The sequence below is a fragment of the Pimephales promelas genome, chromosome 7 (assembly GCF_988280905.1).
Source record: "Pimephales promelas chromosome 7, fPimPro1.hap1.1, whole genome shotgun sequence".
Lineage (NCBI taxonomy): Eukaryota > Metazoa > Chordata > Actinopteri > Cypriniformes > Leuciscidae > Pimephales > Pimephales promelas.
The window spans coordinates 11074828-11360910 of NC_142775.1; the positions used below are offsets into that span (position 1 = coordinate 11074828).

At 41.3% G+C, this 286083-nt stretch overlaps 3 protein-coding genes across 10 annotated transcripts; all 3 read left to right on the top strand.

Annotated features, from left to right (window-relative positions):
* Positions 1-30395: 30395 nt before the first annotated feature.
* tfpia (tissue factor pathway inhibitor a) lies at positions 30396-89066 on the top strand. Of its 7 annotated transcripts, none has more exons than XM_089133051.1 (9): positions 30396-30575; positions 60486-60686; positions 72827-72997; positions 79330-79413; positions 79721-79747; positions 85876-85959; positions 86267-86293; positions 86778-86957; positions 88106-89066. In XM_089133051.1, the coding sequence occupies exons 1-9, from the start codon at positions 30494-30496 to the stop codon at positions 88171-88173; spliced, it is 924 nt and encodes a 307-aa protein (XP_088989177.1). In that variant the 5' UTR covers positions 30396-30493; the 3' UTR covers positions 88174-89066. The 7 variants fall into 7 exon arrangements, with proteins under 7 accessions (XP_088989177.1, XP_088989180.1, XP_039503166.1 ...); XM_039647232.2 differs by having other exon boundaries at positions 30398-30575; positions 60483-60686; XM_089133054.1 differs by lacking the exon at positions 72827-72997 and having other exon boundaries at positions 60483-60686.
* Positions 89067-89608: 542 nt separating this feature from the next.
* On the top strand, positions 89609-242183 carry calcrla (calcitonin receptor like receptor a). 2 transcript variants are annotated; one of them, XM_089133050.1, is made up of 13 exons: positions 89609-89902; positions 129746-129832; positions 139102-139264; positions 139800-139913; positions 143201-143313; positions 143417-143508; positions 143600-143726; positions 143966-144119; positions 144219-144279; positions 147561-147627; positions 147910-148128; positions 238198-238239; positions 241545-242183. In XM_089133050.1, exons 2-13 carry the CDS (start codon positions 129767-129769, stop codon positions 241761-241763), a joined length of 1437 nt encoding a protein of 478 aa, XP_088989176.1. In that variant the 5' UTR covers positions 89609-89902; positions 129746-129766; the 3' UTR covers positions 241764-242183. The 2 variants fall into 2 exon arrangements, with proteins under 2 accessions (XP_088989176.1, XP_088989175.1); XM_089133049.1 differs by lacking the exon at positions 89609-89902 and adding an exon at positions 105881-106009.
* Positions 242184-273904: 31721 nt separating this feature from the next.
* Positions 273905-275013, top strand: LOC148978299 (uncharacterized). The gene has a single exon (XM_089133055.1). The coding sequence runs from the start codon at positions 273943-273945 to the stop codon at positions 274948-274950; it is 1008 nt and encodes a 335-aa protein (XP_088989181.1). The 5' UTR covers positions 273905-273942; the 3' UTR covers positions 274951-275013.
* The last annotated feature ends 11070 nt before the right edge of the window (positions 275014-286083 follow it).

Consider the following 286083-nt stretch of genomic DNA (forward strand, 5'->3'; position numbering starts at 1 on the left):
GTTGTTCACATTTATGGCCAAGCATGCGCACTTCAGGTTCTCTAAGCGATCCTGGGTGTTGACGTTCGGAATATTTTCAAACAAATCGGAGGCTAGCTAGACCCTCCCTCCTCCACATCTCATCTCATCTCCTCTCCTCCCCCTTCCCTTCCCCTCCCTTCCGTGCTTCCTGAAATAATTGTGAACATACATTTCTAGCAAATTATATCCTTGTGTCGGTTTGGCGAACATAAGCGTCAATTTAGAAAAAAAAACAATTTAACGTTAACGTTACCCAACTGTCCAGCAAAAACAGAGCAACCTGAATGTCGGACTGGAAGCCCTTCTGCCGCCGGAGTTCTCGCCATCGTTCAAAAAATTTGCTACCGATGTAAATTCGGAACTTCGCACGTTCTTTATCCGACTGCTTCTTCTTTTTAACTTGTTCTTCAGAACGACGTCTCTTTGGTCGTGTCGGCCATTTTTCAAACTTCCCTGTGATGCTTCTATCTCCTTCACACACACACACCCTTCATGTGCATCTATCTCCTTCACACACACACACCCTTCATGTGCATGCGCACTAACCCCCCAGACCCACCCTCAAATACTTCTTGCCAGTGATTGACTGGAACACTGTTTGTTAGGTTTCGTGGTCCGGGTGAGACATGATTGTTTTTGTTGCTGTTTGTGGAGCCTGTGGTGTCTACAGAGACCGCGTTTTTTTACAGTGTGTTTAGGGGACAGGCAGCTAGCCGATAGTGAGGAGACGTTTGATGTATGTGACAAAAAATGTTTTGGCCCCAACATCGCTTAGAGAACCTTTAAAATAGCATCTGAATGTACGCGCAACGTGCCACTGACTTTAGACTAGGTTTTTGCTGGTCATTGGCGCAATTGTTTTCTGGAACTGCAAAATAGCACTAGGTATTGTTTGCGCCGACACATGCCTCCTTTTTGCGCCAACCTGCCCAGGGAGCGCAAGTTCATTTCCTAGTTTACCGACGTGCGTCTGTGGAGCAAAAAAGCCCGCTTTGCGCGGGTGCAAAATAGGAATGATAAATGCGTCAATGTATAAAGTAATTTGTGCCGGGTGCAAGATAGGGCCCAATGTGCCATAAGGAACATGTGTTCAATTCATATCGATCTACTGTCTAAAGGCAGTCTCACTTCTCTCCTTACAACTATCTCTGTCCAGAGTTTGACCAGCAGATAAAAAAAGGCTTGGACTGAATGTTCAAAAACACTGACTGGATTGCTTAACCTACGGAATCTTGGACTTTTCTCAACTGAAATAAGAGATAGCAGTGTTATAGAAACAGTAAATTTGTTCAAGGGAAATCTTCTTTGTAATTCTTTTGGCATAGTTTCTTTTAAATCACAAGGACGTGTTTGTTCTGGCTTGCTGGAACTGCTTCCCGGCATTGACTTTTCAGTCAGGAGTCAGGAGTCTGTGACCTTTCTGGACTTTCCCTTAAAGGCCCAGGACATATACTGGCCAAACAGTTAACAGCCCCCAGTTTAATGATTTAAATTTCACACTAATCTATTGTATGACTAGGAATATAATTCACACCAGAGTTTAAGTTGTTCAAAAGTTCAAAAGTTGAGCTCTGAGATTTTCTGTATTCCAAGCAAATGTTGAAAAGCACTTTTGGCACAGTCTCCAGTAAGGCATCTAAAGGAGCGTCGACAGGACTGTCTTGTGGGTTCCGGCCTCATCGCTATGTTTTTCTTCCCTCCTACCTCTTCAAAACCAACCCTGAATCAGTTATTTGCTTCATTAGATACCTTATGGGAGTCTCACATCAGTGGGTAACTGAATTTAAGTAGGGAAATACCACAATCATCCAGTCCTCTGTGGAATACAGTCTTTGAGTTGTCTGGGTGGGAACTGTCGAAGTGGCAGTCTGCTGAACAGAGAGAATATAATGAGGAAAAAAACATTATCCAGACAAATTATCTATTTTATCCATGCAGAACCATTTAGATATTAACATACTCTGATATTGTGATGAGCACCACGAGATGTAGAAGCGTAAGGGCCGAATGACTACACATTCACTGCATCACTATACAGCCACGTACTCAAGGAGAGATGATTAACCGAGGAAAAGTGTACTCAGAAAGAAGCATTGGATCACTTTCTAAAGATGAATTACACAGCCTCCTTTTCTGGGAAGGAAAAGTTGTAGAATTATTTTATAATTTAGGCCAGGGTGTTCCCAAACTATAACTATGTCACCCCCTAAGATTTAAAGAAATATATACCTGACAAGAAATATAATGAATACAATTTTGTTATATAACATTATATATATATATATATATATATAACATATATATATATATATATATATATATATATATATATATAACATTAAATGTACCATATGTTTTTTCCCTTGCATTTTGCTTTCTTGTGGATGATTTTGCTATGTACAGTAATTATTTGAACACTTCTTAAAACAAAATAAATAAAGATTTCAAGTTTAATGTTTCTGTGTAGCCATTAATATGAACAATAGACAATATTCGATAAAATGTGCAACTTAATATGATTCTTAAATCTGTTTGTTTAAAAAGAGCAGCTTCAATGTCATGGCTAGAGTCAATATTTGTTTCCAAGTAAGAAGAAACTGGACATAAATGTGCCATTTATTGTATTTGGCCAGAGTTTGTGTGCTTATTTGCTTTCGTCCCTCGTGAGGTCTGAACTCCAGCAGGACTTTGAGACACTATGCTGGAATTGCTGTTTGTTTTACCCCCTGATTCATTTGCTTTCTTAAATTTCAATTCTGTAATTATAAGAAGAGTACTTGGAGTTCATCTATGCACCAGAATAAGAACAGTAGGCTATAATAAAGTCAAAATCGCAAAATGCCAATTCATTAGTTTGATCCATCAACTTCCAGTTAAAACATACCAGTTTCAGGTTTTATCATAGGGAAAAAAAATTAAAAGGTGGTATCAGTAAATGAAAATCAGAATTAGTAGTGATGCAAATATCATCTTCATTATTAATATTGCTCAAACTCAACAAAGTGTTTTAACTCAACCTCAATTTGTCCTATGGGCATAAATTAAAAATTAATTCATATAGCTTGTTTAGGTGAGGTGTGTTATCATTTTCTACATAATCAGGCTTATGATAGGCTATTTGTGACGATCAGCAGCCGTGGTGCCCTCGAGAGCCACTAGAGGGCATCCTCTCCCCATGTTTGTTTCCCCATGGACTCTTTGTGTTTCATTATGTTCAGCTGTGTTTCATTATTGGTTATTGAGTTCCTTATTTAAGCCTGAGTTTTCCCTGTGTCCCTTGCGAAGTCTTGTTACCCTGTAAGCGTACAATTCCGAGCGTTATTCCCTGTTCTGTGTCTCCGTGTTTCCCTGGACTCTTGACCCTTGCCTGTTTCCTGGACTACTCTCGAACCTGTGCTGCCTGCCTCGACCATTGCCTGTTTTGACCACGAGTTTCTGGATTGCCCCTTTGTTTAAGTGTTTGCCAGTTTTCATGTCTGCCTGTTTTAATAAAGTGCTGCACATGGATCCGACCGTCTCTGTCCGTACGTTACAGAAGACTTCGCCAAACGAGGATCCAGCAGACTTTCAGCATCTAGCCGCCGTGGTCAAGACCCGAGCTTCAATGCTAGCCTCTCATAGTTCTCAGCTGGCGAGACTAACTTCTCTCCTCGAGGAACTAGCAAGCTCCGTGCAGTCATGGTCTCCGCAGAGCACAAGCACTAATCAAGCCCAAGCTCCCGCTGCACCTGTTCCACCGCAACCCTGTGTGAGTACCGCATGCAGTAATTCCAGTACGCCGTTTCCCGAAAAGTTTAATGGCTCACCTGGAGCGTGTGAAGGATTTCTTCAGCAGTGCAGTTTATATATGAAACATCAGCCCCAGTTATACGCCTCGGATACCGACCGCGTTTCTTTCATCTGCTCACTGTTGACTGGAAAGGCTCTGGAGTGGGCAGGCACGTTTTGGGAACCAGGTCGGATGTCGTTTCCTCCTTTCAACGTGTTTACCGCCCTGTTCAGAAAGGCTTTTGAACTCCCCGCAGAAAAGGAGGGTCTCGAGGAACTGCTCTTTTCCCTGCGCCGGGGAGGTTCGTATGCGGCGGATTTCTCTCACTCACTCCGCACGCCGCATAAGCCTCAGCTCGCTAAACTGTTTGATCCTCCCTTAAGGACCGTCAGAGGCGCTTCTAAGCATATCGTTCCTGCCAAAACCACTCATCATGTCGGACCCCTCGAGCCCGTATCCCGCACTGGCCCTGTTAAAAGTGCTGTTTCTAAGACAGCGGAGGTGTCGCGGGTCGAACCGGAGTTTGAGCGCGTGCCAGCCGACTCGAGTGAGTCAAGTGCCGAGCTGAGTGAATCAAGTGAGTCAAATACCGAGCTGAGTGAATCGAGTGCCGAGTCAAGTGAGTCAAGTGCTGAGCCGAGTGAATCAAGTGTGTCCAGTGTTGAATTCAGTCTGTCCAGTGAGTCTTCAGTTCAAGTAATTGAATCTCCTCTTCAAGTGAGCGCTGAATCTCCTCTTCAAGTGAGCGCTGAATCTCCTCTTCAAGTGAGCGCTGAATCTCCTCTTCAAGTGAGCGCTAAATCTCCTCTTCTAGTGAGCGCTGAATCTCCTCTTCTAGTGAGCGCTGAATCTCCTCTTCTAGTGAGCGCTGAATCTCCTCTGCAAGTGAGCGCTGAATCACCTCTTCAAGTGAGCGCTGAATCTCCTCTTCAAGTGAGCGCTGAATCTCCTCTTCAAGTGAGCGCTGAATCTCCTCTTCAAGTGAGCGCTGAATCTCCTCTTCAAGTGAGCGCTGCATCTCCTCTTCAAGTGAGCGCTGCATCTCCTCTTCAAGTGAGCGCTGCATCTCCAGTTCAAGTGAGTGAGTTGTCCAGCCCAGCGAGTGTGTCTAGCCCTGTGACGCGCCGCCGCAGGAGGAGAAGGAGGACTCGTTTGGTTCGCCAGGCCCCGGTGAGCGTGCCCAGACTCCTCGCTCTGCCGGTCCCGCCTCTGCGCCTCGCCCTGCCGGCCCTGCCTCTGCGCCTCGCCCTGCCGGCCCCGCCTCTGCGCCTCGCCCTGCCGGCCCCGCCTCTGCGCCTCGCCCTGCCGGCCCCGCCTCTGCGCCTCGCTCTGCCGGCCCCGCCTCTGCGCCTCGCCCTGCCGGCCCCGCCTCTGCGCCTCGCCCTGCCGGCCCCGCCTCTGCGCCTCGCCTCGCCCTGCCGGCCCCGCCTCTGCGCCTCGCTCTGCCGGCCCCGCCTCTGCGCCTCGCTCTGCCGGCCCCGCCTCTGCGCCTCGCTCTGCCGGCCCCGCCTCTGCGCCTCGCTCTGCCGGCCCCGCCTCTGCGCCTCGCTCTGCCTGCACCCTTCAAGCTCCGGGAGGCCTTTCCTGTACCCGTTCACCACCCAGAGGTTCCTCCTGGGAATTTCCCCAAGTATTTTTTGGGGGGGGGCAGTAGGTACTCTGTGGGGGCCATGGAGGTGATCCTGACATGGACCTCTGAGTCCGTGAGGGCCATGGAGGCGAGGCTGTCATGGACCTCGCCTGTGTCTGCTCCGCCCTGGCCGCCATCACGTCCTGCTCCTTCCTGGTCACCCACGCTCCACGGCCCCAGGCCTCTCCATGTGCCTGGCCTCCTGCCTCTCCATGGGCCTGGCCCTCCATCCCAGCCCCCGTTGACCTCCCCCCGGAGCTCTTAGGAGCGTCTGGAAGCCGCTCCTTAGAGGGGGGGTTATGTGACGATCAGCAGCCGTGGTGCCCTCGAGAGCCACTAGAGGGCATCCTCTCCCCATGTTTGTTTCCCCATGGACTCTTTGTGTTTCATTATGTTCAGCTGTGTTTCATTATTGGTTATTGAGTTCCTTATTTAAGCCTGAGTTTTCCCTGTGTCCCTTGCGAAGTCTTGTTACCCTGTAAGCATACAATTCCGAGCGTTATTCCCTGTTCTGTGTCTCCGTGTTTCCCTGGACTCTTGACCCTTGCCTGTTTCCTGGACTACTCTCGAACCTGTGCTGCCTGCCTCGACCATTGCCTGTTTTGACCACGAGTTTCTGGATTGCCCCTTTGTTTAAGTGTTTGCCAGTTTTCATGTCTGCCTGTTTTAATAAAGTGCTGCACATGGATCCGACCGTCTCTGTCCGTACGTTACACTATTCACCTGGCAGACAATAAAAAAGGAAAAATGCCAGGTCAATAGGCTAGTTGGTCATGTAATGCCCGTACATTCGGTCACTGTTTTAACAATTTTGCATTTTTGTAGTTTACACAGAGAAGATAACAGTATCGTTTTCAAACACTTGCACTTTGAACCCGTTTTGAAGCCCCCAAAACCAGCCCATTCTCATCCCAAGAAGTCATCTAACTGACACTTTTGACCATACGTCAACATCCGACGTTTTAGGGTCCCTTTAATGTCAGTTAGATGACACTATCTAATGTTAACCCTACCCCAGACCTAAAGGTAAAGCGTCAGTTAGATGAGGGTAAAGGGTAACAGCCTAACAGCCCTAAAATGTCGGATGTTGACGTATGGTCAAAAACGTCAGTTACAGTAGATGATGTCTTGGGATGAGAATGAAAACACCCTTGTCACGTAGGCTTAATAAATGGCCAAAATGCATTAAAAGTATTCTGTTTTTAGTTTAAACAAACGCTGTCATGTAAACTTATATTTATGGAGTTACCTGAGCCATAGAGACCAAAATAGTGAGAGACTATAGGGTGGGCACTTTTGAACTCCAGGGTAACCAACTCAGCGATGTGTTAAAAAAAGGGCACCTTAGCAACAGCAATATCACAGCAAACACAATTTTTTATAAGCCTATTTATTACTACAATTTATTCTTCAATATGCAGAATAAAACAATGATGCGACAACATTGTACACTAAAAAATGCTGGGTTGTTTTAACCCATCTTTGGGTCAAATATGGACAAACCCAGCCATTGGGTTAAATGTTTAAATTACATTTTTAACCCAACATTTGGGTTTGTCCATATTTGACCCAAATTTGGGTTAAAACAACCCAGCATTTTTTTAAGGTGAAATAACCCAAATTAGCTTGGCAGTTGTGTTACACAAATGAGCAGTGTGCATCTTTTGCAGGAACAATGACGACTAGCCTATATTTGTAGCTTACGTGAATGTGGAGGCCAGCTCTTTGCCAAAGCACATTCAGGAGTCGTTGATTGTGTAAGTTGCTATAATCTTTTTATGATTTTAACATTTCTTTGTAATATGTTCTTTAAATGGATACTTCAGAATTTAGCATTAAGTTTTGTATTAGTAGAAAACCAGTAGTATTTTTAAATTACCATGCTTTCCACCCTCATATCCCCCTGAGACGAGAGATTTATGTATTTTTTGTCTGGAAAAAAATCCTCCAATGACGCAAAATCGTCATTTTGGCCAGAGGTAAAGACTACAGCCAGTAGGAGGGCTGTCCCGCATGTTCTCAACAAGCCCATAGAGGGTGAGATCTCACTCACAGATAGCGTGTGAATGACACGCCAATTCGTATTTCCATTTTTGGGGGTGGTATGTAGTGTGGTCCAAATAAGGTGTGGCCCCTTTAAGAGCTGTGCGCTCCTTGTTGAACTGCACACAAACAAGTGCACACACACTTGGTTCGATTATTCATAAAGGAGTTTGGGAATTGCAATTACACGAGTATCCCGGGAGAAATAACAAACCGGGAGGGGTCCGGGAGATGAGGCTAAAAAACGGGAGAAACCCGGCAAAAACGGGAGTGTTGACAGGTATGCATTTGACGGCGTGTACATACACGCGGAATCACTCGGACATTAATGCCGTAGACATACACGCATACACGCGGATAGCTCAAAATGCGTAGAGATAACACGCCACTTGACGCCACTTTGATACAAGTGTCGTGTATGTTTACGCAAAAGTCATGATGTCATGTTGGTGTCAGACATATTTTTTTGGAAGCTAAACTATAGGGTTAGGTATCGGTTGGGTTTTATCCGATACCAGTACTTACTCTGTATTTTTTAAACGGTTCCGGTGCCTAAACGGTTCTTGAAACGGTACTTAAGAAAACGAAACCGCACACACTTTGTCAAAAAAATAATAATACCCCTTTATTTACAGGGCCAAACTGGACACAATATTAACTTACAATATAAATACAAGTAACATATGGTAATAATAAATTAACCAATATAAAATAAAAGTTCATATTTACATAATATCAAATAAAACAATATTATATTAAACAATGTAATTGTACTGGAGATTAATAGAGATTACTACCAGGGTAATATAATATCGACATGGCAGGTTTCCATGTTTTGTCTGCTATAACTAGTAATAGTTATCTTGTCATTTACTAGTTAAGCTCTTAGCCAGTTTGATATTTTGTTCCCACTGCGTCTTATACGCAGCTTTGAGTATATGAAAGAGAACGTCTCTGTGTTCTCTGAATAGGGAACGAGACGCTGCGTTCGCTGCCAAATATCTCGCGCTGCTGACAAGCTTCCTTTTTCGGCAGAGAACTCTGAAGAGCAGATTAAACGCGCGCTAATATAATATGACGACGTGAGCGTCAACACGGCGCGAATGGTCGGTGATTCTTCTATATCCATAGACAATCGTTATTCTGACGCGTAATTTTACATGTGAAATGCAGCCAAACATTTCACGTGTACATTTCACGTGTGTTTAATCTCCTCGCTATCAGCAGACGTTCGGGGAGTCTCCCGCATATTGATAACGGCTCCCGAATGATCGCAAATTAGTTCAAATCTCCCGGAATCTAGAGCGAGCGAGGAAGAGCGCGCGTGCAAGACAGATCAGATAGTGGGCGCACGTCGGAGAGGGAGACAGCGGGAGACTACGTGTGTGCGCCTCATGCCACAGACTCAGGCATCGAAATCAGGCACCGAAAAGTTAATTCTAAATCGGTCTCGTTACTACCGTTTACGTCAGAACCGGTTCACTATTGGCACCGAGTTTCGGTACCCAACCCTACTAAGCTAGCAGGTTCTTGTTTTGTGGAGAAAGCTAACTTAGGAGAAGCAGAGTAATGGGGTTACCATCTTCTTTTTCACAGACATGTCATCCCGTCAAGATCACACAAAATGTCCTGGATTCAGTTCTTTAACTACTGCACTCTGTTACCGGTAGACTACTGGCCTACCTAGGGCAGCAACTACTGGCCTCCTAGGGCAGCAAAGCAAGTGCATTCTGGGAGTTGTTGTCTTTCATCCACATAAGCCAAAAATACATTTTCTGGCTTTTCTCAGTCTAGAATAGCCTGACTTTGTCATACTCATACTCTTGTCAAAGGTGTGTCTTAACCGAACCAGGAAAAAAACAACAACTCTGCACTCAATTGGATAGTCGGTAAACCTACAACCAATCAGAGCAACGCAGTAAGTGAACTACTTTGCATACAGTTGTCAACTACAGAACATAGGTAAACTTTATTGGTAGGAGGAAAACCCCTTGAGATGTAGCATCTCGTTTTCGAGGGGGCCTCAAAAAAACAAAAAAACAAACATACTTCATATACATACATACATACTAACAAAACAAAGACAAAAGACAAAAGCTCTCCATCACACCGAAACCACCCAAAACTTCCCCAGTCCAACCAATGTATATTAGGCAATTTCTTGTCCCGAGAAAAATGGCGTTCGTCAGGTCCAGTTTTGTGTCCAGCCTCTCACGGGGATTTCGGATGCCCCAACGCCTGTGATGAGACGACTCAACGCCTGTGATGAGACGACTCAACGCCTGCGATATGTTATGGCGCCGTTTGATTCATAAACAATATTTATATTTAATATTTATATTTAAACAATATGAATGTAAGCCAGAGGAGAACTGGCCCCCGACTGAGCCTGGGTTCTCCCAAGGTTTTTTCTCCATCCAATCTGATGGAGTTTGGTTCCTTGCCACTGTCGCCTTGCTTTTGGCTTGCTTTGAGCTTGCTCAGTTGGGGTTATTTAGTGTTTAGCAATGTTGTTGATCTGTGTTGTGCTACTTTCATGTTATCACTGTGAAGCTGCTTTGATACAATCTGTATTGTGAAAAGCGCTATATAAATAAATGTGACTTGACTTTTGATTGACAGCGATTTCACCCAATAAAAAAAAACGCTGACGCGGAAGCTAGTTTAAAGACTTCGAGCTCAGTCTCGTCGCGGATTTTGTGTGTATTTTACTTGAAAGACGAGCTGTTGTAACATATTTCTTAGTATTTGCAATTTTCATCAGATATTTCAGAGTTCAACCTAATTCCCACATTTCTTCCGTCGATGTCAGGTGTCTTGTTACATGTGCAGGCGTGGTGTTTGAATCACAGCACATCTGCTAGTTTGGTTTCACTTTTGTGTTGGGATTCGGACATGCATTCTCCGCGTGTTTAATTTCGGTTGTGAGTGCACAGGATGACCGTACTCATGCGTAACGTTAGCGTTCTGTCTTGTCGTGTTCGCTCTGTTCAGTGTGTTGTGTATTGTGTAGCACATGGTTTGTGTTTACATCGGCCGCGTGCTTTCATGTCATGTCATGTTCTGTCTTGTGCTGTGTAGCACACAGCTTGTGTTTTACACTAGCTGTGTGCTTTCATGTTGTCATGTTCTGTGTGAACACGTGTCTTATGAGTGTTCTCATCATTCTTCAGGTCTCATTTTGTGTGAGCACAATTGCTTTTTAATTTGTTTTATTGTGTCATTTGTTTTTGTCATGTTTGGTATGAGCACATGGCTTGTGCTTGTCATGTGTTTTTCCTTGTGCCATATGTGCTTTCCTGTCATTGTGTCAACTCCCATCTTGTTTCCTGATTATTAGTTATTTTACCCCACCTGCCCTCCCTCGTTACCTGCCTTTTTTGCTCCCAATTTATTCCCCTTGTTTGTTTTTTTATCAATAAAATAAAGCCCATCAACTCTGCATCGAGTCCTCGCTCTTTTCACCATCCCCACACCTGACAGTCGAGTTTAAAAAAAAGAAGAAGAAAAAAGAGCTTCCTCTCTTTGAAAGACCAGCAGCCGCCACTGAATACCATAGCACATGAACGCACTATTACTCCTCCATGAGTGCGACCAAAGGAGAAACCACAATGACCACAGGCTTTTCATTACGTTCCATCTTCTTAGCGACCATCAGAGCCAGCTGATAAGTTACACTTTTGCCGAATCATGTAGGAAGGACGGCAAAGAGATTTTTCCAATCGACAAGCCAGAGGAGAACTGGCCCCTGACTGAGCCTGGGTTCTCCCAAGGTTTTTTCTCCATCCAATCTGATGGAGTTTTGGTTCCTTGCCACTGTCGCCTTGCTTTTGGCTTGCTCAGTTGGGGTTATTTAGTGTTTAGCAATATTATTGATCTGTGTTGTACTACTTTCATGTTATCACTGTGAAGCTGCTTTGATACAATCTGTATTGTGAAAAGCTCTATATAAATAAATGTGACTTGACTTGACTTGACAAATGCCTTGATTGCAGTTTTCTGTTGGTCTATTAAAATTAATGCGCTGTCGATTTATTTCACAACAGACACGACAGCGGAATCTATACATCTCAATTCTCCAGCTGCAGTCATCTTTGAGGAAAACCAGTTAAGCGCTCTTTGATAACGTGATGATAAGTCCTTGCAGATCACCTGTCCATCATCGTATAAAGCCCGTCCTCGCAATTTGATTGGCCCGAACTTTTCTTCTCTGATCATAATTTCTCCTCAATGGATCGAGTCCAGACTGAACTTCCCGACCAAAAAATGTTGTGGGCGGGGTTCGGGCTGGCATCCAGGCTAAGTCTTGAAAGCTTCAAATTCAAAAATAATTTCAAATTTCTTCTACAAAAATGACCTATTTTAATACACATTCATCTTTCCATAGGGAAAGTATCCCTTTAATAAACTATCGCTCTGCTGTAACAAATACTTGCGTTGTTATCTGTTTTTCTCTGCACATTTCAGAACACAAAGGTATTAGGAAGCTAGCAGTAAATATAGGCTACTGTATGTGGTAAAGCATGCCTACCATAAATGGACATCTACGGTTTTCTACCTACATGAATCCACCCCCCTCTTTTTTTTTTCTTTTTTTTTTTTGCAGATTAGTTGATTTGATCTGTTCATCGACCCCTCTGAAATTAAATGAGCCGACATCAAAAACATGTTTGCCTTTTTTATATGCAAAACGATCCTGCATGTTATGAATTATTTCCTGCTGATTAAATCCTCAAACGATGCTGCTGAAAATGGAATAGCCTTGTAAACCGCAGGGATACTTTTTTTGTGCTTGTCTTGATGACCACCACACATATCCTGGCTTGACTTTTACTCTACCAGTAAATTTCACAAGAACAGTCTTTATTCAGTGGAAAGAATTAGGCTTAAAGTTACAGGCTAAAGGTTTCTGGTTTCCACATTATCAGCCACAATTTCAAATGTAACTTGGACAATTCTAATTTCGAAAAAGATGTGAAATGATACTGGCTGTACAGGTAGATCTATGATATTTAGATATTAAATAAAAAAAAACAACAACCATGAAACACATATATACAATCATAAAATGTTTAAACAATATCCTTCAATATTGTGTACAACTTACCAATAAAAAAGATGGTTACAAACCCATATTGAGGTATAGCCTTTACTTCCCCTTTATTGGCAAAATTCCCTTGATCTTTCTTTTTATGGCCTATCCTTGACAGATTAATGCCTGTTTCATCAGTCTTATAGTCTTCACACATTTTGTGCAAAGCACATGGAGGTCTCCACTGAGAAAATACTGTTTATCTAGCAATGTGAAATTACAGTAGGGCTAAATATACAGCCATGAATTAAAACAGCAAATACATGCATAAATGAGTCTCGTGAACACTTAAGCAGATTGTATTTGAAAACAGATGCTATATTTATAGAGTTATTCAGCATAAAACTAATGTAAAAACATTAACATAATAGTAGAAAAGGTCTTGCTTTTACACTCTAACATATAATCATGTCTCTTTATAAACTGCAAACATTTTTTTTAAACATAACTGGTCTATAGCACTGGTTAAGTTCTACCCAACATGATAAGTCTCTCATCCAATATGTGTCTTCAAGCCATCTTCTCAGATTCATCAGTGATTTTATGGTAGAATCACTATTTTGGCAGCAAGCCTTTGTTCTCAACTTCCTGTATAGGATAATTGGCAACGAATTAAACCCTAAAGGTTTTTTTACATAACATGAACACGAGACCCAAATACATATTAATTAGTTAACTCTCTCTCTTTTAAATTTTACTTCAAGGAAATCACAGGACCCTCAGTGTATCCAAGGGCCAAATGAAAAAGCGATACTTTGCTTAGTGCAAACCATTATTCAAGGTGACCTGAAGCAGTTTTTTTTCTGTAAGATGGATAAGCGGATAACTTGATCTGACACTATCCTCTATCTCAGTGCACTGAGCTGTTGTTGAGTCTGATTATGGCATCCTGAAACTGTTAGCCGCACTATTTTGCATTAACAGAGACTACACTTCAGACATTGTCAGTTCTCACACTATTTTCACAGGCCCTCTTTTGTCAGTGGATTAATGTTCTGTAGGAAATGCTGATTACATTTAGACAGGGATGTAATATTGACTAAGACAAAATCAAGAGGGTTTTATCGTAATATTCATACTGTGGATTGTAAAGGAATAAATTAACCAAAAATAAAAATGCTGTCATCATTTATTCATCCTCATGTCAAAGGGAGATTTTGAATGATATCTATGTGTGTTTGTGTGTGTGGGTTAATGCAATTTTCATGTTATGAAAAAGAGCCATGTAAACATTTTACTAATTCTTTTTTGTTCCAAGGTCAATATATGATAACACAAATTATTATATTTTTTTTATTATTGCATGATCCTTTATATCAGCATGAAAGGTCAACCTGCCATATAAATCACAGTGCAAATGTTTGCATCTGTCTCTAAACAATGTTCATTGACAGCGATTCACCTTGTAGTCACTTTACCATTTTTACCAAACTAAAAACATTCCATTCTCTCTGTGCTTATACTTTTTTTGTAAGTGTCAATGATTGCATTATGAGATCTAACCCAAGTTGCCCACAGGTATAGGCCTACTGTGACATTAAATGATTGCAGAGGAAGCTTATAGCACAAATTATATAATGACCTTCAGAGACTCAGAGGTGATTCTCATTCAATATCAAATAGCACCCATTAAAAATCAAATCACAATATTCCACTTTTAAATTAAATTAATCTGAATTGAAACATTATTTCAGGTGTATGATCTTCGGTTTTGACTGTAAAACTTAAACGCTTAGTAGAAAATATGAGTGGAGAGTGTATTGCCACATTGACAGGCTTTTAAGGATTTCGGAGACTGAGAAGTTGCCATAGCTTTTATATGATGATTTATATATATATATATATATATATATATATATATATACAGTATATAGAACTCCGCACATAGCCTATATGTTCATCGTTCATCAAATTCTTTCACTTCAAACTCACTAAATCCGGCGTCATTGACTCGCAATATGACATTTTTGTCATTCAAATACATACGATGGTCGCGCTGCTTTCCCCCACGCCGACCACACCCCTCAACAATGACGTGTTGCCGACTGTATGTATGGCCAGAGCTAAGCCCCGCCCCCCTTAGTTACTGTTACTGTTACTGTTGCTACATCCGTTAAACTTCATCTGCGCTCTGCATGGCTTATGCTGTAACAGCTCTTCCTGCTGAAATGTTATCAAACTTTTATAAAGCAGCAAATAAAGTGTCCGATAGAAGTAGGCAAAAGGGACCCCAATATGCGTTCGAAGGCTATATTCAAGACATAATTACAGGTGAAACGCAAGAAACAAACAATGCATCCAAAATAGAGGCAAAAGCATAACGTTAAGGGTCACAGTCAAAAAAATAATCACCGCATATCCTACCAATCGAGACGGAGGCTGGGACTAACAATATCAGGGAGCAACACTGTTCATGCAAAGCTGCAAAGCATTATCACTTCTGTAATCGTTATTACAAAGCAAACGGACTACACGAGTTTAACGTTGTATTTATTAGCAGCGTGTGCTAGCGTATCAACAACCGGTATGAGAACCGAAATCATCACCTAAAACATTATAAAACGGTCTAACTAGTATAACTTCACACTCACAGTAAGGTTAGAAGTAAAAAAGATGTGCTTGTTGATCTTTGAGGGGTTTAGCTGACTGAGGACATCCACACAGTTTAATACAAAGACGACACTTGTCAGGATTTGACTTCGGTTTTGGGAAGGGAAAAAAAAACGGACACCCCCCTCCAAACTCTCTGGAAAACAACGTTTAACCATATTTTGGATAAAACTACGACGGCCTGCCGAGACCAAAAATATGAGACGCCTGTGTTGAAAGTCAATGGAGCGATGTAAAAAACTGTCAGAGTCTGTGTGGGAGCTCGTTCTTGGCTGCGCTGTGATTGGTCAATCTACATTCTAGGGCGTGGCTTAGCCAAAGGTGAATTGAAGAGAATTGGCACTGGCTGGTTACTTCCGGTTTCTGGACTGGCTGCAGTAACACGTCTCTGTCCATGCGGGGGCGCTCGCGGTCGAGTGCAGAATGAATGGGAGTCAATGGGGTTTCACCCCCACACTGTAAAAAATTTGGAGTAGGATTTACTTGAAAAAACCTTGCTAAACGATCTCACTCAGAAAATGCTAGTAAATTTACAAAGATTTGCCAAGTAAAAACCTAAACATATTTATCAGTAGCTTTAATTAGAAATATTTAAGTTAAATTTACTTGGAATGTGGAATTAAGTAAACTTTACAAAAAATAAGTAATTTTAACTCGGCTTGTAAAAGGTTGATTAATACCGATATCCTTTGCCTTTGTATTACACTTCACTAAAATGATTATCTTGAATTTTATTAGTCATTTATAGTATGTTCTTTACTTAGATCATCTAAGTAATTTATATATACATCATGTCAGACTTTAAGCCTTATGTGAATGCAAACACCTCAATACTTGGTAGACAATACACAATGGTGGTAACATTTGATGGATCGTTTTTGTGTTTGAATGTGTCGTTTTAAGCAAAACATTTACTCGAAATGTCACAAAATGGCAATTTACTAATACTGAAAACAAAAATCAATGATAAAACAGTGTAAATACAGCTGGAAACCAGTGAAAAATGAACCTCATTAATTATTCAAGGTCCAGTGCATGATGGGAACCCCAGTATCAGAAAAGTTGAGTAATTTTTACTTAATTTTATTGAGTTGATATTACACTTTCATTTATACTCGCTTGAAATAAGTACTGATATGGAATTTACTTAGTTTTTTAAATTCTTGCCTGAACTAACTTTTTCAAGTAAATTACATTGGGTTTTTTTCACTAGTATTTACTTAACCAAAAAATATTTTTTTACAGTGCAGAAATCCACTTTTTTCAAGATGTAATTTTTTGTCAAGTAATTTTAAAGTTGCATTCAAAGGGGAGGGCTAACATAATACACTCAGCTGAAAATTGCATTTTTAAGTTCAATTATCTGTTCTAAAAATCCGTTCAAAACTGTGATGACGTCACACAATAGCAGAATGCAAGCGTGTTCCGGCCAACAATGGCCTAAGCTGTAAGAAATCAAAAGGACATAAGTACTCGTTCATTCGACTTTTGGCCTATAATCTATATTGAACTAGCGGAATCAACAATAAAATCTATGTTAATTAACGACAAGCAGGTGAAAGAGACACATTTAGCCGTTTAGCCCCATAGACTCCCATTCATTCTGCTCTCGCCTGCGATCACCTCTAGTGGAATTCTAATGGAACTGCAACCAAGATGATAGACAATGGGGCTAATAGGAAGTGCCAAGGCTCCCCGTTAGACTTAGATGGGCTCTGGTATGGCCGCGAGTTCCCTGCTCCCTGCTCCTCCCCATCTGTGGCGGACGGCAGCAGGCTCCGGCCCACGGCGAGCGGCGGCGACTCGCGCACCTTGCTCGATGGCGATGGATCCCCCACAGCGGCGAGGACCCTCGGACAGCGCGTTCCTCCCTCTTCCCGGCTTTCGGCACCGATGTAAGGGAGGTTCAGGGAGGCAGGAACCGGATGACAATAAAAAAATAAAACTTTATTTAAACGAAATAAACAAATTAGCTGCCTCGTACCTCAGTACCTCACGGAACTGCTGGCTACCCAAAATAAAACATAAATACCGGCCAGCAGCCCCATGTGGGCGACTGCTGGCTTACCAATATAAATTATAAAACACAAACAAAAGCAGGCCTGTTCCTCTCTCGATCATCCACTTCGTCGCTCCCCCTTTATGCCTCCGTTCCTTCGTGAGAGATACGAGACCGGTGTGCTTCGCAGGTGCTGCTCATTAGCAATCACAACTTTCTGTCATGTCCCTCGACCGTCCTGCTCACCACAGTTTTATTTCTGGCAAATGTAAAGGCCCTTTTACACCAAAAGTGAAATTAATAAGCCTCAGGCTGAAAGAAATACAAATTCATAGAGGGTGCAGCTCAAACAGCTGTGCTGCCATTCTGGATTCACAGATTTTTTTTATTTATTCTGAGGAATACTGAATCTGTTTTTGTGCAAGTGAGAACAGTAAATGCCTGCTCACATTTAGTTTAGAACTACAATATCCACCATGTTTACACAACGCTTCTGCACTTACTCCTGATTTCTCTCAACATGGGGACAGTAGAGGTGTCAGTCAATAAATGGGATTTCAAACAACGTTTTCAAACAAAGTATTTTGAGTTACTTATTTGACAAAGTACCTCAGCTATTTTCTAAATTTAAAAGTAATGCATTACTTTACTAGTTACTTGGAAAAAGTAATCTGATTACGTAACTTGCGTTACCCCCAACACTGATTATGTGAAAAGGGAAAGTGTGGTGGACATATAGGTGGCAAATACAATGTACAATTGTACAATGTTTTTAATGGTGCAATTTCAGTTAAAAAGCCTACATTTTCTCACTGACTAAATCTCAGCTGGATGTCTACAACTGTCACTTTACCTGGTACATTACTTGGAGAAAACCTTCAAGTTATTGTGGTTGCCGGCTATTGTGGTGGCCTTGCAGGCATATTCAAGGTAATCACCACCATATATGCTTGATGGACTGTGATATTCCGTCTGTTTCCCTTCACATAAACACCAATCTGTGGGACCCATCTGAGATAAACAAGGATGCATCCACAAAAATATTATCCAGACTACATGGACCATCCAGGGGTGCGTTTCCCGAAAGCATCGTTAGCCAACTATGGTCCCAAGTTCCGTCGTTATCAGCATAGTTCAACGATTCGGTGTTTCCCGAAACCATTGTTCCAACGAACATTCGCAAACAGCATCGCAAAGTTGTGTGGTTTGAACGACATCTCTCGACCTGTGGTTAGAGGCATCGTTTCTATATTGCAACACATTTGGAGGTAATAAATCCTTATCTTGAGCATAATGAGCAAGCTGACATTCAGTACAACCGGTGTATTTTATTTAGAATACTTACAAATGGAATTTACGTTGTTTAGTTTGTCAAAAGATTTGAAGTAACGTGTTTGAAAAGTGCGCATGTGCGAACGCGCTCCACTATGTAAGAACGAGCCAAATATTGAGTCTGGTAATAAAGCAAAACAACTGAGAACAATTAGAAATAGTCCTCAGATGACATGTCTGTAATTTATATAAAACAAATCTAGCGTTAATTGGATCTCAAACAGTTTCATTAAAAGTAGTTATTATTCCACCACGTGCGAAACCAACGCGGTTGAACGATACTTTGCGACAGTTGGTTTCGGGAAACAGTCGTGACTAGCTAGTTGATTTTTCCAACGATGCATCGTACTATGGTAGTGAAGCAGTTAACTACGTCGTTGTACGGGAAACGCATCCCTGAATGTTTTACGTCTCTCAGCGGAATAACCGCATCTCAATAACATCCGATGAGGAGGTCACTTCCACTAAAAACATCTGTCTGTCTATATGTCTGAATACAGTATATAGGGCAGGATCATTTTAACAGTCGGCTATATATTGTTATTTTGCTCTATAATATCCTGAGTAATGGTGGTGGAACATTTAATACTTTCCTGCTAATGTAATCAGATAAATCAGAGGCACTTGAGACCATAAAGTATAAATCAAGCTCACGTCTGTAAATTTTTCATTTTTTGCATTGAGATGTTATGATTGCAGTATAAAATTTCATGTGGGATAAGGGTCTGAATCAAGATGGAATATTTTGATACGCATTTTTTGAGGCTGATGAAAAAAAAACTGATGATTGAGGCTGAAGATTTGGGGTATCATGGGAACAAGGTCAAAAAAAATTTCTCACTTGTCCGTTTTAGAATACTGAATAAATTATGAATATGTGCAGTTATTACATTAAGAAGATATTTCTACTTAATCTGACCAGTAGAAATAACTTTCGTTGATGTATCCAAACTAAGTATGGTCATACATTTATATTTTTTGTTTTTAGCACCTGAAAATTTATATAAATTTTTGTTGTAAACCGTACACTCTAAAAGAAAAAGCAGACTGCAAATATTATGATGACTGTTTAGGAAGAAGTTGAGGAAGAAGTGGAGGTGAAATAGAAATAGGCCTAAAAAAAGGTTGGTATTAAAGGGTTAGTTCACCCAAAAATAAAAATTCTGTTAGTATTTACTCACCCTCATGTTGTTCCAAACCTCTATGTGTTTATTTGTTCTGCTGAACACAAAGGAAGATCTTTGGAAGAATGTTTTAATCAAACAGATCTCAATCCCCATTGACTACCATAGTATGTATTTTTTTCCTACTATGGTAGTCAATGGGGATTGAGATCTGTTTGGAAACAGATTCTTCCAAATATCTTCCTTTGTGTTCAGCAGAATAAATAAACACATAGAGGTTTGGAACAACATGAGGGTGAGTAAATACTGACAGAATTTTCATTTTTGGGTGAACTAACCCTTTAAGGTCACAAATCAAAACATGGCAGTATCCACCACAGTAGTATAAAAACTCTATCAACAAAACGAACACACAAAATTGAGAAAGAAACAACAAATAAACAGACTGAATTGGAATGTGGTCTGGCTATTTATCTTACAAAATAGAAAACCTGGAAGACCTGACTGACCAACACTTAACTAAACAAGGAACACAGCCAGAGACAGGCAGACAAAAACAGATCTGGCGACCAAAAGAAAATACATTCCCGACTGTTCAAATAATGCATTACACAGAGCAGAATAACACTGAACTTCATGCCTTTACTAAACACAAATCAGAATCAAACAATCACACAGAACTTGTGGTTGTGCTAATCTAAATCTAACTAAATAATTATCTCTGCACAGGTTTATTGTGTCTGTGTATAAACTTTAATTATGCATGTATGATAAAGAAAAGTTAATGTATTTTTTTTAGCATGCCTGTATAATTAAATACCCACCATCATGTCTTCCAAGGCTTTTATTCACATATAAACATTCAACAACACACAACAGTTATGGTAAACGGAAGCTCATGCATGTTTGCTTGATATGTGAGAACCAATGAGATTCATTCTCATTTTGCGCATCACGTTAGAGCTTCAAAGAACCAATGAGGTTCATTCAAGCAGGTTTGCTTGAGCTTCTGTTTACTGTATGTTCGCTGAATTGGGCCCAAACGAGGGGGCGTTCCGTCAGTCTTATGGGTTTGGAATGACTTGAGGGTGAGTAATTAATGGCAGTATTTTCATGTTTGAGTGAACTAACCCTTTAAAGTGTCTCCAATCTTGAATCTTCACATTATTTTTCTCCCATTGCTGAATAAATACATTGGCCAATAAAAATCCATTAGAGTGCTTTAGGTGATTGTCTTTGGACATCACTGCAACATTTGCAACATACTTTTTCAGGGTTCATTCTTAAAAATGAAGGCATCCCGTTTCATTGCTAGACGATACGCAACTCTATTTGCCCTTAATATTGAAAGACAGAAACTCTCTAAAACCATTTTTGAAGTGGTTTGAGGATATTTAAACATCAAGGTTGGCTCTACACAAAATTAATCCACCTCTTCTTGATGTGATCGCTTTTAGGAAATTTAAATATAGACACCGATCTGTTTTGTACATGATCGCATCCAGGTAGTAGCTGATACATTTCCTTGTCAAAGGCATAGCAAGCTAGCAAACTGTAGACTGTAGTAACTAATAGTACTGACAGTAACTCGCGATTGCGGTGAATGCAAATGTGCTCTATTGTTAGGGAAGAGATCAGCCCCTGTCTATGGATCAGCCAACGTGCGTCATCAAGTTGGGGCGTGTCCACGAGCTCTTGGGCTCCAGTGCATCATCGAGCCCTGTTTTAGCCCTGCCCAAAAAATCTGTAAAATAGCAAGGGTGAAAAACTGTTTAACGGTCTAACTCCGTATTTCAGAACTTCACAGTTCATGATACATATGTACATTCAGCAATACATATGTAACATTTATAATGTGTTTAGAATTTTTTTTATTGAATTATCTTTACAGGGACTTTAAAGATATCTGATATCATGTTTAGATGTGTTTATACTTTCATATTCGTTGTTAGGATTAATCAGTACTTTGTGGTTGAGTATTATAAGAAGAAAGTGATTTCTATGTTATAGTGGCAATTTAACTTATAATAGAAAATCTGAGGATCCTTTATAATAAGTGTTTGAATCTTTACATTACAGTATTAGAGTTTAAGAGATATACTGTATAGTTATATACTGATTATTGTAATGTATGTAAAGTAATGTATATTAATGCATAGAGAGGAATGAGTGTATGCTATGTTTGATTTATTCATTTGTAATTTGTTTCTCTCCTTATAGAAACCACACACATACTCACAGAATTACAACAAAGAGGAATAAAGAAACAGAATCTGAACTATTTTTTCGCTCTTTATTCATGCTCTGGACCAATTGGCCTTAAGCGGTGTTCTGGCCGACACACCTGAGTGAACTTGGTGATAAATCCAGAACTAGCACGTGTCTACGTGCTAACGTTAGTGAAGTGAAGATAATATGTAGTACCTATTATCTTCACTTCACTAACGTTACCCTGGAAAATAAGTTATAGTTGTGCTGTGTAGGCCTGCAATGATTTGAATTGTAACAGCTATGTAACGTTAGGCTACGTATTAGTGCTGACCCACGATGTGCGTTATTTTCAGCTTATATATTTTTGCATTCTCAATGAATGGTTCTAGATTATATTATGCCTCATTTTGTGATCTCCATGACTGTCCTGCAGCAAGCGGTTGAAGGTTACTCCTCCTCAAGTCTGAACCAAATGGATTTGCTCAAATAAAGGAAGTAAAACAAGAATATGGTGTTCAGTGTAGTAATTTCCGCACAAAACATTATATTGTGTTAAATAAATGTTAACTCTAAGAAGTGTTAAACTAAATATTGTTTTAAGTGTTACTTTTTAACACTGGTAATGAGTCCATATAATTATTTTTAGAGTTACATTTACTAGGATTAGTAGGATTACTAGTAGGATTAGTATTTTAACTCCATAAAGAGTTACATTTTAACTCTGAAAAAGTGTTAAAAATTCAACTCCAAGGGCAGAGTTATTTTTATTCTGCTCTGAAGTCTATTTGATGATCTCACATGTACACTCAGATTAAGTTGATTTTAACTAACAGGGAGTTTATTCCAAAAACCAGAATTTGCTGTGTAGTGATGTCTGTGAAGCACAGCATATGGATTTGGGTACTTTAAAACCAAATGTGAACACCGTTCACCCATACTGGCCTCCCTCCATTGGCCTCCAGTTTATGGTAGGATTGATTTTAAGATTTGAGTGTCTGTGTTTAAATCTTTAAATTGGCCAGCTTCAAAATATCTCTCAGGTTTAATACAGTATATGCTCCTGTGACGCTGTGCGGAGAAACAGAGCGGAGGCTGGATCCAAACGCAGTGTAGCTTTATTAACAAACTTGACACAAGACTAGAAGCAGGACTCGAGAATCATGAAAGCACCAACGTAACACACATAAATTCAAACAACCAACAAAGACAGGGCAGAAACACAGGGCTTAAATAATCAAGGACAAACGAGCTAGACAAGATAACAAGGGGGCGTGAGAAATGAGAAACACCTGGGATAAATAATAGACGGGCAATAACTAATAACGAAAACACACAAAACCACTTCGTGACAGCTCCATCATAAGCTCTCAGGTCTGCCGACCATTTGCTTTTGGTAATTTCTAGAGTAAGGTTGAAGAGCAGGGGAGACAGTATTATTGTGGTTGCTGCCCTGGAACTCTGGAATAATTTGCCTCTACATGAGGAAGGCCAAACAAAAGCTGTAATATGTTGCATCATATGTTTTTACTAATTTTATTGTGACCCTGTGTTGTACAACACTTAGGCAAACACCAGCTGTTTTCTTAAATATAATTTATAATTTTTAAATTGTATAATTTTAAACACGTTTTAAAAAACAAATTATAACTTTAATTTAAATATTTTAGTTGATATAAGTGTCTAAGTTTCATTTAGGTTAAATACTTCCTCTAAAAGTGAATCATAATTCCCCTAAAAACCATCTATTCAAAAGGCCAAGCTAAAGCTGTGAGTCACTAAAGAATATAAATCCAGTTCCTGTAAGATAAGTGTCAGCCTCAATCAGGGTTATCACCATCATGGGTGTGTGGTGGAGTGAGGACTGAGGGTGACGTTGAATGAGCTGATTCATTTTAGTTAATCAAAACCTACGGCAGAACCAGTGAGCACTGATTTCTTAACAAATGACTCAACACAAATAAAAAAATAAAAACAAAGATTTGAGTGAGTCAAAACGTAGCTACAGCTCGACTGGTGTAGTTTGATTCCCAAGCGAATGTCTCAAGCCAAGTTTCCATCTTTGTCAATCGAATTATCTGTAGTATTGACCTAAAAGGAGTTTATTGATTTAAAAATGATTTGTTTCCACTAAATCAAATAGTGCGTTCTGTCTCTGAACAGTGTACATTGAAATACTCATGTTTTTCATGGCAACGGTGTTATAGCAGTGGTTTGTTATCAAGAAAAACAGACTTCACATTAGAATTCAACCAAGCCATGTACTAACAAGCTATTATAAGAAAACAACAACGCTATTAACACATTTCTATGATGATGCAGATACACGTAAATGCCGGACGACAAGGCGGCCTGTGGTACCAGCAACGTCACCAGTACATGACCAGTGTAGATTCCGGAAAAAAAAAATGACTCATATATGATACGGCTCTTTTTAGAGAATAAAAAAAAAAAAAAAAAAAAAAAAAATCGGTAATGTAACCGTAACGTTACCTAACGTAACCTCGGTTACCCTACGGGTAAAGTCATCTTTTCTAAAAATATTGAAGCCAAAAAATTTCCTTAATTTTGTATTATTAGTCAACGCAGTGCAGCAGCTAGCAGACCTTGAGCAGGCTGTGTAGTGTGCTCATTGGCTGCTCTGCGGCAACTGCAGCAGCCTACTAAGCGTGGCATGACGTCATGCCCAATGGGCATCACAGTCAGCTCAAGTGGGTGTGGCTTTACGTATAAAAGCATGGCTCAGAGGCTGCTTCCCTGGTTTCATCATCTGAAGAAAAAAATCGCTTGTGGTGCGATCACAGCCGGTTACGCAATACTCGTTCTCTCTCTAGTGAGAACCGATGTTACATTAGGTAACTGAGCATCTTCTCTTATGAGAGGTGCTCTCGAATTGCGCAAGTTTAGCTTACGCTACGGGAACCCCTTGGCAACGTCGTGCGCACTAAGAATCCACTCCATGAGTCCCAGGGAGTCCGGGTTGGGGAACACTGAAAGCGGGCGCACACGTGTATATACATAAGCACATGGAAAATGCAGAGCAGCGCCGCCGGGCTGCATGTTGAGTATCAGCCCATATAAGTGCAGCTCAACCAGGAGAGTTAATTAGTTGAAAGTAGCATGCACAAACATGTGGGCAGAACATACACATATTAGACTGACAGAAGTCTAGCCTGCGAGGCGGGAACTTCCATTTTATAGAATCGCACAAATGGAGATGGGGAGGCCCAGCCCACCATCATACAGTTGTTGTGAATGGAAATTCCACTGGACCATCCCCACAACGAGGCCCTGTAGTGGAATGAGCCTTGATACCCAGAGAGCATTCCAGACCTTTTGACGCATAGGCAGCAGCAATATCGTCCACTATCCATGTCAAGGATCAAGCAGTAAAGGCCAGGCACAAGGTCACGGATTTGCAAAAAAATGGCTTTATTTAGCCTACAAATCAAACAAAATTTAAAATCATTAGAAAAAAAGTAATTAATCAAAGTGGGTCTCAACTAAACTGAGGTCAACATAACAAACTCACAAAATAAGTCTGAACATAACAAATGTGACCTGCTGAATGACACAAAATAGGGGTATGTATACACATAGGCTAGCCCACTCCAAACACAAAGGGGGGAAAACTTAATTGACTACAATTAAAAAGACCCAAAATAAATCCAAATCACCAACCATAAGAATATACGTTTCAAATAAACACTACTGAAACCCAATATTAACCTAACAAACAAAATATCCACATACTGCTGTTTAATCAGAAACTTTGTAGTTCAGAGGCCTTCTGCCCACTGCCAGGAGTTGGTTCCTTCCACTTCCTGTGGTGGAATATAAAAGGTGCTCTCAAACTCCAGCACCCCCTTTGGCAGAAGACTCGGCAGAGCCATGTGGAGAAACACAGGTATAAACAATTCTTCTCAAATGAACACTATTAACCAAAATGCATGCACTCAGATTGGAAACTAGCATCATTGTAAAAGAAATAAAAATATCTAGAAAAAATGTGTTTGTGATTCATTTACAAAGAAAAATAAATGCATTACCGCCATTTTAGGTGTTGGTGGTTGGTAGAACCGCCACAATCCATCTGGATAGGGACAGTTTCAAGGAATGGAGACCCACCAAACGAAACGAAAAGCTGTTAAGAGCGTCTGAAAGGTGCGGATCACGTAATGTAAGATCTCAGTGTAAGGCTAAGGCTAATGTAAGGCTGCCGTAAAAGTAGCGGTTGTGTGCATGTGAGCGGGTAACATTACCGACTCGTTGGCTAGGAAATCGTTGGCTTCAAGGTCGCGGCTTTAAACAGTGCTTTCTGTACGTAAGACAAACTGTCCGTGAGCTCAGAGAGGAGAGCTGCATAAATTTTATCTGCTGCCAGAGCCGGGATTCGAACACAGGTCACTGGCGTGAAAGCTTAAGGGTTTTGCTAGCCACAGGGGGAAACAATGTAAGCTTAAGTTAGTGCAAGCACATAAGAGATCATCACAGCTTCATGTCGGCGTTTGCATGTTAAATAACAGGCTCATTGCTGCAATATTGACAAATTGAGAAATGGCGGTTAGTCCGGCCTCGGCAGGACTAAAACACTCTTCTTTTTCCGCCGGTGAGATAAGTATGTGCATGGGGCGTGCCGTGGGGTAGCTTTCTCGTAGCTTTGGTGTTTGAAAGGTGCGGATCACGTAATGTAAGATCTCAGCGCCCTGACGGGCAGAGGAGGCTGTCACTGCTCCCGCTGTCGGATGCTGGCAGAGCCGACAGAGAAATAACCTGTGCTCTGAAGGGAGTGCCAATTACCTTCGGGACATAGCCATGTCTTTGTTTGAGGATGACCTTTGAGTCATTCGGGCCAAACTCAAGACACGCGGCGCTAATGGATAGCAGTGCAAGTCCCCCACACGTTTGACTGATGACAGATCCAAAAGAAAAATGGTTTTGAGCGAGAGGTATTTTAGATTCGCAGAATCTAGTGGTTTGAAGGTTTCACTGTGTGAAGTGTTTTATGCGTGAGGAAGTGTTTTATGCGTGAGGAACACCTTACCACCTAACTCGGGCTTATAGGAAAGCCACTACACCTGTGGTAACATTGAGATTGGAGGGAAAGCATACAGAGGGCGGTTGGGGCAGAATTTGGTCAGCACATCCTCGAGCAGGCTAGAATGTGTTGGGTCCTGTATGACGGGAGGAAGCACTTCAGCGCGTTCTCAACCACCAGCATCTCCAGACAGTTTATGTGAAGGCGTTTCTCTTGGTCTGACCACAGGTCAAAGACCGGGCTGCCCTCAAAAAAGCCGGCCCATGTAACTTGCGTTCACAACCTGATTTATATGAGTGCTGATATGCGTCAGATCGCTGACAGAAATAGCTGGCTGTTTTACATGAGACGACCTGGTTACTGCGAACGGGGAACGTTCTATGGATACTCTGTGATGTGCAAGCTGCGCCGGTGACAGTGTGGCTGTTAGTAAGCGTGAGCGGGCATGTTACTTATACTCATAACCTGATTTATATGAGGCTGATCTGGCTGTATGACAGAGCGGCATACATCTAGCACTCGAGCAGCATCTACCAGCTTTATGAGAGTGGGTCTGTGGTCCTCAGAGACACAAAAGACATAGTGCTTCTGTGTAGGGGTGAACACTGGGGTGTGGGTACATTTTTCTACACTTAAAACACCAACCGTGAGCCGGATAAACAGCAGTGGCCAGGTGTACTGTGCTTGTGTGCAGGGGTGAACACTGAGATGTGGGCACCTTTTGTAAACTTGAAACAATCTCTTTTAAGATTTTTCTGGGCTGCCGTAAAAGTAGCGGTTGTGTGCATGTGAGCGGGTAACATTACCGACTCGTTGGCTAGGAAATCGTTGGCTCCAAGGTCGCGGCTTTAAACAGTGCTTTCTGTACGTAATAAAAACTGTCCGTGAGCTCAGAGAGGAGAGCTGCATAAATTTTATCTGCTGCCAGAGCCGGGATTCGAACACAGGTCACTGGCGTGAAAGCTTAAGGGTTTTGCTACTGAGCCACAGGGGGAAACAATGTAAGCTTAAGTTAGTGCAAGCACATAAGAGATCATCACAGCTTCATGTTGGCGTTTGCATGTTAAATAACAGGCTCATTGCTGCAATATTGACCTATAGTCCGGCCTCGGCAGGACTAAAACACTCTTCTTTTTCCGCCGGTGAGATAAGTATGTGCATGGGGCGTGGGGTAGCTTTCTCGTAGCTTTGGTGTTAAGAGGTCTAGACTAGGCCGCAGGGTCGACATAGATAGCTCCTCACAGTGGACACAGCCTCCCGATGAAGTGCGAGGGCTGCGTGGTATGGGCCCACACAAAGAGCGCAAATCACATGGCGGTCTCCGATACTGATGCTTGTGCTCTTTTAGAGAGATGTGTGTGTCGCAGTGCCGAGCACACACATAGTAATAGCAAATAATATCAAAAAAGGATATGTCGCTGGATAGCATAGCTGACACGGAAGTCTTGAAAGTGGCTAGAAGACCACCGGCTTCCTCTTCGCGGTGTGAAGAGCTTCGCTGTAGAGATGAAAATCAGGCAAGCAGCCTCCGAGCCGTGCTTTTATACGCTAAGCCACACCCACTTGAGATGTCTCGCCAGGCTCAGTGGTAGGCTGCTGCAGTTGCCACAGAGCAGACAATGAGCACTCTAGACAGCCTGCTCAAGGTCTGCTAGCTGCTGGATTGCGTTGACAAAATACAACATTTTCGGCTTCAATATCTCGAGAAAAGGTGACTTTACCCCTAGTGTAAGCTAAACTTATGCAATACGAGAGAACCTCTCGTGAGAGAACCGCGTTATATTATTGTCGATAGACGTAGGGTATTAATGAGTTCTTGAATTATAATGTCTGACTCGAAATTAACCGAGAACTAACGGCTCACAAAACTTAAAGGAGTAGTTTTACTTTTAAAAAAACTTTTGCTGATAATTTACTCACCCCCATGTCATCCAAGATATCCATGTCAGTCTTTCTTCAGTCGAAAAGAAATTAAGGTTTTTGATGAAAACATTTCAGGATTTTTCTCCATACAATTGACTTCAATGGGAACCAAACGGTTCAAGTTCCAAAAGACAGTTTCAGTGCAAACTGTTCAAAGAGCTTTAAACAATTTCAGACGATGAATAAGGGTCTTATCAAGCCAAACAATTGCTCATTTAAAAAAACAAAAAACAAAAAAACAAAGTTTACATTTTATAAGCTGTTATCTCGGGACGCTTGTCCCGAGAAAAATGGCGTTCGTCAGGTCCAGTTTTGTATCCAGCCTCTCACGAGGCTTTCGGATGTCCCAACGCCTGTGATGAGAAGACCAACGCCTGTGAAGAGACGACTCAACACCGGCGATATGTTATGGCGCCGTTTTATATATAAACAATATTTATATTTAATATTTATATATAAACAATATGAATGTAAGCCATAGGAGAACTGGCCCCTGACAAGCCTGGGTTCTCCCAAGGTTTTTTTCTCCATCCAATCTGATGGAGTTTTGGCTTGCTTAGTTGGGGTTATTTAATATGTAATATTTAACAGTATTATTGATCTGTGTTGTACTACTTTCACGTTATTACTGAAGCTGCTTTGATACAATCTGTATTGTGAAAAGCTCTATATAAATAAATGTTACTTGACTTGACTTAAGCTCAAATGGTCGCCTTGCTCTGTTCTGTGATGCGCTTTCGTGATGCTCCTGTTCGAACTCGTTTATCAAAATGAACGAATCTTTTTTGTGTCATTTGGTTCATTCAACGAATGAAATGAATGAGTTGACTCTGGAAAAGTTTTGTTCATTTTGATGAACGATTTTGAATAGGGGAGTCACGAACGTGCATTACAGAACAGAGCAAGGCGACCATTTGAGCTTATAAAACTTAAAATTTGTTAATTTTTAAAAAAATGAGCGATCATTTTGCTTAATGAGACCCTTATTCATCGTCTGGAATCAATCAAAGCCCTTTGAACAGTTTGCTGTTTGCACTGAATCTGTCTTTTGGACCTTGAACCGTTTGGTTCCCATTGAAGTCCATTATATGGAGAAAATTAATGGAATGTTTTCATCAAAAACCTTAATTTCTTTTTGACTGAAGAAAGAATGACAAGAATATCTTGGATGACATGGGGGTGAGTAAATTATCAGCAAAAGTTTTTTTTTAAAGAGAACTACTCCTTTAAAGATAGCCTACACATTTAGCTGTAATCAGTATTTTTTATTAAAAACGTGAATAAATTACTATCAAAATGTTTGTTTTTATATATCTTATAGTTAGGAACAATTTTACTGCATATGCTAGCTAACATAAGAGTATTAAAAAGTGTAAGAATCTTTTAATTATTTGTATTAATGAATGTAGCAACAGACGGGTACTGCAGGCAGTAGAAAATTATATATATATATATATATATATTTTTTTTTTTTCTCAAAAGAAGGCTTCTAAAAGAATCTTAAATGGAACCGGAATAGTCAAAGGAAATCAGAATCATGAAATTCTTTAGAACACCAGAACGAACGGTCACCCGGAAGTCGCTGATATTATTACCGCGCTGTCAATACTTGGAGTAGTTGACTATTTGGAGCCAGAAAGTAAACTACAGCCTACTTACTAGTCCACATTTCTCTGAGCGCGTGTGATTGCCTCTCCTGCTGGAATGGACCCATTGCTGAGTTTGCCTTGTAGACTGCTGATTCTACTACCTCTTTTTGGAGTATGTTTGACGAAATTTGCAAGAGGTGAGTTATTATTTTATTTTTTCATGATTATATTTTTAAAGTTCATTTCCCCCCCCAAAGTTAGAGGGAATATGCCGCTTTATGGAGCACTTTTAGAAGTTCTTAAAGCATTGTAAGAACAGAAGACTTACTGTACTCTTCAATTTGTCGATTTTAATACAATAATGATTCAAGTGTAATAGTTAGCGTATTTGCTGTCAGAACTTTACCCTCACAGGCTCACACGGCCACTAAGGAAATGAAAGTCAAATCTCTTTAGAGGCACAAAGCTGCTTTGAATCTAACGTGACATAGGCTATACGGTTTTTATTTTAGATCATTGATTATAAAGATTGCAGGATTGCATTTGCATACTAAATACTAGGTTTCTTAAGGTGTACTGCCATTGAGAGTTCAAGTGCTCCGGTGGCTCAAAACTTTCAGCTCATAATCTTCAGGATTTATTTTTGTCAACAAAGGCTGTGTGTATTTACAACCACAATTTCTAAAGGAGATTACACTCAAGGATTGAAAGGATTTGACAGTAAAACAAGCATTTTGGGCCACTTTTGTTCTGACGGTTGTGATAAACATACATGACATTTTAACTTTTGGGAATTGGAATTTAATATTTAACTATTGTTAGGGAATTTAATATTTAACTATTGTTAGGTGTATTTAATTCCTACAATGCAAACAAAAGGGTCAGTAGATGTCTTGTAGATTTGAATGGCTATAGTTTTTGTTTTATTGCAATTATGTATTGTTTGATTATATTATAAGAGGAAATAGCTAAATGTAATTTACATGTTCTTAGTTTAGTTTTAGTGTAGGAAATCTGATTTAAAAAAGGGGAAAAATGTGATTTAGATATAGGCTACTGTAATAGTGTATTCCTTAACAATTTAATTGTTGGGCATTAAATGGGCATTTTATTTATACGGTATTTGTTTCTTATTTTCTATAGGCTAGAAGATAAGAGAATGCCATCCATTTGTCTTTGAAATAAGTGAAATATTCTAAACAATAGTATTAGCACTGTATAGTAACTGTACAGTATTTGTAAATTATACACCATAAGATATCATCACACATCTGCTAATCTTTTCGCCAGTGAAATGTCTTTATATTTGTATTTATTTATTCTTATATTTATTTATTTTAATTTTTGTCCCAAGCCCTTTTTAACTTTGTACCCTGACTAAAATACAGTACATGAAATGTATAAATAATAGCATGTTTTAATATATTCTTAGATATTAGGTATAGAGACAATTATACAGAAGATCTCATTATAGTTGCTCAATAAAATATCAATAAAATGTGATTAATTTGTTATTAATCTAATAGTTTCTTAAAACCCACCCCTTGGTGCCATAGATCTTTAATAATTTGCACAAGGAAACCGCTTATGCCAAAGACATGTTTTGTTCTTCTTGGCTGCAGTCCATGCATTGTGAACTTTTAGATGTGCTTAACGGCACCAATCAATATACTGGCTCTCAATCCTCCATAAATCTTTTTAGTGTCTCTGAATGCTTGGAGGTCACAATCTCAATTCAACACTATTGCTGTTATGATGAAAGGATTTGTTTTAATTAAATGATCTTTAAAATAGATTGGTGTATGTATGGGTGGAATGAAATATGCATGCTGCAAAATTCTGGCTTGTGCATATGGTAATGTTATAAAAATCCGCCTGCTTGACACTATTGCTTCATGTTTGCACAGATTTTACTTTGACTTACTTTAAAGTGATGTGATGCTTCTTTCCTTTAAAGCCTATAGTGTGATTAAATATGGTTTAAGAAGCCCATATCTAAACTTGATTGAGTGCCAGAATAATATCCATAAGACAAAATGTAACCATGATTTATTCAAAACATGGCTAGTTACCACTACATAGTTGTTGTTTTTTTATTACTTTTTGATATTTAATCTTTTCCCCCTGTTGTCACCAAACATAGTGCATAGAAATAGTAGTTCAATGTACTTTGAAAGATTCTTCTGACACATATGCTTTTTAGCCCTACATGAAAAATGTAGAAGGGAGTGTAGAGATGTTCCTTTCTGTGAATAATGGGGCCATACTCTAGTATCAGCTGTAACGCTCACATATAAAGAGACAACCAAATGCGACGTCCATTCTCAAGAATGGTGTGATGCAGAGATTAGACTTCTGATATGGCTCGACAGTGTGTGAACCAGTGATTTATTGGTAACCTTTTCAATGAACAAACATGTAATGAATTCTCGTTATGCTAATGACATAACTGACTGTGTTTTGAATATTATATGAAATAGGTTAACCTATGTAATGTAAATGAACCCAGTCTGAAGGGTTTTGTTTTTGTTTATATTTAAGAAACACTTTCTTAAATACGAGAGCCTCACGAGAGTTGTCGTTGACTCTGTATATTTTTTGGATATTCATTTTTATCATGAAATTTTACTGAACCCTGCAAAGCCATCCTAAGATGCTAGACGCATAATCCTCGCTAATTTTTTTTTTCTTTCTGGGTTAAATATACAGCTATTAGTCATGCCTCATTGAATGAGTCATTAGAGGAAGGCTTGTCTGAGCCGATAGCTCTATCTTTTTCCTGAGGCCTGACCCTTTTTCGAGACGAATGGTTTATTTCAGTGTTTTTTGAGACTCTTTGCAGAATTGCAGAAAGCTTCTCCCTTAAGGGACTTTTGAATGGTCTGGGGGTGCCATTTCTGAAGTCCCTGTGAAACATCAGGAGAGAGAAGCATGCTCTTTTTTTTCATTGGACTACGACAGAGACTGTATGCGCATCTGTCGTTGCTTACATTTTCCCCAGATGAATCCATGCAAGACTGATGTCATTAAATATAGACTTACATGGTTAAAAAAAATCATTATTCTCAAATGTGTTCATATGGCAGCTGTATTGCTCAAACAGTGTAAAAAGGCCAAGACATGTTGAGGAACCTTGTGTGGGTTGTAAAAAGATGGATGAGATTAAAGGCGCCTGCACACTTTTATACTGCGTCAGAGAATCCTGTAAATACATTGATTAATTTCAACAGTGTCACAAGAGCATAGAGGGAGAACGCAGGGTTTTTTACAAATGTGACAAATAGGCCTACACGATATTATCGTTTCAGCATCAACATCGCAATCCACGGTAGTCACATCGCAGGGTGTGTGATGTTAAGTTATAGAAATCGTACTGTTGAAACACTGCCAGAGGGACATTAAACAGGAAGTGTCTGTCCGAGCTCACAACAGGTTTTGCGAGGGAATGCAAAAGATTTAAATCTCTTAGGGGCTCCGTACTACTTAAATAAAAGGCAAGTTAAATTTATTTAGTCACATGATAAAGAAAAGTTTAAAAAAATTATCAAATCATTTGGGAGAGATTTAAGTCATAGTGATGTATGACCAGTGCTAGGTAGATTACATGCAAATTGTATTCTGTTGCTGAAAATTGTAGTTAGTAATGTAATCTAGATTACACATTTTAGGTAACATATTCTGATTAATTTTAGATTACTTATGACCTCGTTCATCACTAGTTTTTGAATGGGATTATTGTGTATCGTATTTAAAAAAACAAACAAAAAAAAACATTACTTTTAGATTACTTTTGACCTAACTTGTTCATCACTTAGTTAGGGCCCGAGCACTAACAGTGCGAGGTCCCTATTGAAACTGTTAGGATTATTATTATTATTATTATTTTTTTTTTTTTTTCTTTTTTCTGCAAAGTAAGTGCCATTTTCGGGGCCGCAACATGCTCAAAAACTCACCAAATTTGGCACGCATGTCAGGACTGGTGAAAAATTTCGTATTTTGTGGGTTTCGCGGATGGGCGGGGCAAAATGGCACGATAGCGCCACCTAGAAAATTGAAAAAAATTAGCCCCTCGTCCACGTTCAACCTACATGCACGAAATTTGGTGGGGACGTGTATCATATCAAGACGCACAAAAAAGCCTCAAGAACCCATACCCTAAACTCGACAGGATGTCCGCCATTTTGAATTTGGCGGCCATTTTTGGACGATTTACAGACTCCGTACTTTAACGAACTCCTCCTAGGGATTTAGTCGGATGGACTTAAAATTTCTGCTGTGCCTTCTAAAGGCATTGACGATGTAAAGTTGTGCTATCTGCGCGTTTTCGTCGATGGGCGTGTCCGTGGCGTCGAAGATTCGCCATGAAACAGGAAGTTGTAATAACTTGGCTGTAAATGCCCAGACCTGCACGAAATTTTACACATTTGACAAGAGTCCCGCCCTGAACAAATCTACATGCCGACATTCACCCTAAGTCATAGCGCCACCTGCTGGCAACAGGAAGTGACCTTTAACGTAGCAGCCCCCGCCATATGTTTGACCGACATGTACGAAATTTCTGTGGTACATCTAGCATGACCAGACGTACAAAAAAGCCTCAAGAACCCATACCCTAAACTCGACAGGAAGTCCGCCATTTTGAATTTGGCGACCGATTTGGGACGATTTACACACTCCGTACTTTAACGAACTCCTCCTAGGGAATTAGTCGGATCAAATTCACATTTCTGCTGTACCTTCTAAAGGCATTGACGATGTAAAGTTGTGCTATCTGCGTGTTTTCGTCGATGGGCGTGTCCGTGGCGTCGATGATTCGCCATGAAACAGGAAGTTGTAGTAACTTGGCTGTAAATGCCCAGATCTGCACGAAATTTTACACATTTGACAAGAGTCCCGCCCTGAACAAATCTACATGCTGTCATTCACCCACAGTAATAGCGCCACCTGCTGGCAACAGGAAGTGACCTTTAACGAAGCAGCCCCCTGTCGCATGTTTGACCGACATGTACGAAATTTCTGTGGCACATCTACCATGTCCAGACGCACTGAAAAGTCTCTTGGAGCGATGCCCTAAACTCAACAGGAAGTCGGCCATTTCGAATTTTACCGCCATTTTTGGATGATTTACTCATTACGTACTTTAACGAACTCCTCCTAGGGCTTTCGTCGGATTGACTTCACATTTCTGCTGTGCCTTCCAAAGGCATTGACGATGTAAAGTTGTGCTATCTGCGCGTTTTCGTCAATGGGTGTGTGTGTGGCGTCGATGATTCGCCATGAAACAGGAAGTTGTAGTAACTTGGCTGTAAATGCCTAGATCTGCACAAAATTTTACACATTTGACAAGAGTCCCGCCCTGAAAAAATCTACATTCAGAAATTCACCCACAGTCATAGCGCCACCTGCTGGCAACAGGAAGTGGCCTTTAACGAAGCAGCCCCCGTCGCATGTTTGACCGACCTGTATGAAATTTCAGTGGTACATCTACCATGTCCAGCCGCACAGGAAAGTCTCTTGGAGCGATGCCCTAAACTCAACAGGAAGTCGGCCATTTCTAATTTCACCGCCATTTTTGGATGATTTACTCATTACGTACTTTAACTAACTCCTCCTAGGGAGTTAGTCGGATCGACTTCAAATTTCTGCTGTGCCTTCTAAAGGCATTGACGATGAAAAGTTGTGCTATCTGCGTGTTTTCCTCAATGGGCGTGTCCGTGGCATCGATGATTCGCCATGAAACAGGAAGTTGTAGTAACTTGGCTGTAAATGCCCAGATCTGCACCAAATTGTACACATTTGACAAGAGTCCCGCCCTGAACAAATCTACATGCCGACATTCACCCAGTCATAGCGCCACCTGCTGGCAACAGGAAGTGACCTTTAATGAAGCAGCGTAGCAAATTTACAGCCGCACCGGCTGAGCTGCAAAATATGCGACGCGGCCGCCTCACACCCCGACGCGCTACAGGTGCGAGGGCCCGCCCATCGCTGCTTGCAGCTTTAATTTTGAATGGGATTATCTTTAGAAACAGAAAACAAAGAGAAAGAAGATATTTTACGTTAAGCATTACATTATGGCAGGGCTTCCCAAACTGGGGTTAATGAAAGAACTGCAGGGGCATTATGAATTTATCAAAAGCTATGAAATATAAATTTTATTTATTTTGTTTATTTTGTTACCTGCATGTCCATGTGACCATAATCCAACACCAGATAACTGTGAGTTATCTGGGGCCTCATGTATAAAACTTTGCGTAGATTTCATCCTTAAAGTGTGCGTACGCACATAAGGCAGAATTTGCGTACGCACAAAAGTGTTCAGATTTATAAAACCGTTCGTACGCCAGAACCTGCGCAGAATTCACTTTATAAATCCCAGTCAGCGGGAGATTGTGCGCACGTGCGTCTCCTCCCCGAAATAACCATATATGGAGATTACAACGCCTAGTTTAAATATGCATATCCTCATCTGCATATCATTTGCATATGATTATTCATCCATGTGATACATACAGTCGGCAACGCGTCATAGTTGGGGGGGCGTGGTCGGCGTGGGGGAAAGCAGCGCGACCATCCTATGCATTTGAATGACAAAAATGTCATATTGCGAGTCATTTATGCCTGCCGACCGGCAACAGTACATTGCAAAATTAACTGTAATAGGTTATGATTGCCCTTATTTAATTAAAAACTGGGTCAATGACCCACCAAATGGCCGGAGGTGGCGTTTCCAGACTATTGTTATCTGGTTGAATCTTCAGGTAAGACATCGCGGAAGCTACCGGCAACACAAGCCTATTACTCAAACAACTTGCGTATAAGTTACTATAAGTCCATAAAACCATGTCACTTACCAATTGTACGTATGCTTCACTCCAAACTATTAATCCTTTTGTAAAACGGTGATCAGTAGTAGTAGCTACGAAGTTGCAGAGGGACTTTGCTGACAGTTATCCGAATTCTCACAGACTGCAGTGTGATAACCTTCAGCTGATAACGCTAATGTGAATGAGACATCCCTTATGAAAAACAACTAAAGGAATCTTGTAGTATTTTAGGACAAAATATTATAGTAACGTTAATCCTATAGGAATACTATAGTATTTTGGGACATAGCCTAGAAGTATAGAGGTATTAACATCACAGACGTATTATACACTACTATAGAATACTAATAGCCATAGGATTACTATAGTTCTTTTTCGTAAGGGATATAAAGTCAGACAAATCTGGCCCACTGCCTAATACGAGTTAAACATCTACTACTATATCACACAGGGATCTACTCACACAGTAATCTAACAATATATGATTAATTTTGCCATTTTGTCCTCCTATCCGGTTCTGTATGTATGTAAGAAAGGCTGTAGAACTTCAATTTATAATTTGTTAGTTTATTGGTGGTACAGAAAACGACACCGCAACTCTTCGGCATGATTGTCCCATCTATTTCACTGAGCGCCAAGGCAATGTTTTCCCCCACGGGCTAAATTCACACCACGTGACGGGGCGTTCCCGGGGGCGTTCCCAGACCAACCGACTGTATCTATACCAAGTTTAACGGTACAAGACATTAGGAAAATATGAAATGCGGATGTGCCGTCACATTATTACAAAAAATTTTTTTAGTAGCCTATATCCTTGCCTTGTTTTTGAATGAATAAATCAAATAGTGTTAAATACATTTCAGAGAAAGTTTTTCTCAATCTTTTCCACTGGCCAAATAGTATTTTTAATTGATTTATATTTTAATGGAAAGAGATAGACATGGTTGTGCATTATTTGCACGAAACAGTATTCTCAGACAATCTCTAGTTAAAACATTAAAACACAGCATGCCAGAAGAAAAGTGTTCAAAAGCAATGCATCCACAACAAATAGGTCTATTTCTATTTATTGAATATATATATATATATATATATATATATATATTGTAACTTCTCAGTAATGATTGCATGTAGTTTAAGAGTTTAACTCCAGTAATGAGAATGGCATATTTAATCTAAATGTTTATATCAGAAGTAAAACATAGTTTAAACCATTTTCTTATTTATTTAAACTGTTATTGTGAATATGGACTGTATTTATGATTTGGACTCATAATGAAGATTTACGGTTTTACTCCATCTGCCGTTAGATTATAGGCTATATGTGCGTCAGTTTCACCAAACGGCCCAATGCGTGTGCTGGCGCGGTCATTTAAAAAGGGATGGATGTTTGCTTCAAGTGATGATAGGTTTGTGAAATTATATTTGTATTATCTTTCTGTAGATGTATAATTTTCTTTAGATTCTCTGTTTAATAGTAAGCAAAAAGACATTTGACTCCAACATCGGTGTCGCCAAAACCTATAATCTTCTAAAAGAGTGTGTACGCACGGTCAAGAGCATCCTTACGGTGCGCACTTATTTACGCCAAGTTTATTTTTTATAAATCCCGATGTGCGCGTGGAAAAATGCGTACGCATATTTCTATGCCCATTTTGTGTGTACGCAACGTTTATACATGAGGCCCCTGGTGTTGGATAATATATTTTATATTTCATAGCTTTTGATAAACTCATAATGCCCCTCCAGTTCTTTCATTAAGCCCTGCCATAATGTAATGCTTAATGCAAAATATCTTCTTTCTCTGCAAATGTGTTGATTGAAATTTTTTTTTTCAATCTCAGGAATCCCTGCATGAACAAATAATAAACAACATCAGCAATGACATTATACATTCCATACACATTATACATTATAAGTTTTCCAGGTTTTAAATATTTATGTACAGACTTTAGTCTAGGTCAATAATCTGTGAAGGTCACAGCATGTTTCACAGCTATCAGCAGTGGTTAGTAATTTGCATAATTATTAATCTCATACATGGTGTAACTGATAGGTGCCTTTGTGCCCAAATTTAGAAGCATTAGAAGCATTAGATTTAGAAGCAAATTTATTTACATGGCCTTTTTATATTGTAAATATATTCAAAGCTAAACAGTGTGACACACAATAAGAACTTAATTTGGAAAGCAGAATTAAAGAATAACTGGCAATTAGAGATTATGAATACTTTAATGCCTTTGCATCACATGAATAACATGTAATCATGTCATCTACTGTATAAAAAGTAATAATCTTATTAGTATTTTAAAACGTAGTGTAATCTAATTACAAGTACAACATTTTTGGAATTTAATTACGTAATCGTGATTCATATAACCAGTCACTACCCAGCACTGAATATGACGTATGTGCTTTGTTACTTTTAAGTTCGGATGAAATTGTAACAGAGTAAAATGAGTAAACATATTTGGTTTTAACAGAACCCAAGTACAGATTCCCCAAAATAATACTTAAGAGTAAGTATTAGTCAAATACTTTATACCGCTCTGCCATTAAAACATATTTTATAGGGCCTATTCAACAAATGTGTCCCTTGTGTGTAGGGGGCCTAAGACAGCTGTTTAGTGAGAATTATCAAGTCCACATGGAATTTGTGCCCAAAGAACTCCACAGAAAGTTCAGCACATTTCCACAGAACTTCATCATGCAGCCAGTTCCGCATATGCCCACATACCCATAAACAATTCAAAATAATTTTCCTTTAAAATCAGCACATACATTTTTTTTTAAAGTCTGACGATTCTGTCTGGGCCTGTTCATCATGTATGCCATGTATCACAATTTCCACAATGAGTCTTTGTGAGATGACATCATTGGTTTGCTTTCATTACAGACCAGCTCAGCAATAGGGTTGTGTCAAGGCACGTTCTGACATTGTTCTTTGTCTTCTTGTCTGATCACAAAGGAACTGTATTAAGATCACTTATCAAGACTAACTTATGGCAAATGCCCTCTGGGCTGTCACTCATAGTAATACACAGTAGCATGGTTGAGTAGTTTAAATTCTGAATTGGTTTTACATGCAAAGCACATAAGATTAATGTCAGAATTACTCATGTGGGCTGGTCTATCAATATTATCAACAAACCTTTGCTGTCATATCTTCTTTTGTGTTTTTATTCCACTGGATTATAGATCTCTTTGTGGCAGGATTTTTTTTTAACCCATGCCAAAGTCACTGATTGAAAAATGATCCAAGGACGTTGCATTTTAGTGCATTGCCATCTCATTTATAAACCTTTAAAAGCATGTGTGTGAGTATATGTGTTAATGTCTGCCTAAAGCCATCTGTATCAAATCTTAAAGTATATGAAAAAAATATCCAAAGTTCCTTTAAGGCAAGTGAATTTGACAGCTATGTTAACAACACCCCCTGGCAGCTATTATCTATCGCAATAGGCATGGTACAGGTCTACTTGAATGTGGAAGGACAGAAATCTCAAAAACTGTTGGTTAATCTTATGCTTCATATTTCAAAACATGGTATCATATTTTTCAAAATGGTATAATTTTTTTATTTACCTAAAATAACCCCAAATTATGTAGGTTGATAATTTGCATAATTTGTATCCATGTTTTTGAGCAATAAGGCCAGCTAATACTTTACCAATAAGGCAAAATGGCATTTTAAATAAAGGCCATGACTTCCTTTCTTAAAATGATCATATTGTGATTTCCCACATTAAATTATCTGTCCCCTTTTTAATGTGTCTGTGTCTGATATTGATTCCGAAATGTTTTTATCATGCAACATCTTATTAACCTTGTACATAAAAGTGCCAGAAGGCATAGTCAAACTTTGGCTTTGGCTTACTCAAACATTCTATGCCCAAGAGTATCAACTTGTTTCATGACTCTTTTCCCATGGTGATAATTAATGTGTAGAAAACAGTCAAAAGGTCTCCCAGTTTGTCAAGACCTTGTTTAATCTGTTGCATTAACTCAATATGGATCAAAACTAGCACTGGTGGGCAATATGGCACAATTTAAAATGGCTTTTAAAAATCTTTCCAGACATATCACTTAATTGAACAAGCCATTAACTGTATGTGAGCTTAAATATCTTTGTATTTTTCAAATTAGTATTTAACATGAGGCATCTAAACTTCCAGAATCCATGCATGTATTCCTGCCTGACACATTTACTTCAACAGCCTTGTGATGGTTTATCAGTTCTCTTAATTTCACATTTTCTGTGTGGTGTACAGACTTACTGCGGAGACAGAGAGAAACCAGATAAGCCTTTTACTTCAGGCAGTTAACTAGCTATAAAGCATACCCTGCAATGCTGTTGGATATCTTTCCCTCTCAGCCTTATGTTTTACATAAGTCTACATCAGGTGTCCCATATGGTCGAGCAGACCGGTGGCCACACACTCATTTAAAGAGCCAGAATCCTCTCATGCAGTCAGTTGCACACCTGACAATGATTAATTTGGGTGTACGGGATTATTTGCTTCAGCGAGCCCTGAACTGCAGACCTCAGATAATTGCACGAGGTGACAGCGAGGCGGATTTTCTGTCCCACAAGAGTTTCATGGGATCCGACACGGCAAGGTTTACTAGGTCACCCACTGTTGTTATCTCTGAACGGTGATAGAATAAACAAGTTTGGACCTATCTGGGATTTTAAGGTGTTGCAAATAACCAGAGAATTTTGTAGACAAAGACGATCTGCAATGTCACTGGTATACAGACTGATACGTGGATCAAGTCAGGACACCTGACAACAGCAAAGTAAAAAAAGTCAAAGCTAGGTTACAAGTCAGTGCAAAGATAACCAAATCAAAACACGCATATCATTTTTCTTTTTTTCCATGTTAAAACGCTTTAATCACACTTTTACTTGCAGAGACAAGTATATGAGTAACTACTCACAGGGAGACCTGGTGAGGCCTACTACCTAATAACCACAGTATGTGGGGAACTCACCTTCAGGGAGGCCTGGTGAGGCCATTACCTGATTTACATTTACATTTATTAAAGAGCCCCTATCATAGCATTTGAAATGTTCCTATTTTTGTTTTAGGAGTTCCCAAAAACAGTTTAACGTGCATGCAAGGATAAAAAAACACTTTATTTGTCTTATAATATGCATTTATTTTTAACTGATTTGCTCAACGACTCCCAAATGATTCGTTCGACGATCATTTTCCCAAACACCCCCTTTGAGTGTCGCGAATCTGCGGTAATTGGACAAATGATCCAGTCAGTTGTTATTGGTAAACCGTAGGCAGAGACTGTCGGCAACGGAACGCCCATAACCAGGATTATAGCTTGTCAAGTGTTCAAAATTGTATATATTGTGTGAACAAACGTGTCAGAAAAAGTGCACTTTCCACACGGTCCCTTACTCGCGTCTCCGTCAAGAGCAAGCTTTCCCGGCGAAACTCACATTGCGGGGGCTTTTGAAGGGCCGTGCTTATTATATAGAGTGAAGTCATATTTGGTTAAGTCGTATAGGAGGTAATTGCCATTTTTCAATGAATGTCTGGTGAATATCAAAAACAAAACTAACTTTACCCCGTTTAGAAGCTGCGCGGAGTATACACAACACACACAACACAATATAACTATATTGTGCATGCTACAGAAAACATAATAGCAAACATTATTAATATTACTTACAGATTGTGATTCGGAGGAGGACGAACCTGATCCATATACAGTACACTGGATACTGAGCCCTCCTTCAGGAACAACCGGCTTGTGAATCCACATATGAATTCATTTAGGTTTTGAATTTTGAATGAGAACATTAAAATTATGAGAACACAAGGTTCGGGTGTTGCAAATATGAACTCTGACCACTGATTCTTCACATGCTTGTCCCTGGACTATGAAAACAAGTGGCTGAACTGTCTTTGCAATGTAGAACACAGCGTCTTCTCGACATGACGCTATTCAGCTAAAGTATTTGAATATGTTCTAGACGTCACTTCAAGTTTACACTTCCGTATGCGCGCACAGTTGTTTGGAGCGGCCAATGACCTATCTACGTCACGATGTAACAGCTAATAACTCGTTTCAAAAACAATTCATTTCACAGACTCAGAGTCGACTCTCACTTTTGAAAGACAATAACTTTATATATGGTGCACTTTCAGATATAAATCTTTGCAGGATGTTTTCATTCCCTTAGGGACCGTTCGGTATTTATGGAAAGGACCACCGGAGGAAAATAGGGGAGGGTCATGTCTTTTTATTCTTTGATGAGGGTAGGGTCATCCAACCTTTTTTAGTCTATAGGGGAGGGTCACCCAACTTTTGTATTCATCAAAACAGGTAAATTTCAAAGTGGCTTGTTTGGTGCATATTTTTTTCATGTAGCTCCATGTAGCTCTCTCGATCTCGGCCCTCGGGCCATCGCTGTCAGATGGGTCTGACCCAACAAAAATCCGAGTGGCGCTGTTTGACAGTCCGCGCGCGCTTCAGTATGCGCTCAAGTGCATTAGAACAGAACGGCAAAGAAATGTTTACCCGGCAAAGCTTTAAAGCACGAGCAAATAATGAACTTTTGTTATTGTGAATAAGTGCATTGTCCTGTGTGTTACTCTACCGCTGCATTAACATGTGATGTGAATGTACGTCGAGTGTATTGGGACTGAGGCGCCCGAACTGCAGCTGATATAATGTGCGCTGTAGCACGATACGACCATATTTTAGTTTCCATTCTTATTGCGTTTCCACAACAGTGTTAGTGAGTAAATCTGAGCTGTAGGCTTGAATTCGTGAGGTGTGTGCGCTGTGCGGTTGAATGAGTCGGTTTGTCGATCTATCTGAATTTTGATCAATCAGGAGCTGATGAAATCCACAGAAGAAAGACGAAAATGGTCGTGAATTTGGACTATTGAAAGGGAAGCATACCACTTTATTATGATTTTAGTATCATAATGATTAATAAATGCATGCACAATTATCAGTGAACTTGATAAATGTTGCAGATATGTTTTACTATGCACAAAATGCCTTGAGCTTGAGCACAACTTGAGCACAAAATTGCATGTTACATAAACGCGTCACCACTGCATCAGCACCGAAAACATGATTTAAAAAAAAAATTAAATCAAAACTCGTGATAGGAACCGAATTGTAGGTTTGGTCTATCGTTATAGCCCTAGTAAGATGAGAAAGCATGAGTTTAGTCGTTTATCATGGCTATCTGAACATCTTTGCCAAGCGCAAACCAGTACAGAAGTAATCAATAAATTATCGGGGAGGGTCATGCCTTTTTTCACAATCATTTTGGAGGGTCAGAGAAAAAAATATTGCTGGCGAGGGGAGGGTCAAGTCTTTTTTGACGACAGATCTCAAATCTCCTCCGGTGGCCCCCTAAATAAATAACGAACAGTCCCTTAGAGCTATATTCCAGACTACTTGAACAGTCATTTTCAAAAATCCATGGTAGGTGCTCTTTAAAACAAGAGTACAACATAAGCCACTTTGCTTCAATGGAGGCCCCAGAGTCAGGGGCCTTCCGTCTGTATGCTTGGGCGTCAGCTCATGGTAATGCTCTGGCTTCATGGGAGCGTACTTCGACCAAAAAAGAAGTGAAGGCTAGAATTTTCCACTTGACCCAAGCCATAGTGGTGCAAGGTGGGATAAGGCAGATCTGAAAGTGAAGTACTACCCTGACCTACCCTGTATCACAGGTGAATACTCCCACCTCACCCTGAGGTTTACCAGTGTGCGGACCTAATGACCTGATGGCTCTAAGGATGACAGAAAATTTTTCTGCGCCCAGCCTCGGGGAGTGGGGCTTGTTTGTGAGCCAAACCATCTGCAACCCAACACTCAAGCAATAGCCCAGTGAGATAAGTGAAGCCTATACTGGCAGCCCAGATTCGTATGCTAGTTCTGCATGGCAGGGTCGGGCAGGCAGACCTAGTCTCTTCGTTTGAGGCGAAAGACGGCCTAACCTACTCAATAAAGACAAATTGTACTGGGGAGGCCTATTTGAGGCCTAACTCAGGAACTTTATAAACCATGCCTCTGCACCACACTGCATTACTCTCGTCACCCCAGAATGCATAGAAGGGGGCGGACCTTGGCCTAATGACTCCCATGAGAGGAGGCTGTCATACAGGAATGCTTTCTAGAAACCTACATTCACAAAGTGAAGGGTCAGAGGCAGAAATGCTTTAGCAGAGCGACTCCACTATCCCTGGCACAGCCTAGGCCAGCTACAGAGGCGGCCCTATTATTATTTCATACAAGCAGCTGCAGAATCGCTCAGGCTCAGCCCACTAACAAAACCCAAAACAGAGCTCAAGAGGGCGATGTACTCCGGTAAGAAGTCAGGCGGTCCCGTGGGCCGGACATAAGATCTATCTGAAGCTCTAGTGTCAGTCAAAACTCCAAGTAAAAAATCCTGTGAGAGAGACCAACTACTCTACCCTGAGGTGGCTAAATGCTCGAAGGCTAACATAGTTTCACATCACAAGAGAGTTCATACAACTGGTGCTTCTTCCTATCATTCTAGCCACCTAAAAGGGAACTTGAGGGCCCAAATAATCCAAAAATGTAAGTACCTTATTACATTGACATTAACCCATAGCTTTATACAGGGAACAAGGTCTGTTGAAGTCTTAGTATTTATTTCACAAAAATTACTCTTTTGAAGTCCAGTCAGCTCACCTGTGGCATGCGGAGTGAAGACTCGCCAGATAGACTCGCCTCTTTATGAATCTGGGGTCCACCGCTTTACATGCCTGAAAGAGGCGTTCTCACTAACCAAGCCTAGGCGGGCCATCAGAACATCATTTTCATCATAGGCCCAGCCCCAGGCCTGATGTAATGACCGCTGGGGAGTCGGAAAGAGAGGAGGGGGAGATTCATCACCCTCTGGGGAGGTTATCCATTACCAACGCTGTGTGCATTTGTGCTGGATAACCTCCCTCAAATGTCTCCTGTTGTGGGAGTCACGCCTCTTCTGCGACCTGCTCCTCCAGGTGAGGTGACGCTGGCTCGCTGGCCCTGCCTATGGTCCTTAGACCGTGAAGGGCCAGGTTCTCCCACCTGACAGGGCATGGAATCGGATCTCAGCAGTATACACGTTTTTAATGCTGCTGAATGCTTTGCTCTGTTTGTAATTAAGTGTCTGTCTTTCTATGTGGATCTTGCTTAATTCTTTGATTTGTTACTGTATTTTATTTTATTTTTTACCTTGTGGCTACTGCGCTATGTACAGCACTTTGGTCAGTGCAAGCTGTTTTAAATGTGCTATAGAAATAAACCTTTACTTACTTACTTTACTTACTGAGCTCGCCTTCGCCTCCATGAACTTTCCCACCACCGCCTCTACAGAGGTCCCGAAGAGTTCAGAGGGTGAAGCCGGTGAAACGAGGAGAAAGGCCTTCTTTTTGTCCCCGAAAACCGACCGATCACGGAAGCGTTTTGCTTGGTTGCCCGGAGAGCAAGATCTGTGGTACGGCACAGCTTAGCCACCGCCTCAGGGGACATTCCTGCCCCCTGGTCAAGATCCCCCCGCAGGTTGGCCAGGTATGCCTGAAGCACCGCCATGGTGTGCAGGGCAGCACCGGCCTGACCTGCTCCCGTGTATGCTCTGCCATTCAAACAGCCTTTGTTTTCAGTGGTTTGGATGGAAGGGTTTAAGTGTAACTAGCCGGCTGATGTCTTTGGATACGAGCAGAGTATGCGTTCTTCCATGCCTTCTTGACCCCAGTGTGGCAGCTGCAGCCTGCTAGCGGCGCACCCCATAACATCCACCAACTCTGCATTCACAGGGCAGGGTGGCTGAGGGGGATCAGGATCTACCTGATTATCACCTCCTCAGCCATCTCTTGCTCGTCCTGAAGAGCACTATCTGCAGGAACTGCCTTGGCATGAGCGGCATCAAACAGACAGTCCCTGAAGATGAAAAGATTATTTGTCATGTTTGCAGTGCGAGTTCCTTTTCGAAAGGTAACTGTAAAAATTTGAATATTTTGAAATATTATTATACTTTAAAACATCAGTTTATTTTGATATATTTTAAAATAATTTGCTGCAAGAAACATTTCTTATTATCAATGTTAAAAACAGTTGTATAATAGTTTGTGGAAATTGATAATTTTTTTTCAGAAATTCATTGATAAATATAAACTTCAAAAGAACAGCATTTATTTGAAATAAAAATTGTAACAATATAAATAACTTCATTGTCACGCACTGTGGCAAAGTTTAAAGATTTCATGACATGAGAAATCACATTTTTCAGTATAAGATGTTTTTGTTCCATTTAAACATTCTGTAAGTTTCATAGCTTAAAATGTCTTCCTCATTAAAAACAAAGTAATTATTTAACCAAGATGCATTCTGACAGATTTGAATATGACTGCATCTAGAGCAATACACAAATAGACAAATATTTCACAACATCGCACCATGCTCATATGACAAATGGAAGAGTAAAGGAATGTTTGCTTTGACGCGTTATGTTTAAAGTCACCATGAAATCAAAATTGACAGTTCTAATTTTTTTATGGAACATTTTCAGTGTTTTTTTTTCATGTGCCCTAGTAATCTTCAATCAAATGGAGCATTTGCAGATTGTTTTGTAAATGATGAACAGTGTAATGGAGAGTTGGCAAGGAAACTTTTTTAAAGATGAAGCAGCCAACTCTACTGAATCTGACATTGTAAACAATTTCATAATGCTTTGTCTGAAAATTACAGTTTTAATGTTAAAATGCTCTTACTCACTGTGCAAAAGTGAGGCGGCATTGCTACTTTTTCATATACACATTTTCATATTTCATATTCTGTTAGCCAGTAATAACAGTAGCTATATTTACATGGACGCTTTTTATTTCAATCAGAATTAAATCACTCTGATGAATCTGAACAGTGTTTACATGAACGCTAAATGAAGCGATATCTATTTCAGGGCCTGATTAGAAGATGACAAGCACATTACGTTTTTTTGTCTTGCTGCTTATATCATTTAAACAAATTACCACGGTATAAACGGGATAATCCATGGCAGGCTGTGCATTAAACAATTTTAATGCACTTCGCTGTTGATGGCCTCCATGCCCAGAAACATAAATAATTTGTTTTGTGTTTGGCAGTTTGGTGGCCAGTTTGGTGATACAATTACACAATTAACCTTTTAAAGTAGATGTCTCAAACTTGCGGCCCGCGGGTCGCATGTGGTTTTGTGGTCCCCTACTTGATATTAAAGTTTAATGTTAGTGCGGCCCAGGCCCGCCGCTGCGTTTGCCGCGTTTTTTTATTATTATTATTTTTATCCCTTATGGGCTACCATATATAGTCTCGTGACCGCTTACGGTGGGTTTGTTGTCAATAGTTGTCATAAGGCGCTTTTCCACTGCATAGTACGGTACGGTTCGGTTCGGTACGTCTCACTTGTGGTGCTTTTCCACTGCATGGTACGGTACAGTACGGTTCGCTTCAGGTCGCTTTAAATGGTACCTGGTCTGTTGAGGTTCCAAGCGTACCGTACCGGTACTAAAATGTGATGTGAAACACTGCAGATCACTGATTGGTCAGACAGAATCGTCACTACCAGCGTCACTACTAGCGTCATTGGATTTGCGACACGAGACACGAGACACTTTTTTAGCAGTATTTTTGTTTTGCTGCCATCAGCCTCATTTTAAACACATTTTTCCGTCTAGCAGTTAAAAACAACCACATACCGAGAATCAGGAACACCATCCCCTCGATAGTCTCCATTGTTCCTGTGTTGTGGGTTTGAAAATGTGGCGCTTTTAAGATGATGTCATGGTAGTAGAGGCGCGCGCAAATAACGATCAGTCCCACACATTTTGAAGGGGTACTCCTGCAGTGGAAACGAAAAGCGATCCGAACTGTTCCGCGCCGAGTCGAAGCGTACTGAGCCGAACCGTACCGTACTATGCAGTGGAAAAGCGCCAATAGACAACCACGAAGTACAAATATACTGCGCCTGGAAAAAATGAGCGCGTCGGCGCTTAATGCGCGCCTTTGAAACTTACTTAGTGATGGCCAAATGAAGCGTTTCGAAGCATTATTGCTTTCTGATACTATTGTGTCGAAAATGGTTCATTACGAAGCTTCATTCAGATAGAAATGGCAGCACCATCTCCTGGTGAAGTAAATGTAATGCAACAAAGCTGACAACCATAAAATGCAAGTAGGCGTGTGTTAATGCCCCGTTTATGATGAGTTTAACGAAGCAATCAAATCTGAAACAGTGTTAGTGCTGTGAAACTCATGTAGGTGAATTTTACAGATACGGATGAATTTCATGTGTTCACCTTGATAATAAAACATTAAGGATGATGTGTGTGTGTGTAATTATTTCTTTAGACAAGGACAGAAGATCAGACCAGCTTAAAAAAAGTTGGAAACCATCACAGAAATTCTAATGGTTTCAATTAAAATACCAATAAGGAACCATTTTCTTTATATTGAAACCATGACATTAGCTACTGCTTCTTTCGTATGGGAACCACCAGAACTCTGTAACTTTACTGGTGGGACTGATATTTTTGTATGTTGAAAGGATGTGCTTGTGTAACTGGTTGAACTTGAATAATGTAGCAGAGGGTTTTTAAAGTTTCTGTCTTTCTCCATATCATTCACTAGATATGAAAAATATTTGTATGCAGAAATGTCAAGGAACTAATCTTATTCGGGAAAATAAGTTTAAAGTGTTCCCAAACTTGCAAACGACTTTCTCGATGGCTCCATCACAACCTTACAGTCTATGATCACAACACTAAAATAAACTCGATCCACTCTCAACGCCAATCCAAACACCGCGTACTACTAACCCCACGGTGTTGCCATGGTTTGGCAAAAAATACAATTCTTTTTTTTTGGAATACTTGATGCGGCGCCTGACCCAGACTCTATCTCCAGCGGCCCCCAGTTAATTTGAGTTTGAGACCCCTGTTTTAAAGCCACAATATGTATTTTTTCTGCTTTAAAAATAGCAAAAATAACTGTATCTATGTTATATATTTCTATATATTATATATTAGATGTGTACTTACATTATCCCGACAGTTTCCACCAACTTTCAAACACGGAGATATTTATAGTTTAATTCGAAGACACGGGACGTTTCTTTATTTCCGTTTCGTCGCCCGTCTATGGCGGTTCGTCTCATTCAAACGGTTCGTCTCATTCAAAACAGCCAACTGTTGCTGTTAGCGAGCCGCGCACATTGAATACTAATATGAGTCAGGCTACGAATGTACGTGCCCGCTTTCAGCACGCTCATGCTTACTAAATAAACGCCTCACCTCCGGCGCCGCACACTCACTACATTCTCTTTAGCCTTTAGCACATAGTGGATGCATAACGCAAACCCAGTCAAACGTTTGACTGCAGTATCTTATGTGCTTTATAATCCGGTGCGCCCTATATACTGTATGAAAAATGTTTTAAAATAGATCATTCATTGAAGGAGTGTAATGGGTCAATGACGTGACGCCTAAATTTTCTGTCCGACTGCATTTTTTCAGGCAAAAATGGGTTTAAATGCCTAAAAAGATACTGCATATTTGTAGTACCTCTCTCATGTATGTACTCACTTTAACTTTTCAAAAACCTTTTACTTATTTGTTATTATTTTGTTATTTAAAGTGTCAAAACATCATGTGGTGCGACCGTCCGGCCATAACTTCTGTTTTGAAAACATCTTTGAAATTACTCTGAATTAATTCAAATTTATATACTGCACTATTTGGCATGATTTCCAAAATGTTTTGTAATCCTTTAAAAAATTTCTAAGCATTTGCATTTATATTCCCATCATAATATACAAACAAACTTTGTCCGATGATGTCTATTTTATGAAATATCATGTGGTGCGACCATCAAAGAACTACCATTTTGGGACTTATATGTTGAAAACTATTCAAACACAGGAAGTTACATCATAAACCAATTTACCAAGGACCCATGAAAGCAGCAAGCAGGTTTGTAATTCTCTCAAATTGGAAAAAAAATAAACCTTAGTAATGGTTGGTATGTAGTTGCCAAATTTGGATGTCATGTGGTATGACCTCAAAAAAAATTTAATATTAAAGTTATTTCTACAAATATATATTTTTAATATAAATGTCATAGTGACCTTCTTTGTCAAGCTAGCTTGTTTTGTCTTGGTGGCCATTTCTGTGCCTGTAAATTATGAATGAATTTGAAAATGTCATGTGGTGCGACCAAATATCATGTGGTGCGACCACTGCAGACTGTTTTCAATGATAGATATATGTCCTAGATTGGCAGTTTTATGCTTTTATATTCAATCGACGGTTTATTTTAAAAAAGTACTTTACTTTAGTATCATTTGGAAAAGATTTTTATACAATTTGTGATTTTTTTAAATATATTTCAGACAGTTTATGTTCACACTTTGTACAACATGTGAAAAATGCACACAAAAAAAATAGAGCATGTAATTTCAGTTTAGTAATACTGCATTTATTTGTAGTGTATTTATTATTGCCTATTTATTTATTTAAAACTATTTTAATCTATTTTACCAGATGCCACTGCCTGCCAAGCGAAAAAATTCTTACCCTGCAGCAAGAGCGGAGTAGAGAAGAAGAGTGAAATATTATTAGTTTAAAATATCTAGTTTATATGTGAATATATAGTAAACTTTAATTTATTCCTGTGATCAAAGCTGAATTTTCAGCATCATTACTCCAGTCTTCAGTGTCACATGATCCTTCAGAAATCATTCTAACATGTAACCCTAGACCACAAAACCACTCAATGGGTCAATGTCATATGGGTCACATCCATCACACATTTTTTTTTAAATTGAGATTTATACATCATATGAAAGCTGAATAAATAAGCTTTCTATTGATGTATGATATGTTTAGATAGAACAATATTTGGCCGATACAACTGAAAATCTAGAATCTGAGGGTGCTACAAAGTCGAAACATTGAGAAAATCGCCTTTAAGGTTGTCCATTTATGTTTGCAATATTGCTATATTCACTCACAAAAATAAATGTTTATACATTTCTGTTAGGACATTTACAAAATATAAAACATCTTTATTTAATATATATATAACATTATTATTTGTTAGAAAGAAATTCTAAGTCAAGTTAAATTAAATGGTGCACTTGTGTTTGTGATGTGATTTTTATAAAAAAAAGTTTATTAAATGTTAATGTTCAGGAAAATTCTTTGAAATTTGTATAAAATCTGGTTTAAATCTTTTTTTTTGTATAAAATGTATTGTTCATTGATCTCTTTAAATAGATTTTTAACTATATAAGGTCTTCGTGTCATTTGGAGCGACCACTTGTCATGTGGTGCGACCAATAAAAGCAATCACTGTATTAAATAAATAAAACAAATATTTTATTTCTGTGGCTGAAATATGAATCACAGATATAGTATGCTTCAGGAAATTAGATTTTTAAAACATTTCTATCAGTTTTATGTGATTTATAGGAAAAATAAGTCTGTTAATTAGATTTAAGGAGGCAACTCAGAAATTGTAGAACAAAAAATGAGATCATTATTTACAAAAACTCAAAAGAATTGCAAATACTTCGTTTCTAAACACTTTACTTACTAAGAACTTGTAAAATAATGTTTAAGCATGTTAAGGAAATTAATAAATTTTAAGATAAATCACGGTCGCACCACATGACATTTTTTAAGGCTACGGACAATTCATCTAGATGAAAAAACACTAAAATCACTTAAATTCAATTTTTAAAATGAATTTAGGTGTACACAACATCCTTAATGTTTGAACAATTGCAACAGATATTATTATTTTTAGTATTTTAAAATTGACCAGTGGAAAATCCTTATACGTCATTGACCCTAATATAAATATTTATATTCGTCTGTATTATGCTTTATGGACCACGATTACGCTTTGCCTGCACGTTCTGCTGCTACAGCCAGCTCAGTAAAGCTCAAACGTACGGGTGAAAAATATGACCCGAGAAGGGTTTGGGAGAGGAGAAAAAGCATGGAGGAGAAAAAGCATGACACAGGTAAACATTGGGGTTGCATTTAAAGCTTCTCGACAAGATAAATCTACAGAGAGATGCCGTATATCCGTATATTTTGTGAGATGATGTCATGCCATGAGCTGAGCTGGTTGTCATTGACAGCGACAACAACTCCCATGAGCCCGCGCTCTTTCCCGACGTTATCAAAGTACGTCTTTTGTTATTATTTTAAAAAAGTGACCCCTGGTGGCCAAAAATCGCATACTGTACGTTTAAGGAGCAACAGTTTGATTTTGTGAAAGGCCATGTTGCCATATTTATCACAGGAACCAGACTGCCTTGCCTTTCTTTTTCCTTACTGAATTTAAAACTGACTCACTGGTTACTAATTTACAAATGACATCCACATAGTGGCATTGCATCACTGTAGATCCACTGCTGAGGGTATTATATTAATCACTACATCGTTGCAAAGATAACTAACAGCAAACCCTGAGCAAACATGACACGTTGACACCTGTAAACAGTATTTGCATGCATTGTGCTTTTCTTCAGACCGAGAGTTCCTGAATGTTTTACTCCTTTCAGATACTGACCGATGTGCTGAATTTCAGCTTGTGATAAAATCAACACCTCTCTTTCAAACAGGAAAAAAAAAAAAAAACAAGAAAGGGCTGAGTTTCAACATGGGGCAACCTGCCCATTCACAGGACTGGCAATGAGTTTGGCAAAGAACCAGTTTAGGTTGTTCTGACCACTATCCAAATTGAGGTGTGTTGAGGCTGAAGCCAAGCAGAACAGACAATTCGTGCTGGCCTAAAAAAGCAGCTGGCAGTTGAACATTTAATAGCCAGCCATGTTTTTACCATTATTAAGATAACTTTTTGGGGGAATTCTGCAGGGCCAGCTATTGTTTTGAATAAACCTTTTTGTGATGCACCGGATTGCATGTTTAATTGGTACATTTAAAAAGTTAAATTGTAAAGGACCTATAAAACCTTTGAAAAGTTGCCTTAAAAAGCTGTTGTATCCATGGAAATGGAGAAGAAAAACAGGTCATTATCTTGTTTAGAATATTTTACCATTTTCTTTTTCATAATGGTTTATGATTATATATATATATATATAATATATATAAAGTAATAACATAATAATAAATAATAAAAAGTTTCTCAAGCTGCAACATAATATCTCATTATTTCGACATGATATGTGTGCGTACAACAAGCAAGATGTGCACTTGTAAATCATGTGCATTGATTTTTATTAATAAACTAGTGTTTTCTGTGTCAATGTCTGCTGCAAAGATGAAGTTGATGATCGCCTTATATTAGTGAACGTGCCTATAGAGAGAAATGCACATAACGGATTACATAATCAGAGTAGTCTATTTCTTTTCATTTTGAATTTTTTTTCATTTAAAGACATTTCAAGCTTTCTTAAGATATATTTCTCATGTCTGTGAGGTATACAGGTTTACAGGTCCTACCCCCTTGCTCTCTGCTGCTGTAGCCCTCCCTCCACAGCAGAGCCTGCCGTGAACGCACAGGCTAGTAAGCAGGGATACCAATGACGGTGGATAAACAGTTATGGCACATTCACTAGTAGAGACGAAACATCAACAATATACTGTACTTTACATTGACTATGCCGCTCATGTCCCTCGGCCTCGTCCTGCTTGCTACAAAAATTTTTCAGCAACATGACAAGCCAGTGAATTAGCAGGTTGCAATTTATCTACATGTAACTCGACAATGGGCTCTGTCTAATTCTTTCTTTTTCGCTTGTTTATCATCATCATTTTTTTCTTTTTACCTTTCTTTGTTTATGAGCAGGTGCCACTCGAGAAATTGGCAGTTTAGGTTGTTTCTCCTCCATTAGCACAGCAGCAGCACACCGGAAATCTTGAGTTTGGTTTGAACAACTGCACGTTGTTCAAGAGAGGGGTGTGATCAGCGCGTACACGAGCGTGATTGACACTGCTAAGACACTCCTGTGTCTCGAAGACGAACTGCGTTCATGGTTCGAATTGTCGAGACTGTTTTCCAAAGATGGCTCCTGCCCGTATATGAAGTGGACTGTCTTTATAAAGACTGTTTTCCAAAGATGGCTCCTGCCTGTATACGAAGTGGACTGTCTTTATAAAATATCTTCTCATTAAACTGTCTGTACTGTTTTCAACATGTTTTCAAACATTGATACCGAAGACTAGAGTGCTTGTCATCAAGTTTACGGAACCGAACTAGCTGAATCATGCGTTTGACAACTTGTAAGGCAAGGGAGTTTTCTGGTTCCCTTTCGTAGTCTCTCCGAGTTACGTCGGAATGACGGAGAATGGGGGTTTCGCATAGAAAGCCAATCCTCTTCGAGTATTTAATAACGAGCCAATGGCATGAAAATGCCTTGGGGCTGCGGAATTTGCATAGCGTAACTCCGCCCCACCCCGTGGGTATAAAAGGAGGAAGTGAACGCAACCGCAGTATGTTTTCGCTTCGGAGCCAAGAGACTTCTTCACTCCTAAAGCCATTTTCACTGAGTACAACTCTTCGAGACGAGCGTCCTCTTCAGTGTTGGTGTGACGGCGGTGCCCAGCGAGATTCTGCATTGCCTGCGATCTGAGCAGTGGTCTGCCAGACTTTGCGCTTCTCCCTGGTCGCCTCAGTGCTGAAAGAGTGAATTTCCTCCTCTCCATTGAAAGAGCTGCACGTGGCACGTCTTTTTAAAGATGGTTCGCCCGAGTTCTTCTGGGTGCGGTCGATTCATGTCATCTTCTGATGGTCACGATCGCTGCTCTGTGTGTCTGGGCATTCAGCACGCAGCAGCAGCGTTCGTGGATGACTCATGTTCCTTCTGTGGGAACATGACCTTCTCTACACTGCGATCTAGACTCAATGATCTTACAAAAGTGATCTTACACCTCCCGAGAGCGCGCTTCAGCTTCCCCCGCCTTTCCTCCCCTCGACGGCGCGGTTGCCCGTGGGTACGATGGGATTCCCCCGGTGGAGCGCTCTGTTGCGATGCAACTGTGTCCGCAGAGCGCCTCCTCCCGCGGTACTCCCAAGCACCCATCCAAAGCCTGTAGGTTCTCGTCGTCTATGGCGCGCGTTCCTATAGAGCGGCGGGACAGGCAGCCTCCGCCCTGCATGCTATGAGCACTTTGCAGGTTTTCCAAGCCAAACTGCTCAGGGACATGCACGAGGGGGGGACTGACCAAGCGGCGTTTAACGAACTGCGTGCTGCCACCGACCTCGCTCTCCGGGCGACGAAAGTGGCCGCTCGCTCCATTGGTCAGGTGATGGCCACTAGTGTGGTCCAGGAGCGCCATCTCTGCCTCAACCTGGCAGACACGCGGGATCCCGAGCGAACTTGTATGCTCGATGCCCCCCTCTCCCAGGTTGGCCTTTTCGGCGGTGCAGTCGAGGACTTTGCCCAGCAGTTCTCGACTGCCCAGAAGCAGACGGAGGTGATTAAGCACATCCTGCCCGACGGCCAGCTGCCGCTTCCACCCAACCGTCGCCTCAGATGCCTCCACCTGCTTGCCGCCGAGAACGCCCTCCTGCGGCTCCTGCAGGGCAGCGTCACAGCCCCCTCAGGCCGCGCGCCCCGTTAAACGCCAGGCGAAGCGGTGTTCCTGAGACGGGCTGCTCAGTGATGAGGTCGAGATTTTCACAGGAGGTGGTAGCAGGCCCCCTCCTTCCCCCGGTGGAGGGCCGGGGGAGAATCTTTTGTTCTCAGCTCCCTGCTGCTCACCCATGGGTGGGCAGCACCCTGAGTTGGTTAAAGAAAGACTTGACATCATCACCGAGCACACAGACAGGAATGAGCGCGCACGACGTCCCAGTGCGTCGCCCCGCTCATTCCTCTCTGTCTCTGAGGGTGCGGAAGGGAGCATGTGTTGTCCCTCGACTACACCACTCCCTTCCCCCTCTATCGCCAGACCCCAGGCGTTTCCAGGCATGTAGTTGTCTCCACGGATGCCTCTACCATGGGTTGGGGTGCCATGTGCAATGGTCATGCAGCCGCAGGTTCCTGGACAGGACCCCAGCGCCTCATGCACATCAATTGCCTCGAGCTGCTGGCAGTACGCCTGGCCCTGCACCGCTTTTGAGCACTGCTCAGGGGTCAACACGTACTTGTCCGTTCGGACAATACCCCTACGGTAGCGTATATCAACCATCAGGGTGGTCTACGCTCATGTCGGTTGTCGCAGCTCGCTCGCCACCTCCTGTTATGGAGTCAGAAGCACCTGAGGTCCCTTCATGCAGTGTACATTCCAGGAGACCGGAACCTGGCGGCCGACGAGCTGTCACGGGTCTGCCCTATCTCGGCCGAATGGCGACTCCATCCCCAGACGGTCCAGCTGATTTGGGACCAGTTCGGGGAGGCACAGATAGACCTGTTCGCCTCTCGGGACTCATCCTATTGCGCCCAGTTTTATTCCCTGTCCGGGGGCACGCTCGGCACAGACACACTGGCACACAGCTGGCCGCGGGACCCACGCAAGTATGCGTTTCCCCCAGTGAGCCTTCTTGCAGGGGTGTTGTGCAAGATCAAGGAGGACGAGGAGCAGTCTTGCTGGTAGCCCCCTATTGGCCCACCAAGATGTGGTTCTCCGAACTGATGCTCCTCGTGACAGCACCTCCTTGGCCTTAATCCTCTGAGGCAAGATCTACTCACTCAGAGATGGGGCACCCTGTGGCACCCTCGTCCCGATCTCTGGAGGCTACACGTGTGGCTCCTGGACAGGACGAGGCAGGTTTGAGTTCGCTGCCACCTGTGGTGGCGGCAACCATCTCTTCCACTATAGCGTCGTCCACGAGACACCTTTACGCGTTGAAGTGGAACCTCTTTGTCAACTGGTGCTCTTCCCGCGGAGAAGACCCCCGAAGATGTCCGATCTGTGTCGTGCTTTCCTTCCTGCAAGAAGGGTTGGAGCGTAGGCTGTCGCCCTCCACCCTTAAGGTTTATGTCGCGGCCATTGCCGCGTCTCATGATGCAGTAGAAGGTAAGTCTGTGGGAAAGCACGACCTGGTCATCAGGTTCCTGAGGGGAGCGCGGAGGTTAAATCCGCCTCGCCCTCCCCTCGTGCCCTCTTGGGACCTCTCAGTAGTTCTAAGTGCTCTGCAGAGGCCTCCCTTTGAGCCTTTGCAATCGGTAGAGTTAAAGTTTCTGTCCATGAAGACAGCACTCCTGGTTGCATTGGCCTCCATCAAGAGGGTAGGGGACCTGCACGCATTCTCCGTTGACAAAGCGTGCCTGGAGTTCGGGTCGGCTTACTCTCACGTGATCTTGAGACCCCGGCCTGGATATGTGTCCAAGGTTCCTACCACTCCCCTCCGGGACCAGGTGGTGAACCTGCAAGCGCTGCCCCTGGAGGAGGCAGACCCAGCCTTGGCACTGCTCTGTCCGGTACGTGCGCTGCGCGCTTACGTTGACAGAACGCAGTGTTTCAGGACCTCAGACCAGCTCTTTGTCTTGACTTGACAGACTTTATTGTCATTCATAATACAACAAGTGTATACAGAACGAAATTTCGTTTGCATAGGCCACAGTTTTTAGCAGTTTCAATGCAGCATAAGTAAATGTTCATCCCCTAAATAGTTTACTATCAAAATATCTATCTCCATATCTGACAGCAGTCAAAGTATAAGACAACTTATTTATCAGTGTTTAACAGTCTGATGGCTTGGGGGACAAAGCTGTTATAAAACGTGGAGGTCCGACACCGCATACTGTCTCACTGGATAGTGGACGCCATCGCTTTGGCTTACCAACAGCAAGGTCGACCGTGCCCCCTTGGTGTGACGGCCCACTCCACTCGGAGTATGGCTTCCTCTTGGGCTCTAGCGCATGGCGCCTCGCTAACAGACATTTGCAGAGCTGCAGGCTGGGCGACACCAAACACCTTCGCAAGATTCTATAATCTGCGAATAGAGCCGGTGTCCTCTCGCGTACTCGCTTCGGCCAGTACTGGAACCGTGTAGGTGTCTTCGCTTGCTCGCCATTCCATTCCGCGGACTGGATAAGTGCGATATTCCTCAGTAGTCTTCCGTTGAAGCCTTGAGTCCTCCAGCACTTCTGATGCGGGCACCACTGCTTTGCTCTGGATGCCGGCTAGGTGCCTCCATGTGCACGGTTCCCTATGGTAACTGTCTCATGTGTATTATCCACTGTAAGCCTCTCTAAGCATTGTCTTCCCTTGGCAAGCCATCTGCCACTCCTGGAGTTAAGATTCTAGCCACCCGTAGGTTGGTGCTCCAGTGATAGGCATTTGGTAGCATGTCCCTCCCGGGATATGCTTCCCAGTGTACCTTGGTATTCCTGTGTCAAAGTAGGTAACTACTTTGTAACTACTACTTTGTAACTACTACTACAAAGTAGGTAACTACTGTTATAAGCTATGCTAGGAGTCCAGACTTTCGCAGGGCACTGGAAGACAGCTATGAAGATGGCGTGATGGCATAGACCCCCATTCTCCGTCATTCCGACGTAACTCGGAGTGACTACGAAAGGGAACGTCTCGGTTACGGATGTAACCCTCGTTCCCTGAGCAGGGAACGAATACGTTACGTCTCCTTGCCACTTCTGCTGTACCGCTGGGTAGACGCTGAGTTCAGTCTTGGCTCCTCAGCGAAGACATACTGCGATTGCGTTCACTTCCTCCTTTTATCCCCACGGGGTGGGGCGGAGTTACGCTATGCAAATTTCGCAGCCCCAAGGCATTTTCATGCCATTGGCTCGTTATTAAATACTCGAAGAGGATTGGCTTTCTATGCGAAACCCCCATTCTCCGTCATTCCGACGTAACGTCTCCGTTCCCTACTCAGGGAACGAGGGTTACATTCGTAACCGAGGTGTTCTTTGGATTCAGTCCTTGTTGTGTGAACAGGAAGGACCACTTAGTTCACTTTACCCAGCACTCTTAGAACAGACTAATATGGTTGATTCTTGGTAAGGATTAAGACCCTATTTTGGGGTTTAATATATATATATATATATATATATATATATATATACATTTAAACCATCCAAATTTATATTTAATTATTTTAAAATCTAAAGACTTTCATGTCATTGAGATGTCTTTAAGAAAGGGTGGCTCTATTAAAAGTAGGTGTATGGTTACTTTCCAATGCCAGAAAGCTCTTTTACCCCCTGCAAAGTCTTAAGTGAAAGCTTATAGATGCAGGCTTAAATTTAGCACGCAGAGTTTTGTAAATTATGTACAGAGCAAATTATAACTTCTGGCTTCCTTCCACCCTCAGCAGATGGAGTGAGGTCTGAACTCCCCATATTCCATCACTTATGCGCCCTGAAGAAAGACGAAGGGCCATGCAGGGCAATGAAGGACAGGTTCTACTTCGACATTGACACAGGTCGCTGTGAGCTCTTTGAATATGGAGGCTGTCAAGGCAATGCAAACAATTTCGAGACCCTGCAGGAATGCGAAGATATGTGTCTTGTGAAAGGTAAGGCAATCTTTACCTAACTTTTCAATGATGAATAACCATTCAATAACCATTTTCAGAATGTGTTAGTCATATTTAATTTTCGCTCAGTATATTGGATGACCTGACCCAGACTCATATGTCATGACAGTATTCCACACACCTATGCTATAAACAGCATTCTAGATAAGCATATCTTGGGTGAAGTAAAAGCACATATTACTAATGTAGAATGAAGCTTTAAGTTATGAGAGGCTGTGCAATATTGTGAGTGAGTCAAAGATAAAGAGCAATGCTCAGCAGAGTATATAATCACTACATAGCACAGCTTTGAGGGCTTTATTGCTTTTATGAAACAGAAAAATATTAAGGACGGGCATTATTTTGAATAACTTAATCCATTAACTATACAATAATAATAATAATATATAATAGTACCAAAAGTCTAAAAGTACTAGTTAAAGTGCTTCTGTTTTGCATTTTTTTTTTTTTTGGTTAGACTTTATTTTATGTTATATAAATTCACAAGTACTAAGTAATATTAATTAACAACATGTACTTACTATAGGATTAAGGTTAGGTATAGGTTTGGGTTTGAGGTTAGTTGCATGTAATTATGGATAATTTACTGTTATTACTATAGTAAGTGTTTGTAACATGTAACAAGGACACAGTAAACTAAAGTATTACCCATTTTTCTAACACTGTTGTAACTGTTATAGATATCAAATGATTAAATGCCTCGGTAACTAATTGAAATAAGTTTACATACTAAAATGACTAAAACTGAAATACAAATGTATTAAAGCTATATACTGTAAACTGAAAATGAAAGCTTGTAAAATTACATTAATATTAACTAAAATTAAAACTGAATGTATAATACAAATAAAAGCTAAATACTATAGTAGTATATACGGTATATAAACTTAATCTTTTCTGCTATCAGCATAACAACTTGACTGAAAGGATGATTTAAATGAATTTCAGAATGTTATTGTTTTTTTCTTTTTTTCCTGAAAACATTTTATTTTAAGAAAGTTTATATGAAAAAAAAAATGAAGCGCTGTTATCGCTTTATGGACCCCAGTGTAATCTCTGACATGAAACAATATCAGCACATCTATGGGTGCAGCACATGTGGGTGTTGCATGTCATATCTGTACTTTACTACATCTGGAATGCTGTATTGACCAATCAGCATCCACAATCACTTTAGACTCATAGATTTAACAAGCATTCTACCACAACATATACTTTTATGGGAACAGTGTAGAGTTCACCATAGGGCAGTCTTTCCCAACGACTAACATCCCATTAACATCCCATTTAAAAACAATAATGTAAGGAATTTATGCGGTACTGCAATTATGGTTTAGTATAGAAGTGTCATAAATATTACTTGATCTGTATTATTTTGTAGAGGCCATGACAGATGCTTAAAAAAACCGAGACTTTGATCATAAGAAAAGCAGTTGTTTTGTTCAGAACAAATGCTTTTAAACAAAGACATTGTGTATGTCACATATGTCATATATATGTGCATGTTGGGAAGCTATACATTGAGTAATGCATTTTTGTAGTCCTTCAAACAAAGCAGTGCTTTGATGATAACAAAGAATTCTAATGCAAGGAAAAGCAGACAAATCATATATCAATTTACGTTTCATCTTCAATATTGGTTTTGAATTAGTATATAAAGGCAGAAATGGAGATTACTCGAGAACAAAGAGCCCAGTTCATGGCAACAAGCCAAGGCTAATATACCATTTAAACATCTGATTATTTCTGCTAGAATAATAAAGAATTATAGGTCATTTTCCAATTAAAAAGAGGACAAATGTGTGGTTCACAGTAAAGCCAAGACACATTGGATTATTTAAAGCACTTTGGTTGGTTGGGTGAGTCATATCTCATTACGAGTGGGGGTCATTGTGAACTGGACGGACCCCTGCAACGTTGCCTCCTGTGAGAGATCATCACAATAATCAGCATGTGATGGTGTGGCCAAGAACAGGCAGGATAGGTTGTAAGCAGATAAGATTTATTTCTTCCAAAGAAAAATTTCATACAGGGGAAGATATAATGAAAGTAATTTCCAAAAAAAATCCATATAAGATGAAGATGAAAGTTAACTGAAACGAACAAAAATTAAATCGACATCAAAATAAATAAATCTCCCCTGTTTAACAAAATAAAAAACAAAACAAAATCAAAATAAACCTTCCCCTTAACAAAAGGAACAGGGCTAGTTAAGTGCAATAAAAGTGTCTTGCGCGCCAGAGCGATTGAGTGCACGCACTGAGATGAGAGAGGTATCAACTCGTCTTAGTTAAGGGAATAACATAGTTTAATATGAAAAAAACAAACTAACAAACAAACAAAAAACGGTGGAGTATCCCTTTAAGCTGAATAAAAAAAAAAAAAAAAAAAAGAAGAAGAAGAAGAGAATCCCCCTCCGAATCAGATCAGGATGGTTCAGGATGGTACAGTTCAATTTCCTATGGAACAGCACAAGTTTGGAGGCTGAAGCCCCACCTCTTCCTTTGTTGCTTTGCCGACAAATTAAATGTGGCCTTTCACTCCATGGACCAGAGGAATCAAGGACCCAGGTAGAGGGGTCATGAACTGGCTTTTTAAAGTTTATTATATTGTTGTCTGAGGTCAACTTATGCTGTTTGCTTGGTTTTTGCATTCAAAAACATCAAAATGAATAAGTAATATGCTATTTTGTACTCTAGTTTTGAGCCTAGCTGAAAAAACGCTGGTTTTTTATGGTCGTCTCGCACTGAAGACTTGGAAGTAAACGCCCACTGCTGTGAGTGGATAACAATTTTGCATATTATAATGAGTTTCAAATCATTATTTTGAAAACGTCCAATGTTGTAAAATGGCAACCAGAATGATTCGCCCATACATGTTTGACCCAGATTCTGTGTGTTGCACCATTCCTGTCAGATCCAATATAGACGGCACAGCACCGTTTTTTACTCTTAATCGGTCTGCAAATCCAGTCTTGTTTACAAAACAATCCTCAGTGAAATGAAGCGAACAGACGGGCAATGGTTTACCTCATCTGCTGGAACGTCATTAAAAATAAAGTCTATCTATATAGTCCTATTGAAATCCAGAGGAAGCATATGCAGCCACTGTCTTCTTCCACAACCAGGCACTGCACAATATTTTGTATTGCTCGGTAGCTCGATCCGGTTTGTCATCACGAGGTGGCCTATGTTATTTATCTATGCGTGTAATGCGTGAATCAGTGGGCGAGGCTAAAGCGGCCGTTTTGAAGTAGGCATTGATCTTCTTCTGCGGGGGTGGTGTTTTATCCTCTTTGACGTCATAGTTCCCCTCTTTGAAAAACAAGTCATTTGCTGAGCCTGGTGTCAATAAAAGCTTTTATTGGACTAACAAGGATGTTTTCAGTTCTGAAACTTACAGGATATTCTTATAATATGATGACCTCTTAGATGTCAAAAGCTCAAGGAAAATTTGATTGCTCAGCTCATCACCCCTTTAAATAGCAAAGAAGAATATAAGTAGTGTGCACCCTTCCATAAATTAAAACTTTAGTAAATTGTTAACCTGTCCTGTGTTTATTTCTGGTACTAAGGGGATTTAAATAAAGTAACAAACCATGTTCTTCAAAATAAACAATTTAAAGGGGAAATGAAGCAGTCAATCAAGTTTACATGATTTACAAGATGGATTTCCATTATAATCAACAATTATATAAGAAACATGACAAATGTAAACATATAAAAGAAAAAAAAAAAACTTTATATCTTGTGCCGCCAGGGTGCCGCCATTGTGCAGTATTCTAATATGTGACATCACGGGGTTGGTTGACTCAGGGTCTGGGCATTGAATATCCCGACATCAAACTGTTTACACCGGTGTTTTGACCGCGAACGACTAATGTTAGGTACAGTCATTAGACAAAAAGACAATGTCTAATGTTATATGTTGGCAAACTGTACTTAGAAACATTGTTCGCGATGTCTGCCATCATATTCCCGTCTCGTCAACAACATGTTTGTAAGCATCTATTTGTTTAAGGGGAAATGAAACGTCCATGTTTTCGCACTGGTAGTGCTAGTAGATACATACTGTATATTAGGAAAAAGTGTCTCCGCTCTGACATCCTTTAGGGAAAGCATCGCCGCTTCCAACACGGCTAAGTTACCTCCCTGCACAGCATGGTAAACGTGCGCGCCGGTAATGAAGAATTAACCACGCAATACATGCTCAAGATCAACCTCTTGATAGCAGATGGACTCTGTCTCTGACACGGTGTTCATCGCAGTACAACAGCCACACTGACACCTGGTAGCGTTGCAAAGCCGCCCTTCACCCCAAACCACCACCGGCTGTTCTACACCGCAACGTAACTTACATGGTGTTGACGAGATGGGAATATAATGGCAGACATCGCAAACAATGTTTCTGTCACAGTCTCGTCTGCACCGTTCTATCTGCGTCTCCAGCACTACACTTCCCAAGATCCTCTCGTCACCCACACCTGAACTCACTCCCTCATCAGCCTCCTGTTCATCGTCTCGTTCATCAGGATCACCTGTTTTCACCCCATTATGTTTGATTACTCCTTGTATTTAGTTTTTGACAGATCGACCGACCTTAAAAGAAATATGGACCTTCCAGCTGTAGCCCTCCTCTGCCTGGAACAGGAAAACAGTTCCCTGGAGTCCCACACCAGGGATTTTCTGGAGTTGGCGTGCCTCACCCACTATTCTGACCGCTCGCTGTGTGTATTCTACATTGCCAGCCTCAGCGAGCGGTCCCGGGCACGCCTCCCAGGGAACGGTCCTGACGAGGATTTCGCCGCCTGTGTGTCACCCACACCTGAACTCACTCCCTCATCAGCCTCCTGTTCATCGTCTCGTTCATCAGTATCACCTGTTTTCACCCCATTATGTTTGATTCCTCCTTGTATTTAGTTTTTGACAGTTTCTATATGCAGTTTGTTAACATAAAACATTATGCGTCGTCTTTTTGTCTAATGACTGTACAGAACATTAGTCGTTCGCAGTCAAACACTGGTGTAAACAGTTTGATGTCGGGATATTCAATGCCCAGAGTCTGAGCCAACGACGTCACATGTTAGAATACTGCATAATGGTGGCGCCCTGGCGGCGAAGGATATAAAGTTTTTTTCTTTTATATGTTTACATTTGTCATGTTTCTTATATAATTGTTGATTTATAGTGGAAATCCATCTTGTAAATCATGTAAATTTGATTGAGTGCTTCATTTCCCCTTTAAATTGTAGTAGAATTAACATGTTCGGTGAGCAACACACCCGTCACACAGCACAAAACAGACTGTCATGTGACTACTAAACAAGCCTCAGTCCCATCACAGAGTGGGGAAAACAGAAACTTTGCAGCTCATTTGGACAAACACCTCCAAGGACATAAGCACTCGTAAGTGCCTGAAGGATTGCCAAAGATCCCCCATAGAGACAGAAGAGGAAATTGACTGCTGTGCTTTACCACATGCTCCTGTTTATCTTCAGCTCTGCCAAATCCATTTCTAATTTCTGTCACCAAACTTGTTTTTCTGGTAATAAAGAGAACATTTTAACCCTTTTAACAACCTTTCTAACTTAACATCTGGTCTTCAATAAACCAAAGAGGATAAATGTCACACTCCTCTTGGTCAAAGCTCTAGGACCATCACAAACTCTTCTATATCTAACCATAACATTAAAAAAACTCCTCTTCCTTTCCCTTTTCTCTGCTTTTCTACATTGTAACTCTGCATTGTGGTACTTTGGCTCTCGCTCATGATGCTCCTAATTTGCAAATCACTTTGAATACAAGCATTTTCTAAATAAAAAGGGGACAATTAAATGAGTCCACACTGTTTGCATTTAAGCTCTTCTCACTTTTTAAAATTCAGATTCAAAGAGAATCACTGAGTATATGGAACCAACATCAAATTATAAACCACTGTGAGATATTTATGATGAATGTCTCCATCTAGTGAATCAAATAATCAATGCACTTTAAAGAGTGGCTTGTTTTTGCTTTTGTATTTCCAGAATGAGACAAAGAAAGAGACGTACGACGAGAGAAACATAATTTTCGAAACGTTTATCCTCTGAGACTGCTCTAGTATCATTATACCTTTCTTTTGAAATATTAATTGTGTCATTTCTGTAAATGGGATTGCAATCTGTTTGTTTGAGCCAAGGAGATCTATTATGCACTCCATAGTATTTATATTCATCTCAATGATTGTTGGTCAGCTGGTTGCATAACCTAATTGAAATTACAACATCTTTGTTAATGGGCACTCAGTTAAACATATTACACATATGTCCTGTCCTTGTGAGTAAATGACACACACAGTGAGAGACACTAGGCATCAATACAATCTCCTTTCCTAAATAGCACCCTAGAGGTTGCTCAGGAGAACAGAAGTATTGAATTATTCATTTTGATAAGTGTTTTAAATGCAGCCCATTTGCACTTCTCTGTGCTAGAATTTTGACTATGACCATTTAAAATTGCATAATCCATTTGTAGCATTAATACTCAGTTTGTTAAGTGTCCTTATGAATGTGAACTTTTGATTAATGCTGTTTGTGAGTGGTCATTTGCTAAGCTCAATTAGCATTCCTCCACCGCTCTTGGTCAGGACGACTGACTGTCTGGGACGTAGAGTAGGCCTATTCATCATCCCACTTCATCATGTAAAACAGTGTAGAAATAGCATAAGGTGTATGTTACTTGTTATTTAGCTTGCTAGTTTTATCTACATAAACTTGGGATAACTGGGATAACACCTTTTGACCATCTTGGCAACACGGTAATCTTGCAAATAAAATCTGACAACAACAATATTATCTTAAAGGGATAGGGTTCACACCAAACGCAAATAGAGCGTCTGCGTGAGTGATTTACATGTTAACAGACGCGTTGACGTGGGTCTGGAGATCCTGCGGCGCGAGATGCGTTTAACGCAGTGCGATTTCGCCTCATTCGCGTGTCCAGTTCGACTAGATTGATGTCTCCTTTCTGAACTGTTGCTCAAGCACGTTCTCTCATCGCGACTGCTTCAGCTGCTACATGAATATGACGTATCACAACACTATGGAGTGCGAGGCGTGTCCTGAGAGTCACCTACCTTTAAAGGGTACATATGGGCTATATGCACGCATAAGTTCCGCATTTGACGTAAGGATGCTCGTCCATTTCCGGTTGTGTAGATTAAAGCAGAGGAAAACCGGAGAAAACGGGATTATGGCAGAGTCTTCAATATTTACTGTCCTCCCGTCTTTGAAATGAAACGTACATACGTTTAGACGTAATTTTTTATATAGTTATGTTTATTTAATATAATTTTAAAAAGAAGCATAAATACAACGAGGGGTGTCTGTTTTATCTGTTTTTGTGACTAACGTTTCATTAGTATAACCATGGAGTATAAAATTCAATATAAATTCTCGGTATTGCATTGGACTCTATGATCGGCGGAAGTTATCGAGCATCCCTAATGCTTCACCGGAAATAACGCCGTGCATAGAGCCCATTAGGGGTGTGCAAAGCAGCCGGTATTTGTATCTGTATTTGTATTTGTTCAGGGAGGAAAAGTATTTGTATTTGTATTCGAGTAAAATTCAAAATAGGCATAAAAATCTTTAAAAATACTTTATAGTGTGGATTCTTTAATTATATCCATTATAATAATTATGTATATGCAATATTGGTTGATGTTTTTCTATAAATCCAGCAATGAACATGTAACAAGAAAAGTCATTGAAAAGAAAATAGCAGTCATCCATTACCTCATGAACCATGGTTAAACCAACAACAACTAATAAAATACAATTGTGAACATTATGAACCCCAACACCACGGTGGAGGACGCTGAGTAGACAGAATAAGTTTAGGGATAATTTATAGTGAGGAGGTTGATTATGAGCCCGACGCGAAGCCTGAAGGGTTTGTATTCGCTGCCTCGCTCTACATTACCCCGCTTATTATATGGCTACCTAACAAATAAATCAATAATTTGACTCAAAATATGGATATAAAAAGGAGTTTGTGGATTTAAAAAACGATTGTATCGCCTCCGCTAAAGAAGAAAAATAGTCCGTTCTGTCTCTACGTTTAGAATCCATGGCAACGCTCTGTTTTTCATGGCAACGGTGTGTTATACTTATAAGCAGCGGCCTGTTATAATAACAGACCGCATTCTACATTAGAATTCAACCAAGCCATATAAGAAACAAATAATTACCGTTACCGAGCTAACAGAGCTACGTAAACGGAGCGAGCACCCGTCTACAGACGTCAATAATGGAATATACTCCCGATCAAACTCCGCTTCCCGAAAGTTATAAACTGCCTCCGGAACCTAGTTAAGGTACAAACAACTATTCAACAAAAATAGTGATGCAGTTAAGTGCTTTTTTCGCTCAGCCGAGCCCTCTCTGTTGCTGTGTGGAGCAGCCTGTGTCAGTCACCTCTTCCTGAACGTCACTCACTCAACTCGCGCACTGCGGAGGAACGCAGCTTTTTGATATAAAGTATTTCTTGTTCCCGAATACAAATATATTTTTAAGTATTTGTTCGGAATAAGTATTCGTAAAAAACACATTATTTGTGCCTTTCCGAATACCGTATTCGGATTCGGCTCCACCCCTAGTACATATCATACTTTTAAATCATTCATTTTTACATATAAATCATTTGTGGTCTATATAAAGCATAACTGCAATGATTGGGTCTGAATTCCTCATTATTACAGCTCCACAGGCCCCTTTTCTACCTCTTTTCTGATGTGCGTCTGTGAGCAACCCGTTTTGAAGCGGCCCCTTTAAATAAAAAGGAGATGTGTAATGCCCCGTCTGCTCTCCAGGTCGCTGAGTTCACGGTCAGTTCAACTCCCTCCTTTCGGCCATTATCAGGGTGGCCGCGGGTCATTAAAAAGTATTAAAAAGCCTTAAATCAATTTTCCTAAAAATAAGGCCTTAAAAAGTATTAATTTGTCTTAAATTCAGATTGGATAGGTCTTAAATATGTTTGTCATGTCACCGCAAAGATGCAGACAAAGGCAATCGTTCTGCCAGCCAGATGGAATATTTTCTACAAGCTAACGTAACCTGTGTGTGTGTTTTAGAGACACGCGGGTGCGATCTCTATATTTGCGTAGGCCTATACTCGCATTAAAACACAGTTTTAAAAGCAAAACATATTTATCCAACCCCTGTCTGTGTGTTGTTACGTCTGTCAGAGTTTGAGGTCTGCCCAGATGAAGAATAGGAAAGACAGTACAAACGAACTTGTAGTTCCACGAGTCCTTTTATAGTTGCTTTCTTTCAGTTAAGCACACTCTTCACATACATGTCGAAAGAGCGGATGTTAACAGGTTAAAGAAAACACTCTGTAAAACGCTACAAATCAAAGTGGAAGTAAACGCATTATAATATAAAACAAACCCGCGATAGAGCGGTCATCTTCCTCTTTGCGCGAGCATTCTCACTCTCACTGAGCGTGCGCGCTCACATAACATCACGCGTCTTAAAGGCATATCAACATGTCATGAACACTACTGAACACTTGGTGGCCGTTACAGAGACTGAGTTCCATCTTTTGGACATTCATCATATCGCATTGGTTTTCATTTCTTGTCCTCAAAACAGGGCACTAATCTGTTTATTTTTAAGTCTTTGTAGTATTATTTTATACGGAAATAAATTATTTATAATTCTTATGATGAGAATAAAGTTAGGATTAATTAAAAAAAATCAATTGGGAAAATAAATATATTGATCTGAAATATAGCAAATTAATTTTTTAATTTATTAATTAAAAGGTAAAATAACCAAACATGTCTCAGTCTTTTTTTAATCTTTTCATTTGTTTAATTAACAAACAAATGATATGAAACTATTATCAGTACACTATAAATAAACTGGTTATATGCCTTTATTAGTAAATTAAATCTAAGCCTTTATTAATATACTTTATTATTTATAACATACAAGACTTAAGACGTTTATAAAAATGCCTTCTGTATTTCTTTTCACTCCACAGGCGACCGCACGTACGCAATTGACAATTGGTTATTGTCATTTCACCAATTTTTTTAACAGACAGTGTGTTTACTTAGAAATATTACTGTATATTTTCAGTTTTAATTTATATTTCCATCGTAAGTTTGGTCTTAAATTTAATTTAGAAGTGGTATTAAAAAGTCTTAAAAGTCTTAAATTTAAATTGTTTATACCTGTAGCCACCCTGATTATTGTGGTTTGATTAGAGATATACGATTATATCCCATAGCTTCAAAGACGACGACGAATCTGCAGAACAATGTCTTCAGTGGTATGCAAGTTAAATGTTATGTGTTATTATTAGTGAAGGTCAACTATTTCTCTTGTTAAAAAAAGCACACACACAGCACAATGACTATGGTCTAATCTTACCACTAAACATCTGTATTGATAATAATATGATAACTTAAGTTTAGAAAAGCATCAGAAACCACAGCAGCTAAATGATAGAAGGAATTGACCCCTCATTCAGACGAAGTCGATCGGCAAACCCTTCTTTATACTGGCGGAGGTTGTTAAAGTTGGAATCCTTGAAGTTCTTCGGGTCACTACATCCAACAACCGAACATTTTGACTTGCCCTCTTTTAACTTCTGCATCATTAAGCTTGGACTACAAAATGGGAGCGAGAAATAATAATGACGAATTGAAGTGTTGGGCTAGTATATGTCCTTATTTGTCAGTTCCGCTTCAAATACTGTTAGTGATGTAATTTTTCAAAAAACGTAATAGAGAACAGAAAAATCTGAACAGGTTGAAAAAAAATATGACCAAAACAGAATATAAAGATATAAACAAAGCACCTGAAGAGAATAATTTAATCTTTTCTGTACTTATAAACACTCCAAATATACAACAAAATGCATTTTAGGGCTAAAAAAGTGGATTTTGCATGATATGTCCCCTTTAAACCTTAAAGAAAGACATTAAGTTCATTAAGATCTGGTTTACAGAAGCCTGTGACTGCCAATAATAGTTTTTCACAGATATTCATTTTAACACTGCAATTAACATTGAATATCCAAAAGCAGCAACCGGCTCCAATCTGTATGGTCAGTATGAGATGTTTATGATTAAGTTTGTGTAACTCATCGTTGCTTGTAAATTCTAGAATTCTATCTATACAAAAGAAGAAGAGAGAACAACAAAATACCCTGATGATTTCTCCCTGCTGATTGGATTAAAGCTGCCTTTCTCCATGATGAATCACCACTTAAGTGAAATATTTTAATTAGCAGTAGCCATAAATAAATTCTGCATTACATGGCAAAAACGTGGAAGGAAATTAAGTGATGTTTTTTAATCTGTTGGACTTTGGAATCCAGCCATTAATATATCAACAGGGCATGTGCTATGGAGAGAAAATATATCAATCACTCCGGGCTGTCTGTGGCTCATGGCCAAATCTGTTAAGGCGACGGTCAAACTGCTTCTGATGAAAGCCGCTGCTTAATATCCAATTCCAAATTAATCATGAAACATTCAATATATATATATATATATATATATATATATATGTAACATTATAGTATATATATATGTGTATATATATATATATATATATATATATATATATATATATATATATGCCATACTTTCTCTGTTGTGCTAATTTCTGTGTTCTCATTGTAAAATCCATTTTGGATAAAATAATGGGAAAATTAATGCTATTTTGTTTTCTATTTTGAAAGTGCTGTACACAACTATTCAGAGCTGAGAAATTAAAGCTAGCAAACAGGGAAAAATATTAATTTCAATGAGGAGACCATGAAAAATCAGGCACTGGTAAAATAGCTACTGTAATATAATGAAGTGCTTACAATTTCTATTTTGCTTGCAAAAATCATTATTTTGACAATGCATGGCTTTTTGCAACCTGAAAGTGTACTTATTGCAACTCGTGTTTATCAGTCACAGAGATTTGATCAATATCTGTGATCATGAGAAATGATTGTATGTGGTATTCCAAATAAGAAGAAAAAAAAACACACAGCATTTTCTAAGACTGAAATTAATGAAAAGGAGCACATGATTTATGGCTGTCCCATCTTTTTGCTGTTGTTGTTTTTTAGAGGACAAGAGTCCATGTCATCTGGAGGATGAGCCGGGGCCATGCAGAGGACTGGTGCCTCGCTTTTTTTTCGATTTCAAGAGCCAAGAATGCAAACGATTCTTTTATGGTGGCTGCTATGGGAATGCCAACAACTTTAAGACCATAAAAGAATGCCATGAGAGATGTCAACGTATGTACCAGCAATGAAACATTTCTCTTCTCTGCAATTTTCAATAATATCATACTGCTTTTGTACAAGCCCTGTAATTAAAGTCATGTGCTTGACAAAGGTTACAGCCCTTTGGTATTCTATCCTTCATTTTATAGAACAGTTTGCACTTTTAATTTAGACTCAAATCCAGCTTGTTGCATTCTATTTTTAGCAACAATTAAACAGTCAAATGCACTGTAGAAAATTATATCTTTAGGAATTAAATTGTCCTTGTATAAAAACTTGTATACAGTATATTCGACCAGACAGCAAACAAAGCTTGAGTGTCAGAACAGCACTGTATTTTATTTCACTTGTGAACAGAGCGTTTACACAGATGTCTTAAAGGGGCGGCAGCTTGCTTATTGTAAGAAAAGATGGGAAAACAATTAGCGAACAAAAAAACCTTTTCATAAAACTTTAAGGCGACCAAAGGGTGGACTCAATACATCTTTATTTGTTTACCACAATTGGATTTTTGTTTAGATAACTGTTCCACACACCATACATGTAAAGCCCCCAAAATGCACGAACATGCAATACAATATTAGACAATTCTCTTTATGATTGCTGAAGTGAGGCAAAATAATGCTTCACATAAAAAAAGCAAAGATGAATGACAATCAGGGCTCTATCTTACATTTCGGCGCAAATGACTTTATACACTAATGCATGTCTCATTCCTATTTTGCACCCGCGCAAAGCGGGCTTTTTCCATCCACAGACGCATGTCGGTAAACTAGGAAATGATCTTGCGCTCCTTGGGAGGATCGGCGCAAAAAGGAGGCGTGTTTCGGCGCAAACATTTCCTGGTGATATTTTACAGTTCCAGAAAACAATTGCGCCACTGACCAGAAAAATCCTGGTCTTAAGTCAGTGGCATTGCGCGTTGTTCATAATGCTATTTTAAGTGCGCATGCTTGGCCATAATACGGGCGCGCATGCTTGGCCCGCTATGGGTGAACAATGCGCATTCATTTTGATTCTCTTATCAACACAGATGCAGCAGTTTTTATTTTTGCAAATCATATATTATAACAAGGAAAAATATTAACACATGAGGGAAATCATTGTTTTAAGGCTAATTATAGTACAGAAAGATCAGACCTGTTTGCCCAATAGTGGCGAGAAACATATAATATATAATGTATATATAATATAATGTATGTATATATATATAAATATATAATGTTTAACCGACGCTGATTTGGGTGGTTTCTCCAATCCCCATACAATGTTACTTCTCTGTCTTTCATGGCCCTGACAAGAACGTTGGTTTCCTCAGCTGTGAACGCTCCTGGCGCGCGCCTGGTTAACCTGCCGTTATAATAACAATCCGTCATGCAAAATGCGCACCTGCTCCTAAAGGGTATGTTGGATGTCGCTCTGATTGGTTTATTTCACGTTACGCCCAAACCACACCTATGAATAATGAGGCTACTTCAGATCAACCCCTTTTAAACTTGCGCCTGGCGCAAGAGTCATTTATCCTGCTGGTAAAATAGCTCCCAAGACCCGCCCACAAAGTTACTTGATACTTGCGTTTCTCTCTCCTCCCCCATCATGAGTGTATACGCCCCCTACTGCTGATTGTCTACAAGTGTGTTGTAATGCTTGGTCTGATCCACTTTCAACAGCGCTTCAGAAAATATTGCTTACCGCACCTTTAATCTCTAGGTGTCCTAAATGTCTTAAAAGGGCCACGAAAATGAAACAGACTAATATATTACTACAAAAACACTTCACTTCGCATTCAGTCAATATAATAGTGCAAATAGTGCAAAAGTCCGTTCAATTATGTTCAATTATGCATACAGTCAATATAATAATAGTGCAAAAGTCAGTTTTCAGGACAAACAAGACAGCAACAGCAACGCAAGTGCGCAAGTGGAGTAGTGCAAGTCCAGGATATGTAACCGGGGGGAGATGGGGGAGAGAGTTCAGCCTCCTAACAGCCTGGTGTATGAAGCTGTTTGTGATTCTGGTGGTGCGGGCGTGCAGGCTTCTGTACCTCTTCCCAGTGGGCAGTTGTTCAAACAAATTGTGAGCGGGGTGACTTGCATCACTCACGATTGTGATGGCCCTGCGTGTGAGGTGGGAGGTGTGAATATCCTTCAGGGAGGGAAGTGAGGCACCAATAATCCTTCCAGCTGTGTTCACTATGCGCTGCAGGGCTTTTCTGTTGTAGTCAGTGCAGCTTCCGCCCCACACAACAATACAGCTGGAGAGGATGTTCTCAATGGTGCCTCGGTAGAATGTGGTCATGATGGCTGGTGGAGCACTTACCCGCCTGAGTTTCCGCAGGAAGTACAGGTGGCGTTGAGCCCTCTTTACCAGTGATGCAGTGTTGGTGGTCCAGGAGAGGTCTTCACTGATGTGCACCCCCAGGAATTTGGTGCTGCTCACTCTCTCCACCACAGCACTGTTGATGGTCAGTGGCAGGTGTTGGGTGTGGCCTCTCTGGAAGTCAACAATAATCTCCTTAGTTTTGCTGACATTCAGCAGGAGGTTGTTGTCCCTGCACCATGTGGTCAGAAGGTCAACCTCCAACCTGTATTTGGTCTCGTCGCCCTTGGTGATGAGTCCCACTAGAGTAGTGTAATCAGCAAATTTCACTATATGGTTGTTGCTGTAAGTTGCAGTTCAGTCATGCGTCAGCAGGGTGAAGAGCAGCGGGCTGAGCACGCAGCCTTGAGGGGCCCCCGTGCTCAGTGTGAGGCTGCTTGAAATGTTATTTCCAACACGTACTACTTGAGACCTCTGGCAGAGGAAGTCTAGTAGCCAGCTGCAGAGGTAGGTACTGAGTCCCAGTTCGTCAAGTTTGCGGATTAGTTGTTGTGGTATTATTGTGTTGAATGCAGAACTGAAGTCTATATACAGTAATCTCACATATGAGTCTCTTTTTTCCAAGTCGGTGAGGGCTGGGTTGAGGGTAGAGCAGATTGATTGCATCCTCTGTGGACCGTTTGGCAAGGTATGCAAACTGGAAGGGGTCCAGGGTGGGGGGAAGAATGGATTTTATTTGTGACATGACAAGCCGCTCAAAGCACTTCATGATGATGGGTGTCAGTGCCACGGGGCGGTAGTCATTGAAGCAGGATGGAGCAGTTTTCTTCGGCACAGGTATGATGGTGGCAGCTTTGAAACATGATGGGACGATGGCTTGCTTCAGGGAAGTGTTAAAGATGTCTGTGAAGACATCCTTCAACTCCTCAGCGAAGTCCTTCAGCGCACGACCCGGGATGTTATCTGGGCCTGCTGCCTTTCGAATGTTGATAGCAGCAAGTGTCCTCTTCACGCTATCGGCAGAGAGGCACAGAGGCTGCTCATGTGGAGGAGGAGGGGTCTTCTGTGGGCAGGTGCTATTTTGTGCTTCAAAGCAAGCAAAAAAGTCGTTCAAATTATTGAGCAAAGGGATGTTGCTCTCACAGCTCTGTAGCGTGGGTTTGTAGTCCGTGATGGCCTGAATGCCCTGCCATAGGCTTTGTGAGTTCCTGCTGTCTTTGAAGTGGGTGGTTATCTTGTGAGTGTATTTTTTTTTTTGCTTCTTTGATGCCACGGGACAGGTTGGCTCTCGCTGTTCTCATGCCAGCTACATCCCCAGCTCTGTAGGCTTTGTCTCTGGCCCTCAGCAGCCTGAGGACATCTCCTGTCAACCATGGCTTCCAGTTAGCCCGAGTGATGATGTCTTTTGTGTGGGTCACATCGTCAATGCACTTGGTGATGTAAGAGGTTACAGTATCTGTATACTCCTCTATGTCTGTCTGGTTATTGTAAGTAGCTGCCTGCTTAAACATTTCCCAGTCTGTTGTGTCAAAGCAGTCTTGAAGAACATCAGAGGCTCCCTCAGGCCACACTTTTACCTGCTTGCGAACCGGTTTGTTTGCTTTCACTCTTTGTCTGTATGCGGGCATTAGCATAACAGTATTATGGTCAGAAAGTCCAATGTGGGGGAGGGGGATGGCTTTGTATGCTCCTTTGTGTGTAGTGTAAACCAGGTCCAGGATGCTGTCTCCTCTCGTTGGAGAATCAACATGCTGGTGTAGCTTTGGAAGAACAGTTTTAAGATCTGCATGGTTAAAATCTCCAGCGAAGATGATGAAGCCGTTTGGGTGTGCCGTCTGTTGTTCACTGACAGCCTGGTACAGTTCCATAATAGCCGTGCTCCTATCGGTGTTATTGTTGGTGGGGGGGATGTATACTGCGACTAGCAAAATCGCGGTAATTTCCCTTGGCAGGTAAAAAGGACGGCATTTTATGATCATAAACTCCGCCAGTGGTGAGCAGTGTTTGCTTACTACTACAGTTTCCCGGCACCATTCATCACGGATGTAAAAACAGATTCCCCCTCCTCGTGATTTTCCTCCCTTTACAATGGCCCTGTCTGTTCGATAGCATGCTAGCTGCTCCAGTTGTACAGCAGAGTCAGGAATGTTATCATTTAGCCAAGTCTCAGTGAAGACGAGCACACAGCAGTTACTTACTGTCCGGTTCATTGATCTGAGCAGTCGTATATAATCCATTTTGTTGTCCAGTGATCGTACATTTGCCAGGAGAATGGATGGTATGGCTGGGCGAGTTGGATTACCCACTAGCCTGGCCCGGACGCCTCCGTGCTTGCCCCTCTTCTGCTCCCTCGCACACCGCTTCCGACGCTTTCTTACCAGGGGAGGAGTAGCAGAGTCCAGACCGCTGCAAACCTTTCTTTTGCAGATATCCAATAGAAACTGCCTGCTGTATTTGTAGTGCGACGTAGTAAGACGAGACGAACACGTAAAACATTCGGACAAACATTTTTTAAACGAACAAAACACCTTTCTGTTGGGACAGAGCGAGGTCGCTGCGTGTGCACGCGCCGCCATCTTCGCGTGCACACGCAGCGACCTTTATTATACTGTTTATGCTTGCTGATCAACATATAAACATTGATCAGCAAGCATAAACATTATAATAAAAGCCTTAAAAGTAGGGCTGGGCGATATATCGAGTATGTACGATGTATCGTTATATTTTTTGAAACGATATGGAATGAGGCAATACCGTTTATATCGATACAGTAGTTTGATATGAGCACATCTGAAAAATAGCGGAGGTTGCAATGTGAGCTGCTGCAGTGAAAGTAGCTAGGCAACGTAGTACAATTTGTCCTAAACATGACACAAGCTTATATTAATTGTGTCAAAATCACTTTGATATAGTTAACAAGTTTAAGGCAAATGCTCTGACAGACACTGTTGCTGACTGACAGATATACAGTACTTGCGCTGTTTAATGCGTTTGAGATGTGGTGCTTTCCTCAGTGCTCAACTTACATTTCACAGGTATATTCTCCATCTGTAAATGTTAGAAAGTAAAGCAAATATGTCCATTTCACAACAAATATGTCCATGTCAGAAGAGGACGAGCTTCTGCAAGTGAATCTCCGCTAAAATTCATGCTTCCTTGAACGAGCGCCGGCGCGCGCATGCGCATGAATAGTACTACGTAGTACGCAATAATTCTGACTAAAATAAACATATTGCTAAAATATTTGTTGTTGGAGAAAATAAATGTGCCATATGTGGAATTTTAAACCTACAAGTATATATTTTTAATGAAAGTGAAAGTGATTATAATGGGGTAATCAAATGCAGGCTTATATAATTAGTTTTGCACATAATATATTGCATAGCCTATATTATATTTGTTTCCATATCCTTCAATATCAACATTGTTTGTAGGATATCATTGGGCCGAATGTGAATATATATATATATATATATATATATATATATATATTTTAAATATATATATATATATTTTAAATATATATTTTTAAATATAAAGATTTTCTTTATCTAAATAGAAAGCGTAGAAAGTACCGAGATATATATCGTATATCGCCATTTGACCAAAAAATATCGAGATATGATTTTTTTGGCCATATCGCCCAGCCCTACTTAAAAGTACAAACAGCCTATATTCAATCTGTTCATCATATAAAGTGATTGAGTCTCTTCAGAAAATTTGAACTGAACCGCTCAATTCATATGGATTCGGTTTACGATCTCTTTATAAACGTTTTGAAGCATCAACATGGTAGTTGCGTAGCTGTCAATGGAGAAACAGAAATCGCTCTGATTTTATTCAAAATATCTTCATTTGTGTTTCGAAGAGGAACGAAATTTACTTCTCTTTTTTTACTTCTCTACTTCTTACTAATTTACGTTTGGGTGAACTATCCCTAATGGTGCGTTTTTGTGCAACCTGAGAAAGACTCTGTAACAAAAGGACATCAAATGTGATGTTTTCACTTTGTTTCCTCCATTTAGCTGGCTCAAACCACATGGAACAAAATGTTCCATTAAAACCAGAGGTAGAAGAAGCAAAACCCAGGACAGAACCTCTCCCTAATGGTGAGATGAGACACAACCTGCTTGTTTATAATGTCAGAAAAACTTTTCATGTATACTGCATATTACAATAATCTGTTCTTAAAGGTGCACCAAGTTATTTTTAGTACCTTTTCGGCACAGATTCAGAATCACAAAAACGTTATTGTTTTGTAGAAATACCATTGATACATTTACATACATTTAGTCATTTCATAATTTAGCAGATACTTTTACCTAAAGCGACTTACAAATGAGAACAATAGAACCTTTTATATGAATCTTTTTTTGTGATTTACTTTGGATGCATCCCATGTGTCACTGCAAAAAGTCTCCCAACCAGCTGCTCAGGAAGCAGGTGAGATCACACACATGTACACACACACACACACACACACACACACACACACACACACACACACACACACACACACACACACACACACACACACACACACACACACACACACACACACACACACACACACACACACACACACACACACACACACACACACACACACACACACACTATATTAGCTGTGGATGTGAAGGTAGAGGGTTCTAGACAGCTGTGTTTTCATGTCAGACAGTCTGTTTGAGTCCAGAGGGCAGCTTAGCCTCCTTCTGCTTATTTTGACAGTTAAGAGCTGTTCTCTGCTCCTCAGCTCCAGGGCTCATGACATCCCAGCCTGGCACAGAGATAGCACACACTGAGACACATAAAAATCACTGTCAAAAATGTAATATTTATTATCCTGATATTAATATAAAAAAAACCTGCATTTCAGTTTCTGTAATTGTAACATTTATATGGTTACAATGTGTTAATGGCTATTCATTCATACTACTCCACATTTGCCTCTTTAATCACAGCAATTAATGAAGTGAATTAAGATAAACCATTCTGTCAGTGGTCTGTTTTACTAATTTATTATTTGCAATTTACTTTTTGAGTTAAAAGTTATTGCTAATTAATTACAGTAATTGATTATGGGTTAAAAGATGACTCACCCTGCGTCACAATGTGCATACTACCTACAGTAAATAGTAGGCCTATGTGAGATTAGAATAAGTGTGTCCCAAAGCATAGTATTGAGGCAAGCAGGTGAGGTCGAGGGACATGAGAGAATGACACTAGACCGGTGCGTCTCACAGGTGTCGTCAGGGGCGGAGTGGGACCAAAAAATCTACCGGGAAATTTCGTAGACCACCGGCCCTCGTCGCCGGCACGATTTTAATAGCCGATAGCATTTACAGTTTTACTGATTAAAAAGGAACATTGTTGTACTAGTATGCTGGAGTAAAGGTCATAAATGGTCGTTCTTTCCCATAGTAATTTCTAAAACTATGTTGGGAGGACTCTGTGCCTCTAGGGGGGTTCGGGGGCATGCTCCCCCGCAAGAAAATTTTGGACATTTTAAGGTTATAATGCATCAATCTCGTGCTCTCTGAGAGATCGAAATTAAGAGCTTCAACCCATGAACTGCTCGTTGAACAAAGAAAAAACGTTAATTTGTACCAGGACAATGAAGAGGGCTCAAACATCTTTTTAGTTATGAGAGTCTCAGTCTGCATTACATTATCAATGGTGTTTTAGGATGCCAAACAATTATTATAATAATGTAATAATGATTTATAATTATTTCTATGACGTACTGTAAAATCCATTTATAGCCTATAAATGTAGGCCTACTATGTGAATGAAAATGAGTAGGCTATTTCAAGACTATATTTTAACCTACATTACACTATAATATAGGAAAATTAAAATACTTTTGGCCTAATTTCTTCACTTGCAAGAAATAAACCCTTCAGCTTTTATTTAGGAGAAAACACCAGCAGCCTGACCATGATGATCGCGTGAGCAAAGTAATCATGCAGCACAAACTGGATGCTATTCTAATGTCAGTTATTATAATGGCGCAACGCCATATATATTCATGGTTTCAATTTTAGTTCGTTAGCAAAATATAACGCTAGAAACCTTAATGTTAGGTTTTACATTTTACATCTTTACATATCTGTGTTGGGAAAAGGGAGAAGAGAGAGTTCGGCAAGGCGGATTCGAACTCGCGTTCAGCGCATCAAAAAGCTGCCTACAAGTACTTCACGCCCTACGACCCACGCCACTGAGGATGTTTCAAGACGGGTGTCGTTTTGCTGTAAAGACAGGCACTTGGTGCAAATATATGCTCCGTTATAGAAAATGTAAAAAAAAAAATGTTTTCTTCCCTTAGCTTGGGCCATGGCGAACTTCCAATAAATACATTTTATCAGACCGGGCCGGCCCTCGTGGCCTCGAAACACTACGGGCCCACCGGGAAAACTCCCGACTCTCCCGATTGCCACTCCGCTACTGGGTGTCGTTCATCATTAATCACGCCACCGCCCTCGTGCCCTTCTCTCACGTCCCTCGACTGCTCGCCACAAGTATTTTGAAAAGAGTATGCCAGAAGTCCCCAGATGGTCTACTTTTCCAGTTGCTTTTTGAAGATTGGTTATGTGCACACTCTAAACTAAGGCTATCCCTGCACTTTGTAAGATGATTTGGATGACCCCGGATTACCTCTGTGAACTCATCCAGCCATATACAACCTCTAGGTCATTAAGATCCGGTGACCAGCTTCTTTTATCAGTCCCTCGCTCACGTTGCAAATCCAAAGGCGACCGAGCTTTCGCGGTTGCTGCACCTAAACTTTGGAACAGCTTACCCCTTGATATCAGGGCCTCTCCATCGCTCAACGTTTTTAAATCTAGCTTAAAGACTCACTTTTATACTCTCGCGTTTGAGTGACGCTGTGTATGGTACACTGTGCATATGTACGTAGAAATGTTCTTTTATTAGTTTATTACTATTAATAGTTTTCTCCATTCATTTTTATTACTGTTATTATTATTGTTATTATTGTTTTTCTTTTTTTTTCTCTTGACCGTCTGTAAAGCACTTTGGATCAACAAATGTTGTGTTTATGTTGTGCTCTATAAATAAATTGACTTGACTTGACTCAGAACTACAAACAAATAAAAAGTGTTAAAAAACTACAAACTTGGCATGTTGGATATGCGCCACCCACAGTTAAGTAGAGAGGTTCAGATAAAGGACTGACTAATATCAACATTTATCCTAATAAACATTTATTAACTGTTATCAGTGTTATATTTCATCTGCAACAACAATGTGAACTTTTATAATAAAGATCTGTTTGGCTTTCCTTGCCGCTAGCGGGACGCCTAAGTTTATAACAATTAAATCCTAATCTAATCGTGACAAATTATATATCGTTGGAAAGGTTCGTAAGACTCCTAAAGGTATCGTAAGACTCCTAAATAGATATGTTAGCACTTTTTTATGTTACAAATTTTGTTGTAACAGTAATAGATGAATTTATATATATATATATATATATATATATATATATATATATATATATATATATATATATATACTCTAAAATATAACATTATCTTTTACCGCCTTTTTATTACATTACATATTTTAGTAGTTATTATAAATTAGGTATCATTTAAAAACGTACAAACTCACAATTCATCCTGTGAAAAGCTTTTTGAAATTGGACATTGCGTTACCATTAAAAACAGTATTCTAAATTCTTTCATAGGGCTCCTTCTCTTTTTGGCATCATGTTTCATAATTTATGATCAAAATCTTTTCTAATCTTGACAAAACACATATTGTCAGAAAGGTCTGAGTCTCAAGATTCTATATTTTGAAATTTATTAATTTGTTACGGCAGAATGCAATTATATTCAATAGAATATATGTCACCCGGTGGCTATTTCTGGTGGCCTTGATTTTATAGTAATTTTATATTAGCCAATATTTTGTAAAATATATATTTTATGTCAAAGAAAAAAATATTAAGTACAGTATATTTGATTTACTGTAAATTTAAACTTCCATAACTTTTTCATACTTTCATTTTTTGAAGTGCTTTCACTTCAGCAATAATCAGTTAAGGGGTTAACTTTTAAATGAATCATAGTGCAAAAAATATGAGGAGAGTTCTCTGCATGAAAGACCCATGTCTTCAGCAGATCAACATGCTACTGCATTTCTCTCCAATATGGGATGAAATTAAATGAATGAAATGTGGAGAATGTGACAAAATTACTTTCTGTTAAAGACACAATTGTATGACGTGATAGTACAATATGTCCCAAAGCTGGTCTACTCTTCTGCTACACACTGAAAAGGGTGTTAACGTTTCTTCACAAAAAGAGTACAGGGTGTGGAATAAGTAGGATAAATGGGACGCAGCATTAGATGGCCATTGTGGCGCTATTGAAGGATGATGCTTAGATTTTTACTGCCATCTAGTGGATCATGTATACAAGTCAAATAAAGTTTAATGCCAGTCCAGCTAGAATAAAAATAGGAAGTAGTACACTTATGTTTTAAAATTTGTCATTATATAACTTTAAATTAGTCATTAAATAATAACTTAATGTATTAAAATAATACAAGATAACATTGATGTACTTGGTAACTTGATAACTTGGATCATAACAACAATAACAAATTATCATAGTGTCCCACTTTATACGTAGGTTTACATCATCTACGGTTGAACAAAACATAAAATATAAACAAAAAAATAAGATAAATAGAGATCAGATGTGAGGTTTACTTATAGTATGCACAGTAGTGTACATTGCAAATAATACAGTTACTGTAATTGGTCCTTAGCAGCAAAGGGGCATGGACATTTTAAGTATTGCTACTCTGTACAGTGACCTTAAGCTTGGGAAAGGTGCTTAAATAAACAAAGCATTATTATTATTAAAAGTGGATAGTTAATTGTTCAATTGACCTTATTCAGAGCAGCGCCATGACGGGTATGAAAGCGTTGCTGTTAGCGATAGACCTACCTTGTTTTCAATGGCAACCAGCCGTACGCGGTAAAATGCTGTATTAAGCCCCTAGATAATATAAAGTTTTTTGTCTACTGAAATTTCTTGAAAAAAATATTTTTGCAGTTTTTCATCAGCAGAACACTCCAAAGACACATTAAATAACAGTACAACCCACTGAAGAGAGGGATGTCTATCCCTCACAGCCTCGCTTTCTAGGGCTGGGTATCGACTTTGATGTTCAAATTGGATTCAATTTCGATTTGCAAGCTCTCATTTCGATTTCAATTCTCGATTCGACAATAATGTATATAGATGTGATACAAATCCTATATTTATATAAAAGAACTGGACATAAGTTTACAAGTGGTTAATTAATACAAACAAATTAAGAGCCACAAACCTGTATATTAAAGTATTTTTATTTTAGGTACACTACACTAAATGCATACAATGAATAGACAGGATTTTGATGCAAGATGCAAAATTAATGCTGAAAATTGGACAAGTAAGAACAATTGTACGTCTTGATTAAAACAGGATCAGGTTATTTAGTTTGAGATAGATAGATAGATAGATAGATAGATAGATAGATAGATAGATAGATAGATAGATAGATAGATAGATAGATAGATAGATAGATAGATAGATAGATAGATAGATAGATGATAGATAGATAGATAGATAGATAGATAGATAGATAGATAGATAGATAGATAGATAGATAGATAGATAGATAGATAGATATCATTTAAAAAAAATGTATTACATTGATCTATACCTAAATGTTTTTTTGTTTTTTTTACAATGGGGTGATTGTTTGTTAAGAGCAACACATGGAAGCTTGTTTTCAATCTTTGAATTAAATTGAAAAAAAAAAATAGCACAAATAAATAAGCAATAGAATAAAGACATAAATATACAGTATATATATTTTTTTGGGTTGTCAGAAAGACTACAGGGACTGAATGTAGTAATCCAATATAAAATAACACTGGATAGTCTTTTAGTCCTGACTGAATTAAATGCATAGGTTATTAATTCTGATTCCTTACAATTAATGCCATATTAGACAACAAAATGAATAACAAATACATATGGCTGCGTTCACTTTAAGAACTAGTGCACGGATGCATTACCGTTTAATTATACTGTCTGTCGCAGACGTTTTATGCTTATTTAAGACATAACCGACTGTCTTTACAAGGTTACTGACCAAGACCAGAGTTGATATAATTTTGCATGTTTTTAACTTTTAAATCCATATAATCCACGAAAAAGAACTTGTGTTACTGGCGAGCTGTTTGTGAGGCGGATTTCGACTTTACTGTATGTGCACGCAGTGAAAAACATATCTTGAATTGCTTGAATGTTTAAATTGGTAAAACTTAAAAAGACATGAAAATGATAAACTTTAGTTACGATGCAATGCTGGCCCGATTGTGCAAGTGAATATTCCGTCATGTTTTGGAGGTATCCAAAAATAACTTTATTTAAAAATTATTATTATTCGTCAGAAACGAAACCCCCCTTAAACCATATCTAAATTTCAGCTTCCTCATCGCTTGTATACACAGTGATAAGAATTTTCACTTTGTTTCCTCCATTTAGCTGGCTCAAACCACATGGAACAAAATGCTCCATTAAAACCAGAGGTAGAAGAAGCAAAACCCAGGACAGAACCTCTCCCTAATGGTGAGATGAGACACAACCTGCTTGTTTATAATGTCAGAAAAACTTTTCATGTATACTGCATATTACAATAATCTGTTCTTAAAGGTGCACCAAGTTATTTTTAGTACCTTTTCGGCAAAGATTCAGAATCACAAAAACGTTATTGTTTTGTAGAAATACCATTGATACATTTACATACATTTAGTCATTTCATAATTTAGCAGATACTTTTACCTAAAGCGACTTACAAATGAGAACAATAGAACCTTTTATATGAATCTTTTTTTGTGATTTACTTTGGATGCATCCCATGTGTCACTGCAAAAAGTCTCCCAACCAGCTGCTCAGGAAGCAGGTGAGATCGTCAGAAACGAAACCCCCCTTAAACCATATCTAAATTTCAGCTTCCTCATCGCTTGTATACACAGTGATAAGAATAGTAACATTACTATCGGTTTTATACAAAATCAATTTGAGTACGAGTCCTCAACCTTTTGGAAGTACATTAAGTGTACATAAGAGAAGTGACAACATGAACCAAACTATTCCAGGCCTCTGCTACAACTACAGTGTTAAGGACGGGTCAAATTAGACATTGTTCACGGTCAATTAATGACCATTTGTTACAAACCTACGTAGGTTCGAGCAGGAAATAAGACTGGAAATTCTGACGACTCGTAATCGGTTCTTTCTTTTGGGAGACAACAACAACTTTTTTTTTGTTGTGCACTTTGATCTTTGAAACTTGAAACATCATTATTATGGGCTTTGTCTCCATGGAACATGCATGAAAGTGCATTTTAAACAGCTATTGATAATATATTGTTATTGCATTTCAGAGTTCAGTCCCCCAGAAATCTGCATGAGTCCAGTTGATCGGGGCGATTGTGACGGCTCTGAGAGGAGATACGTGTACAACCCCAGGACTGGGAGATGCCAGGCTTTTCGCTACAGTGGCTGTGGAGGCAACAAAAACAACTTTGTCCACAAGAGACACTGCATGAAGATGTGCACGAAAGGTGTGTTTACTGCAGACATTGTTTTTGTTTTTTGAGGGTTTAAAGGTACTGTAAGCGATTTTTGAAAAACGCTTTTGTAAACAGCTGACTGAGCACCAAAACACACTTTTTAGCCAATCAGCTGTAAGGGGCGTATACACTCTGATGTGTATCATGATGTGTATGAGAGAGAGAGAGAGAGAGAGAGAGAGAGAGAGAGAGAGAATGAGAGAATGAGAGCAGAGATTAGCAGACTAAGGAAGATGCCAGAGAAAATACAACCAGAGGATTTTTTAGTGCCGATACTGATTTTTTTTTTTTTTTTTTCCATCAGCCTTAGCCAATGTCCGATACAGGCTTCCGATTTTCATCAGCCGATATTTGGAGCTGATACTGCTTTTGCTCCCTCAATTTATATCATAAAAATGACACAGTGATTATAACAAATGTTATAAAAAGGAACATTTATTGAACTTTTTATTGAAAAAAAAACAAAACAAAAAGAATAGTAAATAGTAGAACAAGTACCGTAGCTAACCAATATTTAACAAATATTAAAAACGTGTGAGGTAGAACAAGTAAAAAATAGTTCACTGCTGAAAATACAGAAAATATATGAAGAGTTTGGTTCCAAAACGCGATAAACGCCATTTAAAAAAAAAATGAGTTACTGCAAAAATCGGACTTTTCAATACCGACCAGATACAAAACAGTGTTTAATTTTACGTAAAATGGGATATCCGCCGTGTTATTATGTAATGTTTTCTCCCTTTCTTTCCAAACCGCGACAAACGCCAGTCTCCCTTTTCTGCAAAATGCCACATATCCGCTAAACCAATCACAACACACCATTCCATTCTTGCGCTCTTACATCACTGCGATGGAAACTCTGCCCAGCTCAGGGAGAGAGGGAGGGACACACACACCACACTGACTGGGGTGTGATCCATTTGGATAGGGGTGTGCTTGTTTTGCTAATTTCAAATATCAACAGCGTTTACCAGAAATCGCTTACTGCACCTTTACTATTTTAATTGAGAAGAACTGCATAGTTTAGTGTCAGTAAGGATGGTGATGCATGCTCAGAGAGACAGAGTGAAAACAAAAAACACAAAAAAAGTAAAGCAAGGTTTATGTGTATTGTTAATTCTCTATGTTTTCTCTTTCAGATCATGGTCGGAGAAAGCAAATACGGATAAAGACGAGGACCTCAAATATCTTATTCCGATCTGTCTAGGACATATATTTTCATTTTAACAAATGCTAAACCACTCTTTAATCCACATTGTGCAGCTTTGGTATTGTGGTGGAGAAAATCAGAGACAGCAGCATGTGATTCTATCTTGCTGACCCACACATTAATATCATGTATATAATTATTACAGTTAATGGATTTTAATCTTGGCTTCATATATGAAGACATTCTATGTATTGTAAGTGTAAAACATAATTTTGTTTTATGGGGAAGAAAGGACAAATTTACATACTAAATTACATATTAACATACATTATAAATGACTCTCTTTACTTCTACTATATTTAACACTGTATTTATGGCAGTTATAAATATTTGCCGAGGATTCTAAATCCTTTCTTCTTTTTTTTTTTTGTAAAATGTTCTCAATATTCAAACATACTTTACTAATTCTGTCTTTTTATTATGTGTATACACCGTAAACCCTCCAAAATGTTTTACTTTTGCTGCCCTTTTACTGCGTCCTTGAACTTATGCCATTGTTTGTATGTAATGACTTGAGGGAAATCTATTGAGATTAAATCTATTGAGAGTTGAGTCTAGCATTAAAAAAACATGACATTTTATGATAAAATATAGTAAATGTAACAGATCACCAGTAAGACCTATAGCTGCATATAGAGTGCTAGTGTTTCTTTTGTGAAAAGGATTGTCGAACTTAATAGATTTGTACTAAAAAAATAAATTTAAAAAAAATGCTTAAGATACTACACAAGATGGAGCTGTTACTCTTGAGAAGACATTTTTGAATCCGCTACCAGTTGTTATTATTCCATAACCTGAACTTTTTTAAACATTTGGATTTGAATGATCTTTCATTATGTTTCTTAGAGTTGACTGGTGGAGTCTATTAAAATTTAAAGCATTTGATTCAATGTACTTGTTGTACATATTTTTTTCTGTGAAATTTAATAAGATGGAAAAATTGGACCAAAATTAAATGGGTCATCTTTTCTAGAGGGTCTAACTTTTTGCTTCAAAATAAGAATATAGATTAAGGTTAATCTTTATGTTATGGTCCTTGTTCCAGTGTAATTATGCATTTAGGTCCGAGTTAAATTAATTAACAACATGTAGCTACTTTAGAGTAAAGTTTAGGAATTGGGTTTGCTTTATAGTTAGTTGCACGTAATTATGATTAATTTACTGTTATTACAATATTAAGTGTAACAAGGAGGACACTCAAATGTGTTACCTAAATTACTTTGCCCTCAAATATCCCATTATCAAATAGACATACAACTTTAAATTTCAACATAAAATGTAATGAACAATAAGAAAGAAAAAAAAGGAAAAAAAAAAACAATTTACACTAAGAAAAAATGTATCAGCAAATAATAAAACTAAAAATATTTTTAGTTTTAGAAGCTAGAATTGTTTGGATATACTAATAATATATATTACGATCTTGTGATTTAAAATTGCATAAAGCAAACAGTGTATGGAACGCTCAATGTGACATCGAGGCGGGGATAACCAGTGATGATGTAACAGGAAGCCACTACACTGAATATCTTCCAGCCTGACAGCCGTCGTCATTCACACTCTGCGCGTCTCTTGCGCTCTTTCATCTCGCGCTCTGACATTGCACATCGTAGATGTCACCGTGACGTCGCAAAGGAAAGTAATGACTGTTTATGGTTTTAAATAACAAGAAGGCACGCTCGTTTTTATCTGAAACTCTCCTGATCACCTTGGATTTAATATACAGGTAAGAAAATACTTGATAAGGGCGAGCGACTGGTGAATTATATATGGGCAGGGAATTAATTTAGTGCTGCCGGAGCCTCTCCAGTCAAGCAGGCTGTCATGTTATAACAATTGCTGACGGACTCCCTTCTTATAAATTAGTAAGAGCTTCAAACTGAGAAATAAATAGCGGGTTTGTCTATTGGACTGATATATCATTCAGATATTGGCTCTTGTGTTCCAGTAATTTTAGTTAAAGAGATGCAGATGCAATGTGAGGGCACTTGTATGTGTATGTGTATGACCGAAACTGGACTGCACCAACAAATGTATCATAATTTTAATTTATTTTGTATTTATAAGGTAGGACTATAATATAATGAAGAATGACTGTACCCGATAGTGCTTGTCAATACCAGCATGCCAAGCATTAGTTGTTCCATTTAATTAACTGCCAGATTTCTATAAGCAAATCCAAGACTTATCCAACATTGTCGACAAAAAGTGAGAAATATCATTACTATTACACAATAATGAAGATCTAAATACCAAAAACAGCTTGAAGTTGGATTTTGAGTATAGTCATAAGTGTCAGGGGGGAAAAGTATAGGCGCGTCACATAAAACGCTATATGACAAAACGGCGCTATACTACGCACATGGCACCCTTTATCGTTAATATTCACGCGAACCCAAGGCGTCATAAATCCTTTACACTTTGTATAATTATTTTATATATATATAAATACACACACATTGTATATATTTAATAAATATTTTCATGTATATACTGTATAGATTTATATATAATTTATATTATTATGTATTATATATTATGCACAAACTTTTATTTTGGATGCGATTAATCGCGATTAATATTATTAATTCCATATTATTAGGAATATTATTAACCTAGCTAGCTTATTTTGATATTATAGGCTACACACACACCAATTTTGTAAACAAAAACTTTTATGTTATATGTTGTGATTAATTGATTTGGCAGCATATATATATATATATATATATATATATATATATATATATATATATATATATATGTGTGTGTGTGTGTGTGTGTGTGTGTGTGTGTGTGTGAACATTAATTAACTATATAACATTAATGCGATATGAAATCAGTTTGCTGTGCATTCTAAACAGACCTATTTATTTTCCATGCAATCTTAAGTTAGAACCGTAGCTCTTATTGTTGTATTTTATCATTATTCCAAAACCTTAAAACCTACCCATCAGTGCCAGGAACTGAAAAGATAAAATACCAGTATCATGAAGTAACTGGAAATACCAAGGTCTGTTGACACCTAACCACACTACTGACAGAACATTTTTGATAATTAATAGCCAACAGATGGCCTTGGTATTTGTGTTTTTTTGGCTACATTACATATAGCTACTTTTTTTGTGATGAAATACTGTGGAGCTGATGGGGCATAGAATGCTAAAATGATCTCTTCAGATTTAGCTCATCTGAAGCAATGACACCATTGAGAGTCTCCGTTTGACATGCAGTATCTTCCTAAGATATGTCATGTAAAATTCTGTCTTATCCCAGTTGCTTAGCTCTTTAATCTCAAAAAATGGTGAATGCAAGCATCAGTTAGTACTGCTCATACTTTTTCTTAGGGATTTGAACAAACGTCTTATGGTCAAAATGAAACCTTTGAGTGTAACTAATCCTGCACAGTTTGTGCTACTGCTAATACCACCATGCAGCTTTCATAGATCAACCAGAATACACAGCAGTCCCCTAGCAATGCCATAGTAACCACTCTGAATACTCTAGCAACTGCACAGAAGCATTACATGGTAAAACCACTCAGAACACTTTAACAATGGCATAGCAAAGCTCTTGCAATCACATTCAAGCATTATGGCGGCGAGTTTTACATGGACAAGCATTCTCTAATATCGCTTATTTTTGAAATCAGACCTTATTCATAGTGCTGATGAACAATTTGTTCATTCGCATTCAGCTGCATAGGTTGCAAAATTAAAAGGTTAGTGACTGTTCGTCTCTGGGGATACTATAGCTGGGAAAGGGATGAAAGTGGATTTGCAACTTAGATCACTAAAAAGCCAATTAATCCCCACACAGAATACCTTAAAGAGCATAGATTATGCTTTTAAAGGTAATCAATTATTTAGCCTCGCTGTTTGAGAGCCTTTTATGTGCTTCTCAATGCAGAGCCAAAGCATGCATGTGTTTGTCAGGGTTGAGTGCTGCTTTCGAGGAGGATTTAATGTCAGTGGAACAAAGATGTGTTTCTGCCCTGCGCGACATTGCATTCAGTTACTTTGCCATTACCATGGTTCACCCCTTAACGGAAACATGGAGAGCAGACAATTTTTTTAGTGCAAATAGCTATCACAATCCTTTGCTATTAGTGAAAAAGTGTGCTCGTCTCATCTTGAGCAATCGACTTTACAGTCCCACTGGTTGGATTAATAGAATTTTTGCACACTGGTCACATACTGTGATTCGATGCATGTGAGCTCAAAACAACCCTGAGCATTTTGCAAAGTAAATATTTTCTCCATCTCCACCTCGAGACAGGCCATGATGTTTTTTTTTTTTTTATTATTAGCAGTGGTGTCAGAGTTCATGATTAGATGCTTTGTATTAATGCAACAACAAAAAAGATTTATTACAGTCAGGGATTCAGTGTCTTGTTTCAGGCATTAAACTGGACTCAGGCTAATAGGATCATTTCATTTCCTCTCTATGGATTCATTTGATTTCATGTGTGTTGAAGTATGAAAAGCCTTTTATTGCAACCCGCTCTCTAACTGTTAATTCCATCATCAAACATCAAAGCATCTGTCATGAATAAACATAAACAATATTTATATTTAATATTTATATATAAACAATATGAATGTAAGCCAGAGGAGAACTGGCCCCCGACTGAGCCTGGGTTCTCCCAAGGTTTTTTCTCCATCCAATCTGATGGAGTTTTGGTTCCTTGTCACTGTCGCCTTACTTTTGGCTTGCTTTTGGCTTGCTCTGTTGGGGTTATTTAGTGTTTAGCAATATTATTGATCTGTGTTGTACTACTTTCATGTTATCACTGTGAAGCTGCTTTGATACAATCTGTATTGTGAAAAGCGCTATTTAAACAAATGTGATTTGACTTGACTTGACATGAATGAATTCACTGGAGGCAAGCTGGTTGAGAACCCTAATGCAACTTTACTTCAAAACATAATCAAACAAAGGCACGAACAAGAACAACGAATAATACGAAGAAACATTCAAGACACAGGGCAAACATGAGGGCTTAAATTCACAGATTATTTAAAAGACAAGTCTGTGAACAACGATTAGACGGTTAACCAAAGACAAGACACATGGCAGGATCACAAGACAGACAAGAACAAGGAACAAGACTCTCAAAAACCAACCCAACGTGACAGCATCAAAGTTAGTGATGTTTATTTCTAAGATATATTTCATAAGGTTATACCTAGAGCAGTTATTCTATACAATTATCTCTTAGTTTGACCGATCAAACGAAAGTACTGTATCTCATGCTCACCAAACTGATTTATTTGATCAAAAATACAGTAATATTGGAAAATATGATTGAAATTTAAAATAACTGTTTCAAAAGTTTGGGGTAAGAAAGATTTAATAATAATAATAATATATTTTTATATAGTGGGTTTTGTGTTTTCATTATTAGTGGTTCCCCGTCTATTATTTATCCCGGGTGTTTCTTATTTCTCACGCCCCCTTGTTATCTTATCTAGCTCGTTTGTCCTTGATTACTTAAGCCCTGTGTTTCTGCCCTGTCTTTGTTGGTTGTTGAATTTATGTATGTTACATTGGTGCTTTTTGATTCTGAGTCTTGTTCTAGTCTATACTCTGTTCCGGAGTTTAATAAAGCTACACGGCGTCTGATTAATAAAGCTACACTGCGTCAGCCTCAGCACTATTTCTCCGCACAACGTCACAGATACATTAACTTGTTCAAAAGTGACAGTAAAGGCATTTATAAATGTTACTATTCCAGTTTCAATTATTTCTATTCCAAATAAATCATTGAACTTTCTTTTCATCAAATAATGTGGAAAGAAAATGCATCACAGTTTCCACAAAAATATTAAATGGCAAAAACATTAATATTGATGGTAATTAATAATAATATAATATTAATAATACCTAAACACCAATATCAAGTGATCACAATATTACTGTTTTTACATTCTTTTTTTTATACAATAAATGCATCCTTGGTCAGCAGAAGAGACTTCTTTCAAAAATGCCTGTGAAACGCACACACACATACAGTATATATATAAACAGTGGGGTCTGTTGTACATATATTATTTAGATCTGGAAAGATACATAGCGGTTTCAGAATTTTTAAACACCTTTTATTTTGGCATTATATCAGCTATTGGCCACCTCCACTCTAGATTTTAGTAACGGTTCACTTCTATAAAGGGGTGGCCAGGGCGGAGCAGGCAGAGGGCGTGGCCAGGGCGGAGCAGGCTGAGGGCGAGACCAGGGCGGAGCAGGCTGAGGGCGTGGCCAGGGCGGAGCAGGCTGAGGGCGTGGCCAGGGCGGAGCAGGCTGAGGGCGTGGCCAGAGCGGAGCAGGCTGAGGGCGAGACCAGGGCGGAGCAGATGGAGGGAGGACCCCTGGTGGAGCCGATGGAAGCGGGGCTGACAACACCAGGGGGCCGACTGACAGGGGCGGAGCAGATGGGAGAGGAGACCAGGGTGAAGCAGAGGGACAGACGACATCGGGTGCTGAAGAGGGACCGAGGGACCATGGGGACACCGTAGGCTCAGGTGACAGAAGTGACGACAGGGGCACAGAGGGACACGGTGAGGCCAGAGCGAGTGAGGGCTGACGGGTGACTGGAGGGAGTGAGGAGTCCGACAGAACTGGGGGGGTGACATGACGGGGCAGAGCCAGAGGAAGGAAGTCCCAAGGTGAAGGGAGGATGACGAGGGAGCGAAGGGTCGAGGGAGCCTGGCCGAGCTGGTGGACTGAGGGGCCATGGAGGAGCTGAGGGAGGTAGGAGCCACGGGGGAGCCAATGGGACCGGGGGCCGAGGAAGTGTCCAGATGGAGGAGGTGTGAGGCGAAGGCCGGGGATCCAACGACCCAGCTGGGTCAGGGGAGCTGGCAGACGGAAGGGCTGACGGCTGCGTGACGGGAGGAGGTGGGAGAGGGAGGCTGGGTGGGATCCTGGTCTCGGGCTCTGGCTGGACGGTCTCGGGCTCAGGCTGGACGGTCTCGGGCTCAGGCTGGACGGTCTCGGGCTCAGGCTGGACGGTCTCTGGCGCTGGCTGGACGGTCTCGGGCTCTGGCTGGACGGTCTCGGGCTCAGGCTGGACGGTCTCGGGCTCAGGCTGGACGGTCTCTGGCGCAGGCTGGACGGTCTCTGGCGCAGGCTGGACGGTCTCTGGCGCTGGCTGGACGGTCTCTGGCGCTGGCTGGACGGTCTCTGGCGCTGGCTGGACGGTCTCTGGCGCTGGCTGGACGGTCTCTGGCGCTGGCTGGACGGTCTCTGGGGCAGGCTGGACGGTCTCTGGGGCAGGCTGGACGGTCTGGACGGGGCTGGTTGGAACCAGCGAAGAGGGAAGCTCGGGCTCGGAGAGGCTGGGCGGGACCAGCGGAGAAGAGAGCTCGAGCTCGGCGGGGCTGGACGGAACCAGCGAAGAGGAGAGCTCGGGCTCGGCGAGGCTGGACGGGACCAGCGGAGAAGAGAGCTCAAGTTTTGCCGGGCTGACGGTGAGCGCAGGCTTTCGGGGGACCAGAATCAAGCGGGGCCGCCGAATTGGAGAGATTATCCCCCGAAAAGTCACTGCAGTCATGTCCATCTTTGCTTTGGGGTCGGTCAATCTGTCACGGTGTGTGCAGGCAGAAGGACAGGCAGAGTCCAAATTCAAACGAAGATTATATATTTTAATTCCAATACAGGCAGGAAGACGGGGTACACAGGGTAACATCAAACATTGACCGACAATAACTGAATGAAACAGAGGGAACTAAATACAGGGAGGAATCAAACATAACGATGTGAAGACAGGTGATACTGATGAACAAGACGAGGAACAGGTGGCTGATGAGGGAGTGAGTTCAGGAGTGGAGACAAGAGGATCCTGGGAAGTGTAGTGCTGATGACAAGACAGGACGGTGCAGACGAAGACTGTGACAGTATTCCTATGGATACTGGCAGCCAGGTTTGTCCTGCAGTATAATTAATCATGGCTATACATGTAGCTGATGACACAGAGGGAATGAGGCTGTAGTATTTTTAAAAATGGACCCTAGAGATGAAGGGCTTGTGTGGGTTGCCGGACAGTGGAAATATAAACAGAGATTCAGAATGAGTGTTTAACGCTGATATACAATAAACAAACTGCCGTTGGCGTGCAGTGGCTTTAAGATTGACTGGCCTCTGCCACCACTCGGAGTGTGGGGGATCCTGCTGGGAATGCATGTGGATGAGTCAAAGCCCACCCACTTCCAAGTGGATCAGTCTTAGGTTACCGTGCGTCTGCCAAACACTTCCTTTAAAAGTGGGATTTGAGTGGATCTGGATCTTCCTCTTCTAATTCTAACACTCACCTGCTCCTTCCCATAGTCTCTCACTTGTGTTTGCTCCTCACAGAGCTTGCCGAAAGTGTTACCTAAGTTTTATATCTCATTGGACCGCAGCCTTTCGTGCGAACCCTCCAATGTCGTTCTCTCCTGTAAGCAGCAGGGTCTCCTAAAGTTCAAGTTCAGGACCTTTCACATGCCTTCTCTAGTCCCGGAGGATACAGGCGAATGGTCTGCAGGTTTAAAAATAGGGGTGAACATGATCCGGTTCCGAGTTTGATTTTAATAGCTCAGAGGAATTCTGGGAGCGCAGACTGATGGCCTGCTGAGGCAAAACTCACGATTAATAGTCTGCAGAGGAAGTGGTTTTAGATGCTAGACACAGAACTAGCTATCTATACACAGCAGGACATCTTTGGGGAACTTCTATGAACACATTGTTTCCCCCCTGAGCTTTTTCAGCTGTCTAGTTTCAAAATATAGGTGACACATTTGTTTACGATTGGACAGGTTTCCATGCAATGAAGTAGAATAATTTTGGTTGCTGGATTCAGAATTACAGGAGGTTCTGTGTCTGTGGTTTGAGAAAAACTTAATTGTCTCCTCAATTTGTTTATGCATTCTATAAAAAAAGCCATGTGAAATAAAAGGAACCCTGTTCTGTCCTTCTGATTTATGTGAACAAGCCTGTTCCTGCAGAATATGCTAAATCAGTTGTTTTAGTCCTGGTTGCTTCATTAAACAAAATCTTTCTTCATTGCAAGAAGTATGTTATTATCTTGCATATGGGCATCTGCACTGCATTCTTTAAATAATGCTTTTTATGTAAACTAGAGAGAAGTGTGTTTTTAACAGCTGTATTTTTCACAGGATATTCTTATAGCCAATGCTGAATATCTGAATCGTGACAGCTGATACCACTACATTTATTTACATTTATATTCTGTGTTGTTTAGCATCCAATTCACCAACGAAATTCAGAAAATCAACTAATAACACCAAAAAAATACTGATGGAAATTTCTTTAATTATCATTTTGGAAATGCAGGGACTAAATCACTAAACAGCTCAACCAAGTGCTAAATGCACTGGGGGTATTTACTTTTTTTTTTTTTAATTATTTATTTTTGCAGGTAAAGCATTAATCAGAATTACTTTTTTCAAGTAAAATAACACTTTTAAAATTACTACAAAATATCTGAATCAATTTGTTTTTGAATTTATTGACTGACCTTTCCCCATGTTGGGAGAAATCAGATGCCGAGGTGTGCTGTAAACATGATGGTTGTTGTTTTATTACTTTTTTCATAAAATTTTCAACTTTGTGAGAGATGGTCCTCACTGCAGAACACGAAATCCAGGCGGAAATCTACTAAATCCACCTTACATATACCTAAAACTACCGATCTCTGCCACCAGATCCCTAACCCCACCCCTAATCCTGCCCATCTCCACCCCCTGATCCCTAACCCCACCCCTAATCCTACCTATATCCACCCCTTCTGGATTCAGTCACTGCGCCGGTGTGGATACTGGCATTCAGAATCACAGATTATTCTTTTTGGAAGTATGACCAACATAATAATTTTCACCAGAAAATGTCATCTGAACTAGTAAGAAACATCCATTTTTGTTCTGGTTCTGACATTGCAGAAATCGTGCTGCTTAAATCTAACAATCGCTTATAAGTTACCATTTCACGCAAAACCGTGCAAATTATACTTTGTTGTCAAATTGTAAACAAATAACAATGTAAGCGTTGCGTGACTTGTCCTTCCGACATTATCCTTGTTTTCGCATGGGTCCGGTTGCGGTCTCTTTTTTTCTGTGGCCACTCTGAAGTCCAAACATTGTCTTTTGTATTTTACAGCGGGTGAATGTCTTGTAGTCACTGGTGATTGTCGTTTGAACCTTTCTGGATCCGTCATTAAATTGATAAGTTTAATTATATCAAGTGCTTTAAGAAAAGGCTATAGATCTCCACCTCCAACATCCTCACATGCAATATAGCCTATTAGCCAAGACTCCTCCTTTGTGTGCATGTACAGATGTGTGTGTGTACAGATGTGAAGTAATGACGCAAAGACATCCTCGTATCTCCTACGGAAATCCACCAGTACCACTAAAATTAAAAACATTAGCCGCTTTCCGACCGGAGGGACTTTTGCAGTTCCTAGAACCTAACGTTCCTATAACCCTTTTTTTCTCGTGTTCCGACTGGACATTTGGGGATTTTTTTTAGTTCCTCAGACCGTAGTTCCTATAACTCTTTCAGTACCTAGTCTAGAGCGAGGACTTTTTTAGTTCCCTTTCCCTGGGTCTACGCTGATTGGTTCAACTTATCATGCCCACTGTCAACTCGGAACTTGTAGCACGCTGTCTGCCATACGCTGTGTTTTTGCAAAACATTACAACGAGGATTAAGACAAACATAACGCATTCAACCAGCTGATTGCTAATAATAGCTAAACTTACCCGTCGTTTTGTTTGCCTCCTGCGCTCGGCTCTTTTATCTTCTTCCATCATATTACTTAATATCATATTACGCTGGAGCCTTCGTCTTCTGTGTTTCTCTGTACAGAACTCAAGCATATCTTTAAACGCCACCGTTTGTTCTCCGTTATTAAGGCCCCGGCAAGGCAGAACAGGAACTAGGAACATTGCAATAGCCTCCTCCATGCTGGTTTGTTGTTGTTGTATGTGGCCGCGCTACGACCGTCGCCGTGCTTGCGTCCTACCAGTTCCTATGGCCATTTGGCCAGTGCGAACGCAAGCAGCAAAACCGAGTTTGGGGGAGAGTAGTTCTTAGAACTGTTTAAAGGGCACCTATTATGGAAAATTCACTTTTACATGGTGTTTGAACATAAATGTGTGTTGGCAGTGTGTGCGCAAAACCACCCTAGAATGATAAAAATCCACCCAGTGGTTTTTTTACAATCTCAATAAATCATATGCACTGCCTCAGAACGAGCTGTTCTGAGATTCAGCTCTTTGTGAGGTAGAAAGGGAGACAGGGGTTTGATTGACAGTGTGGCTGTGGCCTAGACCCCGCCCTCGGTGATCTGTACACATCATCCTCCATTGTTTCAACGACGACAGCCGGTAATGTCTCTTGGAAACATAAGTGTTCTGTCGTGGACTCGTGGGTTAATCCTGTTGTTGTAGCTTAAAAGTTAATCCTCAACTGTGGATCGTCATCTACTGTTTGCGATTCACCGTCACATCCAGTAACAGTAAGTGTGTTTTATGATTTTTGAGCAAATAGTCTTGTCAGTCAATGTCAGCCAATTCAACAACAAATGCGTCTAAAGTTGTTGTCGTTGTAGGATGTCTGTATAGGCTATATAATTTAAACCTTGTTTGTATAGTGTGTAACCACACGTTTATATATATTTAAAGATATTGTATTAAAAACTGCATATATGTTGTTGTTCTGTATGTTAGCCATCTCCTCACATTTGCCACAGAAGCACCCGTATGACAAGTAAACATGACGCCACAGGTCCCCGTCCCTCGCATAAATGTAATTTCGCTTGTACGTAGCAAACTTTATCACAGTATGTGTATGTAATTTCAAAAAAATTGCGCCAGCATTAGTGTTTATGTGTGTCTGTGTGTGTGTGTTGCACATGCCCATCATTTCAAAGGGAACGCAATTTCAACGCTAAAGTACATAAATGTATCAAATAACCATACCGAGACGTACTGGTCCATTCTCATTTATGTTTATTCTGCCGGAGTCTCTTCGTACTATTTATATATTCCGATTCAAACGTACGCTGAATGACATTCAAAACAGCGCGTCTCTCACTCTCTTAGCCCTTCTGCTTACCGACTGCCATAGGTATCAAGTTACGCCCTCATCCAAAGGCAGGGCGGGGATATGCAGCTCATTTGCATTTAAAGCCGTATACCTCCGAAACAGGTCATTTTAAGCAGGCCCCAAAATGACATTTTCAAATGGTTATAATAAATTAACTGTGGGGTATTTTGAGCTGAAACTTCACAAATACATTCTAGGGACACCAGAGACCAATATTACATCCTTTAAGTGGACAGTTCCTATAACTAACATAAAGCGGCTATTATTACAAGCTTACCACTTTGAATCGAGCTAAGGAAAGCAGATAGTTTTGAACAGTGGCTATGTATTTTCTCAAATATCTATTTGGGATAATTTTTAACCCCCAAAAAAGCTATGGACTGCAGCTTTAAGTGTTCCTCAAAATGAATAAAAACAGACAAAGCCTGCAGTTATTAAATGTTAAATAACACAAATATACGTAATGTGTTTAATCTCACATTATTAACCAATATCTTCCCTGCTGACCTTCGATGACCCAATTCAACCATACTAAGCAAAAATTTCTTTAGGTAAACACCACATTTGTCTTTCATATTTAGTTTTTATTGGTGAAGTAAGAGTGCTAGGCTGTGTCCGAAATCGCCTGTTATACCCTTAAATAGGGCACTATTTGAAGGAACAAGCCATTTGTTGTGGTGCCGCAACACCTGCGATGAGACGACCAGTGGTGGAATGTAACGAAGTACAAATACTTTGTTACTTTACTTAAAGGAACACTCCGACTTTTTGGGACTTTAGCCTATTCACCTTACCCCCCAGAGTTAGATAAGTCCATACATACCTTTTTCATCTCCGTGCGTGCTATAAGTCTGTTTGACGCACCCACCGCTAGCCTAGCTTAGCACAAAGACTCGATGTGACTGGTTGCAGCTTTCATACTGATCCAAATAAGTGGCAAAATAACGCAAACGTTTTCCTATTTACATGTTGTGATTTGTATAGTCACATAATGTACAAATAACAAAGTCAAATGAGACACAGACATCTTTTAACCGTATAAAACCTGGGAACTATTCTCTGAAGGCGAAGCACTGCTACTATGACGGCGTAATAACCGCATCACCGGAGACACGCCGTGGTGAGGAGCGGAGAGTTCGCTCGGTGTTTGGGTAATAGAGTCAGCAATTTATAAATAGTAAAAGCGTAGTTTAGAGTCATGGGTTTTCGCTCTATTGTAAATAGCTGCGACTGTAAACAGGGGAGGTAATACCATGTTTCACAGAATTCCAACTAAAAACGCTGACTGGATGAAGAAATGGCTAACTTACTCTGGATATTTATCCAAACACACCTAGCAGTAAGATTATCAAGGGACATTATGTTTGCTCGGTACATTTCAATGAGGACGACTATTTTGAAAAAATGGAATTTGCCACACGGACCATAATGTGCTGAAGGATACGGCCATCCCATCGATAGCACAGACAGGACAAGTGGATCACCTGCGGCTGAAGTAAGTGTTCCGTTATGTTTTTAGATGACCTACTGTAACAGTGCCTTTAGCCAGATCTAATGTAACGTTAGTGACACTATTATATGATTAGGGTATGAATATGTTTTTATCTTGATGCGGTGCGGACGCGCTTGGGAAAAAAAACGAGCGCGTTTACCGCGTTGAACTTGCACCCTGCGCGCGGCGCGCCTAGCCTAAATTTGAAATAACCATGGAAATAACGAACTTGAGCGTGCAAAAGGGTACGATAGGCTGTGAGTTCATTGTGCAAAAACAATTTGTGCTATTACTTTCCCCTTATTCTATCCTATAGTAATGCAATACTGTATATTATATAGGCAAATGTATTTACTGTTGAATACATTTGGTTCAGCTAATAAATTGCATTTAAAATATATTGATTCCTGTAATAATAATTATTTATTCATGTGATATTTATAAATCTGGGTGCGTTTTTGGTTGGAAATCAATGAAACATGGTACTGTATTACCTGGTCTCCCCTGTTTATTGTCACAGCTCATACAATAAAGCAAACACCCGTGATAAACCTTGCTTTTCTATCTAACGTTAGTAATTGCTGACTCTTTATTCCAACGCTGAGCGAAGCGAACTCTCTGCTCCTCGTCACGGTGCGTCTCAGGTGATTGTTATCACTCTGCCCAAGTAGCAGTGCTTCCCCTTCAGAAAATATAGTATTTATACAGTCAAAAGATGTCTGTGTCTCATATGGCCTTGATATTTGCACACTCTGTGACTATACAAACCACAACATGTAAATAGGAAAACGTTTGCGTTATTTTGTCACTCATTTGGATTAGTATGAAAGCTGCAACCATTCACATCCAGTCTTTGTGCTAAGCTAGGCTAGCGGTGGGTGCGTCAAACAGACTTATAGCACGCACGGAGATGAAAAAGGTATGTATGGACTTATCTAACTCTGGGGGGTAAGGTAGGCTAAAGTCCCAAAAAGTCGGAGTGTTCCTTTAAGTACATTTTTCATGCATCTTTACTTTAGTAGAATGAATAGTGCATACTTTTTACTTCGTTACATTTTGCAGCAATTATTATACTTTCTTCTCCACAACATTTCTAGAACTTCTGTTACATTTTCTGATCAGTTTTTCCCCTGCCAAAACATAATCCGACCGTCCGTTCGTTGCACGTTTGTCTCACCAGTGACGTTTGGTTGCTGTCACGGTGTGGTGCAGGCAGAAGAACAAGAGGAGTCCAGATTAACATGAAGATAACTTTTAATTCCAAAATAACAGGCAAGAAGAAGGTAAACGGGTGCAACCGTAACATTCAACATCGACCGACAATAACTGAATGAAACAGAGGGAACTAAATACAAAGAGGAATCAAACATAATGAGGTGAAAACAGGTGACACAGATGATTAAGACGATGTACAGGTGGTTGATGAGGGAGTGAGTTCAGGAGTGAAGACAAGAGGATCCTGGGAAGTCTCGCACGCAGTGTGTTTATCGTGCAATTTATACGCGAAAATTTGTTTTTACGCACATAGGAAACACACCGTGTGTAATATATGTTTGGTTAGGATTATGGCAAGCAAAGCGGTTCAGAATTACACCATAAATTAATCGCGTTTACTGCCTAACATAGTTATTAACATATCGTAAGGATAAGCATGGTTTATATTGCCTAATTGCAAGCTTGTTTCAGAAATGGTGACAACGTTTTTTTATCCATAATTATTGAACATCATTATAGGAGTATTAGGTTGAATGAGTTATAATTAAATGTTTTATTAATCATTAGAAAATAGACATTAAGAGAATCAATTGTTATGCAAGTACTTTTACTTTTAATACTTAAAGTACATTTAAAATCAGGTACTTTTTACTTAAGTATGGTTGTCATTGTGTTACTTCTACTTTTACTAAAGTAAATATTTATCTGGTTATTTGTACTTTTACTTAAGTACTGAGATTCAGTACTTCCTCCACCACTGGAGACGACTCAACGCCTGTGAAGAGACGACCCAACGCCGGCAATATGTTATGCCCTAAATTATTACATGATTAACTAAATGTATTTTTCCATGTACATTTATGAAATGCACTTTCTATAAATCTGCTTTGAAATAATATGTATTGTAAAAAGCGCTATACAAATAAATTTGAATTGAATTGTCCGAAACCATAGGTGGATATTATCGAGTGCACTTATTCAATCCCACAATGCGCTGCAATAATGAGTGTACATCCGATGTATGCTCAACGGCTAATATTCACTGTGAATTGTACATGCTAGTTTCCATGACAGAGTTCAAGACAAATCTTTTCATTACTACTAGAGCTGCCAGTTTACTAAGTTTCAGATGATTATTATTAAAAAGCAAGCACAAACTACTGTATGTGGGTGCACTCTGTGTTCTGAATTCACTCACTCCTTTTCATTCACTATGTGAATAGGAATAATGTTGGGGATAGTGAATGAGTGTTTTAGAGGCGATTTCGAACACAGCCCTGAACTTTCTTCTCCTGCATCTTATTTTTCTGCAATCCAGAATGGCAGCAGAGCTGAAAGGGTTGTTTGAGCTGAGTTTGTATTTATTATTTGAGTTATGTATTTATTTATTTTGTTTGTATTTTTAAATTGAATTTGTATGTCCTTCAGTCTGGCTTATTCATATTACTATTAATGTGAAAGGGCCTTTACATTTGCGAGAAATACAACTTTTGTTTGTTTGTTTGTTATTAAAAAGGTGAGAAAAGACAACTTAAAAGAAACTTAATTAATTACCCAAAAAAGTAACTAAGTAACGCAATAGTTACCATTTTAGGGAATAACGCACTGTCATAACGTATTACTTTTAAAAGGAACTTTCCCAACTCTACCAATGTTACACACATTGAGCCTTATTTTAACGATCTGAAACGCAAGTATCTAACGCGAAACACAAGTAACACAAGTTTGTTGGCGGAGTTCGGGCGTTGTTTCTATTATACCGGCGGGATAAATGACTCTTGTGCCCGACGCAAACCTAAAATGGTTTGGTCTGAAGTAGCTACATTACTCATTGGTGTGGTTTGGGTGTGACATGAAATAAACCAATCAGAGCGTCATTCCCTTTAAAAGCAGGCACGCTCTTTCCATAGCGTATTACTATTATAATAACGAATTTGCCAGGCGCACACCAGGAGCGGTTCACAGCCGAGGAGACAGACGTTCTATTCAGGGATGTAAAAGACAGAGGAGTGACGTTGTACGGGGATGGGTCGACGGGAAAACCCAAATTATCTCTGGTTAAACAGGCGTATTATAATTTGGGTAAATGTGTAAACTAGATTTATGCCTATTTTTTTCACATCTTCATGGACACCACAATGATGTCCCTCGTGTGATAATATTTTTTCCTTTTAATTCAACGCATTCTCATCCTAGGGTGTCATCTAAACTGACACTTTTGACCATGCGTCTAAATCCGACGCACAAGGCAACCTTTAGCGTCAATTAGATGACGCTCATCCTAGGGCATCATCTAACTGCTTTTGACTATGCGTCTAAAAGGTTAGTTCACACAAAAATGAAAATTGTTTTCTGAAACTGCGAAATAGCACCAGGGGACGTTTGTGCCCGGAAATCTTTTCGCTGAACCACCCCCGGGAGCACAAGTTCATCCCCTAATTTACCGACTTGCTTCTGTGGAGGAAAAAGTGCACTGTGCGTCGGGTGATACATGCGTCAATTGCGCTGGGTGCAATTAAGATGGGGCCCTAAAAGTTACAATATGTTGTTAGCGGAACACTTGAATATCTAAATTGTGCCAGCTGATACCACTTCATTATGAGTTGTTTAACATTAAGTTCAACAAATAAATTCTGCAAATCAGTTATTTAAAAATTAGCTGGTTGAGCTATTTAGTAAATTCGCCCCTGCATTTCCAAAATGATAGTTTTCAAATTATCCATCATTAAGTTATGAAAAACAGTTGAAACACTCAGGGGATGGATTATGGTTTGAGCCCTGAAATAGCTTAAAACATGTATGCACTCTGCAGGTGTTATTCTAGATCAGCTTGCGGTGGTTTTATTTTTAAATGTGTGTAAAAGTTTTATTTCTGCTCTCATAGGGCTGTTTGTATCAGTAGCCACACTAGAGGATAATGGTCACCCCTGCAGTTTTGCATGTTCAGCTGTGTTATGCTGGGGCAGGAAAAGGAGGGTCAGATCACATTACCAAGAATCAACATTTGGCAGATGTTTCCAGGTAGTTACTCTCTGTGTTTCATAACAGCAATTTGCTGCCCTGATTTGACATATGCTTGTGTAGCTTTCAGTAAATAAAACATTCATACTTTTTTGCTTAATGCTGCACTACTTTTAAGCTTTGTTTTATAGTCCCTGATTCTATTTTAAATTACAGTACTGGTACTGTATATTCCTCAGATTGAGTCACAGTGTATGATTTCACACCCTCTTTTGTAATATCCCGTTGCTAACTAGACAAACCTGATGCTCAAGTAAACATAATCCCTCAAATTGTCACTGCATTAGCTGCTATTGTTGAAACCATCATGATGTGACATTGAGATAACCTTACTGTGTTTAATTCATAGAAAACAAACATGACAAGCTTGTGTCTGCATTATGTTGCAACAGTGGTTTTAAAAAATGGATCTCAGATCTATTCTTAAAAAAAAAACTAAATTCAAATAATAAAACGCAATGAAACCTTTTATTCAGACCACGTCTCATTGACATTGAGACGTGGTCTGGCAACCACATGTTCAATAGGATTGTTTGAGATGCGCCTTGCATCGCCTGAAATGTATGCGAGAGTAGGCGGCAGCAGTGAGAGGGGGAGTAATAAAAGTGCAGGCAAGCTGGACAGATCTCGGTTCTCGCAGTGGAGCAGACACCTGCGAGATCATAGACTGATATCGCAGGATTCACGCTCGTGCACGTGTTGCTAATAAACTGGATGTAATTTAAGTTCTGTTGCTTTTATATGAAAATAAATATAATGAACAAGACATCCAAAGTACTTTTTATTTAATTACATTCCAAATATGTGTTTATCAATAATTTTTTCTTTAATACAGACATGTGTTTTTATATATTGTTTTAATAAAAATGACATCACATACTAACCCATATCGCACTGTCAGAGAGTTTATTCACCCATAACATATGTATACACATAAAACATGATATCGGAGTTTTCAAATCTTTGTTTCCACAGTATTTTCAATTTTGATATTTTTAGGTCAAACCGTTCTTTTCTGTCAGTCATATAATGGAGGTCTATGGTCACCACTTCAAAGAGCATGCACAGAGAAGTCCAAATTAAACATGAATTAATGACTCGTAAATTTAAGTACACATTGATGGCCTAAGACACAAAACGAGAGGTTTTTGTGAGAAAACGAACAGTATTTATATCGTTTTTACCTCTTGTAATCACAGCCACGTCCAAGTGATCTGAAGGCATGGGCGCTTTGGTCTGCACAAGTGCTGGAAAGCGCCAGAAGTGATCTCTCGCGCGGTTGCAAAAAAAATTCAACGTTGTCTATTGATATATCGAAATCGTCTTCCATTGCGATTTCCTTTATATCTAAATAATAATATGTTTAGATCTTCACAGTGAAAGGTAACGCTCCTGAAATCTCTGTGTAAACAATGAGTGACGTATCACTTCTGGCGCTTTCCGGCGCTTGCGCAGACCAAAGCGTCCACACCCTCAGATCACTTGGACGCGGCTGTGGTTACATGAGGTAAAAACGATATAAATACTGTTCGTTTGCATGGTCTTTGAGGTGGTGACCATAGACCTCAATTATATGACTGACAGACAAGAACGGTTTGGCCTAAAAATATCAAAATTGAAAATACTGAGGAAACAAAGACACTTTCATCTTGGATGCCCTTGAGGTAAGATAAAACATATCAAATATTAATTTCAAAGTTAACTATCCCTTTAAGCTGTGTCGTCGGCAAGTGGTTTCCCATCATATTTTTGATCAGCGCAGTCGGTGGATAGCAACTGCGCGCGACTGCAGAATCTGCAGAATTTTTTTTTCCTGGTTCGGTTAAGACCAAGCGGCAACATCCCTGTCTCTCTCTTGAAACCAATACAAAGGTGAATTAAACTGAAATTCATCTACTGACCACTTGAGGCAGGCTGCAAAAGTGAGTCAAATCTGCATCTCCCCCATGTTAATGTGCCCAACATTACAGCATTAAAAAAAATAAAAAATGTTTACAACCTGGAGTAAAAAGTGGTTTTGGTCTTTATAGCTTATTTTGCTCTTGTGCAACTGTGAGGGGGGTGATTTTTTTTTTTTTTTTTTTTTGTACAACTCATCCGTTTAAATTATATTAAGCCTGCATAATTAAGGGCATGGACACTTGTGACAGGTGGGTTGCGGCTGCTGTCACTGCTAGCCGTTTGTCTGTTGTCTGTTAGCGTAACTCTCAGCTAATTCCAGCAGTTGCTGTTGGCTACTTGCCATCTATGCCTTGTCTGTGCTTTTTTCAGTATTATTTCATATATTTTAATGCATTATACCTTTGCCCACGCTGTTGGATTCTGTTGTTGTCGGGTATGGAGAGAACAACCAGCGCTGTATTTCCTGTTATTTTCCTCGCATGCACTAACGTTAATAAATGTTTGACAATTTTTTTTTTTTTGCTAAAAATGTCTATAGAATTAGAGACCACACTTTTTATGTGGTACTGATGCTCTCACAGTACAGATATGCTTATTTAACTTTTTAGTGTTAAATAAAAAGTACCGTCAGATGAAATTTCAGTGCAGGTTTCAGTGCTTTCTCTCCGTCCATGCAGTAACTTAGATGCACACCCTTAAATGAGTGTGGATTTCTAGAGCATTAACTTGAACTTCTGAGATAATATCTTTGGTTTAACCCATTCGAGAAATTGAGAGGCAGCCAAAATCTGATTTTAAAATGGGTAACACTTTAGAATACGGTTCCTTCGTTAATGATTAACTACACAAGAACTAATGAGTAACACAATATTAACAATCTAGTAACTATTATTAACTAACAAGAAACTCTGATTAACGAACTAGTAAGTAATAGCGCACAGACGAAAGTGGTAGTTCACTATTAAGTAATCAATAACTACTATTTTTTTAATACTTCCCAGAGAACTACTGAAAAAGTTTATTAATAATCTAACTATTAACTAAAAGAAACTCTTATTAACGAATTAGTAAGTAACAGCTCACAGATGAAAGTGTTACTAGATACTTCTGTGGGAATTACTAATTATTTGGATTCGTATTATAAAGTGAAGATCATTGGAACTAACTAGTAATTACTCAAGTGTTACTAAAGACATTTTCTAAAAGTTACTAAAGTTCACCAAAAAATCTCAAACATTTGCACAAATCATGACTAGATCATGTAGTAACACTTGAGTAATTACTAGTTAGTTCCAATGATCTTCACTTTATAATACGGATCCAAATAATTAGTAATTCCCACAGAAGTATCTAGTAACACTTTCATCTATGAGCTATTACTTACTAATTATTTGGATCCGTATTATAAAGTGAAGATCATTGGAACTAACTAGTAATTACTCAAGTGTTACTAAAGACATTTTCTAAAAGTTACTAAAGTTCACCAAAAATCTCAAACATTTGCACAAATCATGACTAGATCATGTAGTAACACTTGAGTAATTACTAGTTAGTTCCAATGATCTTCACTTTATAATACGAATCCAAATAATTAGTAATTCCCACAGAAGTATCTAGTAACACTTTCATCTGTGAGCTATTACTTACTAATTCGTTAATAAGAGTTTCTTTTAGTTAATAGTAGTTACTAGATTATTAATAAACTTTTTCAGTAGTTCTCTGGGAAGTATTAAAAAAATAGTAGTTATTGATTACTTAATAGTGAACTACCACTTTCGTCTGTGCACTATTACTTACTAGTTCGTTAATCAGAGTTTCTTGTTAGTTAATAATAGTTACTAGATTGTTAATATTGTATTACTCATTAGTTCTTGTGTAGTTATTCATTAACGAAGGAACCGTATTCTAAAGTGTTACCTTAAAATGGACTGAATAAACCTCTTTAAACCTCTCAACGTGCGACGCCATGCTGACTGACATGAATCACTGTCACACGCACAAGCTCAGAGCAATATTGTAAGTTACTGCATGCTAATACATTTTTATAGCAGAATCATAATACATCACAATACACAGTCTCACTTTTAGTTATGTCTTTTAACTATTATAATATTTCGAATTGCAAAAACATGAACTTTATTGGCTTTACTTCAATCAGCTGTCACTTTAGCGCGAGACCAGTAGCATAATGCATTAGCACCTCAGCTCCACCCAAGACCCGCCTCTTTGCCCATTTTAATTTATCCGGGAGTGACGAGTGGTGACATGGTGCCAAGATGGCGACAGCCAGCCCCGCTTACTTTAGGCTTCAAAAACGCTCTTCAGAAACCTATGGGTGACGTCACGGACACTATTGTCCATATTTTTTTACAGTCTATGGTTAAGACACGCCTCATAATCGAAGCCCTATGGAGCAGTATCAGACTCACATTCCGACTAGAATATGAGTATGACGAAGTCAAGCTAAGACCACCTACTTTTCCATTGTTACAAAGACATATTTCAAATGCAGTTTGTTTTAACTTTCTCATTGAAGAAGCCAGACATTTTTTTTCACATTTTACACAAAAATATTAAGCAACACAACAGTTTTTCAACATTAATGACAATCTTGCACACCAAATCAGCATATTAGAATGATTTCTCAAGGGTCATGTGACACTGAAGATTGGATGAATGATGCTGAAAATTCAATTTTGCATCACAGGAATTCTATTTAATGTATTGGAATGGAAAACAGTTCTTTTAAAAATATATAATATTTTTTATTAAAAACATGCAACCAGCCTTGTTGAGCAGAAGATACTTCCTTCAAAAACTTGAAAAGTTTTACCGACCCCAATCTTTTGAAAGGTATTTACTGTATAATTGTGAATAGTTAGAATAGCAATATAAATAACATTCTTATCTTTAACAACGTAAAAATACTTCAAATTACTGTTGACATCAAAGACAAAAAAAATCAAACTCTACAATATTTTGAACAAAATTCATTTATTACACTAATAAAAGCGAATAAAATTATAAAACTGCCAACATGAACAGGTTGTGCAACATGCCAACATACTTTAAAACCATGAACAAATTTAAGCAAAGAAAAATAATATGATCCAGATTGCATAAATTTCACTTGCAACATTAACAAAAATGATCCCTGGATGTATATGTCGTATAAGTTGTTGTAGTATGTGATGGATAGTTGTTCAGGGATGTGGAAGGGCATGGGTATCAGGAAGTAAAAGCTTGGCATTTTCGAATATCTTGTGCTACAATCCACCCACCTACTTAAACCTTCCAAGACAATTCAGAGCAGCTTTTACTCTGACAGAATCACCAGCATCTACATGTGACTTCATTATGATTCGCTCTGTAAAGCTTAATATCTGGTTGTACCCAAGGCATTATTTTCAGTACACATCAGCTACAACTAACAGAAAAATCCACAACAGTGGAATGACATGAAAAGATCATCTAAGGGTTTGAGGTGCCCTGACAAAGTTGTGGAGTAAGTGTGTAAAGGAGTGAACTGCACCTATGGGCTTTTGGGGCTGTTATGAACAAATCAGGTGACACGTTACAGCTGTTGCTTTCTAGATCATGGCCTTGTTGTCAGATTTTTTTTTTTATTGCAAGAGTTGCCAGTTACAAGAAATAATTGTTGCACTTAGGAGCACTGTTGTTATTGTAAACTAAAATCAAACTACTGTGAAGCTCAAATTATATAAGTTATAAACTTAAAAGAATAAAGTTTAAATGTAAAAAGCACTTGGCAACTAACTGAAATAAAACAAGTTGCATTACTAAAGAAACAGGAATATTAAAAAAACAAAAAAAAAAACGAATTACTAATACTAATAACCGTAACTAATATAATATAATTATTATGAAAGCAGAAAAAAAAATTACTAAATCTAAAATTAGGTAAAAATATAAAAATGTAAAAAATAATACTTGATTCAAAATATGAATACATACAATATATTAAAATAATAATAAACAAACAGTACATAAGTAATACTAAAATAACACTTCTCAGGAAAGAAAATGCTTTATGGTTATGTGTTTAGATCAATTATATTTGAATGCAGTCAATTTTCAAACTTACCTTAAAAAATCTTCATGTTGCGTACACAACCTTAAATCATTTGGTTCTAGACAGTAATAGTTTGTCCCACAACACATGCTTAAGAAAGAAGTAAAAGCACAAGGAGAAATTCTGAAGATTTTGTTTCTCACTTTTCTTTAAAACCTTATTAGTTTGGAATAACATTAGAATAAGAAAATAAAAGACATACATTAGGATTCCAATATTTTAAGGAGTGTTTATCTTGAGTGCACAGTAGCAATGTTTACATTTGCATCTCTAATGGAATGAGATTAATACAAATTTGTTCAAATTTACATCAACAGACGTGCCACTGGGTCCGTACCGAGCATGTATCTGACCGATAAGTCTAATCTCCACAGATCACATTGTGGGAGTTCTGAGCAAGCTGGGGTTATTCTGAAAATAGGAAAATGTAATTGTGTATAAGCTTAGAAGGAACGTGTTCAGCAAGTAAACATCCTTTGGTCACTGTAGGATGTTTACTAGATTCAACTGCATTCAAAACAAGTGTGCGATAAGCAGAAAGAAAGATTACTTACAAATGTAATTTATTTAATATACTACCCTTCAAAATTTTAAGGGTCAATATTTTGTTTTGTTTTGTTTTTCCCTCACCAGGGCTGCTTTTCTTTCTCGACAAAAGATAAAATGCTCACAAAACATTTCTTCTTACTTTTAATGTTGAAAACATTTGTGCTGTTTAATATGTCTATGAAAACGGTGATACATTTTTTACAGTATTCTTTGATTAATAAAAAGCTCAAAAGAACAGCATAGCCTACTTAAAATAGTAATGTTTCGAAACATTTTAAGTCTTTACTGTCACATCAATTTAATGTTTGCTTGCTGAATAAAGCTGAATAAATGATTTCTTCAAATATTACTCACACCAAAGTTTTGAATTGTAGAGTATATTGTAGAATATGTAGAGTCTTTGCTGTAGAATAATAAATAGTGGATAATAAATCATTTAAATAATAATAAATCACAGTGGACTCACTACTGGTTTTTCATATAAATAAAACAGACTTAACATGTGATTAATAAAGCTATGATGATCTGCTCCGCCGAATTAAGGAACACACACACAGCACAGTTTGAAACGCTCAGTCATTTATTAGACCTTATGTTGGCAAGAAATGGTATCAATTTTGCGTATGACTAATAGCCCCAACCAGTGTAATTTAAGGAAGCGTTATTGGATTTCCGTTTGGAAGAGTAAGGTTGGAGATAATCGGTCATTACTCAGAGGAGTGTGCGTGCACTTAGCCCTTGATTATTTCCTGCTCATTCTCAATTGCTCTACACTTGATGAGACACATGAAGAATTTCAAAAGGGGGAACTATTTAACTTGTACAATGACTACAACACAAAATGTATTTAGTTCAGAGCAAAAATACAATCACTTATATACACTCTTAGAAAAAAGGGTTTATTGCGGTTCTATGAAGCATAGGTTTCTTTACTCAACTCCAAAGAACCTTTTATGCTAAAAAAAGTTCTGTAATGAAAAGAAAGAATGCTTTTGGCACAAAGGTTCTTTATTATTCATTCATATATTACATTATTCTGCAACATTTTGTAGTTTAAATTAAATTATTGTTTATTAAACTGTTGTAGTAACTGAATACCACATTTTACTCATGCTGATTTTGGAGGAGAAAAACTGAAATGGCACTCGTCTTCGTGTGATATTGATTAACTACATAAAATTATATAAATATATTCTAGCTCCCATATCTTGAATTTTGTGATCATTCACATGCATTCATAAATACATTTTAGGGTCTTGATGCAATATTTAATCCGGAAAGGACAAAACAAATGATAATGAATGAACCCAAAAGTTTCCATATAGAACCTTTTTCCTGGTTACAAAGAACCCTAGGGTTCTTATTATTGAAACCCTTAAAAAGGGTTCCAAATACGTACAGTAGCGCTGATAGAACAACGTGATCTCATGAGAATACGTACTGTATGTATTTGTACGTAAAGTGTCGTTCTATCATACGTATATATAATTACGTTTTATATGCGCAGAAACGTATAATACAGATGTATTTACAGTACTAAAACGTAAAATATTTACGTATTGACAGCACAAAAACGTAATTTATTTACGTATGAACAAATCCACCGATGTACACATTGTACGTATCACAATTTATGCATATCAATGTCGTAGCATTATGTTTTGACTCAATTGCATTCCACTGTTTTATTAATGAAGTTTTCAGTCGCATTTATTGATATAATACTCATAAATATTAACATTTTGCTCGTTTCGCCTGCATGGTATTAAACAATACACTATAAAACCTTAAAAAATACATTCTTTAACGTTACTCGTTCAACCATTTTGTAATAGTTTATTTACCTTGAGACACATTAAGCGTTTTCTCCTATAAAACACAACAAAAATTCACAAAAGACATCAATGTTATTAGTTTGATGTAACGTTAATCCAAATCTTTAGAATCCATAGTTGGTTTTGAAACAAACAACGCTGGTGGCGCAAGCACGGCCGGGAACGCAATACTCGTTCCCTCATCTAGAGAGAACCGAGGTTACGTTAGGTAACCGATTCGTTCTCTTACGAGAGGTTCTCTCGTATTGCGTAAGCTAGCTTACCCTACGGGAACATCTGGTCAACGCCGTGCGCGCTATGTAACCACTAAACATCCCAGGGGGAGAAAAACACCAGGGGAATTTTAAGTGGACGAAGACAATAAGGCGGCCAGCATAGCGGCCCTTATCATCTAGTGCAAAACGCCCTAAAGGCGGCAGGCGTAGCGGGCCGTGAACGTATAATGCATAAGCACATAGGGGAAACACAAGGGGCGAGCCGGTTGTGATAGGACTCCCAATAGTGCGGCTTCCTATAGGAGAGCTGTATAGTACTAGACCGCCAGAATTTTAGCCTGTAAGGCGGGAACTTCCAAATTATAGAATCTGACAAAAGTGGAGGGGGAGGCCCATCCCGCAGCTACACAAATGTCGTGAATGGAAATTCCGCAGGACCATGCCCATGATGAGGCCATGCCTCTGGTGGAATGAGCCCTGACGCCCAGTGGGCAAGGCAGGTCTTTTGAGGCATAAGCAGAGGCAATCGCATCTACTATCCACCTAGATAGTGTCTGTTTCGAGGCGGCTAACCCCTTGGTGCGGCCTGCACTTTATGTGGGGGTCAGTGGGTCCTCTATTGCTCGTCTTCAGATGGTGCAAAATGCTGCTGCACGTCTTTTAACTGGAACACGTAAATACGAGCACATTTCCCCTATTTTATCCTCACTCCATTGGCTGCCTATATATTATAGGATCCATTTTAAGATTCTTTTATTTGTGTTTAAAGGTCTAAATGGTCTTGCTCCACCTTACATCTCGGAGCTGCTACACCCCTATAGGCCCACTCGTTCTCTCAGGTCAGCTGACCAACTGCTCCTAAATGTGCCTAAAACAAAGCGCAAGTTAAAAGGATACCGTGCTTTTGCTGTAGCAGCTCCGAAATTGTGGAACGATCTACCTTTGAACATTAGACAGGCATCATCATTGCCTGTTTTTAAGTCTCTTCTAAAAACCTATCTTTATTCTTTGGCTTTTTGATAAGTTAAACTGAAAATCCAGGTTTGGTTTTGGTTATATTGATTTTATTGTTTCATTGTATGGCTGTGTAAGGCTTTTTATGTATGTATTGTTTTACTGTACATGTCAGTCATGAAACTGATAATCCAGGTTAGGTTAGATTGATTTTATTGTTTTCTTCTATGGTTATGTAGGGCTTTTTTATATATGTATTGTTTTACTGTACAGCACTTTGTGTCCCAATTTTTTGGGAATTTAAAGTGCTCTATAAATAAATCTTGCTTGCTTGCTTGCTTGCTTGCCGAACGACACAAACAGCTGCTCCGAGCGTCTGAACGCAGCAACGCGTGTAGTGTACACTCTGAGAGCCCGAACCGGGCAGAGGCGATCAGCGTCACGTTCGCTATCGGATGCAGGCAGCGCCGATAGAGAGATCACTTGCGCCCTGAAGGGGGTACCAATCGCTTTCGGAACATAACCGTGTCTAGGTTTCAGAATGACAATGGAGTCATTAGTCCAAACTCAAGGCACGTGGCGCTTGAAGACAGCGCGTGAATGTCCCCCACACGTTTTACTGAGGCGAGTGCAGTCAGAAAAACGTTTTTTAGCGAGAGGTATTTTAGTTCCACGGACTCGAGTGGTTCAAACGGTGGGGCTTTTAAATCTTCTAGGACTATAGAAAGATCCCAGACCGGCACCGTGGGGGGGGGCGAGGGGGGTTCATCCTTCTGGCTCCCCTGAGGAAGCGGATGATTAGCTCGTCTTTGCCCAAAGACTGGGCGCGCCGGGGTTCAACGAACGCCGTGACGGCTGCCACGTAAACCTTTAGAGTGGATGGGGACCTGCCCTTATCCAGCATCTCCTGAAGGAACACGAGCAAAGACGAAACCTCGCACGTCCGTGGGTCCAAATTTTTGTCGGTGCACCATCTAGAGAACACAGACCATTTTGCAGCATAGAGCTTCTGGTAGATTCCGCTCTGGCGTGTTTGATCGTGTTCAGAACCCCTTCTGGCAATTCGACGCGTAGTCGTTGGTCACCCATGCATGAAGCGCCCAGCGCTGTGGATGGGGATGCCAGATTGAGCCGCGGGCTTGAGTGAGGAGATCTGCTCTGATTGGAATGGGCCACGGGGCTGTCCGTGACAGCTGCGTAAGCTCCGGGAACCAAATCTGATTCTCCCAGCGCGGGGCTATGAGGAGCACCGAGTGGCGTGAGTCCCTGATTCTCTGAATGCCCTGCGGTAGCAGAGAAATCGGGGGAAAAGCATAGAGCGGGCGGCGGGGCCAATCCTGGGCTAACGCGTCCTCGCTCTTTGAAAAGAATATCGGGCAGTGAGCGTTCTCTTCTGAAGCGAAAAGATCTATCTCCGCTCTGCCGAATGGGCGCCACAATGTTTGGACTGTTTGAGTGTGCAGGGACCATTCTCCGGGGGAGACAAGGTTCCTGGACAGCATGTCTGGACCGTCGTTCAGATGGCCCGGTACGTGCGTCGCTCTGAGCGAGAGCAGGTGACTCTGGGACCACAATAGGATGCGGCGCGTCAGATGAAAGAGATTCTTGGATCTGACCCCGCCCTGACGGTTGATGTAAGATACCACGGCCGTATTGTCTGAGCAAATCAGGACGTGGTGACCGTGTATGCGCGGGAGGAAAAACAGCAGCGCGTTCTCGACCGCGATCATTTCCAGACAGTTTATGTGTAGGGAACTCTCCTGGCTCGACCACTGGCCGGCGGCCGGTGAGCCCTCGCAGACCGCACCCCAACCCGAGTTGGATGCGTCTGTCGAGATGACCTTTCGGCGAGAAAAGGTTCCCATGGTAACGCCCCTCTGAAACCACTCGATTACTGACCATGGCTGCAGTGCAGTGATACATGTCTGAGTAATCTTGATAATCTGGCGGCCCGTAGTCCACTCGCGGTGGGCTACGCGGCTCTTTAACCAGAGTTGAAGGGGGCGCATGTGCAGAAGACCCAGCTGTAGCACAGCGGAGGCTGAGGCCATATAACCCAGCATCCTCTGAAAAGATTTCAGGGATGTGTGGGTACCCATCCGAAAAGAGGCGGCTAGACACTGAACACGGCGCGCGCGCTGTGTGGATAAGCGAGCCGTCATTGTGATAGAGTTCAAATCTATTCCAAGGAATGAAATAGTTTGACTGGGCTGGAGAGAGCTCTTTGTCCAGTTGACAGAGAGTCCCAGCGCTTTCAGATGGTTGAGGAGAACTGCGCGGTGCGACAGAAGCTCCGTCTGGGAATCTGCTAGAATCAGCCAGTCGTCCAGATAGTTTAGAATGCGCAGCCCCTGACTCCGCAGGGGAGCAAGCGCTGTATCCATGCACTTCGTGAACGTACGGGGTGCTAAGGATAGGCCGAACGGATGAACGGCATATTGGTAAACCTGACCCTCGAAGGCGAAACGTAGGAATGGCCTGTGATGGGGGTCTATCTGGATCTGAAAATAGGCGTCTTTCAGGTCTAGAGAGATGAACCAGTCCCCCTGGCGGACGTGCGCAAGGAGTTTCTTGACTGTGAGCATTTTGAACGGTCTCTTCATGAGCGCTTTGTTCAAAGCCCTGAGATCTAAGATCGGCCTGAGGCCGCCGTCTTTCTTGGGAACAAGAAAGTAATGGCCGTAGAACCCCGACTCGGTCATAGATGGCGGGACTCTCTCTATTGCGCCCTTCTGCAGCAGCTTGGCTATTTCTGAGCGGAGCGTGTTCATCGCAGCTGGGCTGACAGCGGATTCGAGCCGAACGCGCGAGCGTGGCGGGCAGCGACGAAACTGTAATCGATAGCCATTCTTTATAATGCTTAAGACCCATGGGGAGATGCCGGGGATGGCTTCCCACGCTTCGCAGCATGCGGCTAGCGGTTGAATGGCGTTTTCGCCCTGGTTGCTGCACATAGCGGGCTGGACACTGAGTGTGGGCGCGCTTAAAATGTGAGTGGCAACGGGACTTACACTCAGAGAGGAGTTTATGGGCCGTGTGACAGAGCGAGCAGAGGGGGGACACGCGCATGGGCTCGTGGGCGTGTTTATGTTCTCTGCTACTAGAGCGGTTAGTGACCGCTCCGTGAGAATGGGCTCTGTGTGAGACCCGGGGCATATGGTGCTTGTGTGTATACGTGAACACATGCTTGTGGGCACATTTTTTACACTTGAGGCTTTTAAGCTCTTTTTGTGAACTCTCTGGGTAGCCGTGAAAACTGCTTTTTGTCGCTCGCAAGCGGGCAGGGAGACCGGCTTGTTTGTGGCGGTGAACTCTACTGTAGTCGGCGAGGAGACGGGGACTAACAGAGGGCGAAGCTTTGACGGCGGTGCGGCCGCAGCGGGAGAGAGCCGTCTTTTTCTCAGCTGTGCTAGGCAGACTTTTGCTGATCAGGCTTCAGCGTGATCTTGGGTCGAGGCCCCCAGGGGGGGAGGCTGTCTGCGGCGGCTGTCAGAACGAGAGCGAGGGCGGCCGCCCTGTCTACGCTGGGGCTGCTGAGCTTGCTGAGGCGGGCGCTGATGTGGGGTTCTGGCAGGGGGCTCGTGAGAGCGGCCTGCCGAAGAGCTAGCGCGGCGGGGTAGGAACAAGTTCATGGCCTGGGTCGCTTTCTGTACCTCGGAGAAGCGGTCAACGATGCCCGTGACGGCAGATCCGAAGAGGCCGGTCGGAGAGATAGGCGCGTTGAGGAACACGGCGCGTTCTGAATCTCCCATGTCGGTAAGCGTGAGCCACAAGTGTCTCTCAGCGACACAGAGGGCGGCCATGCATTTCCCCAGGGCTTGTGCGGAGGCTTTTGTGGCGCGAAGGAAAAGGTCCGTAGCGCTTCTCAGATCCGAGAGGATGGGCGGGTTCCTACCGCTGTTCGCCATTTCGCACAAGATGTCGCTCTGAAGCACTTGGAGGACTGACATTGAATGCAGCGCTGAAGCGGCCTGTCCGGCGGCAGCATAGGCGCGAGCATGAAAGGTAGAGGTCGCTCTGCACGCTTTTGAAGGAAGCGTAGGGGGAAGAACGCCATCTAGCAGAGGGCGGGCAAAGATGAGCGGCGACCAGGTCCTCGACGGGCGGCATGGCAGTATAACCCTTCTCGGCGGCTCCGTCCACTGAGCGCAGCGAGGCGGACACGTCGGAGCGGTTTCGAGCCGAAAGAGGGGCATTCCAGGACTTAGTGGGCTCGTTATGTAGCTCAGGCAGGAATGGTGCAGCCCGGCTGCAGGCGGGGGCCGGGCGCCGGTGCAGGAATTTACCATCCATACGGTTCGGTGGTTGCTCGGGGGGAGGAGACCCCTCGAGACCCAGGCGGTCGACGGCCTGTGAGAGGAGACGCAATAGTTCCTCTTCGATGCCGGCGCGAGTCCCCGCAGACTCTCTCGTCGAAGAGCCAATCGACGACCAGTCCTCGCTGTCAGAAGCGTGCAGCGAACAGGAGTCCTTGTCATCCGCGGTGTCGTCGGAGGCGACAGAGCGGCCACTCGGCGGCAACTGTATGTCCGGCTGGGGCGGAGAGGGAGAGCGGTCGGTGGGCGGCGGCGGCGGCCCGCATGGATTCGCAGGGGGCTCCAGCAGCCTCTGGGAGCGGCGTTTTTTTCTTCCGCGGCGAAGTGAGAGGCGGCGCGGGAGCGGTTTTGACTGCCTGCAGTCGTGCCCGCAGGGAGGACAGAGGCAGGTCCTCGCAGTGGTCGCATCCTCCGTTGGCGAGGGCGAGCTCTGCGTGTTCCACTCCGAGACAGAGAGCGCAGATGGGGTGGCGGTCTCCTTCCACGAGTGAAGAGCGGCATGAGCCGCAGGAAATTCGAGGCATCTTGAAAAAGACGCTCGAGCTCTTTTGTGAAATGGAATAAGTGAAAAGGATACGGCGTCTGATGGCGCTAGCTTGCTGGACGGCTGAAGGTGGCAGACAGCCGGCTTCCTCAGTCTCCGGAGCTCGCTAGAAGATGCCTTCTCGACGACGGCGGCTTCTTCCCAGGACAGCGGATGCGTGTAGCTCGCTGAATGATGAAGAATCAACGAACGAGCCTGGGAGAGCTACTTTTATACACTGTAGCCACGCCCCTTTCGGCAGGCTCTGACGCAATGAGCGAGCGCCGTCCGCTCATTGGCCACGGGCTCAGCACCGCTCTCCCATAGGTTCGTGCATTCTCTCTGAGCGAACCAATGAGCTGCTAGCTAGCCCGCTCATGGTCTGCCTCAGAGATACTGCGTTGACAATGATTACAAAATTATGGAATAATTTTTTGGCTTCAACTTCTCAGCAAAGATGAATCTTCCCCGTAGCGTAAGCTAGCTTACGCAATACGAGAGAACCTCTCGTAAGAGAACTAGGCTTAAGATGTTTATATGAGATGAGTAAACCTCTTCGCTCTTGTTACATGCAATTTTCATTATCAGGATTTTTCACAGATAATTAAGAATTGTGGTTATTTTTTACTGCCATTATTCACACACCTCAACTCACATTAAGTGAGCGTGTTACTGGCCACAGTTTTAATCTATTAACGTCAAATGCAAAACACTTTATTTATGAATTTATTGATTTTTTTTTTTTCGGTGGTGTGCCTAAAAGTGTCTTCATTTCGTTGTTTTCCGACCACAAATATACTGCATTATAGCAAAGTCCTTTTAGGCAAGTCATGCCACTCGGCTGCCATCTTGGCAACGCCTCTGGACAGCTATTTCGGACTAACAAGACCAGGCTCCTATCTAAATGAATTGGCAGAGAGTCAGATCTGCACTTTCACTGGTCACCGGTACATAAAAACTGCATGTATAGAAACAGCAGTAAAATATGATAAAAATCGCTGAAAAAGTTTGATGACTTTGCCCCAAAATAAGGTTTAAAACGCCTTTTTCCACACAGGTTACACTTTTACTATATGCGCAATGGTTCTATCCTGCTTTGATGTGTGCGCGCTACGCGGTTTGAAGCACATTATGTGCACGCTCTTGCTCGCTCGCTCTAGATTCTGGGAGATTTGAACTAATATTGTGGGCATCAGGGAGCCGCTCTCAATATTCGGGAGACTCCCAGAACTTCAGGGAGACTTGGGATGTCTGACATTTACACAACGCACACATACACTGCATATCAAATCTGACGCCTTTTCAAATATTAACGTATTTTCCCCTGTTACAAACCTCAACTATGCGCATGCGTCAGTGGAACCAGACAATAGGCTTACATATTTCCCAGCTTGACTGTTAAAAGCAAATGATTGACTTTCCAGTGGGAGGGGAGGGATATGTGCGTACAACTGCCATCTTTGGTGTTACGGGTTTTCCCTATAGTTTTATCGAGGAAGTGGCATGTCTCTATATAAATTGTCTCTGATTATAGTCATGTCAGGCAACGTTGTCAACATGAACTCAGTTTCTCAAGCACCCCAAAAATGTGTTTTTCTTTATTGCCATGTTTATGAATGTACGCATGACAATGTCATCACAAGCAAATGCACACTTTGCTCAGAGTGAAATAGATGGGATTGAAGTATTTACACATGTCTGTTAAATGGGGCATACACCACATATTTTACTATCATTATGGTTGCTATGATTATGAGCTTAATTGCATCAATTTGATCAAAGTTTTGTGGGAGGGAAACATGAGGGACTTTTATTGCAGTTTAACCTAAATCTCATTATAATCTCATTATGAGTGTGCATTTTAACATAGTGATAGTCAGTCATATTCCATCCAACTTTAAAAGTGTGCATTGCGTTTATGTTAAAACAAAACTACAATACAAGCTAGAATAAACAGAAAATGATTGGCCATTGGTGTGGACACTAGTTATCATAAGAGTTTCATTATCGTTTATATAAAACAAGGGAAAACACTAATAGCCTACTATGTGGCCAAGATTGACCTAAAACTAGGAAACAAACAAATGGCAATAATTCATAATAGTAATAATAATTCAGATTTTATTCCTCACACCCACATACATACTGTAATAACTATTACTACAAGAAAAAAATATGGAAGTGCTGTTTCCTTATTTATCAAGTTAAATTTCCTGTAGAAATTAACCATGTTGATTGATTGATTGATTGATTGATTGATTATTTAAACACTCTGATTGTGTGATTAAAAAAACAAACAAACAAACAAACAAACAAAAAAACATTTCCCACAGATATTTTGTTTTTTCCATCAGATTCTCCATCCAATCTGATGGAGTTTGGTTCCTTGCCACTGTCGCCTTGCTTTTGGCTTGCTTTGAGCTTGCTCAGTTGGGGTTATTTAGTGTTTAGCAATGTTGTTGGTCTGTGTTGTGCTACTTTCATGTTATCACTGTGAAGCTGCTTTGATACAATCTGTATTGTGAAAAGCGCTATATAAATAAATGTGACTTGACTTGACTAGATAAAAGTGGGTGTTGAATACATAAATGAGGTGCTTCTTCTAAATTATGTGATTTGATTGTTATGATAACATTTTAGTTAAACCTTGTGATCTCAGGATAGAGAAAGATGGCAACTTGCATCAGCAATGTACACAGTGACTAAGTCCTGGGTAGTAAAGCTCTGAAAAGTGTATTAAGTTTAGAGATTGTACACTACACTACATACAGGGTGTTATTGCATTCAAAATATGTAACTATATTGATGTCAACACATCTTATAGAGAAACACAGACTGAACTTGCTCCACCTTATCTCGTCCCCTGACCACTTGATTTATCGGTTTCAAACTCAATCAGTTAAAATGACCATAAGACACATACATTTCCCATCTGGATGTACTCAAAAGGCTTCACTGGCAGGGGAAAAATAGCTGTTTGTTCAGGTAGTTCAGACATCCACAGAAGATAACAAAGTGTGGATATCAGTATCGGTGCAACGAGCCTGCTGAATGGCCCACAAAGGCTATATCCTGCATGTTTATTCCCTTGAATGGAAAAGTAAACACCATTATTTCAGCTACAGTCAATGACGCAACTACAAGCAGTGGTCCTTGGGATCTGCCTGTGCAGTTTCATGACATGCTGCTTTGTGAGCAACATTACGACTGGTTTTCACCATCTGTTTCTAATTTGAAATACCCCCTTTTGCTTTCCCCATTTTCCTGCAAGAGTGGACCCAATGAGTAGAGCATGTCCAAACAGACTTGAAGACATGCCATACCTTGCAATGTGAGCAGTCAGGGGACATTATTTAGTAATATCAGGGATCTTTGCTCCACATTTGCAACTCTTTTTTTTTAGCAATAGATAAGTGAGTCTTCTAAACCGTTCTTCACTGGGTTTTAAAGAAACCCCAAAATCTAAGTTAAAGTGCATGTACAGTATGTGACCCTTCCAGGGCTCTGAATATTCAAGCTATTCACAGTGGTTTTGCTGCCGATATAATAAGCAAACATTTTAAATATTGCAATGATTTTATTTAGACTCATTAGACTAATTTGCCCATTACACACAGGGCAAGTAATGTGAACCAGTTTTCAGTGAATTTATACTCTGATTTCATGATTAATTTGCATCAACACACAAAAACATTGAAAAAAGTGTTTATATAGTATGAACATATAATTACATTGTACAATTAAGCCTAACTTCCACATGTTCTTAATCAATGCTACAAGAAGTCAAGTAACCATCAGAGACAATAGAGTTCCCTTTCGTAGTCACTCCGAGTTACGTCGGAATGACGGAGAATGGGGGTTTCGCATAGAAAGCCAATCCTCTTCGAGTATTTAAAAACGAGCCAATGGCATGAAAATTCCTTGGGGCTGCGGAATTTGCATAGCGTACCTCCGCCCCACCTCGTGGGTATAAAAGGAGGAAGTGAACGCAATCGCAGTATGTTTTTGCTTCGGAGCCAAGAAAACTTCTTCACTCCACAAGCCACACTATCTGAGTTTACTACGGTGACTCACCTCTTCGAGACGAGTGAACTCTCTGGTGTTGGTGTGACGGCGGTACCCAGCGAGTTTCACATTGCCTGGGATCTGAGCAGTGGTCTGCCAGTGTGTGTGCGCTGTTTGAAGTGTTTGGGCTTTGATCACGCTCAGACAGTGCTCGTGGGTGTGTTGCGTTCTCTCAGTGGGAACATGATCATCGCAATGTATAACGGTTGAGACTCAATGAGCTCAGTAGAGTGAGAGTCCCCTCATCCACAACCCGAACCATTTTCTCCACGTGAGATAATTCTTTGGCTGGTGGCCAGGGTGACCAAAAAGACGTCAGGTCTAGAACTAAACCGACGAAATTCCTCGGTCCACACCCCGTCTTGCACATTGCAACCCACGTGGTCCAGAGTGAGTGGGCAGGGCCGTCCGTGGGCCCGCGTTCTCATTCGGTCCCCCAGCTGATGAAATCATGTTTATCGCCGCATCACAAGGTGAGCTGGAGTCCTCTGACGATGGCTCATCTGTGCTGCTGTCCTCGGATGTGCTAGCATGGCAGGTTTGATTCAGGGCTCACAGCTATGCCTCCCGGGCTGCCACGAGTATCGGGTTTGTGTGGAAAATTCTGCCATATCCCGAGCACTTAAGGCTGATGATTGGTTTTTGGGGTGGCGAACCCAGATCCTTTCTTCCCGGATGTGCATGAAGAGGCCATTAGATCGTGGTAGTCTCCTTTGACTTATCACGATCACTCAGCGGCCTCTTCCACCTTCTCTGCCCTCGTGGAGGCCGCAGTCTAGGGTGCACTGGGGTTCCCCCCTGTGGAGTGTGCTGTGGCAACACTTATGTGTCCCCACAGTGCTTCCACTCGGTGTGGCAGCCCTAGGCACCCCTCCAATGCCTGTAGGTTCTTGTCTACTCCGGTGGCGGGGACCTATGGAGCTGCGGGGCAGGCTGCCACCTCACTGTATGTTATTGTCATTCTCAGGGGTGTTCAATGACATGCACGAGGGTAGGGCTGATTCAGGGCTCATCCTTGAGCTGCCTGCCGTCACCGTTCTTGCTCTACGAGCGACGAAGGTGACCGCATGCCCCCTGAGTCACTGATGTCCACACGTGTGGTCAGACATTTTTGGCTTAACCTGGTCGATGTGCGTGAGGCTGAGTGAACCAGTTCCTCAACTTTCCCATATCCCAAGGCTAGCCTCTTCGGCGGCGCGGTCGAAAACGCTGCCCAACGTTCTCGGCCGCCCAGAAGCGGACTGTGGCTTATCTGACTCTGCGGTTCTGCTGCTACTAGCCGCCGTCTCAGGATGCTTCAGTCCGCTTGCCGCCGAATGCGCCCTCCTGCTACTTCTGCCCCCTCCCGTCTGGTCCCTGCAGCACCGGGCCGTGCGGTGGAGGTGGTTGTGGGGAGGCGCCCCTGCCCGTACCAGCCCCGCTGCGTCGCTCCCGTTACGGGCAGCTCGGCTATGGCTTACAGTTCTTCAGGGTGTGGTCAGGCCCACTCCTTCCCCCGGTGGAGGGCTGGGGGAGAACCTTTTCTCAAGAGCTGCATTCCATCTCCGAGCACACAGAGCAAGGTGAAAGTGTGCAATGGCCCCGTGCCTCGCCACTCTCTTTCTCCTCTGTCTCTGAGGGTGCGGATGGGAGTGTGTGTCGTCCCTGGACCACGCCGCCCCCATCCCCCTCTATCGCCAAGCCCCCGGCAGAGCAGACCCCCGTGGAACGCTGGTCCTTCCCTAGTCTCCTCTGTCAGGGCACGGAGCTCGACTGTGCACCCGCGCGGGGGGTGGGGGGGATAGCACCTCCGCGCCTGCTGGTCTCTCCGCCACGCTGCCCCTCCGGGGGGACGTCTGTGGCTCGGGTATCCCACTGGATCGGTTCTGGGAGCTTGGTTAGAGCTCCCCAGCCTGTCCCGTTGGGTCGCTTGAACGATCAGACTCGGCTTTGCGACTCGGCTTTGCGACTCAGTTTGCACGATTTTTGCACGGAGATTGCCGCCCTGCTGGCGAAGGGTTCAATCGAGACTGTCCCTCCAGCCGAGATGAGGTCTGGGCTTACAGCCTTACTTCATTGTCCCCAAGAAGACCGGTGGGTTACGACCGATCCTAGATCTTCGCGTTTTGAGCCGTGCTCTGCCGGTCAAAATGCTCACGGCCAAGCGCATTTTCGAGTGCGTCTGGCCTCAGGATTGGTTTGCAGCGATGTACCTGAAGGACGTGTACTTCATGTCTCCTATGGAGACTCTCCATCTTACCTCGACACAGACCGTTTCTTCAGTTGCGTTCGAGGGAGAGGCATATCAGTACACGGTTCTCCCATTCGGCTTAGCTCTGTCTCCTCGCGTCTTTACGAAGATTGTCGAGGCAGCCCTTGTTCCCCTTCGCGAACACGGGGTTCGCATCCTGAACTACCTCGACGATTGGCTTATCCTAGCACACTCTCGAGAGCAGGTTTGCGAAAACAGAGAACTTGTACTACGGCACCTAGGCCGTCTAGGCCTTCGGGTCAATTGGGAGAAGAGCTAACTTTGCCCCGTGCAGAGGATCTCTTTTCTCAGAATGGAGATAGACTCGGTCGCCATGTCCGCGCAGCTAACGAGCGAGCACGCGCACTCACTGCTGACTTTTCTCCGACAGTTAAGGGCAAGAGCGCGTCCATCTGAAACTCTTCAGAGGCTCCTGGGGCATATGGCATCCGCAGCTGCGGCGACGCCACTCGGATTGCTTCATATGAGACCGCTTCAGCTGTGGCTTCGCGATCGAGTCCCGAGGTGGGCATGGCATCGCGGCTTGCTCACTCCGAACTGCCGTCAGATCTTCTTCCTGTGGTCGAACCTCAGCTTTTTACTGGCCGGGGTCCCTCTGCTGTGAGTTTCCGGGCATGTCGTTGTCTCCACGGATGCCTCTACCACGGGTTGGGGAGCCATGTGCAATGGTCATGCAGCCGCAGGTTCCTGGACAGGACCCCAGCGCCTCATGCACATTAATTGCCTCGAGCTGCTGGCAGTACGCCCGGCCCTGCACCACTTTCGAGCACTACTCAGGGGTCAACACGTACTTGTCCGTTCAGACAATACCGCTACGGTAGCGTATATTAACCACCAGGGTGGTCTACGCTCACGTCGGATGTCGCAGCTCGCACGCCACCTCCTGTTATGGAGTCAGAAGCACCTGAGGTCTCTTCGTGCCGTTTACATTCCAGGAGACCGGAACCTGGCAGCCGACGAGCTGTCACGGGTCCGCCCATCTCCGGCGAATGGCGACTCCATCCCCAGACAGTCCAGCTGATTTGGGACCAGTTCGGGTCTCGTTCCACGAGACACCTCTACGCGTTGAAGTGGAACCTCTTCGTCAACTGGTGCTCTCCCGTGGAGAAGACCCCCGGAGATGTCCGATCGGTATCGTGCCTTCCTTCCTGCAAGAAGTGTTGGAGCATAGGCTGTCGCCCTCCACCCTTTAGGTTTACGTCCATTGCCGCGTCTCATGATGCAGTGGAAGGTAAGTCTGTTGGAAGGCACGACCTGGTCATCAGGTTCCTGAGGGGAGCGAGGGGATTGAATCCGTAGTTTTCACACTCAGTAGTACACACCTCTCAGTAGTTTTAAGTGCTCTGCAGAGGCCTCCCTTTGAGCCTTTCAATCGGTAGAGTTAAAGTTTCTGTCCATGAAGACAGCGCTCCTGGTTGCATTGGCCTCCATCAAGAGGGTAGGGGACCTGCTCGCATTCTCCGTTGACGAAGCGTGCCTGGAATTCGGGCCGGCTTACGGCTCACGTGATCTTGAAACACCGGCCTGGAAATGTGCCCAAGTTTCCTACCACTCCCTTCCGGGACCAGGTGGTGAACCTGCAAGCGCTGCCCCTGGAGGAGGCAGACCCAGCCTTGGCACTGCTCTGTCCGGTACGTGCGCCCCGTGCCTACGTTGACAGAACGCGGTGTTTCAGGACCTCAGACCAGCTCTTTGTCTGTTATGGGGGGAGCCAGAAGGGAAGGGCTCTCTCACAGCAACAGCTGTCTCACTGGATAGTGGACGCCATTTTTTTGGCTTACCAACAGCAAGGTCGACCGTGCCCCCTTTGTGTGACGGCCCACCCACGGAGTGTGGCTTCCTCTTGGGCTTAGCGCATAGCGCCTCGCTAACAGACATATGCAGAGCTGCAGGCTGGGCGACACCAAACACCTTCGCAAGATTCTATAAGTAGAGCCTGTGTCCTCTCGCGTACTCGCTCCCGCTAGTACTGGACCCGCTCTGGTGTCTTCGGTTGCTCGCCATTCCAGTCCTCGGACTGGATAAGTGCGATATTCCTCAGTTGAGTCTTCCGTTGAAGCCCTGAGTCCTCCAGCACTTCTGATGCTGGCACCACTGCACTTGCTCTGGATGCCGGCTAGGTGCCTCCGTGTGCACGGTTCCCTCTGGTAACTGTCACATGTGTATTCTCCACTGTAAGCTTTTCTGAGCATGTGTCTTCCCTTGGCAAGCCATCTGCCACTCCTGGAGTTAAGTTTCTAGCCACCCTTAGGTTGGTGCTTCAGTGTTTCCCATATGAAGTTCCCTAAAAGGACCATATGTGTATTCTTAAGTCCTCCCTACGGTAGGCATACTGTGGCATATTCCTCCCGGGATATGTTCCCAGTGTACCTTGGTATTCCTGTGTTAAAGTAGGTAACTCCTGGTTATAAGCTAAGTTATTAGGAGTCCAGACTTTCGCAGGGCACTGGAAGACAGCTGTGAAGATGGCGTGATGGCACCGGACCCCATTCTCCGTCATTCCGACGTAACTCGGAGTGACTACGAAAGGGAACGTCTCGGTTACGGATGTAACCCTCGTTCCCTGAGTAGGGAACGGAGACGTTACGTCTCCTTGCCACTTCCGCTGTACCGCTGGGTAGACGCCTGAGTTCAGTCTCGGCTCCTCAGCGAAGACATACTGCGGTTGCGTTCACTTCCTCCTTTTATACCCACGAGGTGGGGCGGAGTTAAGCTATGCAAATTCCGCAGCCCCAAGTAATTTTCATGCCATTGGCTCGTTTTTAAATACTCGAAGAGGATTGGGTTTCTATGCGAAACCCCCAATCTCCATCATTCCGACGTAACGTCTCCGTTCCCTACTCAGGGAACGAGGGTTACATCCTTAACCGAGACGTTTTCTGTATGTATATTCTGCATGTTTTTGCGTGGTGAAAGTGGGTCTATGTTTGCAATAGGCTAGAAAAGAAGACAAGTACTTCTGTTTGTGTTAGTAACAGTATAAGAGTGCTTAGAACTGTGCACAGTGTTTTATTGATGTTACCTTCCTTGCAGATCGATACTGGGTCACTGGAAATGCCAAAGAAGATGAAAGCTAGCTACTGGACGATTCGTCTTTTTCTGCTGGGATCTGTCACTGAGGTGAAAGATTATTTCCCACATGATTTTTATAAACATCTATAAGATATCTGTACCTTTAAAATTTAAAGTTCTACAGTTATGGAATGATCTGGAAATGACCAAACCGAATAAATGAAATGAAAATGAAAAAAGTTATTACATATTTTGTTGGCTAACCCAAAAGTAAGCAACCTGGTTCCCTCGACGCAAAAGGAGTTTTCAGTGGCTTTTATATTATTGCAGAAAGTAAGCTCTGTGACCAACAAAAGTTTATGATTCTTACAAGTTTTGTAGACGTAAAAAGCTAAACATAATGTGGCACCACCGTCACATTATTTCAACGTTACGTCCATTAAGCTTTCTAACTCTTTCAGTCTTTACTTTAAAAAAAACAGTATCATATGTTAGAACAGTTCGAATAATTTGCAAGAGTGTGATTATAAACACAATGAAAATGAGTAAAAGCAGACTAGTGAGCAGATGAGTTTACCTGTTCAGGGGGTTGACGTTTCACAACCTCTGTGGTGCCATTTAGCCATTTGTTAGCAAATGCCTTTTTCAAGACAGGTAAAAGCTATTTAAATCATCTAGGGGTATTACTGATGTTTTAATCAGTCTCAGATTGCAGACTTGGAAGTAAATGCCCACTGCTGTGAGTGGATAACAGTTTTAACAGTTTTGCATATTATAATGAATTTCAACTCACCCGTCAATGCACTTGGGGGAAATTGTTTTGATAATGTCCAATGTTGTAAAATGGCAACCGGAATGATTCGCCGATACACGTTCGACCCAGAGTCTATGTGTTGCACCATTCCTGTCAGATCCAATATAGATGGCACATCAGATCTTTACTCTTAAACGGTCTGTAAATCCAGTCTTGTTTACAAAACAATCCTCAGTGAAATGAAGCAAACAGACGGACAACCTCTGTTGTCTTACCTCATCTGCTGGAATGTCATTAAAAATAAAGTTTATCCATGCAGTCCTATTGGAATCCAGAGGAAGCATATGCAGTGTCTATCTTCTTCCACAACCAGGCACTGCACAATATTTTGTTTTGTTCGGTAGCTCGATCTGGGGCCTGTTTCAGAAAGGAGGTTAAGTGAAAACTCTGAGTATGTTAACCCTGAAATGAGGGAAACTCTGGGTTCCCTTTCGAAGGGAACTCAACAATACGTCGAATGACGCAATGGGGAACGCCTCAGGCGTGACAGGTGTCTGAAATCAAATATCAACTCACAGTAATCAGGTTGACCGGCGACAGCCCGTGCATCATCAGCTTGAATGATGAGCGCGTCAATCTGGATGTATAAGAAGGGCGCCTTGAAACCGTGACAACATCTTTTCGTCTTCAGGGACTGTTTGTCTGTTTGATAGTATCAACGATTAAGCGCGCAGAGACGTGGAGAAACACTTTGCGCGAGTGTGCCGACTTGTGTCCAGATATTTGACACTGGAGGATTCACACGATCTGTGCGTGTTCTGCCTGAGAGAAGAGCATTCGCGGGAAGCTCTCGAGGGAGTTTTTTGCGCGAACTGAGAGTTTTCCTTTCAGAACTCTCTGCTCTCGTCTGACCCACTTCTCGAGGGAAGTGGGCGCGGCATCTGAACCCCGCGGTTCCGGTTCCCGCTCGGGCTGAGGCTCAGTGGTGGTTGAGCTCGTGGAGCTTTCAGATGGAGCTGGCAGATTATCGGGAGAGGGGCGTTAACCTCGCGGATGATCTACCAGCTGACGAGAGTAAGTTACAGATTAATGTTGAACATCTAAGAAGAGAGAAAATGAGCACTCTCTCTCTTTGGTGAATCTGTAACTGTTCTCTTCGGGCAGGGCAGGAGTTGGCTGTAATATATATATATATATATATATATATATATAGAAAAGGATGTCAGTTTGGTTGAGACCGAACCATTTCAGCCTTCCTGCCCAGTGTACGCTGAGCTGGTTGACATTATGGGGCGCGCCACAGACAGATTGCAGTTGCAGTGGAGGCGCGTCTGGGAGGAACCCGCTCATGGTATTTTGGATGGCTGGTTCCTCCCCACCCATAAGCCACCAGCCCGGATGAGCCTTCCATTCCTTTCTGATCTCCACGCTGGGATTGAGAGGGTATGGAAGAATCCGTTCTCCTCACGTCTCTATCTGCATCAGCGGGCTAGTTTCGCTGCTGTGGAGGGAGCCGTGGAGTACGGATATGTGTCGATGCCGCCAGTGGACGAGACGTTGGCTAACTATCTCGTCTCTGGTTGGTTCTCTTCACTAAGAGCTCTGCCCCTGTCATCCAAGCTGCTCAAGACATCTTCATGCTTGAATGACAGAGCGTACACGGCAGCAGGTCAGGCAGGTGCGGTTCTGCACGCCCTTGTGGTCCTCAGGCCTACCAGACTGATCTGCTGCGGGACTCCGGGCCACCAAGCAATCTGCTGTTCCGTCAGTGCTATGGTGGCCACGGAGAGACATCTGTGGGAGCTCCCACATACTGTGGTTGCCGGGTTACAGGCCTCACTAGGCCTTCCTGGTTATGAGCTCCCACTGATTGTGGTCGCCAGGTTACAGGCCTCACCAGGCCTTCCTGGTTATGAGCTCCCACATGCTGTGGTCGCTGGGTTACAGGCTTCACCAGGCCTTCCTGGTTATGAGCTCCCACATACTGTGGTCGCCAGGTTAAAGGCCTCACCAGGCCTTCCTGGTTATGAGCTCCCACACATTGTGGTCGCCAGGTTACAGGCCTCACCAGGCCTTCCTGGTTATGAGCTCCCACATGCTGTGGTCGCTGGGTTACAGGCTTCACCAGGCCTTCCTGGTTATGAGCTCCCATATACTGTGGTCGCCAGGTTACAAGCCTCACCAGGCCTTCCTGGTTATGAGCTCCCACATACTGTGGTCGCCAGGTTACAGGCCTCACCAGGCCTTCCTGGTTATGAGCTCCCACGTACTGTGGTCGCCAGGCTACAGGCCTCAACAGGCCTTCCTGGTTATGAGCTCCCACATACTGTGGTCGCCAGGTTACAGGCCTCAATAGGCCTTCCTGGTTATGAGCTCCCACACATTGTGGTCGCTACGTTACAGGCCTCAAAGGGGCCTTCCTGGTTATAGTTCCCACATACTGTGGTTGCCGGGTTACAGGCCTCACCAGGCCTTCCTGGTTATGAGCTCCCACTTATTGTGGTCGCCAGGTTACAGGCCTCACCAGGCCTTCCTGGTTATGAGCTCCCACTTATTGTGGTCGCCAGGTTACAGGCCTCACCAGGCCTTCCTGGTTGTGAGCTCCCACATGCTGTGGTCGCTGGGTTACAGGCTTCACCAGGCCTTCCTGGTTATGAGCTCCCACATACTGTGGTCACCAGGATACGAGCTCTCACATACTGTGGTCGCCAGGTTAAAGGCCTCACCAGGCCTTCCTGGTTATGAGCTCCCACACATTGTGGTCGCCAGGTTACAGGCCTCACCAGGCCTTCCTGGTTATGAGCTCCCACATACTGTGGTCGCCAGGTTACAGGCCTCACCAGGCCTTCCTGGTTATGAGCTCCCACACATTGTGGTCGCCAGGTTACAGGCTTCACCAGGCCTTCCTGGTTATGAGTTCCCACATACTGTGGTAGTCAGTTTACAGGCCTCACCCAGCCTTCCTGAATGTGGGCTCCCACATGCTGCGGTAGCCAGAATACAGCCTCACCACCTTTCCTGAGCACTTTGCTCCCACTCTGTGGTCACCAGGCTTCAGGCTTCATTGGCCTTCCTGGTTATGAGTTGTCACATATCAGGTTGCAGGCTTCACCAGGCCTTCCTGAATGTGAAACCCCCACTTTTCGTGGTCGCTAAGTTGTAGTGGTGAGTCTTCACATGTCAGGCTGCAGGCCTCAGCGGCCTTCCTGAATGTGAGCTCCCCATGCATTGGGACTATCGGGTGTTAGGCCTTGTCAGGCCTTCCTGATTATGGGTTCCCACTTGTTGTGGCTGCCAGGTTACAGGCCTCAAGTTCGGCCTTCCTGAATTCAGAGTGAAGTACACAAACCCATACTTCACCTATTATTGTGGTAAGTCACCCGACGAGATGTCTTGTGCACTTTTTAAAATCCATTCCTTATGGTGAGGGTCACGCGCGGTATGCTTCGGTCCCTTCTTATGTGGCTCAGACCCCGGTCTTTCCTCGGGTCCCACTTTAAGAGTTCTTAAGAGCTAACTTCTCGAAGTAGCTCCCACTTGGTGTGGTTTTTCAGGTACACCAGGCTGGGTCTCCCTGACCTTCCTGAGTACGAGCTGCCACCGGATGTGGTCGCCAGGTTACAGGCCTTACCAGGCCTTCCTGGTCACGAGCTCCCACACACTGTGGTCGTCAGGTTACAGGCCTCACTAGGCCTTCCTGGTTATGAGATCCCACATACTGTGGTCGCCAGGTTACGAGCTCCCGCATACTGTGGTCGCCAGGTTACAGGCCTTACCAGGCCTTCCTGGCCATGAGCTCCCACACACTGTGGTCGCCAGGTTACAGGCCTCAACGGGCCTTCCTGAATTCAGAGTGAAGTACACAAACCCATACTTCACCTATTATTGTGCTAAGTCACCCGACGAGATGTCTTGTGCACTTTTTAAAATCCATTTCTTATGGTGAGGGTCACGCGCAGTATGCTTCGGTCCCTTCTTATGTGGTTCAGACTCCGGTTCTTCACTTTGGGTCCCACTCTAGATGTGTCTTTGTCGCAATACATTATGACAGGCACTTCCCTTGTTCAAGCTATCTCCCACAACTGGTGGTTTTAGGTCTCATTAGACCTGTTTCGAGGTAGCCCCATATTGTGGGTCTGTCAGGTTTCTAGCCTCTGGCTTTCCTGAAGGATGAGCTTCCACATGCTGTGGTCGTTGGGGTTCAGGCCGCACAGTGTACGGCCTTCCTGACATGAGCCCTCATGTTTCAGAGCTCCCCACACAGGGGGTCATCAGGTCTTAGGTCTCATTGACCTTCCTGATTTTGATCCCTCTCTTACTTCCTCAGTGCTCAAAGCGAGCACTGGGTGGAAACTCGTGGATTGAGTGTACGATTCCCGTTGTTTTGAGGTTGAGTCACACTCTCCGGAGGATCCCGTCTCTGTGATCCGAAACTTGATGGTTTCTGCCAGCTTCGCGGGCCTTCAGTTTTTGGATGCCTTTCCTAGGCAATTTCCAGAGGCTCTGTCTTGGACGGACAGGCTATGGCCAGACTGTGTGTCTTAGTACAGATCACCAGGCCAGCCTGGGGGCATTTCAGGAGGAGTGTTCTCCTGAATAGTGACTGGCTGGGGGTCCCTTTGGCCCCCTAGCCACACTCCCTAGAAGGGACCCCTTCTATTTTGAAGTTGTGGTCCTAAAGCCTTTGAGCTGGCCCCGATTTACCCACGTTATTACGTTCTGGTTTTTCTTGGTTCATTAGCTTGGGCTATGACCGGTAGGGAGTGCTGTCACTGACAGCCCGATGTAACATAGGGTGAGTGGTTTCAGTGTTCCTTGGAATTACTGGTTCTGACAGTTGTCACTGCCTTTTCGGCATGCACTCCCCTCAGCATGGCGGAGTGGGTATTTCGTTCCCCATTGCGTCATTCGACGTATTGTTGAGTTCCCTTCGAAAGGGAACGTCTCAGGTTACGACTGTAACCTATGTTCCCTGAGAACAGGGAACGAGACAATACGTCTCGTTGCCATGCCTCGGGGCCTGCCTGCAACAGTCCCTTCAGACGATAGGATGTTGTCACGGTTTCAAGGCGCCCTTCTTATACATCCAGATTGACGCGCTCATCATTCAAGCTGATGATGCACGGGCTGTCGCCGGTCAACCTGATTACTGTGAGTTGATATTTGATTTCAGACACCTGTCACGCCTGAGGCGTTCCCCATTGCGTCATTCGACGTATTGTCTCGTTCCCTGTTCTCAGGGAACATAGGTTACAGTCGTAACCTGAGACGTTTTCCGTTTCAGAAAGGGAGGTAAGTTAAACCTGAGAAAGCAGAGTAAGTCAAGCCCGTTTTTGAAAGAGAGGTAACTTATACTCAGAGTCAGTTACCATGGTAACTTGGTTGGGAGCAGGTTTTCTTCAGTAAACCCAGAGTTTATTGCAGTCTCCTCCCCCTTTTTAAAGAGGAAGTGCTGTTTAAACACAAACAATAATACTAAAATGTATTTACACATTCTTTAAGGAATATATATTGTTTGTCCATGGTTTAGTTGACTAAATCTGTTTTGCAGCACTTTGCCAAAAAAAATAATAAAAGGATTTAAAACGTTTGCTAAACTTTTATTTGATTACCACCGTTTTTGATAATATATTTCTATTAAATCATTTAAAAAATTGGAATAAAAAACATTTAATAGAACTCAGTTATTTTTCAAACATAATTTAATAAGTTATTAATGATAAAAAATAAGATGTTAATCTTATTCATAATCAATTATTGAAGTTAGTTGATTAGATATGTTTTATTGAACAAATGTTTAATTTATTTAACTGTCATTTTAACTGATGATAATAATAACCATAATTTAAGAATGCAGTTTATATATTTAATAATTGTTTAATACCAAAAACCGTGATATTTTCTGTGACGGTTCTCATTCTGTGAAACTCTCCCCACATGGGGGAGTCCCCCACCCCACCCCCGCTGTTAAACAAGTTACTCAGCAACTTTTACTCATGTTTTAAATTAACTACTTTTTACTTGAGTTGATTTTTAGACGGGTATTTTTACTTTTACTTAAGTAAAAATGTATCAAAGTAATAGTAGCCTAACTTTAGGTTGAATAACATTCTTCCAGTTTCACCTTAATATAGCAGTAAGTTACTCTAAAATAGTTATGAATTATTAACTACAAATGACATCTTCAACGGTGTAGTTAGATTAATGCAATAATTAGGCTACTCTCTCTAGAAAGTATTGGTCTACATATTACTAATTGCTAAATCCTATATCAACCTCAACCACTTGAACAATAGGCCTACAAGGAGGAGAGACAAGAAACGGCACTTTTAATGCTTTCAAATTAACAATATACAATTGCATGAATTATTCTTGAATTGATCAAAGTGTGTAGAGGAAGAAGGTTACATAAAAAATATACCTTTTAAAAATGTATGTTAAATCCACTATTGTTTTATACTGAATTTGTCTATAGTTTATGCAGTAGCCTATTTAATTTAATTGCGTCATATTTTATTTTAAATTACAGAAGAATTAAGAGTAATCCCTTTAATTAAACTACAATATTTAGATTACTTGGTAATTAATCACACCCAACACCTCTTTTTGTCTGGCTGTTGCCATGGTGACTCATAATATCTGCGCTCCATTGATAATGGCTTTTTATAGTTGTAGTGCACGCGCTTAACTCAGACCCTGCGTCCCAATTCGTATACTGTCCATCCTAAATAGTATTCGAAAATAGAATTAGTACGTCCCAAATCGTAGTATGTTGAAATTAGTGTTTCAAAGATACCCGGATGGTCTACTTTTTCCGGTCAGAATCCGAAGTGTAGATCGATGCACACTCTAACGGCTGGTATTGCCCACAAACCATTACGCGTTGGACGAGGATTCGGTTAGAACTACAAACACGACTGAAATGTGTTAAAAAAAAACTACAGACATGTAGTCGATATGGAGGACGCGCGAGTCCCCGCGGTTGTGTAGAGAGGTTTAGATAAAGAGCTTTGAGTGATTAATTATCAGTATCTAACCTGACGAAAATGAATTTATTTAATCTTGTCCACATTGTATTGCATTTGCAGCAGCATTGTGAACTTTTGTAAAGACACGTTCAGCCATTACGTTTTAAATGCATCATTATATTCAAATTGCAAACACACGAGGAGAGCATGAAAGACCCACAACTGGCAGATGAATGTGCTCTCCGAAATGGTAGGAAATAAAATTAAATAGAATGGAGGATTTTAACTGTGACAAGATGATTGACAGGGCAGTTTACGTGACAGGATGCACGCAGCATGCGACAGAGCCGTCCGTTAAAGATGATGTGATAGTATGTCCCAAAGCTTGCCTATTTTGCTATACACTCAAAAGTATGTACTTTTTCCTCACAAAAAGAGTACATACTTTTAGGGCGTAGTATAAGTAAGCGAATTGGGACGCAGCAAGAGTCAGTCAACTCAGAGTTGATTGAACTAACTCATTTCAGCTGTTCTGAAACCGAAAACTCAGAGTTTCCCATCTCAGGGTAAGTCAACTCAGAGTTCAAGCTTTAACTAAGAGTTGGTTGAACCTCCTTATTGAAACGGGCCCCAGGTTTGTCATCACGAGGTGGCCTATGTTATTTAGCTATGTGTGTAATGCACGAATCGGTGGGCGGGGCTAAACCGACCATGTTGAAGTGGGCGTTGATCTTCTTCTGCGGGGGTGGGGTTTTATCCTCTTATCCTGTCGTTATAGTTCCCCACTTTGAAAAACGAGTCATTTGCTGAGGCTGGTGTCAATAAAAGCTTTTATTGGACTAACAAGGATGTTTTCTGTTCTGAAACTTACAGGATATTCTTATAATATGATGACCTCTTAGATGTCAAAAGCTCAAGGAAAATTTTATTTCTCAGTTCATCACCCCTTTAAAAACAAATAAGAGATTAGGGGCCAGATTTACTAAACAGGGCAAATTAGCGTTAGAGCGCAATTGCAAAAAAGCGCAGATGGGAGTGGACAGTTCTGCGTGTGATCTATTGACGATGTGCAAATGAAAGGACACAGGTGCACCCGGATCATTTCAAATTTCAATTTAATTTCAGTGCAAATTAGTGCCTGATTTAAGCCATGCATTTTTTGGGTGGTAAATAATTGTGCAAATACCAGTCAATTGACTTGGTCAAACCTTAGTAAGTCACCTTGCATGATTCATTTAAATGAAAAGGGAAAACCCTACATATAGCCACAAAACAACTGTGTCCACGCCTTTTCAGTGCTATTTTTTCACTGCGTTTATTCAGGAAATTCTGACACTAGTTTTTTAATGCCAAAAGAGGGTTTGCACTGGCACAGCTTGTTAGTGTTAGTAAATCTGGCTCTTGGACAGATTAGATTAGTTATTTAGCATATGTTTCAACAAGAGTTGTTTTTAGAGTTTGGGGTAGGAAAAACAATACAATCTATATATTTAAAAAACAATTTCCACAAAGCATGAAACTCTGTATTGCCTATAATTGAAGAAACAACCACACAAGGCAGTATTTTGCATGTACCTATCATTTACATCTCATTAAAGAAGCTTCAAATTAGCTGTTCTTAGATATTACTTTTTAAATGCACTTGCTGTTTGTAGTTATTTGTTCTAGCCAGTCCTGAGGTGAACGAAAGCCAGCAACAACATCCTCAAAATGTGTACCATGACATCAGTGTTACCAGAAACAAGATTGTGACTGCACAGTTTGAGTGCTATCAGAAGATCATGAAGGACAACAATCAAGACTTCATACCAAGTAGAGGTATAGACATTGTACATATTAGAGTTTTGAGAAGATATCCTTTTTTTTCAGAAATTCATTCTGCAAGACACACAGCAGCTTCAAGCCAATCCATTTTAGCCAAGCTATAATTATATGTCAAAATAAATGTGTCATGCTAAATGTGTAATATATAATAAAAGTAATAATTAAAAATAATAAGCTGTGACATACATTCGTGCTTAATTAGTACAGCAAGAACAAACAAAAAAGCCTCAGGTGACTCATATTCATTGTTAGGGAGAGTGCATTTGGTCCCATTGGGTGGCAGGACAGCTGTGAAATATTTGCTTTGTTCCAAAACCTAGAGGGCTCCCTTCTTAACATCCTTAACAAGACAACAATAACAGATCCGGAAAACTCTCCATAGCCTGCGGCACACCAAAAGCGCATGGGGGACTAGATTTTGGAACAGGCGGATATAACTAAGAATAGTTGATAATGATAACAGGAAGTTATGGTTTCCCAGTCTCCACAGAAACTAATAAATATTTTGGGCTTTTTTTTCGATATTCAGCTGGCCCGGTGTGCAACAGGACCTGGGATGGATGGTTGTGTTGGGACGATGCAGAGGCCGGCATCACCTCCGAGCAACACTGCCCTGACTATTTCCAGGACTTTGACCCTACAGGTGAATGTTAGAGATCAGTAAGGTTCCTTTAACCTGTATAAAATTCAGTCTGAGCACTTTAACACGCCATCTTAGATTTATCCCAGCTCCATTACACCTCACTGTCAAACCATGCTAAAATCATTGGCCAAACTTTTTTAAGACATATTTTCTGCCATGAAGAAAGTTGATGTGAAAGAAAGAGCATGTTTTCAATACTAAGAATATTAACATTTTGCTGTGAAGTTATTAAAGGAGAACTATTAAAGGTGCAAAATGAACCTTTGGTCTAATAAAACATTGTTACCTAGTCAACCGTTCTCTGAGATTTGTTTTCATGAAAATCGAATGTAAAGAGTTTTATCTCTAAAACTGTGTAGCGTATAACGCTAGTACTGGGGGCATTTACTAAGTAAAAAAAAAAAAAAAATCACTAGTTAATACCACTAACAAGGCTCAAAATAGCCCCACACTAACACAGTAACATAATGAGGGTCCATACATTCAAAACGAAGCACTGAGAACTTAAAGGTCCCCTGACATGTTTTTTTTTTTTTTAATTATTTTATAATGTTTCCTGGGTTGCCCTTGTATGTTTTTTTAGATCAAAAATAGTCATAATTTAGAAATAAAAGGCATTTTTCCTAGCCTGATTTTAGCCTCTGCTTAGAACGCTCTGTTAAAAGGTGCGTGTCTGCAGTGGGATTCAATGTAACAGCCCACTGCTGTGATTGGCTGACATGCTTGCATATGAAATAGCTACATATTACATGTGAAACTCTCTTGAATACGTTTTACTACAGCTATTATACGTTTTTACTATTACATATATCGATATTACTGAATCGCATAGGCGTAATTTGCGGGTGGGACGGGTGGGACATGTCCCCACCACTTTTAGCCAGGGTCGATATTGTCCCCACCACTTTTGAAACATCTCTCGCGGCACGGATGCAAATTATACAAATAAATAAATCATCTCTAGTTAACTAGCAGAGCATTCATTTATTTCGTTTCTTTAAATAAGAGGCGATCTAGCGCTGAAATGTGTTGCTTTTGAAAACAAGTGGTCAAAGTGCTCGTTGCCGCTGCGATCAGTGGCGTGGATACAGTTCTCTTGTGGCTCGCGCTGTCGCACACAGTTTCACACGGACTCGCGCTTTAATCCGTTGTGGAGACTATATTCGATCCGGTGAAATCACAAAGTATAAACATAATCGGTTTTAATCAGAGAGAGAAAAAAAATTATGCGAGTGCGGAATTAGAACCCAGAACCTCTGTCACGCTTGGCAAAAGTTCTGCCACTGGACTAAAGAAATGCTTGTGTGTCATTATCAGATCTCTGTATTTCATCACGTGAAAATTCTTGCCACAAACACATATTACATCTCATTAAACGACAAATGAAACACAATGTATTAGTTTAATTGATTGCTAGACATCGATATGTTATTGTACATATATAATACAAATAATCTGCCAGAGCTTCGTTGTGCAGTGTGTAGCAAGGTTCAGGGAAGAAGGAGGCAGGAACCGGATGACAAATAAAAAAATACAACTTTATTTAAACAAAATAAACAAATTACCTGCCAGCAGCCCCTCGCGGACGACTGCTGGCTACCCAAAATAAAACATAAATACCGGCCAGCAGCCCCTCGCGGACGACTGCTGGCTTACCCAAAATAAAATATAAAACACAAACAAAAGCAGGCCTGTTCCTCTCTCGATCATCCACTCCATCGCTTCCCCTTTATGGCCTCTGCTCCTCCGTGAGAGATGCGAGACCGGTGTGCTTCACAGGTGCTGCTCATTAGCAATCGCACCACCGGCCTCGCGACTTTCTCTCACATCCCTCGGCCATCCTGCTCACCACACAGTGTAATGGAGTTTCTGTTCTCTCTAAAGCCCGAAACTCGTCCGCTCTCGTCGAGGTAAAAAGCTGCACTTGAACACATCGAGAGAACTACAGGCGACTGTCAGCTGTGCGTTCTGCACCTACGTTTAATAAGCCAACTGTCTATTTCTGCAGATATAACGTTATTAGTTTATATTCGTCATTCAAAAAGGAAAACCGACGCTGCCGGGGCTGCAGATATACATATCGTAAACAAAGCAGCGCGTGCTAACCCTTTAGAATATCAATTCTGCTAAACACTTTCTTTAAATAAGATTATTTTCATCCTACTCAATGAAACGAATGAACACTGAGCAACTGCCATGCTTCGCTCGTTTGCAAGCCATGATATCTCTCGAGGAAAAACTCAAATCTCCTATTTCTCTAGGAAAAAATAAAATCGTGCCTGCGTGTGTTCGTACTTCCTGTTCCTAGCTCGTTTTCTCATCGTCGGGCCAAATTCTCTGGGTGTGCAAAGCAGAGAAAGGGGAGTAACCTTTCCCGTATATGACGTTATATAGGGGGAGATTCTAGATCAGCGCGTCTGAGATGCAGACAGATGCAGAGAAGAGAAAAATAGCCAAAGCTCGGTTTACACCGATTGAAAATTCTAGACACGAGGGGACCAAATACAGTCTAGGGGAACTCATATTAATGTTAAAAAACCTCAGAAAATGAAATTTCATGTCAGGGGACCTTTAAGTGTACAGACCGTTTAATAAGAAGATACGTTATAAAGACAGTTCACTTCCAGACAGGAGCCATCTTTGAACTTCTGAACTGTATGAACGGCGTTCGTGGTTCAACTTGTCGTGACTGTTTTCCTGTATACACAAAGTGAACTGTCTTTATAAAATATCTTATTATTAAACTGTCTGTACACTTACAAAGTTCTCAATGCTTCGGTTTGTACAGTATGTACGGACCCTCATTATGCGCCGGAGTTCTCCTTTAAGTTATTTTAATAATTTCCAACACTTATCTTAAAAGGTTCTCAGAAAAATACCAGTAAAATAGTACTTTAGCCATTATTTTGGTCTTTTTTTTTTTTTTTTGGAGGCTGGGTGTTTAACCACTTTCACAGAACCAAACAAACACTGGAAAAAAGAAGCAAGAGGAAAAAAAATATATTATACAGTATTTCAGATCTATGAATACAATAAAAAGGTAAATAACTATAATAAAATATTAAATTCAATAAAGCACATCACATACTATATATAAGACAGGAGTATAATGACATGCCTTACCTCAAAATGTTATTAAGAGAAGCCAATATTATCAAGATATGGCATTCAGACATGCTGAAAAGCTTCATTTTACAAGTGAATAAAACTTTTCACTTTCTGGTCTCCATATCTTAATATTGATGCTTCTCACAGTAACATATTTTAAACTACTTCTTCTTTTGCAGAAATGGTCAGCAAAATATGTACAGAAAGTGGGCAGTGGTTCTTGCATCCTGCGAGTAACCGAACATGGACAAATTTCACCAGATGTAATTTGCACACCACTGAAGGACGAAGGGTATGAGCATAAACACTACAGTCACTTGAGATGAAAATAAACACACATTTGAATGGGCTTGTGGTATAAACACTTCATCACTCTATTGTTTGTGTGATTGCAGACGGCAATGAACTTGTTCTACTTAGCATTAATAGGTCATGGGCTCTCTTTGACATCTTTGTTCATCTCACTAGGCATATTCTTCCATTTCAAGTAAGTGCAAATGTCTCTCTCACTATTGTATTTCCGTTTAATGCTCATCACAGTAATTTTTATTATTTTGCTGCCTTTTTTGTGCTTATAGGAGTTTGAGCTGTCAGAGAATTACCCTGCACAAAAATCTTTTCTTTTCCTTTGTATTAAACTCCATCATCACTACCATATGGTTAACAGCAGTGGCAAACAACCAGGAATTAGTTCAGCAAAACCCAGTAAGTGTGTGCTGACATTAACTTCTATAAAGAAAATGAAATATTGTAATTTTGTCATCCCAAACTGGTATGTTTATTTTTTCTTCCTGTGAGAAATTTGCATATATTTCAATATAATGCAGGCTTGTGGGTTGGATAAATGAAGGCAGTATTTTCCTTTGATCATTTTAAGACATTACAGTATGTCATCAATCTGCTGTACTAATCACCCTTTAAATGTCTGTGCTACTTTTATTCAGGTCAGCTGCAAAGTATCACAATTTATCCATCTGTACACCTTTGTATGCAACTACTTCTGGATGCTCTGTGAAGGGATTTACTTGCACACTCTCATTGTTGTGGCAGTGTTTGCTGAAAAACAGCATTTAATGTGGTACTACCTTCTTGGATGGGGTGAGTTTTTGAATAAATCTAAACATTTTATTTACAGCGTTGATTGAATAAACTAAACCTACATTTTTTTAAACCATATCTTTTTTTTTTAAACAACAGGTTTCCCACTTATACCCGCGACAATACATGCTGTAGCCAGAAGTTATTACTACAATGATAAGTGAGTATACTTGTTCCCTTTCATTGTCACTCGGAGTTCCGTCGGATGACGATGATTGGGGTTTCGCTTAGAAAGCCTATCGACTTTGAGTATTACAAAACGAGCCAATGGCAAAAAAATGCCATGGGTTTGAGGATTATGCATAGCGTATCTCCGCCTAACCTCGTTGGGTATTAAAGGAGGACGCCGGCAATTTGCAGGTATGTTTTCGCTTCGGAGCCAAGAGTTTTCTTTATTCCTGTAGCCTATTCACTCACTATCTTCGAGAATCTTCAAGACGAGCAGCTTCCAGTCGGTATTGGTGTGATGGCGAGTTTCATATGCCTGTTTGCTGAACTGAACAGCGTGTGTGTTTCTCCCTGGGTGCTTCAGCACTGCTGCGAGCTTTTCTGTCACAAAAAGAGTGTGCATGTGGCACGTCTTTTTAAAGACGCATCTTTCTAAAGACGATCTGCCCGTTTATTTCCGAGTGCGGTATTCTGATAGACTCAGCTGATGGGCGCGAGCGCTGTTTTGAACTGTTTGGGCTTCGATCGCGCTCAGACAGCGCTCGTGGGTGTGTCATGTTCTCCCAGTGGGAACGTGACTATCGCAATGTAACGATCTGATGACTCGATGAGCTCAATAGAGTGAGAGTCCCCTCACTCTATCAATGCAATCTATTTTTCTCCACGTGAGGTAATACTTCGGCTGGTGGCCAGGGTGACCTAAGACGGCAGGTCTGGAACTAAACTGATGAAAATTCCTCCGCCCACACCCCGTCTTTCACATTGCAACCCACATGGTCCCAAGTGAGTTCGCCAGCCCGCTCGTGGGCCCACGGTCTCATTCGGTCCCCCAGCTGATTAAATCATGTATGTCGCCGCTTCACAAAGTGAGCTGGAGTCCTCTAGAGATGATGGCTCGTCTGTGCTGCTGTACTTGGATGTACTAGCATAATGAGTTTGATCCAGAGTTCATAGCTATGCTATGCCTCCTGAGACTTCTCAGTGGTTCTAACTGCCCTGCAGAGTGCTCCCTTTGAGCCCTTGTAATCAGTAGAGCTTAAATTCCTGTCAATAAAGACAGTGCTCCTGGTTGCATTTGGCTTCCATCAATAGGGTAGGGGACCTGCATGCATTCTCTGTTGAGGAAGCATGCCTGGAATTCGGGCCAGCCTACTCTCAAGTGATCCTGAGACCCCAGCCTGGATATGTGCCCAAGGTTCCTACCACTCCCTTACGGGACCAGGTGATGAACCTGCAAGCGCTACCCCTGGAGGAGGCAGACCCAGCCTTGGCACTGCTCTGTCCACTACACACTCTCCATGCCTACGTAGACAGGACGCAGTGTTTCAGGACCTCAGACCGGCTCTTTGTCTGTTATGGTGGGAAGCTGAAGGGACAGGCTCTCTCCAAACAAAGCTGTCCCTCTGGATAGTGGACACCATTGCTTGGCATACCAGCAGCAAGGTCGACCGTGTCCCCTTGGTGTGACTGCCCACTCCACCAGAGTGTGGCATCCTCTTGGGCTCTAGCGTATGGTGCCTCACTAACATACACCTGCAGAGCTTCAGGCTGGGCGATACCCAACACATTCGCCAGATTTTACAATCTCCGAGTGGAGCCTGTGTCCACTCATGTACTCGCTTCAACCAGCCGGTACTAGGACCCGCTCAGGTGTCTTCGCTTGCTCGCCATTCCATTCCTCGGACTGGATGCGTGCGATATATTTCTCAGGTGAGCCTCACAAGCCCTGAGTTCCTCAGCACTGCTGACGCCGACGTTAGTGTTTGCTAGGCGGCGGCCTGCATGTTGGCTAGGTGCCTCCCGTGTGCATGGTCCCTCCCTGAGCGACCCCCACACGTGTATTTCCACTGTAAGTCTCTCTGAGCATGTGTCTTTGCCTTGGTAAGCCACCTTGCCACCCCTGGGGTTGAAATATTCCACCTGCAGCTGGACACCCCAGTGATTACCCATATGCATCCTTCGGGTCATATGTGTAACCCCCCTCTGGGTTGGCAGTAATTGCATATTCCTAACTTCCTGTGCTCGATCGGAGTCCTTCGCCCGTACGAGCCTTATGACAGGGATCTCAGATTTACGCAGAGCACTGGAAGACACCTGTGAAGGTGGCGTGTTTAGCGTAACCCCATTCGTCGCCATCCGACGGAACTCGGAGTGACAACGAAAGGGAACGTCTCGGTTATGTATGTAACCCTCATTCCCTGAGTAGGGAACGGAGACGTTCTGTCTTCCTGTCACCTTCCGCTGTACCGCTGGAAGTCTTGGCTCCTCACTGAAGAAACATACAGTACCTGCATATTGCCGGCGTCCTCATTTTATACCCACGAGGTAAGGCGGAGATAAGCTATGCAAAATCTGCATACCCATGGCATTTCTTTGCCATTGGCTCGTTTTGTAATACTCGAAGCCGATAGGCATTTTAAGTGAAAACGTTTCATAACATGTTGTTTGGTCTAATGTGAATTTTTTTAATACACTTTTAAGTTGATTTACTTTAATGACCACACAGCCAGGCTGGTGGAAGGTATTTTCTGGAACCTGCACCCAAGAAATGAGCTGTACTGAAAACAAATTCCACCAGCCTGGCTGTGTGGTCATTAAAGTAAATCATTAGAGAAAAAAAAAAAAGTTTGTATGTTATTGCACTTTATTTATTTGTGTCTGTAGATTTAAATTACAATACATATCTTAAAGGCTTCTTTTTGACAATGAGTTTTGTTTGTACACTGAGCCAGAAATCTCAGTAGCAAGTGCATACCCCAAACTTTTTTTTATTCCTATGCTGAAGGTTTTTATTTTACTGAGGGGTTTGTGCACATACATTTGCCTGTTTTTACACATTGTATTCTTAAAACATGATTTTTTTATCTGGCTGTTGACAGTGTTTTATGATTTATGGTGTGATAAAAAAGATATCCAAAATCGATTTCCTTTGCCTGTAATACTGTATATCAACAAAATGAAAACTTTATCCACTGTTCAGATTTCTGTTCTGGACATTTATGTAAATTAGTGCATATTTAAACATTGCATTTTAGAAAGCTGAATGTTTACAATTCTTAATGTAATCAAACATCTGGGAAAGTTTAGTGATACTTTTTATTTTTGATATTTCATTTATTTGTACTTGTATACGCTACACTCAAAAACAAAAGTTTTTTTTTTTTAAGATGCTTACCTAAATCCACATGAATCAAAGTAATTATTGCACAAAATAATCCTTTTTAAGGGATCATTATTGAACATTTGGCTAACCCAAGCCTTCCTAATCCACAGTTGTTGGATCAGCTCAAATACTTCTCTGCTATACATTATTCATGGACCCATCTGTGCTGCACTACTGGTAAGACATCTGGATGTTTTTGTCCTTTTCGTTTTCAAAACACATTCTTTTTGTGCATCATTAATTATAATCTTTGTGTATTTTTTGTGCAAATTACATCCAGAACATTGCATTCACCAATCTGAATTTATTTTCAAGCCAAGCACAATGCTCATATGTATCAGTACATCAAAAAGAACACCAGCATGCTAAAGCGGTTTGAATATTGACATCTGACATGATCTGCCAGCCAGCTGAGATCTTTTGCCTTTGCTTTTCCAATCATCTTGCCTGTCCTTCCAGGTGAACTTGTTCTTTCTGCTGAACATCGTACGAGTTCTCATCACCAAACTGAAAGTAACACACCAAGCTGAGTCTAGTCTGTATATGAAAGCTGTCCGCGCAACCCTCATTTTGGTTCCACTCCTGGGCATACAGTATGTTCTCCTCCCATATAAACCTGCAGGGCGCGTTTCCTCTGAAATCTACGACTACATCATGCATATCTTAATGCATTATCAGGTAAAAAGCTGTCAAATAGTTATCATCAATCTGACATGTACATAGGGCCCAAAATTAATCTTTGCTTTACTCTCGAATGGCCATCATTTATTTTCAATTATAGTTGATGGTTTATCTCATATCACTTATGCCACGTACACACAGCAGTTTAATTTGTTTGTCAGTTCACTTTTTAGTGCTTAATCCTGTTCTGTACACATACAATTCAGTAATGTACGGGAGTGACAACCGCATTCTAAGGTAAATCCATGTGTTTTATATTTACAAGACCAAAATATTGAGACCTGCACCTGCCCAATTTAATGTCCCCATAATTTTTTGATTGCTTTATGAATCAAACCCAAACAACAAGCCCAAAAACTCTTATAACAAGTGGAAATTACAAAACTTCAAAAGCGCTCCTGCGAAGCAGCTTTACAGAAACAAAAACAAAACATGACGCCTTTGTGAATGGTGGTTTAGTTGAAATTGCAGTACAATTACAATTTGTAAAAGCATTACAATTTCGGGAGTGAGTCGTGCGCCGTACTCGCACCACTCACTCCCGAACATTATTTAAATGTGGCACACGACTCACATTATTTAAATGTGGTTGTCACTCCTGAAACTTCACAACGTGTATGTGGCCTATTTAAAGGGGACATATCATGCAAATATGAGCAATGAGCAGTTTTTTGAGCAAGTGCATCACCGTATTTGCAGCGGAACTGCCAAATAAAGACATTGACTACCGGTCCAAAACTCCGCCATTATTATTTCTCGCTCCGATTTTGTAGTCCGAGCTCAATGATGCAGAAGTTACGAGAGGGCAAGTCAAAATGTTCGGTTTTTGGATGTACGTTTGTGACCTGAAGCACTTCAAGGATTCCCACTTCAACAACCTCCCCCAGTATAAAGAAGTGTTTGCCGATTGACTTCGTCTGAATGAGAGGTAACGTTAAATTCCTTCTATCTTTGGAGACGACGAACAGAGCATTTCGATAAGCTGTAAATATCGTTAATACAAATAAAGTACTTTACTTTCTTAAAACACATGGTGGTCATGGTTTAGCAGTACCTTTGTCTTTCTTTGTTTTTGTTTTGAAGTAACGTTACACGTCTGCAGTATTATTGTTCTTGAGTTTCATTAATGGTCATTTAGGTGCGTTGTTTTCTGATGCTTTTCTAAACGTATCATATTGTCAATTCAGATTTTTTTTGTGGTAAGATTAGACCGTAGTCATTTATCTTGTCAGTGTGCTTGTTTTAACAAGAGAAATAGTCGACTTTCACTAATAACACTAAACAGTTAACTCACATTGTTCTGCAGGTTCGTCGTAGTCTTTATCAACTCGTTCGCTCTGGCTCGAATATGTAAGGCTTGAAGGACAAGTCTTCTGTTGTTGACATTTTATTAAAGTGTGAATAAAAATGTTCTTTGAAGGTATCGTATATAATCGTATATCTCTAATCAAACTACAACAATAATGGCCGAACGGGGGAGTTGAACCGACCGTGAACTCATCGACCTGGAGAGCGGGCGGGGTGTGACGCATCTTCTTTTTTATTTCAAGGGGACGCATTAAAACGGGTCGCTCAAAGATGCACATCAGAAAAGGGGTAGAAAAGGGTCCTGTGGAGCTATAATAATGAGGAATTCAGACCCAAGCATTGCAGTTATGTTTATAGACCACAACGGTATGATTTATATGTAAAAATTAATGATTTAAAAGCATGATATGTACCCTTTAAGTGAGGGTCAGACTATAATTCTCAATTATATTTGAAAATATAGCTGCAAGCAGCCATTACCGGGGCCAAGCGCAATAAGCGGCAACATATGCCAAAATGGCAAGGAGTGGCAGACCAACTGCAGCAAGGAGCAATTAAGGGCATTTTGAGAGAACTTTGGGCAAATGGCTAAGAAAATCACATAAACATTAACTTATAAGATGATTTAATGGGTTATCACTTTCGAACAATAGGTGGCGCAGTTACGAAATAGATGTGATGTGATCAGAGTGAGGTGACAATGACACATGCACAGTTTGGTGTCAAAATGTGAAGGCATTGCAGAGATAAAGCCTAAATAGTAATTTTGGCAGCATGCCTAAACTTTGATGCTGTGTTATACGAAAACGGTTTCCTCTATCATCGTGCAATTCATAACTTTTAGTCGGCACGGTCTGGAGATGATACCATTCAATTTTCATGAAAATCGGACAAACGGTCTAGGAGGAGTTCGAAAAAGAAGGTTTTTCAAAGAAATAAAGATGGCGGACAGGAAGTTTTGCTGATTATGCAAAACCTAATATCTATGTTTTCAGCATAACCCAAGGAATCTATTAAGATCAGTTTCATTGCAATAGGCAAATTTATTCAAAAGTTATTAGCGTTCTCAGAAATTAATTATAACTTTTGACCAACAGGTGGCGCTGTCTCAAAATCTTTTGAGTACCTTCTGGGCATGCTGCTTATGGCACACACTGAGTTTCGTAATGTTAGACCAAAGCATTTGTTTAGTATAGCATTTTATTTCACAAAACTCTATTGAAGTCAATGGGAATTTCACGTTTTGTTCTATTATAGCGCCACCAAGAGGCTCAGTCCCACAATTTTTTTTATGTGTCCTCAGAGTGACCCCATACATATGTGTGTCAATTTTGGTGCAAATATCTCAATTCACTTCCGAGTTATAAACATTTATATGAAAAAACACGTAAAAAATGACTGACACATGACTTTGTTTGAATTTTACTACCCCTTACTATCAATATTTTCGCATTTGGGCATTAACGTTTAGTTAACAAGCTATGATTCCGTGTTTCTGGCGGTGGTTTCGTCTCGATCGGAACAGCGGTTTTGAAGATATCGCCAAGTGTTTTTTTCGCGCTAAATCGCTACGCTACACCAACCGTAAGACGAAACCCAGCATGTTTAGTATCGTTGGACTCGGCAACGATTCAGGAACTCAAAAAGATGACTCCCGTGAAAATAAGTGAACCACACCCAAAGTTATAAGCGTTTGAAAAAAGAAATTCACCACTAGGTGGCGCTGTTTCGAAACTTCTCAGGCTCCTTCAGGGCATCGTACTGATGACCCATACCGAGTTTCGTAACAATTCGTTCATGCGTTCAAAAAATACAGCATTTTAGCACATAATTCAAAATGGCCGACCGGCAAAATGGCCGATCTGGGAAAATTGGATATCGGTCGACTCGGCATGACGCCCTGAATCTAACGAGACCAAATTTATGATTTTTGGACAAACCGTTCAGAAGTTACAAGCAAAAATAGCCATTTTTCATATCTCCGGACCACTAGGTGGCGCTGCGCCGAAACGCAGCACGTAGCCTCAGGTCATGCTTGTGATAACATGTACCAAGTTTGGTGTGAAAACGAGTAAGCGTTGAGGAGATACAACCTCACGTCTGTTTTCGCAAGCGCTACGTAAATTTTGTTTACGCGTTTATCGAAAACGGTTATTCGAATCATCTTGAATTCCATAACTTTTTGTCAGCACTGGCTGGAGATGATCCGGTGCAATTTTGGTGAAAATCGGACAAACCGTCTAGGACGAGTTCGCAAAAGTAGGTTTTTTGGAAAATTCAAAATGGCGGCCGTTTTTTTATGACGGAAAATGACGTCATAGGGTGCGATCGAATCGGCATGAGCTCAGGAACAAGAGGAAAAAAGAATTTTGTTGATAGGCCTTACAGTTCAAAAGTTATTAGCATAATAAAAGTGAAACTTTGGACAGTTGGTGGCGCTAGAGGGAATGAGTTAGAGACACCAAAATTGGTGTATTTAAAGTTGGGACTGTCCTCTATCAGAATGTCAAACCAAAACAACTTTCCCGCAAACCGGTCTATGGGCTGCCATAGACGCCCAGTCGGAAGAATAATAATAATAAATATAGCTGCAAGCAGCCATTACCGGGGCCAAGCGCAAGAAGCGGCAACATATGCCAAAATGGCAAGGAGTGGCAGACCAACTGCAGCAAGGAGCAATTAAAGGCATTTTGAGAGAACTTTGGGCAAATGGCTAAGAAAAATCACATAAACATTAACTTATAAGACGATTTAATGGGTTATCACTTTCTAACAATAGGTGGCGCAGTTACGAAATAGATGTGATGTGGTCAGAGTGAGGTGACAATGACACATGCAAAGTTTGGTGTCAAAATGTGAAGGCATTGCAGAGATAAAGCCTAAATAGTAATTTTGGCAGCATGCCTAAACTTTGATGCTGTGGTATACGAAAACAGTTTTGTCTATCATCATGCAATTCATAACTTTTAGTCTGCACGGTCTGGAGATGATACGATTCAATTTTCGTGAAAATCGGACAAACGGTCTAGGAGGAGTTCGAAAAAGAAGGTTTTTCAAAGAAATAAAGATGGCGGACAGGAAGTTTGGCTGATTATGGCAAACCTGATATCTATGTTTTCAGAATAACCCAAGGAATCTATTAAGATCAGTTTCATTGCAATAGGCAAATTTATTCAAAAGTTATTAGCGTTCTCAGAAATTAATTATAAATTTTGACCAACAGGTGGCGCTGTCTCAAAATCTTTTGAGTACCTTCAGGGCATGCTGCTTATGGCACACACTGAGTTTCGTAATGTTATACCAAAGGATTTATTTAGTATAGCATTGTATTTCACAAAACTGTATTGAAGTCAATGGGAATTTCACGTTTTGTTCTATTATAGCGCCACCAAGAGGCTCAGTCCCACAATTGTTTGTGTGTGTCCTCAGAGTGACCCCATACATATGTGTGTCAATTTTGGTGAAAATATCTAAATTCGCTTCCGAGTTATAAACATTTATATGAAAAAACACGTAAAAAATGACTGACATATGACTTTGTTTGAATTTTACTACCCCTTACTATCAATATTTTTGCATTTGGGCATTGACGTATAGTTAACAAGCTATGATTCCGTGTTTCTGACGGTGGTTTCGTCTCGATCGGAACAGCGGTTTTGAAGATATCGCCAAGTGTTTTTTTCGCGCTAAATCGCTACGCTACGCCATCCGTGAGACGAAACCCGACATATTTGGTATCGTTGGACTCGGCAACGATTCAGGACCTCAAAAATATAACTCCCGTGAAAATAAGTGTACCACACTTAAAGTTATAAGCGTTTGAATAAAACAATTCACCACTAGGTGGCGCTGTTTCGAAACTTCTCAGTCTCCTTCAGGGCATCGTACTGATGACCCATACCGAGTTTCGTAACAATTCGTTCATGCGTTCAAAAAATACAGCATTTTAGCACATAATTCAAAATGGCCGACAGCCAAAATGGCCGATCTGGGAAAATTGGATATCGGTCGACTCGGCATGACCCCCTGAATCTAACGAGACCAAGTTTTTGATTTTTGGAGAAACCGTTCAGAAGTTATGAGCAAAAATAGCCATTTTTCATATCTCCGGACCACTAGGTGGCGCTGCGCCGAAACGCAGCATGTAGCCTCAGGTCATGCTTGTGATGACACGTACCAAGTTTGGTCTGAAAATGAGTAAGCGTTGCGGAGATACCGCCTCACGTCTGTTTTCGCAAGCGCTACGTAAAATTTGTTTGCGCGTTTATCGAAAACGGTTATTTGAATCATCTTGAATTCCATAACTTTTTGTCAACACTGGCTGGAGATGATCCGGTGCGATTTTGGTGAAAATCGGACAAACCGTCTAGGACGAGTTCGCAAAAGTAGGTTTTTTGGAAAATTCAAAATGGCGGCCGTTTTTTTATGACGGAAAATGACGTCATAGGGTGCGATTGAATCGCCATGAGCTCAGGAACAAGAGGAAAAAAGAATTTTGTCGATAGGCCTTACGGTTCAAAAGTTATTAGCATAATAAAAGTGTAACTTTGGACAGTTGGTGGCGCTAGAGGGAATGAGTTAGAGACACCAAAATTGGTGTATTTAAAGTTGGGACTGTCCTCTATCAGAATGTCAAACCAAAACAACTTTCCCGCAAACCGGTCTATGGGCTGCCATAGACGCCCAGTCGGAAGAAGAATAATAATAATAATAATAATAATAAGAACCGGCACAGATACAATAGGTGCCTCCGCACCTTCGGTGCTTGGCCCCTAATAATAAATATAGCTGCAAGCAGCCATTACCGGGGCCAAGCGCAAGAAGCGGCAACATATGCCAAAATGGCAAGGAGTGGCAGACCAACTGCAGCAAGGAGCAATTAAGGGCATTTTGAGAGAACTTTGGGCAAATGGCTAAGAAAATCACATAAACATTAACTGATAATATGATTTAATGGGTTATCACTTTCGAACAATAGGTGGCGCAGTTACAAAATAGATGTGATGTGGTCAGAGTGAGGTGACAATGACACATGCAAAGTTTGGTGTCAAAATGTGAAGGCATTGCAGAGATAAAGCCTAAATAGTCATTTTGGCAGCATGCCTCAAATTTGATGCTGTGGTATACGAAAACGGTTTTGTCTATCGTCACGCAATCCATAACTTTTATTTGGCACTGTCTGGAGATGATACGATTCAATTTTCGTGAAAATCGGACAAACGGTCTAGGAGGAGTTCGAAAAAGAAGGTTTTTCAAAGAAATAAAGATGGCGGACAGGAAGTTTAGCTGATTATGCAAAACCTGACATCTATGTTTTCGGCATAACCGAAGGAATCTATTAAGATCAGTTTCATTGCAATAGGCAAATTTGTTCAAAAGTTATTAGCGTTCACAGAAATGAATTATAACTTTTGACCAACAGGTGGCGCTGTCTCAAAATCTTTTGAGTACCTTCAGGGCATGCTGCTTATGGCACACACTGAGTTTCGTAATGTTAGACCAAAGCATTTGTTTAGTATAGCATTGTATTTCACAAAACTGTATTGAAGTCAATGGGAATTTCACGTTTTGTTCTATTATAGCGCCACCAAGAGGCTCAGTCCCACAATTTTTTTTATGTGTCCTCAGAGTGACCCCATACATATGTGTGTCAATTTTGGTGAAAATATCTCAATTCGCTTCCGAGTTATAAACATTTATATGAATAAACACGTAAAAAATGACTGACACATGACTTTGTTTGAATTTTACTACCCCTTACTATCAATATTTTCGCATTTGGACATTAGTATGTAGTTAACAAGCTATGATTCCGTGTTTCTGACGGTGGTTTCGTCTCGATCGGAACAGCGGTTTTGAAGATATCGCCAAGTGTTTTTTTCGCGCTAAATCGCTATGCTACGCCATCCGTGAGACGAAACCCGACATATTTTGTATCGTTGGACTCGGCAACGATTCAGGACCTCAAAAATATGACTCCCGTGAAAATAAGTGTACCACACCCAAAGTTATAAGCGTTTGAAAAAAAAAAATTCACCACTAGGTGGCGCTGTTTCGAAACTTCTCAGGCTCCTTCAGGGCATCGTACTGATGACCCATACCGAGTTTCGTAACAATTCGTTCATGCGTTCAAAAAATACAGCATTTTAGCACATAATTCAAAATGGCAGACAGCCAAAATGGCCGATCTGGGAAAATTGGATATCGGTCGACTCGGCATGACGCCCTGAATCTAACGAGACCAAGTTTTTGATTTTTGGAGAAACCGTTCAGAAGTTATGAGTAAAAATAGCCATTTTTCATATCTCCGGACCACTAGGTGGCGCTGCGCCGAAACGCAGCACGTAGCCTCAGGTCATGCTTGTGATAACACGTACCAAGTTTGGTGTGAAAACGAGTAAGCGTTGCGGAGATACAACCTCACGTCTGTTTTCGCAAGCGCTACGTAAAATTTGTTTACGCGTTTATCGAAAACGGTTATTCGAATCATCTTGAATTCCATAACTTTTTGTCAGCACTGCCTGGAGATGATCCGGTGCGATTTTGGTGAAAATCGGACAAACCGTCTAGGACGAGTTCGCAAAAGTAGGTTTTTTGGAAAATTCAAAATGGCGGCCGTTTTTTTATGACGGAAAATGACGTCATAGGGTGCGATCGAATTGGCATGAGCTCAGGAACAAGAGGAATAAAGAATTTTGTTGATAGGCCTTACGGTTCAAAAGTTATTAGCATAATAAAAGTGAAACTTTGGACAGTTGGTGGCGCTAGAGGGAATGCGTTAGAGACACCAAAATTGGTGTATTTAAAGTTGGGACTGTCCTCTATCAGAATGTCAAACCAAAACAACTTTCCCGCAAACCGGTCTATGGGCTGCCATAGACGCCCAGTCGGAAGAAGAATAATAATAATAAATATAGCTGCAAGCAGCCATTACCGGGGCCAAGCGCAAGAAGCGGCAACATATGCCAAAATGGCAAGGAGTGGCAGACCAACTGCAGCAAGGAGCAATTAAGGGCATTTTGAGAGAACTTTGGGCAAATGGCTAAAAAAATCACATAAACATTAACTTATAAGATGATTTAATGGGTTATCACTTTCGAACAATAGGTGGCGCAGTTACGAAATAGATGTGATGTGGTCAGAGGGAGGTGACAATGACACATGCAAAGTTTGGTGTCAAAATGTGAAGGCATTGCAGAGATAAAGCCTAAATAGTAATTTTGGCAGCATGCCTAAATTTTGATGCTGTGGTATACGAAAACGGTTTTGTCTATCATCGTGCAATTCATAACTTTTAGTCGGCACGGTCTGGAGATGATGCGATTAAATTTTCGTGAAAATCGGACAAACGGTCTAGGAGGAGTTCGAAAAAGAAGGCTTTTCAAAGAAATAAAGATGGCGGACAGGAAGTTTGTCTGATTATGCAAAACCTGATATCTATGTTTTCGGCATAACCCAAGGAATCTATTAAGATCAGTTTCATTGCAATAGGCAAATTTATTCAAAAGTTATTAGCGTTCTCAGAAATTAATTATAACTTTTGACCAACAGGTGGCGCTGTCTCAAAATCTTTTGAGTACCTTCAGGGCATGCTGCTTATGGCACACACTGAGTTTTGTAATATTACACCAATGCATTTGTTTAGTATAGCATTTTATTTCACAAAACTCTATTGAAGTCAATGGGAATTTCACGTTTTGTTCTATTATAGCGCCACCAAGAGGCTCAGTCCCACAATTTTTTTTATGTGTCCTCAGAGTGACCCCATACATATGTGTGTCAATTTTGGTGAAAATATCTCAATTCGCTTCCGAGTTATAAACATTTATATGAAAAAACACGTAAAAAATGACTGACACATGACTTTGTTTGAATTTTACTACCCCTTACTATCAATATTTTCGCATTTGGGCATTAGCGTTTAGTTAACAAGCTATGATTCCGTGTTTCTGGCGGTGGTTTCGTCTCGATCGGAACAGCGGTTTTGAAGATATCGCCAAGTGTTTTTTTCGCGCTAAATCGCTACGCTACGCCATCCGTGAGACGAAACCCGACATATTTGGTATCGTTGGACTCGGCAACGATTCAGGACCTCAAAAATTTGACTCCCGTGAAAATAAGTGTACCACACCCAAAGTTATAAGCGTTTGAATAAAACAATTCACCACTAGGTGGCGCTGTTTCGAAACTTCTCAGGCTCCTTCAGGGCATCGTACTGATGACCCATACCGAGTTTCGTAACAATTCGTTCATGCGTTCAAAAAATACAGCATTTTAGCACATAATTCAAAATGGCCGACAGCCAAAATGGCCGATCTGGGAAAATTGGATATCGGTCGACTCGGCATGACGCCCTGAATCTAACGAGACCAAGTTTTTGATTTTTGGAGATACCGTTCAGAAGTTACGACCAAAAATAGCCATTTTTCATATCTCCGGACCACTAGGTGGCGCTGCGCCGAAACGCTGCATGTAGACTCAGATCATGCTTGTGATGACACGTACCAAGTTTGGTCTGAAAACGAGTAAGCGTTGCGGAGATACAGCCTCACGTCTGTTTTCGCAAGCGCTACGTAAAATTAGTTTGCGCGCTTATCGAAAACGGTTATTCGAATCATCATGAATTCCATAACTTTTTGTCAGCACTGCCTGGAGATGATCCGGTGCGATTTTGGTGAAAATCGGACAAAGCGTCTAGGACGAGTTCGCAAAAGTAGGTTTTTTGGAAAATTCAAAATGGCGGCCAATTTTTTATGACGGAAAATGACGTCATTGGGTGCGATCGAATCGGCATGAGCTCAGGAACAAGAGGAAAAAAGAATTTTGTTGATAGGCCTTACGGTTCAAAAGTTATTAGCATAATAAAAGTGAAACTTTGGACAGTTGGTGGCGCTAGAGGGAATGCATTAGAGACACCAAAATTGGTGTATTTAAAGTTGGGACTGTCCTCTATCAGAATGTCAAACCAAAACAACTTTCCCGCAAACCGGTCTATGGGCTGCCATAGACGCCAAGTCAGAAACGGAAGAAGAATAATAATAAATATAGCTGCAAGCAGCCATTACCGGGGCCAAGCGCAAGAAGCGGCAACATATGCCAAAATGGCAAGGAGTGGCAGACCAACTGCAGCAAGGAGCAATTAAGGGCATTTTGAGAGAACTTTGGGCAAATGGCTAAAAAAATCACATAAACATTAACTTATAAGATGATTTAATGGGTTATCACTTTCGAACAATAGGTGGCGCAGTTACGAAATAGATGTGATGTGGTCAGAGGGAGGTGACAATGACACATGCAAAGTTTGGTGTCAAAATGTGAAGGCATTGCAGAGATAAAGCCTAAATAGTAATTTTGGCAGCATGCCTAAACTTTGATGCTGTGGTATACGAAAACGGTTTTGTCTATCATCGTGCAATTCATAACGTTTAGTCGGCACGGTCTGGAGATGATACCATTCAATTTTTGTGAAAATCGGACAAACGGTCTAGGAGGAGTTCGAAAAAGAAGGTTTTTCAAAGAAATAAAGATGGCGGACAGGAAGTTTTGCTGATTATGCAAAACCTGATATCTATGTTTTCGGCATAACCCAAGGAATCTATTAAGATCAGTTTCATTGCAATAGGCAAATTTATTCAAAAGTTATCAGCGTTCTCAGAAATGAATTATAACTTTTGACCAACAGGTGGCGCTGTCTCAAAATCTTTTGAGTACCTTCAGGGCATGCTGCTTATGGCACACACTGAGTTTCGTAATGTTAGACCAAAGCATTTATTTAGTATAGCATTGTATTTCACAAAACTGTATTGAAGTCAATGGGAATTTCACGTTTTGTTCTATTATAGCGCCACCAAGAGCCTCAGTCCCACAATTTTTTGTATGTGTCCTCAGAGTGACCCCATACATATGTGTGTCAATTTTGGTGCAAATATCTCAATTTACTTCCGAGTTATAAACATTTATATGAAAAAACACGTAAAAAATGACTGGCACATGACTTTGTTTGAATTTTACTACCCCTTACTATCAATATTTTCGCATTTGGGCATTAGCGTATAGTTAACAAGCTATGATTCCGTGTTTCTGACGGTGGTTTCGTCTCGATCGGAACAGCGGTTTTGAAGATATCGCCAAGTGTTTTTTTCGCGCTAAATCGCTACGCTACACCAACCGTAAGACGAAACCCAGCATGTTTAGTATCATTGGACTCGGCAACGATTCAGGACCTCAAAAATATGACTCCCGTGAAAATAAGTGTACCACACCCAAAGTTATAAGCGTTTGAAGAAAAAAATTCACCACTAGGTGGCGCTGTTTCGAAACTTCTCAGGCTCCTTCAGGGCATCGTACTGATGACCCATACCGAGTTTCGTAACAATTCGTTCATGCGTTCAAAAAATACAGCATTTTAGCACATAATTCAAAATGGCCGACAGCCAAAATGGCCGATCTGGGAAAATTGGATATCACTCGACTCGGCATGATGCCCTGAATCTAACGAGATGAAGTTTATGATTTTTGGACAAACCGTTCAGAAGTTACGAGCAAAAATAGCCATTTTTCATATCTCCGGACCACTAGGTGGCGCTGCGCCGAAACGCTGCATGTAGCCTCAGGTCATGCTTGTGATGACATGTACCAAGTTTGGTCTGAATAGGATGAAGCGTTGCGGAGATACAACCTCACGTCTGTTTTTGCAAGCGCTACGTAAAATTAGTTTGCGCGCTTATCGAAAACGGTTATTCGAATCATCATGAATTCCATAACTTTTTGTCAGCACTGCCTGGAGATGATCCGGTGCGATTTTGGTGAAAATCGGACAAACCGTCTAGGACGAGTTCGCAAAAGTAGGTTTTTTGGAAAATTCAAAATGGCGGCCGTTTTTTTATGACGGAAAATGACGTCATAGGGTGCGATCGAATCGGCATGAGCTCAGGAACAAGAGGAAAAAAGAATTTTGTTGATAGGCCTTACGGTTCAAAAGTTATTAGCATAATAAAAGTGAAACTTTGGACAGTTGGTGGCGCTAGAGGGAATGCGTTAGAGACACCAAAATTGGTGTATTTAAAGTTGGGACTGTCCTCTATCAGAATGTCAAACCAAAACAACTTTCCCGCAAACCGGTCTATGGGCTACCATAGACGCCAAGTCGGAAACGGAAGAAGAATAATAATAATAATAGGAAACGGAACAGATACAATAGGTGCCTCCGCACCTTCGGTGCTTGGCCCCTAAATATAGCTGCAAGCAGCCATTACCGGGGCCAAGCGCAATAAGCGGCAACATATGCCAAAATGGCAAGGAGTGGCAGACCAACTGCAGCAAGGAGCAATTAAGGGCATTTTGAGCGAACTTTGGGCAAATGGCTAAGAAAATCACATAAACATTAACTTATAAGATGATTTAATGGATTATCACTTTCGAACAATAGGTGGCGCAGTTACGAAATAGATGTGATGTGGTCAGAGTGAGGTGACAATGACACATACAAAGTTTGGTGTCAAAATGTGAAGGCATTGCAGAGATAAAGCCTAAATAGTCATTTTGGCAGCATGCCTCAAATTTGATGCTGTGGTATACGAAAACGGTTTTGTCTATCGTCACGCAATCCATATCTTTTATTCGGCACCGTCTGGAGATGATACGATTCAATTTTCGTGAAAATCGGACAAACGGTCTAGGAGGAGTTCGAAAAAGAAGGTTTTTCAAAGAAATAAAGATGGCGGACAGGAAGTTTGGCTGATTATGCAAAACCATATATCTATGTTTTCAGCATAACCCAAGGAATCAATTAAGATCAGTTTCATTGCAATAGGCACATTTTTTTTCAAACGTTATTAGCGTTTTCAGAAATTAATTATGACTTTTGACCAACAGGTGGTGCTGTCTCAAAATCTTTTGAGTACCTTCAGGGCATGCTGCTTATGGCACACACTGAGTTTTGTAATATTACACCAATGCATTTGTTTAGCATAGCATTTTATTTCACAAAACTCTATTGAAGTCAATGGGAATTTCACGTTTTGTTCTATTATAGCGCCACCAAGAGGCTCAGTCCCACAATTTTTTTTATGTGTCCTCAGAGTGACCCCATACATATGTGTGTCAATTTTGGTGAAAATATCTCAATTCGCTTCCATGTTATAAACATTTATATGAAAAAACACGTAAAAAATGACTGACACATGACTTTGTTTGAATTTTACTACCCCTTACTATCAATATTTTCGCATTTGGGCATTAGCGTGTAGTTAACAAGCTATGATTCCGTGTTTCTGGCGGTGGTTTCGTCTCGATCGGAACAGCGGTTTTGAAGATATCGCCAAGTGTTTTTTTCGCGCTAAATCGCTACGCTACGCCATCCGTGAGACGAAACCCGACATATTTGGTATCGTTGGACTCGGCAACGATTCAGGACCTCAAAAATATGACTCCCGTGAAAATAAGTGTACCACACCCAAAGTTATAAGCGTTTGAATAAAACAATTCACCACTAGGTGGCGCTGTTTCGAAACTTCTCAGGCTCCTTCAGGGCATCGTACTGATGACCCATACCGAGTTTCGTAACAATTCGTTCATGCGTTCAAAAAATACAGCATTTTAGCACATAATTCAAAATGGCCGACAGCCAAAATGGCCGATCTGGGAAAATTGGATATCGGTCGACTCGGCATGATGCCCTGAATCTAACGAGACCATGTTTTTGATTTTTGGACAAACCGTTCAGAAGTTACGAGCAAAAATAGCCATTTTTCATATCTCCGGACCACTAGGTGGCGCTGCGCCGAAACGCTGCATGTAGCCTCAGGTCATGCTTGTGATAACATGTACCAAGTTTGGTCTGAATAGGATTAAGCGTTGCGGAGATACAGCCTCACGTCTGTTTTTGCAAGCGCTACGTAAAATTAGTTTGCGCGTTTATCGAAAACGGTTATTCGAATCATCTTGAATTCCATAACTTTTTGTCAGCACTGCCTGGAGATGATCCGGTGCGATTTTGGTGAAAATCGGACAAACCGTCTAGGACGAGTTCGCAAAAGTAGGTTTTTTGGAAAATTCAAAATGGCGGCCGTTTTTTTATGACGGAAAATGACGTCATAGGGTGCGATCGAATCGGCATGAGCTCAGAAACAAGAGGAAAAAAGAATTTTGTTGATAGGCCTTACGGTTCAAAAGTTATTAGCATAATAAAAGTGAAACTTTGGACAGTTGGTGGCGCTAGAGGGAATGAGTTAGAGACACCAAAATTGGTGTATTTAAAGTTGGGACTGTCCTCTATCAGAATGTCAAACCAAAACAACTTTCCCGCAAACCGGTCTATGGGCTGCCATAGACGCCCAGTCGGAAGAAGAATAATAATAATAATAATAATAATAATAATAAGAACCGGCACAGATACAATAGGTGCCTCCGCACCTTCGGTGCTTGGCCCCTAAATATAGCTGCAAGCAGCCATTACCGGGGCCAAGCGCAAGAAGCGGCAACATATGCCAAAATGGCAAGGAGTGGCAGACCAACTGCAGCAAGGAGCAATTAAGGGCATTTTGAGAGAACTTTGGGCAAATGGCTAAAAAAATCACATAAACATTAACTTATAAGATGATTTAATGGGTTATCACTTTCGAACAATAGGTGGCGCAGTTACGAAATAGATGTGATGTGGTCAGAGGGAGGTGACAATGACACATGCAAAGTTTGGTGTCAAAATGTGAAGGCATTGCAGAGATAAAGCCTAAATAGTAATTTTGGCAGCATGCCTAAACTTTGATGCTGTGGTATACGAAAACGGTTTTGTCTATCATCGTGCAATTCATAACTTTTAGTCGGCACGGTCTGGAGATGATGCGATTAAATTTTCGTGAAAATCGGACAAACGGTCTAGGAGGAGTTCGAAAAAGAAGGCTTTTCAAAGAAATAAAGATGGCGGACAGGAAGTTTGGCTGATTATGCAAAACCTGATATCTATGTTTTCGGCATAACCCAAGGAATCTATTAAGATCAGTTTCATTGCAATAGGCAAATTTATTCAAAAGTTATTCGCTTTCTTAGAAATTAATTATAACTTTTGACCAACAGGTGGCGCTGTCTCAAAATCTTTTGAGTACCTTCAGGGCATGCTGCTTATGGCACACACTGAGTTTCGTAATGTTAGACCAAAGCATTTGTTTAGTATAGCATTGTATTTCACAAAACTGTATTGAAGTCAATGGGAATTTCACGTTTTGTTCTATTATAGCGCCACCAAGAGGCTCAGTCCCACAATTTTTTTTATGTGTCCTCAGAGTGACCCCATACATATGTGTGTCAATTTTGGTGCAAATATCTCAATTTACTTCCGAGTTATAAACATTTATATGAAAAAACACGTAAAAAATGACTGACACATGACTTTGTTTGAATTTTACTACCCCTTACTATCAATATTTACGCATTTGGGCATTAGCGTATAGTTAACAAGCTATGATTCCGTGTTTCTGACGGTGGTTTCGTCTCGATCGGAACAGCGGTTTTGAAGATATCGCCAAGTGTTTTTTTCGCGCTAAATCGCTACGCTACGCCATCCGTGAGACGAAACCCGACATATTTGGTATCGTTGGACTCGGCAACGATTCAGGACCTCAAAAATATGACTCCCGTGAAAATAAGTGTACCACACCCAAAGTTATAAGCGTTTGAATAAAACAATTCACCACTAGGTGGCGCTGTTTCGAAACTTCTCAGGCTCCTTCAGGGCATCGTACTGATGACCCATAACGAGTTTCGTAACAATTCGTTCATGCGTTCAAAAAATACAGCATTTTAGCACATAATTCAAAATGGCCGACAGCCAAAATGGCCGATCTGGGAAAATTGGATATCGGTCGACTCGGCATGACGCCCTGAATCTAACGAGACCAAGTTTTTGATTTTTGGAGAAACCGTTCAGAAGTTACGAGCAAAAATAGCCATTTTTCATATCTCCGGACCACTAGGTGGCGCTGCGCCGAAACGCAGCACGTAGCCTCAGGTCATGCTTGTGATAACACGTACCAAGTTTGGTGTGAAAACGAGTAAGCGTTGCGGAGATACAACCTCACGTCTGTTTTCGCAAGCGCTACGTAAATTTTGTTTACGCGTTTATCGAAAACGGTTATTCGAATCATCTTGAATTCCATAACTTTTTGTCAGCACTGCCTGGAGATGATCAGGTGCGATTTTGGTGAAAATCGGACAAACCGTCTAGGACGAGTTCGCAAAAGTAGGTTTTTTGGAAAATTCAAAATGGCGGCCGTTTTTTTATGACGGAAAATGACGTCATAGGGTGCGATCGAATCGGCATGAGCTCAGGAACAAGAGGAAAAAAGAATTTTGTTGATAGGCCTTACGGTTCAAAAGTTATTAGCATAATAAAAGTGAAACTTTGGACAGTTGGTGGCGCTAGAGGGAATGAGTTAGAGACACCAAAATTGGTGTATTTAAAGTTGGGACTGTCCTCTATCAGAATGTCAAACCAAAACAACTTTCCCGCAAACCGGTCTATGGGCTGCCATAGACGCCCAGTCGGAAGAATAATAATAATAATAATAATAATAATAATAATAAGAACCGGCACAGATACAATAGGTGCCTCCGCACCTTCGGTGCTTGGCCCCTAATAATAGGAAACGGAACAGATACAATAGGTGCCTCCGCACCTTCGGTGCTTGGCCCCTAAATATAGCTGCAAGCAGCCATTACCGGGGCCAAGCGCAAGAAGCGGCAACATATGCCAAAATGGCAAGGAGTGGCAGACCAACTGCAGCAAGGAGCAATTAAGGGCATTTTGAGAGAACTTTGGGCAAATGGCTAAGAAAATCACATAAACATTAACTTATAAGATGATTTAATGGGTTATCACTTTCGAACAATAGGTGGCGCAGTTACGAAATAGATGTGATGTGGTCAGAGTGAGGTGAAAATGACACATGCAAAGTTTGGTGTCAAAATGTGAAGGCATTGCAGAGATAAAGCCTAAATAGTAATTTTGGCAGCATGCCTGAACTTTGATGCTGTGGTATACGAAAACGGTTTTGTCTATCATCGTGCAATTCATAACTTTTAGTCGGCACCGTCTGGAGATGATACGATTCAATTTTCGTGAAAATCGGACAAACGGTCTAGGAGGAGTTCGAAAAAGAAGGTTTTTCAAAGAAATAAAGACGGCGGACAGGAAGTTTGGCTGATTATGGCAAACCTGATATCTATGTTTTCAGCATAACCCAAGGAATCTATTAAGATCAGTTTCATTGCAATAGGCAAATTTATTCAAAAGTTATTAGTGTTCTCAGAAATTATTTATAACTTTTGACCAACAGGTGGCGCTGTCTCAAAATCTTTTGAGTACCTTCAGGGCATGCTGCTTATGGCACACACTGAGTTTCGTAATGTTATACCAAAGGATTTATTTAGTATAGCATTGTATTTCACAAAACTGTATTGAAGTCAATGGGAATTTCACGTTTTGTTCTATTATAGCGCCACCAAGAGGCTCAGTCCCACAATTTTTTGTGTGTGTCCTCAGAGTGAACCCATACATATGCGTGTCGATTTTGGTGAAAATATCTCAATTCGCTTCCGAGTTATAAACATTTATATGAAAAAACATGTAAAAAATGACTGACACATGACTTTGTTTGAATTTTACTACCCCTTACTATCAATATTTTCGCATTTGGGCATTAGCGTACTGTTAACAAGCTATGATTCCGTGTTTCTGACGGTGGTTTCGTCTCGATCGGAGCAGCGGTTTCAAAGATATCGCCACGTGTTTTTTTCGCGCTAAATCGCTATGCTACGCCATCCGTGAGACGAAACCCGACATATTTGGTATCGTTGGACTCGGCAACAATTCAGGACCTCAGAAAGATGACTCCCATGAAAATAAGTGTACCACACCCAAAGTTATAAGCGTTTGAAGAAAAAAATTCACCACTAGGTGGCGCTGTTTCGAAACTTCTCAGGCTCCTTCAGGGCATCGTACTGATGACCCATACCGAGTTTCGTAACAATTCGTTCATGCGTTCAAAAACTACAGCATTTTAGCACATAATTCAAAATGGCCGACAGCCAAAATGGCCGATCTGGGAAAATTGGATATCAGTCGACTCGGCATGATGCCCTGAATCTAACAAGATGAAGTTTATGATTTTTGGACAATCCGTTCAGAAGTTACGAGCAAAAATAGCCATTTTTCATATCTCCGGACCACTAGGCGGCGCTGCGCCGAAACGCTGCATGTAGCCTCAGGTCATGCTTGTGATTACATGTACCAAGTTTGGTCTGAATAGGATGAAGCGTTGCGGAGATACAGCCTTACGTCTGTTTTCGCAAGCGTTACGTAAAATTAGTTTGTGCGTTTATCAAAAACAGTTAGGCGAATCATCTTGAATTCCATAACTTTTTGTCAGCACTGCCTGGAGATGATCCGGTGCGATTTTGGTGAAAATCGGACAAACCGTCTAGGACGAGTTCGCAAAAGTACGTTTTTTAGAAAATTCAAAATGGCGGCCATGTTTTTATGACGGAAAATGACGTCATAGGGTGCGATCGAATCGGCATGAGCTCAGGAACAAGAGGAAAAAAGAATTTTGTTGATAGGCCTTACGGTTCAAAAGTTATTAGCATAATAAAAGTGAAACTTTGGACAGTTGGTGGCGCTAAAGGGAATGAGTTAGAGACACCAAAATTGGTGTATTTAAAGTTGGGACTGTCCTCTATCAGAATGTCAAACCAAAACAACTTTCCCGCAAACCGGTCTATGGGCTGCCATAGACGCCCAGTCGGAAGAAGAATAATAATAAATATAGCTGCAAGCAGCCATTACCGGGGCCAAGCGCAAGAAGCGGCAACATATGCCAAAATGGCAAGGAGTGGCAGACCAACTGCAGCAAGGAGCAATTAAGGGCATTTTGAGAGAACTTTGGGCAAATGGCTAAAAAAATCACATAAACATTAACTTATAAGATGATTTAATGGGTTATCACTTTCGAACAATAGGTGGCGCAGTTACGAAATAGATGTGATGTGGTCAGAGGGAGGTGACAATGACACATGCAAAGTTTGGTGTCAAAATGTGAAGGCATTGCAGAGATAAAGCCTAAATAGTAATTTTGGCAGCATGCCTAAACTTTGATGCTGTGGTATACGAAAACGGTTTTGTCTATCATCGTGCAATTCATAACTTTTAGTCGGCACGGTCTGGAGATGATGCGATTAAATTTTCGTGAAAATCGGACAAACGGTCTAGGAGGAGTTCGAAAAAGAAGGCTTTTCAAAGAAATAAAGATGGCGGACAGGAAGTTTGGCTGATTATGCAAAACCTGATATCTATGTTTTCGGCATAACCCAAGGAATCTATTAAGATCAGTTTCATTGCAATAGGCAAATTTATTCAAAAATTATTAGCGTTATCAGAAATTAATTATAACTTTTGACCAACAGGTGGCGCTGTCTCAAAATCTTTTGAGTACCTTCAGGGCATGCTGCTTATGGCACACACTGAGTTTCGTAATGTTAGACCAAAGCATTTGTTTAGTATAGCATTGTATTTCACAAAACTGTATTGAAGTCAATGGGAATTTCACGTTTTGTTCTATTATAGCGCCACCAAGAGGCTCAGTCCCACAATTTTTTTTATGTGTCCTCAGAGTGACCCCATACATATGTGTGTCAATTTTGGTGCAAATATCTCAATTTACTTCCGAGTTATAAACATTTATATGAAAAAACACGTAAAAAATGACTGACACATGACTTTGTTTGAATTTTACTACCCCTTACTATCAATATTTACGCATTTGGGCATTAGCGTATAGTTAACAAGCTATGATTCCGTGTTTCTGGCGGTGGTTTCGTCTCGATCGGAACAGCGGTTTTGAAGATATCGCCAAGTGTTTTTTTCGCGCTAAATCGCTACGCTACGCCATCCGTGAGACGAAACCCGACATATTTGGTATCGTTGGACTCGGCAACGATTCAGGACCTCAAAAATATGACTCCCGTGAAAATAAGTGTACCACACCCAAAGTTATAAGCGTTTGAATAAAACAATTCACCACTAGGTGGCGCTGTTTCGAAACTTCTCAGGCTCCTTCAGGGCATCGTACTGATGACCCATAACGAGTTTCGTAACAATTCGTTCATGCGTTCAAAAAATACAGCATTTTAGCACATAATTCAAAATGGCCGACAGCCAAAATGGCCGATCTGGGAAAATTGGATATCGGTCGACTCGGCATGACGCCCTGAATCTAACGAGACCAAGTTTTTGATTTTTGGAGAAACCGTTCAGAAGTTACGAGCAAAAATAGCCATTTTTCATATCTCCGGACCACTAGGTGGCGCTGCGCCGAAACGCAGCACGTAGCCTCAGGTCATGCTTGTGATAACACGTACCAAGTTTGGTGTGAAAACGAGTAAGCGTTGCGGAGATACAACCTCACGTCTGTTTTTGCAAGCGCTACGTAAATTTTGTTTACGCGTTTATCAAAAACGGTTATTCGAATCATCTTGAATTCCATAACTTTTTGTCAGCACTGCCTGGAGATGATCCGGTGCGATTTTGGTGAAAATCGGACAAATCGTCTAGGACGAGTTCGCAAAAGTAGGTTTTTTAGAAAATTCAAAATGGCGGCCATTTTTTTATGACGGAAAATGACGTCATAGGGTGCGATCGAATCGCCATGAGCTCAGGAACAAGAGGAAAAAAGAATTTTGTTGATAGGTCTTACGGTTCAAAAGTTATTAGCATAATAAAAGTGAAACTTTGGACAGTTGGTGGCGCTAGAGGGAATGAGTTAGAGACACCAAAATTGGTGTATTTAAAGTTGGGACTGTCCTCTATCAGAATGTCAAACCAAAACAACTTTCCCGCAAACCGGTCTATGGGCTGCCATAGACGCCCAGTCGGAAGAAGAATAATAATAATAATAATAATAATAAGAACCGGCACAGATACAATAGGTGCCTCCGCACCTTCGGTGCTTGGCCCCTAATAAATATAGCTGCAAGCAGCCATTACCGGGGCCAAGCGCAAAAAGCGGCAACATATGCCAAAATGGCAAGGAGTGGCAGACCAACTGCAGCAAGGAGCAATTAAGGGCATTTTGAGAGAACTTTGGGCAAATGGCTAAGAAAATCACATAAACATTAACTTATAAGATGATTTAATGGGTTATCACTTTCGAACAATAGGTGGCGCAGTTACGAAATAGATGTGATGTGGTCAGAGTGAGGTGACAATGACACATGCAAAGTTTGGTGTCAAAATGTGAAGGCATTGCAGAGATAAAGCCTAAATAGTAATTTTGGCAGCATGCCTAAACTTTGATGCTGTGGTATACCAAAACGGTTTTGTCTATCATCGTGCAATTCATAAATTTTAGTCGGCACGGTCTGGAGATGATACGATTAAATTTTCGTGAAAATCGGACAAACGGTCTAGGAGGAGTTCGAAAAAGAAGGCTTTTCAAAGAAATAAAGATGGCGGACAGGAAGTTTGGCTGATTATGCAAAACCTGATATCTATGTTTTCGGCATAACCCAAGGAATCTATTAAGATCAGTTTCATTGCAATAGGCAAATTTATTCAAAAGTTATTAGCGTTCTCAGAAATTAATTATAACTTTTGACCAACAGGTGGCGCTGTCTCAAAATCTTTTGAGTACCTTCAGGGCATGCTGCTTATGGCACACACTGAGTTTCGTAATGTTAGACCAAAGCATTTGTTTAGTATAGCATTGTATTTCACAAAACTGTATTGAAGTCAATGGGAATTTCACGTTTTGCTCTATTATAGCGCCACCAAGAGGCTCAGTCCCACAATTGTTTTTATGTGTCCTCAGAGTGACCCCATACATATGTGTGTCAATTTTGGTGAAAATATCTCAATTTGCTTCCGAGTTATAAACATTTATATGAAAAAACACGTAAAAAATGACTGACACATGACTTTGTTTGAATTTTACTACCCCTTACTATCAATATTTTCGCATTTGGGCATTAGCGTATAGTTAACAAGCTATGATTCCGTGTTTCTGGCGGTGGTTTCGTCTCGATCGGAACAGCGGTTTTGAAGATATCGCCAAGTGTTTTTTTCGCGCTAAATCGCTACGCTACGCCATCCGTGAGACGAAACCCGACATATTTGGTATCGTTGGACTCGGCAACGATTCAGGACCTCAAAAATATGACTCCCGTGAAAATAAGTGTACCACACCCAAAGTTATAAGCGTTTGAATAAAACAATTCACCACTAGGTGGCGCTGTTTCTAAACTTCTCAGGGTCCTTCAGGGCATCGTACTGATGACCCATACCGAGTTTCGTAACAATTCGTTCATGCGTTCAAAAAATACAGCATTTTAGCACATAATTCAAAATGGCCGACAGCCAAAATGGCCGATCTGGGAAAATTGGATATCGGTCGACTCGGCATGATGCCCTGAATCTAACGAGATGAAGTTTATGATTTTTGGACAAAGCGTTCAGAAGTTACGAGCAAAAATAGCCATTTTTCATATCTCCGGACCACTAGGTGGTGCTGCGCCGAAACGCTGCATGTAGCCTCAGGTCATGCTTGTGATAACATGTACCAAGTTTGGTCTGAATAGGATTAAGCGTTGCGGAGATACAGCCTCACGTCTGTTTTCGCAAGCGCTACGTAAAATTAGTTTGCGCGTTTATCGAAAACGGTTCTTCGAATCATCTTGAATTCCATAACTTTTTGTCAACACTGCCTGGAGATGATCCGGTGCGATTTTGGTGAAAATCGGACAAACCGTCTAGGACGAGTTCGCAAAAGTAGGTTTTTTTGAAAATTCAAAATGGCGGCCGTTTTTTTATGACGGAAAATGACGTCATAGGGTGCTATCGAATCGGCATGAGCTCAGGAACAAGAGGAAAAAAGAATTTTGTTGATAGGCCTTACGGTTCAAAAGTTATTAGCATAATAAAAGTGCAACTTTGGACAGTTGGTGGCGCTAGAGGGAATGAGTTAGAGACACCAAAATTGGTGTATTTAAAGTTGGGACTGTCCTCTATCAGAATGTCAAATCAAAACAACTTTCCCGCAAACCGGTCTATGGGCTGCCATAGACGCCCAGTCGGAAGAAGAATAATAATAAATATAGCTGCAAGCAGCCATTACCGGGGCCAAGCGCAAGAAGCGGCAACATATGCCAAAATGGCAAGGAGTGGCAGACCAACTGCAGCAAGGAGCAATTAAGGGCATTTTGAGAGAACTTTGGGCAAATGGCTAAGAAAATCACATAAACATTAACTTATAAGATGATTTAATGGGTTATCACTTTCGAACAATGGGTGGCGCAGTTACGAAATAGATGTGATGTGGTCAGAGTGAGGTGACAATGACACATGCAAAGTTTGGTGTCAAAATGTGAAGGCATTGCAGAGATAAAGCCTAAATAGTAATTTTGGCAGCATGCCTAAACTTTGATGCTGTGGTATACGAAAACGGTTTTGTCTATCATCGTGCAATTCATAACTTTTAGTCGGCAGGGTCTGGAGATGACACGATTCAATTTTCGTGAAAATCGGACAAACGGTCTAGGAGGAGTTTGAAAAAGAAAGTTTTTCAAAGAAATAAAGATGGCAGACAGGAAGTTTGGCTGATTATGCAAAACCTGATATCTATGTTTTCGGCATAACCCAAGGAATCTATTAAGATCAGTTTCACTGCAATAGGCAAATTTATTCAAAAGTTATTAGCAATCTCAGAAATGAATTATAACTTTTGACCAACAGGTGGCGCTGTCTCAAAATCTTTTGAGTACCTTCAGGGCATGCTGCTTATGGCACACACTGAGTTTCGTAATGTTAGACCAAAGCATTTGTTTAGTATAGCATTGTATTTCACAAATTTGTATTGAAGTCAATGGGAATTTCACGTTTTGTTCTATTATAGCGCCACCAAGAGGCTCAGTCCCACAATTTTTTTTATGTGTCCTCAGAGTGACCCCATACATATGTGTGTCAATTTTGGTGCAAATATCTCAAATTACTTCCGAGTTATAAACATTTATATGAAAAAACACGTAAAAAATGACTGACACATGACTTTGTTTGAATTTTACTACCCCTTACTATCAATATTTACGCATTTGGGCGTTAGTGTATAGTTAACAAGCTATGATTCCGTGTTTCTGGCGGTGGTTTCGTCTCGATCGGAACAGCGGTTTTGAAGATATCGCCAAGTGTTTTTTTCGCGCTAAATCGCTACGCTACGCCATCCGTGAGACGAAACCCGACATATTTGGTATCGTTGGACTCGGCAACGATTCAGGACCTCAAAAATATGACTCCCGTGAAAATAAGTGTACCACACCCAAAGTTATAAGCGTTTGAATAAAACAATTCACCACTAGGTGGCGCTGTTTCGAAACTTCTCAGGCTCCTTCAGGGCATCGTACTGATGACCCATAACGAGTTTCGTAACAATTCGTTCATGCGTTCAAAAAATACAGCATTTTAGCACATAATTCAAAATGGCCGACAGCCAAAATGGCCGATCTGGGAAAATTGGATATCGGTCGACTCGGCATGACGCCCTGAATCTAACGAGACCAAGTTTTTGATTTTTGGAGAAACCGTTCAGAAGTTACGAGCAAAAATAGCCATTTTTCATATCTCCGGACCACTAGGTGGCGCTGCGCCGAAACGCAGCACGTAGCCTCAGGTCATGCTTGTGATAACACGTACCAAGTTTGGTGTGAAAACGAGTAAGCGTTGCGGAGATACAACCTCACGTCTGTTTTCGCAAGCGCTACGTAAATTTTGTTTACGCGTTTATCGAAAACGGTTATTCGAATCATCTTGAATTCCATAACTTTTTGTCAGCACTGCCTGGAGATGATCCGGTGCGATTTTGGTGAAAATCGGACAAACCGTCTAGGACGAGTTCGCAAAAGTAGGTTTTTTGGAAAATTCAAAATGGCGGCCGTTTTTTTATGACGGAAAATGACGTCATAGGGTGCGATCGAATCGGCATGAGCTCAGGAACAAGAGGAAAAAAGAATTTTGTTGATAAGCCTTACGGTTCAAAAGTTATTAGCATAATAAAAGTGAAACTTTGGACAGTTGGTGGCGCTAGAGGGAATGAGTTAGAGACACCAAAATTGGTGTATTTAAAGTTGGGACTGTCCTCTATCAGAATGTCAAACCAAAACAACTTTCCCGCAAACCGGTCTATGGGCTGCCATAGACGCCCAGTCGGAAGAAGAATAATAATAATAATAATAATAATAAGAACCGGCACAGATACAATAGGTGCCTCCGCACCTTCGGTGCTTGGCCCCTAATAATAATAATAATAAATATAGCTGCAAGCAGCCATTACCGGGGCCAAGCGCAAGAAGCGGCAACATATGCCAAAATGGCAAGGAGTGGCAGACCAACTGCAGCAAGGAGCAATTAAGGGCATTTTGAGAGAACTTTGGGCAAATGGCTAAGAAAATCACATAAACATTAACTTATAAGATGATTTAATGGGTTATCACTTTCGAACAATAGGTGGCGCAGTTACGAAATAGATGTGATGTGGTCAGAGTGAGGTGAAAATGACACATGCAAAGTTTGGTGTCAAAATGTGAAGGCATTGCAGAGATAAAGCCTAAATAGTAATTTTGGCAGCATGCCTGAACTTTGATGCTGTGGTATACGAAAACGGTTTTGTCTATCATCGTGCAATTCATAACTTTTAGTCGGCACCGTCTGGAGATGATACGATTCAATTTTCGTGAAAATCGGACAAACGGTCTAGGAGGAGTTCGAAAAAGAAGGTTTTTCAAAGAAATAAAGACGGCGGACAGGAAGTTTGGCTGATTATGGCAAACCTGATATCTATGTTTTCAGCATAACCCAAGGAATCTATTAAGATCAGTTTCATTGCAATAGGCAAATTTATTCAAAAGTTATTAGTGTTCTCAGAAATTATTTATAACTTTTGACCAACAGGTGGCGCTGTCTCAAAATCTTTTGAGTACCTTCAGGGCATGCTGCTTATGGCACACACTGAGTTTCGTAATGTTATACCAAAGCATTTATTTAGTATAGCATTGTATTTCACAAAACTGTATTGAAGTCAATGGGAATTTCACGTTTTGTTCTATTATAGCGCCACCAAGAGGCTCAGTCCCACAATTTTTTGTGTGTGTCCTCAGAGTGAACCCATACATATGTGTGTCGATTTTGGTGAAAATATCTCAATTCGCTTCCGAGTTATAAACATTTATATGAAAAAACACGTAAAAAATGACTGACACATGACTTTGTTTGAATTTTACTACCCCTTACTATCAATATTTTCGCATTTGGGCATTAGCATATAGTTAACAAGCTATGATTCCGTGTTTCTGACGGTGGTTTCGTCTCGATCGGAGCAGCGGTTTCAAAGATATCGCCACGTGTTTTTTTCGCGCTAAATCGCTATGCTACGCCATCCGTGAGACGAAACCCGACATATTTGGTATCGTTGGACTCGGCAACAATTCAGGACCTCAGAAAGATGACTCCCATGAAAATAAGTGTACCACACCCAAAGTTATAAGCGTTTGAAGAAAAAAATTCACCACTAGGTGGCGCTGTTTCGAAACTTCTCAGGCTCCTTCAGGGCATCGAACTGATGACCCATACCGAGTTTCGTAACAATTCGTTCATGCGTTCAAAAACTACAACATTTTAGCACATAATTCAAAATGGCCGACAGCCAAAATGGCCGATCTGGGAAAATTGGATATCAGTCGACTCGGCATGATGCCCTGAATGTAACAAGATGAAGTTTATGATTTTTGGACAAACCGTTCAGAAGTTACGAGCAAAAATAGCCATTTTTCATATCTCCGGACCACTAGGCGGCGCTGCGCCGAAACGCTGCATGTAGCCTCAGGTCATGCTTGTGATTACATGTACCAAGTTTGGTCTGAATAGGATGAAGCGTTGCGGAGATACAGCCTTACGTCTGTTTTCGCAAGCGTTACGTAAAATTAGTTTGTGCGTTTATCAAAAACCGTTAGGCGAATCATCTTGAATTCCATAACTTTTTGTCAGCACTGCCTGGAGATGATCCGGTGCGATTTTGGTGAAAATCGGACAAACCGTCTAGGACGAGTTCGCAAAAGTACGTTTTTTAGAAAATTGAAAATGGCGGCCATGTTTTTATGACGGAAAATGACGTCAAAGGTTGCGATCGAATCGGCATGAGCTCAGGAACAAGAGGAAAAAAGAATTTTGTTGATAGGCCTTACGGTTCAAAAGTTATTAGCATAATAAAAGTGAAACTTTGGACAGTTGGTGGCGCTAAAGGGAATGAGTTAGAGACACCAAAATTGGTGTATTTAAAGTTGGGACTGTCCTCTATCAGAATGTCAAACCAAAACAACTTTCCCGCAAACCGGTCTATGGGCTGCCATAGACGCCCAGTCGGAAGAATAATAATAATAATAAATATAGCTGCAAGCAGCCATTACCGGGGCCAAGCGCAAAAAGCGGGAACATATGCCAAAATGGCAAGGAGTGGCAGACCAACTGCAGCAAGGAGCAATTAAGGGCATTTTGAGAGAACTTTGGGCAAATGGCTAAGAAAATCACATAAACATTAACTTATAAGACGATTTAATGGGTTATCACTTTCTAACAATAGGTGGCGCAGTTACGAAATAGATGTGATGTGGTCAGAGTGAGGTGACAATGACACATGCAAAGTTTGGTGTCAAAATGTGAAGGCATTGCAGAGATAAAGCCTAAATAGTAATTTTGGCAGCATGCCTAAACTTTGATGCTGTGGTATACGAAAACGGTTTTGTCTATCATCGTGCAATTCATAACTTTTAGTCGGCACGGTCTGGAGATGATACGATTCAATTTTCGTGAAAATCGGACAAACGGTCTAGGAGGAGTTCGAAAAAGAAGGTTTTTCAAAGAAATAAAGATGGCGAACAGGAAGTTTGTCTGATTATGGAAAACCTGATATCTATGTTTTCGGCATAACAGAAGGAATCTATTAAGATCAGTTTCATTGCAATAGGCAAATTTATTCAAAAGTTATTAGCGTTCTCAGAAATTAATTATAACTTTTGACCAACAGGTGGCGCTGTCTCAAAATCTTTTGAGTACCTTCAGGGCATGCTGCTTATGGCACACACTGAGTTTTGTAATATTACACCAATGCATTTGTTTAGTATAGCATTTTAATTCACAAAACTCTATTGAAGTCAATGGGAATTTCACGTTTTGTTCTATTATAGCGCCACCAAGAGGCTCAGTCCCACAATTTTTTGTATGTGTCCTCAGAGTGACCCCATACATATGTGTGTCAATTTTGGTGCAAATATCTCAATTCACTTCCGAGTTATAAACATTTATATGAAAAAACACGTAAAAAATGACTGACACATGACTTTGTTTGAATTTTACTACCCCTTACTATCAATATTTTCGCATTTGGGCATTAGCATATAGTTAACGAGCTATGATTCCGTGTTTTTGGCGGTGGTTTCGTCTCGATCGGATCAGCGGTTTTTAAGATATCGCCAAGTGTTTTTTTCGCGCTAAATCGCTACGCTACACCAACCGTAAGACGAAACCCAGCACGTTTAGTATCGTTGGACTCGGCAACGATTCAGGACCTCAAAAATATGACTCCCGTGAAAATAAGTGTACCACACCCAAAGTTATAAGCGTTTGAAAAAAACAATTTACCACTAGGTGGCGCTGTTTCGAAACTTCTCAGGCTTCTTCAGGGCATCGTACTGATGACCCATACCGAGTTTCGTAACATTTCGTTCATGCGTTCAAAAAATACAGCATTTTAGCACATAATTCAAAATGGCCGACCGCCAAAATGGCCGTTCTGGGAAAATTGGATATCGGTGGACTCGGCATGACGCCCTGAATCTAACGAGACCAAATTTATGATTTTTGGACAAACCGTTCAGAAGTTACGAGCAAAAATAGCCATTTTTCATATCTCCGGACCACTAGGTGGCGCTGCGCCGAAACGCAGCACGTAGCCTCAGGTCATGCTTGTGATAACACGTACCAAGTTTGGTGTGAAAACGAGTAAGCGTTGCGGAGATACAACCTCACGTCTGTTTTCGCAAGCGCTACGTAAATTTTGTTTACGCGTTTATCGAAAACGGTTATTCGAATCATCTTGAATTCCATAACTTTTTGTCAGCACTGCCTGGAGATGATCCGGTGCGATTTTGGTGAAAATCGGACAAACCGTCTAGGACGAGTTCGCAAAAGTAGTTTTTTTGGAAAATTCAAAATGGCGGCCGTTTTTTTATGACGGAAAATGACGTCATAGGGTGCGATCGAATCGGCTTGAGCTCAGGAACAAGAGGAAAAAAGAATTTTGTTGATAGGCCTTACGGTTCAAAAGTTATTAGCATAATAAAAGTGAAACTTTGGACAGTTGGTGGCGCTAGAGGGAATGAGTTAGAGACACCAAAATTGGTGTATTTAAAGTTGGGACTGTCCTCTATCAGAATGTCAAACCAAAACAACTTTCCCGCAAACCGGTCTATGGGCTGCCATAGACGCCCAGTCGGAAGAAGAATAATAATAATAATAATAATAAGAAGAACCGGCACAGATACAATAGGTGCCTCCGCACCTTCGGTGCTTGGCCCCTAATAATAATAAGAACCGGAACAGATACAATAGGTGCCTCCGCACCTTCGGTGCTTGGCCCCTAAATATAGCTGCAAGCAGCCATTACCGGGGCCAAGCGCAAGAAGCGGCAACATATGCCAAAATGGCAAGGAGTGGCAGACCAACTGCAGCAAGGAGCATTTAAGGGCATTTTGAGAGAACTTTGGGCAAATGGCTAAGAAAATCACATAAACATTAACTTATAAGATGATTTAATGGATTATCACTTTCGAACAATAGGTGGCGCAGTTACGAAATAGATGTGATGTGGTCAGAGTGAGGTGACAATGACACATACAAAGTTTGGTGTCAAAATGTGAAGGCATTGCAGAGATAAAGCCTAAATAGTCATTTTGGCAGCATTTCTCAAATTTGATGCTGTGGTATACGAAAACGGTTTTGTCTATCGTCACGCGATCCATAAATTTTATTCGGCACCGTCTGGAGATGATACGATTCAATTTTCGTGAAAATCGGACAAACGGTCTAGGAGGAGTTCGAAAAAGAAGGTTTTTCAAAGAAATAAAGATGGCGGACAGGAAGTTTGGCTGATTATGCAAAACCTGATATCTATGTTTTCAGCATAACCCAACGAATCTATTAAGATCAGTTTCATTGCAATAGGCACATTTATTCAAACGTTATTAGCGTTTTCAGAAATTAATTATGACTTTTGACCAACAGGTGGCGCTGTCTCAAAATCTTTTGAGTACCTTCAGGGCATGCTGCTTATGGCACACACTGAGTTTTGTAATATTACACCAATGCATTTATTTAGTATAGCATTGTATTTCACAAAACTGTATTGAAGTCAATGGGAATTTCACGTTTTGTTCTATTATAGCGCCACCAAGAGGCTCAGTCCCACAATTTTTTGTATGTGTCCTCAGAGTGACCCCATACATATGTGTGTCAATTTTGGTGCAAATATCTCAATTTACTTCCGAGTTATAAACATTTATATGAAAAAACACGTAAAAAATGACTGACACATGACTTTGTTTGAATTTTACTACCCCTTACTATCAATATTTTCGCATTTGGGCATTAGCTTATAGTTAACAAGCTATGATTCCGTGTTTCTGACGGTGGTTTCGTCTCGATCGGAACAGCGGTTTTGAAGATATCGCCAAGTGTTTTTTTCGCGCTAAATCGCTACGCTACACCAACCGTAACACGAAACCCAGCATGTTTAGTATCGTTGGACTCGGCAACGATTCAGGAACTCAAAAAGATGACTCCCGTGAAAATAAGTGTACCACACCCAAAGTTATAAGCGTTTGAAAAAAACAATTCACCACTAGGTGGCGCTGTTTCGAAACTTCTCAGGCTTCTTCAGGGCATCGTACTGATGACCCATACCGAGTTTCGTAACAATTCGTTCATGCGTTCAAAAAATACAGCATTTTAGCACATAATTCAAAATGGCCGACAGCCAAAATGGCCGATCTGGGAAAATTGGATATCAGTCGACTCGGCATGATGCCCTGAATCTAACGAGATGAAGTTTATGATTTTTGGACAAACCGTTCAGAAGTTACGAGCAAAAATAGCCATTTTTCATATCTCCGGACCACTAGGTGGCGCTGCGCCGAAACGCAGCACGTAGCCTCAGGTCATGCTTGTGATGACACGTACAAAGTTTGGTCTGAAAACGAGTAAGCGTTGCGGAGATACAGCCTCACGTCTGTTTTCGCAAGCGCTACGTAAAATTAGTTTGCGCGCTTATCGAAAACGGTTATTCGAATCATCATGAATTCCATAACTTTTTGTCAGCACTGCCTGGAGATGATCCGGTGCGATTTTGGTGAAAATCGGACAAACCGTCTAGGACGAGTTCGCAAAAGTAGGTTTTTTGGAAAATTCAAAATGGCGGCCAATTTTTTATGACGGAAAATGACGTCATTGGGTGCGATCGAATCGGCATGAGCTCAGGAACAAGAGGAAAAAAGAATTTTGTTGATAGGCCTTACGGTTCAAAAGTTATTAGCATAATAAAAGTGAAACTTTGGACAGTTGGTGGCGCTAGAGGGAATGAGTTAGAGACACCAAAATTGGTGTATTTAAAGTTGGGACTGTCCTCTATCAGAATGTCAAACCAAAACAACTTTCCCGCAAACCGGTCTATGGGCTGCCATAGACGCCCAGTCGGAAGAAGAATAATAATAATAAATATAGCTGCAAGCAGCCATTACCGGGGCCAAGCGCAAGAAGCGGCAACATATGCCAAAATGGCTAGGAGTGGCAGACCAACTGCAGCAAGGAGCAATTAAGGGCATTTTGAGAGAACTTTGGGCAAATGGCTAAGAAAATCACATAAACATTACCTTATAAGATGATTTAATGGGTTATCACTTTCGAACAATAGGTGGCGCAGTTACGAAATAGATGTGTGGTCAGAGTGAGGTGACAATGACACATGCAAAGTTTGGTGTCAAAATGTGAAGGCATTGCAGAGATAAAGCCTAAATAGTAATTTTGGCAGCATGCCTAAATTTTGATGCTGTGGTATACAAAAACGGTTTTGTCTATCATCGTGCAATTCATAACTTTTAGTCGGCACGGTCTGGAGATGATACGATTCAATTTTCGTGAAAATCGGACAAACGGTCTAGGAGGAGTTCGAAAAAGAAGGTTTTTCAAAGAAATAAAGATGGCGAACAGAACGTTTGTCTGATTATGGAAAACCTGATATCTATGTTTTTGGCATAACCAAAGGAATCTATTAAGATCAGTTTCATTGCAATAGGCAAATTTATTCAAAAGTTATTAGCGTTCTCAGAAATTAATTATAACTTTTGACCAACAGGTGGCGCTGTCTTAAAATCTTTTAAGTACCTTCAGGGCATGCTGCTTATGGCACACACTGAGTTTTGTAATATTACACCAATGCATTTGTTTAGTATAGCATTTTATTTCACAAAACTCTATTGAAGTCAATGGGAATTTCACGTTTTGTTCTATTATAGCGCCACCAAGAGGCTCAGTCCCACAATTTTTTTTATGTGTCCTCAGAGTGACCCCATACATATGTGTGTCAATTTTGGTGAAAATATCTCAATTCGCTTCCGAGTTATAAACATTTATATGAAAAAACACGTAAAAAATGACTGACACATGACTTTGTTTGAATTTTACTACCCCTTACTATCAATATTTTCGCATTTGGGCATTAGCGTTTAGTTAACAAGCTATGATTCCGTGTTTCTGGCGGTGGTTTCGTCTCGATCGGAACAGCGGTTTTGAAGATATCGCCAAGTGTTTTTTTCGCGCTAAATCGCTACGCTACACCAACCGTAACACGAAACCCAGCATGTTTAGTATTGTTGGACTCGGCAACGATTCAGGAACTCAAAAAGATGACTCCCGTGAAAATAAGTGTACCACACCCAAAGTTATAAGCGTTTGGAAAAAAAAATTCACCACTAGGTGGCGCTGTTTCGAAACTTCTCAGGCTTCTTCAGGGCATCGTACTGATGACCCATACCGAGTTTCGTAACAATTCGTTCATGCGTTCAAAAAATACAGCATTTTAGCACATAATTCAAAATGGCCGACAGCCAAAATGGCCGATCTGGGAAAATTGGATATCGGTCGACTCGGCATGATGCCCTGAATCTAACGAGATGAAGTTTATGATTTTTGGACAAACCGTTCAGAAGTTACGAGCAAAAATAGCCATTTTTCATATCTCCGGACCACTAGGTGGCGCTGCGCCGAAACGCTGCATGTAGCCTCAGGTCATGCTTGTGATTACATGTACCAAGTTTGGTCTGAATAGGATGAAGCGTTGCGGAGATACAGCCTTACGTCTGTTTTCGCAAGCGTTATGTAAAATTAGTTTGTGCGTTTATCGAAAACCGTTAGGCGAATCATCTTGAATTCCATAACTTTTTGTCAGCACTGCTTGGAGATGATCCGGTGCGATTTTGGTGAAAATCAGACAAACCGTCTAGGACGAGTTCGCAAAAGTACGTTTTTTAGAAAATTCAAAATGGCGGCCGTTTTTTTATGACGGAAAATGACGTCATAGGGTGCGATCGAATCGGCATGAGCTCAGGAACAAGAGGAAAAAAGAATTTTGTTGATAGGCCTTACGGTTCAAAAGTTATTAGCATAATAAAAGTGAAACTTTGGACAGTTGGTGGCGCTAGAGGGAATGAGTTAGAGACACCAAAATTGGTGTATTTAAAGTTGGGACTGTCCTCTATCAGAATGTCAAACCAAAACAACTTTCCCGCAAACCGGTCTATGGGCTGCCATAGACGCCCAGTCGGAAGAAGAATAATAATAATAATAAATATAGCTGCAAGCAGCCATTACCGGGGCCAAGCGCAAGAAGCGGCAACATATGCCAAAATGGCAAGGAGTGGCAGACCAACTGCAGCAAGGAGCAATTAAGGGCATTTTGAGAGAACTTTGGGCAAATGGCTAAGAAAATCACATAAACATTAACTTATAATATGATTTAATGGGTTATCACTTTCGAACAATAGGTGGCGCAGTTACAAAATAGATGTGATGTGGTCAGAGTGAGGTGACAATGACACATGCAAAGTTTGGTGTCAAAATGTGAAGGCATTGCAGAGATAAAGCCTAAATAGTCATTTTGGCAGCATGCCTCAAATTTGATGCTGTGGTATACGAAAGCGGTTTTGTCTATCGTCACGCAATCCATAACTTTTATTTGGCACTGTCTGGAGATGATACGATTCAATTTTCGTGAAAATCGGACAAACGGTCTAGGAGGAGTTCGAAAAAGAAGGTTTTTCAAAGAAATAAAGATGGCGGACAGGAAGTTTAGCTGATTATGCAAAACCTGACATCTATGTTTTTGGCATAACCCAAGGAATCTATTAAGATCAGTTTCATTGCAATAGGCACATTTATTCAAACGTTATTAGCGTTTTCAGAAATTAATTATGACTTTTGACCAACAGGTGGCGCTGTCTCAAAATCTTTTGAGTACCTTCAGGGCATGCTGCTTATGGCACACACTGAGTTTCGTAATGTTTGACCAAAGCATTTGTTTAGTATAGCATTGTATTTCACAAAACTGTATTGAAGTCAATGGGAAATTCACGTTTTGTTCTATTATAGCGCCACCAAGAGGCTCAGTCCCACAATTTTTTTTATGTGTCCTCAGAGTGACCCCATACATATGTGTGTCAATTTTGGTGAAAATATCTCAATTTGCTTCCGAGTTATAAACATTTATATGAAAAAACACGTAAAAAATGACTGACACATGACTTTGTTTGAATTTTACTACCCCTTACTATCAATATTTTCGCATTTGGGCATTTGCATATAGTTAACAAGCTATGATTCCGTGTTTCTGACGGTGGTTTCGTCTCGATCGGAACAGCGGTTTTGAAGATATCGCCAAGTGTTTTTTTCGCGCTAAATCGCTACGCTACGCCATCCGTGAGACGAAACCCGACATATTTGGTATCGTTGGACTCGGCAACGATTCAGGACCTCAAAAATATGACTCCCGTGAAAATAAGTGTACCACACCCAAAGTTATAAGCGTTTGAAAAAAAAAATTCACCACTAGGTGGCGCTGTTTCGAAACTTCTCAGGCTCCTTCAGGGCATCGTACTGATGACCCATACCGAGTTTCGTAACAATTCGTTCATGCGTTCAAAAAATACAGCATTTTAGCACATAATTCAAAATGGCCGACAGCCAAAATGGCCGATCTGGGAAAATTGGATATCGGTCGACTCGGCATGACGCCCTGAATCTAACGAGACCAAGTTTATGATTTTTGGAGAAACCGTTCAGAAGTTACGAGCAAAAAAAGCCATTTTTCATATCTCCGGACCACTAGGTGGCGCTGCGCCGAAACGCAGCACGTAGCCTCAGGTCATGCTTGTGATGACACGTACCAAGTTTGGTCTGAAAACGAGTAAGCGTTGCGGAGATACAGCCTCACGTCTGTTTTCGCAAGCGCTACGTAAAATTTGTTTACGCGTTTATCGAAAACGGTTATTCGAATCATCTTGAATTCCATAACTTTTTGTCAGCACTGCCTGGAGATGATCCGGTGCGATTTTGGTGAAAATCGGACAAACCGTCTAGGACGAGTTCGCAAAAGTAGGTTTTTTGGAAAATTCAAAATGGCGGCCGTTTTTTTATGACGGAAAATGACGTCATATGGTGCGATCGAATCGGCATGAGCTCAGGAACAAGAGGAAAAAAGAATTTTGTTGATAGGTCTTACGGTTCAAAAGTTATTAGCATAATAAAAGTGAAATTTTGGACAGTTGGTGGCGCTAGAGGGAATGAGTTAGAGACACCAAAATTGGTGTATTTAAAGTTGGGACTGTCCTCTATCAGAATGTCAAACCAAAACAACTTTCCCGCAAACCGGTCTATGGGCTGCCATAGACGCCAAGTCGGAAGAAGAATAATAATAATAATAATAATAATAATAATAAGAACCGGCACAGATACAATAGGTGCCTCCGCACCTTCGGTGCTTGGCCCCTAATAATAGGAACCGGCACAGATACAATAGGTGCCTCCGCACCTTCGGTGCTTGGCCCCTAATAAGAACCGGCACAGATACAATAGGTGCCTCCGCACCTTCGGTGCTTGGCCCCTAAATATAGCTGCAAGCAGCCATTACCGGGGCCAAGCGCAAGAAGCGGCAACATATGCCAAAATGGCAAGGAGTGGCAGACCAACTGCAGCAAGGAGCAATTAAGGGCATTTTGAGAGAACTTTGGGCAAATGGCTAAAAAAATCACATAAACATTAACTTATAAGATGATTTAATGGGTTATCACTTTCGAACAATAGGTGGCGCAGTTACGAAATAGATGTGATGTGGTCAGAGGGAGGTGACAATGACACATGCAAAGTTTGGTGTCAAAATGTGAAGGCATTGCAGAGATAAAGCCTAAATAGTAATTTTGGCAGCATGCCTAAACTTTGATGCTGTGGTATACGAAAACGGTTTTGTCTATCATCGTGCAATTCATAACTTTTAGTCGGCACGGTCTGGAGATGATGCGATTAAATTTTCGTGAAAATCGGACAAACGGTCTAGGAGGAGTTCGAAAAAGAAGGCTTTTCAAAGAAATAAAGATGGCGGACAGGAAGTTTGGCTGATTATGCAAAACCTGATATCTATGTTTTCGGCATAACCCAAGGAATCTATTAAGATCAGTTTCATTGCAATAGGCAAATTTATTCAAAAGTTATTAGCGTTCTCAGAAATTAATTATAACTTTTGACCAACAGGTGGCGCTGTCTCAAAATCTTTTGAGTACCTTCAGGGCATGCTGCTTATGGCACACACTGAGTTTCGTAATGTTAGACCAAAGCATTTGTTTAGTATAGCATTGTATTTCACAAAACTGTATTGAAGTCAATGGGAATTTCACGTTTTGTTCTATTATAGCGCCACCAAGAGGCTCAGTCCCACAATTTTTTTTATGTGTCCTCAGAGTGACCCCATACATATGTGTGTCAATTTTGGTGCAAATATCTCAATTTACTTCCGAGTTATAAACATTTATATGAAAAAACACGTAAAAAATGACTGACACATGACTTTGTTTGAATTTTACTACCCCTTACTATCAATATTTACGCATTTGGGCATTAGCGTATAGTTAACAAGCTATGATTCCGTGTTTCTGGCGGTGGTTTCGTCTCGATCGGAACAGCGGTTTTGAAGATATCGCCAAGTGTTTTTTTCGCGCTAAATCGCTACGCTACGCCATCCGTGAGACGAAACCCGACATATTTGGTATCGTTGGACTCGGCAACGATTCAGGACCTCAAAAATATGACTCCCGTGAAAATAAGTGTACCACACCCAAAGTTATAAGCGTTTGAATAAAACAATTCACCACTAGGTGGCGCTGTTTCGAAACTTCTCAGGCTCCTTCAGGGCATCGTACTGATGACCCATAACGAGTTTCGTAACAATTCGTTCATGCGTTCAAAAAATACAGCATTTTAGCACATAATTCAAAATGGCCGACAGCCAAAATGGCCGATCTGGGAAAATTGGATATCGGTCGACTCGGCATGACGCCCTGAATCTAACGAGACCAAGTTTTTGATTTTTGGAGAAACCGTTCAGAAGTTACGAGCAAAAATAGCCATTTTTCATATCTCCGGACCACTAGGTGGCGCTGCGCCGAAACGCAGCACGTAGCCTCAGGTCATGCTTGTGATAACACGTACCAAGTTTGGTGTGAAAACGAGTAAGCGTTGCGGAGATACAACCTCACGTCTGTTTTCGCAAGCGCTACGTAAATTTTGTTTACGCGTTTATCGAAAACGGTTATTCGAATCATCTTGAATTCCATAACTTTTTGTCAGCACTGCCTGGAGATGATCCGGTGCGATTTTGGTGAAAATCGGACAAACCGTCTAGGACGAGTTCGCAAAAGTAGGTTTTTTGGAAAATTCAAAATGGCGGCCATTTTTTTATGACGGAAAATGACGTCATAGGGTGCGATCGAATCGGCATGAGCTCAGAAACAAGAGGAAAAAAGAATTTTGTTGATAGGCCTTACGGTTCAAAAGTTATTAGCATAATAAAAGTGAAACTTTGGACAGTTGGTGGCGCTAGAGGGAATGAGTTAGAGACACCAAAATTGGTGTATTTAAAATTGGGACTGTCCTCTATCAGAATGTCAAACCAAAACAACTTTCCCGCAAACCGGTCTATGGGCTGCCATAGACGCCCAGTCGGAAGAAGAATAATAATAATAAATATAGCTGCAAGCAGCCATTACCGGGGCCAAGCGCAAGAAGCGGCAACATATGCCAAAATGGCAAGGAGTGGCAGACCAACTGCAGCAAGGAGCAATTAAGGGCATTTTGAGAGAACTTTGGGCAAATGGCTAAAAAAATCACATAAACATTAACTTATAAGATGATTTAATGGGTTATCACTTTCGAACAATAGGTGGCGCAGTTACGAAATAGATGTGATGTGGTCAGAGGGAGGTGACAATGACACATGCAAAGTTTGGTGTCAAAATGTGAAGGCATTGCAGAGATAAAGCCTAAATAGTAATTTTGGCAGCATGCCTAAACTTTGATGCTGTGGTATACAAAAACGGTTTTGTCTATCATTGTGCAATTCATAACTTTTAGTCGGCACGGTCTGGAGATGATGCGATTAAATTTTCGTGAAAATCGGACAAACGGTCTAGGAGGAGTTCGAAAAAGAAGGTTTTTCAAAGAAATAAAGATGGCGGAAAGGAAGTTTGTCTGATTATGGAAAACCTGATATCTATGTTTTCAGCATAACCCAAGGAATCTATTAAGATCAGTTTCATTGCAATAGGCAAATTTATTCAAAAGTTATTAGCGTTCTCAGAAATTAATTATAACTTTTGACCAACAGGTGGCGCTGTCTCAAAATCTTTTGAGTACATTCAGGGCATGCTGCTTATGGCACACACTGAGTTTCGTAATGTTAGACCAAAGCATTTGTTTAGTATAGCATTGTATTTCACAAAACTGTATTGAAGTCAATGGGAATTTTACGTTTTGTTCTATTATAGCGCCACCAAGAGGCTCAGTCCCACAATTTTTTTTATGTGTCCTCAGAGTGACCCCATACATATGTGTGTCAATTTTGGTGCAAATATCTCAATTTACTTCCGAGTTATAAACATTTATATGAAAAAACACGTAAAAAATGACTGACACATGACTTTGTTTGAATTTTACTACCCCTTACTATCAATATTTACGCATTTGGGCATTGGCGTTTAGTTAACAAGCTATGATTCCGTGTTTCTGGCGGTGGTTTCGTCTCGATCGGAACAGCGGTTTTGAAGATATCGCCAAGTGTTTTTTTCGCGCTAAATCGCTACGCTACGCCATCCGTGAGACGAAACCCGACATATTTGGTATCGTTGGACTCGGCAACGATTCAGGACCTCAAAAATATGACTCCCGTGAAAATAAGTGTACCACACCCAAAGTTATAAGCGTTTGAATAAAACAATTCACCACTAGGTGGCGCTGTTTCGAAACTTCTCAGGCTCCTTCAGGGCATCGTACTGATGACCCATAACGAGTTTCGTAACAATTCGTTCATGCGTTCAAAAAATACAGCATTTTAGCACATAATTCAAAATGGCCGACAGCCAAAATGGCCGATCTGGGAAAATTGGATATCGGTCGACTCGGCATGACGCCCTGAATCTAACGAGACCAAGTTTTTGATTTTTGAAAAAACCGTTTAGAAGTTACGAGCAAAAATAGCCATTTTTCATATCTCCGGACCACTAGGTGGCGCTGCGCCGAAACGCAGCACGTAGCCTCAGCTCATGCTTGTGATAACACGTACCAAGTTTGGTGTGAAAACGAGTAAGCGTTGCGGAGATACAACCTCACGTCTGTTTTCGCAAGCGCTACGTAAATTTTGTTTACGCGTTTATCAAAAATGGTTGTTCGAATCATCTTGAATTCCATAACTTTTTGTCAGCACTGCCTGGAGATGATCCGGTGCGATTTTGGTGAAAATCGGACAAACCATCTAGGACGAGTTCGCAAAAGTAGGTTTTTTGGAAAATTCAAAATGGCGGCCGTTTTTTTATGACGGAAAATGACGTCATAGGGTGCGATCGAATCGGCATGAGCTCAGGAACAAGAGGAAAAAAGAATTTTGTTGATAGGCCTTACGGTTCAAAAGTTATTAGCATAATAAAAGTGAAACTTTGGACAGTTGGTGGCGCTAGAGGGAATGAGTTAGAGACACCAAAATTGGTGTATTTAAAGTTGGGACTGTCCTCTATCAGAATGTCAAACCAAAACAACTTTCCCGCAAACCGGTCTATGGGCTGCCATAGACGCCCAGTCGGAAGAAGAATAATAATAAATATAGCTGCAAGCAGCCATTACCGGGGCCAAGCGCAAGAAGCGGCAACATATGCCAAAATGGCAAGGAGTGGCAGACCAACTGCAGCAAGGAGCAATTAAGGGCATTTTGAGAGAACTTTGGGCAAATGGCTAAAAAAATCACATAAACATTAACTTATAAGATGATTTAATGGGTTATCACTTTCGAACAATAGGTGGCGCAGTTACGAAATAGATGTGATGTGGTCAGAGGGAGGTGACAATGACACATGCAAAGTTTGGTGTCAAAATGTGAAGGCATTGCAGAGATAAAGCCTAAATAGTAATTTTGGCAGCATGCCTAAACTTTGATGCTGTGGTATACGAAAAAGGTTTTGTCTATCATCGTGCAATTCATAACTTTTAGTCGGCACGGTCTGGAGATGATGCGATTAAATTTTCGTGAAAATCGGACAAACTGTCTAGGAGGAGTTCGAAAAAGAAGGCTTTTCAAAGAAATAAAGATGGCGGACAGGAAGTTTGGCTGATTATGCAAAACCTGATATCTATGTTTTTGGCATAACCCAAGGAATCTATTAAGATCAGTTTCATTGCAATAGGCAAATTTATTCAAAAGTTATTAGCGTTCTCAGAAATTAATTATAACTTTTGACCAACAGGTGGCGCTGTCTCAAAATCTTTTGAGTACCTTCAGGGCATGCTGCTTATGGCACACACTGAGTTTCGTAATGTTAGACCAAAGCATTTGTTTAGTATAGCATTGTATTTCACAAAACTGTATTGAAGTCAATGGGAATTTCACGTTTTGTTCTATTATAGCGCCACCAAGAGGCTCAGTCCCACAATTTTTTTATGTGTCCTCAGAGTGACCCCATACATATGTGTGTCAATTTTGGTGCAAATATCTCAATTTACTTCCGAGTTATAAACATTTATATGAAAAAACACGTAAAAAATGACTGACACATGACTTTGTTTGAATTTTACTACCCCTTACTATCAATATTTACGCATTTGGGCATTAGCATATAGTTAACAAGCTATGATTCCGTGTTTCTGGCGGTGGTTTCGTCTCGATCGGAACAGCGGTTTTGAAGATATCGCCAAGTGTTTTTTTCGCGCTAAATCGCTACGCTACGCCATCCGTGAGACGAAACCCGACATATTTGGTATCGTTGGACTCGGCAACGATTCAGGACCTCAAAAACATGACTCCCGTGAAAACAAGTGTACCACACCCAAAGTTATAAGCGTTTGAATAAAACAATTCACCACTAGGTGGCGCTGTTTCGAAACTTCTCAGGCTCCTTCAGGGCATCGTACTGATGACCCATAACGAGTTTCGTAACAATTCGTTCATGCGTTCAAAAAATACAGCGTTTTAGCACATAATTCAAAATGGCCGACAGCCAAAATGGCCGATCTGGGAAAATTGGATATCGGTCGACTCGGCATGACGCCCTGAATCTAACGAGACCAAGTTTTTGATTTTTGGAGAAACCGTTCAGAAGTTACGAGCAAAAATAGCCATTTTTCATATCTCCGGACCACTAGGTGGCGCTGCGCCGAAACGCAGCAGGTAGCCTCAGGTCATGCTTGTGATAACATGTACCAAGTTTGGTGTGAAAACGAGTAAGCGTTGCGGAGATACAACCTCACGTCTGTTTTTGCAAGCGCTACGTAAATTTTGTTTACGCGTTTATCGAAAACGGTTATTCGAATCATCTTGAATTCCATAACTTTTTGTCAGCACTGCCTGGAGATGATCCGGTGCGATTTTGGTGAAAATCGGACAAACCGTCTAGGACGAGTTCGCAAAAGTAGGTTTTTTGGAAAATTCAAAATGGCGGCCGTTTTTTTATGACGGAAAATGACGTCATAGGGTGCGATCGAATCGGCATGAGCTCAGGAACAAGAGGAAAAAAGAATTTTGTTGATAGGCCTTACGGTTCAAAAGTTATTAGCATAATAAAAGTGAAACTTTGGACAGTTGGTGGCGCTAGAGGGAATGAGTTAGAGACACCAAAATTGGTGTATTTAAAGTTGGGACTGTCCTCTATCAGAATGTCAAACCAAAACAACTTTCCCGCAAACCGGTCTATGGGCTGCCATAGACGCCCAGTCGGAAGAAGAATAATAATAATAAATATAGCTGCAAGCAGCCATTACCGGGGCCAAGCGCAAGAAGCGGCAACATATGCCAAAATGGCAAGGAGTCGCAGACCAACTGCACCAAGGAGAAATTAAGGGCATTTTGAGAGAACTTTGGGCAAATGGCTAAGAAAATCACATAAACATTAACTTATAAGATGATTTAATGGGTTATCACTTTCGAACAATAGGTGGCGCAGTTACGAAATAGATGTGATGTGGTCAGAGTGAGGTGACAATGACATGCAAAGTTTGGTGTCAAAATGTGAAGGCATTGCAGAGATAAAGCCTAAATAGTAATTTTGGCAGCATGCCTAAACTTTGATGCTGTGATATACGAAAACGGTTTTGTCTATCATCGTGCAATTCATAACTTTTAGTCGGCACGGTCTGGAGATGATACGATTCAATTTTCGTGAAAATCGGACAAACGGTCTAGGAGGAGTTCGAAAAAGAAGGTTTTTCAAAGAAATAAAGATGGCGGACAGGAAGTTTTCCTGATTATGCAAAACCTGATATCTATGTTTTCAGCATAACCCAAGGAATATATTAAGATCAGTTTCATTGCAATAGGCAAATTTATTCAAAGGTTATTAGCGTTCTCAGAAATTAATTATAACTTTTGACCAACAGGTGGCGCTGTCTCAAAATCTTTTGAGTACCTTCAGGGCATGCTGCTTATGGCACACACTGAGTTTTGTAATATTACACCAATGCATTTGTTTAGTATAGCATTTTAATTCACAAAACTCTATTGAAGTCAATGGGAATTTCACGTTTTGTTCTATTATAGCGCCACCAAGAGGCTCAGTCCCACAATTTTTTTTATGTGTCCTCAGAGTGACCCCATACATATGTGTGTCAATTTTGGTGCAAATATCTCAATTCACTTCCGAGTTATAAACATTTATATGAAAAAACACGTAAAAAATGACTGACACATGACTTTGTTTGAATTTTACTACCCCTTACTATCAATATTTTTGCATTTGGGCATTTGCATTTAGTTAACAAGCTATGATTCCGTGTTTCTGGCGGTGGTTTCGTCTCGATCGGAACAGCGGTTTTGAAGATATCGCCAAGTGTTTTTTTCGCGCTAAATCGCTACGCTACACCAACCGTAACACGAAACCCAGCATGTTTAGTATCGTTGGACTCGGCAACGATTCAGGAACTCAAAAAGATGACTCCCGTGAAAATAAGTGTACCACACCCAAAGTTATAAGCGCTTGAAAAAAACAATTCACCACTAGGTGGCGCTGTTTCGAAACTTCTCAGGCTTCTTCAGGGCATCGTACTGATGACCCATACCGAGTTTCGTAACAATTCGTTCATGCGTTCAAAAAATACAGCATTTTAGCACATAATTCAAAATGGCCGACCGCCAAAATGGCCGTTCTGGGAAAATTGGATATCGGTGGACTCGGCATGATGCCCTGAATCTAACGAGACCAAATTTATGATTTTTGGACAAACCGTTCAGAAGTTACGAGCAAAAATAGCCATTTTTCATATCTCCGGACCACTAGGTGGGGCTGCGCCGAAACGCAGCACGTAGCCTCAGGTCATGCTTGTGATAACACGTACCAAGTTTGGTCTGAAAACGAGTAAGCGTTGCGGAGATACAACCTCACGTCTGTTTTCGCAAGCGCTACGTAAATTTTGTTTACGCGTTTATCGAAAACGGTTATTCGAATCATCTTGAATTCCATAACTTTTTGTCAGCACTGCCTGGAGATGATCCGGTGCGATTTTGGTGAAAATCGGACAAACCGTCTAGGACGAGTTCGCAAAAGTAGGTTTTTTTGAAAATTCAAAATGGCGGCCGTTTTTTTATGACGGAAAATGACGTCATAGGGTGCGATCGAATCGGCATGAGCTCAGGAACAAGAGGAAAAAAGAATTTTGTTGATAGGCCTTACGGTTCAAAAGTTATTAGCATAATAAAAGTGAAACTTTGGACAGTTGGTGGCGCTAGAGGGAATGCGTTAGAGACACCAAAATTGGTGTAATTAAAGTTGGGACTGTCCTCTATCAGAATGTCAAACCAAAACAACTTTCCCGCAAACCGGTCTATGGGCTGCCATAGACGCCAAGTCGGAAACGGAAGAAGAATAATAATAAATATAGCTGCAAGCAGCCATTACCGGGGCCAAGCGCAAGAAGCGGCAACATATGCCAAAATGGCTAGGAGTGGCAGACCAACTGCAGCAAGGAGCAATTACGGGCATTTTGAGAGAACTTTTGGCAAATGGCTAAAAAAATCACATAAACATTACCTTATAAGATGATTTAATGGGTTATCACTTTCGAACAATAGGTGGCGCAGTTACGAAATAGATGTGATGTGGTCAGAGTGAGGTGACAATGACACATGCAAAGTTTGGTGTCAAAATGTGAAGGCATTGCAGAGATAAAGCCTAAATAGTAATTTTGGCAGCATGCCTAAACTTTGATGCTGTGTTATACCAAAACGGTTTTGTCTATCATCGTGCAATTCATAACTTTTACTCAGCACAGTCTGGAGATGATACGATTAAATTTTCGTGAAAATTGGACAAACGGTCTAGGAGGAGTTCGAAAAAGAAGGTTTTTCAAAGAAATAAAGATGGCGGACAGGAAGTTTTCCTGATTATGCAAAACCTGATATCTATGTTTTCGGCATAACCCAAGGAATCTATTAAGATCAGTTTCATTGCAATAGGCAAATTTATTCAAAGGTTATTAGCGTTCTCAGAAATTAATTATAACTTTTGACCAACAGGTGGCGCTGTCTCAAAATCTTTTGAGTACCTTCAGGGCATGCTGCTTATGGCACACACTGAGTTTTGTAATATTACACCAATGCATTTGTTTAGTATAGCATTTTATTTCACAAAACTCTATTGAAGTCAATGGGAATTTCACGTTTTGTTCTATTATAGCGCCACCAAGAGGCTCAGTCCCACAATTTTTTTTATGTGTCCTCAGAGTGACCCCATACATATGTGTGTCAATTTTGGTGCAAATATCTCAATTCACTTCCGAGTTATAAACATTTATATGAAAAAACACGTAAAAAATGACTGACACATGACTTTGTTTGAATTTTACTACCCCTTACTATCAATATTTTCGCATTTGGGCATTTGCATATAGTTAACAAGCTATGATTCCGTGTTTCTGGCGGTGGTTTCGTCTCGATCGGAACAGCGGTTTTGAAGATATCGCCAAGTGTTTTTTTCGCGCTAAATCGCTACGCTACACCAACCGTAACACGAAACCCAGCATGTTTAGTATTGTTGGACTCGGCAACGATTCAGGAACTCAAAAAGATGACTCCCGTGAAAATAAGTGTACCACACCCAAAGTTATAAGCGTTTGGAAAAAAAAATTCACCACTAGGTGGCGCTGTTTCGAAACTTCTCAGGCTTCTTCAGGGCATCGTACTGATGACCCATACCGAGTTTCGTAACAATTCGTTCATGCGTTCAAAAAATACAGCATTTTAGCACATAATTCAAAATGGCCGACAGCCAAAATGGCCGATCTGGGAAAATTGGATATCGGTCGACTCGGCATGATGCCCTGAATCTAACGAGATGACGTTTATGATTTTTGGACAAACCGTTCAGAAGTTACGAGCAAAAATAGCCATTTTTCATATCTCCGGACCACTAGGTGGCACTGCGCCGAAACGCTGCATGTAGCCTCAGGTCATGCTTGTGATTACATGTACCAAGTTTGGTCTGAATAGGATGAAGCGTTGCGGAGATACAGCCTTACGTCTGTTTTCGCAAGCGTTACGTAAAATTAGTTTGTGCGTTTATCGAAAACCGTTAGGCGAATCATCTTGAATTCCATAACTTTTTGTCAGCACTGCCTGGAGATGATCCAGTGCGATTTTGGTGAAAATCAGACAAACCGTCTAGGACGAGTTCGCAAAAGTACGTTTTTTAGAAAATTCAAAATGGCGGCCGTTTTTTTATGACGGAAAATGACGTCATAGGGTGCGATCGAATCGGCATGAGCTCAGGAACAAGAGGAAAAAAGAATTTTGTTGATAGGCCTTACGGTTCAAAAGTTATTAGCATAATAAAAGTGAAACTTTGGACAGTTGGTGGCGCTAGAGGGAATGAGTTAGAGACACCAAAATTGGTGTATTTAAAGTTGGGACTGTCCTCTATCAGAATGTCAAACCAAAACAACTTTCCCGCAAACCGGTCTATGGGCTGCCATAGACGCCCAGTCGGAAGAAGAATAATAATAATAATAATAATAATAAGAACCGGAACAGATACAATAGGTGCCTCCGCACCTTCGGTGCTTGGCCCCTAAATATAGCTGCAAGCAGCCATTACCGGGGCCAAGCGCAAGAAGCGGCAACATATGCCAAAATGGCAAGGAGTGGCAGACCAACTGCAGCAAGGAGCAATTAAGGGCATTTTGAGAGAACTTTGGGCAAATGGCTAAAAAAATCACATAAACATTAACTTATAAGATGATTTAATGGGTTATCACTTTCGAACAATAGGTGGCGCAGTTACGAAATAGATGTGATGTGGTCAGAGGGAGGTGACAATGACACATGCAAAGTTTGGTGTCAAAATGTGAAGGCATTGCAGAGATAAAGCCTAAATAGTAATTTTGGCAGCATGCCTAAACTTTGATGCTGTGGTATACAAAAACGGTTTTGTCTATCATTGTGCAATTCATAACTTTTAGTCGGCACGGTCTGGAGATGATGCGATTAAATTTTCGTGAAAATCGGACAAACGGTCTAGGAGGAGTTCGAAAAAGAAGGTTTTTCAAAGAAATAAAGATGGCGGAAAGGAAGTTTGTCTGATTATGGAAAACCTGATATCTATGTTTTCAGCATAACCCAAGGAATCTATTAAGATCAGTTTCATTGCAATAGGCAAATTTATTCAAAAGTTATTAGCGTTCTCAGAAATTAATTATAACTTTTGACCAACAGGTGGCGCTGTCTCAAAATCTTTTGAGTACCTTCAGGGCATGCTGCTTATGGCACACACTGAGTTTCGTAATGTTAGACCAAAGCATTTGTTTAGTATAGCATTGTATTTCACAAAACTGTATTGAAGTCAATGGGAAATTCACGTTTTGTTCTATTATAGCGCCACCAAGAGGCTCAGTCCCACAATTTTTTTTATGTGTCCTCAGAGTGACCCCATACATATGTGTGTCAATTTTGGTGAAAATATCTCAATTTGCTTCCGAGTTATAAACATTTATATGAAAAAACACGTAAAAAATGACTGACACATGACTTTGTTTGAATTTTACTACCCCTTACTATCAATATTTTCGCATTTGGGCATTTACATAAAGTTAACAAGCTATGATTCCGTGTTTCTGACGGTGGTTTCGTCTCGATCGGAACAGCGGTTTTGAAGATATCGGCAAGTGTTTTTTTCGCGCTAAATCGCTACGCTACGCCATCCGTGAGACGAAACCCGACATATTTGATATCGTTGGACTCGGCAACGATTCAGGACCTCAAAAATATGACTCCCGTGAAAATAAGTGTACCACACCCAAAGTTATAAGCGTTTGAAAAAAAAAATTCACCACTAGGTGGCGCTGTTTCGAAACTTCTCAGGCTCCTTCAGGGCATCGTACTGATGACCCATACCGAGTTTCGTAACAATTCGTTCATGCGTTCAAAAAATACAGCATTTTAGCACATAATTCAAAATGGCCGACAGCCAAAATGGCCGATCTGGGAAAATTGGATATCGGTCGACTCGGCATGACGCCCTGAATCTAACGAGACCAAGTTTTTGATTTTTGGAGAAACCGTTCAGAAGTTATGAGCAAAAATAGCCATTTTTCATATCTCCGGACCACTAGGTGGCGCTGCGCCGAAACGCTGCATGTAGCCTCAAGTCATGCTTGTGATTACATGTACCAAGTTTGGTCTGAATAGGATGAAGCATTGCGGAGATACAGCCTTACGTCTGTTTTCGCAAGCGTTACGTAAAATTAGTTTGTGCGTTTATCAAAAACCGTTAAGCGAATCATCTTGATTTCCATAACTTTTTGTCAGCACTGCCTGGAGATTATCCGGTGCTATTTTGGTGAAAATCGGACAAACGGTCTAGGACGAGTTCGCAAAAGTAGGTTTTTTGGAAAATTCAAAATGGCGGCCAATTTTTTATGACGGAAAATGACGTCATAGGGTGCGATCGAATCGGCATGAGCTCAGGAACAAGAAGAAAAAAGAATTTTGTTGATAGGCCTTACGGTTCAAAAGTTATTAGCATAATAAAAGTGAAACTTTGGACAGATGGTGGCGCTAGAGGGAATGAGTTAGAGACACCAAAATTGGTGTATTTAATGTTGGGACTGTCCTCTATCAGAATGTCAAACCAAAACAACTTTCCCGCAAACCGGTCTATGGGCTGCCATAGACGCCCAGTCGGAAGAAGAATAATAATAAATATAGCTGCAAGCAGCCATTACCGGGGCCAAGCGCAAGAAGTGGCAACATATGCCAAAATGGCAAGGAGTGGCAGACCAACTGCAGCAAGGAGCAATTAAGGGCATTTTGAGAGAACTTTGGGCAAATGGCTAAAAAAATCACATAAACATTAACTTATAAGATGATTTAATGGGTTATCACTTTCGAACAATAGGTGGCGCAGTTACGAAATAGATGTGATGTGGTCAGAGGGAGGTGACAATGACACATGCAAAGTTTGGTGTCAAAATGTGAAGGCATTGCAGAGATAAAGCCTAAATAGTAATTTTGGCAGCATGCCTAAATTTTGATGCTGTGGTATACAAAAACGGTTTTGTCTATCATCGTGCAATTCATAACTTTTAGTCGGCACGGTCTGGAGATGATACGATTCAATTTTCGTGAAAATCGGACAAACGGTCTAGGAGGAGTTCGAAAAAGAAGGTTTTTCAAAGAAATAAAGATGGCGAACAGAACGTTTGTCTGATTATGGAAAACCTGATATCTATGTTTTTGGCATAACCAAAGGAATCTATTAAGATCAGTTTCATTGCAATAGGCAAATTTATTCAAAAGTTATTAGCGTTCTCAGAAATTAATTATAACTTTTGACCAACAGGTGGCGCTGTCTTAAAATCTTTTAAGTACCTTCAGGGCATGCTGCTTATGGCACACACTGAGTTTTGTAATATTACACCAATGCATTTGTTTAGTATAGCATTTTATTTCACAAAACTCTATTGAAGTCAATGGGAATTTCACGTTTTGTTCTATTATAGCGCCACCAAGAGGCTCAGTCCCACAATTTTTTTATGTGTCCTCAGAGTGACCCCATACATATGTGTGTCAATTTTGGTGAAAATATCTCAATTCGCTTCCGAGTTATAAACATTTATATGAAAAAACACGTAAAAAATGACTGACACATGACTTTGTTTGAATTTTACTACCCCTTACTATCAATATTTTCGCATTTGGGCATTAGCGTTTAGTTAACAAGCTATGATTCCGTGTTTCTGGCGGTGGTTTCGTCTCGATCGGAACAGCGGTTTTGAAGATATCGCCAAGTGTTTTTTTCGCGCTAAATCGCTACGCTACACCAACCGTAACACGAAACCCAGCATGTTTAGTATTGTTGGACTCGGCAACGATTCAGGAACTCAAAAAGATGACTCCCGTGAAAATAAGTGTACCACACCCAAAGTTATAAGCGTTTGGAAAAAAAAATTCACCACTAGGTGGCGCTGTTTCGAAACTTCTCAGGCTTCTTCAGGGCATCGTACTGATGACCCATACCGAGTTTCGTAACAATTCGTTCATGCGTTCGAAAAATACAGCATTTTAGCACATAATTCAAAATGGCCGACAGCCAAAATGGCCGATCTGGGAAAATTGGATATCGGTCGACTCGGCATGATGCCCTGAATCTAACGAGATGAAGTTTATGATTTTTGGACAAACCGTTCAGAAGTTACGAGCAAAAATAGCCATTTTTCATATCTCCGGACCACTAGGTGGTGCTGCGCCGAAACGCTGCATGTAGCCTCAGGTCATGCTTGTGATTACATGTACCAAGTTTGGTCTGAATAGGATGAAGCGTTGCGGAGATACAGCCTTACGTCTGTTTTCGCAAGCGTTACGTAAAATTAGTTTGTGCGTTTATCGAAAACCGTTAGGCGAATCATCTTGAATTCCATAACTTTTTGTCAGCACTGCCTGGAGATGATCCGGTGCGATTTTGGTGAAAATCAGACAAACCGTCTAGGACGAGTTCGCAAAAGTACGTTTTTTAGAAAATTCAAAATGGCGGCCGTTTTTTTATGACGGAAAATGACGTCATAGGGTGCGATCGAATCGGCATGAGCTCAGGAACAAGAGGAAAAAAGAATTTTGTTGATAGGCCTTACGGTTCAAAAGTTATTAGCATAATAAAAGTGAAACTTTGGACAGTTGGTGGCGCTAGAGGGAATGAGTTAGAGACACCAAAATTGGTGTATTTAAAGTTGGGACTGTCCTCTATCAGAATGTCAAACCAAAACAACTTTCCCGCAAACCGGTCTATGGGCTGCCATAGACGCCCAGTCGGAAGAAGAATAATAATAATAATAATAATAATAAGAACCGGAACAGATACAATAGGTGCCTCCGCACCTTCGGTGCTTGGCCCCTAAATATAGCTGCAAGCAGCCATTACCGGGGCCAAGCGCAAGAAGCGGCAACATATGCCAAAATGGCAAGGAGTGGCAGACCAACTGCAGCAAGGAGCAATTAAGGGCATTTTGAGAGAACGTTGGGCAAATGGCTAAGAAAATCACATAAACATTAACTTATAAGATGATTTAATGGATTATCACTTTCGAACAATAGGTGGCGCAGTTACGAAATAGATGTGATGTGGTCAGAGTGAGGTGACAATGACACATGCAAAGTTTGGTGTCAAAATGTGAAGGCATGCAGAGATAAAGCCTAAATAGTAATTTTGGCAGCATGCCTAAATTTCGATGCTGTGGTATACGAAAACGGTTTTGTCTATCATCGTGCAATTCATAACTTTTAGTCGGCACGGTCTGGAGATGATACGATTCAATTTTCGTGAAAATCGGACAAACGGTCTAGGAGGAGTTCGAAAAAGAAGGTTTTTCAAAGAAATAAAGATGGCGGACAGGAAGTTTGGCTGATTATGCAAAACCTGATATTTATGTTTTCGGCATAACCCAAGGAATCTATTAAGATAAGTTTCATTGCAATAGGCAAATTTATTCAAAAGTTATTAGCGTTCTCAGAAATTAATTATAACTTTTGACCAACAGGTGGCGCTGTCTCAAAATCTTTTGAGTACCTTCAGGGCATGCTGCTTATGGCACACACTGAGTTTTGTAATATTACACCAATGCATTTGTTTAGTATAGCATTTTATTTCACAAAACTCGATTGAAGTCAATGGGAATTTCACGTTTTGTTCTATTATAGCGCCACCAAGAGGCTCAGTCCCACAATTTTTTTTATGTGTCCTCAGAGTGACCCCATACATATGTGTGTCAATTTTGGTGCAAATATCTCAATTCACTTCCGAGTTATAAACATTTATATGAAAAAACACGTAAAAAATGACTGACACATGACTTTGTTTGAATTTTACTACCCCTTACTATCAATATTTTCGCATTTGGGCATTAGCGTTTAGTTAACAAGGTATGATTCCGTGTTTCTGGCGGTGGTTTCGTCTCGATCGGAACAGCGGTTTTGAAGATATCGCCAAGTGTTTTTTTCGCGCTAAATCGCTACGCTACACCAACCGTAACATGAAACCCAGCATGTTTAGTATCGTTGGACTCGGCAACGATTCAGGAACTCAAAAAGATGACTCCCGTGAAAATAAGTGTACCACACCCAAAGCTATAAGCGTTTGAAAAAAAAAATTCACCACTAGGTGGCGCTGTTTCGAAACTTCTCAGGCTCCTTCAGGGCATTGTACTGATGACCCATACCGAGTTTCGTAACAATTCGTTCATGCGTTCAAAAAATACAGCATTTTAGCACATAATTCAAAATGGCCGACAGCCAAAATGGCCGATCTGGGAAAATTGCATATCAGTCGACTCGGCATGATGCCCTGAATCTAACGAGATGAAGTTTATGATTTTTGGACAAACCGTTCAGAAGTTACGAGCAAAAATAGCCATTTTTCATATCTCCGGACCACTAGGTGGCGCTGCGCCGAAACGCTGCATGTAGCCTCAGGTCATGCTTGTGATAACATGTACCAAGTTTGGTCTGAATAGGATTAAGCGTTGCCGAGATACAGCCTCACGTCTGTTTTTGCAAGCGCTACGTAAAATTAGTTTGCGCGTTTATCGAAAACGGTTCTTCGAATCATCTTGAATTCCATAACTTTTTGTCAGCACTGCCTGGAGATGATCCGGTGCGATTTTGGTGAAAATCGGACAAACCGTCTAGGACGAGTTCGCAAAAGTAGGTTTTTTGGAAAATTCAAAATGGCGGCCGTTTTTTTATGACGGAAAATGACGTCATAGGGTGCGATCGAATCGGCATGAGCTCAGGAACAAGAGGAAAAAAGAATTTTGTTGATAGGCCTTACGGTTCAAAAGTTATTAGCATAATAAAAGTGCAACTTTGGACAGTTGGTGGCGCTAGAGGGAATGAGTTAGAGACACCAAAATTGGTGTATTTAAAGTTGGGACTGTCCTCTATCAGAATGTCAAACCAAAACAACTTTCCCGCAAACCGGTCTATGGGCTGTCATAGACGCCCAGTCGGAAGAAGAATAATAATAATAATAATAAATATAGCTGCAAGCAGCCATTACCGGGGCCAAGCGCAAGAAGCGGCAACATATGCCAAAATGGCAAGGAGTGGCAGACCAACTGCAGCAAGGAGCAATTAAGGGCATTTTGAGAGAACTTTGGGCAAATGGCTAAGAAAATCACATAAACATTAACTTATAAGATGATTTAATGGGTTATCACTTTCGAACAATAGGTGGCGCAGTTACGAAATAGATGTGATGTGGTCAGAGTGAGGTGACAATGACACATGCAAAGTTTGGTGTCAAAATGTGAAGGCATTGCAGAGATAAAGCCTAAATAGTAATTTTGGCAGCATGCCTACATTTTGATGCTGTGGTATACGAAAACGGTTTTGTCTATCATCATGCAATTCATAAATTTTAGTCGGCACGGTCTGGAGATGATACGATTCAATTTTCGTGAAAATCGGACAAACGGTCTAGGAGGAGTTCGAAAAAGAAGGTTTTTCAAAGAAATAAAGATGGCGAACAGGAAGTTTGTCTGATTATGGAAAACCTGATATCTATGTTTTCGGCATAACAGAAGGAATCTATTAAGATCAGTTTCATTGCAATAGGCAAATTTATTCAAAAGTTATTAGCGTTCTCAGAAATTAATTATAACTTTTGACCAACAGGTGGCGCTCTCTCAAAATCTTTTGAGTACCTTCAGGGCATGCTGCTTATGGCACACACTGAGTTTTGTAATATTACACCAATGCATTTGTTTAGTATAGCATTTTAATTCACAAAACTCTATTGAAGTCAATGGGAATTTCACGTTTTGTTCTATTATAGCGCCACCAAGAGGCTCAGTCCCACAATTTTTTTTATGTGTCCTCAGAGTGACCCCATATATATGTGTGTCAATTTTGGTGCAAATATCTCAATTCACTTCCGAGTTATAAACATTTATATGAAAAAATACGTAAAAAATGACTGACACATGACTTTGTTTGAATTTTACTACCCCTTACTATCAATATTTTCGCATTTGGGCATTAGCGTTTAGTTAACGAGCTATGATTCCGTGTTTTTGGCGGTGGTTTCGTCTCGATCGGAACAGCGGTTTTGAAGATATCGCCAAGTGTTTTTTTCGCGCTAAATCGCTACGCTACACCAACCGTAACATGAAACCCAGCGTGTTTAGTATCGTTGGACTCGGCAACGATTCAGGAACTCAAAAAGATGACTCCCGTGAAAATAAGTGTACCACACCCAAAGTTATAGGCGTTTGAAAAAAAAAATTCACCACTAGGTGGCGCTGTTTCGAAACTTCTCAGGCTCCTTCAGGGCATTGTACTGATGACCCATACCGAGTTTCGTAACAATTCGTTCATGCGTTCAAAAAATACAGCATTTTAGCACATAATTCAAAATGGCCGACCGCCAAAATGGCCGTTCTGGGAAAATTGGATATCGGTGGACTTGGCATGACGCCCTGAATCTAACGAGACCAAATTTATGATTTTTGGACAAACCGTTCAGAAGTTACGAGCAAAAATAGCCATTTTTCATATCTCCGGACCACTAGGTGGCGCTGCGCCGAAACGCAGCAAGTAGCCTCAGGTCATGCTTGTGATAACACGTACCAAGTTTGGTGTGAAAACGAGTAAGCGTTGCGGAGATACAACCTCACGTCTGTTTTCGCAAGCGCTACGTAAATTTTGTTTACGCGTTTATCGAAAACGGTTATTCGAATCATCTTGAATTCCATAACTTTTTGTCAGCACTGCCTGGAGATGATCCGGTGCGATTTTGGTGAAAATCGGACAAACCGTCTAGGACGAGTTCGCAAAAGTAGGTTTTTTGGAAAATTCAAAATGGCGGCCGTTTTTTTATGACGGAAAATGACGTCATAGGGTGCGATCGAATCGGCATGAGCTCAGGAACAAGAGGAAAAAAGAATTTTGTTGATAGGCCTTACGGTTCAAAAGTTATTAGCATAATAAAAGTGAAACTTTGGACAGTTGGTGGCGCTAGAGGGAATGAGTTAGAGACACCAAAATTGGTGTATTTAAAGTTGGGACTGTCCTCTATCAGAATGTCAAACCAAAACAACTTTCCCGCAAACCGGTCTATGGGCTGCCATAGACGCCCAGTCGGAAGAAGAATAATAATAATAATAATAATAATAATAATAAGAACCGGCACAGATACAATAGGTGCCTCCGCACCTTCGGTGCTTGGCCCCTAATAATAGGAACCGGCACAGATACAATAGGTGCCTCCGCACCTTCGGTGCTTGGCCCCTAAATATAGCTGCAAGCAGCCATTACCGGGGCCAAGCGCAAGAAGCGGCAACATATGCCAAAATGGCAAGGAGTGGCAGACCAACTGCAGCAAGGAGCAATTAAGGGCATTTTGAGAGAACTTTGGGCAAATGGCTAAGAAAATCACATAAACATTAACTTATAATATGATTTAATGGGTTATCACTTTCGAACAATAGGTGGCGCAGTTACAAAATAGATGTGATGTGGTCAGAGTGAGGTGACAATGACACATGCAAAGTTTGGTGTCAAAATGTGAAGGCATTGTAGAGATAAAGCCTAAATAGTCATTTTGGCAGCATGCCTCAAATTTGATGCTGTGGTATACGAAAACGGTTTTGTCTATCGTCACGCAATCCATAACTTTTATTTGGCACTGTCTGGAGATGATACGATTCAATTTTCGTGAAAATCGGACAAACGGTCTAGGAGGAGTTCGAAAAAGAAGGTTTTTCAAAGAAATAAAGATGGCGGACAGGAAGTTTAGCTGATTATGCAAAACCTGACATATATGTTTTCGGCATAACCCAAGGAATCTATTAAGATCAGTTTCATTGCAATAAGCAAATTTATTCAAAAGTTATTAGCGTTCTAAGAAATTAATTATAACTTTTGACCAACAGGTGGCGCTGTCTCAAAATCTTTTGAGTACCTTCAGGGCATGCTGCTTATGGCACACACTGAGTTTTGTAATATTACACTAATGCATTTGTTTAGTATAGCATTTTATTTCACAAAACTCTATTGAAGTCAATGGGAATTTCACGTTTTGTTCTATTATAGCGCCACCAAGAGGCTCAGTCCCACAATTTTTTTTATATGTCCTCAGAGTGACCCCATACATATGTGTGTCAATTTTGGTGCAAATATCTCAATTCACTTCCGAGTTATAAACATTTATATGAAAAAACACGTAAAAAATGACTGACACATGACTTTGTTTGAATTTTACTACCCCTTACTATCAATATTTTCGCATTTGGGCATTAGCATATAGTTAACAAGCTATGATTCCGTGTTTCTGGTGGTGGTTTCGTCTCGATCGGAACAGCGGTTTTGAAGATATCGCCAAGTGTTTTTTTCGCGCTAAATCGCTACGCTACACCAACCGTAACACGAAACCCATCATGTTTAGTATCGTTGGACTCGGCAACGATTCAGGACCTCAAAAATATGACTCCCGTGAAAATAAGTGTACCACACCCAAAGTTATAAGCGTTTGAAAAAAAAAATTCACCACTAGGTGGCGCTGTTTCAAAACTTCTCAGGCTCCTTCAAGGCATCGTACTGATGACCCATACCGAGTTTCGTAACAATTCGTTCATGCGTTCAAAAAATACAGCATTTTAGCACATAATTCAAAATGGCCGACAGCCAAAATGGCCGATCTGGGAAAATTGGATATCGGTCGACTCGGCATGACGCCCTGAATCTAACGAGACCAAGTTTTTGATTTTTGGAGAAACCGTTCAGAAGTTATGAGCAAAAATAGCTATTTTTCATATCTCCGGACCACTAGGTGGCGCTGCGCCGAAACGCTGCATGTAGCCTCAAGTCATGCTTGTGATTACATGTACCAAGTTTGGTCTGAATAGGATGAAGCATTGCGGAGATACAGCCTTACGTCTGTTTTCGCAAGCGTTACGTAAAATTAGTTTGTGCGTTTATCAAAAACCGTTAAGCGAATCATCTTGATTTCCATAACTTTTTGTCAGCACTGCCTGGAGATTATCCGGTGCTATTTTGGTGAAAATCGGACAAACGGTCTAGGACGAGTTCGCAAAAGTAGGTTTTTTGGAAAATTCAAAATGGCGGCAAAATTTTTATGACGGAAAATGACGTCATAGGGTGCGATCGAATCGGCATGAGCTCAGGAACAAGAAGAAAAAAGAATTTTGTTGATAGGCCTTACGGTTCAAAAGTTATTAGCATAATAAAAGTGAAACTTTGGACAGATGGTGGCGCTAGAGGGAATGAGTTAGAGACACCAAAATTGGTGTATTTAATGTTGGGACTGTCCTCTATCAGAATGTCAAACCAAAACAACTTTCCCGCAAACCGGTCTATGGGCTGCCATAGACGCCCAGTCGGAAGAAGAATAATAATAAATATAGCTGCAAGCAGCCATTACCGGGGCCAAGCGCAAGAAGCGGCAACATATGCCAAAATGGCAAGGAGTGGCAGACCAACTGCAGCAAGGAGCAATTAAGGGCATTTTGAGAGAACTTTGGGCAAATGGCTAAGAAAATCACATAAACATTAACTTATAAGATGATTTAATGGGTTATCACTTTCGAACAATAGGTGACGCAGTTACGAAATAGATGTGATGTGGTCAGAGTGAGGTGACAATGACACATGCAAAGTTTGGTGTCAAAATGTGAAGGCATTGCAGAGATAAAGCCTAAATAGTAATTTTGGCAGCATGCCTAAAATTTGATGCTGTGGTATACGAAAACGGTTTTGTCTATCATCGTGCAATTCATAACTTTTAGTCGGCACGGTCTGGAGATGATACGATTCAATTTTCGTGAAAATCGGACAAACGGTCTAGGAGGAGTTCGAAAAAGAAGGTTTTTCAAAGAAATAAAGATGGCGAACAGGAAGTTTGTCTGATTATGGAAAACCTGATATCTATGTTTTCAGCATAACCCAACGAATCTATTAAGATCAGTTTCATTGCAATAAGCAAATTTATTCAAAAGTAATTAGCGTTCTCAGAAATTAATTATAACTTTTGACCAACAGGTGGCGCTGTCTCAAAATCTTTTGAGTACCTTCAGGGCATGCTGCTTATGGCACACACTGAGTTTTGTAATATTACACTAATGCATTTGTTTAGTATAGCATTTTATTTCACAAAACTCTATTGAAGTCAATGGGAATTTCACGTTTTGTTCTATTATAGCGCCACCAAGAGGCTCAATCCCACAATTTTTTTTATGTGTCCTCAGAGTGACCCCATACATATGTGTGTCAATTTTGGTGCAAATATCTCAATTCACTTCCGAGTTATAAACATTTATATGAAAAAACACGTAAAAAATGACTGACACATGACTTTGTTTGAATTTTACTACCCCTTACTACCAATATTTTCGCATTTGGGCATTAGCATGTAGTTAACGAGCTATGATTCCGTGTTTTTGGCGGTGGTTTCGTCTCGATCGGAACAGCGGTTTTGAAGATATCGCCAAGTGTTTTTTTCGCGCTAAATCGCTACGCTACACCAACCGTAACACGAAACCCAGCATGTTTAGTATCGTTGGACTCTGCAACGATTCAGGAACTCAAAAAGATGACTCCCGTGAAAATAAGTGTACCACACCCAAAGTTATAAGCGTTTGAAAAAAAAAATTCACCACTAGGTGGTGCTGTTTCGAAACTTCTCAGGCTCCTTCAGGGCATCGTACTGATGACCCATACCGAGTTTCGTAACAATTCGTTCATGCGTTCAAAAAATACAGCATTTTAGCACATAATTCAAAATGGCCGACAGCCAAAATGGCCGATCTGGGAAAATTGCATATCAGTTTACTCGGCATGACGCCCTGAATCTAACGAGATGAAGTTTATGATTTTTGGACAAACCGTTCAGAAGTTACGAGCAAAAATAGCCATTTTTCATATCTCCGGACCACTAGGTGGCGCTGCGCCGAAACGCTGCATGTAGCCTCAGGTCATGCTTGTGATAACATGTACCAAGTTTGGTCTGAATAGGATTAAGCGTTGCGGAGATACAGCCTCACGTCTGTTTTTGCAAGCGCTACGTAAAATTAGTTTGCGCGTTTATCGACAACGGTTCTTCGAATCATCTTGAATTCCATAACTTTTTGTCAGCACTGCCTGGAGATGATCCGGTGCGATTTTGGTGAAAATCGGACAAACCGTCTAGGACGAGTTCGCAAAAGTAGGTTTTTTGGAAAATTCAAAATGGCGGCCATTTTTTTATGACGGAAAATGACGTCATAGGGTGCGATCGACTCGGCATGAGCTCAGGAACAAGAAGAAAAAAGAATTTTGTTGATAGGCCTTACGGTTCAAAAGTTATTAGCATAATAAAAGTGCAACTTTGGACAGTTGGTGGCGCTAGAGGGAATGAGTTAGAGACACCAAAATTGGTGTATTTAAAGTTGGGACTGTCCTCTATCAGAATGTCAAACCAAAACAACTTTCCCGCAAACCGGTCTATGGGCTGCCATAGACGCCCAGTCGGAAGAAGAATAATAATAAATATAGCTGCAAGCAGCCATTACCGGGGCCAAGCGCAAGAAGCGGCAACATATGCCAAAATGGCTAGGAGTGGCAGACCAACTGCAGCAAGGAGCAATTAAGGGCATTTTGAGAGAACTTTGGGCAAATGGCTAAGAAAATCACATAAACATTACCTTATAAGATGATTTAATGGGTTATCACTTTCGAACAATAGGTGGCGCAGTTACGAAATAGATGTGTGGTCAGAGTGAGGTGACAATGACACATGCAAAGTTTGGTGTCAAAATGTGAAGGCATTGCAGAGATAAAGCCTAAATAGTAATTTTGGCAGCATGCCTAAATTTTGATGCTGTGGTATACAAAAACGGTTTTGTCTATCATCGTGCAATTCATAACTTTTAGTCGGCACGGTCTGGAGATGATACGATTCAATTTTCGTGAAAATCGGACAAACGGTCTAGGAGGAGTTCGAAAAAGAAGGTTTTTCAAAGAAATAAAGATGGCGAACAGAACGTTTGTCTGATTATGGAAAACCTGATATCTATGTTTTTGGCATAACCAAAGGAATCTATTAAGATCAGTTTCATTGCAATAGGCAAATTTATTCAAAAGTTATTAGCGTTCTCAGAAATTAATTATAACTTTTGACCAACAGGTGGCGCTGTCTTAAAATCTTTTAAGTACCTTCAGGGCATGCTGCTTATGGCACACACTGAGTTTTGTAATATTACACCAATGCATTTGTTTAGTATAGCATTTTATTTCACAAAACTCTATTGAAGTCAATGGGAATTTCACGTTTTGTTCTATTATAGCGCCACCAAGAGGCTCAGTCCCACAATTTTTTTTATGTGTCCTCAGAGTGACCCCATACATATGTGTGTCAATTTTGGTGAAAATATCTCAATTCGCTTCCGAGTTATAAACATTTATATGAAAAAACACGTAAAAAATGACTGACACATGACTTTGTTTGAATTTTACTACCCCTTACTATCAATATTTTCGCATTTGGGCATTAGCGTTTAGTTAACAAGCTATGATTCCGTGTTTCTGGCGGTGGTTTCGTCTCGATCGGAACAGCGGTTTTGAAGATATCGCCAAGTGTTTTTTTCGCGCTAAATCGCTACGCTACACCAACCGTAACACGAAACCCAGCATGTTTAGTATTGTTGGACTCGGCAACGATTCAGGAACTCAAAAAGATGACTCCCGTGAAAATAAGTGTACCACACCCAAAGTTATAAGCGTTTGGAAAAAAAAATTCACCACTAGGTGGCGCTGTTTCGAAACTTCTCAGGCTTCTTCAGGGCATCGTACTGATGACCCATACCGAGTTTCGTAACAATTCGTTCATGCGTTCAAAAAATACAGCATTTTAGCACATAATTCAAAATGGCCGACAGCCAAAATTGCCGATCTGGGAAAATTGGATATCGGTCGACTCGGCATGATGCCCTGAATCTAACGAGATGAAGTTTATGATTTTTGGACAAACCGTTCAGAAGTTACGAGCAAAAATAGCCATTTTTCATATCTCCGGACCACTAGGTGGCGCTGCGCCGAAACGCTGCATGTAGCCTCAGGTCATGCTTGTGATTACATGTACCAAGTTTGGTCTGAATAGGATGAAGCGTTGCGGAGATACAGCCTTACGTCTGTTTTCGCAAGCGTTACGTAAAATTAGTTTGTGCGTTTATCGAAAACCGTCAGGCGAATCATCTTGAATTCCATAACTTTTTGTCAGCACTGCCTGGAGATGATCCGGTGCGATTTTGGTGAAAATCAGACAAACCGTCTAGGACGAGTTCGCAAAAGTACGTTTTTTAGAAAATTCAAAATGGCGGCCGTTTTTTTATGACGGAAAATGACGTCATAGGGTGCGATCGAATCGGCATGAGCTCAGGAACAAGAGGAAAAAAGAATTTTGTTGATAGGCCTTACGGTTCAAAAGTTATTAGCATAATAAAAGTGCAACTTTGGACAGTTGGTGGCGCTAGAGGGAATGAGTTAGAGACACCAAAATTGGTGTATTTAAAGTTGGGACTGTCCTCTATCAGAATGTCAAACCAAAACAACTTTCCCGCAAACCGGTCTATGGGCTGCCATAGACGCCCAGTCGGAAGAAGAATAATAATAATAATAATAATAATAAGAACCGGAACAGATACAATAGGTGCCTCCGCACCTTCGGTGCTTGGCCCCTAATAATAATAAATATAGCTGCAAGCAGCCATTACCGGGGCCAAGCGCAAGAAGCGCCAACATATGCCAAAATGGCTAGGAGTGGCAGACCAACTGCAGCAAGGAGCAATTACGGGCATTTTGAGAGAACTTTGGGCAAATGGCTAAGAAAATCACATAAACATTACCTTATAAGATGATTTAATGGGTTATCACTTTCGAACAATAGGTGGCGCAGTTACGAAATACATGTGTGGTCAGAGAGAGGTGACAATGACACATGCAAAGTTTGGTGTCAAAATGTGAAGGCATTGCAGAGATAAAGCCTAAATAGTAATTTTGGCAGCATGCCTAAATTTTGATGCTGTGGTATACAAAAACGGTTTTGTCTATCATCGTGCAATTCATAACTTTTAGTCGGCACGGTCTGGAGATTATACGATTCAATTTTCGTGAAAATCGGACAAACGGTCTAGGAGGAGTTCGAAAAAGAAGGTTTTTCAAAGAAATAAAGATGGCGAACAGGACGTTTGTCTGATTATGGAAAACCTGATATCTATGTTTTTGGCATAACCAAAGGAATCTATTAAGATCAGTTTCATTGCAATAGGCAAATTTATTCAAAAGTTATTAGCGTTCTCAGAAATTAATTATAACTTTTGACCAACAGGTGGCGCTGTCTTAAAATCTTTTAAGTACCTTCAGGGCATGCTGCTTATGGCACACACTGAGTTTTGTAATATTACACCAATGCATTTGTTTAGTATAGCATTTTATTTCACAAAACTGTATTAAAGTCAATGGGAATTTCACGTTTTGTTCTATTATAGCGCCACCAAGAGGCTCAGTCCCACAATTTTTTTTTTGTGTCCTCAGAGTGACCCCATACATATGTGTGTCAATTTTGGTGAAAATATCTCAATTCGCTTCCGAGTTATAAACATTTATATGAAAAAACACGTAAAAAATGACTGACACATGACTTTGTTTGAATTTTACTACCCCTTACTATCAATATTTTCGCATTTGGGCATTAGCGTATAGTTAACAAGCTATGATTCCGTGTTTCTGGCGGTGGTTTCGTCTCGATCGGAACAGCGGTTTTGAAGATATCGCCAAGTGTTTTTTTCGCGCTAAATCGCTACGCTACACCAACCGTAACACGAAACCCAGCATGTTTAGTATTGTTGGACTCGGCAACGATTCAGGAACTCAAAAAGATGACTCCCGTGAAAATAAGTGTACCACACCCAAAGTTATAAGCGTTTGAAAAAAAAAATTCACCACTAGGTGGCGCTGTTTCGAAACTTCTCAGGCTTCTTCAGGGCATCGTACTGATGACCCATACCGAGTTTCGTAACAGTTCGTTCATGCGTTCAAAAAATACAGCATTTTAGCACATAATTCAAAATGGCCGACAGCCAAAATGGCCGATCTGGGAAAATTGGATATCGGTCGACTCGGCATGACGCCCTGAATCTAACGAGACCAAGTTTATGATTTTTGGACAAACCGTTCAGAAGTTACGAGCAAAAATAGCCATTTTTCATATCTCCGGACCACTAGGTGGCGCTGCGCCGAAACGCTGCATGTAGCCTCAGGTCATGCTTGTGATGACACGTACCAAGTTTGGTCTGAAAACGAGTAAGCGTTGCGGAGATACCGCCTCACGTCTGTTTTCGCAAGCGCTACGTAAAATTTGTTTGCGCGTTTATCGAAAACGGTTATTCGAATCATCTTGAATTCCATAACTTTTTGTCAGCACTGGCTGGAGATGATCTGGTGCGATTTTGGTGAAAATCGGACAAACCGTCTAGGACGAGTTCGCAAAAGTAGGTTTTTTAGAAAATTCAAAATGGCGGCCGTTTTTTTATGACGGAAAATGACGTCATAGGGTGCGATCGAATCGCCATGAGCTCAAAAACAAGAGGAAAAAAGAATTTTGTTGATAGGCCTTACGGTTCAAAAGTTATTAGCATAATAAAAGTGAAACTTTGGACAGTTGGTGGCGCTAGAGGGAATGAGTTAGAGACACCAAAATTGGTGTATTTAATGCTGGGACTGTCCTCTATCAGAATGTCAAACCAAAACAACTTTCCCGCAAACCGGTCTATGGGCTGCCATAGACGCCCAGTCGGAAGAAGAATAATAATAATAATAATAATAATAATAAATATAGCTGCAAGCAGCCATTACCGGGGCCAAGCGCAAGAAGCGGCAACATATGCCAAAATGGCTAGGAGTGGCAGACCAACTGCAGCAAGGAGCAATTAAGGGCATTTTGAGAGAACTTTGGGCAAATGGCTAAGAAAATCACATAAACATTACCTTATAAGATGATTTAATGGGTTATCACTTTCGAACAATAGGTGGCGCAGTTACGAAATAGATGTGTGGTCAGAGTGAGGTGACAATGACACATGCAAAGTTTGGTGTCAAAATGTGAAGGCATTGCAGAGATAAAGCCTAAATAGTAATTTTGGCAGCATGCCTAAATTTTGATGCTGTGGTATACAAAAACGGTTTTGTCTATCATCGTGCAATTCATAACTTTTAGTCGGCACGGTCTGGAGATGATACGATTCAATTTTCGTGAAAATCGGACAAACGGTCTAGGAGGAGTTCGAAAAAGAAGGTTTTTCAAAGAAATAAAGATGGCGAACAGGACGTTTGTCTGATTATGGAAAACCTGATATCTATGTTTTTGGCATAACCAAAGGAATCTATTAAGATCAGTTTCATTGCAATAGGCAAATTTATTCAAAAGTTATTAGCGTTCTCAGAAATTAATTATAACTTTTGACCAACAGGTGGCGCTGTCTTAAAATCTTTTAAGTACCTTCAGGGCATGCTGCTTATGGCACACACTGAGTTTTGTAATATTACACCAATGCATTTGTTTAGTATAGCATTTTATTTCACAAAACTCTATTGAAGTCAATGGGAATTTCACGTTTTGTTCTATTATAGCGCCACCAAGAGGCTCAGTCCCACAATTTTTTTTATGTGTCCTCAGAGTGACCCCATACATATGTGTGTCAATTTTGGTGAAAATATCTCAATTTGCTTCCGAGTTATAAACATTTATATGAAAAAACACGTAAAAAATGACTGACACATGACTTTGTTTGAATTTTACTACCCCTTACTATCAATATTTTCGCATTTGGGCATTAGCATTTAGTTAACAAGCTATGATTCCGTGTTTCTGACGGTGGTTTCGTCTCGATCGGAACAGCGGTTTTGAAGATATCGCCAAGTGTTTTTTTCGCGCTAAATCGCTACGCTACGCCATCCGTGAGACGAAACCCAACATATTTGGTATCGTTGGACTCGGCAACGATTCAGGACCTCAAAAATATGACTCCCGTGAAAATAAGTGTACCACACCCAAAGTTATAAGCGTTTGAAAAAAAAAATTCACCACTAGGTGGCGCTGTTTCGAAACTTCTCAGGCTCCTTCAGGGCATCGTACTGATGACCCATACCGAGTTTCGTAACAATTCGTTCATGCGTTCAAAAAATACAGCATTTTAGCACATAATTCAAAATGGCCGACCGCCAAAATGGCCGTTCTGGGAAAATTGGATATCGGTGGACTCGGCATGATGCCCTGAATCTAACGAGACCAAATTTATGATTTTTGGACAAACCGTTCAGAAGTTACGAGCAAAAATAGCCATTTTTCATATCTCCGGACCACTAGGTGGCGCTGCGCCGAAACGCAGCACGTAGCCTCAGGTCATGCTTGTGATAACACGTACCAAGTTTGGTCTGAAAACGAGTAAGCGTTGCGGAGATACAACCTCACGTCTGTTTTCGCAAGCGCTACGTAAATTTTGTTTACGCGTTTATCGAAAACGGTTATTCGAATCATCTTGAATTCCATAACTTTTTGTCAGCACTGCCTGGAGATGATCCGGTGCGATTTTGGTGAAAATCGGACAAACCGTCTAGGACGAGTTCGCAAAAGTAGGTTTTTTTGAAAATTCAAAATGGCGGCCGTTTTTTTATGACGGAAAATGACGTCATAGGGTGCGATCGAATCGGCATGAGCTCAGGAACAAGAGGAAAAAAGAATTTTGTTGATAGGCCTTACGGTTCAAAAGTTATTAGCATAATAAAAGTGAAACTTTGGACAGTTGGTGGCGCTAGAGGGAATGCGTTAGAGACACCAAAATTGGTGTAATTAAAGTTGGGACTGTCCTCTATCAGAATGTCAAACCAAAACAACTTTCCCGCAAACCGGTCTATGGGCTGCCATAGACGCCAAGTCGGAAACGGAAGAAGAATAATAATAATAATAGGAAACGGAACAGATACAATAGGTGCCTCCGCACCTTCGGTGCTTGGCCCCTAATAAGAACCGGCACAGATACAATAGGTGCCTCCGCACCTTCGGTGCTTGGCCCCTAATAATAATAAGAACCGGCACAGATACAATAGGTGCCTCCGCACCTTCGGTGCTTGGCCCCTAATAATAGGAACCGGCACAGATACAATAGGTGCCTCCGCACCTTCGGTGCTTGGCCCCTAATAATAAGAACCGGCACAGATACAATAGGTGCCTCCGCACCTTCGGTGCTTGGCCCCTAATAATAATAATAATAAGAACCGGAACAGATACAATAGGTGCCTCCGCACCTTCGGTGCTTGGCCCCTAATAATAGGAAACGGAACAGATACAATAGGTGCCTCCGCACCTTCGGTGCTTGGCCCCTAATAATAATAAATATAGCTGCAAGCAGCCATTACCGGGGAAGCGCAAGAAGCGGCAACATATGCCAAAATGGCAAGGAGTGGCAGACCAACTGCAGCAAGGAGCAATTAAGGGCATTTTGAGAGAACTTTGGGCAAATGGCTAAGAAAATCACATAAACATTATCTTATAAGATGATTTAATGGGTTATCACTTTCGAACAATAGGTGGCGCAGTTACGAAATAGATGTGATGTGGTCAGAGTGAGGTGAAAATGACACATGCAAAGTTTGGTGTCAAAATGTGAAGGCATTGCAGAGATAAAGCCTAAATAGTAATTTTGGCAGCATGCCTGAACTTTGATGCTGTGGTATACGAAAACGGTTTTGTCTATCATCGTGCAATTCATAACTTTTAGTCGGCACCGTCTGGAGATGATACGATTCAATTTTCGTGAAAATCGGACAAACGGTCTAGGAGGAGTTCGAAAAAGAAGGTTTTTCAAAGAAATAAAGACGGCGGACAGGAAGTTTGGCTGATTATGGCAAACCTGATATCTATGTTTTCAGCATAACCCAAGGAATCAATTAAGATCAGTTTCATTGCAATAGGCAAATTTATTCAAAAGTTATTAGCGTTCTCAGAAATTATTTATAACTTTTGACCAACAGGTGGCGCTGTCTCAAAATCTTTTGAGTACCTTCAGGGCATGCTGCTTATGGCACACACTGAGTTTCGTAATGTTAGACCAAAGCATTTATTTAGTATAGCATTGTATTTCACAAAACTGTATTGAAGTCAATGGGAATTTCACGTTTTGTTCTATTATAGCGCCACCAAGAGGCTCAGTCCCACAATTTTTTGTGTGTGTCCTCAGAGTGAACCCATACATATGTGTGTCGATTTTGGTGAAAATATCTCAATTCGCTTCCGAGTTATAAACATTTATATGAAAAAACACGTAAAAAATGACTGACACATGACTTTGTTTGAATTTTACTACCCCTTACTATCAATATTTTCGCATTTGGGCATTAGCGTTTAGTTAACAAGCTATGATTCCGTGTTTCTGACGGTGGTTTCGTCTCGATCGGAGCAGCGGTTTCAAAGATATCGCCACGTGTTTTTTTCGCGCTAAATCGCTATGCTACGCCATCCGTGAGACGAAACCCGACATATTTGGTATCGTTGGACTCGGCAACAATTCAGGACCTCAGAAAGATGACTCCCATGAAAATAAGTGTACCACACCCAAAGTTATAAGCGTTTGAAGAAAAAAATTCACCACTAGGTGGCGCTGTTTCGAAACTTCTCAGGCTCCTTCAGGGCATCGTACTGATGACCCATACCGAGTTTCGTAACAATTCGTTCATGCGTTCAAAAACTACAGCATTTTAGCACATAATTCAAAATGGCCGACAGCCAAAATGGCCGATCTGGGAAAATTGGATATCAGTCGACTCGGTATGATGCCCTGAATCTAACAAGATGAAGTTTATGATTTTTGGACAAACCGTTCAGAAGTTACGAGCAAAAATAGCCATTTTTCATATCTCCGGACCACTAGGCGGCGCTGCGCCGAAACGCTGCATGTAGCCTCAGGTCATGCTTGTGATTACATGTACCAAGTTTGGTCTGAATAGGATGAAGCGTTGCGGAGATACAGCCTTACGTCTGTTTTCGCAAGCGTTACGTAAAATTAGTTTGTGCGTTTATCAAAAACCGTTAGGCGAATCATCTTGAATTCCATAACTTTTTGTCAGCACTGCCTGGAGATGATCCGGTGCGATTTTGGTGAAAATCGGACAAACCGTCTAGGACGAGTTCGCAAAAGTACGTTTTTTAGAAAATTCAAAATGGCGGCCATGTTTTTATGACGGAAAATGACGTCATAGGGTGCGATCGAATCGGCATGAGCTCAGGAACAAGAGGAAAAAAGAATTTTGTTGATAGGCCTTACGGTTCAAAAGTTATTAGCATAATAAAAGTGAAACTTTGGACAGTTGGTGGCGCTAAAGGGAATGAGTTAGAGACACCAAAATTGGTGTATTTAAAGTTGGGACTGTCCTCTATCAGAATGTCAAACCAAAACAACTTTCCCGCAAACCGGTCTATGGGCTGCCATAGACGCCCAGTCGGAAGAAGAATAATAATAATAATAATAATAATAATAAGAACCGGAACAGATACAATAGGTGCCTCCGCACCTTCGGTGCTTGGCCCCTAATAATAGGAACCGGCACAGATACAATAGGTGCCTCCGCACCTTCGGTGCTTGGCCCCTAATAATAATAATAAGAACCGGAACAGATACAATAGGTGCCTCCGCACCTTCGGTGCTTGGCCCCTAAATATAGCTGCAAGCAGCCATTACCGGGGCCAAGCGCAATAAGCGGCAACATATGCCAAAATGGCAAGGAGTGGCAGACCAACTGCAGCAAGGAGCAATTAAGGGCATTTTGAGCGAACTTTGGGCAAATGGCTAAGAAAATCACATAAACATTAACTTATAAGATGATTTAATGGGTTATCACTTTCGAACAATAGGTGGCGCAGTTACGAAATAGATGTGATGTGGTCAGAGTGAGGTGACAATGACACATGCACAGTTTGGTGTCAAAATGTGAAGGCATTGCAGAGATAAAGCCTAAATAGTAATTTTGGCAGCATGCCTAAACTTTGATGTTGTGTTACACGAAAACGGTTTCGTCAATCATCGTGCAATTCATAACTTTTAGTCGGCACGGTCTGGAGATGATACCATTCAATTTTCGTGAAAATCGGACAAACGGTCTAGGAGGAGTTCGAAAAAGAAGGTTTTTCAAAGAAATAAAGATGGCGGACAGGAAGTTTTGCTGATTATGCAAAACCTGATATCTATGTTTTCAGCATAACCCAAGGAATCTATTAAGATCAGTTTCATTGCAATAGGCAAATTTATTCAAAAGTTATTAGCGTTCTCAGAAATGAATTATAACTTTTGACCAACAGGTGGCGCTGTCTCAAAATCTTTTGAGTACCTTCAGGGCATGCTGCTTATGGCACACACTGAGTTTCGTAATGTTAGACCAAAGCATTTGTTTAGTATAGCATTGTATTTCACAAAACTGTATTGAAGTCAATGGGAATTTCACGTTTTGTTCTATTATAGCGCCACCAAGAGGCTCAGTCCCACAATTTTTTTATGTGTCCTCAGAGTGACCCCATACATATGTGTGTCAATTTTGGTGCAAATATCTCAATTTACTTCCGAGTTATAAACATTTATATGAAAAAACACGTAAAAAATGACTGACACATGACTTTGTTTGAATTTTACTACCCCTTACTATCAATATTTTCGCATTTGGGCATTAGCGTGTAGTTAACAAGCTATGATTCCGTGTTTCTGGCGGTGGTTTCGTCTCGATCGGAACAGCGGTTTTGAAGATATCGCCAAGTGTTTTTTTCGCGCTAAATCGCTACGCTACACCAACCGTAACACGAAACCCAGCATGTTTAGTATCAATGGACTCGGCAACGATTCAGGAACTCAAAAAGATGACTCCCGTGAAAATAAGTGTACCACACCCAAAGTTATAAGCATTTGAAAAAAAAAATTCACCACTAGGTGGCGCTGTTTCGAAACTTCTCAGGCTTCTTCAGGGCATCGTACTGATGACCCATACCGAGTTTCGTAACAATTCGTTCATGCGTTAAAAAAATACAGCATTTTAGCACATAATTCAAAATGGCCGACAGCCAAAATGGCCGATCTGGGAAAATTGGATATCAGTCGACTCGGCATGATTCCCTGAATCTAACGAGATGAAGTTTATGATTTTTGGACAAACCGTTCAGAAGTTACGAGCAAAAATAGCCATTTTTCATATCTCCGGACCACTAGGTGGCGCTGTGCCGAAACGCTGCATGTAGCCTCAGGTCATGCTTGTGATAACATGTACCAAGTTTGGTCTGAATAGGATTAAGCGTTGCGGAGATACTGCCTCACGTCTGTTTTTGCAAGCGTTACGTAAAATTTGTTTGTGCGTTTATCAAAAACCGTTAAGCAAATCATCTTGAATTCCATAACTTTTTGTCAGCACTGCCTGGAGATGATCCGGTGCGATTTTGGTGAAAATCGGACAAACCGTCTAGGACGAGTTCGCAAAAGTAGGTTTTTTGGAAAATTCAAAATGGCGGCCGTTTTTTTATGACGGAAAATGACGTCATAGGGTGCGATCGAATCGGCATGAGCTCAGGAACAAGAAGAAAAAAGAATTTTGTTGATAGGCCTTACGGTTCAAAAGTTATTAGCATAATAAAAGTGCAACTTTGGACAGTTGGTGGCGCTAGAGGGAATGAGTTAGAGACACCAAAATTGGTGTATTTAAAGTTGGGACTGTCCTCTATCAGAATGTCAAACCAAAACAACTTTCCCGCAAACCGGTCTATGGGCTGCCATAGACGCCCAGTCGGAAGAAGAATAATAATAATAATAATAAATATAGCTGCAAGCAGCCATTACCGGGGCCAAGCGCAATAAGCGGCAACATATGCCAAAATGGCAAGGAGTGGCAGACCAACTGCAGCAAGGAGCAATTAAGGGCATTTTGAGCGAACTTTGGGCAAATGGCTAAGAAAATCACATAAACATTAACTTATAAGATGATTTAATGGATTATCACTTTCGAACAATAGGTGGCGCAGTTACGAAATAGATGTGATGTGGTCAGAGTGAGGTGACAATGACACATACAAAGTTTGGTGTCAAAATGTGAAGGCATTGCAGAGATAAAGCCTAAATAGTCATTTTGGCAGCATGCCTCAAATTTGATGCTGAGGTATACGAAAACGGTTTTGTCTATCGTGACGCAATCCATATCTTTTATTCGGCACCGTCTGGAGATGATACGATTCAATTTTCGTGAAAATCGAACAAACGGTCTAGGAGGAGTTCGAAAAAGAAGGTTTTTCAAAGAAATAAAGATGGCGGACAGGAAGTTTGGCTGATTATGCAAAACCATATATCTATGTTTTCAGCATAACCCAAGGAATCTATTAAGATCAGTTTCATTGCAATAGGCACATTTATTCAAACGTTATTAGCGTTTTCAGAAATTAATTATAACTTTTGACCAACAGGTGGTGCTGTCTTAAAATCTTTTGAGTACCTTCAGGGCATGCTGCTTATGGCACACACTGAGTTTTGTAATATTACACCAATGCATTTGTTTAGCATAGCATTTTATTTCACAAAACTCTATTGAAGTCAATGGGAATTTCACGTTTTGTTCTATTATAGCGCCACCAAGAGGCTCAGTCCCACAATTTTTTTTATGTGTCCTCAGAGTGACCCCATACATATGTGTGTCAATTTTGGTGAAAATATCTCAATTCGCTTCCATGTTATAAATATTTATATGAAAAAACACGTAAAAAATGACTGACACATGACTTTGTTTGAATTTTACTACCCCTTACTATCAATATTTTCGCATTTGGGCATTAGCGTATAGTTAACAAGCTATGATTCCGTGTTTCTGGCGGTGGTTTCGTCTCGATCGGAACAGCGGTTTTGAAGATATCGGCAAGTGTTTTTTTCGCGCTAAATCGCTACGCTACGCCATCCGTGAGACGAAACCCGACATATTTGGTATCGTTGGACTCGGCAACGATTCAGGACCTCAAAAATATGACTCCCGTGAAAATAAGTGTACCACACCCAAAGTTATAAGCGTTTGAATAAAACTATTCACCACTAGGTGGCGCTGTTTCGAAACTTCTCAGGCTCCTTCAGGGCATCGTACTGATGACCCATACCGAGTTTCGTAACAATTCGTTCATGCGTTCAAAACATACAGCATTTTAGCACATAATTCAAAATGGCCGACAGCCAAAATGGCCGATCTGGGAAAATTGGATATCGGTCGACTCAGCATGATGCCCTGAATCTAACGAGACCAAGTTTTTGATTTTTGGACAAACCGTTCAGAAGTTACGAGCAAAAATAGCCATTTTTCATATCTCCGGACCACTAGGTGGCGCTGCGCCGAAACGCTGCATGTAGCCTCAGGTCATGCTTGTGATAACATGTACCAAGTTTGGTCTGAATAGGATTAAGCGTTGCGGAGATACAGCCTCACGTCTGTTTTTGCAAGCGCTACGTAAAATTAGTTTGCGCGTTTATCGAAAACGGTTATTCGAATCATCTTGAATTCCATAACTTTTTGTCAGCACTGCCTGGAGATGATCCGGTGCGATTTTGGTGAAAATCGGACAAACCGTCTAGGACGAGTTCGCAAAAGTAGGTTTTTTGGAAAATTCAAAATGGCGGCCGTTTTTTTATGACGGAAAATGACGACATAGGGTGCGATCGAATCGGCATGAGCTCAGGAACAAGAGGAAAAAAGAATTTTGTTGATAGGCCTTACGGTTCAAAAGTTATTAGCATAATAAAAGTGAAACTTTGGACAGTTGGTGGCGCTAGAGGGAATGAGTTAGAGACACCAAAATTGGTGTATTTAAAGTTGGGACTGTCCTCTATCAGAATGTCAAACCAAAACAACTTTCCCGCAAACCGGTCTATGGGCTGCCATAGACGCCCAGTCGGAAGAAGAATAATAATAATAATAATAATAATAAGAACCGGCACAGATACAATAGGTGCCTCCGCACCTTCGGTGCTTGGCCCCTAATAATAATAAGAACCGGCACAGATACAATAGGTGCCTCCGCACCTTCGGTGCTTGGCCCCTAAATATAGCTGCAAGCAGCCATTACCGGGGCCAAGCGCAATAAGCGGCAACATATGCCAAAATGGCAAGGAGTGGCAGACCAACTGCAGCAAGGAGCAATTAAGGGCATTTTGAGAGAACTTTGGGCAAATGGCTAAGAAAATCACATAAACATTAACTTATAAGATGATTTAATGGATTATCACTTTCGAACAATAGGTGGCGCAGTTACGAAATAGATGTGATGTGGTCAGAGTGAGGTGACAATGACACATACAAAGTTTGGTGTCAAAATGTGAAGGCATTGCAGAGATAAAGCCTAAATAGTCATTTTGGCAGCATGCCTAAATTTCGATGCTGTGGTATACGAAAACGGTTTTGTCTATCATCGTGCAATTCATAACTTTTAGTCCGCACGGTCTGGAGATGATACCATTCAATTTTCGTGAAAATCGGACAAACGGTCTAGGAGGAGTTCGAAAAAGAAGGTTTTTCAAAGAAATAAAGATGGCGAACAGGACGTTTGTCTGATTATGGAAAACCTGATATCTATGTTTTCGGCATAACCGAAGGAATCTATTAAGATCAGTTTCATTGCAATAGGCAAATTTATTCAAAAGTTATTAGCGTTCTCAGAAATTAATTATAACTTTTGACCAACAGGTGGCGTTGTCTCAAAATCTTTTGAGTACCTTCAGGTTATGCTGCTTATGGCACACACTGAGTTTCGTAATGTTAGACCAAAGCATTTGTTTAGTATAGCATTGTATTTCACAAAACTGTATTGAAGTCAATGGGAATTTCACGTTTTGTTCTATTATAGCGCCACCAAGAGGCTCAGTCCCACAATTTTTTTTTATGTGTCCTCAGAGTGACCCCATACATATGTGTGTCAATTTTGGTGCAAATATCTCAATTTACTTCCGAGTTATAAACATTTATATGAAAAAACACGTAAAAAATGACTGACACATGACTTTGTTTGAATTTTACTACCCCTTACTATCAATATTTACGCATTTGGGCATTAGCGTATAGTTAACAAGCTATGATTCCGTGTTTCTGGCGGTGGTTTCGTCTCGATCGGAACACCGGTTTTGAAGATATCGCCAAGTGTTTTTTTCGCGCTAAATCGCTACGCTACGCCATCCGTGAGACGAAACCCGACATATTTGGTATCGTTGGACTCGGCAACGATTCAGGACCTCAAAAATATGACTCCCGTGAAAATAAGTGTACCACACCCAAAGTTATAAGCGTTTGAATAAAACAATTCACCACTAGGTGGCGCTGTTTCGAAACTTCTCAGGCTCCTTCAGGGCATCGTACTGATGACCCATAACGAGTTTCGTAACAATTCGTTCATGCATTCAAAAAATACAGCATTTTAGCACATAATTCAAAATGGCCGACAGCCAAAATGGCCGATCTGGGAAAATTTGATATCGGTCGACTCGGCATGACGCCCTGAATCTAACGAGACCAAGTTTTTGATTTTTGGAGAAACCGTTCAGAAGTTACGAGCAAAAATAGCCATTTTTCATATCTCCGGACCACTAGGTGGCGCTGCGCCGAAACGCAGCACGTAGCCTCAGGTCATGCTTGTGATAACACGTACCAAGTTTGGTGTGAAAACGAGTAAGCGTTGCGGAGATACAACCTCACGTCTGTTTTCGCAAGCGCTTCGTAAATTTTGTTTACGCGTTTATCGAAAACGGTTATTCGAATCATCTTGAATTCCATAACTTTTTGTCAGCACTGCCTGGAGATGATCCGGTGCGATTTTGGTGAAAATCGGACAAACCGTCTAGGACGAGTTCGCAAAAGTAGGTTTTTTGGAAAATTCAAAATGGCGGCCGTTTTTTTATGACGGAAAATGACGGCATAGGGTGCGATCGAATCGGCATGAGCTCAGGAACAAGAGGAAAAAGGAATTTTGTTGATAGGCCTTACGGTTCAAAAGTTATTAGCATAATAAAAGTGAAACTTTGGACAGTTGGTGGCGCTAGAGGGAATGAGTTAGAGACACCAAAATTGGTGTATTTAAAGTTGGGACTGTCCTCTATCAGAATGTCAAACCAAAACAACTTTCCCGCAAACCGGTCTATGGGCTGCCATAGACGCCCAGTCGGAAGAAGAATAATAATAAATATAGCTGCAAGCAGCCATTACCGGGGCCAAGCGCAAGAAGCGGCAACATATGCCAAAATGGCTAGGAGTGGCAGACCAACTGCAGCAAGGAGCAATTAAGGGCATTTTGAGAGAACTTTGGGCAAATGGCTAAGAAAATCACATAAACATTACCTTATAAGATGATTTAATGGGTTATCACTTTCGAACAATAGGTGGCGCAGTTACGAAATAGATGTGTGGTCAGAGTGAGGTGACAATGACACATGCAAAGTTTGGTGTCAAAATGTGAAGGCATTGCAGAGATAAAGCCTAAATAGTAATTTTGGCAGCATGCCTAAATTTTGATGCTGTGGTATACAAAAACGGTTTTGTCTATCATCGTGCAATTCATAACTTTTAGTCGGCACGGTCTGGAGATGATACGATTCAATTTTCGTGAAAATCGGACAAACGGTCTAGGAGGAGTTCGAAAAAGAAGGTTTTTCAAAGAAATAAAGATGGCGAACAGAACGTTTGTCTGATTATGGAAAACCTGATATCTATGTTTTTGGCATAACCAAAGGAATCTATTAAGATCAGTTTCATTGCAATAGGCAAATTTATTCAAAAGTTATTAGCGTTCTCAGAAATTAATTATAACTTTTGACCAACAGGTGGCGCTGTCTTAAAATCTTTTAAGTACCTTCAGGGCATGCTGCTTATGGCACACACTGAGTTTTGTAATATTACACCAATGCATTTGTTTAGTATAGCATTTTATTTCACAAAACTCTATTGAAGTCAATGGGAATTTCACGTTTTGTTCTATTATAGCGCCACCAAGAGGCTCAGTCCCACAATTTTTTTTATGTGTCCTCAGAGTGACCCCATACATATGTGTGTCAATTTTGGTGAAAATATCTCAATTCGCTTCCGAGTTATAAACATTTATATGAAAAAACACGTAAAAAATGACTGACACATGACTTTGTTTGAATTTTACTACCCCTTACTATCAATATTTTCGCATTTGGGCATTAGCGTTTAGTTAACAAGCTATGATTCCGTGTTTCTGGCGGTGGTTTCGTCTCGATCGGAACAGCGGTTTTGAAGATATCGCCAAGTGTTTTTTTCGCGCTAAATCGCTACGCTACACCAACCGTAACACGAAACCCAGCATGTTTAGTATTGTTGGACTCGGCAACGATTCAGGAACTCAAAAAGATGACTCCCGTGAAAATAAGTGTACCACACCCAAAGTTATAAGCGTTTGGAAAAAAAAATTCACCACTAGGTGGCGCTGTTTCGAAACTTCTCAGGCTTCTTCAGGGCATCGTACTGATGACCCATACCGAGTTTCGTAACAATTCGTTCATGCGTTCAAAAAATACAGCATTTTAGCACATAATTCAAAATGGCCGACAGCCAAAATGGCCGATCTGGGAAAATTGGATATCGGTCGACTCGGCATGATGCCCTGAATCTAACGAGATGAAGTTTATGATTTTTGGACAAACCGTTCAGAAGTTACGAGCAAAAATAGCCATTTTTCATATCTCCGGACCACTAGGTGGCGCTGCGCCGAAACGCTGCATGTAGCCTCAGGTCATGCTTGTGATTACATGTACCAAGTTTGGTCTGAATAGGATGAAGCGTTGCGGAGATACAGCCTTACGTCTGTTTTCGCAAGCGTTATGTAAAATTAGTTTGTGCGTTTATCGAAAACCGTTAGGCGAATCATCTTGAATTCCATAACTTTTTGTCAGCACTGCTTGGAGATGATCCGGTGCGATTTTGGTGAAAATCAGACAAACCGTCTAGGACGAGTTCGCAAAAGTACGTTTTTTAGAAAATTCAAAATGGCGGCCGTTTTTTTATGACGGAAAATGACGTCATAGGGTGCGATCGAATCGGCATGAGCTCAGGAACAAGAGGAAAAAAGAATTTTGTTGATAGGCCTTACGGTTCAAAAGTTATTAGCATAATAAAAGTGAAACTTTGGACAGTTGGTGGCGCTAGAGGGAATGAGTTAGAGACACCAAAATTGGTGTATTTAAAGTTGGGACTGTCCTCTATCAGAATGTCAAACCAAAACAACTTTCCCGCAAACCGGTCTATGGGCTGCCATAGACGCCCAGTCGGAAGAAGAATAATAATAATAATAATAATAATAAGAACCGGAACAGATACAATAGGTGCCTCCGCACCTTCGGTGCTTGGCCCCTAATAATAAATATAGCTGCAAGCAGCCATTACCGGGGCCAAGCGCAAGAAGCGGCAACATATGCCAAAATGGCAAGGAGTGGCAGACCAACTGCAGCAAGGAGCAATTAAGGGCATTTTGAGAGAACTTTGGGCAAATGGCTAAAAAAATCACATAAACATTAACTTATAAGATGATTTAATGGGTTATCACTTTCGAACAATAGGTGGCGCAGTTACGAAATAGATGTGATGTGGTCAGAGGGAGGTGACAATGACACATGCAAAGTTTGGTGTCAAAATGTGAAGGCATTGCAGAGATAAAGCCTAAATAGTAATTTTGGCAGCATGCCTAAACTTTGATGCTGTGGTATACGAAAACGGTTTTGTCTATCATCGTGCAATTCATAACTTTTAGTCGGCACGGTCTGGAGATGATGCGATTAAATTTTCGTGAAAATCGGACAAACGGTCTAGGAGGAGTTCGAAAAAGAAGGCTTTTCAAAGAAATAAAGATGGCGGACAGGAAGTTTGGCTGATTATGCAAAACCTGATATCTATGTTTTCGGCATAACCCAAGGAATCTATTAAGATCAGTTTCATTGCAATAGGCAAATTTATTCAAAAGTTATTAGCGTTCTCAGAAATTAATTATAACTTTTGACCAACAGGTGGCGCTGTCTCAAAATCTTTTGAGTACCTTCAGGGCATGCTGCTTATGGCACACACTGAGTTTCGTAATGTTAGACCAAAGCATTTGTTTAGTATAGCATTGTATTTCACAAAACTGTATTGAAGTCAATGGGAATTTCACGTTTTGTTCTATTATAGCGCCACCAAGAGGCTCAGTCCCACAATTTTTTTTATGTGTCCTCAGAGTGACCCCATACATATGTGTGTCAATTTTGGTGCAAATATCTCAATTTACTTCCGAGTTATAAACATTTATATGAAAAAACACGTAAAAAATGACTGACACATGACTTTGTTTGAATTTTACTACCCCTTACTATCAATATTTACGCATTTGGGCATTAGCGTATAGTTAACAAGCTATGATTCCGTGTTTCTGGCGGTGGTTTCGTCTCGATCGGAACAGCGGTTTTGAAGATATCGCCAAGTGTTTTTTTCGCGCTAAATCGCTACGCTACGCCATCCGTGAGACGAAACCCGACATATTTGGTATCGTTGGACTCGGCAACGATTCAGGACCTCAAAAATATGACTCCCGTGAAAATAAGTGTACCACACCCAAAGTTATAAGCGTTTGAATAAAACAATTCACCACTAGGTGGCGCTGTTTCGAAACTTCTCAGGCTCCTTCAGGGCATCGTACTGATGACCCATAACGAGTTTCGTAACAATTCGTTCATGCGTTCAAAAAATACAGCATTTTAGCACATAATTCAAAATGGCCGACAGCCAAAATGGCCGATCTGGGAAAATTGGATATCGGTCGACTCGGCATGACGCCCTGAATCTAACGAGACCAAGTTTTTGATTTTTGGAGAAACCGTTCAGAAGTTACGAGCAAAAATAGCCATTTTTCATATCTCCGGACCACTAGGTGGCGCTGCGCCGAAACGCAGCACGTAGCCTCAGGTCATGCTTGTGATAACACGTACCAAGTTTGGTGTGAAAACGAGTAAGCGTTGCGGAGATACAACCTCACGTCTGTTTTCGCAAGCGCTACGTAAATTTTGTTTACGCGTTTATCGAAAACGGTTATTCGAATCATCTTGAATTCCATAACTTTTTGTCAGCACTGCCTGGAGATGATCCGGTGCGATTTTGGTGAAAATCGGACAAACCGTCTAGGACGAGTTCGCAAAAGTAGGTTTTTTGGAAAATTCAAAATGGCGGCCATTTTTTTATGACGGAAAATGACGTCATAGGGTGCGATCGAATCGGCATGAGCTCAGAAACAAGAGGAAAAAAGAATTTTGTTGATAGGCCTTACGGTTCAAAAGTTATTAGCATAATAAAAGTGAAACTTTGGACAGTTGGTGGCGCTAGAGGGAATGAGTTAGAGACACCAAAATTGGTGTATTTAAAATTGGGACTGTCCTCTATCAGAATGTCAAACCAAAACAACTTTCCCGCAAACCGGTCTATGGGCTGCCATAGACGCCCAGTCGGAAGAAGAATAATAATAATAAATATAGCTGCAAGCAGCCATTACCGGGGCCAAGCGCAAGAAGCGGCAACATATGCCAAAATGGCAAGGAGTGGCAGACCAACTGCAGCAAGGAGCAATTAAGGGCATTTTGAGAGAACTTTGGGCAAATGGCTAAGAAAATCACATAAACATTAACTTATAAGATGATTTAATGGGTTATCACTTTCGAACAATAGGTGGCGCAGTTACGAAATAGATGTGATGTGGTCAGAGTGAGGTGACAATGACACATGCAAAGTTTGGTGTCAAAATGTGAAGGCATTGCAGAGATAAAGCCTAAATAGTAATTTTGGCAGCATGCCTAAACTTTGATGCTGTGGTATACGAAAACGGTTTTGTCTATCATCGTGCAATTCATAACTTTTAGTCGGCACGGTCTGGAGATGATACGATTCAATTTTCGTGAAAATCGGACAAACGGTCTAGGAGGAGTTCGAAAAAGAAGGTTTTTCAAAGAAATAAAGATGGCGGACAGGAAGTTTGGCTGATTATGGCAAACCTGATATCTATGTTTTCGGCATAACCCAAGGAATCTATTTAGATCAGTTTCATTGCAATAGGCAAATTTATTCAAAAGTTATTAGCGTTCTCAGAAATTAATTATAACTTTAGACCAACAGGTGGCGCTGTCTCAAAATCTTTTGAGTACCTTCAGGGCATGCTGCTTATGGCACACAGTGAGTTTCGTAATGTTATACCAAAGCATTTATTTAGTATAGCATTGTATTTCACAAAACTGTATTGAAGTCAATGGGAATTTCACGTTTTGTTCTATTATAGCGCCACCAAGAGGCTCAGTCCCACAATTTTTTGTGTGTGTCCTCAGAGTGACCCCATACATATGTGTGTCAATTTTGGTGCAAATATCTCAATTCACTTCCGAGTTATAAACATTTATATGAAAAAACACGTAAAAAATGACTGACACATGACTTTGTTTGAATTTTACTACCCCTTACTATCAATATTTTCGCATTTGGGCATTAGCGTATAGTTAACAAGCTATGATTCCGTGTTTCTGGCGGTGGTTTCGTCTCGATCGGAACAGCGGTTTTGAAGATATCGCCAAGTGTTTTTTTCGCGCTAAATCGCTACGCTACACCAACCGTAACACGAAACCCAGCATGTTTAGTATCGTTGGACTCGGCAACGATTCAGGAACTCAAAAAGATGACTCCCGTGAAAATAAGTGTACCACACCCAAAGCTATAAGCGTTTGAAAAAAAAAATTCACCACTAGGTGGCGCTGTTTCGAAACTTCTCAGGCTCCTTCAGGGCATCGTACTGATGACCCATACCGAGTTTCGTAACAATTCGTTCATGCATTCAAAAAATACAGCATTTTAGCACATAATTCAAAATGGCCGACAGCCAAAATGGCCGATCTGGGAAAATTGCATATCAGTCGACTCGGCATGATGCCCTGAATCTAACGAGATGAAGTTTATGATTTTTGGACAAACCGTTCAGAAGTTACGAGCAAAAATAGCCATTTTTCATATCTCCGGACCACTAGGTGGCGCTGCGCCGAAACGCTGCATGTAGCCTCAGGTCATGCTTGTGATAACATGTACCAAGTTTGGTCTGAATAGGATTAAGCGTTGCCGAGATACAGCCTCACGTCTGTTTTTGCAAGCGCTACGTAAAATTAGTTTGCGCGTTTATCGAAAACGGTTCTTCGAATCATCTTGAATTCCATAACTTTTTGTCAGCACTGCCTGGAGATGATCCGGTGCGATTTTGGTGAAAATCGGACAAACCGTCTAGGACGAGTTCGCAAAAGTAGGTTTTTTGGAAAATTCAAAATGGCGGCCGTTTTTTTATGACGGAAAATGACGTCATAGGGTGCGATCGAATCGGCATGAGCTCAGGAACAAGAAGAAAAAAGAATTTTGTTGATAGGTCTTACGGTTCAAAAGTTATTAGCATAATAAAAGTGCAACTTTGGACAGTTGGTGGCGCTAGAGGGAATGAGTTAGAGACACCAAAATTGGTGTATTTAAAGTTGGGACTGTCCTCTATCAGAATGTCAAACCAAAACAACTTTCCCGCAAACCGGTCTATGGGCTGTCATAGACGCCCAGTCGGAAGAAGAATAATAATAATAAATATAGCTGCAAGCAGCCATTACCGGGGCCAAGCGCAAGAAGCGGCAACATATGCCAAAATGGCTAGGAGTGGCAGACCAACTGCAGCAAGGAGCAATTAAGGGCATTTTGAGAGAACTTTGGGCAAATGGCTAAAAAAATCACATAAACATTAACTTATAAGATGATTTAATGGGTTATCACTTTCGAACAATAGGTGGCGCAGTTCCGAAATAGATGTGATGTGGTCAGAGGGAGGTGACAATGACACATGCAAAGTTTGGTGTCAAAATGTGAAGGCATTGCAGAGATAAAGCCTAAATAGTAATTTTGGCAGCATGCCTAAACTTTGATGCTGTGGTATACCAAAACGGTTTTGTCTATCATCGTGCAATTCATAACTTTTAGTCGGCACAGTCTGGAGATGATGCGATTAAATTTTCGTGAAAATCGGACAAACGATCTAGGAGGAGTTCGAAAAAGAAGGCTTTTCAAAGAAATAAAGATGGCGGACAGGAAGTTTGGCTGATTATGCAAAACCTGATATCTATGTTTTCGGCATAACCCAAGGAATCTATTAAGATCAGTTTCATTGCAATAGGCAAATTTATTCAAAAGTTATTAGCGTTCTCAGAAATTAATTATAACTTTTGACCAACAGGTGGCGCTGTCTCAAAATCTTTTGAGTACCTTCAGGGCATGCTGCTTATGGCACACACTGAGTTTCGTAATGTTAGACCAAAGCATTTGTTTAGTATAGCATTGTATTTCACAAAACTGTATTGAAGTCAATGGGAATTTCACGTTTTGTTCTATTATAGCGCCACCAAGAGGCTCAGTCCCACAATTTTTTTTATGTGTCCTCAGAGTGACCCCATACATATGTGTGTCGATTTTGGTGCAAATATCTCAATTTACTTCCGAGTTATAAACATTTATATGAAAAAACACGTAAAAAATGACTGACACATGACTTTGTTTGAATTTTACTACCCCTTACTATCAATATTTACGCATTTGGGCATTAGCGTATAGTTAACAAGCTATGATTCCGTGTTTCTGGCGGTGGTTTCGTCTCGATCGGAACAGCGGTTTTGAAGATATCGCCAAGTGTTTTTTTCGCGCTAAATCGCTACGCTACGCCATCCGTGAGACGAAACCCGACATATTTGGTATCGTTGGACTCGGCAACGATTCAGGACCTCAAAAATATGACTCCCGTGAAAATAAGTGTACCACACCCAAAGTTATAAGCGTTTGAATAAAACAATTCACCACTAGGTGGCGCTGTTTCGAAACTTCTCAGGCTCCTTCAGGGCATCGTACTGATGACCCATAACGAGTTTCGTAACAATTCGTTCATGCGTTCAAAAAATACAGCATTTTAGCACATAATTCAAAATGGCCGACAGCCAAAATGGCCGATCTGGGAAAATTGGATATCGGTCGACTCGGCATGACGCCCTGAATCTAACGAGACCAAGTTTTTGATTTTTGGAGAAACCGCTCAGAAGTTACGAGCAAAAATAGCCATTTTTCATATCTCCGGACCACTAGGTGGCGCTGCGCCGAAACGCAGCACGTAGCCTCAGGTCATGCTTGTGATTACACGTACCAAGTTTGGTGTGAAAACGAGTAAGCGTTGCGGAGATACAACCTCACGTCTGTTTTCGCAAGCGCTTTGTAAATTTTGTTTACGCGTTTATCAAAAACGGTTATTCGAATCATCTTGAATTCCATAACTTTTTGTCAGCACTGCCTGGAGATGATCCGGTGCGATTTTGGTGAAAATCGGACAAACCGTCTAGGACGAGTTCGCAAAAGTAGGTTTTTTGGAAAATTCAAAATGGCGGCCGTTTTTTTATGACGGAAAATGACGTCATATGGTGCGATCGAATCGGCATGAGCTCAGGAACAAGAGGAAAAAAGAATTTTGTTGATAGGCCTTACGGTTCAAAAGTTATTAGCATAATAAAAGTGAAACTTTGGACAGTTGGTGGCGCTAGAGGGAATGAGTTAGAGACACCAAAATTGGTGTATTTAAAGTTGGGACTGTCCTCTATCAGAATGTCAAACCAAAACAACTTTCCCGCAAACCGGTCTATGGGCTGCCATAGACGCCCAGTCGGAAGAAGAATAATAATAATAAATATAGCTGCAAGCAGCCATTACCGGGGCCAAGCGCAAGAAGCGGCAACATATGCCAAAATGGCAAGGAGTGGCAGACCAACTGCAGCAAGGAGCAATTAAGGGCATTTTGAGAGAACTTTGGGCAAATGGCTAAGAAAATCACATAAACATTAACTTATAAGATGATTTAATGGGTTATCACTTTCGAACAATAGGTGGCGCAGTTACAAAATAGATGTGATGTGGTCAGAGTGAGGTGACAATGACACATACAAAGTTTGGTGTCAAAATGTGAAGGCATTGCAGAGATAAAGCCTAAATAGTCATTTTGGCAGCATGCCTCAAATTTGATGCTGTGGTATACGAAAACGGTTTTGTCTATCGTCACGCAATCCATAACTTTTATTCGGCACCGTCTGGAGATGATACGATTCAATTTTCGTGAAAATCGGACAAACGGTCTAGGAGGAGTTCGAAAAAGAAGGTTTTTCAAAGAAATAAAGATGGCGGACAGGAAGTTTGGCTGATTATGCAAAACCTGATATCTATGTTTTCAGCATAACCCAAGGAATCTATTAAGATCAGTTTCATTGCAATAGGCACATTTATTCAAACGTTATTAGCGTTTTCAGAAATTAATTATGACTTTTGACCAACAGGTGGCGCTGTCTCAAAATCTTTTGAGTACCTTCAGGGCATGCTGCTTATGGCACACACTGAGTTTTGTAATATTACACCAATGCATTTGTTTAGTATAGCATTTTATTTCACAAAACTATTGAAGTCAATGGGAATTTCACGTTTTCTTATTTTATAGCGCCACCAAGAGCCTCAGTCCCACAATTTTTTTCCTGTGTCTTCAGAGTGAGCCCATACATATGTGTGTCAATTTTGGTGAAAATATTTCAATTCGCTTCCGAGTTATAAACATTTATATGAAAAAACACGTAAAAAATGACTGACACATGACTTTGTTTGAATTTTACTACCCCTTACTATCAATATTTTCGCATTTAAGCATTAGCATATAGTTAACAAGCTATGATTCCGTGTTTTTGGCGGTGGTTTCGTCTCGATCGGAACAGCGGTTTTGAAGATATCGCCAAGTGTTTTTTTCGCGCTAAATCGCTACGCTACACCAACCGTAACACGAAACCCAGCATGTTTAGTATCGTTGGACTCGGCAACGATTCAGGAACTCAAAAAGATGACTCCCGTGAAAATAAGTGTACCACACCCAAAGTTATAAGCGTTTGAATAAAACAATTCACCACTAGGTGGCGCTGTTTCGAAACTTCTCAGTCTCCTTCAGGGCATCGTACTGATGACCCATACCGAGTTTCGTAACAATTCGTTCATGCGTTCAAAAAATACAGCATTTTAGCACATAATTCAAAATGGCCGACAGCCAAAATGGCCGATCTGGGAAAATTGGATATCGGTCGACTCGGCATGACGCCCTGAATCTAACGAGACCAAGTTTTTGATTTTTGGAGAAACCGTTCAGAAGTTATGAGCAAAAATAGCCATTTTTCATATCTCCGGACCACTAGGTGGCGCTGCGCCGAAACGCAGCATGTAGCCTCAGGTCATAATTGTGATGACACGTACCAAGTTTGGTCTGAAAACGAGTAAGCGTTGCGGAGATACCGCCTCACGTCTGTTTTTGCAAGCGCTAAGTAAAATTTGTTTGCGCGTTTATCGAAAACGGTTATTCAAATCATCATGAATTCCATAACTTTTTGTCAGCACTGACGGGAGATGATCCAGTGCGATTTTGGTGAAAATCGGACAAACCGTCTAGGACGAGTTCGCAAAAGTAGGTTTTTTAGAAAATTCAAAATGGCGGCCGTTTTTTTATGACGGAAAATGACGTCATAGGGTGCGATCGAATCGCCATGAGCTCAGGAACAAGAGGAAAAAAGAATTTTGTTGATAGGCCTTACGGTTCAAAAGTTATTAGCATAATAAAAGTGAAACTTTGGACAGTTGGTGGCGCTAGAGGGAATGAGTTAGAGACACCAAAATTGGTGTATTTAAAGTTGGGACTGTCCTCTATCAGAATGTCAAACCAAAACAACTTTCCCGCAAACCGGTCTATGGGCTGCCATAGACGCCCAGTCGGAAGAAGAATAATAATAATAATAAATATAGCTGCAAGCAGCCATTACCGGGGCCAAGCGCAAGAAGCGGCAACATATGCCAAAATGGCAAGGAGTGGCAGACCAACTGCAGCAAGGAGCAATTAAGGGCATTTTGAGAGAACTTTGGGCAAATGGCTAAGAAAATCACATAAACATTACCTTATAAGATGATTTAATGGGTTATCACTTTCGAAAAATAGGTGGCGCAGTTACGAAATAGATGTGATGTGGTCAGAGTGAGGTGACAATGACACATGCAAAGTTTGGTGTCAAAATGTGAAGGCATTGCAGAGATAAAGCCTAAATAGTAATTTCGGCAGCATGCCTACATTTTGATGCTGTGGTATACGAAAACGGTTTTGTCTATCATCGTGCAATTCATAACTTTTAGTCGGCACGGTCTGGAGATGATACGATTCAATTTTCGTGAAAATCGGAAAAACGGTCTAGGAGGAGTTCGAAAAAGAAGGTTTTTCAAAGAAATAAAGATGGCGAACAGGAAGTTTGTCTGATTATGGAAAACCTGATATCTATGTTTTCGGCATAACAGAAGGAATCTATTAAGATCAGTTTCATTGCAATAGGCAAATTTATTCAAAAGTTATTAGCGTTTTCAGAAATTAATTATAGCTTTTGACCAACAGGTGGCGCTGTCTCAAAATCTTTTGAGTACCTTCAGGGCATGCTGCTTATGGCACACACTGAGTTTTGTAATATTACACCAATGCATTTGTTTAGTATAGCATTTTAATTCACAAAACTCTATTGAAGTCAATGGGAATTTCACGTTTTGTTCTATTATAGCGCCACCAAGAGGCTCAGTCCCACAATTTTTTTTATGTGTCCTCAGAGTGACCCCATACATATGTGTGTCAATTTTGGTGCAAATATCTCAATTCACTTCCGAGTTATAAACATTTATATGAAAAAACACGTAAAAAATGACTGACACATGACTTTGTTTGAATTTTACTACCCCTTACTATCAATATTTTCGCATTTGGGCATTAGCGTTTAGTTAACGAGCTATGATTTCGTGTTTTTGGCGGTGGTTTCGTCTCGATCGGAACAGCGGTTTTGAAGATATCGCCAAGTGTTTTTTTCGCGCTAAATCGCTACGCTACACCAACCGTAACACGAAACCCAGCATGTTTAGTATCGTTGGACTCGGCAACGATTCAGAAACTCAAAAAGATGACTCCCGTGAAAATAAGTGTACCACACCCAAAGTTATAAGCGTTTGAAAAAAAAAATTCACCACTAGGTGGCGCTATTTCGAAACTTCTCAGGCTCCTTCAGGGCATTGTACTGATGACCCATACCGAGTTTCGTAACAATTCGTTCATGCGTTCAAAAAATACAGCATTTTAGCACATAATTCAAAATGGCCGACCGCCAAAATGGCCGTTCTGGGAAAATTGGATATCAGTGGACTCGGCATGACGCCCAGAATCTAACGAGACCAAATTTATGATTTTTGGACAAACCGTTCAGAAGTTACGAGCAAAAATAGCCATTTTTCATATCTCCGGACCACTAGGTGGCGCTGCGCCGAAACGCAGCACGTAGCCTCAGGTCATGCTTGTGATAACACGTACCAAGTTTGGTCTGAAAACGAGTAAGCGTTGCAGAGATACAACCTCACGTCTGTTTTCGCAAGCGCTACGTAAATTTTGTTTACGCGTTTATCGAAAACGGTTATTCGAATCATCTTGAATTCCATAACTTTTTGTCAGCACTGCCTGGAGATGATCCGGTGCGATTTTGGTGAAAATCGGACAAACCGTCTAGGACGAGTTCGCAAAAGTATGTTTTTTGGAAAATTCAAAATGGCGGCCGTTTTTTTATGACGGAAAATGACGTCATAGGGTGCGATCGAATCGACATGAGCTCAGGAACAAGAGGAAAAAAGAATTTTGTTGATAGGCCTTACGGTTCAAAAGTTATTAGCATAATAAAAGTGAAACTTTGGACAGTTGGTGGCGCTAGAGGGAATGAGTTAGAGACACCAAAATTGGTGTATTTAAAGTTGGGACTGTCCTCTATCAGAATGTCAAACCAAAACAACTTTCCCGCAAACCGGTCTATGGGCTGCCATAGACGCCCAGTCGGAAGAAGAATAATAATAATAAGAACCAGCACGGATACAATAGGTGCCTCCGCACCTTCGGTGCTTGGCCCCTAATAATAATAATAAGAACCGGCACAGATACAATAGGTGCCTCCGCACCTTCGGTGCTTGGCCCCTAATAATAATAATAATAAGAACCGGCACAGATACAATAGGTGCCTCCGCACCTTCGGTGCTTGGCCCCTAATAATAAGAACCGGCACAGATACAATAGGTGCCTCCGCACCTTCGGTGCTTGGCCCCTAATAATAAGAACCGGCACAGATACAATAGGTGCCTCCGCACCTTCGGTGCTTGGCCCCTAAAAATATTATTTTGCAGTTCCTAACTTTAATTATTTTCTTGTATTTGCCTATATAAATGCTCATTTTTACTTGTATTTTGCACTTTTGGAGTGGTACATTACAAGACTGGATTACCCATTCTCTTTATCTCTTTGACTAGCAGAAGTTCAGCAGCCTTTAATTAAGTTTACTTTGCCATTAGTTTGTAAAAAGCTTGTAAAGTAAATGACAACAGAAGCTCTGTTGTTACTGGCCAGAGGGGAAAACTTGTCTCTTTAGATATTATCTTGCTGCCAAAATCACTAATCCTCATATTGTTCCTAAACCATATTCTGTTATTTTTTCTGTGGTAAACAAAAGAAGTTTTCCACACTGGTCTTATCCATTAAACAACACTATGAATGTCCCGTAAAAAGTGCAGGCCAAAGTGTAAGTCATTACTCATTTTGATTTCCTTTAAGTTCTACTGAAGAAATAACAGCATAGCAAACGTAAACATCCCTTCTGGGCGGGGTGAACCATTTAATTAAAAAAACATCAGGCCACTTGCCTCTTAAAAGTCTTTAAAAGTCTAAAAAATTGCCTCCTGAACATTTATTCTGAAATTGGTAGGTGTACAGCAACAAGAAAATAATAATTTGTAGTCAGTTGTGGAGAAAACAGTAGAGTGAGAAGCCTTGGACAGCTGGAACTGCTAGACCTAGCTGAATCGGCACAATGAATAATGCAACAAAACAGGCTTGTCATCCCAGATGACTCTTTGTGCACATCACACACATCAAGAGCACTTGCTGCCAAAATGTGTGAAAACACAAGGGAGAACAGCACTCACCACCAGCCGAGAAATGATTAGTGAAGAAGTTGCGATATGGGAGATTATAGTTTAGCAATGCAACATAGCAGTTTATGCAGATTTACTGCTGACGTGCATTTCTGATTGTATGTTTAAGGGACTGTTGGTGGCCACAATCTTCTGCTTTTTCAACGGAGAGGTAAGAATTTACCCCACTAAAATGAAACATTTCCTGTTTATCTGCACGGATTGTGCAACATAATTTTCCTTGAAAGCAGAGCTCAGATATGGAGATTCTGGATTGGCTATGTAAATCCTAAAAACATTGGCAGATGTCCACAATTACCAATATGAGAAGCCTGACTCAGAGGGAAGCTGTCCAAATCATTTTGTTTTAGAGGCAATGTGGTAATGAGGCATGCAGAAGCTAATACGGATGACATTACCGGTCTGGCAGTTAATCCAGCCTGTGTGCTTGAATTGATGGCTGATGCTATGACGTTATATCAGCTACAGTGTTTGCTGTATTGCTTTCAGAATGTATGACGAAAGGTTCCAAAAGGAGGTTTTCACAGCAATGGCTTAGTAGAAACATTTTTGCTTCCCCAAAAAAATTCCTTAAAGGGGCTATATGTAGAATTCAGAGACCCTTGTTAATAGCGACACCAGTGGCCGTTTAGTGAACTGCAGCCAACAACTTATTGCTTGTGCTCGCACTCGTGCACACGTAACATACAAGAGACTGAACGTGATTCAATGTCCCGATATTGTTCAAAAAGTAAAAGTAAAAAAAGTTGAATACCTTGACAACTATATACTTTTGACGAACAACCAGATGCCGTCCACACTGCTGAGAGTGACGATTAGATGAATATGTAATGTGATGCACGCTTTTCTCTCAGTAACAAAATAAACACACAACATAACTGACAGCGGTGAGAAAATAGCAGTTAAGAAAGCATCAGATCATGGTGATGTGGATATGTTAGCACCAGCTCTGCAATTCACTGCCATCATGTCGTAGATCACTGTAATGATTATTTGATAATAAACTAGCCTATATTTGAGACTGTAGGCTATATAGATCTAAGACATTTGAAATAATCCCTTTTTTTAGCATGACACATTTACATTTCAGAATAGCTCTGTTGGCTTTATCCTGAACATTGTATGAGCATTCATTTTAATGTATCATTGAAAGAAACTCTCAGGCATGTAAATTTCACATCCTTTAGATTTTCTCGAAAAAAAAAAAAAAACGTCTCGAATCCTTCACATAAAAAAAACTGTCTGACTCAGAGGGAAGCTGTCCAAATAATTTATCGAGGTAACAGACATTTACTCAGTAGCCTTTTCAGGACAAATACTGCATGATGCAACACAACACTGAGCTTTAAAGGTGCCCTCTCGGATAAAAAAAATCAAATCATACACCATATTCCATACCAGATGGAGGCAGTATACCTCCAGAAATACCTCCGCAGCCGCGCGCACTCTCATGTCTTCAAACAACACGGGCGAGCGCTGTGCTCTGTCTCCCTCGCGCATATTAATCAAATCAATTGACACGATAGTAAAAGGTTGGAAGACCGCAGTTTCTCGTGGATCATTTGGAGATTTTCAGAGATTAGAGACTAAATGAACAACATCTCAATACTAAATTATAAAGGCCGTCTCATAGACAAGCTGATGCATTTCGACAAAATGGGAAAATTAAAGCCCAGGCTATTATATATAGTTTATGGTGTTCGTTTTGTTCATGTTACATTTTTATAATTAGTTTGAATTAAGACAGCATTCCCTGATGTGGACCAAGCTAGCGCCTTTCAGAGCTGCCAACTCTCACAAATTCACTGTGAGACACACAACTGATACTTTTCACACACTCTCACGCCACACATCCATTTTGTCATGCACAGAAAAGGACACAGAGACCGATCTCAGCTTACAGATTCTGTTAATTTTATTACGCAATTCAAACAATAAATGCAGTTTTGGCGCTTGTAAATGGCTAGCGCTTGTAAACGGCTAGCTAGCTGCTAATGGTAAAGGAACACTAACACTGTTGAAAGACACAGTATGTTACAACTTACCAAAATGTATTCCTCATGCGTAATATCAACCAATCATTTTTTTAACTCATCCCTGAACTGAAATTTAGTAGGCTGTATTTTCCACACGACTGACATCATGTTCAAGTACACACAAGCCACGCGAGTTACTCATCTATTGCAGTTTGGCTGGTGGTTATGTTGCCCGCCCGCATATCGCCTCCCATGGCCGAAACTGGTATTACGACACCTGCCGGGCCAGGGCTATATTTAGCGTGCTAATTTAGGTTTATATCTTGGCAGCACTATAACTTGTCAGTTTTTTAATTACATAATTGCACTTCTCATTCTTTTGATGTGTGTAGCTCATTTTTTGGATATTTTTACCTCAATTATTCCATATGGCACCTTTAAACTGTCCAGTTAAATGAATTATATTCATTTATATAAGTTTAAATAAAGTCTCAATCTGTCTCTCTCTCGCCCAGTTTCGCTCACGGAGTTCACTTCGCTTTTGTCCAGTCCGGCGCCTCATAGACAGACGCGTGAGTGATAGAGAGATGGAGGGAGAGCGGAGGAGGGAAATACAACTGAAAGAATACGCTGTGTTTTAAATGGTGTTAAAAAAATGAACGAAACGCAAGATTTGCCCAGATTTGCTTCCCCCGGTCTGCGTTTTCATCAGACATATGTTCTTTTCCCACACAAAACAGAATTTCAAACCAAATATGTAAAATTCCACGAAATTCCGTGTTATCACTAGATTGTGTGTTAATTTGTCAATTCCGCAATTCCATCCGCGATTCCGTGATCGCGGAAATCATAGGGCCCTAGACAACCTAGAAAGTCAGGGAAGGTCTTGTTTTTAAGTTTTGTTACAAGCTATGCACTCATTGTCAATAAAGCTGTGATTAATTAATTAAAATTCTTACATGTAGCCCCTTTAAGTGAACATTTAAGAAATTTTTTTTCCCAGTGTAGTATTTTAATAATCTGAAGAACCAACCGTAGTTTATACAGTATACCACTGTAAAATATAAATTTTATAATAAATGTTTTACTGCTTTGATTTTTGTTGCATGGTAGTGCACTATTTTAGCACTATTAAATGTACATTTTTTAATTACCTTTTTAACCCAACATTTGGGTTTGTCCATATTTGACCCAAATTTGGGTTGAAACATCCCTGCATTTTTAGAGTGTACCATTATATTAATCCATTAAAAAAAAACAATTCACTGTGATAAATACAGTGAAATGAATCTTATGATTTTGGTCATGACACCCTCACCCCAAAATGGTTCCATGTGTTTAGAGATTTAATATCTAAATTATCAATTTTATTTTATAAAACAAGTGATTTGTTACAAATGCTAGTAGATCATGTATTATTAATGTTGCATGATAAGTGATGTACAGTATGTTCATTGAGATCATCTGTCCAAACTCCCAGGTACAAGCGGTTTTAAGGCGACACTGGAATCAGTACCGCATCCAGTTTGGAAGCACCATCACACAGTCCGATGCTCTGAGGTCAGCTTCGTACACGGCGTCCTCCATCACAGAGGTCCAGGGCTGTTACAGCATCGATGGCCACACAGAACACTTGAATGGCAAAAGCTGCAATGACATTGACTGTACCATCTTCAAACCAGAGAATCCCTTTGCCTGATGCCACTGAACATGGTAGTATATATATATATATATATATATATATATATATATATATATATATATATATATATATATACTATATAACTTTTTATTACAGCGACAGTTACATGGCTGACTTGGACCTTTCTACAACAAATGTTCATAATTCACTGCTCATACTCTCTGAAGGGTGGAGAAAAGATAATTCTCCAAGAATTTACACTGAAAAACATTTTGCTACCTTCATTTAATGTTCATTGGACAAATACAAGCATTATTTGGCTGGTGTTTGTACCTCACAGTATTGTAGTTTGCTTGACTGCTGTCTGCAGTGGAGTTTGTGTAAATATTAAGCTCTTATACTTTATGTAATGCACTTCTTTGTCTTATAAGATTGTCCTTGTGATAAAAAAAGAAAGATAAATCTAATCCAAATAATGACCACACTGAGAAATGTATATTTTACTGAAAAAGTAAAACAAAACAACGATATATATATATATATATATATATGAAGAGTTCAGATGCAAAAGCCTCTAAATGCCATTTGAAATTTTCTTCTTAAATGATGATTTTTATCAAACTTGTATATTTAAGTTCAGTAATTTCACTTAAATGGCAATGATAATTACCTATTAATTGTTATTTAAGTGAAATTACTGAACTTAAATATACAAGTTTGATAAAAAATCATCATTAAAGATGAAAATTTCAAATGGCATTTAGAGGCTTTTGCATCTGAACTCTTCATATATATATATATATATATATATATATATATATTAGGGCTGTCAATGATTAATCACGATTAATCACATCTAAAATAAAAGTTTTTGTTTACATAATATATGTGGGTGTATTGTGTATAATTATTTTGTATATATATATATAAATACACACACATGCATGTATATTTAAGAGAAAAAATATCATTTATAAAATATTTATATGTAATATAAATTATATATAAATCTATATACAGTATACATGAAAATAGTTCTTAAATATATACAAGCATCTGTGTGTATTATATATATATATATATATATATATATACAATTATACACAGTATTTTTATACACAGTAAAATTTTATTTTATATACATTTTATTTTGGATGTGCATGATTAATCATTTGACAGCCCTAATATATATATATATATATATATATATATATATATATATATATATATATATATACATATACATATACATATACTGTACATTTATAAATTGAAGAGGGTGCAAAAGCCAGTGCCGCTTTTTCTTTTTATAACACTGATTTCTCAACTATTTTAATATAAAGACAGTATTAGCCATTTGTTGTCTTTGTTTATTTGGACAAGACGTAAATTGAAACTTCAGGAAGACATCAATAAGATTTATTGTTTTTAGTATGCACGATTTTTAATTCTGATTGCTATGTAAGTATATCTGTTATTTGACGAAACAGATCACAAATATTGTGAGAACATTGTAAAGTAATTCAAAAACACCTGCTTTAGGGGCCCCTAAATATGAAACTGGAGATCGGACCATAATTTATGTAACATTTCTAGCTTTAGTAAGAACTCAGTGTGAAGATTTACAGTATGAAAACATGCTTATCCCTTTAAAATATATTTCTCAATATAATCTAATTCACATGCTTATTTTTTTCACAAATAAATTTATACTATTCATGCCACGTTTTCAGTGTTTGACATATTTCTCAACATGCTTGTAGTGGTCATGTGACCTTTGAAATCAGGTACAATAATCTACCTAGTGTATGCTACTCATATTTCCTATCTTGTGTCAAAGGCAGGGATTCAGAAGCAATATGTGAATCTAAATTTAAAAAAAGGTTCCTGATATTTGACCCTGTGGCTTCTAAAGATGCCTTTAATTCTACGTTTCACCCACTCGGCCTAAATTCAATTACATTCCGTATGATTTAAATAATGCACCCAGTGTTTCCTTGTCACAGAGTTACCTAAACTCACTCCGTTCTTCTCTGAAATTCAGCAAGTTTTTTATAATAGTTATATTTTCATAATAATCATAATATTTGACCCAAAATTATCGCCATTATGTGCTCACCCTCATGTCATTTAAAAACAACATGCCGTTAGTTATTTCTGTTTGACAAAAGGAGAACTTCAGATTAATCTTACGCCACTCAATGATGTTCACACCTGTCTAATGTACCATTAATTTCATTCAGATCTGACTCATGCACTATATTCTAAGCTTTCTGAACTCTTACAATATTTACATTTCAATCTATTCAACAGACTGAAATTTAATTCATTAAGAGTTCAATTATTTTGGGTCTGTTATGAATGAGCCAACTGATGTGATTCATAAATAAGTGGGGGGGAAAAATCCCTGATATTGTGGGTGATTTATGCTTTTGTCCATATTAAACCATAAAAAAACAGAATTGATGACAGACAGGCAATGCTACAAAAGCAGTAATGTGCTTGTCCTAAATATGTAAATATTGTATTGTTAGCTGTAATCACATCTGAATATGTTATATGCATTACAATATGCATTGCATTTCTTCCACTATAAACAAGAAACACAACTCAATCTAGGTTCAGAACAAATCAGTATTAATATTGCAAATCACAGCATGTTAAAAAAAAATCCCAATCAAACATCCTCTCTATCATCTCATCAAGTTCCGCAGTATGTAATTTTCCTTGAATGTAATTTCTTTTTCATGAATGTGTGCCAATTACTGTTGCTCATGATGTTTTGTTATTTTTATGTTGCTTGTAATAATTTGTGTTTCAGTGAAAACAAAACACTCACTGCAGGACGATTTATGTTTCATGTTGCAAATACATATCCGCTTGTCGTTTTTCGACCTGGTATTTGAGGTTGTACTTTGCATCAGAATAGTTGTATTGTGTCTATGCTGCACCTAAATTCAACCACTATAAATGTTCTTTTCTGTGTGAATGTAATTTGTCTTTTGTTATCCTAAGGTGTATTCATGTAACATTTCTTTCATAAAATGTGGGCAGTTGCAATGATGTGTATCGTATTATTCTGTAATTATAGATTATTATTTCAAGTGTCTTGTTTGAATACTAATGAATACTAATGTCCATCCTTCGGATGAGATGTTAAACCGAGGTCCTGACTCTCTGTGGTCATTAAAAATCCCAGGATGTCTTTCAAAAGAGTATGGGTTTAACCCCGGCATCCTGGCCAAATTTGCCCAGTGGCCTCTGTCCATCATGGCCTCCTAATCATCCCCATATGAAGAGTTCAGATGCAAAAGCATCTAAATGCCATTTGAAATTTTCTTCTAGAATGGTCATTTTTATCAAACTTGTATATTTAAGTTCAGTAATTTCACTTAAATGGCAATTAATAGGTAATCTTCATTGCCATTGAAGTGAAATTACTGAACTTAAATATACAAGCTTGATAAAAATGATCATTTTAGAAGAAAATTTCAAATGGCACTTAGAGGCTTTTGCATCTGAACTCTTCATATATACCAATTGGCTTCATCACTGTCTCCACTCCACCAGTAAGCTGGTGTGTAGTGAGCGTTCTGGCGCTCTATGGCAGCTGTCGCATCATCCAGGTGGATGCTGCACACTGGTGGTGGTTGAGGAGATTCCCCTCTCTATGTAAAGCACTTTGAGTGCCAAGAAAAGCGCTATATAAATGTAATTAATTATGAATTATTAATGTGTGTTTCATTAAAAGCGCTGGGGTGTGGAACAGACGCTGGTCATAAAGGCACATAAAAGGTTCCACTATTCCCACTAAACACGATTGAAATTAATTTTCTCAAATTCCAAGGGCAATCTAATGACATGTTCACAAAGCCATGTTCCTCATCAAACGTGTTCTTCAACTGCACACAATTCTCTGGGAACGGCTAAAGGCAATGCAAAGATGGCTTTTATTGGTCTTCACCATTTTAATTACAAATCACTGGTTAGGAAATGATCATGAATTGCACAAATATTGTAGATAAAGTATACAGAACAGCCTTTCTTTTTGTTTTCTTTAAATGTTTAAGCCATGTGGGTAAAATTTGCAGACAGCTTTTTACTGTCGGTGTTGGTGGCTTCAAATAGTTCATGAGTAGTTGAAAAATGCATCATTTGAGTTTAATTTGAAACTAAATATTCAATAAAGTGTTCAAAAAGTCAGAAGAATTCCAAAACCTGAAGCCACTTAATGGTTGTTTTTGCTATTTGATCAGGAGCTATTTGTCTTGTTGAAAAATACCATCTGATCGTTCCATTTCAATTGTGGGAAGTGAGCCATTCTGGAATATTCCCCAGTACTCCGAAACATTAAATGGCTTTTCACAGTGAATTAGCTCATCAGTACCAGCAGCTAAAAAGGCTCCCTACACATTTACACCTCCTCCTCCATGTTTCTCTGTGGTAAGCGTGCTTTTATTATTATATTTCTCATCAAATTTTTAAAGATTCAAAATTTATTGCAAGGATGAAAATGCTGCATTAAAGCCATAAAATGCATAAAATTCTCTGACCCACCTCTGAGCAGCATTAAACTGTGTAGAAACCTAAATGCCACTTCAGAAGTGCATCTGTGCCACCTTTGCAGTGTATCCAGTTCAGATGGACACAACCTAGACACGACCATAACACATCCCTGAAGTGTCAGCAGAGTTTGCTTTGAGTAGCCTCTCCCCTGTGAAGCCCTCATCGTCACAACAGTCATCGGCACAGATCCTCAACATGCCCATCTCCATCCCGACGTGACTCCGATCTTCAACCAGATGAACTGGATATTATTCTGATTGATTGTTCCAAACCAATCTGACTTCTGACCAGTAATGCTGCCTGAATCAAAACCATTTTAGTCCTGGTCAAGACAATATCTTAAACTCCAAACTGAATGTCAGTATGGGAAAGAAAGGTGATTTAAGCAATTTTGGGTGTCGCATGGTTGTGCACAACCTTGAGGCGGATGGGCTACAACAGCAGAAGACCCCACCGGGTTCAGTATCACTCATCTCCACTACAAATGGGAAAAAGAGGCTACAATTTGCAAGAGCTCACCAAAATTGGACAGTTGAAGACTGGAAAAATGTTGCCTGCTCTGATGAGTCTCGATTTCTGTTGAGACTTTCAGATGGTAGAGTCAGAATTTGGCGCAAACAGAATGAGAACTTGGATCCATCATACCTTGTTACCACTGTGCAGGCTGGTGGTGGTGGTGTAATGGTGTGGGGGACGTTTTCTTGGCACACTTTAGGCCCCTTAGTGACAATTGGGAATCGTTTAAATGCCATGGCCTACCTGAGCATTGTTTCTAACCATGTCCATCCCTTTATGGCCACCATGTACCCATCCTCTGATGGCTACTTCCAGCAGGATAATGCACCATATCACAAAGCTGGAATCATTTCAAATTGGTTTCTTGAACATGACAATGAGTTTACTGTACTAGAATGGCTTTACTATAAAACAGTCTTATAACAGTATAAAAATATAGTTGCCTAAACATAGTATAAACCGACTGTGAACTGCTCATTTAGTTGCCATTGATTAAAGGGGGGGTTGACTGCTTTTTTTCTTTGCATGGTTGTGTTTATGGGGTGCAATATAACATGTATTCATGGTTTTTCTTTTTTAAAAAGTCTTATTTTTCATAAACTTCACCTTTATTGTTAGCCGCGCTCTCCTCTGTCCCCTGAACGAGTACTTGACTTCCTGATTCAATGAAACCACTCCCTCAGAAACAGGCTATGGGCTCAGATTGGTTTGTTTGGGCCGGTGTGTTGTGATTGGCTAAACTGTCGCTCACATTGTCTGGAAGGTTAACGCCCATTACCTTTACGGGCGAAACGGGCATGCCAAAGGTGGATACCATAGACGGTGGATAAACGTAAATAATGATGTCGAGACTGCAGTATCAGTGAGGCAGAATCAGACCGAGAAAGCCGCGATGAATCGAGTCAAGCAGAACCTCACCACACACGGCTCTTACTAAACGTTTCTGAATGATAATTTGCTAAATTTTTTAAACATATACACATTTGTTTTACACAATAGCATCTGACTGGCATCGATAGCAACTGACTACTAATGTTAAACACAAACAGCGTTGGCATTGGCAAGTTTACGTTCCCATATCGAAAATAACGTCATAAAGCATATATACATGAAAAATACATTTACAACATTAGTACTTATACAAAATTCGTGTCCATAATGTTTGTACGCATTTGTCGTAGACACAAAATACTAGCATAACTAGTAGCCTATAGTGGCTATAAAGCCAGCGCTGGCATTTGAAAAAAAGAAATAAATAAAAATAAAACACAAGGCTACGTCTGGAATTATACATGCAAATACATTTAAAATGATTAAGTCTTAGCCTACTTACAGGTTGTGGCCCAACAGCTGCTGCCTCTGGTTTTAAAGTTGGAACTGCTTCATGTTTTAGTAACAGTTTCTTGTTGAATCGGTGTTGTATTCGTGGAGATTCTGGAAGCTGTCTTCCGTAAAATGCGTAGCACAGAGAGCTAAATTACGATCGTCATTTTCAGGAATATAATCAAACATAAATTGTATCCATTGTTGACGAAGTAGCGTCCGTGGGAAGCTCGAACACAGAAGACCTGTGAGCTGGGTGAACACTCACTTGACGTGCCGCAGAAATATGCGCATGCCTTTTCCTGCATATTCCGGAGGGAGGGTTGATGCAAATGTGTGGGTTAGTGACGTACCATAACCCAGCTGTAGTCCCAATCGAGTCGTTTTTGTAGCCAATTGGCATTATGCCCAGCTGCACTACTTCCTGAACTTCAGCCAGCTCCTTGTTTCCTGTCTGCCATTATTGGCCAAATTGATTAATTCAGGTGTGTCTGATTATTGTTGCCATGACTACTGAGGTCAGGTACACCTAAATTAATCAATTTGGCCAATAATGGCAGACAGGAAACAAGGAGCTGGCTGAAGTTCAGGAAGTAGTGCAGCTGGGCATAAAGCCCATTATACTTCCTGATTTTTAAAAGACAATATCTCTGTTTACACTAAACTTTCAGTGCTGCAACTTTGCAGATACTGTTCATGCACCAACAGCAACATTACACACTATTTAAAATCAAAAAAGTGAAATCGCAGTCAACCCCTCCTTTAAAAAATAAAAAAAATGAAAAAATAGATGTGTAATGAAGCACTGAACAGAAATAACTAATATGTCATTATTTTAAGTAATAAAAAAAATGAACACAAGTAGTTACTTTTGAAAATATGGGAAACAGAACACAAAAAGTAGAAGTAAATTTTACAGGAGTAATGTCTGTACTGCATGTCAGATACTTTTGAGAACTAAAGGGCATCATGCTGGGATTGAAGACTAAAACAGTTCTTCAAAGGAAGAAGTGGCCACCAGATGTTTCCTTTGACATGCCACAGTGAGTGCAGCATTAAATTGAGAACACATGTCCACCATCTTGGACAGAATTAAATGGGGGCAAACCCAGAGAGCATTCTGATTTAGTCTTTACAACACTTGAATGGAAAACAAACTGTGAAAGAGTTGAATGAGACACTGAGAAACACCAAAACCTTTTTTTTTTTAAATACAGGACTTCCTTAGAGACATGTCATCATCAATAATACTGAAAAGTTATACGTTGGTGCCCTTTTCTTTTGGCTGAGGAGAATGTGTTTTATTTACTCCATTCCAACTGAAAAGATGATGTTCAGTGCTCAAGCTCTCTCAACATGTAGAACGGAGTCTAATCAGAGGGAAAGTCCACCGAAACTAAGGGGTGGTGAAACAGGTGGGCTAACATACAAAAATACTTGACAAAAAGGAGATAAGCATTCATTCCTCTGCCCACATGAACCTGTGTTCACCATATGGTCTGCTTTTTCTAAGAATTTTAACAGTAACCTACGTCATTGTCTTAAATAAATATTGCTCATCTGTATTCATGGAGATACGGCAGGAATGATGAGACACTTCTGTCAGGCGAAGAATGAGAAGACAGAAGAGACCCCTCATAAAACATTTAGCATTTCAAGGATAGCACACAACATGGTAAGTGCACACAGGATTTTCATTGCTGAAAATTGGTTTTACATAAGCAGAATTCATAAAAATCAATAAAGTTCAATTAGCATGTTTCCATGTTTTTTTTTTTTTTTAGTTGTTTTGGATATCGTATATATATATATATATATATATGAAGAGTTCAGATGCAAAAGCCTCTAAGTGCCATTTGAAATTTTCTCAATTTTTATCAAGCTTGTATATTTAAGTTCAGCAATTTCACTTAAATGGCAATGAATATTACCTATTAATTGTCATTTAAGTGAAATTACTGAACTTAAATATACAAGCTTGATAAAAATGGCCATTTTAGAAGAAAATTTCAAATGGCATTTAGAGGCTTTTGCATCTGAACTCTTCATATATACACACATATTATCAAGGCCGGCTCACAAGCCGTCGACAAAGAAGGAAATGACACGTGTTACAATATGTTACATATGGTCATAAGGAACTGGAAGTGACAGACTATGTATTGTTGAACCCTGAGTCCTGTGTATGTGACGTCATTGAGATGCGCAAGCACGTAAAGTAAAGAGAAGCACTGAGAAGCATGCGGTTGTGAGATTCATTTATTTTATAGAAATAGAGTGAGTGTCATACAGAGCCAAGCATAACATGGTGGCAGCGGTAAAGCACGAGATAAAAGTGTAAGATTAAAGTTTGTTTTCGAGAAAGCAACAGTGAGAAACGAGTGCCGATCATGGAGGGTGCGTTTGGATTGAAACCTCCAGCAAACTTTGACTGGAATGCGACGTGCATACCCAAAGCTTGGAAAGCGTGGGAAGAGGAGTTTTCCCTGTACATGGATTTGTCGCTTACAGATGCGGACAACAAAACGAAGGTAAAAGTTTTCCAATATCTAATCGGAGAAACAGGACGAGAGCTTTGTAAAACGCTGAGCACAGCCCTGCCGGCTGACGGCGAGTTGACGATTGAATGGCTGTTAACCGCGTTCAGAAATCATTGCAATCCGGCACCGAATGAAACGGTGAAAAGATACAAATTTTTCTCCAGAAATCAGAACTCAAGTGAAACGTTTGACAAGTATGTTACTGACTTGAAAGTGCTGGCTGACACATGCAATTTTGGAACAGCTAGAGACTCTCTGATTAGAGACCGAATAGTATGCGGTATAATGAACTCGCACGTGAGAGAACGCCTTAAGCGAGACGGAACTGACGCTGGAGAAATGCGTGAGGATATGCAAAGCATCAGAACTGTCAAAAGAGAATGTGATGACTATTGAAGGTCAGAAATCAGAAGTACACGCAGTTCAGAGAGTTAGACAAGCCCAGAGTGCCAAACAAACACAACCAGCTAAGTGCAAATTCTGTGGAAAACAGCATGAGTGGAAAAAACAGAGTTGCCCTGCATACGGAAAGCAGTGCAGGAAATGTGGCAAGATGAACCATTTCGCATCCACATGCAAAACCAAAGAGACAATGCGAAAGGGAATACACAGTGTTGTAGAAAGGGAAGAAGAAGAACTGTATCAAGAAATACTAAGTCTGAATTCACAAAAGGAGGACAAACATGATAAACAACTGTTTGCAACCATGCTGATAAATGAGAGGCCAGTCAAATTTCAACTAGATTGCGAGGCCAGTCAAATTTCAACTAGATTTCGGAGCCAGTTGCAACGTTATACCCATTCAACTGTTAAACCCTGACACAGTAATGGAAAAGACTAAACAGATTCTGGTCATGTATAACAAGAGCCAGTGTTGTAGTACTCGAGACTCGGACTCGTCTCGGACTCGGTCTCGAGACCATATTTTAATGGTCTTGGTCTTGTCATGGACTCGTGTCCATTTGGACTCGGAATTGACTCGTACTCGAACATTTTTTTTTTAGGACTCAGAATTATTCCCGAGTCCACTCGAGTTCAATTAAAAATATTTTTCATGATAATTAATGTATGTTAATAAAATATTTCTTTAAATTGATTGACACGCCCAGTGATTGGTGATTTTCTAGTCCGCAACTGCGCATGACAAATTGTAATAAAATTACTTTTAACACCACCTACTATGTGGCCTTTTTACCCTAAACTGATCATATTTTTTAAACTAAGTAAATTCAGTAAAAAAAAAGAAAAAAAAAAGAAAAGAAAAGGATTTCTCTAAGTAAATAAAAGTAAATTAGGTAATCAACCCTCACTGGTCTCGGTCTCGACTCGGACTCGACCGTCTCTGGTCTCGGACTCGACTCGGACTCGACTCTCTATGGACTTGGTCTTGACTCGGACTCGACTCTCTCTGGTCTCGGTGTCGACTCGGACTCGAGTGAGGTGGTCTTGACTACAACACTGACAAGAGCACCCTAAAACCCATAGGGAAGTGCAGAATAAAAATAAGAAACCCCAGAAACAGGAAACTCTATCGTCTGGAGTTCATTGTAGTGGATGAAAGCTCATCAGTGCCCCTGCTAGGAAACAAGGCTGTGCAAGCAATGGACCTGGTAAGAATACAGCATGAAAACATTATGGCAATTGATGATATTGTTACCACAGAGAGATGCAGTGAAAAGCTAACGTGGGACAAGGGAGACATACAACGAGAGTATGCTGATGTATTTGAGGGAGATGGATGCCTGGAAGGGACATACAACCTCGAGGTGGATCCTGAAGTCAAACCAGTGAGGCTTCCAAAGCGGAGAGTACCGGTGGCCCTAATGAAACATCTAAAAGATGAACTAGGAAGCCTGGAAGAGAGAGGCATCATAGCTCAGGTGGAAAAGAGCACGGATTGGATTAGCGGCATGGTGGTGGTGAAGAAACCAAGTGGAAAACTAAGAATTTGTATTGACCCAAGACCACTAAATAAAGCACTTAAGCGTCAACATTTTCCCCTGCCTACCATAGATGATGTTCTCCCGGATCTGACTAAGGCGAGAGTTTTCACAGTGTGTGATGTAAAGGATGGATTCTGGCATGTAAGGCTTTCAGAAGAGTCAAGTTATCTTACAACTTTCGCTACTCCGTTTGGCAGGTATAGATGGATCAAAATGCCCATGGGGATCAGCCAGCTCCAGAAGTTTTCCAGCACAGGTTGACTCAGGCGTTGGAGGGGCTGCCAGGAATCCGGATAATAGCAGATGACATCCTCATTTGTGGGGAAGGAGATAACGATGAAACGGCTGAGAAGGATCATGACGAAAAGCTAAGACAACTACTGGAGCGATGCAGAAAGAGAAACATCAAACTAAACTTCAACAAACTCAAGTTGAAACAGAAAGAGGTGCCATACATCGGACACAGACTGACTTCAGAAGGTCTAAAGATTGATCCAGAGAAGGTGAGAGCCATAGTGGAGATGCCCAGACCATCAGATGTGAAGGGGCTGCAGAGATTATTAGGTATGGTGAATTATCTGTCAACATTTTGTCCACACTTGTCAGATAGCTGTGACACATTAAGACAACTAACACACAGAGATGCGGTTTGGGAGTGTAGTGGTGTACAGGAAGAAGCATTCAATAAAGTGAAACAGACGATTGCCTCTGCACCTGTGCTGAAATACTATAATCCAGAAGAAGACCTGGTTCTTCAGTGTGACTCCTCAGAGACAGGGCTGGGTGCAGCACTTCTGCAGGCAGGTCAACCGGTTGCTTTTTGCAGTAGAGCACTTACACCCACAGAAAAGGGGTATGCTCAAATAGAGAAAGAATGCCTCGCAATTCTGTTTGGGATGGAGAAATTCCACCAGTACACCTATGGCCCAGAGCACAGAAGTCCATTCTGATCACAAACCCCTTGAAACGATCACAAGAAAGCCACTTTTAGATGCACCTAAGAGATTGCAGAGGATGCTTTTGAGGCTCCAAAGATACGATATTAATGTTGTCTATGTTCCAGGTCGATTAATGTACCTTGCTGACACCCTCAGTAGAGCGTACTTACCAGAGTGTGCTTCAGAAGGATCTGTAGAGACAGAAATTGAGACGATTAACATGCTGCAGTACCTGCCCATTTCAGAAGGAAGTTAACAAAAGATACAGACAGAAACTGCAAAGGATGAGACGTTTCAGATGTTACGGCAAGTGATAGTCCAAGGATGGCCAGAAGAGAAAACACAGCTGAAAGAGGAGGTGAGACCATTTTTTTCAGTAAGAGAAGAGCTGAGTGTGCAACATGGTGTGATTTTCAGAGGTGAGAGAGCTGTAATACCAACAAAGCTAAGAACAGAAATCATGGAGAGAATTCATGCTGCACATTTAGGCATAGAAAGTTGTTTACGCAGAGCAAGAGACTGCGTATACTGGCCTGGGATGAGTGCCGTCATAAGAGCATACATAGGAAACTGTGCTGTCTGCAGAGCAGTGGATGTACGGCAGCAGAAAGAAACATTGTGCCCACATGTTATTCCTATGAGACCATGGTCAAAAGTGGGAACAGATTTGTTTTCATTTAACAACAGAGCATATCTCATCACAGTGGATTACTTTTCCAACTTTTGGGAAGTGGACTGTCTCACAGACACCAGATCAAGTACAGTGATACACAAGTTAAAGGCCCATTTTGCACGACACGGGATCCCAGACACTGTGATATCTGACAACGGACCACAGTACAGCTCACAAGAGTTCAAACAGTTCAGCACAGCTTGGGAATTTAAGCATATAACATCATCTCCAGCATATCCGCAAAGCAACGGCAAAGCGGAGTCTGCTGTAAAGACGGCAAAACAGCTGATGGAGAAAGCGAAGAGAGCAAAGACTGATCCATATCTAGCTATACTAGAGCACAGAAACACACCATCGCAGGGCTTCCATGCCAGTCCGGCACAAAGACTCATGAGCAGAAGGACTAAAACACTACTGCCGACACATGACGGCCTCCTGCAGCCAGGTGTTGTAAACACAGAACATGCAGTAAAAGCCAACCAACGCAAACAAGCATTCTACTACAACAGAGGAGCAAAAGATCTCAGACCTCTCAGGCAAGGAGAACACGTAAGGGTTCAGCTGGACGCGAAAAACAGATCAGACTGGACATCAGCAACCGTGTTAAGAGTTGCTAATAACAGATCATACACGGTCAAGATGGAAAATGGGACTGTAGTAAGGAGAAATCGGAAACATCTCAGGACTGTGTTTGGAGGACCTCAGAGTGCAGACACCCAAAACATGAGTGTCAAAACTGAACAGTCAAATAAGAAAATCAATCTGGATGAGGGACATTCACGGACAGTAACACACACTCACACACAACATTCAGATAACAGTAACGATGTTGTGACAACCAGAGCTGGCAGAATAGTCAAGAGACCAAAACACTTGAAAGATTTTGTTTAAATCTGTTTAATTGTTACCACGGGACAGAAGAGCTGTTTTGACTATATGGTGTTATATTGTTGTTCTTGGTCACAAATTATTTCATAAAGTGACCATATTTCATGCCATATATGAAAAAAAAAAAAAAAAAAGGACGATGTTACAATATGTTATATATGGTCATAAGGAACTGGAAGTGACAGACTATGTATTGTTGAACCCTGAGTCCTGTGTATGTGACGTCATTGAGATGTGCTAAAAAAAGGACGATGTTACAATATGTTATATATGGTCATAAGGAACTGGAAGTGACAGACTATGTATTGTTGAACCCTGAGTCCTGTGTATGTGACGTCATTGAGATGCGCAAGCACGTGAAGTAAAGAGAAGCACTGAGAAGCATGCGGTTGTGAGATTCATTTATTTTATAGAAATAGAAATAGAAAAAATTTTATAGAAATAGAGTGTCATACAGAGCCAAGCATAACAACACGTAAGATTGAATGCGAAAGGAATAACATTTATTAAAGTAAAAATAAGAAAATATATCAAAACGAGAACAAGACAATAACTAAAGCAACAAAATAATGGCACGAGGGGAGAGCGCACCCGTCACGACTGAAGGGAGCTGCTTTTATTTGCCGGCATCAGCTCTAACACAGGTGAACACCATCAATCCATCATGACGTCACTCACTCCAACTCCAACCTACAAAACAAGGTAACACTTTAGAATACGGTTCCTTCATTAATGAATAACTACACAAGAACTAATGAGTAACACAATATTAACAATCTAGTAACCATTATTAACTAACAAGAAACTCTGATTAACGAACTAGTAAGTAATAGCGCACAGACGAAAGTGGTAGTTCACTATTAAGTAATCGATAACTACTATTTTTTAATACTTCCCAGAGAACTACTGAAAAAGTTTATTAACAATCTAGTAACTACTATTAACTAAAATAAATTCTGATTAACAAATTAGTAAGTAATAGCTCACAGATGAAAGTGTTACTAGATACTTCTGTGGGAATTACTAATTATTTGGATTTGTATTATAAAGTGAAGATCCTTGGAATTAACTAGTAATTACTCAAGTGTTACTAAAGACATTTTCTAAAAGTATACTAAAGTTCACCAAAAATCTCAAACGGTTGCACAAATCATGACTAGATCATGTAGGAACACTTGAGTAATTACTAGTTAGTTCCAATGATCTTCACTTTATAATACGGATCCAAATAATTAATCAGTCGGGGTTCACTCAGAGACCAGTGCCACGGTGGAGGACGGGCTATCTGGCGAAGCCAACAGGGCTCCGCCCCGGGGAGGAAGTTCCGCCTCCGGAGTCGTCTCTCCACAAAGCCCAATGCCGCTCTCTCCACGTCAATCACTTGACCCGCTTCCTGCCACCAGGGCGGCGGTGAAGCCTGGGCCAGACTGTTGGCGCTGTGGGGACCCGGGGCATTTCATTGACCGGTGTCCAGTGATGGAGATGGGGACATTGATCCGGGTCCTCGACGCACCATAGGCCACCCTCGATCAAGCTGGCCTATACCAAATACCAGTGAGTATCAAGGGGGGTACATATCAGGCTTTGGTGGATTCAGGATGTAACCAAACCTCCATTCATCCCAGCCTAATTCAGCCGAGGGCATTGGATAATAGCCGCATGGTTAAGGTTCGGTGTGTGCACGGGGAGGTGGTGACGTATCCTATTTTAATAATAATAATAATAATAATTAATAATAATAATAATTCGTTACATTTATATAGCGCTTTTCTGGAAACTCAAAGCGCTTCCCATAGAAGGGGGGGATCTCCTCAACCACCACCAATGTGCAGCATCCACCTGGATGATGCGACGGCAGCCATATTGCGCCAGAACGCTCACCACACACCAGCTTACTGGTGGAGAGGAGACAGTGATGAAGCCAATTGGTGTATATGGGGATGATTAGGAGGCCATGATGGACAGAGGCTACTGGGCAAATTTGGCCAGGATGCCGGGGTTACACCCCTACTCTTTCGAAAGACATCCTGGGATTTTTTATGACCACAGAGAGTCAAGACCTCGGTTTAACGTCTCATCCGAAGGACGGTGTAACGTTTGGATGGAAAAAGGACCCAACAGCGAGGATGCGGTCAACTGATAGTCTTTAATGGATAGTAAGCAGACCAACAGTAATCATCAGAAGTTCGGGGGAATAATAGCAGAAAACAGTCACGGCCACACGGCACTAAATGAGAACAGAAATCCCCACTTCTGGTGAGCCCCGAATGCAGCCACGGACGGCGACTCGCTAGGCAGAGAAACCCCGAACCTCCCGTGAATGAGGTGAGGTCAGCAGTAGGTTGGTGGCGAGGCAGAGGACCACAGCTTCCAGTGCAGCACTGAAGTCAGAGAGCAAAACCACACAGTAATATATGCAGGTAGGAATACAGCTCACACCAGGACAGGACAGGACAGGACAAAGTAGAGTGAGATAATTCCGGCGTCAGTATTAAGCCACAACATAGAATAATCCGACAAGGATCTAGGGACAGAAAGCGCTAGAAGAAGGAGAAACAATCAGGGGAAGAATGGAAACAGCTGGTGCCGACCAGCACAGATAATAGGAAGAGTAGCATCAGCTGAAAGAGATGAGATCATGAGATCCTGAGGGCGTAATGCAAGAAAGAGAGAGAGAGAGTGAACAAACGGCCACAAGAGGGAGACAGAGAAAGAGAGAAGAACCAGGATCATGACAGTACCCCTCCCTCAACGAGCGCCTCCTGGCGCTCCCAGGTCTGAAGACCGATGAGACCGGAGGAAATCCTCGATGAGCGAGGGGTCCAAGACGTCTCGGGAGGGAACCCAACTTCTCTCCTCAGGACCATACCCCTCCCAGTCGACTAAATATTGGTACCCACGACCCCGTCGGCGTCTGTCCAAAATTCGCCTGACTGTGTAGACAGGGACGCCCTCAACACGAACGGGGGGGCAAGAAGGGCGGGAGGGAGGGCGAATGACCGGCTTAATACATGAGACATGAAAAACAGGGTGGACTCGACGGAGATCGGACGAAAGACGAAGATGGACAGTGACAGGATTGATGATCTTGATAATGCGGAAAGGACCAATGAAACGGGGTGCCAATTTACGAGACTCGGATTGGAGAGGCAAATTTGCCGTGGAGAGCCACACTCTCTGACCACGAATGTAACGAGGGCTCCTTACCCGACGCTTATTGGCCGCTGTTCTCATGCGTCTCCTTGTACGACAAAGTGCTGATTTAACTCTCCTCCAGGTGCGTCTACAGCGAGCAATAAAACCCTGAACGGACGGACACCTAGACTCCGCCTCCTGTGAGGAGAACAGAGGAGGCTGGTAGCCAAGGCAACCGTGGAAAGGCGAAAGGCCCGTGGCGGAAGACGGATGCGAGTTATAAGCGTACTCAGCCCAAGGGAGCTGTTCAGACCACGATGCGGGATTGCGAGAAGCCAGACTACGGAGAATGCGAGCAATGCTTTGATTCGCCCGTTCGGCCTGCCCATTAGTCTGGGGGTGATAGCCCGACGAAAGGCTGGCGGTGGCCCCTATAAGGCGGCAAAATTCCTTCCAGAACAATGAGGCGAACTGCGGACCTCTATCAGATACTACATCGGAGGGTAACCCATGCAGCTTAAAGACATGGTTTACCATGATCTGAGCAGTCTCCTTAGCAGAGGGAAGTTTAGGGAGCGGAATAAAGTGCGCCGACTTAGAAAAACGATCGACTACAGTCAGGATGACCGTGCTCCCTGCTGAGGAGGGAAGTCCGGTGATAAAATCAAGCGCTATATGCAACCACGGACGAGCAGGCACAGGCAAGGGTCGACGGAGACCGGCTGGGGGAGAATGACCCGACTTGGTCTGCGCGCATACGACACAAGAGGCAACAAAACGACGCGTGTCATGTTCTAACGTGGGCCACCAAAAACGCTGACGGATAGAGGCGAGCGAACCCCGAACTCCCGGATGAGCGGCTAATTTGGAAGAATGTCCCCATCTAAGGACCGCTTGACGCGCTGACACGGGAACAAAAAGAAGATCCCTAGGACACTCAGGAGGGGCAGTGACTCGAGAGAGAGCCCTTCTGACCAGTCTCTCGATTCCCCAAACAATAGCCCCCACGAAGCGCCCTGGGGGAATCACCGCGTCATTATTGACTGGCGCAGAAGACGAATCAAAAAGACGGGAGAGAGCATCGGGCTTAACGTTCTTAGAACCTGGGCGGTAGGATATCGAGAAATCAAAGCGAGTAAAAAACAGAGCCCAGCGAGCCTGGCGTGCGTTCAAACGCTTAGCAGAACGGATGTATTCCAGGTTACGGTGGTCAGTCCACACTAGAAACGGAACAGTGGACCCCTCTAACCATTGTCGCCACTCCCCTAAAGCTAGGCGAATGGCGAGTAACTCCCGATTACCGACATCGTAGTTACGTTCAGCAGGTGAAAGGCGGTGAGAGAAAAAGGCACAGGGATGTACTTTACCGTCAGCGGCGGATCGTTGGGAGAGCACAGCCCCGACCCCCACCTCTGAAGCATCCACCTCCACTATAAATTGTCTCGAGACATCGGGAGTGAGTAGGATCGGAGCCGTAGTAAAAAGGGTCTTTAGCCGATCAAATGCCGTTTGTGCGGCATCTGACCACCTAAAGCTGGACTTGACGGACGTCAGAGCCGTAAGGGGCGCGGCTACCTGGCTGAAATTTCGGATGAAACGACGATAAAAATTCGCAAATCCGAGAAATCGCTGTAACGCGACGCGGGAGTCGGGTATGGGCCAATCGGTAACCGCCGACACCTTGCCTGGATCCATACTGACCCCCTCTGCGGAGACAATAGAGCCTAAAAACGAAATCGAAGACACGTGAAAGGTGCACTTCTCAGCCTTGACAAATAAACGATTCTCTAGAAGCCGTTGGAGGACTCGGCGGACGTGCTGAATATGGACCTGAAGGGACGGAGAGAAAATCAGAATGTCGTCCAAGTAGACAAAAACAAAAATGTTGAGCATATCGCGGAGGACGTCATTAATGAGAGCCTGAAAAACTGCGGGAGCGTTGACCAAACCGAAAGGAAGAACCCTATATTCAAAGTAACCCAGGGGTGTGTTAAACGCAGTCTTCCACTCGTCTCCCTCCCTTATTCGAACTAAATGATAAGCGTTACGGAGATCGAGCTTAGAGAAAAACTTTGCTCCCTGTAAGATGTCAAAAGCTGAAGACATCAGTGGCAAGGGGTAACGATTCTTGACAGTGATCTCGTTCAGCCCTCGATAATCTATACAAGGGCGCAAAGAGCCATCCTTCTTCTTGACAAAGAAGAAGCCGGCACCTGCAGGAGACGACGATGGAACGATCAGACCAGCATTTAGAGATTCTGACAGGTAATTCTCGAGCGCCTTACGTTCTGGAGCTGACAACGAGTATAGTCTTCCCCGAGGAGGAGAGGTCCCCGGGAGAAGATCTATGCTACAGTCGTACTGGCGATGAGGGGGGAGAGAAGTGGCCCGAGCACGGCTGAAAACCTCCCGCAGATCGTGATACTCCTCCGGTACTCCTGTCAAATCACCCGGCTCTTCCTGGAAAACAGAAACAGATGACACGGGGGGAACAGCAGAAGTCAAACACTTAACATGACACGACAGTTTCCAGGATAAAATACAGCCGTTAGACCAGTCAACATGGGGATTATGTTGAACGAGCCAAGGGTGGCCCAAAACTACCGGTGTAAAGGGAGAATGAAAAACTAAAAAAGAAATAGTCTCATTATGGTTCCCTGAGACGGAGAGAGTAAGGGGAACAGTCTCTCTCCGCACCCTAGGTAGGGAACTGCCATCTAGGGCGAACAGGGGGGTGGAGCTCTTTAAGTCAATGAGGGGAATACCTTGTTCACGAGCCCACGTCTCGTCGACGAAATTTCCCTCAGCACCGGAGTCGACCAGAGCGGTCCCGGACACTGAGGTTGTAGACCATCGAAGGAGGACAGGCATAGTGGTGCAGGACTTGGACGGAGGGATCCTAGAAACAGCGCTCGCCAGTAACCCTCCGCCTACTGACGAGCTCTGGCTTTTACTGGACAGTCTGAGACAAAGTGTCCAGCGGCAGCACAGTACATGCACAGACGATTCATGATACGTCGCTCACGTTCCTTGCGGGAGATACGAAGACCTCCGAGTTGCATCGGCTCAGGATTCGGAGTGGCAGGCTGAAAAGGAGTACCCTCAGGCGGAGCGAAGAGGGCGGCTTCCATTCCGCGGGCTCGACGGCGTGAGTCAAAGCGTCTCTCCACGCGAATCGCCAGATCGATGAGAGCGTCGAGTTGGGTGGGTGCTTCGCGTGCCAGAATCTCGTCCTTGAGCTCCGGGTTAAGAGCCTCCAGAAAACGGGCCACCAAAGCCGTATTGTTCCACCCACAGGTCGTCGAGAGCGTGCGGAACTGGATGGAGAAGTCAGTCACCGAACGCCTCCCCTGACGGAGTACAGAGAGCAAGCGCGAAGCCTCCTCACCATAGGCTGAGCGATCAAAAACTCTTATCATCTCCTCCTTGAAAAGAGAGAAGTCAAACACACAGTTGGTCTCGGCCTCCCAGTTCGCCGCGCCCCACTCCCGTGCCCGGCCAGTGAGGAGTGAGATGACAAAAGCGACCTTAGACCGGTCAGTAGAATACGTAGAGGGCTGGAGAGAAAAGACCACCTCGCACTGTGTCAGAAAGGAGCGGCATTGCGTGGGCTCACCCGAGTAAACGGGCGGGTTATTTATCCGGGGTTCGGACACTCCGCGGGTCTCAGGAAAAGAAGGTGATTCTGAGCGTAACTGGTGAACCCGCTGAGAGAGACCCGTCATCTGAGCAGCCAGTGACTCTACAGCCTGTCTTGCCGACGAGATGTCCTCATCATGTCGGCCCAGTAAAACACCCTGCATCTCGACAGCCGCATGAAGGGGACTGCCACTCGCTGAGTCCATCGTGGTCGGATTATTCTGTAACGTTTGGATGGAAAAAGGACCCAACAGCGAGGATGCGGTCAACTGATAGTCTTTAATGGATAGTAAGCAGACCAACAGTAATCATCAGAAGTTCGGGGGAATAATAGCAGAAAACAGTCACGGCCACACGGCACTAAATGAGAACAGAAATCCCCACTTCTGGTGAGCCCCGAATGCAGCCACGGACGGCGACTCGCTAGGCAGAGAAACCCCGAACCTCCCGTGAATGAGGTGAGGTCAGCAGTAGGTTGGTGGCGAGGCAGAGGACCACAGCTTCCAGTGCAGCACTGAAGTCAGAGAGCAAAACCACACAGTAATATATGCAGGTAGGAATACAGCTCACACCAGGACAGGACAGGACAGGACAAAGTAGAGTGAGATAATTCCGGCGTCAGTATTAAGCCACAACATAGAATAATCCGACAAGGATCTAGGGACAGAAAGCGCTAGAAGAAGGAGAAACAATCAGGGGAAGAATTGGAACAGCTGGTGCCGACCAGCACAGATAATAGGAAGAGTAGCATCAGCTGAAAGAGATGAGATCATGAGATCCTGAGGGCGTAATGCAAGAGAGAGAGAGAGAGAGTGAACAAACGGCCACAAGAGGGAGACAGAGAAAGAGAGAAGAACCAGGATCATGACAGACGGTGCTCTTTTTTGACAGCATAGTGTCCCCATCACTTTACTGGGGCGTTAGGACCCACACAGACCACAGGGTGAGCACCCCCTGCTGGCCTCACTAACACCTCTACCAGCAGCAACCTGGCTTTCTCAGAAGGTCTCCCATCCAGGTACTAACCAGGCTCAGCCCTGCTTAGCTTCAGTGGGCAACCAGTCTTGGGCTACAGGGTGATATGGCTGATTTTGCCTGTGGATATTCAATTTAGGGGAGAAAAGCATAGAATAGAGGTGGCAGTTAACCAGCACCTCCGGCATCCAATAATTCTGGGTACGAATTGGCCGTTGTTTAATAAATTATTGGGGTATTTATGCACGGATGCCTCTTGGGGGAAAAAGCAGAAGGGTAAGATAGCGTTGGCACAGCTGGGGGAGGCTGATCTGGCTACACTAAATCATCTCATGGCCCGGTTCTTTTGGCCGGGCATTCATGAGAATGTGCGCAGATGGTGCACAGCATGTCGTGAATGCCAGCTGGTAAATCCACCGGCCACTCCAAAAGCACCATTGTTCCCCCTTCCGTTGATGCAGGTCCCCTTCGAACGAATTGGTATGGACCTCATTGGGCCATTAGAACGGTCAGCACGGGGACACCGCTTTGCATTGGTCTTGGTGGACTATGCAACGTGGTATCCTGAATCAGTGCCACTCCGCACTATCTCCGCTAAGAGCGTGGCGAGTGCACTGTTTCAACTAATCTCCCGGGTGGGAATTCCGAAGGAAATTCTCACCGATCAGGGCAAGGCATTTATGTCACGTACGATTCGCGAGCTTTACGAGTTATTGGGCATTAAATCGGTTCGAACAAGCGTCTATCACCCACAAACAGACGGTTTGGTCGAACGATTTAATCGCACGTTCAAATCCATGATTCGAAAGTTCGTACACGAAGACGCCAAAAATTGGGATCGTGGGTAGAACCCCTCTCGTTCGCTGTAAGGGAGGTCCCGCAAGCCTCCATGGGGTTTTCCCCCTTCGAGCTTCTCTATGGATGGCAGCCCCGTGGCGTGCTGGACGTCCTTAGAGAGGCCTGGGAGGACGGACCTTCAGATAGTAAAAACGAAATTCAGTATGTCCTGGACCTGAGAACAAAACTCCACGCTTTGGGGCGGCTATCAAGGGAGAATTTGTTGCGGGCCCAGGACAGACAAAGTCGGCTGTACAACAGGAGACTGCGGCAGTTTACACTGGGAGATAAAGTGCTTGTATTGCTCCCTACATCTTGTTCAAAATTACTCGCAAAGTGGCAAGGACCCTTTGAGGTCACACGGCGAGTTGGGGATCTCAACTTTGAGGTAGCTCGAACGGACAGGGGTGGAGCACATATCAAATATATCACCTCAACGTGCTTAAACATCACTTGAAACATGAGCTTCAGCGTTACTCAGGTGACAAGCACATATACCGTAATAAAGATTTAGCATTGTAAACTTAGATTAAAAAGTTATATTGTATGTCATTGTCAACACATTGTTTTATTAATATTGAATCCGTGTTTTAAGCTTAGAATGAAGAGTTTAATAATGACTCTTTCATAAAAACAGTATCTTGCCGGCCACGACCCACTGGCATAACAGTGTAACTGCACTGATTGACAGTCTGTCTAGATGGCACATTTGTGTCAGTGCTAAATGCTGATAACTTTTGAAATATTAGTAGGGTACTTTTGGAAGTCTTTATTGTAAAAAAAAAAAAAAAAAAGACAAAAAAGAAGTTTATAAATAAAATAACCCAATAAGCTTATTTATTTTGCATTATAATTCATTAATAATAATAATCATATTAGACCATTTTTATAACTTGGTTTCCATAAAAGTAAATAAATATCACAGGCTAAAAGTAATTAGTAATTAGTACTTGAGTTGAGTAGTTTTTGAGAGGGGTACTTTGTACTTTTACTTAAGTACATTTTTAACACCAGTACTTTTGCTTGTAATCGAGTGTTATTTTAGCAACTACTTGTACTTGTACTTGAGTACAAATTTTCAGTACTCTTTCCACCTCTATGTTTTTTTTGTGAGATTCAACAATTAAACTTATAGGATATGTAGCATGAATAATACAACTTTTTTTTTTTTTTTTTTTTTACTAATTTTTAAATATCTTCACTGCCTTTGAAAATAATAGTGGTTAAAATCTAAAAGAGAAATAACATATGAATTTCTTTATTAACAGTGCTTGATGATTTCTCTTTTGTAATTGCAGCACATTTAGCACAAGCAATATCAAAAATAAAAATGTGACCAATACAGTATCTTCCACTGATCTCTACACTGTCAGTATTTGTATATGCCAGAAGCAGTACTGTAAAGCTGACGTCATGCAAGTTACCTTGGATTCCTTTTAGCACTGCCAGGCCAAAATCAAATAAATGGAAATGAATTAGCCCTATTAAGCAGAAAACTACATACATTACATTAAAGCAGCATCCAAGTTACACTGAATAGAGTTTTCAGTGTTTGTATGTGACCTTAAAGCTTTCTATCCATACTTTGAAGTAACTCATCTTTGCTCCCGCTGTGAATGTATTCCGTAACATTTCTCACCTCTAAATGGGTTCATCTGTTTTGGCCTTAATTAAACTATTTTTTCTTGATTTGAATCTCACACAATGGAGAGGCAACAACATTAACATCCATGTTTCAAGAACAAATGACCTAAATAGCAGGAAGGCCGCTCTAATGGAATATAACACTGGGTGGAGGCTGCCCAAGGCCAGTGTCACCTGCATTTAGTTTCAAAATCTGATGAAAACATGCTTTATTACAATTCACAGATGGATGAATAACACTCTCTCTCATACTCACACACTAATGCGCCTATAGGGAAAGACATGACTGAAGCACAGCGAATGGAACACAAACACATAAAAAAGACTAATTGTTTATTTTACTAATTGCACATAGTTCTTACATCACCAAAAATAATTATATTGTTGAAATGACAGCACATTTTCCTTAAAACGATCATGACTGCCCAAACAACATGTAGGCTGTAAATGAAATGCACATGCGAGTAGCATTATGAGCAAATAAGCTTTCTTTAATTTCCATACATAAACTTCAGCATTTAAATTTAACAAATAAATCACTTTTTAAATCACATTGGGCAATTATGATCGACGACATAACTGTCACTTAGACATAACAATAATTGCAAACAATTGTCTCCAACAAGACCCTGAAGGGACTCAATGAGAACATCCATAGGAAATTGCAATTTAGCTGCACTTTTAAACTTTGATCCTACTGTACATTAACCTGCTGACTGTATGGCTGAGCTAAATATATGACTTCATGGGAAACTTGGACGACTGAGAATTACAAGTGAGGCTGAAATGAAAAAAAAAAAAAGAAGGAAAAAAAAAGCCGTATTCATATTGGTAGGTAGTACTCCATTTCAGAAGAAAACATTCATGACATTTCTTTAAAAAATGTATGAATAATTCAGGATCAATCCTGAACTCAGACAAAATGTTTGACTATACAAACTGGGGTCCAGAACCCTACTGTAGCCTGTGAGTTGCTGTGACACATTGACCAGGACAGCACAAATCCATTCCGCAAACAAAGGCGCCAAATGTGTGTTTGTTCTTTCTAATCAAGCCCTGTCTTAGATAGCACAGGAAATGGGAAGACGGGAAGGTCTTTACTCAATGAAAACAATCACTAAAGACCCTCCAAATGGCACCGGTCCCCCCTCAGGAATGCTACCAGCAGGATTTCAAGGGAGTCGACTATTTACTTTTACAATTACCAGCTATCTGCAAAGTAAACAAGACATTTGAATAAAACATCCTCTCCAAGGAATGGACTGTGGTGCATTTGATGTGATAATGTAGAGTTACAAGTTATACTTCAAAAAACACGCTGTTTTCAAGTACGGCCTATCTGAAATCCTCAAATAGGACCCAAACAACATGTTTTTGAACTTTTGGAATGTTCTTTGCACTTAATTGTAACAAGGTCGTAACCATGTCTTGAACATTGGCGGCACCAAAGTTGGGGGGTGGTATTGGTATTTCTATTTAGATCAATTAATTAATTAAATGATTAAAAGAGATCGAAGGGAATAAAGAAAAGAAAAACAGTAAAAAAAAGTTAGGTCTAATTGTAGCCTAGTTGTGAATGAATCAATTTAAATTCTTTGCAAGTAATATTTTATTTTAAAACAACATGCACACATTCACTCTTTTTTGCAAAGGTCCGTTCACACAAACGTTGGAAAAAATTGGCGGACAAATCATTTTCACTGAGATATTGATAAATATTACAAGCAATAATAAAGAAACAGCAATTAACACATTAAATTAAATGTGACACATTTACTGTAGAAAACCTGTAATTGATTGTTGTTGTTTTTACATAGTGTATCCAACTTGAAAAAAACAAAAAAAACATGCAGTGGGTCCTGATATACAAACATAAAAATGTATGTCTTTCCTGTATAAGACGAGTCAACAATATTCCAAAACTAGGAAGAGGAAGCCAAGAAGTTATCATGGCAAACCCTCAAAGACATTCAGAAAAAAAGACAATGTCCCCTACAAAGCGTAAAACGTGAATGGCTCCCAGAGGGATGTGTGATTTCAATTAGTTTTTAATCCTTGCAAGGCCTGTTGGGTGATCTGCTCAGTTTTAACAATTTTCACATGGTCCAACAAGAGACCTTCAGTCAGGGAATGCAGAATTTAGATTATGCAGAGATGTACAATGTTTTGGAATGCCAAAGCTGACTTAATTAAAAATAAATAAATACATAAATACATTTACGAAGAAATGTAAAAAAGTACAAATAAATGAGTATTTTTACTTTTATTCCCATATTTTTTCACACATTTATTTATTTATTTGTTTATACATTTATTCATTTATTTATTTCCACTTTTATTTAATTCCACATTCATTTATGTATGTATTTTCACATTAATTTATTTCTATATTTATTTATTTCCACATTTATTTATTTCCACATATATGTATTCCAACATGTCTTTCTCCGTATGCTAATGAGGGGGCGTGTTTTAACTCAGACATCAGCAATCAAGCTCAGAGTGGCAGTGCTGACGCTTTGAGGCCACAGTGACACCTTATGGCAGTGTTTCCCAACCCTGTTCCTGGCGGCACACCAACACTGCGTGTATTCTTTGGCCCTGTCCCAATACTCACTTGAGCCCTAAGGCCTTCCTCGAAGTGGACACTTGTTGAAAGTGCACTTAGCGGAGAAAGAGCGCAAGGGCCCGAAGCTGTGAAGAGCAGAATTGGGACAGTTTTGCACACCTCAAAAAGCTACTTTTTTTTAACTCTTAGCCAGCAACCTTTCTGTTAATGCTATTAATATTAAAACAGTTTTTGGCTAAGATAAAATGTGATTGAGGTTTACCTGAGTTTATACTGCCGTACCATATTCACAGAGATTCAAAATGCAATGTTAATTGTTATTATGGAAATTGATATATGAAATTCCCATACATGAAAAAACAAAAACAAAAAAAAAACATGACGTGTTGGTGATATATTTTGTATAGGCTATAGATTAAAATAGTCTAACATATAGGCTGTATAAAATAAAATGAATATAAAATGTCTCTTTTTATTTTATTGACCAAGAATAGCCATTATTAAAGTATAAGCTTAAAAAGTATAAGTAGTATAAGTATAAGAAGCTATATAAGTCAACAAATAAGGCAAGTTAAAAGATTCAGTCAAACATACGTTTCAACGTTACAGTTAGTAAATAGCCTAAATATATAGTTATGAAACTTCACTTTTCCCCTCAGCCAAAACGATTTTCCAGGGAACAAATCATAGAATAATGAGACCAAAGATCGCCCGTCTGATGTACACAAGCCGATTTATAGCTCATGTTTAACCACTAGACACAGAGCCCGCGGGAAACGCAAGAATGACTAGCCGGGGCAAGGCTGTTGCAGGCAGGGTACATGAGCGCTGATCAATCAGATCAATTTTTTAAAATAGGCGTTTTAAAATAGATTTTAAACAACTATATTCTTGACTGAAAAACTGTTAAAACTACATTTCGTGACCCAATAACACAAATATTTTTGAACAATTCTTCACCACACCGGCATCCTTTATCTTCGGAGTTTCCGCTCCCGAACAGCACCATAGCAACTGTTCTCCCCTACAAGGATTCTGGGTAATATCCTATAGCAAAGTGAGGTCTGATGCGCACTTACAAAAAGGGTGCATTAAGTGCCCTTTTGATCACCCCTGGAGAACACTTAGAGGATTGGGACACCCTACGGTCTTGCACCCCTTAGCGAGAACGCGCATTGAGGGGTACAAGGGCGCAAGTGCAGATATTGGGACAGGGCCTTTGTCTCCCTTATCTAACACACCCGATTCAACCCATCAGCTCATTAACCCACCTGATTATGAGCTGATGGGTTGAATCGGGTGTGTTTGCCCAGACAGCAAACTGACATTGAATCAACGTGGAAACGACGTCTCTCATGACATTGAAACAACGTTGATTTTGCTCATCGAATTAACGTTGAACCAACGTCAGACGCGGCATTCTTCAAAGCTAAATGAAAATCGAAAATTGGTTTGCTGTTGTCACAGTCTGTCGTCTTCACCTGTTTGTCCCGTCATCTGCACTACACTTCCCCTCCATCTGCTCCGCCCTGGTCTCGCCCTCCATCTGCTCCGCCCAGGTCTCGCCCTCAGCCTGCTCCGCCCTGGCCACGCCCTCAGCCTGCTCCGCCCTGGTCTCGCCCTCAGCCTGCTCTGCCCGGGTCTCGCCCTCAGCCTGCTCCGCCCTGGCCACGCCCTCATCCTGCTCTGCCCTGGCCTCGCCCTCATCCTACTCCGCCCTGGCCTCGCCCTCAGGCTGCTCCGCCCTGGCCTCGCCCTCATCCTGCTCCGCCCTGGCCTCGCCCTCATCCTACTCCGCCCTGGGGGGCTTCCTCCTCCTGACCACGCCCTCCACAGCCTCCAGGGCGCCCACCCCCCCTCCCCATTGATGTTACGGCGTGAGGCCACGCCTACCGGGAGGGGGGAGTGATGTCACAGTCTGTCGTCTTCACCTGTTTGTCCCGTCATCTGCACTACACTTCCCCGGATCCTTTTGTTCCTCTCCCGGACTCACTTCCCAATCAGCCACCTGTTCCTCGTCCTGTCATTATCATTTTCACCTGTGTTCACCCCAATTAGCCTTATTCCTCTGTGTATTTAGTTCAGTTCAGTTTGATTCTGTTTTGTCGGTCAATGTTAATGTTACCCCGTGTTCCGCCTGCCTGTACAGTAGCGGTTCTAGGCACGGGCGAACCGGGCAGTCGCCCGGGGCGGCATTTCTTCATGTCACGTGGGGGGCGGCACGAGCAGTTAAAAAAAAATACTCTGTGCCGCGAAGTTTTTCTATTTTTTATCATTTCGATTCAATTATTGGCAATGGCGCCCTGCTTGCTGAGAAGGTGCCGTGCGCAGAAGCGATGTCAAGGGGATCTCCTGATTAGTTCACGTATCGCGTCTTTTGCGCGCTCGAGGTCGTTATTTCAAATCCTCTATGTTTCAAATAGGCGCACGGGAAGCGCGCTCATTATGCGCTCACGGGAAGCGCGCTCATAAACTTTTCAGTATGGGAGTGCACGTGCACCCAAACACTTGGGGGTGTTTTTTTCTTTTCTCCGTAAATAAATATTTTAGCAGAGCTACAGCAAGCGTTTTTCTGTGGTGGAAATACATTAGCTACTAAAACTGCTTTGTCGTTGTGTAGACCGCAGTGTAATGAGTGCATGGTTCTATAGCAACGACAGCCATGGGAAAATCGGTACGAATTTTACTAATAAAAGATAAGCTACTGTGCATTATAAATGTCAGGAATGTATCTTTATTGACTCATTCTTTTTATAGAGATGATTTAAATGCTGAAATATGAGGTTTATCTTTATATAAAACCCTTTTTTGTGTGTTAACCTTTTTTTAAGTTTAGTGGGTAAAATGAAAGACACTCCTTTAAAACAAATCTTTAATGTTATTAACTTGGTGAATTGATTTCACAGTGTATTAGGCTTTTTGAACAAGATTCTGTGTATGTGATCATTTTGGTCACCATATTATCTAATACTTTTCATAATGATCAACTAAAATCAACTTTAATTACGAATTTTTACAGTAGCCTATAATATGCAAAGTGTTGTTTTTTTTTTTTTTTTTTGGGGGGGGGGGGGGGGGGCGCTCGAAGGGGGTCTCGCCCTGGGTGTAATTCAAAGTAGAACCGCCACTGTGCCTGTACCCTGTTTATTTGTAATAAAACCTTTTGTCTTGGAGCCTTTTGGACTCAGCCTGTTCGTCTGCCTGTTCGTCTGCCTGCACTCACCCCGTGACAGCTGTCATAACGTTGAAACTACGCGTTGATTTCAATTTGATTTTCCGTTAGTTTTGAAAGAATGACGCGTCTGACGTTGGTTCAACGTTAATTCGATGAGCAAAACTATGTCAGATCAACGTTGTTTCGATGTCATGTTTCCACGTTGATTCAATGTCAGTTTGCTATCTGGGTGATTAGGGAGACAAAGAAAACACGCAGTGTTGGTGTGCCGCCAGGAACAGGGTTGGGAAACACTATGGTTTGTGACCAAATGGGTAGGCTATATAGGGGTAACACATATTTTTTACAATCTCTGGTTAACACACATAGCACACATGAACAGAAACTGCTCTTCAATGGGTCTGATAGCAGATACTAGGACATGAAAGCACAGTAAAGTATCCACTATTAATAAACATGTAAATGTGGTGGATAGGGCTGATATGCATTCTGTATTAAAGGGGTGATGAACTGAGAAATCTAATTTTCCTTGAGCTTTTGACATCTAAGAGGGCATCATATTATAAGAATATCCTGTAAGTTTCAGAACTGAAAACGTCCTTGTTAGTCCAATAAACGCTTTTATTGACACCAGCCTCTGAAAACGTCTCGTTTTTAAAAGTGGGAAACTATGACGTCGAAGGGGTTAAAACACCACCCCCGCAGAAGAAGATCAACGCCTACTTCAACACAGCCGGTTTAGCCCCGCCCACCGATTCGCGCATTACACGCATAGCTAAGTAGCCTAACATATGTCACTGGGGTGACAAAAAGGCAGGCGGAACCTTTTATCATGGCTGGGTTTCTGTGGGGGGGGATTTCCGGTGTGGGACCCGGAAGACTCTAGCGCCGGAAAACTCCGAGCGGAGACGGAGAATGATTAGTTAATTCAAAACAGGTGCGGGGCAGGACTATCGCGATCGCGATTGGGACACATTGTCAGTTGGGAAGGATAAAAGGGCATTTCATCTTCAACAAAGCAGGGGCAGGAGAGATGAAAGGCTGTGTGTGACGTTCGGGTGGATTTGGAGATGTGGATAAGAGATAAGTGCTGTTGATGTTTGGACTGTGATACGAGAAATCTGTTTGGAGGATGTGATGAGACTTTGTGAGGTGTAAATCTGTCTTTTTGGAGGAAGTTTGAATGTCCCACGCTTTATTGGAAGAAGTCCAAGAGATTGTAGTGCTGTGCAGTGGACCAGATCCCCTGTCTACGCCCTAGTTTGTGAGTGACAAGACTTTGCAGTGTTGTTCATTAAATCACGTGTGCCGATTTGTGTGAATTACAGTTAAACACGAGTGGAAGTGTAATGCAGTGACATCGGGGAAACGGTTCTGGCTGTGGATATATCGCCCGCATCTCGTTGGATGGAGGAAGTCATCTAGTGGTGAAATTCTTCTCTTCTCCTCTTTAATCTCTACGTAGGATTGTGAAGTTCAGCTATACTGTTGAATTCTCACCTGTATTCTCTGTCTGCCTGAACCCCGCGAAGAGAGCCAGCTTTGCTGTTGAACCCTTATTCCTCTCTGTTCATCTGGATCCTGTGAGTAGAACCAGTTACACTGTTGAATTATCACATGTACCCTCTGTCTGCCTGAGCCCTGTGAAGAGAGCCAGCTTCGCTGTTGAATCCTTACTCCTCCATGTGCTGCTTGATCCTGTGAGTAGAACCAGCTACACTGTTGAATTCTCACCTGTATTCTCTGTCTGCCTGAGCCCCGTGAAGAGAGCCAGCTTTGCTGTTGAACCCTTATTCCTATCTGTTCATCTGGATTCTGTGAGTAGAGCCAGTTACACTGTTGAACCCCCACCGTTATTCTCTGTCTGCCTGAGCCCTGTGAAGAGAGCCAGTTGTACTGTGGAATCGTCATCATAATCCTCTCTGTCTGCCTGAGCCCTGTGAAGAGAGCCAGCTTTGCTGTTGAACCCTTATTCCTCTCTGTTCATCTGGATCCTGTGAGTAGAACCAGTTACACTGTTGAATTATCACATGTACCCTCTGTCTGCCTGAGCCCTGTGAAGAGAGCCAGCTTCGCTGTTGAATCCTTACTCCTCCATGTGCTGCTTGATCCTGTGAGTAGAACCAGCTACACTGTTGAATTCTCACCTGTATTCTCTGTCTGCCTGAGCGCCGTGAAGAGAGCCAGCTTTGCTGTTGAACCCTTATTCCTCTCTGTTCATCTGGATTCCGTGAGTAGAGCCAGTTATACCGTGAACCCTCACCGTTATTCTCTGTCTGCCCGAGCCCTGTGAAGAGAGCCAGCTTTGCTGTTGAACCCTTATTCCTCTCTGTTCATCTGGATTCTGTGAGTAGAGCCAGTTATACCGTGAACCCTCACCGTTATTCTCTGTCTGCCTGAGCCCTGTGAAGAGAGCCAGTCGTACTGTGGAATCGTCATCATAATTCTCTCTGTTTGCTCGAGCCCTGTAAAGAGAGCCAGCTTTGCTGTTGAACCCTTATTCCTCTCTGTTCATCTGGATTCTGTGAGTAGAGCCAGTTATACTGTTGAACCCTCACTGTTATTCTCTGTCTGCCTGAGCCCTGTGAAGAGAGCCAGTTATACTGTGAAGTTGTCATCTTGACTTTTCCGCCTGTCTGAGCCCTGAGAAGAAAGCCAGCCTGTTGTTGAATCTTTACTCTCCCCCGTCTATCCGGATTCTGCGAGTAGAGCCAGCTATACTGTTGAATCCTCACCTGTCATCTGTCTGCCTGAGCCCTGGAAAGAGAGCCAGCTTTGTTGTGGATTCTGTGTTCCCCTCCGCCCATCCGAGCCCTGTGAAGTGGCGTAGTCGGCAGGGTTTGCCACCGCGAGTTGAAGCAGCTACAGGTTCACGATGGCCGACGAAGAGGTGGTGGCCGCAAGACCACAAGTCATGCCCGTGTTTATGGGAGCCCCTTGGGCCCAGCGTTATGGGGGACCAGGATCAGAGCTACCTCTCCAGGACTGGAAGACTCAAACGGAATACCTGGCTGGCCTCCAGGGGCTGAGTGATGCACAAAAGACACAGTTTGTTCTGGGATCCTTGGAGGGAGAAGCGAAGAGGGAAGTTCTAGCTGCACCCAGCACTGCACGAGCCACTGCCAAGGCCATCTTTGACTTTTTGACGGAACTGTATGGGGATACTACCCCCGTGGCCGCCCTCCGGGCTCAGTTCTTCAACTTTCGCCAAGGTCCTAGGCAAGCCTTACGGGCGTATGCGCTGAGGCTGCGTGAGCAGTTTGTTCGATTGAAAGGCCGACCAGATCATGGTCTGGGAGACGGAGATTCCTTACTGCGAGATCAGTTTGTTTTGGCGCTCCGAGACGGGCCTATTCGACAGAGTATAAAGCTCCAGCTCCGCCGAGACCCAGCGTTAACTTTTGAGGACCTCCGACAGGAGGCCTTGGCATTGGAAATGGATCAGGGTGAGGCAGCTGACCAACCGGTGTGCATGGCTGTTGGTGGTGCCGCCCCTTCTTCAACTGGGGATTGGAAACAAAAGCTGCGGGCGGAGCTGTTGGAGGATGTTAAAGGACAGATGTGCATGGCCGTTGGTGAGGCCTCCACTCCTCCAACCATGGATTGGAAACAGAAGTTGCGGGCAGAACTGTTCGAGGATGTTAAAGGCCAGATGGCTGAACTATCTAAGACCCTTCTAGAGGAACTGCGCCGGGGACAGCTCAGTGACCGGGACCGATCCTATTCTGAGGGGAGCCGAGAGCCCGGACGGCGCCCTGGACGGCCGGCTAATCCGAGATTCCAGTGGGATGATAAGGGCAGGCCCATTTGCAACAGCTGCGGAGAATCAGGACATTATAGCCGTCAGTGTGGCTCCCGACGCGGTTCCCAAGGGGGTTTTTAGTTGCGCCGGCCACTGTGGGTCAAGTGGCCGGGACCCCCTTAAGTGACCCCCTTTCTATGCCTATTCCCAGACATGACTGGGTTGGACATTGCCCAACCGTGAAGATCCAGGTTAATGGGGTGGAAGTTGCATGTTTAGTTGATACCGGTTCCCAAGTCACGTTATTCTCAGAGAGCCTGTCCCGAGAACTCTTTAAGGACCGACGACCCCAGGGGGCCGAGACTTCGCAACTTGTACTGAGAGGAGCCAATGGGCTGGATATTCCCTATACAGGCTATGTGATTGTGGACTTCCATGTTCAAGGGGTCCCCGTACGACAAAAAGGAGTTGTTATCGTTAGAGACCACTGCCTGGGTTCACATCGAGCATTAATTGGTATGAATGTAATTTCAGAATGTTGGGCTGCTTTTTAAGTGGGATCGGATGCCGTTTGGGCTGTGCAACGCCCCTGCGACTTTCCAGAGGCTGATGCAGCGGTGCTTGGGGGGACAGTTAGTTGATTCGACCTTGGTCTACCTTGATGATGTCATAGTATTTTCGCCAGACTTCGCCTCCCATCTACTCCACCTGGAACGTGTGTTCCAGGCTATGGAAAAATATGGATTGAAGTTACGACCGGACAAATGCCAGTTGTTTAGGAGTGAGGTACAGTTTCTGGGTCATCGGGTCAGCGCTGCAGGGGTGTCCCCTGACCCGGAGAAAGTGTCTGCCGTCCAGGGCTGGGAGGCGCCGAAGACTGTCCGGCAAGTAAGGTCCTTCTTGGGCTTTGTAGGCTACTATCGGCGCTTTATCAAGGGTTTTTCAGGGATTGCCAAGCCCCTGAATCGACTCCTCGAAGGTACCGGACGCTCCCGACCCCGGGGGTCTCCCTCTGTGAACTGGGACTCGGCATGCGAATCGGCTTTCCAACAGCTCAAGCGCGAACTCCTGCAGGCCCCGATCCTGGCCTACGCTGATTTTACTCAGCCATTCATCCTATATACTGATGCGAGTAATGCAGGGTTGGGGGCTGTACTTGCACAACGACAACAGGGAGTTGAGAGAGTTATTGCATATGCCAGCCGGAGTCTGCATCCAGCCGAGCGGAATGCTTCCAACTACAGTTCCTTCAAAATAGAACTTCTGGCGTTGAAGTGGGCGATGACAGAAAAATTTAAAGATTACTTATGGGGAGCAAAGGTGATGGTTGTGACCGATAACAACCCTTTGGTCCACCTACAGACAGCACGATTGGGGGCGGCGGAGCAGCGTTGGGTGGCCCAGCTGGCCAATTACGACTACCAGCTTCAATATCGACCGGGTAGAGAACACACTAATGCGGATGCACTGTCCCGACTCCCCGTGACTAAAGGGAGTGAGCAAACGGAATCCCCTACTTCGGAACCAGAGGAGGGATTGATGGTGGGGGTAGTGGAAGCCCCCGGAATTCGTTTGGAGGGAGTACCCACCGGCTGGGGGTGGGACCCAGGCCGGTGGAAAGAACTACAGCAAGGAGATGTTGATCTGGCAAGAGTGTATGCTTACCTGCAACAGGGTTCTAGGCCTGGTGTAGAGGAGAGGCGGACTCAAACCGTGGCAGTAAGGAAACTCATGGGGCAGTGGAAGAAACTCAACCTGAGAGAGGGAGTGATTTGTCGTTCTGTCCAAGAGCCAGTAACCCAGGAGGTGGTACACCAGGTGGTGGTGCCAAAGGGACAGCGGTTGGCCCTGCTGGAAGCTTACCACACACATATAGGACATCAAGGACAGGAAAGGACATTATCCCTATTAAGGAGGTACTTTCACTGGGTGGGGATGGAAGCAATGGTCGAGTCTTTCGTTCGGAGCTGCCCGAGGTGTGTACTTTTTAAGACCAGGAAAGAGGCAAGAGCCCCCCTAGTCCCTATGCGCCCTAAAGCACCTCTACACATTGTGGGGATGGATTTTCTAACGCTGGGTCGGCCCACAGATCGGTATCAGAACATCTTGGTGGCAACCGACCTATTTACCAAGTATGCATGGGCTATTCCTACTCCAGACCAAACAGCCGTTACCACTGCAGGTGTACTCTGGCGAGCTATCATCCAGCCCTTCGGGTGCCCCGAGACTCTTCATTCTGACCAGGGCCCGAACTTTGAATCTAGGGTCATACAAGAACTGAGCCGCCTTTATGGATGCCGTAAGACTCGCACTACCTCGTATCACCCCCAAGGTAACGGGGGGTGCGAGAGGTTTAACCAGACCTTGTTGGGGTTGCTCGGGACCTTGGAAGCCGACCAACAGAATCAGTGGGAGGAATGCCTCCCTGCCCTAGTGCAAGCCTATAACAACAGTGTGCACAGCACCACAGGCTATGCCCCGGCATTCCTGATGTTTGGCAGACATATGCGCTTACCGGTTGATCTGTTGCTGGGGACCAAGCCTACGGAGGGAGTTCAGAGTACGACGGAGTGGGTGGGTCGTCATCATCGGCAGCTTCATCATGCCTATCGTCAGGTTACGGACCATCTGAGCGCAGCAGCAGCCAAAAGTAAACGGTTGTATGACCGGACGGCTCGAGAAGCCCCCCTACTGCCTGGAGAGCGAGTATTAGTGCGAGACAATCGACGCCCAGGAAAGGGAAAACTCAGTGATCGTTGGGAGACCGTACCGTATGTGGTGGAACGCCAACAACAGCCTGATCTACCTGTGTATACTGTTCGCCCCGAAGGGAGACTAGGCCCTGAACGGGTACTCCACCGGAATTTGCTTCGTCCTTGCCCAAATTATCTGGTCCCGATGGAAGAGGCCCCCGAACGGTCTATGACCCCAGCAGCTCCATCGGTGGGATGGGCCGTCGTCCCAAGAGGCCCCGAAATCGAGGCGGCAAGGGTAGATCCTTTATCCCCACCCCGACGTTCCCGGAGAGATAACCAGGGGCGACCACCCCAGCGATACGGCGAGTGGGCTGAAGTTTCTCGGTCCTAGGGACTAGTCCCGAATGGTAGGGGGGGATGTCACCGGGGTGACAAAAAGGCAGGCGGAACCTTTTATCATGGCCGGGTTTCTGTGGGGGGGGATTTCCGGTGTGGGACCCGGAAGACTCTAGCGCCGGAAAACTCCGAGCGGAGACGGAGAATGATTAGTTAATTCAAAACAGGTGCGGGGCAGGACTATCGCGATCGCGATTGGGACACATTGTCAGTTGGGAAGGATAAAAGGGCATTTCATCTTCAACAAAGCAGGGGCAGGAGAGATGAAAGGCTGTGTGTGACGTTCGGGTGGATTTGGAGATGTGGATAAGAGATAAGTGCTGTTGATGTTTGGACTGTGATACGAGAAATCTGTTTGGAGGATGTGATGAGACTTCGTGAGGTGTAAATCTGTCTTTTTGGAGGAAGTTTGAATGTCCCACGCTTTATTGGAAGAAGTCCAAGAGATTGTAGTGCTGTGCAGTGGACCAGATCCCCTGTCTACGCCCTAGTTTGTGAGTGACAAGACTTTGCAGTGTTGTTCATTAAATCACGTGTGCCGATTTGTGTGAATTACAGTTAAACACGAGTGGAAGTGTAATGCAGTGACATCGGGGAAACGGTTCTGGCTGTGGATATATCGCCCGCATCTCGTTGGATGGAGGAAGTCATCTAGTGGTGAAATTCTTCTCTTCTCCTCTTTAATCTCTACGTAGGATTGTGAAGTTCAGCTATACTGTTGAATTCTCACCTGTATTCTCTGTCTGCCTGAACCCCGCGAAGAGAGCCAGCTTTGCTGTTGAACCCTTATTCCTCTCTGTTCATCTGGATCCTGTGAGTAGAACCAGTTACACTGTTGAATTATCACATGTACCCTCTGTCTGCCTGAGCCCTGTGAAGAGAGCCAGCTTCGCTGTTGAATCCTTAATCCTCCATGTGCTGCTTGATCCTGTGAGTAGAACCAGCTACACTGTTGAATTCTCACCTGTATTCTCTGTCTGCCTGAGCCCCGTGAAGAGAGCCAGCTTTGCTGTTGAACCCTTATTCCTCTCTGTTCATCTGGATTCTGTGAGTAGAGCCAGTTACACTGTTGAACCCGCACCATTATTCTCTGTCTGCCTGAGCCCTGTGAAGAGAGCCAGTTGTACTGTGGAATCGTCATCATAATCCTCTCTGTCTGCCTGAGCCCTGTGAAGAGAGCCAGCTTTGCTGTTGAACCCTTATTCCTCTCTGTTCATCTGGATCCTGTGAGTAGAACCAGTTACACTGTTGAATTATCACATGTACCCTCTGTCTGCCTGAGCCCTGTGAAGAGAGCCAGCTTCGCTGTTGAATCCTTACTCCTCCATGTGCTGCTTGATCCTGTGAGTAGAACCAGCTACACTGTTGAATTCTCACCTGTATTCTCTGTTTGCCTGAGCCCCGTGAAGAGAGCCAGCTTTGCTGTTGAACCCTTATTCCTCTCTGTTCATCTGGATTCTGTGAGTAGAGCCAGTTATACTGTTGAACCCGCACCGTTATTCTCTGTCTGCCTGAGCCCTGTGAAGAGAGCCAGTTGTACTGTGGAATCGTCATCATAATTCTCTCTGTCTGCCTGAGCCCTGTGAAGAGAGCCAGCTTCGCTGTTGAATCCTTACTCCTCCATGTGCTGCTTGATCCTGTGAGTAGAACCAGCTACACTGTTGAATTCTCACCTGTATTCTCTGTCTGCCTGAGCGCCGTGAAGAGAGCCAGCTTTGCTGTTGAACCCTTATTCCTCTCTGTTCATCTGGATTCCGTGAGTAGAGCCAGTTATACCGTGAACCCTCACCGTTATTCTCTGTCTGCCCGAGCCCTGTGAAGAGAGCCAGCTTTGCTGTTGAACCCTTATTCCTCTCTGTTCATCTGGATTCTGTGAGTAGAGCCAGTTATACCGTGAACCCTCACCGTTATTCTCTGTCTGCCTGAGCCCTGTGAAGAGAGCCAGTCGTACTGTGGAATTGTCATCATAATTCTCTCTGTCTGCTCGAGCCCTGTGAAGAGAGCCAGCTTTGCTGTTGAACCCTTATTCCTCTCTGTTCATCTGGATTCTGTGAGTAGAGCCAGTTATACCGTGAACCCTCACCGTTATTCTCTGTCTGCCTGAGCCCTGTGAAGAGAGCCAGTCATACTGTGGAATCGTCATCATAATTCTCTCTGTTTGCTCGAGCCCTGTAAAGAGAGCCAGCTTTGCTGTTGAACCCTTATTCCTCTCTGTTCATCTGGATTCTGTGAGTAGAGCCAGCTATACTGTTGAATCCTCACTGTTATTCTCTGTCTGCCTGAGCCCTGTGAAGAGAGCCAGTTATACTGTGAAGTTGTCATCTTGACTTTCCGCCTGTCTGAGCCCTGAGAAGAAAGCCAGCCTGTTGTTGAATCTTTACTCTCCCCCGTCTATCCGGATTCTGTGAGTAGAGCCAGCTATACTGTTGAATCCTCACCTGTCATCTGTCTGCCTGAGCCCTGGAAAGAGAGCCAGCTTTGTTGTGGATTCCGTGTTCCCCTCCGCCCATCCGAGCCCTGTGAGGAGAGAAACCGTTCTGCTGGGAATCTGAGAGAACTAGTTCTACTATTGAATCCTCACCTGTCTTCTGTCTGCCTGGGTCCCGAGAAGAGAGCCAGCTTTGCCGTGGATTCCGTACTCCTTTCCGTTCATCCGAATCCTGTGAAGAGAGAGATTGTTCTGCTGTGAATCTGAGAGAACCAGTTATACTGTTGCACCCTCACCTGTCTTCTGTTGGCCTGGGTCCGGAGAAGAGGGCCAGCTTTGCTGTGGATTCCGTACTACTCTCCGTCCATCCGAATCCCGGGAGAAGAGAAATTGTTCTGCTGTGAATTCGAGAACTAGTCCAGCTGTGAATCCTCACCTGCTCTGCCCACCCGAGTTTTGCTTCAGCTTGCCGAAGGCTGTTTTAGTTTAATTTATTTAATAAAGATTCTGAATTTTCTCTAACTTACTTTGCCTCTGTGTCCTCTGTGGTGTTGGCTCCTCGCGGTGGTACGTGTGTCGGGGGTTGGGACGGCCGGTCATCTGGTGTCCGGTCCCCCCGTGACACATACATGCCTACCTCGTGATGACATGACAAACTGGATTGTCGAGCAATACAGAATATTGTGCAGTGCCTGGTTGTGGAAGAAGACAGTCGCTGCATAAGCTCTGGATTCCAATAGGACTGCATGGATAAACTTTATTTTTAATGACGTTCCAGCTGATGAGGGTATAAAACATCGTCGTCTGTTCGCTTCATTTCACTGAGGATTGTTTTGTAAACACTGGATTTGCAGACGATTAAGAGTAAAGAACGTGCTTGTCCGTCTATATTGGATCTGACAGGAATTGTGCAACAAACGGACTCTGGGTCGAACATGTGGGCGAATCCGGTTGCCATTTGACAACATTGGACGTTTTCCCCCACGTACACCGACGGGTCATGGCTCTGCGACGGGTGAGTTAAGCTCATTATAATATGCAAAACTGTTATCCACTCACAGGAGTGGGCGTTTATTTCCAAGTCTTCAGTGCGACACGCCCATAAAAACCGACCGTTTTTCAGGAAGGCTCACAACTTGGGTACAAAATAGCCTATTACTTATTCATTTTGATGTTTTTGAATGCAAAAACAAAACGAACGTCATAAGTTGACCTCAGACAACAATATAATAACATTTTAAAAGCCAGTTCATGACCCCTTTAAGATTTTGACTTTTAATGACTTAATGACTTTTGTTAATTTTATTTTACTGATAACAGCCTTATTATTATAATAACGGAGTAGTTTATCGATTCATATTAAGAACTTGACATATATGATGATGTAAAGCCTAACCTACCTATTTAATAAGGTTTAGGTAGCCTATAAAATCAATTTATAGGGGGAATGGGGAAATATCACCACGACCATGCATGACCGGTGCTGTTTGAATGGGCATGATGATGCTTCTGTGCTCGAGTCACTTTTGTTTGATTAAAGAAAGAATAATTCAAAATTGACGACTTGTGATTAATCAGTATCTAAGAAACATCTATGAAATATGTGTTTTAAGCATTACCTACTGTATGCACACGAAATGAGGAAACGCGAATGTAAACTTCATATTGAGTCGCGTTTCAGACTATTTGATCAATGCTTGCTTGGGGGTCAGTGAAATGTGCACTGGTTTCTCTCCACGTTCTCATCCTAGGGCGTCATATTTGTTCGGTTATGGTAGGTTTAGTTCTGGGGTAGGTTTAGGATTAGTCCACTAAGAGGCGCCTTCTGGCCCATATATATCTACGTCTCATGCTAAAGGGTGCCATGTGCATTGGATGTAGACGAAATGTCAAAAGCGTCAGTATATGACGCCTTGGGCTGGTTCACTGTGGCCTCAAAGCATCAGCACTGCCACTCTGAGCTTGATTGCTGATGTCTGAGTTAAAACACGCCCCCCTCATTAGCATACGGAGAAAGACATGTTGGAATACATACTATATGTAGAAATAAATAAATGTGGAAATAAATAAATATAGAAATAAATTAATCTGAAAATACATACATAAATAAATGTGGAATTAAATAAAAGTGGAAATAAATAAATGAATAAATGTATAAACAAATAAATAAATAAATGTGTGAAAAAATACAATTATACATAAATAAAAGTATAAATACTCATTTATTTGTACGTTTTACATTTCTTTTTATATTTATTTATTTATTTATTTTTAAGTCAGCTTTGGCATTCCATACAATGTCTGCGATACGGACACATGTCAAATGCACACTAGCATATGAGTACAAGAATGCCAGTTTGGAGAGTCCTATTTTCTGACCTGCCACAAATGATCCTATTTCCAAATGAACGGATGAAATATAAGAGGTGCGGCACTGTAATTTCACAGCTGACGTCAAGAGATGTGAAAATGCATCAGACATGGACAGTGCACATAATTAAATCTCGACCAATTTCAACGTGACTGAAACTGGGTCCCACAGCAACAGAGCCAGAGGTGTTATTAATCCACAACTGTTCGTCCCATGTTTGTGCCCCCAGTTTTGTCTGAAAGTAGGCTAATAAACAGAGTTCATGCTGTTGTCAGATGTTTGACCTCTTCATTCTGAGAAACCATGCCTCTCTCACACACTTCCCAGGAGAGTAAATAGTGGACACAGCAAAGACAGGTGCTGTTATCTGAGAGCCATAGGGTGTTTAGGCCACAGCTGTCAGGGAAAGAGCCCAGTGAGCATGCCATATGCCTCTGGGAACATCCTGTCGGAGTTGTCTGGGTGCAGCGTGAGCCAAATTAAACTTAGACAGCCTGAATGTTCGCAATATTACAGATCCATTGCATTGAAAATCCTGGGTCAACCAAAAACAATTGCATTGGGTCAGCAAAACTACTTGTGCCATGCTAATGTTTTTAATGTAAAAAATAAATTAATTTATAATAGGGCTGTCAGTTAAACGCCTTATTAACAGCGTTTAAAACGCAAACCCATTTTAACGGAGTAATTTTTTTCATCGCGCGATTAACGGTCTTTTTGGCCCAGCAAACTTTGTAGGTTTTTTTCACTTGCTTTTGCAACAGGGCGCAACACTGCGCTATGAAACCCATTCATTTCATTGGCTTGTGCCGCGGGAGGACGTTTTGTTGCTTCATCAACCAAAGCACAATCGGGGACCGGAAACAAAATGAAATGGACGCCAAAATGGATGCCAGTATGATTCTGAATGGAAAGTTTACTTTTAAAAGTTGCCAAATGGTTCAATTTACAAGACCAATGTGATCTGTGTGTTTTGTCGTTGTGAACTGAGTTATCATCATTGCAGCACGTCCAGTCTAAAACACCAAGCACACGCACAGCTGTTATCCCCTCGTAAATATCAGGTTCTCGTCAGTATTTCTTTCACCCTTTTATTGATGGACAGTGTTACATTGTGTGAGAGATTATTTGCTCCAAGTGAGAATGTTAGTATTGATGAAATTGAACACAGTATATGCCAATGTTGTTTTCGATAAAAACAAAGCCGATCCACTTTTCCATGTTGATAAGAGCATTGAAATGAGAAAAAAATAATATAAAAAGAAAAAAAGAGACATATAGAAAAGTTAAAAAATGTGTGATTGATCGCGAGTTAACAATGACATTAATGTGATTAACCATGATTAAATATTTGAATCATTTGACAGCACTAATTAATAATATAAATATACACAGGGGTTGGACAATGAAACTGAAACACTGGCCAAAACAGTATTGGAGGTTTCATGCTTATACTTGCGCAGCCTGGTGGCCAATCTTCACTGAGTGCAAAAAGCGTGTAGGTTGACTTAACCCACACAACATAACGAGAGACATATCAAAGGTCAAAAGAAGACAAACAACATCTGCCCAAATCATTGCAGAATTAAATGCACAGCTCGACTCTCCTGTTGCCAACAAAACTTTCGTCTGGAGCCCCACAGGGTCAATATTCATGGTCGGGCTGCTATAGCCAAACCTTTGGTCTCTAGTGCCAATAGTTTCAATAGTGCCAACTGTGCAAATCTTGGGCTGTGGATAATGTGAAACATGTGTTTCCTCTCATGAATCCACTCCTAGGGAGTTACGGTGTGGAGAAGCCCGAAGAGGCTTACCACCCGAGCTGGTGCATGCTCAGAGTGAATCATGGGGGTAGATCAGTGATGGTTTGGGCTGCAAAATCAGGGAATCCACTGTGCTTGACGGGCGCGTAACAACCAGTGACTACCAAGCCATTCTGGAGGACCATGCGCACTAACTGGTTCAAACATTGTACCCTGAAGCGGTGCTGTGTCCTTATGATAATCCACACAGAAAGACTTGTGGCAGAATGCTTTGATGAACATGCAAGTAAGTTGAACATCTCCCATGGCCTGTGCAGTCATCAGATCTAAACATTTTTGAGCCACTTTGAGGCTAATTTGGAGGAGTGATTCAGAAAACAGCATCCAATATTGAATGAAAGGCTCAAAATCCCTTTGGCCACTGTGCAGGACTAGTATCTGTTATTCTAAAGACAGACTGATGCTGCATTGGCCGCAAAAGGAGGCCCTACACTATCTAATAAACTATTGTGGTCTAAAACCAGGGGTTTTAGTTTCACGATTCACCTCCTGTAGATGATTACATTTAGAATAAATACAGTAAATAAATGTTCATGAAATCCTTAAATGCTCATGAAATCTCACAAAAGTAAGATTTAGTATCATAAAGAGCAGTTCGTACCAAACCCAGGTATACATTAATGGTAATGCAGATGGGGTCATTCAGCTGTCAAATTTATATGGAAAGTGGTTCCATTACTGGTGCCAACATGCGTCAGACAGCGAGCTTGGTGACGATTGCTGGGGTTAGACCCCGCGTAGAGAGAGGTGTATCATATTTGACACTCTCTAACGGGAAGTGAGAATCCTGAGATAAAGCCAGCACATAGCTCTGGGTGTGTGTAACCAGAGCGTCTCTCATATATGTGATTCAGTATGGCTCCTGAAGCCTTTGTGCAGGAGGTACATTATAATTCCCTCGTGCATTTAAAAGGCTGGTGGAAAACAGACACAGGAAGAACAGTCTTCTGTAAGGTCCTTGAGAGTAGCCTGAGCTACATTAATGTGTCCTCACTGACTCGAAAATAAACCAGTCAACCACCCACTGAGATGAACTCATACCAATGCTTCCTGCAAAGTAAATCCATTGAAAATGTGCATTACTATAGACAGTGTATTCAAAAGCACTTTGAAATTTGTGGTTTAATCATAGTGCATCTCTGGGTTTGTTCATAATGCATGTAAATCTGATCAAATCAGATCTTTAGGAATGACTGTCGGCACTGCCATTTTGCAAGTGCTGAACTCCTGACTGATCCATGTTCAGATGGTGTGGTTAATATCCCGAATATCAGCACCGGTTGCCATAGTAATGAAATAAGTGACAGCAAGAGACATGAGGGAAGCTGTCATTGTGGAAGAGGATTTGAAACTGAAATGATATGTCTTCTCATGACAGAGTTGAACTCATCATCCTTTAGAAAACATAAGCAGCAGGATTACTGCAAAATGCACACATTTATACATACAGTACTCTCTGTCCGAAATCGTTCACTTTTTTCACCATTCATCAATATAGTGCGAGAGAAAACGAGACACTGTAGACAGTACTGCTCTATGCAATGAATATGACCTAATCTA

What these genes read in the sequence shown, in the direction of transcription:
- tfpia (XM_039647232.2), top strand. Translation starts at nt 30,494, where the DNA reads ATGGACCCATTGCTGAGTTTGCCTTGTAGACTGCTGATTCTACTACCT. An exon ending in AGATATGTGTCTTGTGAAAG is followed by an intron (nt 60,687 to 72,826) that starts GTAAGGCAATCT and finishes GTTGTTTTTTAG; the next exon opens with AGGACAAGAGTCCATGTCAT. An exon ending in ACCAGCTGCTCAGGAAGCAG is followed by an intron (nt 86,294 to 86,777) that starts GTGAGATCGTCA and finishes ATTGCATTTCAG; the next exon opens with AGTTCAGTCCCCCAGAAATC.
- calcrla (XM_089133050.1), top strand. Translation starts at nt 129,767, where the DNA reads ATGCCAAAGAAGATGAAAGCTAGCTACTGGACGATTCGTCTTTTTCTG. An exon ending in AGACTTCATACCAAGTAGAG is followed by an intron (nt 139,265 to 139,799) that starts GTATAGACATTG and finishes TTCGATATTCAG; the next exon opens with CTGGCCCGGTGTGCAACAGG. An exon ending in CCAGGACTTTGACCCTACAG is followed by an intron (nt 139,914 to 143,200) that starts GTGAATGTTAGA and finishes CTTCTTTTGCAG; the next exon opens with AAATGGTCAGCAAAATATGT.
- LOC148978299 (XM_089133055.1), top strand. Translation starts at nt 273,943, where the DNA reads ATGGCCGACGAAGAGGTGGTGGCCGCAAGACCACAAGTCATGCCCGTG.